At 39.3% G+C, this 242,236-nt stretch overlaps 1 protein-coding gene, 1 non-coding gene and 1 pseudogene across 5 annotated transcripts; all 3 read right to left on the bottom strand.

Annotated features, from left to right (window-relative positions):
- Positions 1-25,376: 25,376 nt before the first annotated feature.
- On the bottom strand, positions 25,377-207,223 carry IPCEF1 (interaction protein for cytohesin exchange factors 1). Of its 4 annotated transcripts, XM_027601050.1 has the most exons (12): positions 207,141-207,223; positions 152,147-152,190; positions 114,417-114,469; positions 101,032-101,071; positions 100,223-100,392; positions 77,976-78,049; positions 76,395-76,466; positions 71,321-71,379; positions 69,936-70,024; positions 51,264-51,621; positions 35,140-35,333; positions 25,377-27,495 (listed from the first exon to the last, which is right to left on the bottom strand). In XM_027601050.1, the coding sequence occupies exons 1-12, from the start codon at positions 207,200-207,202 to the stop codon at positions 27,289-27,291; spliced, it is 1,422 nt and encodes a 473-aa protein (XP_027456851.1). In that variant the 5' UTR covers positions 207,203-207,223; the 3' UTR covers positions 25,377-27,288. The 4 variants fall into 4 exon arrangements, with proteins under 4 accessions (XP_027456851.1, XP_027456854.1, XP_027456853.1 ...); XM_027601053.1 differs by lacking the exons at positions 152,147-152,190; positions 207,141-207,223 and adding an exon at positions 147,901-147,948 and having other exon boundaries at positions 101,032-101,068; XM_027601052.1 differs by lacking the exons at positions 152,147-152,190; positions 207,141-207,223 and adding an exon at positions 147,901-147,937.
- On the bottom strand, positions 45,350-45,456 carry LOC113928108. Its single transcript, XR_003521792.1, has one exon. It is a non-coding gene; the product is annotated as a U6 spliceosomal RNA (small nuclear RNA).
- Positions 61,668-61,781, bottom strand: LOC113928122 (annotated as a pseudogene).
- Positions 207,224-242,236: the final 35,013 nt, after the last annotated feature.

Here is a 242,236-nt window from a genome sequence, read left to right as displayed (position 1 = left end):
TGGCTCCATTCAGGGGTCTGAGAGAAAAGCAGAATCGATCCTTTTCCTTGAACGTGTTGGGGATGAAAGGAGAGAAACAGATCTGCTGCTCTACATATGGATTTAGCTTCTATGCAGCAAATATCCAAAAAGCTGATTTTACAAATGCCAACTGGTAGCATAAAAAGAAAAGTCTAGAATAGTTCATGTTTTACAGATTTTCTAGTGAAGTAAATGAAAACATAACTACATCTTCAGAAAAACGGTATCAGTGTAAGTCCATAGATTTAACAATGGGCACAAAATGCTTCCTGTTCATTTTTAAGAACTTCCCCATATCTGCCCTTACCTGGGTAGTGTATTTCACCTATATGGCCCTTCCAGGAAAACAGAGACAAATAAATACAGTTGACCCTTGAACAAAATGGATTTGAACTGTACAGGTCCACTTATAAGTGGGGGTTTTTTGATAAATACCACATAGTCCTGTAAATGTATTTTCTCCTCCTCATGATTTTCCAATAACATTTTCTTTTCTCTAGCTTCCTTTATTGTAAGAATACTGTACATAATATGTATAACATACAAAATATGTGTTAATTGTTTATGCTGGCTGAAAGGCTTCCAGTCAACATTAGGCTTAGTTAAGCTTTTGGGGAGTCAAAAGGTTTATGCAGATTTTAAGCTGTGTGGTCAGGGTAGTCAGTGCCCCCAACTGCCGCCGTGTTCAAGGATCAGCTGTATATGGTTGATTGTGATAACACCAAAGAGGAATGTTTAAAATTATATGACATTGTTTTCGTGTTGATGGTCTGGTAGTTTTTCTTTAATTTGTGTGTGTGTGTGTGTGTGTGTGTGTGTGTGTTTGGTTTTAATTAATATATTGGTCCCCTCATAATGTCTTAATTGTAGAAAAATTAATATTTTCACTTGCAGTAAAGATGAAGCTATCATTTTGCACTTTATGCATATTTCCAGGTAGGAGAGGATGGTCAGCTTCAGTTTTCAAAAGAATGAACTGCAAGATCACAGTGGTCTCAGTACAGATCAAAATGTTGACTTGTACATCAAACAGTGAGCACATCAGTAAATTATTTTTACCTTATTCCTATTTAACAGTTGAACATCACTGTACATAAAAATATAAGCGTTTGACTGTATTACTCTTGTTGTGCCAGAATACATAACCATGTGGGGCTATATTGTGATTTTCTTGCATGTAATGTACAATGATATATATGTCTAATAAAGAAAATCTGATAAGGATATATAGATTTTCCTCTTGTTTTTCTCATTTGCACATGATAACTTACCTGTTTAAAAAGAATCTTCTCCAAGTGAATGTTAATGTAGGTAAGGAGCCCGAGAATTGACTAACAGATGACTTTGATAAGTACTTTATTTTTTTAAGTTTTTATTTAAATTCCAGTTGGCTAACACTCAGGGTAACATTGGTTTCAGGTGTACAGTATAGTGATTCAGCACTTCCATATAACACCCCATGCTCATCACGACAAGTGCACTCCTTCATTCCCATCACCTATTTCACCCATCCCCCCACCTTCCCTCTGGTAACCCATCAGTTTGTTCTCTATAGTCAAGAGTGTTTCTTGGTTTGCCTCTCTGTTGTTTTTTTTCTCTTTGCTTGGGTTTTGATGTTTGTTTCTTAAATTCCACATATGAGTGAAATCATATGATATTTGTCTTTCTCTGACTTATTTCACTTAGCGTAACTCTCTAGCTCCATCCATGTCATTGAGAATGGAAGGAATTCATTCTTTTTATGGCTGAATAATATTCCATTGTGTTGCTTGAATTCAGAAATATATGTGTATAAATATAAATATATCCATATGTATTTAAACTTTTTTAGAACTATAGCATTTTTTTATATGCTTTGTTGTCTCAAGTCACACTTTTAGGGGTGTTGATCAATTATTGCATACCTAGATGCCTACATAACAGAGTGACAATTCATTTTTCACATCCCTGGTTTCACTACAATAAAAAAACTTTTAAAATTAAAAAAAATAAATCCTGTGTGTGTGTGTGTGTGTGTGTGTGTGTGTATGTACCACTTCTTTTTTTTGTTTTTTTTATTTTATGATGTTATGTTAATCACCATACATTACTTCATTAGTTTTTGACGTAGTGTTCCATGATTCATTGTTTACATATAACACCCAGTGCTCCATTCAATACGTGCCCTCCTTAATACCCATCACCAGGCTAACCCATCCCCCCACCCCCCTCCCCTCTAGAACCTTTAGTTTGTTTCTCAGAGTCCATAGTCTTTCATGGTTCCTCTCCCCCTCCGACTCCCCCTGCCTTCACTTTTCCCTTCCTATTATCTTCTTCTTTTTTTTTTTAACATGTATTATTTGTTTCAGAGATAAAGGTCTGTGATTCAACAGTCTTACACAATTCACAGCGCTCACCATAGCACATACGCTCCCCAATGTCTATCACCTAGCCACACCATCCCTCCCAAACCCCACCACTCCAGCAACCCTCAGTTTGTTTCCTGAGATTAAGAATTCCTCATATCAGTGAGGTCATATGATACATGTCTTTCTCTGATTGACTTATTTTGCTCAGCATAATACTCTTCAGTTCCATCCATGTTGTTGCAAATGGCAGGATTTCATTCCTTTTGATGGCTGAATAATATTCCATTGTGTATATAGATATAGATATATTGATATATATGATATATATATCAATATTGATAGGGATTGCATATATATATACATATACTACATCTTCTTTATCCATTCATCACTCGATGGACATCTTGGTTTTTTCCATAGTTTGGCTATTGTGGACATTGCTACTATAAACATCGGGGTGCACATACCCCTTTGGGTCCCTACATTTGTATCTTTGGGGTAAATACCCAGTAGTGCAATTGCTGGGTCGTAGGGTAGCTCTATTTTCAACTTTTTGAGGACCCTCCACACTGTTTTCCAGAGTGGATGCACCAGCTTGCATTCCCACCAACAGTGTAGGTGGGTTCCCCTTTCTCCGCATCCCCGCCAACATCTGTCGTTTCCTGACTTGTTAATTTTAGCCATTCTGACGGGTGTGAGGTGGTATCTCATTGAGGTTTTGATCTGGATTTCCCTGATGCCAAGCGATGTTGAGCACTTTTTCATGTGTCTGTTGGCCATTTGGGTGTCTTCTTTGAAAAATGTCTGTCCATGTCTTCTGCCCATTTCTTGATTGGATTATATTTTCTTTGGGTGTTGAGTTTGATAAGTTCTCTATAGATTTTGGATACTAGCCCTTTATCTGATATGTCATTTGCAAATATCTTCACCCATTCCGTCGGTTGTCTTTTGGACTGTTTCTTCTGCTGTGAAAAAGCTTTTTATCTTGATGAAGTCCCAGTAGTTCATTTTTGCCCTTGTTTCCCTTGCCCTTGGCGATGTTTCTAGGAAGCAGTTGCTGCGGCTGAGGTCGAAGAGGTTGCTGCCTGTGTTCTCCTTTAGGATTTTGATGGACTCCTGTCTCACGTTTAGGTCTTTCAACCATTTGGAGTCTATTTTTGTGTGTGGTGTAAGGAAATGGTCCAGTTTCATTCTTCTGCATGTGGCTGTCAATTTTCCCAACACCATTTGTTGAAGAGACTGTCTTTTTTCCATTGGACATTCTTTCCTGCTTTGTCAAAGATGAGTTGACCATAGAGTTGAGGGTCCATTTCTGGGCTCTCGATTCTGTTCCATTGATCTATGTGTCTGTTTTTGTGCCAGTACCATACCATCTTGATGATTACAGCTTTGTAATAGAGCTTGAAGTCTGGAATTGTGATGCCACTGGCTTTGCTTTTCTCTTTCAACATTCCTCTGGCTATTCTGGGTCTTTTCTGGTTCCATACAAACTTTAGGATTATTTGTTCCATTTCTTTGAAAAAAGTTGATGGTATTTTGATAGAGATTGCTTTAAATGTGTAGATTGCTCTAGGTAGCATTGACATCTTCACAATATTTGTTCTTCCAATCCATGAGCATGGAACATTTTTCCATTTATTTGTGTCTTCCTCAATTTCTTTCATGAGGATTTTATAGTTTTCTGAGTACAGATTCTTTGCCTCATTAATGGCTTTTATGATATTGAGGTACGTATCCTCTATCCCTATACTCTGAAGAGTTTTGATCAGGAAAGGATGCTGTACTTTGTCAAATGCTTTTTCTGCATCTCTTGAGAGGATCATATGGTTCTTGTTCTTTCTTTGATTAATGTATTGTATCACATTGATTGATTTGCGGATGTTGAACCAACCTTGCAGCCCAGGGATAAATCCCACTTAGTCATGGTGAATAATCCTTTTAATGTACTGTTGGAGCCTATTGGCTAGTATTTTGGTGAGAATTTTTGCATCCATGTTCATCAAGGATATTGGTCTGTCATTCTCCTTTTTGATGGGGTCATTGTCTGGTTTTGGGTTCAAGGTAATGGTGGCCTCATAAAAGAGTTTGGAAGTTTTCCTTCCATTTCTATTTTTTGGAACAGTTTCAGGAGAATAGGTATTAATTCTTCCTTAAATGTTGGGTAGAATTCCCCTGGGAAGCCATCTGGCCCTGGGCTTTTGTTTGTTGGGAGATTTTTGATGACTGCTTCAGTTTCTTTAGTGGTTATAGGTCTGTTCAGGTTTTCTATTTCTTCCTGGTTCAATTTTGGTAGTTGATACATCTCTAGGAATGCATCCATTTCTTCCAGATTATCTAATTTGCTGACATATAGTGGCTCATAATATATTCTTATAATTGTTTGTATTTCTTTGGTGTTGGTTGTGATCTCTCCTCTTTCATTCATGATTTTGTTGATTTGGGTCCTTTCTCTTTTCTTTTTGGTAAGTCTGGCCAGGGATTTGTTAATCTTATTAATTCTTTCAAGGAACCAGCTCCTAGTTTCGTTGATCTGTTTTACTGTTCTTTTGGTTTCTATTTCATTGATTTCTGCTCTGATCTTTATTATTTCTCTTTTCCTGCTGGGTTTAGGCTTTATTTGCTGTTCTTTCTTCAGCTCCTTTAGGTGTAGGGTTAGGTAATGTATTTGAGACCGTTCTTGTTTCCTGAGAAAGGCTTGCATTGCTATATACTTTCCTCTCAGGACTGCCTTTGCTGCATCCCAAAGATTTTGAACAGTTGTGTTTTCATTTTCATTGATTTCCATGAATTTTTTTAATTCTTTAATTTCCTGGTTGACCTGTTCATTCTTTAGTAGGATGCTCTTTAGCCTCCATGTATTTGAGTTCTTTCTAACTTTCCTCTTGTGATGGAGTTCTAGTTTCAAAGCATTGTGGTCTGGAAATACGCAGGGAATGATCCCAATCTTTTGGTACTGGTTAAAACCTGATTTGCGACCTAGGATGTGATCTATTCTGGAGAATGTTCCATGGGCACTAGAGAAGAATGTGTATTCCATTGCTTTGGGATGGAATGTTCTGAATATATCTGTGAAGTCCATTTAGTCCAGTGTGTCATTTAAAGTCTTTATTTCCTTGTTGATCTTTTGCTTAGATGATCTGTCCATTTCAGCAAGGGGGTGTTAAAGTCCCCTGCTATTATTGTATTTTTGTTGATGTGTTTCTTTGCTTTTGTTATTAATTGGCTTATATAATTGGCTGCTCCCATGTTAGGAGCATAGATATTTACAATTGTTAGATCTTCTTGGTGGATAGACCCCTTCAGTATGATATGGTGACCTTCCTCATCTCTTATCATAGTCTTTGGTTTAAAATCTAATTTGTCTGATATAACGATTGCCACCCCAGCTTTCTTTTGGTGTCCCTTAGCATGGGAAATTGTTTTCCACCCCCTCACTTTCTATCTGGAGGGGTCTTTGGGTCTAAAATGAGTCTCTTGCAGACGGCATATCAATGGGTCTTGTTTTTTTTATCCAATCTGATAGCCTGTGTCTTTTGATTAGGGCATTTAGCCCATTTACATTCAGGGTAACTATCGAAAGATAGGAATTTGGTGCCATTGTATTGCCTGTAAGATGACTGTGACTGTATATTGTCTGTGTTCCTTTCCTGTCTATGTTACTTTTAGGCTCTCTCTTTGCCTAGAGGACCCCTTTCAATATTTCTTGTAGCGCTGGTTTCGTGTTTGCAAATTCCTTTAGTTTTTGTTTGTCCTGGAAGCTTTTTTACTCTCCTTCTATCTTCAGTGACAGCCTAGCTGGATATAGTATCCTAGGCTGCATCTTTTTCTCATTTAGTGCTCTGAATATATCATGCCAGTCCTTTCTGGCCCGCCAGGTCTCTGTGGATAGGTCTGTTGCCAGTCTAATGTTTCTACCATTGTAGGTTACAGATCTCTTGTCCCGAGCTGCTTTCAGGATTTTCTCTTTGTCTCTGAGACTCGTAAGTTTTACTATTAGATGTTGGGGTGTTGACCAATTTTTGTTGGTTTTGAGGAGGGTTCTCTGTGCCTCCTGGAATTTGATGTCTGTTTCCTTCCCCAAATCAGGGAAGTTCTCTGCTATAATTTGCTCCAGTATACCTTCTGCCCCTCTCTCTCTTTCTTCTTCTTCTGGGATCCCAATTATTCTAATATTGTTTCATCTTATCGTATCGCTTATCTCTCGAATTCTGCCCTCGTAATCCAGTAGTTCTTTATCTCTTTTCTCAGCTTCTTTATTTTCTATCATTTTGTCCTCTATACTGCTAATTTTCTCTTCTGCCTCATTTATCCTAGCAGTTAGAGCCTCCACTTTTGCTTGCACCTCATTAATAGCCTTTTTGATTTTGACTTGGTTAGATTTTAGTTCTTTTATTTCTCCAGAAAGGGTTTCTCTAATATCTTCCATGCTTTTTTCAAGCCCAGATAGTATCTTTATAATCATCATTCTGAACTCTAGTTCTGACATCTTACTAATGTCCTTATTAATTAGGTCCCTGGCAGTTCCCACTGCCTCTTGTTCTTTTTTTTTTTTTTTTTTTTTGAGGTGATATTTTCCATCTTGTCACTTTTGTCCAGAGGAGAATAGATGAATGAGAGAACAAAAATGCTAACAGGGTAACAGCGACCATCCTTGCTAATATTTCACCTCGTAATTTTTTAATGATTTTAGCCATCTTGGTGGTATACAATAATATCTTATTAGAGGTTTAAGCTGCATTTCTTTGATAATTTCTTTGAGAATCTTATCATATCCTCATTGACATCTGCAAATTCTCTTTTTTGAAATGCCTATATAAGATTTTTGCCTATTCCTTTAGGGGTTGTATGTCATTTTCTGTCGACTTGTAGTTCTTTACATTCTGTGGATACAAGTTTCTTATTGGATATATTCATGAAAGTATCTTTTCCCACTTTGTCTTGACCTTTTACTCTTTCACAGGCATATTTAGATGAATGAAAGTTCTAGACTGTAATACATTCTATCAATGATAGTTGTTTTTACATCTTGTTTGAGACATCTTTGCTGACTACAAAATGAGGACGATATTCTCCCATGTTTTTTCTAGAATCTTTTACCTTTTGCAGTCCATAATCCTTTCATAATATGCAATTATTTATGTTTATGAAATTAAGAAGACTTTTCCATATGGACATTCAACTAACCAACCACCATTTATCGAAACAACGGGATCCTCTCTGCCTTGTAGTATACCAATGCTATAATTCAGATAACCTTATATATCTGGGTCTGTTTCTCTTTAATCTGTTCCATCAGTCTATTGACATTGTTTTAGATACAGAAATTTTACAAGGAGTTTTGATTATCTAATAGCGTAAAGCCTCTAACTTTGTTCTTTGCCCTCAAGATTGACTTTGCTATTCTTGGCCCTTTACTTTTCAGTATAGAAAATAGAATCAGCTTGTTGATTTCTACAGAAAAGGCCAAAGAGATTTTGATTAATACAAAGTATTGCCTGCTGAGAAGGACCTGTGTCTGGGGCATAGGGTTTGAGAGCTGAACAATGGAAGCAGCTTTAAGTTTGGCTGCAACCAAGTTTTAAAGGACTTCGAATGTTATTTAAGGAATGTATACTTTATTCAGTGGACAGTAGGGAGCCATCAGAGATCTTTAAGCAGGAAAGTCAAATAATTAGATTTGTATTTTTGAAAGATCACTAGGAAGCAGCATCCATGCCCAACTCCAACCACCTAAATTCCCAGATACCTGCCTTAAAAGTAGAGTTATGTTTATACCCAGGTGCTGGGTAATGGATTATTCCCCCTGGAACCTCAAAGCAGAGAAATCGTTTCAGGCTTAGACCTGGGGTGGGGAGAGGCCTCCCCACATGTTAGAGTAAACCCAGCAATGTGCTCCTTTCCAATGCACCAACATTCAGTCCAAGCCTTGTTTTGAGAATCAGGAGAGTGTCACCCTCTTTGAGCCAGTTCATATCTGCAGGAAAGCCATGTAGTTCCCTGGGATATCAAGGTGATGAGAGGAGATGCAATGTCTCTGTACTGGAGTTGTACCCAAATGACCCACCCTACCCCCTGCATTCTCACTCCCCCTTCCTCTAACCCCCAGACAGAGGCAAGGAATACACTCAGCACTAAAAGTGCTGGACACATAACACATACAGAAACCACACTATGTACAATAAAAAACACACAAAACAGCAACTTGTTAAAAGATCTTCATCCATGACTCAGACTCCTTTCATTCCAACTTCTGATCCAGACTGCAGGAGCAATCAGACAGTCCTACAAAAGTACAGACAGTTCTCTTCCAGAAACTGGCTGACTGAGCAGCTTATTTAAAAATTTGTATGCATTTTTAGGACAAGAGTCAAAGAAAAACGTTATTCGAGAAGAGGAAATGGGAATCGTAGTTAGCCCACTTATCAAAAATAGATGACAGGAACTGTCTATTTAAATTAGATTTCATGTTGAGAATAGAAGATCTCAGAGTCCTTCTTTGTTTCCCGCCCATTTCCTATGCCGTCATGGGGCTTTCACAGCAGTCTGATGGTCACCTGAGACTTGGACCATTTCTGTAGGTCAGATCTATAGTCCACAACCTGACAAAGTTTTGTTCACTGTGGGTATCATGGATTACTTGGAGCTCTCTTTTGTAAAACCAAACTAGACTGGAATAACTAGAAGTCTATGAGAATAGATGTCTTCCCTTACTAAGTCTGTGTACCCATCCTAAGGAATATTGTTGGACTTAATCTCTGTCCAGATCTTGGGGGAGGGTGTGGGGGGGTCTTTAGTTCTTTTTTTAATTTTATCCTCTCCCTAGTGACAGGCTCCATGTAAGCACAGAAAGGCTGAACCAGCCACAGTGCCCAAGCTCTCTCAGATACCTGGGTCTCTCATCCAGGCCTCTAGAGCCTCTCAGCCTCGTCAAGGAGACACAGAGGCTCCCAATGATGAGCAGTAGGGGGCCTCCTTTTACAATTTTCACAACCAATGCTGGCAGCTATGCTCAGGATCTCCCACTGAAACTAGACCAGCCCTTTCTTAGAAGAAAATCAAAGCAGACATATACTAAAAACACCAAGCTAGAAAGAAAGTGGAAAGAATTTGCTATTGAATATTACCTAAAGAATCACCAATGTAATCATAATAGAAAATTTCAAAACCTCTTTGGACTTCTCTTTTTTTCAATATTGAGTATTTTTCACTATTTTGATTTGCATATGCAAAGTAGGTGAACCATCAGTTTTTGAGTGTTTAGGTCCTATAAAGACATAATTCAGCTCTCCCCATCCAGAAAGCCTAAGACATATCTTAGGGAGGCCTGGTTGGTCACATGGATGGCTGAATGAATTTGTTGGTTTGGGGCTTTCATAAAGTAAGAAGCCATATAAAAAGGATCATGTGCTCAATCCTACCTGTGTCACAACCTGTCACTAGTGCTGTCTTCCTGGCCTGCTACTTCTTCACCTCTGTTACCCCTCCCTCACTCTTCCCATTCCTGACTGCACCAGAGCCCCATTCTGAAGCTATATAGTTAATATAAGATTCAATACTCTGCCTGAGGTACAGGAGAGAAGAATTGAGAGGAAACCCTTATGGGAATTTATGATATTCAGCTCTCTTGGACTCTTCTAGTGAAACAGTGATATCAAATTTCCATGGAATAATGTAGAAACTAAAGCTAGATATAGCCAAGTGGTTCTGCAGGCTAAGCTCACCTATATCCCTCATGCCCATCTTATATTCCCTCTCTGCATTGACTAAGGGACTTCATGTCCCACCTAAATTTTAGCCCCTTGGCCCCTTTTCTGAGCCCTCCTCCTTCACTGGCCCCACATCCCAGTAAACAGTCACCAAGCCACAATGTGAAATGCAGGCATGACAAAAATTTATAGCTCCTTAAATTCAAATACATGGAGAATGCAATGGAAACCAGCAGGTGTTTTCCATGATCTACCTATATGATATGGATGGAGCTAGACTCCGAAGGATTCCAACCTGTTCACTTGCCATGGAAAGGCTAATGAATGAAGCAAGCAGAGTATAGTTAGCTGCCCATACCTACTCCCACCACTAGTTGGGACTGTAAAGTGCCTTTGAAGAACACTCACTTCATAATCCTGTTACTGACAATGAAGATATAAAGGGATATTGTGAACATTCCTCAAGCCCAAACTCTCTACAGTTTTTCTACTAAGTGCTTTACAATTATAGTCGCATTTAATCTGCACAACATCCTTACAGAGTAGCACTACTAGCATCCCATTTTACAAATGTAGATATCAAGACTGAGAGATTATATTCTCCATATAACCCAGGTAGTAAGTTATTTCAAAACTATGCTCTTAACTTCCACATTATACTACTTCTTTCAAAAATTATTCCCCAAGCATATAGGTGACATGCAAATGAAATATAAATAAAAGTCCATAATTAAAAAAATAAAAGTTAGAGATGAGCTCATGGTAAAGAGAAGATAATAGCTATGTACACCAATAAAAAGAAAGGATAGCAAGAATATATTTACTATTTAAAAATGTATCTGGGGCTCCTGGGTGGCTCAGTCTGTTAAGCGACTGCCTTCGGCTCAGGTCATGATCCTGGAGTCCCGGGATCGAGTCCACATCGGGCTCCCTGCTCGGCAGGGAGTCTGCTTCTCCCTCTGACCCTCTTCCCTCTCGTGCTCTCTATCTCTCATTCTCTCTCTCAAATAAATAAATAAAATCTTTAAAAAAATTAAAAAATAAAAAAATAACATAAAAATGTATCTGTTATCTCTGACTATGCTTATTTTCCCTGGCATTACTTATGCAAGATCAACAAATTATTTTATGGTTAAATAAAGAAATAAACCTTTATATACTCAGTTCTTGATGCCAGGAATTTTCTTTTCTAATGGCAAATATTTTTTTTCTATAATTTGGACAGAGGAAGTTAAACAGAAATTAGACCTAGAGTAGAGGAGGTTATTGGAAATTCAAAAGAGAAGATTCTGGTTTGTTGACACTCTTATTACAATTATCTTACAGATCCAAATGGAGATGTATGGTCTTTATACATAAAACAGAGAATGGCACAGATTCAGCCAGCAGTCATATAATACAATACATGTTTTATGTGCCATGTGAGTGAGAGAAAGAAAAACTATTCCAGCCAAGTTAGCCTGGAAAAGTAAGTAAGATGAAGTATATAAGCCGAAGGAAGAAGTATAGAATGAAGATCAGTGGGTAGGATAAGGAGGGACATTGGAGGTAAAGAGATCCACAGGAGGGATTCACACAAGAAAAGGAAGGATCTTGTTAAAAACAAGGTAACAGACCCAAAATGGAGTTGTTTATGCTAAGCCACATATCACCAGCGGAGCCTTAACTTGCTTACAGTTTCACCATTCCCAGAAATGGAATCTTCAACCAATCAGGAATCTCCTGGCCAACAAGGGTCCTGATGGACCCTTGCCCTCACTCGTAAGGAAGTTCACCAGCAATTCAACAACCTGCCATTTTGCCTGATACCACTTCCTTGTTCCTGCTCCCTACTGCCTATAAAATCTTCCAAGCACCTTTACATCTGCTACTTTGGACACTGCCTGATTCATAATTGCTGAATAAAGCCAATAAGATGTTTACTCAGTTGAATTTTGTTTTTTAGCACTGAAGACCCAGAGGTCAATGCTGAGACTCATGTGTCTGCCAAAGGGCCCTGGAATTCATGAACAACATGTGTATTCACCTCTTCCAAATTTTCATTGGGAACAATGCTAAGTGCTAGAAAAAGAGAGCTAGAAAGACACAGTCTTCATCTTCATGGGACTCAGATCCCAGAGTAAAACAAAACAAAACAAGAAATTGATGATGATCCTTCACCTGTACAGCAGCTATGATGAGAGAAAAACGCTCTAAAGGCCTGATATACAAGGGAAGGCAGTGTAGATTTCTTTCTAAGTCAACATGACTGTGTTGCGCACCACACGGGCATTGTACATCTGCTTTGTGAATGAGTAACCTAAAGAAAAACCATCTTGTCCTTGAGATGCCAGCCAATGCTCCTACTCCTGCATTCCTTTGAGATGAAACTCATGATCCCTGCCTATATGCTCATCTGTAATCCATCATCTTTTGAGCTTTTACGAGATGTAAAAAGTATATAACCCTGTAAATACTGTTCATTCTCCAGAGCACCTTCCTCCCTGTAAAGAGCATGTTTTCTGGGCAGCTGTCCTAACTTGAGCTTGAATAAAACTCTCTTTCTTACTTTTAGAGATTCTAAAAGATTTGCTCATTGTATGCTGACAGGTGTAGGAATCCAGCAGAAAAGATGGGAACAGGACCAGGTGTGCACCACTTGTTGGAGAGGGCAGAAGCCGTCCTCTGGGGACTTAAGCATGGTTTCCCTTTATGGGGCATCTCAAACTCCTCGAGTTCTCCCCTTACAATCTCTTATCTTTAAATGTTCTTTCAACCTGCAGCAAACCACAAACCAGAAAATACACATAAGTTTAACAACCACAGTGGAAGGGACAGCAATCAATAGCAGTGCCCTTGGAGTGGCCCCACGTTCCCGTTCACTCTGACCATGATCACTCCCTCCGATCTGGTCACTGGCATGTCAGAAAGAGCCCCAGACATGGGGGTCACTGGGATGCCCTTTTTAATATAAAATTGTCCTTAAGGAAAGGAAGAGTGTCACTGGCTGCAGCTGGTTGATAGATTTTCACAGAAGCAATCAGGGTGAAAGACACTTAAAGACCCCAGGCGAGTGTGGGTGGCCACTCACATCGGCCCCTATCGCCTGGCTTGCCAGAAATGTAATCAAATGCTCTTCATTTTTCTCCACTGTATATGAAAGACATGATCTGCAGACCAAAATGGCCTGAAACAAGGAGCGTGAGATCCCACTACTCACATTTTAAATTTCCCCGTGATGGTATCTCACACTTTAATCGGCTACCCCACAGGAAGATGAGGAAGCACGTGTGCAGACTCCAGTAGTGATACATACCCCCGTTTGCATTCCCTCTGTGCTGACAGGAGGCCTGAAACATTGATATTCAAGTCATTCTCTGGATGAGTCAGTTTTCTTCTCAAAGCAATTAGCAATTACCAGCATTTATTCAGTGAGCAGGATTCAGGCAGACAGACACTAACAGTCCGTCATTATCACAACAAAAGAAACACAGCTTTTATCCTTCCCGGAGGAAGTAAGGTTTTCAGAACTCCAACTTTCAAGCTCTCTCTCTCTCTCTCTTCCCAGACCTATGATTTATTGCATCATCAACCTTAAAATAACATAAAGTTCTGCCATTTATTGATGAAGACCTGCTTACAGATGTGCCTTCCAGGAATCACACACAGCCCCAGAAAGCTCCGAGAGACTATTAAACATAGATTTAATGGCTCAACCCACAGGGGCGCCATCTCTACACTCACCCCCTTTAATTATCTTCTGAGAGAGCCCACCCTTTCAGCAAACCTCCTGTGGACTGCTTCCATGTTGTCACACCCTGACAACTCAGATGCTCTTGCAATGGAGTCAAATCAATCATTATTTGCCACATTCCAATTATAGGCCAGTACTAGACACTGTAGAAGCAAGAACGAACAAACGACCCTTGCACAGTCCCAGAGCCTCAGTAATGGAGCCAAAGCCAAACTGGAATGGAATCCAATCTACGTCCAGCTCTTACTGGATGCACAATTTTGGGCAAAGCATTTACCACTCTGAGCTTTTGTGTAGTTTCCTCATTTATCAAAAGGATAAAACCTACCTCACATGAAAGAGATTGTGTATATAAAGCACACTGCCTTACACAAAATATGTAGGCAACATGTATTAGTGTCAGAAGTTAACCAGTTTGTCCCAGCTTTCACCAGCTGGTAAGGATAAATATTCTAATGGTCAGCCCTGCCCCTAAGCCTCAGCCTATAGGCCGCAGGTCCATCACGGCTGAAAGTCCAGCCCTTTCCATGAATTCCCTCTCTTATTCCCTTAGAAGTTTTGACGGGGGTGGGCATGATGGAATTTCTGGCAGCCCTGGCACACAGAACTTCAGACAAGGCTAGAATTCCAGCATTCCCAGTCTGCAAGCCTCCATTGCTGCCTTGTCTTGTGCCTCTCCTGACCAAGTTCCCATGTAGACCCATCGCACTTCTAGTGCCATGGATTCCTCTTTCCCAGGGCACTTGGGCACTTGAATTGCAGAGAAAAATGCAAATAGCCTAACCCTCACTCACTCTGAACCTGGAATCTGGGACCATGCACAGGTCATTTATTCATTCGAGGCTTCTACAATATCTAGTACGGGTCTATTTCTGTGCTACACCCAAGTTCTATAATTTCCCACCTGAATTCCTTATCCCTCACGAAGATATTTTCAAGTGGGGATGGTTGCTCAAATTGATGTTTCTTTGAGGGGACAAGTGCTGGAAACTCTTATTCCGCTGTCTTGCTGACATCTCTCCCCTTGCTTAGACTTTGATAGAAATATCATTCAATCTATTAATTTGGGGAGAATTGACCTCTTTACTGTGTTGAGACTTCTAACTTGTGAACAAGGTATGTCTGTCCAGTTATTCAGATTTCTTTGATTTATTTCTTCAATGCTTTGTAGTTTATAGCATATAAGTCCCATACATTTTTGTCAGATTAACACCTAAATATTTCATTGTTTTGAGTGATTATAGGTGGTATTCTATTTTTAATTTTAGTATCCATGTGTCCATTGTAAGTATATGGAAATACAAAGGATTTTGCGTGTGTGTCCATTTACTCTGAGTCCTATGATTTTGCTGAACTCCCTTATTAGTTTTAGGAGGCTTCTGTTTGCTTTTTTGGCTTTTCTTTTTTAAGATCTTTTGGGACTTTTTACATAGACAATCATAGCATCTGCAAACAGGGGAAGTTGTATTCTTCTTTCCCTCTGTGATCTGTATGACTTTTTATTTCACTCCTTTGTCTTATTGTACTGGTTAGAACTTCCAGCATTATGATGAATAAGAGTGGTGAGAGTGAACATCTTTGTCTTTTTCCCAATCTTGGAGGGAAAAGATTCAGTGGTTTACCATTAAGTGTAGTGTTAGCTATAGGTTTTTGGTAGATATGCTTTATCAAGTTATGCTATATCAATTAATATAATCATGTGATTGATTCTTCTTTAGTTTGTTGCTATGGTAGATTTGTGGACTGATTTTAAATATTGAATCAGCCTTGCATCCTTAGAATAAGCTCCACTTTGTCATAGCACATATTTCTTTTTATACATTGCTGAACTTTATTATTTTAAGAATTTTCAGATCTGTATTTATGAGGGTCTGTGTTTTTTCTCCTGACTTTATCTGGCTTTGGTATCTGCATAATAGTAGTTTCAGAAAGCAATCTGTCCCCTCCAACCTTCAGCCCTCTCTGCCAAACTTCTATTTTTACAGTTCCACAGGCCCTGTTACTCCTCTTGCTCTTTAGTCCAGTCTCATCTGGTGGTCCTGCAATCCATTAACTAGGTGTGACCTTATCTCAACCCCAATTGTGGACTAGTTCTTTTTCACGTCTAAGTTCTGTTCAATTAGATAGTAGTTTTAGATTCCCTAAACTTACTCTGCCTGGAATAGAGAACCTCCAACCGGAGTAACAGAGTCTCATTTCTAACATAGCAGAACACCTGGTCATTAATATATACATACACACAAGCATATAAATGCATAGGTGTAATGCATGTTCAATAAAACAAGTTAATATTTATTTTGATTACTTTCCTGCAGGAAGCTAAATTGCTTGTTTCATTAATACATCTTGTTTTTTCTGACTTCATGCTGCCCCTTTGTGTCTCAGACTAGCATTCCTAGTTCCTCTCTTCCTCTTTCTCCATCTATATCTCAAAATCCAGCTCAAACCTCCCCTCCCCTATGAAGCCCTCCTTGACCACTCCAGCACACAGTTCTCTCTTCTTCTTCTGCACTTTTTATAATTATTGTCTGTGATACACATCTGTCAATGAATTTATTCTTCTCCAGGACAGGAGGTAAAGATTAATAAGAATAAAAAAAAAAAAAAAACTGTCTTCATTTGTATAAACCACTGGAAAAGGCAGGGCATCTTTTGAAGAGGTAAATGAATTGCACTTGAGTCTGGGAGGGCCTGATGACCTATTAGTAAGCATTCATCAGCTGTTTCCATTTCCAGGAAAATTGAATAAATGTACTTTTTTCCTATTTTTCCAATAAAATACAACTGATATTGAAAACAGAAAAACAGTAGAGAAAGTTAATAAAATTAAAAAGTATCTGTGAAAGGATCCATAAAATTGACAAATGTTTAGCAAGGCTAGCAAAGAAAAAAAGAGAGGATGTAAACTACCAACATCAGGAATAAAACAGGAGTTATCAGTACAGACCTTGCAGACATCAAAAGATAATGGAATATTAAAAACAACTCAAAACAAATAAATGTGGCAACGTAGATGAAATGGACCAATTCCTTAAAAATCATAAGCTATCACAACTTGTCCAATATGAAATAATTTGAATACCCTGTATTAAGGAAATAGAATTTGTTATTTAAAAATTCCCAAAAAAAGATATGTCCAAGCCAAGATAGTTTCAGTAAAGAATTCCCCCAAACTTTTAAGGAATAATTAACAACAATTCTACACAATCTCTTCCAGAAAATAGAAGAGAATATTTCCCAGTTTGCTTACTTATCATTACTATAAATATAAATGGATTAAATTGTCCAGTCTAAAGACAGAGTAGCTAGTGGGAAAAAATAGGATCCAAATTATGATATCTACAAGAGACTCACTTTGGCTCTAAGGATATAGCTTTAGCTACATAGTTGGAAGTGAAGGGATGAAAAAAGATATTCCACATAAATGGTAACCAAAAGAAAGCATGGGTGGCTATATTTATATCAGACAAAATAGATTTTAAGTTAAAAACTGTCAAAAGAGACAAACATCAGTATATAATGATAAAGGGTCAATCCATCAAGAGGATATACAAATTGTCAATATAGGTACTGCCAAAATTGGTTTCTAACAAAAGGCCATAAACTGGGAGGCTTACAAAAACCAGAAATTTCCCACAGTTCTGGATGCTGAAAGTTAGAGCTCAGGGATTGAGCATGGGTTCCGGTGAGAGCACTCTTCCTGGCTACAGACTCCTAACTTCTTGTTTCATCATCACAGAGTAAAAAGAGAGTGAGCTATCCCTCTGGACTCTTCTTAGAAGAGCACTAATCTCACTCATGAGTGCTATCCATCTTCATGACTTAATTACCTCCCAAAGATGCCACCTCCTGGTATCACCACACTGGGGATTAGACTTCAACATACCGTGAAGGGGCACCAACATTCAGTCCACAACAGTGATGTTATGTGGGACCCCATGCATAGATTAGACATTCTGTGAGCCCTTGAATGGTAGTGTTGGTTGAGGAACTATAGAAAGGCAAATCCATTTGTGGATACTCGTCAATCCTAGTTAGAGTGAAACACTGCCTTTTTCCAGGTGGAAGAGGTCAAATCTAATCAACTTGCCAACAAGTATCTGCTTGGTTTCCTCAAATCATGGTACCTTCTTGGGACTCAGCATTGGTTTTTGTTACTAGTGGACTAGATATTCAGCAGAAGTAGCTTTCAGCTTGATGACAAAATGCATGGTCTGGGGCCCAGGGTTAGCCTCCATCTCTGGCACCATGGTTTCTCTGTTTATGAGCTCATTGCACAAGCGCTGGAGTGGTCAATGACAGAGGCTAGTGGAAATCAACTGGCTGACTCATGCTGTCCACTTGGTTGTTTCGTGCTTCTTCTGAAGTGGATGCTCTTTGATGAGTATTAACATTTCATGCAAAGATCAGATCTTCACATATTATGCCCACTCTTATGGGTAGATTCTCAAGTCTCTCCCCTAGACGTCTTTGTCTTTGGTATTCCCTGGGCCACTTCCCTCCCCACACAAAGTGGATGACTTGGGGTGCTTTGCCTGAAGCTCAGACTCCTGAGAGGTTTTCCACTCACCAGTGGCTTTTAGAGTCGCCCATAAGTGAAGGTGTAGAGCAGTAACAGTCATCTCTGGTTTGGATTCACAAATCAACTCAATGCAGTAGGGCCTCAGTGCGGGCATTTTCCTCCTCTGTCTGACAGAGAACTCCCCGTTGAGGTCAAATGTGTGAACTGAATGAGAGGTAATGATGCAATAGTGGTAAGTGGCTTAGGTGTCACTTGTTCATGGTATTTTCAACGCTCTCTGGAGCTGCTTAAGCCCAGTCTTGGATGTGCCACTTCCATTTCACAATGAACTACTTCTGCACCACTATGAGTGGTGTCTATTAGTCGATTAGTACCTATACGTCTACTAGTACCCATCTTTTTAATGTTTACTTCTGGCTGCAAAGTTAGCTGATACTCCATGGTTAGATGCTACCGTAGTTAGTATCTACCAGAGCTATGTCCAGGAGCTATTTTTTTAACAGTGACTCTTTCTCTGTTGTAAATGGCATGGGCTTGGTCCGATGACTCTCAAATTGGAGACTGTCAGATTCCACTTTATTTCTTTCTTTATTGTCTATATCTCTATTACCATGGGATCTGCTGAGTCCTCAAGAACTGGAACAGGCCCACCAAGCATAATGCTTCTTTCTTACTGGTAGAAGTGCAAGATACAGTAACTAGTCCTCTACTTTGAATGAGCTGTCCTAACTTTTCCCAGGCCACTGGACCCCTAAATCTTTCACATATTTGGTAGGCCCCTGAATCTTTGTAGGTTTATCTCTCACTCTCTAGAGTTCTTGTGTCTAATCACAGCCTCCTGTGCACTTGCCACTTCTTGTTCATCAAGTTCTCATTGTTTATTACATGATATTATCAACATAGTGGACCGATGTGATGTCCTGTTTAAATGGTTCACTGTCAGATAAAGGAGGAAAATGCCTCAACTTCTGACTATTTTTGTGACACACAGCAGAATTAATATAGGCCTGGGTCAAGACCATAAGTGTGTATGGTCATCCATCACATATAAACGTGAAATGCCTCTGATCCTCCTTCATGATGGATATTGAAAAGAATGCACTTACCTAGCCAAAGCCCATGTACTTGAGGTTGTAATCTGCTCTAGTAAAGATACCATGTCCAACATAGCAGCTACAATTGTGGTTATATTTTGGTTAAGTTTGCAAGACTCCACTATAATTCGTCATGATCCATCTTGGTTTGTCAGGAGTCGAACTGGAAATTGGTATGAGTTGGGACCACTACTCTTGTATTCTTAAAGTCTTTTAGGGTGGCATTAATCTGTGTCATTCCCCTTGGATGTGATATTGGTTTCTGTTTACTATTTTTCCTAAAGGAGGTAGCTTCGTGGACTTTTATTTGGCCTCTTTTAGTATAATAGCTATTACTGGTCAAAAAACCAACATGAGAGTTCTCCCAGCCACTAAGTATTGCCATTCCAATTATGCATTCAGAAACCAATGGATATGGGCCATTTATACCTTGACTTGTATATGCCCCTACTCTACTCTAACATAGTGCCATAATATTTGGGGGCAGTTCCTGGGAATCAGCAACAAGTTATACCCTGTATCCAATTTCCCTTGAAAATATATGTAATGTCTATTGTTGGCATCCCATATATCTTGTCTCTAGGAAAACTATTTTCTGTTAATAATCTTCAGAGATCCTTACTGTCAGCACCAGTCCCAGGCTATCACTCTGAACTTGCTGCCCATTACAGTAATTCTGACTACCTTGCTGATAACTGCAAAGTGCGGCCATCTGACCTCAACTAGTCACTGGCCATGGGCACCCTGGTTGGGAATGGGGAACAGAACCTCCTCGCTTCTCTCATTTAGCTGAGCACAGTTTTCTGGAAATGAGGGATGCTGTTAGGTACAAAACCTCATAGCAACTGGGGAATGAAAGCTCTGGCCAGGTGAACGGTTCTGGGAAGGCATCCACGACGTCCACAACAATAGCCTTGGGCACTAGGATAATAACTAGCGAACCATCCAGGTACCCTGTTTGGGAATTTTGTCCCTTCCCTACACATCCTGCTCTGGACATAACTGCCAAGACATACTGAGTATAGACTTCGGTGTTGGTAGAGTGTTTATGACTTCCTAAAAAATGTGGCTAGAAAAACTAACCAGCATCATGGAATTACCCACAAATACTAGTTTGTTTGTTTGTTTAAGAGAAAAGATAATGTTCAGATTTACAAAGGACAGCATGTCTGAAAATTCTATGCTTATCAGTACATTGGAACATCAACCCACACTCACAAGAGTCTCTTTACCCTGTGACCTGGCCACACCCCTTGGTCAGTCTGACACGGCACAGGGCAGCTCACAAACCTAAGAATATGAATCCTAAATTATCCTTTGCTTTATGATACTTGATCCTTGAAAGTGACTTTGTAAGGCTTTGTCTTTAAATGCAGGATTATTAAAACCTGATCTGATTTTAAAATAATATACCTGTTACACCTGTGTACATGTGCTAAGACTTCATTTTCTGAAGATGTAATTACCTTTCTTATGGTGAACATATTTTGATGAAATCAAATTCAAGTCACAGAGTAAGACAAAGAACCCTCACGCTTGGGGTTAAAACTTGGAAATCCTAGAATTTCTGGGAGAAATTGATGGTTCGGGGGGATGACGTAAGATATTTGAAATGGGGGTTTGCACTAGGCAGAACACTGTCCATCTCCTAATCACTGGAAACTGTGTATATGCCACAAAGGGCCATTAAGGGCAAGGGGGAATTAAGGTTGCAGATTGAAGTCAGGCTGCTAATTAGCTGACATAAAAACAGAGAGAGTGTCCTGGATTAATCAAATGGGCCCAAGGTAATAACCAGAGTCCTTGAAAGAAGGTGTGGCTAGAAAGAAGGGTACACAGAGATACAATATTGCCGATTTTGCAGATGGAGGAGGGAGCCAAGAAGCAAAGAATATGGGTGACCTGGAGAGGGAAGGAAATGTATTCTCTCCTGGAGCCTCCAGAAGGAACATAATCCTGCCAACACCTTGATTTTAGCCCAAGACATTGTCAGACTTCCGACCTCCAGAACTATAAGAAAACACATTCTTTGAAGCTGCTAAATTTGTAGTAACTTGTTACAGCAGCAATAGAAAACTAATGGTTGTTTAGAAATCAGGAACACAATGTACCTATGCCTTTTGCTGATCCTTTTGGTCTAGAATAATGTTTCCTGCTTCTGTGTGGGAGCCCAGACAAAACAGGTGGTGGCTGGGTGGAGGGAAAAAAGAGGGGAGGGCTCAACATGTGAAGTGATAACTGAAAGAGAGAGAAAAAAAATCCCTTATTTGTTTTTGTAGACAGCAATCAAGGATTTGTGAATCAGCTTCAAATGCAGGCTGAGGCACCCGGGGGGGGGGGGGGGGGGGGGGGGGAGGGGCTCAGTCCTTAAGCGTCTGCCTTGGGCTCAGGTCATGATCCCAGGGTCCTGGGATCGAGCCCCACATCGGGCTCCCAGCTCAGCGGGAAGCCTGCTTCTCCCTCTCCCACTCCCCCTGCTTCTGTTCCCTTTCTCCCTGTGTCTCTCTCTTAAAAAAAAAAAAAGAAAGCAGTCTAACTTCCTCCCATCAGTGGTCCAAAATAAAGCAATTTATTATGCTCTTTCAATATTTTCTCTGTTCATTTTTCACACAGAAACAGCTTATACATTTTAAGAAACATATGTGCCACAGGTCTTAATTTTTATGATCTGCAAATTTTTTTAAATTCTCTAAACAAAACGTGGGTGCCTCATAATGATAAGGGGTATGCAACGTGCAAGTCAAACTTTGTGGACCAACAATTTTGAAAAGTATAGCTTTTTCCAAACAAGCCTGTAAGCTGAGGACCACTGGAGAAGAGCACATCAGTTATTCATTGAGAGAGATTTCCCAACATAATTAAAGGCTGCAGCTAAAAATAAAATCATCGAGTCAGTTATTCTTATAATGGCCACCAGAGGGCACCACAACCTTTGTAGAAGCTAAAAGCCCAGCCATCAACCCCTTCCCGGCGAGTTTGTTCTTGGAAGAAGCAACACAGCGGGGCAGAAAACGAATACCAGTAGTAGATTTCCATTTTTTTCATGTCATTTTACTAGATATATTTTCTCCTGTTTTTATTTGTATCTTACAAGTCAATCTAAAAAACATAAAGCAGAAGAAATGAGCCATGCCTCTTTTTCCAGTTCAAAGAGGAATAGGTGACAGAGAATGAAAGCACAATGAGATTGAAGAGATAATTTCCACATTGTCATCTTGCCCCAAACACCATGCAGTGCTAAAAGTCACATCCCCATCATGCAAGGACATGAAAGTCTATGGTGATTACAACTCCTGGTGTTTATTATGGGATGCTAAATGTCTCCACGGAGCATGCTTCCCCTTTGGACTCAACATGAAGAAATATCAGTAGAGAGGCATTAAGTCTCACAGGAAGAGATATGGAAGAACATTTTGAAATGTAGAACCATTTTTCATGTTTTCTGTGGTCTGTGGTAGTATGGGGAAGAGGAAAAATGTGCAGAGGAAGCAAGGAAATTGCTTCCTGTCTCACAATGTAGAAAAACATGGAGCTGTTCGGCATCTTGCTCACAGAGAGAGGCGGTTTCTGTGAAGGTTAGAATTATTCCTCCGCCTTCACTCATTTCATATGGAATGTTACAATCTAGTTTCAGGGGCTTTCCTTTTTAATTACACATTACAAAACCCTAGCGGGGCAGTCACCTGACATTTCTAGGACTCGATTTCTCTTGTGAGGTAAGCACACAAAAAAATAGGAAGGAAAATAAACTGGGAAATCTCAAATATCTTATTTTATTAGACTGAAGAAGAGAGGTCTTCTAAAACTAACCAAAAGTTATTATTTTTATTATATTGGCTTGTTTGGGATAGGCACCCTCTGTACCTACATTCGTCACTTAAATCTTCCGTGAGGCTATATATCAAAATATTACCTTTCAAGGAGAGTATCTTAAAAGAGGTGTGTGTCCATAAATTTACATATGGCTGGAATTTGTCTAGTACCTCTCCTCAAAAGACTTAAAGTGTATTTTCTTTTTATCTGTTTCAATTCTATGATATTGTTTGTCATTTTAAGTCTATCTGAGGAAGCTACATAATTACAGGAGAAGAAATTGGGAGAGGAAGGGGGAGGGCCTAACTCCTAGGCCCTAGGCTCTCTGACATCTCCTGACATGCTTTTAAAAGAAAATAAATGAATTCCATTTCTTTAACTGCCTCTTTCCTCCTAGGATTTCACAGCACCTAAAACAAGCAGTGTAATTTCCAGAAGGAAGGAAAGGAAGCAGAGTGACTAGGTCACACCGCAATCCAGTCAACGCAGCAGCCAAGGGCCACAGGAGGGACAGTGACTCTTCAGCCCTGAGGAAAAGAAGAGGCCCCCTCAGGTTTCCAGTGGCTGACTTCACAAAAAACCCCACAGGTGTGCCCGGTCCGGTGCAATGCACACACACCACACATCCCAGGGCTGGGGCCCAACAGCGACCGCGCAAGGTAAAGGGGAGAGAGGGGGGTGAGAGGAGCTTATCCCCCCCCCCCGGGTGAAAAAGGAGGAATGAGCATCCACCATCATCCCTGCAAAAAAACCACCAGGGAGGGAACGGGGGAGCCTGAACACACAGACCTGCAAACTACAAAGAGCTACATAAATGTAAGGCTTGGGTTTCACATTGAAATCTGACTGCAAACACAATCTTTCTTAGGCTTCCTGGAGTCTTTGCAGTAGTATACGTTATGATTCTTCCTGGGTCTTTGATGCTACACTAAGATTGTGCCAGAACTAAGAATTATTAAAAGCAGTATATGCCTATCAAGTGTGGGACTGTTCATTTCGGCGTGTGCCGCAATGTGCCAGCCACGGAAGTATCCTATCAGGCACTAGTCTGGGTCTACAGGCTAACCACAGAGAGAAGGGGTCCTCCCTGCAACCCGAAAGACGAGTCTCAGCCGGATCCTAATCCACAGCCGGTGCCAGAGGGTTGGACCCGATTATGCTCAGATCCTCTGCTTCCTGAGCAGCCATGGTTCTGGGTCATTCCACAGCCCTCAGACCCTATGTCTACAGGAGTGGGTAAAAGAATCACCCCTTAGACCCCATGAAACTACCCGAAATCCATTTCAGAGATGCCCCCATTCCCAGGAATAAACTGGAAGTAATCCAGTTTCCCCGATATCCTTTGCACCAGAAAAATGGCAGGGTTATTCCTAAATTGGGTAGAATGGAAAGTGTCACCCACTCTGCCTATCATTTCCTACTGCCCCCCACCCCCACTTCCTCTCAGTGGGCACAGCTGAAACTGGGAGCCCCTACTTGCTAACACAAGGTAATGCAGAGGGAAAGCGTTTACAGAGCGGAAAACCCTGACAAGCAGGCGAGCTTGGTCTAGAAGAGGGGGTGCAAGACTGGGCAGTTAGGTCTGACTTTCCTCTGGGAGGTTCTGCGGAATAAGTGTTTTCACAGAGGCAGGCCTTCTAGACTGACAACTTTGAAAAATAACTGAGAGGCTCAATTCAGTAATCTCATGGACCCATTTTGCCTTTAATTTTGAGCTCTCCTAAAGGAATTTACACTCAATGGTCAGTTATGTGTGCCTTAATGAGAAGCCAAAGCAAAGCACTGACATGTGTTCCCGAGCCTGGCTAAAAGCTTCTGTGCCCTTCAACTTAAAAAGACTGTTTTGAAGTTTCTAGGTTGGTATCTCCAGCCAAGGGAAAGAAGGTGGAAGAGAACTCTGCCCATTAGCACTTCTCCTTCCCTCAACATTTTCTTTACATTGTGACTCCTAAACAATGAACCTTCTAACAGCTGCTAATTGTAGAAATAATAACTCCCAGAGAAAAGAGATGAAAGCACTAGCCTCTCAAAACAGGAATTTCAGGGTCTCATCTGAGGTCCTACATGGTTACTTCTCTCCAGACCGCCGGAGCCAACAGTAAATTCACCACAAGCCAGGACCACCACCCCGCCCCCCGCCCCCCGGCCGCCGCCACCACCCCGCCAAGCTCCTCTGTAGCCTGTGTCCTTCCCCCAGCACATCACACTAGGAGCAGGTGCTGCTAAAGATTGGCTAGGCATGCCCTCTTATTTTACATAAGCTTCTAGTACTCTGACTTGTTTCCTGTTGTTTTTCTTTCTTAACACTGAGGTTGTTTTTGTTTACAAAGTATTAACACTTCTGAGTAAAGCTTGGGGAAACCTTCAAGGACTCTTTCCATTTGGTCTGCAAATAAAATTCAGAGGGTTATTTCCATTTGAATGTCAGGCCACACGTTAACTCTCTGAAACACCATATTGGGCTGACAATTAGCTAGGGGTAAGGGCAAAATGGGTTTTTGGTGGGTTGTGGTTATTCGTAGGATGAAAAATATTCATGGTGATTAAAACAGGAAGATTTTCATATTATGTCTCTAATAAAATGAGTTCTCTTTAACAGCAGACCCCAAAATTTCTATCAGACCTTAGACAAAAGACTATATTAGTTGTGTTTCATTTGGTTTAGGGTTTGTGGGCATAAATGGCAGAAAGCTTAAAAAGTTTATTTACTAGAAGAAATAACCTAAGGTGAAAGTCCTTTTCTGGTTAAGAGAGTGACAGAATTCTGAGCCCTCTGGGTTGGGAAAGAGGCAGAGAAAGAGAGAGGGAGAAAGAAAAAGAGAGGCCAGAAAGTGAACAATTAATAATGCATGCCTCCACATTTATCCCACAAGATATCCTGAGCATTCCTCATACATTATAGTGCAACATAACTCCAGCAAATCAACAGTACTCCTATTTTCTCAAGCAAAAAAGTATATACTTGAAGAATATATATTGAGCAAAACATAATTACTTTACCATCTTTGAAAACGCCAGTAATTTGAACTTCTATAAATATACTTAAATAACAAACATATTATAGATAGCTCTTCACATAGGACACAAAGTGACACAAACATACAAAAATAAAACAATCATATTTTAACTCTTTTGTTGTTTTTGTTGGGCTTTTTTGGAGTAAAGATACCAAACCCACTCAGACATCAATCTTGATCCCGGGGAGACAGGACGTAAGTTGACACTGTGTATAGGCACCACTCCCAGGGACAAAGCAGCAAACATTCCTTGCTGGACTTATTTCTATCTCCTGCAGTGGTTTAGAAAAGCTAGGAGGGAATAGAGGTCTCTTCGAGTAATAAGATAGATTTCTTTAGCTGTTGTGTGGAAAGGAAACTTTAATCAGATCCCTCACCTCCCCGCCCCTGGGTCAAGTGTGGACACATCAAGCTGCCCTTTGAGAGGGTGTTCAATAGAACATGCCTCCCCCTTGGGCTCTCCCACACACCAATCACCGTGAAGTATTTCTCAGCTCGTGGAAAAGGCACCACCATTCCAGACCAAAGGCAAGAGATTTGGGTTCCACAAAACCACATTTGTCCCATTCCAGTTTCTGCTGTAAAACGTGTTCCTCCACTCCAAGAAATGATTTGAAGAATTCAACTACCCAACCCAGGGGAATAGGTACATTCTTCTTTTGGAAAACAGAACACTTCTATGAATAATTATCCCTGGGAAAATGTGATCTTTGTCCGTAGAACACCATGGTTCTCTTGAGAGCAAGGAACATACACTTCTCACATCCCACTTAAAGCCTAGCATAACCAAGAGCTCCCAGTAGGAACACGATGTTTGTTCAACTGAATTCAATTCCTCGAGTCTCAATGAAAGCACTCCAACCAGAATGAGGAGTCCTGCTGCCATCAGAGTGGGTCCTCACCTCAGTTGCATCTTTAGAGAAAGAGGCAATGCTTAAGGAACTGGTTTCAGTTTTCCTTTGAAGGAAAGCTCTTGCAACCTCTTGAAGAGTCACTTGGGGTAAGAGATCAGGGGAGAGAAGGCTGGCTTGTTCTCAAATAGAATTTTCAACACAGGCAGAGGAAGGTGGTTTCTCGAGTCCCTCGGGGGTGCCTTCATGGGCAGACGTGGGGGCCCGCTGCTGCTGATAGATATCCTGGATCAGTAGGGTGTTCATCACCTTCCACTCCCTGTATTTCCTGGCTGTCAGCTTCGGATCATCCAGCAACTGGTTAATCATGGCCAGGTCGTGTTCTTTACACTGCCCCAGTAGGAAAAAAAAAAAAGGCGGGGTAAGGGGGTGAGATATAGTGAGTACCTTAATTTCAATAAACCCTCTTCAGCGCTTTTATGAATACACACATACATTCATCATAAAATTAGCAAAGTGTTTTTACACACTAATATTCTAATCCCTAACCAAGCCTAAGAGATATGGCAGGACAACCATTTGCATATATTTGCCAAATAGAAGGTAAGTATCCTACGCAAAGGCTGGTGGAAGAACTAGACATATAGCCAGGTTCTTCCATGTGGCTCTTCCCTGATCAATCCTTATTCCACACCTCAGTAATATTTCTATCTCAGGGTGAGCCTTATTATTTCTGAAACTTATAATTGTACCATCATTTCATTACCACCCAAACTTCACTAAGTAAAACTGAGACATAGTACTCTCCCTAAGACATCAGATAATACAAAATATATTTTTATTTTATTAAATTGTCCTCTTTTTAATAACTCACACACATGTATTTAATTAACATACACCAAATAAATATACAGGCTATCTTTTTATTCAAAGACTACTAACCTTCCATCAAAACAGTATGTGTTCCAATGATGCTAATAGAGCAAACAGTTGTACTCATATTATTTTACCCTGAGTCCTCCGTAACCAATAACACACATTTCTGAAATGTCTGGCTCAGGTTAGGGGAATGTTCTGTAGGCAAGGAATGGGCTAAAAATGAGGTGTAACAGCCTCCACATTCAAAAAAGATCATTCAGTCCTGACAATTTTCTCTCAAATCTATTGTTTCCTCCATTCCGCTGACCGCAATCCTAACTTGGGGTATGAAGTGCAGTTCATCACACTTGATGTGTCCCTGCCTCCAATCCTCACTTTAAATCCGCCCTCCGCAAGGCAGTGCAGGGCATCACCTAAAATGCCAAGTCCTCATAATGGCTCCCCTTCATGTCCGAGGTTGTAGGGACTTGAGCTCCACCCGCTGACCCCCACTTCCTTCTCACTTCCTGCTCAAACGGTGGTGTGCATTTCCCCCTACATAATATTAGTTCATACTCTGTGATACTGTGCCACATGGAAGACCTTCCGTATCTTTTCCTGGTGAACTCTACCTCCTAGTGTTACTTTCACATGGAACATTTGCCAATCTTTCTTTACCGGATTTTACTATACCTCATAAATCTATACTCATTTCAGGCATCATGTTCTCCAGAAAATCTCTGAACCCCTCAACTGGACTGAGAAGCTTTTTTTATGCTCTCATGCCTTCCAATGCTGAGAACTTACCATGTTATACTTCAATGTTCATGGATCTGTCATGCCCCCTCTTCTAAAGCTTCTTAAGGAAGGTAACAAAAAGCTTTTTATTCATCCCTGTATTCCTTGCACCGAACACAAGGCTGCGTGCCAGGGAGACATTCATTACGTGTTTACTGTTGGACCAACCTTTCAGTCTATCCCCAGGCCAGCATGTGTGTAGCTAAAATTTCACAACCAGGCTCACTGGTTGCAGTCCAAATTCATGACCACTGCCATTAAGTGGCTTTTGCTACCACCCAGTAGTCATATATTCCCACCTCTTTTCTCTCCCAATCTCCCAAATTACTATTTCAAAATTTTTCATCTCTACTCAAACCTCTGCCCCCATCCTCCCTTAGAGCTGATGAGCTTGCTAATTTTTTTTTTTTTTTTTGAGGAAATGGAAACGATCAGAAGAACACTTCTCCCAAGTTCTTATTGCCCACTACCTACATCAACACAGGTATATCCCAACCTTCCTTCCTGTTCTTTTGGATGAAATGTCTGTGCTTCCAGCAAAGGACAATCTCTCCATTTGTGCATTATCACCCATTCTCTCATACTCAAGAAATTCACTCCTGCAATAGTCCCCTCTTTCCTGTGATTCATTTATGTCCCATCTCCACGTGATCATTATATGTGCTGTCACCTCTCCCATCTTCAAAGCCCTCTCTAAAGCCCAAATCTCTGCTCCAGGGAATGCTCCACTTTTCTCCTTGTCTCCAATGTTCCTCCCCACCCTCCCACCATGCCCATTCTCTCATAGACCCACTCCCATCAAGATTCAACCAAAACTGCTCTTGTTAAGGCCATCGATGACCTCCACGTTGCTGAATCCAGTAACTATTTGTCTTCAACTTATTTATCAACAGCATCTAAAACTGTTGACTACTCCTTCTTGAACACTTTCATCATGTCATTTCTGTGGCACATTTGCTTGATTTTTCTCATCCTAGAATGGCCACTTATTCTTAATCTCCCCTGTTGATTCCTCATTCTGGCCCAATCGCTTAACATTGGAGATCTCCAGAACCCAGCCTTTAGCCTCTTCTCTCTTCTATGTATATCCATGTTCTTGCTAATTTCATGTAATCTCATGTCTCCCAATCTCCCTATATACTATGGGTCACAAATTTATGTTGCAAGCCTTCTCTCTCCCCTGAACTTCATACTTGTTTGTCTAAACTTCCTCTTTAGCAGCTCCACCCGGACACATACTAGGAATCTCAATATAACATGCCTAAAACTAAGCTCCTATTGGGGGCACCTGGATGGCTCAGTCAGTTAAGCGACCGACTCTTGGTTTTGGCTCAGGTCATGATCTCAGAGTCGTGGGATCAAGCTCTGCGTGGGGCTCCCTGCTCAGTGCAGGGTTTGTCTGCTCCAGATTCTCTCTAGCTCTCCCTCCCCATCTGCCCCACGCCCCCACACAGGCACAGGCCCTGTCTCTTTCTCCCTCTCAGATAAATAAAAATCTTCAAAACTAACTTCCTATTTTTCTCTACATGCCTCACCCACTACAAATTCTAGTACACACTGAAACCCGTTCCTATCATGGCCTTTGGCAAAGCACCTAATGGCAACTCCACCTTTCCAGTAGCTCAGGCCAAACACGTCCTGCTCTCACTGCCAATCCACCAGCAAATCCCAAGTTCTACCTTCAAAATACGTCAAACTATGGCACACTTCTGTTCAGAACCTTCCAAAGGCTTCCTATCTCACTGGGTAGAAGCTAAAGTATTAGCAATGGCAATAAGGCACCTTATGTTATAATCTCTCATTGCCCTCTGACCCACTGCTAGTCTCCCCATGCCCCATTCTCCTGCAACACTCCAGCCACACGCCCTCCTTGCTCTTCCTTAAGCCTACTAGGCATATTCCCACCCCAAGGCACTTGCAATTTTGTTCTTTCTGCCTGTAACATTCTGCCTTGGATCACCTCAAGACTCACTTCCCTTCCTTTCTCAGATTTTACTCAAATTCTACCTTTCAAAGAGCCTCTTCATGCCTCTCCTAGTTAAAAATCAATCCATCAGCATTCCTCACCCTCCTTCCATTCCCTATCAAATCCATCATCACTTAGCATACTATAAAATTTAGTTGGTTAGTTAGTTAGTTAGTTAGTTAAATTTCTTCTTGTACCTAAATGTAAGCTTCTTAACAGCAAGCATTTTTGTCTGACATGCCCACTGCTATTATCCCCACGTGCTATGCTAGACATTCACTAAATATTTGTTGGGAAAAAATGAATATATGATGGGGCGCCTGGGTGGCTCAGTAATTAAGCAACTGGCTTCAGCTCAGGTCATGATCTCAGGGTCCTGGGATGGAGCCCCACATCACATTCCCTGCTCAGCAAGAAGCCTGCTTCTCCCGCCCCCTCTGCCTCTCTCCCCCTGCCCCCCTTGTGCTTTCTACTCTCTTTCAAATAAATAAATAAAATATTTTTTAAAAATTATTAAAAACTGTAATTTATGCCACACAAAAAAATTTTTGACATCTGCTTCAGAGACAGATCCTAATATTTTATTGAAAGTATTAAATACGATCTTTGCAGATAAACAAAATTTAAAGAACCGATTTTCTTAAGGCAACATGAATGAACCACCCCTCTAAATCTGATCAAAGATTTTAGGAAAAGTTCTCTTCAACTTTGGGCTAACACTTTTCACATGGTTTTCAGCTCTAAACAATTCAAATTTCTTACCATTTAGCTCAAGCCTGTGTTTTACGGATAAAAGAAATAACTGTAGAGAAGACTAGAGAGGAAGGAAATTAATGAAACAACAGGAGGATCTGTAGTGCTAACCAGCGCAGCACCCCAGTCAGCAGCATGGCGCACGGGCCCTGCCTCTCCCTTGTGGTACAGGAGGCTCACCGGATGCTTTGAACTACATTTACAACATCCTCCTTGCCTTCTGTTAGGCAAGGTTTGGCAGGGCCTCCAGAAAATACCATGAGAGAGACAATGCTCTACTTTCCTTTTTCACTCCAAATAATACATGACTTGACTCAAAAATGTGTTCTGCCACAGAAGTTGGGGGAAGGAGGGTCCGTTCCTCTTTTAACACAGACCAGAATAACCCTGAGAGCAAGTTTCAGTTGGATCCATTAATTATTCATTTTATTATTTTTTAAAGATTTTATCTATTTATTTGACAGAGAGCGAGAGCACGCACAAGCAGGGGGAGCAGGAGAGGGAGAAGCAGGCTCTCCGTTGAGCAAGGAGTCTGATTGGGGCTCTATCCCAGGACGCTGGGACCATGACCTGAGCTGAAGGCAGACGCTTAGCCAACTGAGCCACCCAGGTGCCCCTAATTATTCATTTTTTTAAAAAGACAGGCTTAACCAAAAGTCAATGGATTCCAAAAAATCTACATTTAGGGTATGACATGGTGGTTTGCTCGACTTCCTAGAATTTCCATAAAGAGAATTTGTTGCAATACAACCCCAGGGTAGGGATTTTTCTTTCTTTATGAAATGTGCCTATCACGAATATAAACATTATTGTTAAAACAGTTTCATTGTCTCTGCATGAAACTATGTTGTCTTTCTTTGTTAGCACTGCAGTTTTGATTTCTTTAAATAAACATATCACAACGTAATATACGTAGACAAAAACACACATATAAAACGGTTTGTGCTTGATGAATTACAATGAGATGGACACACCTGTGTAACTCCCCTGAGGTTAGAGGGGACTCCGACCCAGCATCTCAGAAGCTGTACTGTGGCCCCTCCCAGGAATCTCTTCCCTCCTCCTCAAAGGCAACCACTATCCTGACTACTCTGAATTTTAAAGATAATTATTATCAAATTTGATTCTATTTCAGATAGTTAAAATAATTCTTACAGCCTTTTGACATGAATAAACAAACATGTACCAAATTATCTTTCTCCAGTGAATAGGCTGATGTGCTTTTTCTCTCCAAGAAGGCCAATTTCCACATCGGTGTGTCTTCCTACCTTGTGATGAGGTTCATAGGACCACATAACATGGATTATGTTTCACCAGGTCCAGCATTACACTTTTGTTGCGTTCTAAGGGATCTGTGGAGAGGGCTTCTTTCCAGGAATGCACAGAGACAGCAGATCCTCAGATGGGTGTGGTCAACAGGCCCCAAATGGCCCCTGATGCTCCCTGCTCCCCAGCATTCCCGCCTTTATGTAATTCCCCTCCTTGAACGTGGGCTGACCCAGTGTCTTGCTCCTAATGCACAGAACACTGTAACTGTAATGTGGTGTTGCTGCTGAGACAGGTCTGATCCACCTTGTTCACTCCCTGTTGCTGTTTTACTCACTCTGAGGAAAGCCAACTTCCATCGGAGAAGCTACCGTATATCCACAGGGCAAGGAGCCGGGAGAAAAACTGGGGCCTCAGTCCAACAACCTGCAAGGAACTGAATCCTGCCAACCAGTCAACGACAGAGCCTGGAAGCACACCTTCCCCGGTAGGGGAATGAATGCGGGCCCAGCTGATGCCAGGATTGCAGCCTGTGGGAGACCTGGAGAAGCATCCAGCCAAACCCCACTGAGAGATTCCTGACCCACAGAAACAGTGAACTAACAAGTGTTCATTGTTTGTAGTTGCTAACTTTGGGGGTATTCTGTTACCTCACAAAAGATAACTAATACATGGGGAGAAAAACAAAAGGCTGCTGAATTCATAAATTCCATGGCCATCGTGCACGGAGAACAGGAGGTCACAGAGAACCAAAATTCTTTGTACAAACCTGGCCTCCCAGTGGCCAGGTCACGGCATGGTCTTGTGACAGTCTTGAGTTGCTCTTCTGTGGAAAGCTAAAGCCGCAGCCTCTCCTTCTAGAAATGGCCTGAACTGCCCATCCTCTCTCCTTAGCCTGTTCCTTGTTTCTCCCAACATGGGCTGCAATGTATCCTCCCCTGACGTACATTCGTCATAGACCAGTTCCTCCTCCATGAAAGTCCTTTCTTCTCGGCCTAATATTCTTCATCTCTTACCCAGGGGCCAGTTGTCAGCACTTCCATGACTCTGTCCCCAGTGGCCTCAGATAGGCAGCCATACCCCTCCTCCAGGCTACCAAAGCACCCAAGCTGGTATCAGCTACACCTCTCAACACACTGCATTCTGTTTTCCTCTCTATTTCTACCATCCGGTGGGTGCACTCAATGCTCCCAGTGCCCAAAAATAGAGTCTGGGACATAGCAAGATTCAGGAAATAGTTGTCTAATGAAAAATGTATTCACTTACATCAGTTATCACAAATAAGATAGAAAAATCCCAACATACTATGCTATATTACATTGAATGATTAAACGTATTTATCAACTTCATATATATCATGGAATATAATATATTTGGCTTTTACAGGAGTGCTACTGATGTCTTTCATCATCCAACATTGGAGAATTTCTTTACATTTTGGTTCTCTTCATATAATTAAACTACTACTATGCCTTTTCTTTTTCAGCCTCATTTTTGCAGCCTTTTGGGGTGCTTAGCTATTCTACGGACTAACAGGGACATCTGACTAAGAGTCACTCAGCCACTTCTTTGTAGCTTTGTCCTTTGATTGCTAGTATTTTTTCCTGGAAAGAGACTCAACTTCTTGATGCAAAAGAACATACACAAATCAAAATTAAACTGCAGAATCTATCAAGGCTTTTCAGAATCTATAAATCTTCTGCTAATTTGGGACGATTTTACAAAGCATCCTGGGCCCCTTTTGTTCATGCTACAGTCTACATGCGAAAGCAAGATGCTTTTGTTATGAAGAACCATTTTAGTTCAGGAGGCCCTGAAAATAGCCTCAGTACGTTTTATACCCTGTCCCCCATTCCCATTGTGAAAACATCCATTGGCCTTACAATCTACTGTACATTTCCCATTGCCCATCTCTCATGGTGTTTCCTGGCTCCAGAGCCTAGGGCTGAGAGTCACGAAGTCCTGGCTCTATCTGAAATCTAGAGATTTTCTTCTGGATGTAGTAGGAGGAGGAACGGCACTCTTTAATGAATCAGGTGAAATTCCAAGATCTTATTTAATATTACTGTTTATTCTCACAAGCTGACTATCATAAGCCCTCATTATCATCTACTGCGCTAGGTTAAAGGGTCTAGGAGTTTAGCATTTGAACTTTTATACCAGAGTGAATGTAAAAATCAAGGCCTATTGCAGGAAAGTGCAATGGGTGCTACTGTGTGAATGTGCTAGTGCTTTAAGGATGCCAAAGGTCATCTGACCCTACGGATGATTATATTTGGTTTTACTGCCCTCCCTCCACCCACACAAACACACTGGCGAGCATGAATCTCTCTGCAGAACTAGCCTTGCCCCACATCCACAGAGTTCATCCACAATCTGAAATTTTTTTTTACCTTCAGTGTGCTATTCAAGGTTCGGATTTTGTGAAGTTTCTCATTTATAGATGGATTCTTACATCGCTTAACAAAGGATTTTCTCAACTCCTTTTTGGTTGAAGGTCGACGGTCCCCAAGAGGAGAGAGACTAGCTTGTTCTAACGACTTGTAGAGTTTCTCCATTTCATCATCTTCAGATAATTTTGTTTCTTCTGTTAAAATAAAAAAAAAAAAAGCAATAACAATAAACCCAGTTAAAATCAAGTTGAGATCATTAGATGCTGTGATCCTAACACAAGCCCTGCTGACACCTTGATCTCACACTTCCAACTTCCAGAACTGTGAGACAATGAATTTTTGTTGTCAAAGCCACTCACAGTTTATGGTATTTTGTTAGGACAGGGCTATGTTCCCTTTGAAGACACTAGGGAAGAATCTGTTCCAGGCCTCTCTCCTAGATTTTGGTAGTTCCTTGGTTTGTGGCCACAAAACTCCAATCTTCATGGGGTGTTTTGCTTGTATGTCTCTGTGTCCAAATTTCCCTCCTTTAAAAGGATACCAGTTGTATTGGATTAGGGGCTCACCTTCCTGACATCTCTTAACTAACTGCATCTGCAACAACCTCATTTCTAATAAGGTCACATTCTAACGTACTTCGGAACTAGGGTTTCAACATGAGAACGTTGGAAGGACACAAATGAACCCATAATAATACACTATCTAGCTCCCTCCAAATTCATGTCCTTCTCTCATGTAAAATTCATTCACCCCATCCCAACAACTCCAAGAGTCTTAACCCATTGCAACATCAATTCTAGATCCAAAATCTAATCCAAATATCATCTAAATGTGGTATTGGTGAGACTCAGAGAATGATTCATCCTATGGCAAAATTCCTCTCCATCTGTAAACCTGTGAAACAAGTTATCTGCTTCCAAAATACAGTGGTGGGACAAGCAAACCCTAGCAAACTAATACTTGAGAACCATTGCCTCTGATGAGTTTTTAATGTCCTTCTTAGAACTGCTCTTTGAGAAAAGGAATCCCCATGTGATCTTTGTGGCTTTGAGGAAATAATGATCATTCCTCATGCTGCCACATATTTCCACCCCCACTTCTTAACCACAACTTGCTAGCCTCAGCCCAAAGGCTTCCAGTGAAGTGACACCACACAGGATCCAGAGGGGACCACATGAAGTGGCCTAAGCTAATGGCAGTTCCACCATGCTGGCTACGGTCATTGATTCAGGGATGAGCATGTCTCATGTCAGGCCACCTCGGGCCAGGAAGACTCAGTTCTGAGACTTTGGTTGGGGCATCAGGGAACCAAGCTCTCTTTTTTCCTAAACGTTTGATGATGTGAGCTAGAAGCTTCCAGGGATCACCCCAAGAATCATAAGAATGGAGCCAATCTACAAGATACAGCTGAAACATGGATCTTGGTGATTCTGTTGGGAGCCCTTGCAGCTACTGGGAGCCAATATGTTGCCTCCGTTAAACGACTCTCAGTGTAGATTTCAGTCACATACAACTGAAAGGACCCCAAATGATACAGGTTACCCAAAGAAAAATCTTCATCTCTCAATATCACTTTAATATCCCACTCAGAACTTTGGTCCTTTATTCCTTCATTCCCTGAAAATAATTTTAATAAAGATGCATAGCCAGATTTCTTATTCCACCATGTACTTTTTAGTGTCTATGTGTATCACATCTTATCCTGAGAACAAGCTTGATAGAGAGCTATCTAAAAAGTATGGCATTAGGAAGAACTGAAAAAAATGGGCCTCTCCAAAGGGGAGAGAAAAGCATACAATATTAATATAAGAGCTTCAAAATCAAGCAAACTTGACTTACTTTACAGTTTACTCTAGTGAGAATAGAAATCTTTACACAATAATTAATTTTTCCTTATCTACTGCCAGAAGGCTACCACGGCTGTTCCCAATATTTTTTCATAAAAGAGAGGACAAAGATGTTGAACTAACTTTATGACTAACTTAAAGTATTGGTCAGTAAACCCCTTTGCTCTCAACCAAAGCAGACTCCAAATAGGAGGAGATATTCAAAACTGCATTTGAACACGAGTAGGCTTTTTGGCTCAGACTGTGTACACATATCAAAAGTGAGTTTTTCTCAACATAAAAAGATGCTCAACATCATTAGTCATGAGATAAATACAAATCAAAACCACAATGAGATACTACTTTGCACCAACCAGGATGGCTAAAGTAATAAGTGTAGGCAAAGATATGGAGAAATTGGAACCCTTATACACTGCTGGTAAGAATGTAAAATGGAGCTGTTAAAACTATCAGAAATTATCTTTCTCCCCCATACACATTCCTTTCCCTGACTTAAATTGGGGGCATTAATCATGAGAATGTATGTGTGTGTGGTGTCTATGTGTGTGTATAGTGTAGTGTGTGTGTAGTGTGGGCTGTATGTAGTATGAGGTATGTGTGTGTGGTATGTGTTGTGCGTGGTATCTATCTGCATGTAGTGCATGTATGGTGTGTGTGTGGTATGTATGTGTGGTGTGTGTGTGTGTGTGCATGCGTGCGTGTGTGTGTGTGTGTGTTGCATGTGCAACTTGATCTTCCAGTCCCCCAAGAAATAGTGGAACTTTGAAATTAACACACAGGTAAAGTGAACCTGTTGGGATTACTGAACGTTAATGCAGAATTCACCTAAAATATGACCAAATAATGTTCAAAAAACACTTTCTATCTGAATTCATTTAGAAACTGGAGATAATGGGAAGGAGCAAGTATGCTCAGATAAGGTTAAAGCTGTTAGGGAAATGGAGGGAAACCTGAAAGGAAAATGTTCTTGCTGTGTTCTTGCCTCTAGCCACCCATCCCTTCTCAGGGGAAACCTGAAACTGAAAAACTCTACGTACGTCTGACCCCTAATAACAGGATGCCAGAATTGCCCATAAACATAAGGACAATAAAATAATAAATCGTGATGTTAGGAGTCAAGAAAATATCCCTATTGGCTTTTTTCTGGCATACTCTGAGAGATGTACAATATATCGCTAAATACTCAGGGGACATTCCTGTGATCCAACCATGTCCATGACTCAACTAGGAGCTTTGTATTATTTTTACTGCTGTTAACGGCTGGTGCTTAGGTCTTCACAGGGCCACAAAATGAACATCCAATAACAATGGAAACAGATGATAAGCAGAATTCATAGGACAACAAAAGCACACAGCAAAATACAACTTACACCTGACCCCAGAGCACAGGTGAGAGTCTTCCCAAACCCTCCAGAGAGGGTAGTGCTGGTGTGTTAACCCCGTGCCTTTATGGGGCTTCTGCATAAAGTAATGTTTTAAAATCTCCCTTTCATGTTTTTATGTAAATATTGTTCTACATTATAATATCATATTAGGAAGCACTAGGTTATTTATCATATTTTACCAGATTGTAGAAGGAGCAAGGAAAAAAAAGATTAACCAGTAAAGACCGCTGGTCTGTCACGCGGTAGACAGAGAAGCCAGGTCCATCATTTCCGCCTCCCTTGTCTTCCCCAGCAGAAGAAATGAATTCTGTCTGACAGTCAAGGGTTTCCAATGCAATTGCTAGCCTTCTTCTCAAGAGTCTCAGTCTTCTTGCATAAAATAACAGGACTTTCACTCCCTCCACCACATAATGCACTTTACAAACTGCCTCAACTAGTTCCCCAGGCTTTGCCAAGGAAGATGAAAACTATTTTTATTTTATGGAGGAGAAAAAAATGGAGATTCTTGAAAAACCGTAAGTGATCTTTCCAAAATGTAAATCAGTGATGGAATTAGGAATCGAAGTTCAATTCAATACCATGCAGGCCCATGTGTTTCTAGACCAGTCTTCTCAAACTTTAATAGGCAAACAATAACCCAGGGCTCCTATTAAAATGCAGAATCTGACTCAGCCAGTCTAGGATGGCTCTGAGCTTCTAAATTATTAACAAGCTCTTAGGAGATACTGGAACTGCTGGCCCATGGACCATGCTTCACATAGCAAGACTAGCCTGTCCGATTTGTCAGGCAACACCAGCCGCACTCACTGGAAGAGAAAGGGCCTGGAGTTACAATTAAAAAGTAGGGACTCATCCATAAAGCAGCACCTACTTTCTCTGTGACCCTTTACACCTGTTAGGCTAGCTCAGAATGTCTCAGGGGTCCAACTAACAAACTTTCTTTAAACTTAGGTCAATGTAATACAGAGATAGACTCAAGACACAAATTGAATTTTTAATAGGATCTTTCTTGGTGACTTTAGCAAATGAGGCAAAACAACATTTTAACTAATGGTTAGAAGTTCACTCTTTTCCAAGATTATGCCAGATGAATGTGTTGCTCCCTTGCCATCCTCCCACGTAACCCACCCTATTGTCTGCCTCTGACAGGGCAGGCATGCTCCCGTAGGCCCAGGATTTGGCTGTCGAGAACACTGTATGCAGATTATCTCTTTAAATGCAGTATTTTCAACTTTGCCTCCCCCACTATCTTATTTTTGGTATTTCCTTGTGCTTTCTAGAATGTGGTTTTTATTTTCTATTTAGAACATAAGTGCTGAAGGAAATTCACAGGCCATATTTCATATCAGAATTTGAAAGAAACCCTGTTTGAGACTGAAAAAGTCTACATGATGTCCCAAGGAAGACAAGGTTAGCTCCCAAACATGAAATACTTGGGAAGGTTTACGAAGAAAACAGTATTCCCTGCTTTATGTGGGATGTTCCAAGTGTTTGAGAAAGGAAAAGACCACGGAAGGCACTTATCACAAAAAGATAACTACACAGCCATTTCGACATTACGTGTAGCCGTTAAGACTTTGCAAATGTTATTTAATAGAACACCTGATACCAAGAGATTCAAAAACTTTAACAGGCTTCCTCTAATGAGTGATTCTGACAACTCTCCAATATAGCAATTCTAAGCAAGACTTAGAATGATACTGACAGACAAATTTGAATTATGTAACTAAGACAAATCTGGATAATTCATTTTAACAATAAGGATATTACTGATCAAGAACATTACCGTGGTAGAATTTTGAGACACCGTCTGTTCTTGCTGCTGGTGGAGACAGCCATTAGGTATCGAGTTTTTAGGATGTAAAAGGTACCATATTAACTACTGTACCAACATGACCTCATTATCTTTGAAACAACCCTATGAAAAAAGTATTATTTGCCCTGATAGAAGGGAGAGACTGTTGGAACACTAAAAACTTTGACCAAAGCCACAAGGAGACAGACATAGGTTATGACTCAAAACCCAGAGCCTCAAACACTATGCTGTACTATAAATATATTTGATGAACTGTCTTTTGAATAAAGCCCAATGAAGAAAGACTTCAAATCAAGCAAAAGACAGTCATTGAGATGATAGCCACGTGGACCAGACAGACCAAGGCTCAGAGCCCTGCTCCCACTCTTCTGTCTTCCAAGGGAAAAATCCCCACCCAGAGCCTCTGTTTCTGAAGTGGCCAGGTTTTACATTGCAAACTCCGTTCTCACAAGGCCGTAGGGCACCAGACCAGGAAATTCGTAAGTTGGCCAGCAACCTAGCAGACAGGCTGGATAATCAGATTCTCTGCTCGGCATTTGTACTGGGCATCTGGGGATAATCTAGCTCCAATCAGGAGCAGAAACTGAGTCACGGTCATGGTACGTTGGGATCTGTGTAAAGCAAAGATAGAAGAGCTTAGAAATGGAGAATAGAATGTTCAAAGAATACTAGCTGGGAAAGAGGGGATTAAAACCAAAAAAAAAAAAAAGATGGCCGGTAAAATAAATTATATTAGAAATCAGATTGAGCAAGCCAAAGCATCCAAGTATAAAGCCAGTACTTGTACTCTTTTAAGTCTGAGAGAGAGTAGTTTCATTTTGATTTCCCTCACTTTTTTGTATTAGATTTGTCTTCTCCACCAGAGTCATATACCTTTCTTCTCCTGGGTATTTGATGTTTCTATTAAGGAAGCTGACTCAATACTCTTCTACCATATTATTGCTTTTATTGATAAGAACAAACCTAGTCTATTGCACAATCTTTAATGTTGTTCTTTTTTATTATTATTGTATCTTATGGCAGTGATTTTTAGAAATAATCTTAGGTTGAGTCCGTGGTCCAAGTATCTGATAAGCAGCTCAACATTCTTAAAACAAATATTCCATTTGTTTTTAAAATGTATTCATCCATTCATATGAGCACCTAGGATTAGGTGAAATATTTAATGTAGACATAAAATTTCTGTATCTGCTCACAACCTAAGAAAACAAAAAACATTAGCAAGCACACAAAAAAAGGCATTTCCTTAGATGTTTTTTTCTTTTTAAAATATACTTGTGCAAGGTAGAGGTTGAATGCGAATTTAAAAGGGGAAAACAGCCAGAAAATTGCCTAAATTCAAGGATCCACATCCAATGTACTGTAGATAAATATGTCAACCTTGGCTCCATACACTGCTGAGTCCATCTACCACGTGGATCCACGATGGAGACAAATGAGCACAAAATATAAAAACGGAAGATGCAGAAGGAGGGAAGGGATGCGGGGGTGGGGGCAGTGAGGCAAGAGAAAGGAAGAAGTTAACCTATTTCACTAAGCAGAAAACAAAGGTTTGGAGCAGATAAATGCTCTTACCTTTTTAAGATGGCACTCTCATTTCCTTATCTCAATGATTATAGTCTGGTGTGATCTAAAATTACTTGTAAAACATCCTTCATTTTGCCTTATAGGAAATCCACAGTGTACACATTTAGAGTTATGTTATTTAATGATGACATTAAATCCCTACTAGCAAACCTTTTCCCAGGAAATGATACCATTCCCTAAGAGTTGCAATTATATTTAGTAATACAACAGACTGAATGTGCTGGAAAACATATAACTCATCGTTGATTCCTCTCTTTCCCTTGCACATCCGATCCATTCATTCATGCAATTCATCCATCAAATACTCTTTGAAAGTTCACTGTGTGCTAAGGCAGTGTTTTTAGAGACTAGGGACAGACTAAATAGGCAAGAATCTTTTATAATGTTTATACTATTATATTTTATGTGTATGATATATCCCAAACGTATATTTTTTTTCTGCTCCCTGACCCACTCCACTGCTATCAACTTAGTCCAAGCAACCATTATTTCACTGTTGACATATCTCAACAACTAGATACGTGGTCTACTACAGCCTCCTAATACCCATCTTCCATATAGTGAAGTAATCTTTTTAAAACATAAGGCACACCATAACATTCCCCAGCTTCCAAGATCATCCTGTTGCACTTAGAACAAAATCCAAACACCTTACGGGACCCACTAGTTGCCACATAAGCCAGCTACTTCCCACTTCTCCAATCCCTTCCTAAGCTTCCCCTGCCCACTCTATTCTAGCCACACTGGATTTCTTTCTGTTTCCTAAACTGCAAAACTTATTCTAAAGCCCTGGAATCATATTTTCTCTCTGGCTGGGACACTTTGCCAACTATTGTTTTCATGTGTAGGTTGCTTTGTGCCATTTGGCTCTCAGATCACCTTTTCTGGGAGGTCCTCCCCAACCAGTCATCTAAATCAAGATCCTTCCTCCAACCCCCCATTATTATATACTCCTACCTTATTTCCTGTATAGAACTTATTCACTACCAGAAATCATCCTATTCTTATATTTACCTAATTGTCTCCCTACCCTGACATAATATATACACCAGATTGTAAATTCTATTCAAGAGGGCCGTTGCCTCTGTTATTATTCACTCACGTATCTCCAAATGCCAATTGTGCCAGGGAGATAGTAGATTCTCAATAAATATTTGCTAAACGTTCATTATTTGGTCAAAATGTTCATTCTTTATCTCATTATTATCCCCTTCACCTATCCTTCTATCAAATAGGCACAATGAGCTAATTTTGGAATCAGATTATTAAGAATTCAGTAAGTAAATTATACTTATTAAATTCCAAGTATCTAGATAGGCCAAAAGTAAAAATATGTATTATTTAGCTAGTCAAGAAAAAAAGAGGACACAAATTACTAACACCAGAAATGAAAAAGGGGGACATCACTATAGATCCCACTGGACACCAAAAGGATAATGAAAAAATATTATTTGATAACCTAGCTGAAATGGACCAGTTCCTTGAAAGACACAATCTGTCCTAAGTAACATGAGAAGAAATAGATAATATGAAAAGGCCTATCTCTATTTAAAAAGTTGAAACATTAATAACCTTCCAAAACAGAAAGCACTAGGCCCAGATGGATTCATTGGTGAATTCTATCAAACATTTAATGAAGAAATTATACCAATTATCTACAATTTCTTTCAGAAGACAGAAGCAGAGGAAACACTTCCTCACTCATTCTATGAGGCCAGAATTGCTCTACTACCAAAACCAAATACATTACAAGAAAAGAAAACTGTAGACCAACATGTCTCATGAACATAGATATAAAAGTCCTCAACAAAATATTAGCAAACTGAATCCAACAATGTATAAAAAAATTATATACCACAAGCAAGTGTGATTTACCCCAGGCATGTGAGGCTGATTCAATATCCAAAAATTAATTAATGTAATCCATCACATCAACAGACTAGAGAAGAGAAAAAAATCACAATTCTATCAATAGATACAGAAAAAGCACTTGAAAAATCTATGACCCATTTATGATAAAAACTCTCAGTAAACAGGAAGAGGAGAGAACCTTCTCAACTTGATGCAAAAGATCTACAAATCCTACAGCCAACTTCATAAATGGTGAGTAACTTGAAGCTTTCCCACCAAGATCGGTAACAAGGCAAGGAGGACCTCTCACCACTCCTTTTCAACACTGTACTGAAAATCCTAGTTAATGCAACAAAAAGAGGAAATAAAAGGTATACAGATTGGGAAGGAAGAAATAAAACTGCCTTTGTTTGCAATTTACATTATGTGACATTCTGAAAAAGCAAAACTATGAACATAGTAAAAAGGTCAAGTGACTGCCAATGGGGTAAGGGGGAGGGCGGGCTGAATAGGCGGGGTACAGAGGATTTTTATGGCAGTGAAAATACTCAATTTGATACCATAATGATGGATACATGTCATTATGCATTTGTTCAAACTCAGAGAATACACAACCAAGAGGGAACCCTAATGTAAACTATGAACGTTGGCTGATAATGATGTGTCAGTGTAGGTTCATCAGTTGTAACAATATCCTACTCTGGTGGAGGGAATGTTGCTAATGGAAGAGACCGTGCATGTATAGGGATGGAGACAGATGGGAAATCTCTGTACCTTTTCTCAATTTTGCTCTGAATCTAAAATTGCTTCAAGAAATATAAAAGTCTACTAAAAAAATTATTTTTCAATCTTCTGCTTACTATAGTTGTGTAGTTTGAGGAAGATAGAACCTTATTTGCTTTGGCTTTAATTAGGACAGCATAACATTGTAGGGAGAGAAATTAGAACTTAACAACAAAAGGATAGTGCAGTAATAAACCTGAAAGGCTTAAGACCTTATCCTGATGAGAAGGGTCTCCCTGGAAAACTGACCTTCGAATTGTCCTTTCTAGCTGCAAATTCAAACATGTGCTGGTATCTTCACAGTTCCTTGCTCTTGCTGAATAGAGAAACAATTCCAGAATAGTCAAAAAGGGCCAGGAATATAATTATAAAGACAAAAAAAATGAATCTGAGACCATGAGGATAGAAGCATTTCAAAAAACTGCACAGGAATCTTCCTAGAACAAATAGTGTAAACTGTAGAAGTCTGTTCTCGAGAAGACTTGTAGATCACAAGGGGAAGTCACCTTCAGTTTTGTGTAACCATACTGCTAAGAGAGATTGCCATAGCTGTTGTCAATTAAGAAACTTACAATCTTGGGCACCTGGGTGGCTCAGTTGGTTAAGCGACTGCCTTCGGCTCAGGTCATGATCCTGGAGTCCCGGGATCGAGTCCCACATCGGGCTCCCTGCTCAGAAGGGAGTCTGCTTCTCCCTCTGACCCTCTTCCCTCTCGTGCTATCTCTCATTCTCTCTCTCTCAAATAAATAAATAAAATCTTTTAAAAAAAAAGAAACTTACAATCTTTTTCTATAAAGATCATGGTTCCTTAAATTATGTCATTGACCTTTTGTCATTGACCTTTTGTGAATCCCATGCAGACAGCTGAAAACATATTCACTTTGAAATATTTTTAAATATTGTGTGTGTGTGTTTAAGTTTTCATTTTAATTCCAGTTAACAAAAATATGGAACGCTTCATGAATATGTGTGTTATCCCTGGGCAGGGACCATGCTAATCTTCTCTGTATCGTTTCAATTTCACTGCATGTGCTGCTGAAGTGAGCACTCACTTTGAAATTTAAAAGCATTCTTCTAAAACTAGGTTTGGTTGCAGAAGAAATTAAAAGTTAAATTACTCTTAAACCTTACTGTTTGCAAATGGCCAGCAGTGAAAGTACTACATAACACAAAGGTATGCAGAACCTGCACATATTTACTAGGAAAAAGATATGAAAGTGAATCAACTATGCAATTAATTTAAGGAGCTAGCAAAGGTCCAACAAAATAATTCTAAATAAAATGAAAGAATTCATAAAGATAAAGCAGAATTTTATTAACTGGATAATAAAAATAACGTGCAACCAATAATGCCAAAGACTATTTTTTAGCGTAAAAGAGCAAATAAACTTCAGGCAAATTCTGATCACACAAGTAAGAAAAAGAAATTGAGCATAAATATTAGAGAGGACAAGCTAAAATGGCCATTACATAAAGATAGGATAGCTTATCTAGAAACAAAACAAATTCCAACTATAAGGTAGGGTGACTAGTATAAGACAAATGTGAAAAAAAAAAGCCTTTTATTTTCACATCAGCAATAATAATCATAAAATATAATGGAATTAAAAGATTCCATTCACAAATGCAAGAAAAATTATAAAACGTCTAAGGACAAACTTAGTAAGATATATGCTACATTTGTAAGGAGAAAACTGTACTTAAAATCATAAAATGAGAACTGAATGGAGAAATATACCATGTTCATAGATGAAATGACTCAAAGCTTTAAAGATAGCAGTTCTCACCAAATTAATCTAAACAAATTCAAGAAAATTTTAATCAAAATCCAAATGTGATTTTTAAAATTAAACTTGAAAACCAAATCCAAAAATTTACCTGAAGATAGTGCCAAAGAGAGTAATGTTCTACTGAATAATAAAGCATGCTATAAATGTAGAATCTAACTACTATACTGACAAAGTAGATGATAAAACATCAATAAAAGGCTACAGAGATTGCAGAAATAAGCCTATATATATGAATTTTGATACTGTCGATGTGGCAATACAAGTCATTGGGGAAAGAATCTCTTTAATCACATCAGATAATGAATATTCACTAAAAAAATAACTTAGATGCTTATAGTCATAAATAAAATGAACTAGTTACATTGCACCAATTTGCAGGTAACCTAATCAGTATTATTTCATGACATCTTCTAGGGATCGTTAGCCACTGGGTATGGAGCAGATAAAGAAGGTAGTGGATCATCTACGCTTGAGAGCAATGCCACTGAGGTCAACAATTAGGATTTTCCCCACAGTAAATATTTACTTCTATTGTGAGATCCCTTCTCAAATTATAGTTCAAAAAATAGGATCACTGGGAAAACTTCTAGGGACTAAATTAAGAAATAGAGGTACACAGACAAAGATCAGTCCTCACCTTGACAGGCGTGCTATGGAAGCCCTCCAGTCTCTCTTTTGCTTCCTCTATCCACCGCCACCCCAGCTACTACAAAAGTTTCCTAACTCTTCTGATTTCCTTTGTCCCCTTATATGCTTCTACCCCACATTCTAGAGTGACATAATTTTTCTAAAGTATAGCATCTCAGGTATTTGTCCAGCCTGACTCTTACTGCCTTTCATGACTTTAAAACAAATTATGATCAATAATTTTAAAAATATATATATCATCAATTATATAACTACCCTGATTAAAAATGGTCATCCATTACCTACTGAAATAAGCTAACAACTAACCCAGCATTCAACATCATTCAAATTTCTTTTCTATCCCTCCTTCCCATGGCTCCCCTCTCTGTGTGCAGATGCTCCCACTTGGATCACAGATTACTTAGATGTGATTTTCCATATTTTGAGCTCCTGCTCGCCTTTAAATACCTCAAGTACCTTCTATCTTTCTGTAGCACTTACTTTACTCTGCTTGCTTTTGTTAAATGAGTCTTATTCCTCCCACTCTCCCCATTAAGATCTTAACATTTTTTAGTCCAGAAGCTGTATCTGGTTCATCTGTGTCTTCTTGTTAGGACTGAGTACATGAGTACATGTTAGGTACTCAAAAAAACAAGATTAAATTGAATGCACTTCAGTATTCAACTTTTTTTTTATCTTCTTGCTTCCTAAAGAGACATGCTGCGTAATTCCTACAACAGCATCTGAATTAGCTAGCTAAAATAATATAGCATCTATCCTGTCTGTACTCAGATTATGTACGATTTTTGGTAATATTTGCTAACTCTTAAAATCTGGCTCATTCATGTCACAGTCTTAAGATGTCATGCCTATTCCAGTATGCTTATTTCCTCATTGACAACTCTTTTTATTCAACATGATTCCTAGATTGATTCTGACTGGACTTGTACTTGACTGCTTATTTACATAGAGTATTAGTCTCACTAGTGGTTTCTCAGCTTTCTAGCATCCAGGGTATGGTCACTCCACTCACGGAGTAAGCACAGATAAAATTGTCTCCACATTGTCAGCGTAATGCAAATAGAGACACACACGGGAGTCATTATCACAAAGGCACAGTAACAGACCAAATAACCTCTCACAGAAGAAGGAAACGGTATAGAGTAAAACTGACCTGAGATGATAGTCCACTATCCCCATCACCTCTTTTCCCACTGTGCTTTGAGGAAAGACTCAGTGAAGAATCTAGAGAGCTACGGAACTCTGGAACTCCCAACGCGGAAAGGCAATGGGATGCAATTAACACCCTGCCGCATTTTTTTTATTATTACCTTATGCCGCAGAGAAGAAATGTCTAAAAGGTTATTTAAATTCAGTATAAACTTCTAGCAATCACAATTTTAACTGCATAACTGCAAAACATTTCTCTCATTCTCTCTTGAAATAGAAAGAAGGCGGTAACGCATGCTGCCTACTTGTTTCAGGACTCAGTTATTAACCTCTAAGAATCTTTTCTAGGAGAAAAGCCTCTTTCTCTACCAAATGCATCCTAAGACTGGGACTTAACCTAAAATCCTAACTCCTGTCTTGGACCATGTCGACACTTCAGTCTCTGTCATAAAAACACCCTGAACAATATTTCAGACACAGGAATATCAGAGCTTTTCTTTTTTTAATTGGCAGCTAAAAAGTAATTTTTAGCAGTCACAGAAATGAAAAGCTACCTTGTTCTCCAATACACAAACATACACATGTAAAAAAATGCATAATATGCAGTCTGATTACTCAACAGCAAATCACTGCAAACACAAGAAAAGACCTGGTTCCTGTTTCCATAGCAATGACTTTATGTGGTTTAACTCTTCTGGGAATTTAACCAAATCCCCAGCAGCAGGAGAAAATCATCAGCAAAAATTTTGTAACATATGGCAGCTGCCAACACATCAGTGAGGGAAAAATACTTTTATTTTCTCTGCCTTCTTTTCTACTGAGAGGAATACCTTCATGTCAAGCTGTTGAAGGAAGCATAGAGATTTTGTTGGTCACCCTGCACTTAACTCAAAATTTTAAAATACTAGGTTTCTTCTTCCTTAGATTGAAAGAGACGTTGGTCCCCAGCCAGCTCTGCAGCTCATGCATCCCCAGAATGACATGTGGACATGGACAAGAGGTACATACAGATTCCCAAGACTCACAGTTTATTCATCCTAAAGAAAAACTCCATCTGCAGGGTCATTTCTCGGGAAAGAATGCAAATGGAATTTTATTCTCTGTTTTGCTTTTAAAGCCATCCTCATCATGGGGTAGTGTGTGTGTGTGTGTGTGTGTGTGTGTGTGTGTGTGTGTGTGTGTGTGTGCGGGCGCGTGTGCGCGCGCACCGCACATGACACTTTTTAGTTCTACTTATGGCCCAATGATTAAAGTAAGAGTTTTTTATGGGAAAATAATAGATGTGGTACTTTTCATGATTTTCTTTAGTTCAAGCAGCCGTGTATCTGGAAGGCTCTTCCAAGTGTCAAGATAGAGGCGGTCCAGCTCAAGATACTTAAGTGCTCTCTTCAGTGTGTCTTTATAAGAACAAAGATTGTGGGGCACCTGGGTGGCTCAGTAGGTTGAGCGTCTGCCACTTTGGTTTTGGCTCAGGTCATGATCTCAGAGTGGTGAGATGGAGCCCTGCATCAAGCCCCAGGTCGCGCTCCACGCTCAGCACCGAGTCCTCCCTCTCCCTCTCCCTCTGCCCCTCCCCCTCCCCCTGCTCGTGCTCTCTCTCTGTTTCTGTCTCTCTCTTTCACTCTAAAACAAAATAAATAAATGAAATATTTTTAAAGAAGAACAAAGATTGTGCTCAATATGCAATATGCAATTAATACCCAATGAAAATGACTGTCTCAGAATGAAGAAACACCTCCAGTGACAAGGAATGCGTTACTTTCCAAGAAACCCATTCAATTTTGAACCATTTTCAGTGTTAAAAGAAGTTTCTTATGCTGAATCTAAAACTACCTCCTTTTTGCTTGTGCTTCTAGCCTCACCATCTGCATTAGCTTTGTACTTCCAAGGAGACAGAGATTACGCCCAACATTTCTTCTATGTGACAGCACCTCTCAAACCTGAGGCCAGCTCATGTCTCCTGTTTTCCACCCATCAGAGTCCCCCTGGGACCCCGTGTATTCCTCACTGGTGCTGCTTCCACTCTCCTCCCTATTCCACCTCCTTCACCTCTAGACATAGGTTATTTCACCAATGACATTTTTCACTCCACTCTTTTAAGTGTAAAGTAGAGGTATTAAACAAAAATGCCATCAGTTGCCAGGCAGATAACTCAACTGTGTGAAGCATCTTCAGGTAAGGCCACAAGGAGTGGTGACGATCGTGGTGACTTAGAGAATGAGTTCCCAGCCTGAGCACTCAAATTTGCATAGTTCAAAATACTGTATACACACACACAACTGGGACTACAGTCGTGATCCTTGACTTAAATTACCCTGATACCAAATATTAAATTAATAAGGTATATCTGAAAATTTGAGGACTTAAATAAACTTTCCGATTAGGCTAGGGGAGAGGGGACAGAAGTCGTCTGTGTCCCAGGGCCACTCTGGCAAGGTATCATGAGAATTTCACCCGTCAACTTTCTTTCAAAAGTACACTGAAAAAATATAAACCAAACTCAGCATTCTCTTGTTGCTTGGTATCTTGTATCAGGTAAGCTTGTTTTTACAGCTGAGTAAATAAGGTACAGACCATCCGAAAAGACACATCATGACTGAAAACTAATAATAAAAAAGAAGTTGGTCTGAACAATAGACAAAGACCAATTATCAGACTATTAAGAAAGTTCACATTATTAATTTCTATATTCCATTAACTGTTTCCTTTGCTAAGATTTAAAATATTTTGTTGTTGTTTTTTTCAAAAGCATACACTGCTTCCTTTGTGTTTAAAAGTTCTAGTGCTGCCTTCCAAAGTGCATGCAAAATGTCTGTCTCCCTGTTAACCACAGACACCTTCGGGAGCCAACTAACGAGGAGCCAGACCTTTTCTGTGGTTGTGGCCCAGGGAAGGTGGTTGCTCTCCGTTTGTTTGGAACCACAAGATATCAATCTACAAAACCTTGATCTAATCACCACAAGCTCCAGGACATAGGACATGGGACCAAAAAGGAGTCAAGCTTTTCCTCAGATCGGTGGAAAATCACATGTCTCATCACTATAAGCATGTGGCCAGTGACACTTACAGGAGTAATTAATGGTCTTGAAGCTGGAGTCTTCCACATACAGACTCCCCTACAGAAGCAGCCCTTGGGCTCAGCCCCACCTGACTGTTTAATTATTGAATCATCATCCATGCCTTTCAACATTCTCTTTACAAATTAGAGTTCTATATCCATACACAAATATTCATTCTCTAGAAAAGAATAAATAACTTCTTGGTTTACCTCTGTCCGCCATCTTTGATCCAGTGGGCTTGTCTGGGACAATAAGATGGTCCAGGTTGCTATTCAGTGAAGAAGTGTCATCACTAGACAGAGAGTTCAAAAATCCACTTTCTGATGTGGCAAAGCTGTTGTCCAGAGCCCTGCAACTGTTTGCCTCCGAGGGTGCAGGTGAGTGAACATGCACAGCAAATGTTATAGACTGTCCCTCAACGTCAGCACCGGTGGAACTATTCACCATGTCGATCCAGGACTGTCTCTCTCTAGATAAGGAGGCCAAACTGCTGTGTGTCTTTATTGTACTTCCCGAGGAAGAGGAAGAACAGGATTTGGGTGAAGAGGAAGATGCCTGCTGTGCAGCCTGTTTCACAAATAAAACCAAAAAAAAGAATAAAATAAATCATGATTAAACTGGCACTCTCTACTTTCCATTTTCAGTGAAGGTACACCAATGTTTCAGAAACAAATTATTCGTAACAAATCATTTTTAAAACCATTCACAAGTTTTGGGTTCATTTTTTTTCATTTGTTTTACCAACTGTAATTCAGAATAAAAGCGTTTTGTTCTCGTATTTAACCCTTTTTTTCCAAACAGCTGAAGACACCATATTTAACTTTGTATCTCAGTGATGGGGGAAGAGCTGCCTTGGCCCTTGCGTAAGACCTTAATTCTCACACTTCATGTGAGGATTATTAGTACAATCCCTTTTTATTCTGCTTGAGTTAAATTTGCTATAAGGGGAAAGCAATAATTCTTAAGCTTCCTCATTATTTAATTTGAAGATTCTTTAACATATCACAGGAAATTCCATTATAAAACTTTTACAAAGACTTGATAAAATACACTGAGAGAGAATTGCCCTTTTGTATTCCGTATTTCCATTAGTTGCCACAAGGGATGAAGTTAAGATTATATTTAAATTTAAATTCCATTCTACTTCTTATGGATCTACGTCCCCATGTTTAACTGACACGCTGGAGACTCAGTTGTGTGCTATAATGTCTTATTAAAGAAGATACTGAAGAAACCTAAACTAGTCTAAAGAATCAGAAGAAAAATGTATGATATTTATATTCACATGACAAGAACTATGATGCCATTGCCCAAACCAATTTGTATAGCTTTAAATTCTCTGTTTTAGGATTTGAAAGATCTCCATAACATGATTTACCCTATTCTTCAATGCTCCCTAGAAATGTAAAATGCCCCTTTGGGGGATTCTTTGAAATACTGAAGGATACTTTGAGCAAAAAAATAGATTGTAATTGATTACTGAATTCTCACTGATTGAGCAAAAATTCTTGAGGAAGGTAATTAAGAGAAAGAAAACAAAAGCTGAAGCCGGACAGGAATATTAACTGAGTGGAGACTACAAATGTGTACAAAGTACATATATTTAAGTTCTCCAATATCATTTACATGTTTCTTAGCACACATCTACCAATAGCTCATAACTACATAGGTGAAATCATGTTAGCTCATTAGCTCTTTAATAATTTAAAACCTTTAATAAACTTTGGGGCACCTGGGTGGCTCAGATGGTTAAGCGTCTGCCTTCAGCTCAGGTCATGATCCCAGGGTCCTGGGATCGAGCCCTACATCGGGCTCCCTGCTTGGCGGGGAGCCTGCTTCTCCCTCTCCCTCTACTCTTCCCCCTGCTTGTGCTCTCTTGCTCTATCAAATAAATAAATAAAATCTTAAAAAAAAATAAAACCTTTAATAAACTTTGACCAAAAAAGAATCCATTTGCACGCTCTTAATTTCATTAAAGAGAAACCGGGAGACTAGGAAAGATGGCGGAGGAGTAGGTGACCCTATTTCAACTGGTCCCCAGAACTGAGCTGGATATCTACCAGACCACCCTGAGCACCCACGAAATCTGCCTGAGATATAAGAAGATCTGGACCTCTACAAACAGAATATCGCAGGCTGTTGGTTTCCAGGTACGAAGCAGGGAGCCGTGATTCCGCGGGCAGAGCAGATATCGGACGATAAACGGCAGCGGGAGGGAGCCTGGCCATGGGGATCCTACACCTCCGGTGAGCGACAGCCTGGAGCGCTGGGGACCGGGCACAGAAGCGCAGACCGGCAGCAGCGGGGAAAGGACTTTAGGGCAGCCCCCAGGTGGAAACCCGGAGCGGAGGGGTCCCGAGTGCGAACTGGGAGCGGCTGGAGGTTTTAGAAGCACAAAGGGCAGAGACGTGCTCCGACCTGGAGGCAGGACTGGGGGCTCTGCGGAAGGGCACACATCCCAGGCCGCTGCAGTTTATAGCAGCACAGACAGAAACGGAGATGGTGTGGCCTGGAGAGCTCACTGAAGAACAGACTGCTGTCTCTCTGCTCTGAGGCAGAGGGCTGGAAACAGTCTCTTCTGCTCTGACTCTCAGAAAAGATGCGGAAAGCCGCCAGGGAAAGCCACCAGAGAACAAAAGCCCCCAAAACTGATTCCCGCTGAGCCCATCCCCCGCCACAGGGGGGCAGGGCAACTCCGCCCAAACAGGGTTGCCTGAGTAACAGCGCGGCAGGCCCCTCCCCCAGAAGACCGGGTGGGAAAACAAGAGGCAAGCAACCCTAAGGTCCCAAGAAAACAGGTGCATCTTGCTTGGGTTCTGGTCAATATTCGGACTCTATACAGTCCCTCAAACACCCATCAACAGAATGACTAGGAGGAGGAGCCCCCAAAATAGAAAGGACTCAGAGATTATGACCTATACTGCAGATTTACAATTGGATGCAGATATACCAAGATGTCGGAGATGGAATTCAGGCTAGCAATTGTGAAGACAATGGCTAGAATGGAGAAATCAACTAATGGCAACATAGAGTCTCTAAGGGCAGAAATGGAAGCTGAATTGGCAGAACTTAAAAATGCTATCAATGAGATCCAATCCAATCTAGATAATCTAACAGCTAGGGTAACTGAGGCAGAAGAACGAATAAGCAACCTAGAAGACAATATAATAGATAAAAAGGGAAAAGAGGAGGCCAGGGAAAAACAACTCAGAATCCATGAAAATAGAATCAGAGAAATAAGTGACACCATGAAGCGTTCCAATGTCAGCATAATTGGAATCCCAGAGGGAGTGGAGAGAGAGAGGACTAGAAGATGTATTTGAGCAAATCGTAGCTGAGAACTTCCCTAATCTGGGGAATGAAACAAACATTCACGTCCTAGAGGCAGAGAGGACCCCTCCCAAGATCAAGGAAAACAAGCCAACACCCCGGCATGTAATAGTAAAACTTGCAAATCTTAGAACCAAGGAAACCATCTTAAGGGCAGTTAGGGGGAAGAGATTCCTTACGTACAGAGGGAGGCACATCAGAATAACATCAGACCTATCCACAGACACCTGACAAGCCAGAAAGGCCTGGCAAGACATATTCAGGGTACTAAATGAGAAGAATGCAACCAAGAATACTTTATCCAGCAAGGCTTTCATTTAGAATGGATAGAGAGATGCAGAGCTTCCACAACCGGCAGAAACTGAAAGAATATGTGACCACTAAGCCGGCCCTTCAAGAAATATTAGGGGGCGTTCTATAAAAGGAGAAAGACCCCAAGAGTGATATACAACAGAAACTTAAAGGGACAATCTATAAAAACAACGTCTTCACAGGCAACATGATGACAATTAATTCGTATCTTTCAATAATCACTCTCAATGTAAATGGCCTAAATGTTCCCATAAAACGGCACAGGGTTGCAGACTGGATAAAAAGACAGGACCCATCCATATGCTGCCTACAAGAGACTCATTTTGAACCTAAAGATACACCCAGACTGAAAGTGAAGGGATGGAGATCCATCTTCCATGCCAGCGGACCTCAAAAGAAAGTTGGGGTAGCAATTCTTGTATCAGACAAATTAGATTTTAAACTAAAGTCTGTAATTAGAGATACAAAAGGACACTATGTCATTCTTAATGGGTCTATCCAACAAGCAGATCTAACAACTGTAAATATCTACACCCCCAACATGGAAGCAGCCACGTACATAAGCCAACTGTTAACCAAAATAGAGTCATATTGATAACAATACGTTAATTGTAGGAGACCTCAATACTCCACTCTCAGCAATGCACAGATCATCTAAGCAGAAAATCAACAAGGAAACAAGAGCTTTGAATGATACACTGGATCAGATGGAACTCATAGATATTTACAGAACATTCCACCCTAAAACAACAGAATACTCTTTCTTCTCCAGCGCACATGGAAGTTTCTCCAGAATAGACCACATACTGGGTCACAAAACAGGTCTCAACCGATATCCAAAGGTTGAGATTATTCCGTGCATATTCTCAGACCACAGTGCTTTAAAACTGGAACTCAATCACAAGAAAAAATTTGGCAGAAATTCAAACACTTGAAAGCTAAAGACCACTCTGCTCAAGAATGTTTGGGTCAACCAGGAAATCAAAGAAGAACTTAAACAATTCATGGAAATCAATGAGAACGAAAACACATCGGTCCAAAACCTATGGGATACTGCAAAGGCTGTCCTAAGGGGGAAATACATAGCCATCCAAGCCTCACTCAAAAAAACAGAAAAATCCCGAATTCACCAACTAACTCTACACCTTAAAGAACTAGAGAAAAAGCAACAAATGATGCCTAAGCCACGCATTAGAAGAGAAATAATAAAAATTAAAGCAGGGATCAATGAATTGGAAACCAGAAACACAGTAGATCAGATCAACGAAACTAGAAGTTGGTTCTTTGAAAGAATTAATAAGATCGATAAACCACTGGCCAGACTTATCCAAAAGAAAAGAGAAAGAACCCATATTAATAAAATTATGAATGAAAGGGGAGAGATCACGACTAACATCAAGGAAATAGAAACAATTATTAGAAATTATTATCAACAGCCATATGCCAATAAACTGAGCAATCTGGATGAAATGGAGGCCTTCCTGGAAACCTATAAGCTGCCAAGACTGAAACAGGAAGAAATTGACAACCTGAATAGGGCAATAACTAGTAACGAGATTGAAGCAGTGATCAAAAACCTCCCAAAAAACAAGAGTCCAGGGCCTGATGGATTCCCTGGGGAATTCTACCAAACATTCAAAGAAGAAATAATACCTATTCTACTGAAGCTGTTTCAAAAAATAGAAACAGAAGGAAAACTTCCAAACTCATTCTATGAGGCCAGCATTACCTTAATCCCCAAACCCAGGCAAAGACCCCATCAAAAAGGAGAATTTCAGACCGATATCCCTGATGAATATGGATTCCAAAATCTTCAACAAAATCCTAGCTAATAGGATCCAACAATACATTAAAAGGATCATCCACCACGACCAAGTGGGATTTATCCCCAGGATGCAAGGGTGGTTCAACATTCACAAATCAATCAATGTGATAGAACACATTAATAAGAGGAGGGAGAAGAACCATATGGTCCTCTCAATTGATGCAGAAAAAGCATTTGACAAAATACAACATCCTTTCCTGATTAAAACTCTTCAGAGTATAGGGATAGAGGGAACATTCCTCAAGTTCATAAAATCCATCTACGAAAAACCCACAGCAAATATCATTCCTCAATGGGGAAAAGCTGAGAGCCTTTCCCTTAAGATCAGGAACACGTCAAGGATGCCCACTCTCACCACTATTGTTCAACATAGTACTAGAAGACCTAGCAACAGCAATCAGACAACAAAAAGAAATAAAAGGTATTCAAATTGGCAAAGAAGAAGTCAAACTCTCTCTTTTCACAGACGACATGATACTTTATGTGGAAAACCCAAAAGACTCCACCCCCAAATTACTAGAACTCATACAGCAATTCAGTAATGTGGCAGGATACAAAATCAATGCACAGAAATCAGGTGCTTTCTTATACACTAACAACGCAACTGTAGAAAGAGAAATTAGAGAAACAATTCCATTTACAATAGCACCAAAAACCATAAGATACCTCGGAATAAACCTAACCAAAGAGGTAAAGGATCTATACTCTACAAACTACAGAACACTCATGAAAGAAATTGAAGAAGACACAAAAAGATGGAAAAATATTCCATGCTCATGGATCGGAAGAATAAACATTGTTAAAATGTCTATGCTACCCAGAGCAATCTATACCTTCAATGCCATCCCGACCAAAATTCCAATGACATTTTTCAAAGTGCTGGAACAAACAATCCTAAAATTTGTATGGAATCAAGAAAAGACCCCGAATCGCCAAGGAAATGTTCAAAAAGAAAAACAAAGCTGGGGGCATCATGTTGCCCGATTTCAAGCTATTAATTACAAAGCTGTGATCACCAAGACAGCATGGTACTGGCACAAAAACAGACATATAGACCAATGGAACAGAATAGAGAGCCCAGATATGGACCCTCAACTCTATGGTCAAATAATCTTTGACAAAGCCAGAAAAAACATGCAATGGAAAAAAGACAGTCTCTTCAATAAATGGTGCTGGGAAAATTGGACAGCCATATGCAGAAGAATGAAACTTGACCATTCTCTAACACCATTCACAAAGATAAACTCAAAGTGGATGAAAGACCTCAATGTGAGACACAAATCCATGAAAATCCTAGAGGAGAACATAGGCAGTAACCTCTTTGACATCATCCACAGCAACTTTTCAAGATACATCTCCAAAAGCTAGTGAAACAAAAGCAAAAATGAACTGTTGGGGACTTCATCAAGATAAAAAGCTTCTGCACGGCAAAGGAAACAGTTAACAAAACAAAGAGGCAACCCCCAGAATGGGAGAAGATATTTGCAGATGACACTACAGATAAAGGGCTGGTATCCAAGATCTATAAAGAACTTCTCAAACTCAACACCCAAAAAACAAATAATCAAGTCAAAAAGTGGGCAGAAGATATGAAAAGACACTTCTCTGAAGAAGACATACAAATGGCTAACAGACACATGAAAAAATGTTCATCATCATTAGCCATCAGGGAAATTCAAATCAAAATCACATTGAGATACCACCTTATACCAGTTAGAAGGGCAAAAATGGACAGGGAAAGAAACAACAAATGTTGGAGAGATTGTGGAGAAAGGGGAACCCTCTTACACTGTTGGTGGGAATGCAAGTTGGTACAGCCACTTTGGAAAACAGTGTGGAGGTGCCTCAAAAAGTTAAAAATAGAGCTACCCTATGACCTAGCAATTGCACTCCTGGGTATTTACCCCAAAGACACAGATGTAGTGAAAAGAAGGGCCACATGCACCCCAATGTTCATAGCAGCAATGTCCACAATAGCCAAACTGTGGAAAGAGCCGAGATGCCCTTCAACAGATGAATGGATAAAGAAGATGTGGGTCCATATATACAATGGAATATTACTCCGCCATCAGAAAGGATGAATACCCAACTTTTACATCAACATGGATGGGACTGGAGGAGATGATGCTAAGTGAAATAAGTCAAGCAGAGAAAGTCAATTATCATATGTTTTCACTTATTTGTGGAACATCAGGAATAACATGGAGGACATTAGGAGAAGGAAGGGAAAAATGAAAGGGGGTGGGAATTGGAGGGAGAGACGAACCATGAGAGACTATGGACTCTGAGAAACAATCTGAGGGTTCTAGAGGGGAGCGGGGAGGGGGGATTGGTTAGCCCGGTGCTGGGTATTAAGGAGGGCACGTACTGCATGGAGCACTGGGTGTTATACGAAAACAATGGATCGTGGATCACCACATCAAAAACTAATGATGTATTGTATGGTGACTAACATAACATAATAAAATTTAAAAAATAAATAATAAACAAACAAACAAATAAATAAATAAAGAGAAACCAAAAATTGCACCCAGACTATGAGAAGTAGGTTGATGATACAGGGTCTTCTGAAAGCAGTTCCTAACATACAGTGCAAGAGTGAATAAGAGTTCTTGGCAAAATGTTCATCCCCCCATGGACAAAACATCAATGCAACATCACCAATCACCCTCTCTCAGAAAGGACTTCATTTATTCCAAGATTTTATCCTTGTTTCATTTTGATGGTAAAATATATTCCTTCTTTTGGAAAACGGTGATAGATGTTAGTTTTTGTCTTTTTAAAGTACTTTTTAATGTCCTACATAGCAAAATAAAAATTTGGCAACTATATGTTGTTCCTTCATTTTTAATTTTATTTGTCAATAAAATCCCAAAATCTAGACAACAGAGACAACAGTGCTCTCTGGGTCACCTTATATCTCCAATGGCAGATGAGACAGAGAAGGCATTTTATGGTTCAGGTTCATCAATTTCAAGCACTCAAAACTACAAAGAAGTGGTAGGAAGGAAATTGTTAGTGGGAAGAAGCCAAAGAGCAAACTCGGATTTTCTCCCAAAAACCTCAGAATCATTGCAACCAACTCAGAATGGTTGATTTTGTTTCCATCCAGTATGTTCCCAAGAATTTTGCAGGTTCTAAACTCTGAGTTCTGATGGGAAAAGCCAGTATTTACCCAATGTATGCTCAATTTGCTGAACACTAGACATGCATTGTCAAATAATCAGTGAGTCCATTTTTTAGGAACATGACATTAAGATATCCAGTTAAGGATATCTGGCTTAGACTGAGACACCTGGGTGGCTCAGTGGGTTAAGCATCTGCCTTCAGCTCAGGTCATGATCCTGGGGTCCTGGGATCGAGCCCCGCATCGAGCTCCCTGCTCAGTGGGGAGCCTGCTTTTCTCCCTCTTGCTGCTCCCCCTGCTTGTGCTCTCTCTCTCCCTCCCTCTCTCTCTGAAATAAATAAAAATCTTTAAAAAAAAAAAAATATCCAGTTAAGATACTAGCTCATCACATACACCTCATTTGTACATATATATATTTGTATATATTTGTACAGACATGAAAACTTTCCATTCAGGAATGTGTCAATGGCTTACAAATCAGTGGCCTTAAATCATTCAGATCATTTAACAACTAAGAGATTAAGAATCTGTAATTCACTAAGTAAAACCTTAGTTATCCAGAGGAGATAATGCACAGCCCCCAAGCTGTCCAAATAAATGCTAAGACTTATTTACTACTCATCAGAATGATCTACGAAATAAATACCAACAAAAATACCATTCAGACGTAGTCCTGACGCATTCCCCCATTTTTAGCTATTTTAGTAAAACTTGGCTTTAGTGGGGACAGATTCCTTTTCTGAAAAGAGACCAAGTACAAGGTTTTCCTGTCGCTCCTGTTGATATTTCTGTAATTTGATCAGCAAAATGGGCTATTTGAGCAAAAGCCTGTGCACATAGCTACTGTAGCACTTTTCCCATAAGCCTTTTTGGACCTCAAAACTCTGCTTAATGGGCCAAGGAAAGACATTTTCACTGAGCATCAGAAATTTCTGTGAAGTATATCCCTTTTTGGAGGTACTACTCAAACACAACTCAAATGTTTTCAATCCATCGTCTCTATTCTTGTGCCATGTAACATTTAGAAATTTGATCTTTAAATGGAAAAAGAGTGAGCAAGAAAAAACAAGGAAGAACTAGAGAGACGGAAAGAGAAAATGAGAAAAAAGATGATGTGTATCAGGCCAGAGGGAGCTTTTATTAGAAGAGAGGTTAGCAAAATAGGAATCAAAGTGATCTTGGAGTGCCGTCACAGAGGGCTGAATATGGAAATACTCTTTATAGATACTGTGGTGCTAAATCACAGGTCATTATTTCTACCACTGTGTAGCTACCAATAGCCACAGTCAAAGAGAGAACATTTAGCTCAGTGCCTTCTATGAACCATCCATGTAATATACTCACAAAACTTCTCGCTGCAAATCTAATGAAGGTAGAAAGAAGTGACAGTCTCTCCCGGACTAACACAAGCCCATCCCTCAGTATCAGTTCAAAGACTGCCTCCTCCAGGAAGCGTTCAGTGGGCTCAGGGCCAGGTGGGTACCTCTGCGTGGTGTTCCCAGGCTTCCTTCTATCCTATCAGGTGGAATATCACTTTATTTGTCAACTAATACTATAACTGCTGACAGACTTGTTCATTTTTTTTTTTTTGTGAGCTACTTGAGAACAGGCTGTTTTTAACTATTATTTTTGCCTATTTTTATATCTGTACCCGACATATAGTTGGTAATAAATTAATGCCAATACCAAATGGTCTAGAAGAAAAACAGCCCAGAGTAGTTCAGTCTCTTATGGAGGAACGCCCCAAAATTCTTTGTAGAATTGCTACAAATGATTTATCCTAACCCCAGGATCTAGGAGTGACTGTCACTGATTATAATGCAAATACTCCCACAAAATGTTCTCATGATCGCAAACAAAATTATTATTTTATCTATTAGAGGTTAATAATTGCATGGTGGTTTCATTCATTTCAGAACATTTGGGTTTTAAAGATTTTACTTTTTTAATGAGAAAATTTAAAGGCATCTTAAAGATCTAGGTTTTAATGAAGAGACTATATGATTAAGGTAAAAAATCAATATTGTGTTTTCCCATTTTCTTCACGGATTTGCATGTCATCCTTGCACAGGGGCCATGCTAATCTTCTCTGTATCATTCCAATTTTCATATACGTGCTGCCAAAGTGAATACACTTTTTCCCATTTAATGTATATTTTTTTATTTAAATTCCAGTTACTTAACATACAGTGTAACATTAGTTTCAGGTGTAGAATTTAGTGATTCAACACTTACATAAGATATTTGTATTTATCAAAGAAGCTCAGTTCAAATGCTGATTAGCTCTAAAATCCTTTTCTTTGAATTGTTTAAGAACACAAATTTGACATAGGGAAAAACAGTTTAAAAGATAGCCACCAACATTCTGGAATTAGGAAGAAGTGAGTCGGCATATAAATGTTAAGCAACATTGGTCAAAGCGTATTTAAAAAAAAAAGAAAGAAAATACAGGAATAACTTAAGACTAAACATAACAAAACCAAACAAGGAAAAAAAAAAAAAGTGAACGTACCCATATGGCTTTTCTTCTCTTTTATTGACCACATTAATAAAAACAAACCAGCCAATTGCTGCTAAACCCTAGGAAGTCATCTCTGTATTTCTACCATATGCTAGTAGAAGCGTTCCTCTAAAAACCCAGATACCTTGTAGAGCACGCAGCGCCATCTGACCCGGCCTCTGCGTGGCCCTGGGCAATGAGGCAGCCGCGGACCTGCTCCTCCCTCCAACCCCTTATACCCAAGTGACCTTGAAGAAGTCACTTTGGCTCTAAGTGCTGTTCCTCTGACTTTCTCCTACCGCCATTACCCAACCCCTCCCTACCCTAGTCCATCTTCCAAACAGTGACTACAGGGCTTCTTCTTTTTTTAAAGATTTTATTTATTTATTTGAGAGAGAGTGAGAGGGAGCGGGGGCAAGCATGAGCAAGGGGGAGGGGCAAAGAGAGAGGGAGGAGCAGGCCCCCCGCGGAGCAGGGATCCCGATGCGGGACTCGATCCTAGGACCCTGGGACCATGACCTGAGCCGAAGGCAGACGCTTAACAGACTGAGCCACCCAGGCGCCCCTAGAGTATTTCTAAAACATAAAATAGATTACAATATTCCCCTGCTGAAAATCCTTTAATAACTGCCCATCACAAATAGAAAAATAGCCACAGTCCTCATTATAGCTGAGAAGGCCTACGTGGACCCCTATCTGCCCCGCCAGCTACATCTCCCTCCACCTCCCCCTCCCTCTCCTTTCTGGTCACAGCGGCCTTCTTTCCATCCCTTGAGCACAGGTTTTTTTTTGCCAGAAACGTTCTCTCTGTGGATTTCTGGGTGGCACTTCCTTCTCACCATTTTGGTGTCAATTCAAGTATCAGGAGGCTCTTCCCTGACGGTCACAAATATCCTCCCCACCCTCAACCCCAGCCACTCCCTAGCACATTACCCCTGTTTATCTTCTTCACAGCATTTATCAGCACTTGAGACTAACTGTTTGAATTACAAATCCGTTGCGCCTCTTCCTCAACTTAGAACTTAGCCTGCTCTGGGGCAAAGGTACTGTCTATTTCAATTCAGCATTCTCTTATCTGCAACAGGACCTGGCACTTGGTCGATACACAAAAAAAGTATTAGCTGCCTGCCTGACTGACTCATATTTATCAAGAGGAGCAAATGGGATAACATGAAAGAATATTCTTAGTAAAAGATGAAGTTAAGCTTGCAAAGGATATTTGTGATAGTTATACTTATTTCTCTTTGGCTTCCTCGTTTGTAAAATGCAGAACTTTCGTCAAAGTCAAATGAAATCATCTTCCTCAAAGCCACGTGAAAGTACTAGACAAATGTAAAGTAGTTATGTTCTAATTCACATGGAGAAATAACAGTAGAGCAAGAAATCAGCAGAAAATGGGGATGAAGTTACAATTACCCACTTGCCCATTTATCGGTCCATTAAATAAAGATTTCTTCCATTTCAAATTGTGGTAGGCACAGTCATAAATGTTGTGGGTAAGAAAAAAGATATTGGACACTGCCTCTGACTTTAAGAATTTAATAATTAGAAGGGCACCTGGGTGGCCGACTCTTGGTTTCAGCTCAGGTCATGATCTCAGGGTCCTGGGATCGAGGCCCGCATCGGGCTCCACACTCAGAGGGCAATCTGTTTGAGATTCTCTCTCCCCCTCTCCTCTGCCTCTCCCTTTGCTTGCATGTGTGCTCTCTCTCCAAATTAAATAAACAAATCTTAAAAAAAAAAAAGAATTGAATAATTAGAGAAATAAGCCAGAAACACAAAATCTGTAGTTCAAGGCAAATGATAATATGAAAAATGCCCCCGCCCCCCCGCCCCCCAAAAATAGGAACATAAAGAGTTCAGAAGAGGGCAGGATTATCCTGATTTAGAGGACCAGGGAAGCTTTAGTGAGGGAAGTCACATTTGACCCGGAGATGGCAGAACTAGGGTGGGAGCACACGGTCCCTACCAGTGGAGAAACTTTATCAGTGCAAGTGCAAGAGCAGAAAAGTCTGGAAAGCTTTGGGGAGACAGCAGGCAGTTTACTGGGCTGCTGAGAAAGGAGAAATCAACAACAAGACCGTAATGACAGCTGGAAGTAAACCCAAGGGCCTTAAATACCACACCAACAAGTCGAGAATTAACTTGATAAGCAACGAGGAGTCACTGGAAGGTTTTGTGCAGGTGAATCAATACCATCAGAACTGAGCTTTGGGATGACTGATCTGAACATGGTTTTTTAAGAGGAGGGAGATATTAGAGACAGAGAAAGAAAAATACCTGCTGTTTCTATAACTTGGGCAAGAGCGACTGTAGGCCCCAACTGGGACAGCAGCGGCGGGAATGGGAATGGAAGGCATGAGGGGTTGGGGGCAGCCCCATGCCTTGTGATGGACTGCCTGAGGAGGAGTCTGAAATAAACTGCTGAAGCAAAGGACAAAGATGTAAATGTTAATTTTAGAAGTCTTGAAATCAGGCGCACCTGAGTGGCTCAGTCAGCTAAGGAGCCAACTCCTGATTTCGGCTCAGACTGTGATCTCAGGGTTGTGAGATGGAGCCCTGCATCGGGCTCCATGCTCAGCAGGGACTCTGCTTCTCTCCCTCTCCCTCTGCTCCTCCCCCCACTAGGGAACTCATTCTCCCTCCCTCTCTCTCTCTCAAAAAAATAAATCTTAGGGGCGCCTGGGTGGCTCAGTTGGTTAAGCGACTGCCTTCGGCTCAGGTCATGATCCCGGAGTCCCGGGATCGAGTCCCACATCGGGCTCCCTGCTCGGCGGGGAGTCTGCTCCTCCCTCTGACCCTCTTCCCTCTCGTGCTCTCTATCTCTCATTCTCTCTCTCTCAAATAAATAAATAAAATCTTTAAAAAAAAAATAAATAAATCTTAAAAAAAAAGAAGAAGAGGAAGTCTTGAAATCAGTTAAATGTTCAAGCATAGAGCTTGCGACAATTCCTGCAGGGATGAATTTTCTTTCTACCTTTACCTAGCTTGTATTTGTAGTGACTGATAATTTTTCATGCAATTATCTCACTTGTGAGCATTTCTGTTATATGGTACACGTATCGAAAGATCAAGTGACTTTAGTAAACAGCTGTGTGAGATTCGTCCTACCAAAATTAATTTGAATTTCTAAAACTGATTTTACCCCTTTCTGTGTTTCATTTTTGACTTCCTCCTCTGCCACTGGCCAAGGGGCCATGGTCTACAGTGCTCATTTTTATTTACGGTTCCTTTCGTTGGCTTTAGATGATATTTTTCATCATTTAGCTATAAAAGGAATTGTACTTTTAAAAAGCATCAAAATATGAGGACGACCATGTTAAAATAATCTACAGGAGCTGTCTGAAGCTGCAGTTTATAAGTACTTACCTTCTCAGTTTTTCTCCTATCTGATCCACTCACTGGGTGGTCTACCTTCCAACCAAGTTCAAAACTCTGCCCATTCCATTTTTCAATTATGTTCTGACCTGCATCACCACCATCTCCCACACTAGATTATTGCAACCCTCCCTTTGATTTCTTTGCTTCTATCCTACCCTCCTCCCACCTCCGAGGGTCTCTCCCACACAGTATCCTGAGCGGTCCTTTTAAGAGGGAAACTGATCACATCACTCCTCTGCTCAAAACTCCCAAAGGCTCCCTAAGTAACTCAAAATATCAAAGTCCTTGCGTGGCCCTGGGGCTCTACATGGTATGGTCAACCACTACCCTCCAAGCTCATTTCCTGCTATTCTCATCTTAACTCATCCTGCTTCAGCCATACTGACCTCCTTGCCCTGCTACCTAGGCACCAAAGAGATCTTGTCTCTAACTGTTCCCTCTGCTTAGAAAACTCCTTCCCAAACATCCACCTGACTGTCTCTCACACCACCTTTCAAGAGTTTTGCTCAGACCTCTCACTCAGGCCTCTCCTGGCTACTCTGTTCACAGCCACAACCCCACCTCCAGCACCCCTATCTCCCCATATTCACCGTACTCTATTTCTACTACATAGCAGATAATTTACTTAGTATGTTGATTATTTATTATATTATAGAGACTATATTATAGTCTCTCTCAACTAAAACTGACTCCATGAAGAAATAAATTGTCTTTATTTACTCATGTGTGCCAAATATTTAGAACAGTGGCTCTCAACAAAATTTGTTAAATGAATGAACAAGCATATAAACATAGATCGAGGTACCAGACAATGCTTGTTCATAATTAAACTTAGAGAACAAACATGTGTAACCAATTTTTAATGATGGTTAAGCTCCTAAATCACTTTGTAACTTATTACTGAGTTGAAATGTGAATGAAGTCAGGTCCTTTTTTGTTCTTTTGTGGGTTTCAAGGAATCATAGATACTGATTTCTACAGAGAAACTTCCCAAGTGAAATCTACATGGTCTCTTTTAAGCCTTTTTAGTTAAGCCTGTCAAAAGGTCCCCCATTTCTAATTTCTCTGTGAATCAATGGATGTCCTTTCCACTCTCCAACCTATGAAGTCTTCTCAAGAAGAAGCAACATAAACAGAAACCTCTTGTTCCTTCAGAGAAGACCCTGAAGTGTTCTTTATTCTCTCGTGGAAGGTGGTGCCACCCTCTAGAAGCAGAGGTCCAAACTGGTCTGCTGCTGAACTCTTACAGTTTGCAGCCATTAGAATGACTGGACATTGAATTACATTTTTAATTCCAGATTCTAATTTTTGGGACATAATTTTCTAGAATAGCATTATTTTGTATTTTCAAGTCATCATTCCAAAATGAAAGTTCATTACCAAAAAGTTTTTTTAAAGATTTTATTTATTTATTTGACAGAGAGAGACACAGTGAGAGAGGGAACACAAGCAGGAGCAGATGGAGAGGGAGAAGCGCCCCCCAAAATATTTTTTTAAAGCAAGAACTTAGAGAAAAAAAATTTTCACCTAGGCTTATATAGCTCAATCATAGCTAGCCTATGCCAGATTGAGCCAAAACAATAAGTTGATTCATTCTCTGGATAAAAGTTACCATGAGTTCTTCAGTTATCATCTGTTTCAATAAAAAGCTTAAATGTTATTTTAACCAAGTGTCTTGCATGTCTGTTTTTAAGAAACAAGAGGAAACAAAAACAAAATCTGCCTGGAAAATATGTGAGCAGGAGGAACATATTCTGTTTCTAAGGCAAATAAAATCTAACTGTTCAACATGTATCTATTTCCAATATATTTCTTCAGGAAAAAAAAGAAAGTTAGCCTTAGTGGCCTTCCAGAAAAATGCTCAACTTAGAACTTTAAAAAAATAACATTTGATTAATGACTGAGAAATTTTTAAAGAATCCTCCTACTTCAATGACCTAACTTACTGGTCTCATATGCATCCCTTTGTTGGTTTGTTTTGAAACAAGCATTCCATGAGCTTCTACTGTAACATCAGGAAACACTGGCATGGTATCATGCAATTGAGCCATGATCCCTCATCTAAAAAGACAATTTGGTTGCTGTTACTTTCAAGTAGAGTTCTAGATACCTGACGATAAGCTCTTAGTAATCTGTGATACTAGTTGCCCCTAGAAAACTAAAAATCACAGTATGTTAGAACTAAAATAAATCATCTAAGAGTCATGAGGGAGAGGAACAGTAGGAGGGAGAGAAAATTTCAGGAAGAGAAGGATGGAGAACTGACCAAATCATTGTGTGTCACAGGTTAAAATAGGAGAAACAGAAAAGAAGAAAAGACAGGGATAGACAGAGATAGAGACAGAGAGACAGAAACAGAAAGAGAGAGAGGGAAGAGAGACAGAGTCAAAGAGAGACAGAAACAGAGAAACTAAACAAAAATATATGCTTCTCTATTAAATTGATGGGGCACCTGGGTGGCTCAGTTGGTTAAGCGACTGCCTTCGGCTCAGGTCATGATCCTGGAGTCCCGGGATCGAGTCCCACATCGGGCTCCCTGCTCGGCGGGGAGTCTGCTTCTCCCTCTGCCCCTCTTCCCTCTCGTGCTCTCTATCTCTCATTCTCCCTCTCTCTCTCTCTCAAATAAATAAATAAAATCTTTACCAAAAAAAACCCGATGCATGTCTATTTAGTCTTTTCTAAATTCAGAAACTGATTTTTAAAAGAGAAGAAAGACTACATTAAGGGCAAGTTATGAATATATTCAGATAGGATATATTGTAAGTCTAGTTCAAAAACCAGTCTAAATTTTACTATATTCAAAGTTTAATTTTATTTATACGTTGCTTAATTTAATAGACTAGTCCTACTGCATAGAGATTTTGATAAAAACACTCAGTCAACAGATACTTATATCTGGTCTTAGCTGCTAGCTAAGTAAACGAGAAAAGGGACCACAATTCTCCACTGACAAGTGACAATCGTAGAGGTCATCACTTAAATGCTATTTAATACCCTAAATCCAGAAACTGGCAAAACAGAAATAAAGGTGCAAACTTCATCACACAAATAGAAAATTCTGGCAAAGGAGGTTCAAAAGGTGAAGGAGCTGCTGTAACCTATCAGAACCTCTCATCACTTAGGTCTGTGGATGGACAAGTACTGTAGTGGGGGTGGGAAGAACACGTACAATAGAACGAGACACACCAGGTTCCCTTCTGAGGTGCCCCGTTCACTGCATGTGTAGCCAGCCCATTCTACCTCTGAACTTCAGTTTCCTAAATCATGAAATGAGGACAGCCATATCTACCTTCCCATGACCTAGCTATAGGAAACAAATTTTGAAATCAGAAACAAAGACACTAACCACAACAGAAGTAATGGATGAATCTGCCACACTGAAATCAAGAACAACTGTCTACAAAAAGAAATCACGAAACCGTCTAAAAAAGTAAAAGCCACGAAACAGAAAAGGAGATGTGCCTCACTTTTACCTGACAAAGAGCTAACGGACAGGCTAATAAAGAAACTTTATAAATACAAAATAATAATAGTAAGACAGCTAAAAATGTGCTAACGACTTAACAGACACTAGACAAAACAAAATCCAAATGGCCAATAAATACGAAGAGATGCTCATTAGTAATCAGTGAAATGCAGGTTAAATAATACTAGGTTTCAGGGTTATTTGGGGACGGGGGCAGTAAATGGTTATATATTTAAAGCACCTACATAAGTCCTGGCACATGGTAGGTAGAAGAACCATAAGCGAGCTTTCCCGAAGACCCTTGCTTGAATCCTTCTAGGGGACATCACTATAACACCAACGAGCATCTAAATACAAAGCAACATGCCACAGTCTTAACATCCATTAATAACCTGAACTTACGCTGTATGCTTCCAAAGCTGAGAATTAAACTTGGACTTCTCTCTAGTGAATATACAGAAGAATTATTCCACATACAGATTGAATGCACTAACCCCACTCCTGGCTTCCTGATGCCTTTTGGACTCTAATTTTCTCTTCATCTACTGCTTTCATCCCCTTAGTGTTCATTCTGCATTGTTATAATGCCTGCGCCCAGGACAAGCACTTTCAATTCTTTCTGAAGACCAGTAGGGTATTAATAAACATTATAAAACAAATCTCTGCAAGCCCTGGCCTATCACCTAGAAGCCCTCTGCATTACCATAAGTCCTGTCAGCACGATACATCTGTGGGTCACACACAAATACACCAAGTTTGTCATACCACGGGGTTGCTATGGAGAAGACTCAAAATCTGAGAACTGCACTTGCTCCTTGGCAAGTACCTTAATTTAGCCCGTTCTAAAAAATTTATTGGCCAAAGTAGATTCTATGCCACTGGAAGGAACGATGTCCCCGCACTTGATCATGACCAATAGACTACTGAGGTCAGTACGTACCAAAGGAGAGAAAGTCTCTGTAGAGTAAGGAGGGGGTGGTGTCTCCACAGCTATTTCGGGGTCCTCCTGTTCACTCTCACTGTAGCATTCTATACAAAAATGAAAATGCTTAATGTTTCAACACTGTCATCACTCATTCCATAATGCATGAGCAGAGGTTTTGCTCTATCTGGCTATTGCAATTCCAATCCGATTCAGAAAGGACTCATCTACTGAGCTACCATTACATAAGAGCGGGAAAAAAATGAATAGCCATATTAGGGTTTCTGCCCTCATGAGTGTCTAACACATAGGAAGAGGACTAACCATAGCTCAGGGAAAATAAAATAATTCCTCAGAAGAGGTGTGAATCATATACTAAGGGATCATAAAATCAGTAGTGATTAACTTTGATCATAGGAGCCATGAGGAGCTGGAAATGGCAGGGTAAGTAAACCATCAACAGTGCACAGAGTAATGAGAGGACCAAGTCGAGGGTGCAGGCTGAGGCAACTATACGGAGTCCCCTAAGGGATGTGGTTAAAAAAAAAAAAAAAAAAATGAAGCTGAAAGTTGCTTAAGGCCATATCACAGAAGGCCTTAAATACCAGGATAGGGAGAAGATTTTTATATAGTGATTTTTTTTCCTCACAATCTATAAATGCACTTCAAATACACAATGGGTATTGATGTTGCGGCAAAGAGGACCAAGGAGCGGTCAGGACACTGATTTCACTTTTCCATTTCTCAGTCTCAGCTTTTATAATTTTTGCTATCAAAAACCTTCCAATTCCCAAGTTTTATATGGCCTGAGTACTTCAGAAATAGTATCAACTCTGTGACCCCGAACCTAAAGCCTTCTTCTTCTCAATATTCAGGAGTAATCGCATCTTTAAGAAGATTTTGACTCCTGTAGCTTTTGAACCCAGAGAACTACAGGCTGAGCTAAAAATACGGCCTCTGTCCCAATTTGACATTCAGTTTCCGAGCACAAACTTAGAGTAATTAGCCTCAGCACACACCTGGTGGAAATATTAAAATATCAGAGAGGAAACAGTGGGATGAAAGTTATCTGTCTAGATCATGACGAGATCATGTCTCTGAGTAAGAATTCAGTGAGTGGGACAATAAAACATTTACACTGGCAGTTGTTTGAGAGCTCAGTGAAGCCTACAGTTGCTAGTGTGTGGGTGAAGTGTAAAAAGCTTTCTTAGCCAGCATGGGAAGCTCTATTACATGTTGGTGAGTCTGTGTGAATATGTCTGCTTCTACATATTTTCAGATAATTTTAAATGCCAAAGTATGTTTCATTAGACGAGACTATGCATAGAACTTGACATTGTATTTCCAACCTATCTCATCCTAATACTCTTGCTAAATTTTCAGAAATTTAAAATAGAACATACCTTCATCCTTCGTAGCAGAATCATGATGGATTACAGCTATCCCAAGCTTGTTTAACCACCTAAAATTCAAATAGAAAATAAATGCTTAGCTAAAGAGATTGGTCATCTCCTATCCACCCTCCCCCTAGACCCTGAAGTAAGGTCTTGTGCCAGACTTTATAATGCAATTGTCATAATTCTATAGTTTGTCTAAACTTTTCCAGAAACAGCGTGAGTTTGCAGTATTGAAACCTAAAACCACTTGTTTCACAATACTTTCCTTCCTTGGGATATTCTTTGTAAGACAAGAAACAAGGTGGTCCATTATCCAGCTTGCTAAGGTTGGCAATTATGTTAAATATTCTAAATATATGAACAAATATATTTTTGTAGTTGTGCATTTCAAATTTTTAGCAATTTTTAGCAAATTATTAGCAATCAAACCTCTATCATTGAATTTAGTTACCTGACCATTAACGTCCCATCTCTATAATTCTTAAAATGTAATTTTATTGCACAAAAACAATAAAGAGAAGATGATCCATTTTTAAGACAGGATTTTTATATTAATCAATAGAAGATCTCAGAGTTTGACAGGTATTCCTAAGCTGGGGAAATGTTTAATTCCTTGAAGAATTTTATGTCAGGTAAAAAATGACAGTGTCCTATCTTCTTATCAATTTACTATCTTATTGGCAATGATTTTCAACTAAACATCAATGATAAAAATACAACTAGACACACCTTATTAAGGAACTCAAACCTGGCTCATGACCTAAGGCCACTGGAGTTTCTTCTCAAGGGGTTAGTCAGGAACATATTTCATCACACAAATTCATAAAAGACACAAAAATGCATCTATTTCATATGTTCCTAGCTATATTACCTTTTATTTAAAGGGAAAATATTATTTTGGGGTGGTAATAATCTGATTTATTTCCCACTTCTTTCCAATTTTCTGTATCTTTAAAAAGTATTCCATATTATATGTTCACTTTTTTTTTTTTTTTTTGAGAAACCAGTACATTCAGTAGTGGCCTAAGTCAACCAATACCAATAGAATAAGAATGCTATGCACTCATTAACTCACTTATGCTCTCCATTTCTTCTAGTCCTGTATTGCCTCATGAACTATCCAGCACACTGCTCCCCTACCACATAATTATCGCATATTCCCAAGTCTTCAACTATCAACAAATTAGGAATCCTTACCCAACCCTCAACCTGCCAGGGTCTTGCCATATTTATTTTTTATTAACAGGAAATATATAAATTTCATTTTTAAAAACAAATAGGGCTTTCTACAAGAAGAAAGAGGAGCTTCGGCCTCATTTAAGAATCCCCTCAGGGGTGCCTGTGTGGCTCAGTCCGTTGAGCGTCCAACTTTTAATTTCAGCTCAGGTCATGATCTCAAGGGCTCCATGCTCAGCAGGGAGTCTGCTCCACTCTCTCTCTCTCTCCCCCTCCTCCCGGCCCTCTGTGCCTCCCCCCACTTGCACACTCTCTCTAAATGAATAAATAAGTGGTTTTAGGTTTCAACACCACAGACTTATGCTGTTTCTGGAAATGTTTAGACCAACTATAGAATTATGACAATTCCATCATAAATAAATAATAAATAAAATCTTTTTTTTAAAAGGCATTTTAAGAAGCCCCTTTAGCATCATGACAAATATGAGCTCCTTAATAGCCACTTAAAACCAGGCCAATACATGGACCCAGATCCCACCATAGGAACGAGAAAGTGTTCATCAAGCCCCGATAGAATAATAAACAACCCAAAAACAAACAAACAGGAAATCACAAAAATATATATATAAATGGCTTATAAAAAAATAGAAAAAATTTATCAGCCTCCATAGTGTTTTGGGAAATACATATACAAACACAGGAAAATATTCACCACTAGATTGGCAAAACCTAAAATACCACTGATTTCTAGAATTTAGGGGGAAACATTCTCATCCTTTGCTCAGTTGAACATCAAAATTGATACAGCCAATTTTAAACAGGCAATTTGATGATACTAGTTGAAATTTAAATATCCACCCCCAATTATAAATGTCTATTCTACAAACCACAAATAAATGTGGAAGAATGTTAATTCAGTAAGATTTGCAATGGCAAAAAGAAAAAAACACTGATACGATATAATCATCCATTAACAGGAAAATGGATAAAGTATACCACTAATTTCATCAGTACAATCAATGTTATTATGAAGCTAATAAAAAGACGGGGATAGGAAGCCTTCCGATGGCCTGGGAAAATCCTAACATACTGTTAAGTGAAAAAAGCAAGTATGGAACAATATGATTGGCCTGATTCAATGTACTTTTAAAACTATGTATTTGTATACGTGCATGAATCGATATGCAATGAAAACCATCAAAAAGGATGTCAGTTATACTGTTAAAAGTAGTTAATCTTTGGACGCCTGGGTGGCTCAGTCAGTTAAATGTCTGCCTTCTGCTCAGGTCATGATCCCGAGGTCCTGGGATCGAGCCCCATGTCTGGCTCCCTGCTCAGTGGGGGCGTCTGCTCCACCCTCTCCCTCTGCCCCTTCCCCTGCTTGTGTTCTCTCTCTCTCTCTTTCTCAAATAAATAAACAAAATCTTTAAAAAAAAAGTAGTTAATCCTAAAGAGAGAAGTTGAATTGGAGGGTGAAGTTGGGGGGATGGAAAGGTTTTCACTTTTACCTACTTCTGTATTACAGGATTTTTTACAAGAGTATGTTTTGTGTGTCATTAAACTAAAAGAAACATTTTAATGTACAGTTTTAAAAACTGATCAAAGCACAGTGAATTTAACGGTTCACTTTTAAAATACCAAAATAAACTGTTCTTAGTTTATACCTGATTTCCTAACTGTATACTGACCCTCCCACCCAAAAAAACATCTAAAAGTAAAATAGACAAATTTTTTAACATATCAAGACAAAAACTATTTTTGAACTGAGAACGCTTGAAACAAGAAAAGGCATCTCTAAGTTCCTTTCCAGAACACGGAAATACAGAAGTATAGCAAAACGAAAGAGTATTGACAATAAAGAAGTCATTCCTCCCAGCTCTTACCTAAAACTCATATCCTTTTAATTGCCACCATTAGTTACTTGTTGAAAACGTGATTGTTTAGAATCTTGTTTGCCTATTTCCTTACAAAAGAGTACCTCTTTTGCTAAGAACTTTTTTAAAAAAAACATTAAGGCAGTAGAAAAATTTCTGTTTGTGGCTAAATAGATGGATGCACAAAAAGACTTATATTTACATAAAAGAAGATGACAGATGTTTCTTGGGAGTTTGTTGTATATTAACTTGATGTGTTGGAGGAGCACAAGTGTTAAGAAATTGATATACAAAACAATTAGTTTCTTCCCACAAACACTGTCCGAGAAAGGCAACTACCAACCAGTCTTTGTTTAGAAAGCAACTCTTCCATTACCCTTAATTACTTACCCCTCTACTTGTAAATTGAGGGTCCCTGCAGAACACACAGCGTTTCTATTAAACGTAATTACCTTTCCCTTCATCGTCCCTGAGAGAAATGTCACTACCCAAAAATGCAGTTTCCCAAGGAAGTGAACTTCTAAAACAGGACGCATCTCTCCACACGCCAGTCCCTCCTTCCCAGATTCTCTGCATCTCATAAAGAAATACCCAGACACATTATTTACTGGCTTAAACTGGCCACCTCAGTAAGAAAGCGAGATCTTCAGGTGCCACTCAGAACAAATCTTTAAATGTCATCTGCATCATCTTGTGGGAGAAGAGAGAAGTTAACTTGGATGCCCAAAGAGATTCCACTTTGGTGTTTATTAACACCACCAGATTAATCGGCGGCTCAGCTCCAGCCTGACCCTCACTATGGAGGGGCTCCAAGTACTGCTGGGTAAAATATTAAGCCTTTCACACACCACCGACATACCAACGGCTTGCTAATCAATAGGATTTAGTTACCAACACAAATAAAAAGAGAAATAAAAGAGTTTTGTGAAGGCTTTTATCTTTTTTTTTTATTTTTAAAGATTTTTATTTATTTATTTGAGAAAGAGAGAGTGAGAGACAGCACGAGAGGGAAGAGGGTCAGAGGGAGAAGCAGACTCCCCGCCGAGCAGGGAGCCCGATGCGGGACTCGATCCCGGGACTCCAGGATCATGACCTGAGCTGAAGGCAGTCACTTAACCAACTGAGCCACCCAGGCGCCCGAGGCTTTTATCTTCTTTGGGGGCATCTGCTCTTCTTTTTCTCGGGCGCTTGAGAAAGCCAAAGGGATAAAGGTAAAATCAGAAAGAGGGTAGTAGAAACAACTCCTCTCTTCATTTAGGTAAGTAAGTCTTTTATTTCTATCGCCCAGGTCTGCCACAGTGGGGCACCTAGTAGGTGTTCCACTGACACATTTTTATTAGTTATGTGAAGGTAATGAGGAGCACTGAGAAATCTGGGAATAGGGCTTAAGTTAAATAGAAGGCCCTCTGATGCCTCAAGCGCCTCAAATATATATATAGCCTCATTCAATTAAGAGCCATTGTGATCACACTATAATCTAAACCAGCAGGGTATGGAGTGGGACAGGTAGTGTTCTATGCATTTATTCCACTTATTTAAACAGGAAAAAAGAACAGGAAATGGAGTTAGGGATATAAAATTTTATGTGAGATGTACTCTGAGCAAGGACGTTTTGCAAAATTTTCAGGATAGAACATGGATTAATGATAAACACAGGGATCATCATGATAATTACACAGCACATAAGAAATCCTATAGATTTTTTTCATATAGAATTCTAAAAGCTGTGAGATTGGTCATAGTACTTTCAGGCCTTTCTCCCTGTGATGCTGATTCTCACTGTAACATTTTCTTATAATGACTTCTATCCCTTCCTTTCTCAACTTAGTGGTTCCCTCAGAAGAATCTTATTACTTCTTCCTAAAATAGCCATTTTGATATATGTAATTCTCCAAAATGCTTCCAAATAGTGAAGAAGAAAGCAAGAATGCTTTAACAAGAATTGATATGAACATATGCTTAAAATTCAAACACCTGACCAAAGTAATCTATTCCCAAAAAGATTAGATTTAGCAATTTTCTCTACTTACACACTCATTTCCTGTGCATTCTCAGCTGCAAAATAAAAGATCTTGATCTGTGGATGGCTGATCTTAAAAGCACTTGAAGGGGGAAAAACACAGACACATTAAAAATTAGAAATTAGTGTTGTCAGTGGGTTTGAAAGTAAATCAAATATAAGTGTGGTAAATTCATCTGCTTTCTTTGTAAATCTACAAAAAATAATTTAGTTACATTAAATACCCATTGCCTAATCTCTACTTCATGGAGAGAGCAGAGAATTAATTTATCATGTTGAGACATCCAGAAAAGCACTGAGTCTTGGCTAGTCGATAGTTTCTATTTAAAACATATGGGCATATTCTTGTATTTTCATTTGCTCACTGCTTTGCTAGAAAGAGACAATAAATTAAAGTTTACGGTCTTAGAGGTGTCCCTTAAATACTCAGAACAATAATGAAAAATATTTATTCAGATTCAAATACATACAAGAATGTTATGTGTAGGAAAATAATCAAGTATAGAACTTCCACAGTGTGACAACACATCAAAAATTATATCCAAGCCTCCCCCTATGAGTAGAGGAAAAATATATTTATTGTCAGTTTAAAAGAAAAGTAGAAAACACCGAAAATTAGCAAACACTGAAATGTTTCCCCTTTATCATTAGACCGGAAGTCCTGCAGTACCGGCCAGCATTTTGGTAAATAACCAGTTTGGTCAAAACCACGAAAATCAACACAAGCTTACGTATCACTGGATACGTGCAGCAACACTAGAGCGGCAGAGACTTAAAACCAATACCATTTATTCATTTTCTTAGAAAAATCTAGTCAATTGCCACTATTGGTAACATAGGTCAGTAGGGAAATAAATGTCTTTCTGATAAAATGGAAAAAGATGTCAGAGGTAGAAGAACAACAACAAGAAAAAGGTGAAGAGGGCACATTTGCCAAATGTGGCTGGATGCTATCATGGCAAGAGCAGGAGAATGGGAATACGGCTGGATGATGTAGCGAGGCTCTCCTGCAAGTTCTAGGCAAGCTCAGACTCTCTGGGCTCCTCCCTTCTCAGTAAAATGGGGACCATACGCTGATGACTTTTTTTGGTTCCTGTCTGTTCTCAAATCTTCTGGACTTAAATTATATCAGGGTATAATCCCAAAGTCCAAGATTTCTCAGAGAATTCTATTTCAAGGATAATAATGTTATAAACTAAGAAAAAGAAACTGGTTTTGCTATCATATCTGCAGCTCTGGGGAGTCCTATTGAACTAGTCATTCTCTTCACCAAGAAAATATCTTGACATCTAATCTCCTAGCCACTCGTGGATGGGAGCTTGTTTTTCGTTCCATCTCAGACACGGTTGTCAAAAATATGCCATGCCAAGGCTCCATGGGGTTTTAAAATCCATCTGTTCCACAAAATGAAATTCCAGAAAACAAGAGGTTAAAAGCTTACGCTGTTGTTTAGGATGCCAACCCATAAAGTTCAAAATTCTCAGACATTTGGGTGTTACCTTCACTAACTTCCAAGTTACCATATCACTCGAGAAACTAAAATTATGAAGGAATGTTATTCTGGCTCAGGGTTTTGTGGAAAACAACTTACTGCTTTTTCTTGCATTCAGATGCTCTCTCCACAGTGAAATCGGGCAGGTTGACAAATCCATCAGCCTTCTCTGCCTGAGAAAAATACATACAATAGATATGAGAATAAATGAGTCAATCTTAGCAGTAAGTTTATAGAGATCATATATACATTGAACAGAGATCATAAAATGAAATGAAAGAGAATCAAAAGATACCTCCCTGAATCAGCATTTGACTTAACTAGATACATATTTTATGAGAGACATTAATATTTTCCTGGTAAGTCATCCAGAACCTTTCCATGAGAAGTAACATGACACAACTTAGGGATGGCCAACTCTTTCCCTTATCCCCAACCAGAGCGCAACGCCTACTTCCTTCAGAAAAATTAAAATGAAGCATTCAAACCTATGCCTGTCCCATCTTCCTTCTCCTATATGAGTTAATCTATCCACACTCTGCATTTGAAATACTTTTTTCTTATAAGGCTCAAAACTCAATTCTAAAGGGAACTTCCTTCTTTAAAAATGATGTATATATGTTTTTTTTTTCATTCAACTCATCTATTTCTTGATGAACTGTTTACTCATCATTTCACCAATCTATCTCAAAAAGAATGTGAAGTACTTAAAAGAACATAGATGGTATAAATCAACTTTTTCTACAATGCACAATGCTTCCTGTGGATTCTTATCAGCATTTATAAAAGTATAGTTTTGAAAAACTGTTAGGCTCTGGCAAGTCTACTCCTAGATATATACCCAGAAGAAGCAAAAGCAGGTACTCAAATAAATATATGACTGTGCATGTCCACAGAAATATTACTCACAATAGCCAAAAGGTAGAAACAGTCTCATCAACAGTGGAATAGATAAACAAATTGTAGCACATCCATACAATGGAATATTCAGCCATAAAACCAAATGAAGTGCTGATACATGCTACAATGTGGATAAACCTCAATAGCATTAAGCAAAGTGAAAGAAGCCAGACACAAAACATCACACATTATACGATTCCATTTATGTGAACTATCCAGAATAGATAAATCCACAGAGACAAAACACAGATGAGTAGCTGCCAGGGGTTGGAGAAAGTGGGGACTAGGGAGAAACTGTTTAATGGGTATGGGTTTTCCTTTTGGTGGGTTGAAAATGTTTGGAACTAGACAGAGGTGGTGGCTGTACGACATTGTGAGTGTACCAAATGCCACTAGATTGCTCACTTTAAAATGAATAATCTTGGGCACCTGGGTGGCTCAGTTGGTTAAGCGACTGCCTTCGGCTCAGGTCATGATCCTGGAGTCCCAGGATCGAGTCCCGCATCGGGCTCCCAGCTCAGCAGGGAGTCTGCTTCTCCCTCTGACCCTCTTCCCTCTCGTGCTCTCCTCTCTCTCTCTATCTCATTCTCTCTCTCAAATAAATAAATAAAATATTTTTTAAAAAAATTAAAAAAAAATAAAAATAAAATGAATAATCTTGGGGTGCCCGGTGGCTCAGTCAGTTGAGCATCCACCTCTTGATTTTGGCTCAGGTCATGATCTCAGGCTTGTGAGATCAAGCCCCGCGTCAGGCTCCATGCCCAGCACGCCCCTGCTTAAGATTCTCTCTCTCCCTCTCCCTCTGCCCCTCCTTCCACTCCCTCTTAAAAAAAAAAAGAAAAGAAAAGAAAAGAAAAGAAAGGTGGATAATCTTGTGCGAATTTTGCCTCAATTAAAAAAACATAACCTATGTTAGGCTAAAGTATTTCTGGTATAAATTTACATAATTGTGTTAGAAAGAAAACAACTTATACTCACCATTCGCTTCTGTTTCCTCCCCTCATTCATTTCTATGCCCACTGTTCCACAGAAGCTGTAGCTACATGAACCCCAATGAGTTTCACGTTGCTAAGTCCCATCTACCTTTTTTGGTCCTCACTCAACTGAACTCTAGTTACTGATACTAAAGCTCAAGGCCTCCCTCTAGAAATACCTCATTTCTTGCTTTTTTGACATATTCCTGCTGCTCCCTTTCTCCTCCAACTATTCCTTGCTTGTTTTCACGAAGTCCTCTTCTCTTGCCTGTTTCTTAAATGTCAGTGTTCCCCAGATTTCCAAACACAAACCTAATCTCTTCTCATTCCAATACTCTCTGTAGGGGACCATATGCACTACCATGGTTGCATGTATCACCACGGTACACACGTATTCAAAATCTCTACCTCAAACTGGGATTTAATCCTGAGCGCCTGTCCCAGAGATCCAACTGCCTAGCGTATCTGTTCATATGAATGTTCCATAGGTTCCCTGTTACAGATTGATATTTGTTTCCGTGAACCCCAAATTCCTATTCTGAAGCCCTAAGCCCCAGTGTGATGGTATTTGGAGGTGGCACCTTTGGGAAGTAATTAGTTTTTAAATGAAGTCCTAAGGATGAATCCCACATGATCAGATCAGTGCCCTTATAAAAAGTGGAAAAGACCCGAGCCCCCCACCTTTCTCTCGCCTCCAAGTAAGGTTACAGCAAAAAAGCAGCCATCTGCAATCCAGAAAGAAAGCCCTCAGCAGACAGAGTTTGTCAGCACCTTGATCTTACACTTCCCAGTCTCCAGAACCATGAGGAATCAATGACTGTTGTTTGAGCTACCAGTTGGAGATATTTTGTCATAGCTGTACAAACTAAGACACGCCCAAAGAGTGACAAATCAGCACCAAACTTACTATCTTGTTCCACAAAATGCCTGCTCCTCTTTCTCCTGTGTCCTTTATTTCATCCAATGATACCACTTTCAATCCTGTTGTCAAGAAAGGAAATGTGGCAGACATCTTTGACTCTTCCATCCCCTTCTCAGCATGCATATAAGTCATCACAGAGATCGATCACCGCTGCCTCTGTCCCAGGATTCCTTCCTTGCACCACCTAGCACTTCCTTCAGCTCACTACTGATTCTCACCTCACTTACTGTGAAGTCTGGCAAACTATTCTCAACCTTCCTCTAATTTTGTCCTTTCTTCCAATTTGGTGCCCAAATCACAGTCACAGCAAATCGTGACTCCTTGAACACACTTCATGTCACTTCTCTCATTAAAATCCTGCACAGTTCCCAAGGGCCCTTGGGCCAAGTCTGAGTGCCTTAGCAGAGCAGGAAGGCCCTTCACAACCAAGGCCTGCTTCATCACACAATTTCATTTCCTCCAATCCCCCTGGCGCCTCAGTCAACCAAAAATAAACCAAAAATTCAAACAAAGAAAAAACTATACTTCCATTTGAGCTGAATTAGAATTGACGCCAAACTTATGGCATTATTATTCCACAGACAATTTATTTTCAGAGCAAAGAGCCCATCTGAGATGATAACAATATAAAGTCAATCAACAAAAACTGAAATATAAATCACTTATAAATCTTCATTTGGTGGAATTTTTTTTCTGCACCACTGAAACGGCTGAGAGTCCTTCAACTAAGAACCAAAATGAATTTGAGTAAAAGATGCCTTAGTTTTCCCTCCGTAAATCCGTCCTTCGTTAGCAAAGGCATTTTTTTTATTGTACTGAAGACACTGAAGCTGCATTCAGATTCACAGATAACTGTGTCAAAAATTGCCTTTGCCTATTTGACTTGCAAAAATGCCTTAAAAAATGACAATCACATTGGGAAAATCCTAAAGGAATGACAGTTTCCTCCTCTTCCTCCTCCTTCTTCTCCTCCTACCTGCTCACATCCCTTGTTCCTTGTTATATTAACCAAAATAACTTTTCTCAAATGCATCCTTCCTCCTCAATTGTTCCTAACTTTCTGAAAAGTTACTTGAAAGTTCTGCATCGGTACCTGCAATTTTCCCTCTGTATCCTAATGTAAAAAAGTCTTGTTCTCTTGGGGAGCCTGGGTGACTCAATCACGTAAGTGTCCAACTCTTGATTTCAGCTCGGGTCATGATTTAAGGGTTATAAAAGCAAACCTCACGTCGGGCTCCACACTCAGCTAGAAGTCTGCTTGGGATTCTCTCCCTCTCCCTCTCCCTCTGCCCCTCCCCCTCTCGATCTTGTGCTTGTCTCTCTCCTTTCTCTCTCTCAAATAAATAAATAAATCTTAAAAAAATAAAATCTTGTTCTCTTGCCAGAGGTATCAAAGCATCCTTTGGTTTGTCTTACCAAGTCTATCTTAAATTCCAAAGTGAGAAAATGCTATTCCATTTCTGGTATGATGTTCAACAATCTCAAAGTTACTCTTCCTCACATACGAATCCATCCACTTTCCCCAGCAACTTTGATTTTGTTCATCTCAGTGGGATCTAATCTTCAGTTGCTGTATTAAACAGCATTAAATACACACTTTTATCAAAACCGTTAGTGTTACACATTCATTTATTCAACAAATATTTAGTATGTACCTTCTTTGTGTCATGCACTATGTCAGATATCTGGGGTATATTAGTGGACCAACAGACAGAGATCTCTACCCTGAGGGAAAATAGACCATAGCTCAACATACAAACACATTTACCAACATAAGTTACATAGCCCATTGCAGGCAATAATTGCTACGGAAAAAAAGATAAAGTTGATCAGAGTAAAGGGGTTCTAACTATAAGCAGGGCAGGTTGCCCTTCTGCTCTGAGATTTATAATGCCCTTCCAACTTCACTCCCCTAGATATAGCTCCACAAATCAACTTAGGTGTGACCTTCTCCAAAACTTTTCCCCTGCTCCTCTAAGCCTAGAATAAGTTTCCTCCCCTTTGTGCCCAGAGGCCGGCTTTGCTTCTATACTTCTCTTCCTGTATTTAGTTAACTATTTCTCTGTTTCTCCAAAAGACTCTGAGCACTTTGAAGGAAATGATTTTGTCATTTATTGTTATATCATTAATACTTGGGACAATGTAGGCAGTCAATACATGAGAAATAAAGAAAGGAGTTTTAGGTGAATGAATGAATGAATGAATGACAGGAACATTGTCTTTTTCCTCTGACAGTAAAGAAAATGCTAAAATGAGATGCAGAAGCCACTTTGGAAAACCGTTTGGCAATTTCTAAAACACATAAACATATTATTACCATACAACCCCACAATTCCACTCCCAGGTATCTACACGAGAAAAATGAAAGTTTATGCCCACGCAAAGATGTGCACGCAAATATTTGCAGCAGCATTATTCTTAGTAACCCAAAACTGGAAACAATTTAAATATCCATCAAGGGGTAAATAAATAGTGTGGTCTACTCATACAATGGAATATTGTCTAGTGAACTATTGACACATGCTAAAAGATGGATGAACCTTGAAAACATGATGCTGAGTGAAAGCCAGAAATAAGAAACCACATATTACTGTATGATTCCTTTATGTGAAATGTAAAGAAAAGGCAAGTCTCTAGAGACAGAAAGTAAAATAGTGGGGTTGACTAGAGTCAGGGTTGGAAATGAAGATTAACTGTAAATAAGCATGAAGGATTTTATTGATGTCATAAAAATTATTTAAACCTGATTCATTATGATGGCTTCATCACTCAGTAAATTTACCCAAAACTACTGAACTGTAAATTTTAATAGGGTGAATCTTATGATATGTCAAATATATTTCAATAAAATTGTTTTTAAAAATATAAAATGCAAGGAAAGTTTGAGGACTAGAGGACTAGAACCCATAATGAACTCCCTCCTCTTTGGCTATCAGTAAGACTTGAAAGGCGGTAAAATATGAGGACTCAGACGCTCCTATTGGTAACTCAATATGATCTGTTCAAACTTTACACAAGATTGATTTAATATTTCCCATATTCTACGGCTTAAGCTAAATTATGGCTTCAGTTTTGGACTATAGGAATTTTAGAGACAAAAATATTTTATAAAGAATTTGCCACACTTTGGACATATTTTTGAAAATTAATTAAAATGGGACACCAAATTTTAATATTTAAATGCAAACATCAGTATCCATTGCCATCGATAATGTTTGGCTCTTTCATACTACACATACCTTTCAAAATAGACAAAATTACTTCATAAGTATCTACATATATCAGAAAGGTAGAAGGATAGACCTAGAAAAATAAGAGTGATATATATATTCCAGAGTAAGTAGGTTAAAGAAAACCAAACCAGAAACAAAGGAAGTGTGATATAGGAAACTGTTATATATTTCATGGTTAAAAATAAAAAGTATAATTATCTCTCTATTCTCAATGGAATCATAGTTCTCTGATTCTAAGAAACCTGATTTTTTTACACTTCAATAATTCTGAAATCAAGAGGCACCTTAGAATCTATAAGTATTTTCAGTGCTTCACTTCCTCCCAAAACCTGATATTAAATAAACTGTAGGTCTTTAAATAAATAGAATCTTAAATTGGAGGGAAAAAAACAGTTTAGAAAACAAAATGTATGTTTCTTTGTAAGATGCTTTTGTGTTTACATGTGAATATGGATTTACCATTCTTGCAACACTTGAAATAAACATAAGTGAGGTCATCCAGTGAATATCAGAATCAGGAGAAGCTGCAAAACTCCGTTTCCTCCAAACAAACCCATGGGTTGCTCAGTTCTGCCCTCAAACCCCCAGCATGCTGGAAACAGGCAAAATCTAAGCTCTAAGCAGAGCCATCCTTTCTCATGTCATCTTGAACAGTTGTTACTAAGTCCTCACAGTACACACAGTCTTGGGACCACTAATAAAATCTGAATTACAGTCTCTAAAATACAAACCAATATGGAAGAAAAGAAAAGAGAACCTACAATCAATTGTGAAAGCTCCAGTTCTAAAGAGAAACAGTCATTTTCATACATGGCTGGTGGTGGTACAGAATGGAACCCAATGGAAGAAAACTGGGCAGTAACTGGCAAAACTGCATTTACCCTCTGACCCAGAAATTCAACTTCTAGGATCTGTCCTAAATATAAATATGTGTAGTAACATGTGCATGGCAACATTATTTGCAATAACAAAAGAATCAAATGCGTATCATCAGGAGACAGTTGATTACACTGTGGCATCCACATGCAATGAATAACATAATATACATACAGAGTAACTTCCCAGACACAGTAAGAGAAAAAGTAAGATAAAGGATGGTAGATATAGTATGCAAATTTTATGTACAAAAAGAGATAGGATATGCCTCCGCAAACATACTGGCCTATATTTGTAGAAGCAAACCATGCAGGAAATGCAAACATAAAAGGAGGGAGAAGAGAGGGTAGAGAAACAGAAATGAGAGCAAGACTTATCTGGTTGTAATTTGTTACAGTTTTGACTTTGGAATTAGGTAGATGATTTATATTTTTAAAAAACTAAAAAAAAAAAAAAATGAAGCAATTCCCAAAATTAAAAACAAACAGAAGCAAATGAACCTAACTGAATCTAAACATGGTGATGTCACCCCACACAAATTATAATAACCATTCCAAGAGACCTTAGAGCCCAGAATTTTGCCTATACATAGTTGGTGGAACATAGGCTAGGGACTTTTAGTAGCAACATTGCTACTTTTTAAGATAGTTTTAAGTAGTTTCTTCTGACATTCCCCCCACACACATAAAAGAATTGCATGGAACCCCAGGGCTCCCTCATTCTCTGCTTGTGCTAGAGGCCACCACGCTGCTCTGTTCTGATAAGCAGCTCATCTTCCTCTTCCTTTCAGAAAAGGAAACACACGCACATTCTGCAAGTACTACCTGGACCTGCAGGCAGAGAGCTGAGCTTGTTAGCACTGGGCTGTGACAAGCACTGCAAGGGAAGCAAGAAAAAAATGATGTTTGCCTTTGTATTGTCTTCCTCTCTTCTAGATATGGCAAGTAGGCCTGGCAGTGACGAAGCCTGAAATCCTGTTAAGGAACATGATAAACTTGAGAAACATCTAATAATAGCTAACATTTACTGAGTGCTAACCATAGGCCATCAAGGTACTACCTTCTTAGCCAGTGGAGGGAAATTAATCACATCTGAGTGTCAGAATTCATGAAACTGATCGGTTTTTAATCTCGTCACCAAACTAGGTGGGCATCATAAAATGGGAAAGTTATGGGGTTATTGTTAAAGAAACAGAACTCAGACCAGAACCGGTTAACTAATCCGGAATCAGCTAACTAATTCTAAATATGAGATGGAATGGTCTCAACCAGGAGCTAAAATAGAAGAGAATCTACAGTCGATGGACGCACAGAAGAAGAATCCCAGATTTGGAATCAGAATATTTCAGTGCAAGCCCCTGATTGTGTGATCTCAAGCAGAGCATGTAACCTCTCGGGTCAGGGTCCACACAATGAAAAGGCAGATAAAACCAGATCGAGGCTAACTAGAGTTAACACGGAGGCAGGTCATGCTGTAAAATTGTTAAAGTTATTTTAAAAATTAAGATTTTATTGACATTAATTCCCAGGCATCAATGATAAGAATGGGGAAAAGGAACAGAAAAGACAAAGAATGATCTGTAAAGGGAAAGATGAAGTAAAATGAGTTTTTATTCTGTCCATTGTCAGCTGAGCCCTCTGAGTAACTGTCTCTATGTCTTAGCTCTCCCTTGTCTTCTTTGCATCAGATTAATCGCTGTAAAAAATATTTTAGGGGCATCTGGGTGGCTCAGTCAGTTAAGCATCCGACTCTTGATTTCAGCTCAGGTCATGATCTCAGGGTCCTGGGATTGAGGCCTGCTACAGGCTCCATAGCACAGATCTGCTTGGGATTCTCTCTCTGCCTCTGCTCCTGGCCCCACTCATGCTCTACATAAATAAAAATAAATAAATAAATAAAAATAAGATCTTTTTAAAAATATTTTAAATTCTTTGGACAACCATAATGCTAGCAAGCTCACTATATCCTTCATACATTACCTAGGTTATGTTTTTGTTAAAATCTCATTGCATTTGAGTTTATGTAACATTACCCTATGAATATAATGAGATTTTAATGCAAAGAGACTCTTCTTACAAATGCCTAGAAATAGATATTCCACATAGAAAATATCAGGTAGACGTGTTTAACTAAGAAACACTGAGGCTCAATTTCCTACAAAACCCACATATTCCCAGGCTGAATTATAAAAAATGGACTGAACCTTTGCAGGTGATCATCGTGATGGTTCTGAGGATGCTCTAAGGAGGAGAGAAAACCATCTGAAGGAAGCAAACCACAGACAAACCACTTGTAGCAGATGCTGCGGGTGAGCCAGCCACGTGCCCCCCTCCTCACGGCCAGGCCAGGCTGGCCAGACTCCCCACTGAAGCACCTGCACCTCTCTGTGGGAGGGCTTCTCTGGTGTCCAGATTCCACCTCTCAGGATGAGCCCTCCAGCCATGACTGATGGGACTTGGTGTTTAAATACCCCCATCTCCTGGCCCCTTGGGGAGAAAAATCGGAGGTGCGTGTTTTCTAAAGGCTTTCAGAGTTCCCCAGCAGAACTGGGCTTCCGTTCTCCAGTCCTAATTTGCCCCCCAAGGAGAGTTTTACCAGCTAACTTTCCACCCTGTCTCACTTTCCCTATTCCCTTTCCAAGTATTTCTGGTATCACTTCCCAAATACACTACTTGTACCCAAATCCTCACCCCAGGGTCTGCTTCTGGGAAATCTGTAACAGGATGCCATTTCTCTTGCAGAAATGTTTCTACTCATGGTTCCATCTGCTTGGCATCATAATCCCTCTTCATTATTTCCTCCTAAGTACCACCCAAGGCTATGACTACCTCACTATCATATTAGGTCACATTCCAATGGTGAACAGGAAGTGACTGGCATCCTATTCTATGATTTGTAAATCAGGTCTCCTAGTTAGCATTCTTACTTTATTCTTCCATTCTCTTTTTATGGAATGACATTTTAAGTGAAATTAAGTTAGTAGTGAACTTTCTGGTAGTCTGACATATGAAAACAGTTATTGCCTTCTGAAATATCATTTTAAAAACAATTAAGATGGAAACCTCACCATATAAAAGAGTCTTGTGTTACTGTTCTCTGTAATATAAAACCCTGAGCACACAAGGCCCTTCATGATCTGGCTCTGTCCACATCCTCTCTCACCTTTCAGAAGCTTTAAAACCCTAGAAAAAATTTTCACCTACATAGGATTGGTGTCTTCAGCAGGAAAGAAAGGGAGAGGAAGGGAGGAAGGGAGGAAGGAAGGAAGGAGGAAGGAAAGAAGGAAGGAAAGAAGGAAGGAAAGAAAAGAAAGCACCACATAGGAAGAAAAGTTTTTAAATGAATATGAAAAAATTTGATGAAATCTCACTATTACAGAATAATTGCATATCCTGCTATCTAATAAACGTTATCTACCATCCATGGTTAGAGCAAGAGTGAGGGAAGAGTAAATAAAGGAATACCATTCAGGAAAATTAAAAATCTGGTGCATTCTCTTTCAAAATTAGAAATTTAGGAGAAATAAAAAAAAATAAGATTGGCTCTTTTAAAATCAGTCAGTATAATACATAATCTTGTCTTCATACAATGTATATTAAATCTTCCAATACTTCACGAACTTTCAAATATCTTCAAACTGTTTTCATGAGTTTCATAAGGGCCATTAAGCTATGACTCAACCCCGACAAAAATGGGAAAAGATATTTCTCCAAAGAGGAAGTACAAATGGCCAAAAAGCACATGAAAACATGGTCAAGATTAATAATCATTAGGGAAATGCAAGTCAAAACTACAGTGAGATAATACTTAACATCATTAGAATGGCTACTATCAAAAAAATTTTTTAAAAAACAGAGGGCACCTGGATGACTCAGTCAGTTAAGCATCCAACTCTTGATTTCGGTTCAGGTCATAATCTCAGGATTGTGAGATCAGACTCTGCACTTAGTGCAGAGTCTGCTTGAGATTCTCTCCTTCTCCCTTTGCCCTTCCCCCTCACATGCTCTCTCTCAAATAAATAAATAAGTCTTTTTAAAATAAATTAAATTTAAAAAATTTAAATAACAAAATAACAGTTGTTGAGGATGTGGAGAAATGGGAACCCTTGTACACTATTGGAGGGGTATGTAGAAACAGTGCAGCCTCTATGTCAACCAGTACGTCAGTTCCTCAAAAAATTAAAAATGGAACTATCATATGATCCAGCAATCCCACTCCTGGGAACATAACAAAAAAAAAAATTGAAAGCAAAGTTTCCAAGAGATATTTGTACACTAATGTCCATGACAGCCGAAAGGTGGACTCAACCCAAAGTGTCCATCAACAGACATGAATGGATAAACAAAACGTGGTATGCACATACAACGGAATTCCAGCCTTAAAAAGAAAGGAAAATCTGAGCCATGCCACAAATGCATGAACCTTGCAGACATTATGCTGAGTGAAACAAACCAGTCACAGGAGGGCAAACCCTGTGTGATTCCACTCATAGAAGGTACTGGAGTAGTCAAATTCACAGAGAAGGTAGAATGGTGGTTGTCAGAGATGGAGGAAAGGAGAGAAGGGGAGTTACTCTACGGAGTACAGAGTTTTAGTTTTGTAAAATGAAGAGCGTTCTGGAGACAGTGGTATAATAATGTGAATATACTTCTTGTCACTGAATTATATCCTCAAAAATGATTAATGGGAAATTTCCTGTTAGGTGTATTTCACTACAAGTCTTCAAAAACAAAAAATAAATAAATAAATAAATTTAAAACATTTTTTTAAAGATACTACTGCAAAATTCATTATTTGTCAGTAAAGGAAAATGCATTTACCACGATAATTTTCAAAAGACTGAAAGTATGAAAATCCTGGTTAACGTGTTGTTAACGAGCACCATCTCTTTCACAAATGAGAGCCATCTAGTCCCCTATCTGTGAAACAGAAAAGGAAGAAGCCGCAGAGAGAGCAGGTGGTTTGCTCGAAGTGTTAACTAGCTGCAGCATCCGGGGGGGGGGCGCTGTCCTCTGATTTCACATCCAGGGACATCTTCAACAACAGCATGTTATTTTCCTTGTGTCTTTTTTGAAGACATTGTCTCAAACATGTCCTCTTAAATTCTGACTCCTTTAAAAAATATTAAACGTTTTCGGGGCGCCTGGGTGGCTCAGTCGGTTAAGCGTCCGCCTTCGGCTCAGGTCATGATCCCGCGGTCCTGGGATCGAGCCCCGCATCGGGCTGCCTGCTCGTCGGGGAGTCTGCTTCTCCCTCCCCGCTGCTGCTGCGTGCACTCTCTCCCTCTCTCAAATAAATAAATAAAATCTTTAAAATATATATTCATTTTTTTTTAATTTCCACTGCATAGTTTCCTTTTGAAATGTTCCTGAAAACGCGTTCTAAAGGGGGCCAAACACAGCAGCACAATGACTGATGAGTTCATCAGTGAGCTTTTCTGCAGAAGCAGCTGGGTCCTTGGCCCTTCAAAGAGCTTGCTCCAGAGGGATGATAAATCTGCAAATAATGACTTCTTAGGAAAATCCTCAGCTGTAACCAAAAGTTCAGCTCATCCCCATGGGCCACATGTCAGCCTATTGCTTGGGAAATGTGCACACAAGCCTCACCACACAATCATGTATTACCTGAATTCTTCCTCCTGGTTAGGAAACTACCGAGCTGAAGATTCCTCCAGGGCCTTCTAGTTCACCCCTCTGTTTTATAGCTTAAATCAACTTTTACACAGGGTTAGTAGGGGCATTTTTTAGAATCTCCAGCACAGGATAGGCCATTCTTGTCAAAAGAAACCATTTCCAGTGTCTAAAAACCCTTAGCCCAATTCTTTTACAAACCCAAATCACAGTATCATGCAAGCACATTTCACCTAAGCGTATATAAAATTGTCTTTCTTTGTGTATTCCTTTGATTTTTTTAAATTTTGTTTTCAGGTGCATTTGATCTTCTCAAAGTTGCTCTGAATTACGTAAAGATCGTTCTTGTTCTAAGTGTACTTGTAAGAAAATGGATCCATAGAGAGTTACATCACTGACCTCGGGGTACCCCACTTTGTAAGAAACTGCAAGACTAAAATCCAGATGATGTTTCTCCCTCATACCATGCTGGTGAAATCCACCTTCCTGCTGCTTGCTTTAAAGAATTTATAAGTTATATACACAGAAAAAAAAAGTTATATACACAGACACATACATACATGTATGTATACACACATATCAATATATTTATAGATATTATTATTTATACACATGCTAATGGCTATATAAACATACATATATTTATACATATAAGTTAAAAATATGTATCCCTTTATTTTTAAGTTAGTATATGTGTGCTTATGTATTCTATCACTTGTTGGTTATTTTAAGGCGTTTTAGAATAAAAGGCATTTCTGATTTTAAATTCCACGGATTGATAAACAAACTGTTATAACTATATGTATTACAGTTACTAGAAATGATGTGGATGTATATGTGTTGACATGAAAATATACTGATAATATATTGCTTAGGGAGAAAATCAAGTTACAATATTACACATAGTATCATTTTATTTTGGGAAAACATAGAAAAAAATTGGAAACATATACACCAGAACGCTTACAGCGATCACCTCAAGGTGGTAAGATTGTGATTCCTTTAAGTAAATAAATGATCTGGGCTCCTGGGTGGTTCAGTCATTAAGCGTCTGCCTTCGGCTCAGGTCATGACCCCAGGGTCCTGGGATCCAGCCCCGCATCAGGCTCCCTGCTGGGCCGGAAGCCTGAAGCCTGCTTCTCCCTCTCTCACTCCCCCCGCTTGTGTTCCCTCTCTCGTTGTGTCTCTCTCTGTCAAATAAATAAATAAAATATTTAAAAAAGAATAAATTAAAATAAATAAATAAGTAAATGGTCTTCATTCATTTCTTTCTGTTTGCCTCCTTAGCTGTCTTCTTTTTCTTATTTTGCTTAATCTTATTTTCTAATTTTTCTAAATGAACACATATTATTTTATAAAATTTTTAAGCATTTTCAAAATTAATTTAAATTTCCAGTAGGCAAGAAGATGGACTGTACCAAAAACAGATAAAGTAAAACAGAAGTCGTGGAGACACCACCCGCAAAAACACGTGAGGAAGGACAGTGCCGCATCCCCCGCATGGGCATATCAGTCAGTGCTGTGAGCTAAAAGGGTGGTCCTCTCCTACAGCCTGACCTACATCATTAACTCTGGTATCCTCTTCCGAATCAGCAGTGCCCAAGCATATCACTGCCTCCTGAGAACAAGACAAAAGAAACAAAGGATTTCATAGTCTTGGTGTTTCACAATTGATTATGTAAAGTTTGGAAAGATTTTAAAGGAGAATCATATTGGCAACACAAGCCATTGTTCCCACATCATATGAATTGAGCAACAAGAAGTTATTAAAAACAGCCTGCCCCAAGTAGCGACTGAGCTGATCGTAAAGCTTTAGTGGGAGACCATTATTCTAGAAATCCATTCTGGGACCTACCAAGGAAAATAAATCTTAGGACACAGTGACAGATAGCATCAGAGACAATACATAAATTAAACCAAAGTCCCCTTTAAAGATTTTTCCCACATACCTGAAATTTTAACAAGGGAAGTAACAGAATTCAAAAAGTCCAAAATTATTCTTACGTTCAGATTTTCGAGTGGTACCTAAACAATCCTTTTCACCCATGAGTCGTCACCTTGACCTTGAGGTAAACTGCTCACTTATAGCTGCTAAAACATCCTATTTTGCCCTGTGTAGACTGGCAGTATTACACCTTCCAATTTCCCCTTTCCAGTACAAACTCTAGGAACGACAGTTCATCAATTTTACACAATTAGTCTGAATTGCCTTCTTCTGAAGAAACATTTTTAAATATTGGAATTTTGTTCAGGATACACTCAGAAGTTGGTTGTTGATTAACACAATAAATGAAGTTCAAATAAATTAAAGGCCCATTTTTTTAAGATTTTATTTATTTGACAGAGAGAGCACAAGCAGAGGGAGAGAGAGGGAGAAGCAGGCTCCCTGCTGAGCAAGGAGTCCGATGTGGGACTCGATCCCAGGATCCTGGGATCATGACCTGGGCTGAAGGCAGCTGCTTAACCGACTGAGCCACCCAGGCATCCCTAGAGGCACATTATTAATAAAGCATCTCATTTTGGTATAATTCTGGGAACCCATAAGGTGTTCAATAATGCTTTGATTAATTGATTTATATAACCAATTGATGATTAAGCAATATAATAAGTAATTCATTCAAAAAATACTGGTGCCCACTCTGTACCTACTAGTTCTAGGCTATAGTGACACAGTTTTAAACCAGACATGTAAAGAATATACCCTCAGCTGTTTACACTGTAGTGGGTAAAAGAAGAAAAAAAGAATATAAGCTCTGATTGAAGTATTCATAAATTCCTCAGAAATTTTTTCCAATCTATGCTAAACCCATGCAGACATTTTTCCAAAATCTATGCTAATAGGTGATTGCTAATGAAAGGTGCAGAAGACTTAAGTGTCTTTTTCCAAGGAAAAATGAACTCATTCTTTATTTTTCTTATCTGAAAGAAAGACACTTTATATTCACTGAAACTTTCAGAGGAGTGGTCTCACAAAAAGAGAAATTCTGGCTTTCAAGTATCATTTTCTGCAAAAGTAAATTTTGTCTAATCTAAAAACCGATTAGATTGTTGCTGTAGAGATTCTCATAAAACTGATTCCAAGAAAAAAAAATCCCTTCCTCTGAAATTCACATGAAACGCAAATGCAGCTAAAGACCAAAACATGATATAGACCCAATTGCTTGAACTCAGACAGTGAGGGAGGAAACAGGTCACAGCTGGGCAGGCAGACTGGATTCTCAAAAATGGAAAAGTCTGCATAATATGTATTAAACCAGATATTAACCTCAAACCTCATCAATTCAAATGAAATAAAGAGTTGGTCGATTCACCTTTTCTACACGAGGCCCAGGGGCCCCGAGCCTCCCTTGAATTGTTGATGCAATGGAACAAATGAAATCAGTGAACAGTTACTTAACTAGGAAACAATGCAGGTTTCTAGGTAATTTTATACAAAGATAGAATGTACAAAACTAAAAGAAACAGTAAAAGACCAAAACAGTAAAAGACAATGAGTCTAAAGGAAATTCACATTTTTAACCATATTCTTCCTCCCTCAGTTTTCATATTATTTTCTCAATCTCCCAGGCTCCAAAACTTGGAATCATTCTTATTTTAGCCTCAAATGTTTTGTGTCTTATACCCAAGCACTCGACAGACTTTGCCATTTCTTACTGGTAAACGTGTCCCACATTTTTACTGTGTCTACTACAGGCCAGGAGTTCCTGTCTCAGTGCCTGCATTTTGTCATATCTACTAACTGACTTTCTGGAAGCTCCTTTATTCTCCATACATCCCACTTATCACTGCTAGGTTAATATTTTCACTCGCTAATTTCATTAGATCATTTTCAGACTCAAGAACCTACAGTGGCTCCCCACTACCTACTGGACCAAATCCGCATTCCTGCACAGTGCATTTGATGCCCCCATGTACTGGCCCTGGCTCACCTCTCAGTGGGGACACCAAGCAGCCCAGGGAAAAAGAGCCTGGCCTTGGTATTGGCAGATCTTGTTTTTTAATCCCAGCTCTGCCATTTACTCTTTACTCGACTTCGAGCAAGTTACTTCAATTCCCTAAGCTTCAGTAAACTCCCTCGAAAAATGGGAATAATAAGATCTCTCTTGCTAGGTTATGGGAATTCAATATAATGCCCAACACAGTGGGTTGGCACAGCTCATTTATATTTTCATTCCTTTGTTCACATAGTCCCCTAATTGGAATGCCCAACCCCCCACCCAACTTCCCTGGGGCGGGGGGGGGGGGGGGGGGGATCTGTCTTCCCAAGGCAAGTCTTAAGAGAACCTTCTCCCTGAAAATTTTCCATATTCACTGCAATGCATAGAAATAATGTTTTCTGATTGGTGAAAACTGTGTTTACCTCGGAAAGGAAATCTTTGACCAAGGAAATCATGCAGATTTGGAAAATGATTTTTTTTCTTTAAAAAAAAAAAAGGAAAAACATACCTTTTAGATAGGAAAAAAGAGAGAGAGTTGAAAAACTTCCAGAGATTAAAAAAAGAAATCACTGTGGCAGAACTCCCTCACATTTGGCCCAAACTATTTCCCCTTACCCTAGAATTTACAGAATTCATCTGTACTGCTCAATCTCAGGGCCACTTTTTTCACCAATATTTCTTTGGTTATGTCATTTACACAGCTCTTTCTCCTCTACCAGTCTAGAAGCTCTTAACAGAGAAAAGAAATGTAGTCTCTTATTTTTTATTCCTATAATAGCATCTACAACTGTTAGTCCAAATTATTTTTAAGATCTCAATAATACTGGTAGAATGAAAAGTAGGTGGGTGGATAGGTGAATGAGTAGGTGGATGGAGGATCAACTTTTCATGTTGGGTTCACTTAAAAAGAAAATTTTTTAGGGAGCCTGGGTGGCTCAGTCAGTAAGCACCTGCCTTTGGCTCAGGTCATGATCCCAGGGTCCTGGGATCAAGCCCGGCATTGCACCGGGCTCCCTGTTCCGCGGGAAATCTGCTTCTCCCTCTCCCACTCCCGCTGCTGTGTTCCCTCTCTCGCTGTGTCTCTATCAAATAAATAAACAAAATCTTCAAAAAAAAGAAAAAATTTTAAATCGATTCTCTGTAACTAATATTAAACTGTGCTTTCTTAATTAAAGCCTAAATTGTTTAGGCAATGCCTCCCAAGTTGTATACCAGCATAATGTATACATCCCCTTGATGTATTTTAATAGTCCACACACGCTACTGGATAAAGTAAGAAAATACACCGCTGAGGATGAGTAAATGCTCTCTGAACAGAAACATTTCAGAACTTCACTAATTTTAAATGGGTTATATAATATACATTTACTTTATAATCTGGGGTATAAATAAAATCCAAAATATATTTCCCAGGGGATGAAGCAAGATTTTAATTAAGAATTCTTATAAAAGAAAAGTAAGTTATAGCAAAACAGGGAAAATCTAAAACCTTAAAAATGTAAGATAGTTTTAATAACTAAGTAACAACATCTTAAGGATTTATCTTGTCACTAATTTATAGTGGCACGCCTGAAGGAAAACAGTCACTCAGAACTTTGCTCCTCCTTCACCAGAGAGAAGTTGGTCCCAAACTTCTCCAGCTGTGCCTGAAATCCAGGTGAAGTGCCAGAGTGCAGGGGATGTCCCTGGGAAACCTGCCATCTCCCTTTCTACATTTCCGGCCCCAGTATGGTGATCTTGATCAACAGACCCTTGTTTACAGCCAGGAGACATGGTTAGAAATAATCTTTAAGAAAAATAGCCCCTACTAAAATGTCACCAAATGGGAGCAAATGTGCGGGACTTACTTAGGACCGTGGAGCCCTTCTAGCAAATCTCAAATTGCACTTTGCCTGTATCTATTTATAAGAATACAAGTGGAAATCTCTTCACTGGAAAATTACTTTCCATCAAAAGCAGTCTTTAACCAACCCATTTCTCAAAATTCCCAGGGGTGATGTAAATGCTGATGACTCCTAAACCTTATATAGTTTATGAAATCAACAAATATTAATTGAGTGCCTAGTAAGTGTCAGACAGTGCACTAATGATATACTTGTGGTCCTAGCCTACAGAGATTATCAGTTATGGAAAACAGAAAGCCTAACAAACATGTGCAAAAGAGAAAGAGGAGTATAAAACTGAGAAAAGTATAAGCTGCCTATGGGAACAGGCAGAGGCGCTCTGAATTAGGTCAGAGGATAAAGTAAGACCATGTAGAAGAAAAGCTACTTAAGCTAAAATTTGACGTCTGAGGAGGTCAATGGGATTATGTGGGAGAAAGACTTTGGGGCATGGAGACAAACAATTTTCTGAGCTGACCAACAGCATGTGCAAAAAGGCCTAAAGAGAGTGCCAGTATATGTGATGCTAACAAGGAATTTAAAAAAAAATTCTGCGGTTGAAGGTTGAGTGGCGAAGGGGAGGGGAGCAAAATCAGAGAGATACAGGTCAGGAGACTCTCACAAGCGAGGAAAGAAATTTATACTTCATCCAAGGGGAAAGGGAAAACAATTGTGCGTATTACAAATGCAGGATTGTGAACAGCCTGGATTTTTATGGGCATAAAACTTGAATATGGTTTTGTAAGACCTGGCATGCACTGTTGTGTGTTGTAACACAGTCTAAGCACATAATATGGGGTGTGAAAATGGCAGCTGAGTGTCTGGACTTGACCTTTCTCAAGGAAATCCGGGTAAGACTGTCTGAAGCATCAAGTGTCAGGAAGGAAGAAGGTACACCATGCCTCCATCACTGGGTAGCCGTACAACGGAGAGGTGCCCAGAATGGTGAGGGTGATAACCTCTTCTCAGATAGTGTCAGAGAGCAATAGAGGCAAGCAAAGGGGTCCCATGAGATTGTCCTACTTTCATGTAAGAATTGCCCTAGCTTCCATCTCCAGAGCTGTTCCCTCAGAACCCTACTGGAAACAGTCATTTATCCCGGTGTCTGCCTGGGGTCAGGCTGGCATACGGCAACAAGCCTGGCTGCGGAGTCAAAGGGGCTTAAGGTGATCTGTTTTACCCACTTGACTACTTGTGTCACCTAGGGCTACGCACACAATGTCCCTGAGTCTCAGCCTTCCCAACTTTCAAAACGTGGTGACAATTACTACCTCGGAGGGTGTTTCTGAGAAGAAAGAGCATGTGTGAAAGGCACCTAGAATATCCCTTAGCATAATAGTAGGCATTCAATAAGTGGTAGTTCTTGCTGGGTGGCTATTGGCTCCATTACCTCCCAGCATCAGGCCATGGAAGAAAAAATAAGGACTAGGGAAGGGAGAATAATAAGAAGTTTGCTCATTAGGCGTAGGTGCCTTGGGAGCTACTTTGTTGAATCTGAATTCCTTGGGTGGCAGAAAGTAAATAAATGTTCTTAGCTTGAGGATATGTGTTTGGCTCTTATTTCACAGTTGACATCCACATGGATACCAGGAATATGACTGCTAATTAAGTGTTCATTGAGTAGCCTTTTTTTCCCCCCATAACAAACATATAATTAAGATGTCAGGGTATGCACGTACACCCACTCCTGTGGGTGTGTGTGTATGTGTGTGCGTAACGAGAGAGAATTCCTCTATAACACAGTCATAGACTGAGGAGTTGGAATGTTCTTCTGTTAGGTACCACTAGTTTATTAGGGTAATTCCAAGGCCAGATAACAGTAAACTCATTCTCCCTTCAATGTTGCTAATCTAACTCTATTTAAATACGTGATTTGCTACCCGAATACTGCTTTATAGATCTGAATGAAGGCCAAGTGAGGACTGGATGCTTAAGTGTGTCTCATGCTCTCTCCTTTTCCTCTTTCGAATCTTGTCTCAGCTGACACTTCTGCTCCCTATGGAAGCAGTTGATTCCTAACACCCAAAATAGGTAACTGTCCTCTAAGTGGCTGCTATAAGAGAAGTTTTAGCCAAATGAGCCAATGAAGGCACATCAGCCAAATCTGTAACTATGTGTGATTCAGAGGGGGCTTCCTTTAAATTCTATGAAGACTGACAGCACTCAGAACATATTTGTTGAATAATCTGTTTGAGAAAATTAATGCCATACTTATATCTGAGTTTGTTACTTCCCACAACGTGCCATGCCCCATCAATACCCAATCCTTCCAACAGCCCCTGGAAATTCCCAGAGAGTGTTAAAAGGTGTATCAATAAGTCCTCTCATTTTATATAAGATGCAGATTATCACTTGCCACAACTACCCAAAAGCAAGAGCCTAAAATAATATGCAACAAGAGGAAGAAGTTTATATTGACCTTAACTCCTCTTAAGAAAAAAGCTGTGTTCATTTAGGAACAATTCCTGAGGATAGAAAGTGAGACCCCAGTCCCACGTTGCCTTAAATTGGGTAAAACTATTCCACCTTAGACAAGAGATGATGACTGTATCCAGAAGGGGAGATGAAAAGAGAGAAAGGACATAGCGGGATATTGCACACCCTGCAAGGTGATTCTTTCCTGCAACCCTCCCAAATCTTCAATAAAGTTGTTAAAGCTCACCGAAGCCTCGAAAAAATATATTTTTATGGAACTCAATGAAAGATTTTGTACCACGTTTTGCATGGGGTGAAACCAAAGCAATAAGCTTGAGAACAGGGGACTGGGGAGGAGTTGTAGGGAGAGAAGCATGAGGGTGGGAAGGAGAATGCTTATTCCAGAGCACTGGAGTTGGATTTGGGTCCAGTCTTAGCAAACCTTTATAGGACAGGTGCCTTGGGGCACGTGGGTAACATAAATTTCTTATTAATTGCCAATGAATGTAAATTTGTCTACTAAAAATCTTACCTACAAACTATACCCAGCACTTACATTACATTTATGAAGTTACATGCTCTAAAGCTCTGCTGCTTGAATGATGGGCATCCACAAGCCATTTTAGAAGAATGGTGTCACAGGGGAAAAAAAAAATTCTTGCTTATGGGCAATCCCTAAGTAATTTCCCCTTAATTGATTAAAGGACACCCATTGCTGATCTTCACTAGACCCCAAAAGAAACTCCAGCTCTCCTGAGATCAGCAATTGGCTACCGGGTGTTAGTAGAAAGAATTACTATATGAAAAGTCTCTATTCATTCACTGTTCAACAACATCGTTGTCCTAAAAATGTTTCCAGCCAGGAAAAGATCAGCAAGCCTTCTAACAATGACTTTATTTCCAGCTCTTCCCAACAGAAAACTAGCCTGTGAAGCAGACCACAGAAGTGTACTGCTGATTAAAGATAAGTTAGGCAACTTTCTTTTCAAGTGTTGTCTGATCATCCCTCTTTAATGCCATCACTTAGCACGCCAAGGCGCAAGAGCCAACAGTCGGCAACACAGTGCAGGTTAGTGAGTCCAAAACCAACCCACCCGATAAAGAAGGGCAGAGGAGAACACAGTAAAGGAGAAAGGAAAATACGTTCTGTGGACTGAATCAATTTACACCCCCAACAGGTCTTAAAGCTGATGCCCTTTTTTCGTAGAAATCTTAATAACACAAAGTTTCCAGATAAAGTCCTGTCCATGTAAATCCTGAAATGAGTACAATTTGTCATGAAATAGTAACATGAACAGACATGAAAACCCTCCTTCAGCCAGCATATAAATTTGGACACCCCTCTCCAACCAAAGATGAGTCAAGCAGGATGATTTTTCTCTTGCATAAAATAAGGTAGAATAACCTACATATCTCTTGGATCAGGAACGGTTTCTAGAACTTATTTGTTTATTAGCTCTATTCCAAGTCCCAGAAATAAAAATGAACTTTCCCATAGGGCCCACCCGCTCCTCAGTGCTCTTTAATCCACCCTTGTCCAAGCGGCTGAAAAGGAGAGGAAGACAGTAGACTCACCATTTGATTGCTGTACCAGTATAGCGACGTTCCCTTCAGCACTACCCAGAACTTTTTCCATTTGTTGCTCAGGAAAGTTCCTTTTTCTTTTTTCTTATACAGCCACCCTTGACAGTCAGCATGTCCCAGGTCTTTACAGGATATCCTCCTCCGGCTCATGGTGAAAAACCCTGCAACAATTATATGAAGAGGTAGGTAACATATTACCCTGGTATATGTGACAGAGTGAAAGGTAACTGTTAATTGTTTACCTCTTGGGAGTTGGATTTTTTTTTTTTTACCAAGATTTATGCACAGTAAATGCAAAAAAAAAAAAAAAGTCTCGTTTCTTTATTTTATTTTTAAGCATTCATTTGGTGCTTAGGAGGTACAAGATAGGACCAAAGAAACAGTGAGACTAGAATGCAAGTGTTAGTCTAAGAATATTATTCAGCAAGAATAAGTTGAAATAAATGAAAATCGTGAGGCTGACAGGCACATCATTGCACTAACACAGCTCCTTCCAAAATAATAGCAGTCCTTATGCAACAGATGGAGAAGGGTTAATGCCCACCGAAACACAGCCACTTCCCGACTCAGTGCCGGCTTTTCTAAGCTTTATTGACATACCCCGAGGGATTAATCCAAATGAACAGCATGCCATCATTTCTTAAAATCGATCCAAAAATAACCAAAAATTTAATCTGCCATCCACCTTCTGCTATTAGCATTAAGACGGACAAAAATCTGATCCCCAAAAAGGCATCGGACAGAAAACCCTCATTCACGCACACAAAAAGGGGATAAAGAAACAAAAGAGATCTAATTACCTTGAGTTTTCTTTCTCTGCTTCTGACGCAAGGGAACCTGCTGATAATGCAGGAAGGAAAGAAAAGAGGAAATTTCTGATTGTGTTGTAACATTTGTAAAGAGAGAAGGAGGGAGGGGGTGGCAGTGTTTATGAGCAGGATGGAAGCTAAAAAAAAAACTCTCCAAGCAGAGCTAAAGGGGAGCTACTCGCTGAGGCACAAAATGTGCTAATTAGAATCGGCATACATTGGGCTGAACCTGAAGAAAGATACAAAGATGCGTAACTCGGCATCTATCACTAATGTTTCCTGTTTCCACCACAGACAGCTTTCGTGCTATCACATCAGTTAGGACAGGATGATGTGCACCTAAGTTCTTAAAAATAATGATATATTTCCCCTTTGATTGTGTGTGTGTGTGTGTGTGTATAAGAGAGAGAGAGAGAGAAGAAAAAAAACCAGATCCTGCTTCTTCTCCTGCAATTTCTAAATAACACCAATTATTTCAATAAGCCGGGAAGATAATTGTGATCTCACAATATTACAGGTTCACATCAGATTATTAAATCCATTGCCCTGCCCCCGCATAGGGTGATACCTAAACCACATGAATTAAATATCCCAGAAAAAGAAATTCCACAACCTCTTTTGGTGACATCGAAGTAAATACCAACCCTCCTTATCAGGAAATTCTTATCTACAGCCAGATTTAAATTACTCATTCTGTCTTTAAGCATCTCTGAATATTTCTCACGGGTTTTACAGAAGATAAATTAATATCAACGTCTATCTTATACTAGCTCTTCAAATATTGAAATCAGACATAAGATAACATATCTGAAGGACACATCTTTCACAATACATTTTAAACAATTTGTGTCAGATCAGACTATCAGCAAAAATAGGTAACAAAAAAAAAAAAATGCTTTCAAATGACCCTGTGTGTGTGTGTGTGTGCATAGAGAGAGACATTTTAGATTAAAGGAGTTCACTTTTTCTCCACAATATCTAAGCTGATTTTACTCAGATTTAAAAGACTTAATCTTATATGTTAACAAGTAGAGAATTTGAAAACACTGTGATAATTGCAGAGCAGGTCTCGTAAGTTGGCATGCAATCATACTACATTTTAAAATGTTATTGCAGAGGCACTTGGCTACTGGTCTACGTACCTAACTATTGATCTAACACAGCTATTGTATATGGGCCTATATGTGTGAAGAGGGAGTATGACATAGGGGTAATAGGTTGGGATTTGTAAATCCGGAGGCCTGAAATCAACTCCCTTGCTGTCATAATTAGTAGCTGTCATTACGGGAAAAGTTGATTTACCACTCAGAGCCCACTTCCTCATTCGTAAAAGCAAGATATTTCTAATAATTCCAATCCTATGGGTCTCATAGATATTCAACAAGATTGCATGTGAAAATGCTCCAAAAACTAAAAAACATTATATGACTATATGTCATATAATATTATATTATTACAGATATAAGCAAATACTTCATACTAATAAGCAAAAGTTTCAACATTTTTAGGCTAAGTAGGACTTGTATTTCCTTCAGCAATGATGATGAAGTCAATGGGCTTAAATTATATTTCCTGGGAAATCTCATACTAACTTTTTTTTTTTACATATGTTAGAAAGAAATTTTATCCCTGAAGGAATCAATCATCCTTGTGAGACACGGACATAACAAAGGCAGTAACCGCCTTAAATTTTAGATAAGAATAGAGTTATTACAGTCATGACGTGTGACTAAAATTTAGGCATATGATGACGCCAGGGCCCTAGTCTCAGCTCCACTTCCCCAAGTCTCTCCCACCCTGACCTGCATCTTGGTCTGAAATTCCCACCATTTCTTCAAATGGTCTCCTGGGGTCTATTTACTATGTAATTACCTGAGATCAGGGAAATCGGTTAGTCCCTACTCAAGAATTTTAGCCCAAATACATATATCATTTGGACAATTAAAACTTAGGTAAGATCGAGGACTAAAGGCAAAGAAGAGAGTAAATAAATTTAGCTGTGGAAACAGAGGCATTCCCAAAGGGTTCTGGCCCCAGATGAACAAGGTGAATCACACTAGTTCATACAAAAAGAGCAACTCTAAGAACAAAAGAAAGGAAAGTCTCAACAGGACAACTGTAGAACCTGTGAAGGGAGGCAGCTCTCAGACCATCTTTCCTCACTGCAAACCAGTGAATCTCCTCCATTCACCCCCTTCTGAGCTCCGGTGGGACCGGGAGCTCTCCAGCTTCTCCATCCAACCTTAGGGCTGGCTCCAGAGAAAGCCCAAATGAAACTAGGTTTTGTCTCAGTTTTGCCAAGACCAGCCCTCGGTGTTTGCTGGTTTGCCTCGCTGGGTGAGAGTGGGAGCTCCAAGCAGAAGGACGATACCTCAAACAGGGTGAGCACCCAACACCGAGAAAGGATTTTATTCAGAATTTTTTTAAGGAGAGCAAAAGAGTTTATAGTCAGTGAGTACACCCTCCTCTGGCAATACTTCTCCTAAGACAAATTATTACAAAATCTATATTAACTGTTCAAACTGTTTCCCCCAGCCAGAAACAGAGTGCATATTATAGAAATAACAAATTATAGGGAGTTTCAGTTTCACCTGATGTATATGAATTTGAAACCTACATTGGTTTACATGAGAGAATGAAAACAATCTTGAGAACTTCAGTGAGTTTAAGATACATTTTACTCCTCACAACAGGAAGTGGAACCCACGAACTAGTCAGTTTCAAAAAGCTCTTACATGTGGTTTTTTTCACTAGGTAAGTGAAAAAAAAAGCCAAGCAACCAGTTGAGCAATTTATAAGATAGTTTTTTGATAGAGAAATTACAACTCATTATCATAACAAGTATCCAGAGCCTAATAAGATCTTCCCATTGGGATGTTGTGGGTAAAAGGGAAGAATTACTCTAAATTCTGAATTTACACTAACTTGATTCTAAAATATGGGGGAAATTTTTCTTTTAAATATGTATTTCCTTTTTACTGGAAAACAGCACTTTTATTCTACAAAATGGTTACAAAAGTTCATTTGGTTACTAATCATTTAAAAACACAGATAAACAAGCAAAGGAAACCAGTACAAAATATACAAAGGGACCTCCTTTGATGTTGAGTGATGATGCTAACACCCAAGTTACAGGGTAATTAGTACAGTGACTTCTAATCTATATAGTAATTGGTAAATCTTGCAGGCACAGTTTACCCCCATGATATATTAAAACTCACAGTAAGATGGTTTGTCATTGCATGAAACTTCATAATGATTCTGGTCTTTAGCAAAATTATACAGTGATATGATAGTAAATGGGCCCTGATTTGTAGCATTTACCAGTTTCCATGGTGTGAAGCCTCCCATCATTGTCAATTTCAAGCTACCAATACTTTAACCAAACCACAAAATTCCTAAATATTTTACAGTCAATTCCAGCTGACAGAGCTGTTAAGAACATTTCTCCACAAACGGCTTTCCCCCACAAAGATCTTTTCTCCGTCCTGGAAAATTAAACTCAACTTTATAAAGGGAATTTTAAAGCTTTCAATTATTAAAACTTTACCTGAGAAAATACATGAAAATCTCGCTTATTTTTTTTTTCAGAAGACTAAATTGCTCTGTATATATTACACTTAAGGGTCTGGATTTTGGAGAAATTCTGGAATAAGGGTATAAAATTGGGAATCATCCATGTACAGAGAGTAGAAACCTTGAGCTGGGATAAGATCACCTATGTGTGTAGAATAACAAAGAATTGAAGTCAGAATCTGAAGGAGGCCCAATTTGTTACACAGAAGTAACAGAGCAGACAATCAAGGAGACTGAGCAGAATTGCCAATGAAAAGGTAAAGAAAATCAGGAGAGGGGTTGTTGTGGAAGTGAGGAAGAGAGTCAAAAGAAAGGTGAGTTCAAACCATCAAGTCCTGCCGATATAAAAGAGAAAGATCCACTCTCAGGTATGTACTGCAGCCCAACGAAACACATGCCCGTGTGCACAATGCAAGTCACAGACAGTTGTGAATTGCAACACGGTGGTGGTAGAGCACAACTGTGGGAAGCTGAATGTGTGTGGGTATGTGAGTGGATAAATACTGTCACTCTCATTCATTGCTGTGCTCTATCAGAACTAGAGCTGCATGGAAAAAAAATCTCAGAAACACTATATTGAAAATTAAATGTCTATATTAATGCTATTGTTTACAGTATTGTTAAATATTGCTTATAAATACTAAAACTGCATGGGAATGATAACCATCACAATGTAACCTGGGGTGAATGACAGGGAAATAGCAAAAGGAAGGCATCAGTAGGAAAACGCAACTGTGTTTATGTTTTATCACTTTAAAAATAATATTAAGGGGTGCCTGGGTGTCTCAGTGGGTTAAGTGTTTGACTCTTGATTTCAGCTCAGGTCATGATCTCAGTGTCGTGAGATCAAGCCCGCAATGGGCTCCACGCTCAGTGGGGAGTCTGCTTGAGACTCTCTCTCTCCCTCTCACTCTGACCTTGCCCCTGCTTATGCTCTCTCTCTCAAATAAACAAATAAATCTTGAAAAAATAAAAAAATAGTTCATAGCAGCAATGTTCACAATAGCCAAACTATGGAAGGAGCTGAGATGTCCTTCAACAGATGAATGGGTAAAGAAGGTGTGGTTCATATATGTAATAGAATATTACTCAGCCATCGGAAAGGATGAATACCTACCATTTGCATTGACATGGACAGAACTGGAGGGGATTGTGCTAAGTGAAATAAGTCAAGCAGAGAAAGACAATTGTCATATGGTTTCACTCATATGTGGAATATGAGGAATAGTGCAGAGCACCATAGGGGAAGAGAGAGGGAAAAGTAAACGGGAAGAAATCAGAGAGGGAGACAACCCGTGAGAGACTCTGGACTCCAGGAAACAAACTGAGGGTTACAGAAGGGAGGGGGGTGGGGAGATGGGGTAACTGGGTGATGGGTATTAAGGAGGGCATGTGTTGTAATAAGCACTGGGTGTTATATGCAACTAATGAATCATTGAACATTACATCAAAAACTAATGATGTACTATATGTTGGCTAACATTATTAATAATAATAATAATAATAAATAAATAAAACATCAAAAAGTAAGAAAAGAAGGAAGAAATATGTACTCAATGAGTTAGAATATGAATACAGTTGAGGTTTCTTTAACTTAACCCACTGAGAACAATATTTAAGCAATACTGTAAACAATAGCATTAATAGACATTTAATTTTCAATATAGTGTTTCTGAGATTTTTTTTCCACGCAGCTCTAGTTCTGATAGAGCACAGCAATGAATGAGAGTGACAGTATTTATCCACTCACATGGATATTCCCAAATTGTTTTCAAGGGGCCTACTTACAATCTCCTCCAATATATAAAATGTTCAGTTCTCTGCAACCTCATGTGTATTTTGGTGACTTATTTCAGAATTTCAGAAATCTTTCTACTTATTTTTTTAACTATTCCATTAATTTCTGCTCTTGATTTATTATCCCTATTTCTTCAAATTTCTTTATATTTACTCTGTTTTTCTGATTCCTGCAGATAATATTTACCTCATTTATTATTACTCTTTGTTTTTAATAATACACTTAGCGCTATAAATTTACATCTAAATTCTACCTATACCTCCTTGTTTTATAATTCTAAGTCATTTTTTTCCATCCAGTGAGATATTCTAGAATGCACTTGTAGGTTTCCTAACATATGAGAACTTTTTACTAAATTTTTTCTTTTTGAGTTCAAACTTCATTGCCTTTTGTTCAGAAAATATGATCTTTATGACATCAATTTCTTGAAATGTGTTAGCATTTATTTGTGACTTACTACATAGTCAAATTTTGTAAGCATTCCATGTAAACCTCAAAGTTGCTAATTTTGTTTCCCAAATATTTCCTATTTTTGTTGCCAGAGCTATAACTTTGTTAGTATTTCAGTTCTTTTATTTTCAGTCTTTCTGTGTGGCATTTTTGTGTGTATGTTTTTTTGTTTGTTCATTTTTGTTGTTTCTTTTCTTTTTTTACTTTTGCTATTTCTTTTATAAGCAGCCTATAACTAGATTTTTATTTTTTTAAATATGATTATATGTGCATCTTGATAGGTGTTTAATCTACTAACATTTACTGTAATTTCATTTTGCATTTTTAGTTTACATTTATTTTATTTTTTCCCTTTCTTCCATTTCTTTACATGCTATTCCTCTGCTGTTCAATTTAGTATTTCTAAATTCATCGTGAAAAGAACATGTAATTCAGCGCATTTTTAACTCCTGCTTCAGTGTCCTCTCTCGGTATGATAGTCTAGATTTTTACTTTTCTGATAAAATGTTATTATTATCATCATTACTCATCAATGGACAATTAAATTTAGTGACATGTTATCAATTTCTATGATCACCTGTGTTTCCTTTAGCAAATGTCTGTCTGTTGGATTCACTTTTCTTTTTACTAAGGTACCTCCTTTAACAATCCTTTTAATGGGGGTTTGTAGGTAGCAAATTCTTAATCTTTATGTAAATAGTAATGTCTTTATTTTGCCCGCGAAATTGAATGATAGTTTAGCCGAGTATAAAATTATTTTCACCTGGCACTTTTGAAGATTCTGATCATCTGTCTTCTATCATTTATTATATTGATCAAATTGCTGCTATAAGTCTGTCAGTCTTTGTATGTGACCTATCTTTTCACTCTTTTAAGACATACTTATCATTCTTGATATTCTGTAGTCCCAACCCCCTCCCTTCTCTCCACTGTGCCCATGGCTCCCTCTTTATCAGTTTGGAGATTGCCTCTACTGGGTGCAGAATCAGCCCTAAATCATGTCCTGAGGTGAACATAAAGAATCTTGCATATCCAGTCACTGATCTAGCTGATGACTAGGTCCTGCTCCTGATTTTGAAGCTGGGTCCCTGTCTCCTCCCTCCCTAACCTTTAGGGAGCTAATTGCATAACCCCGGGCAGTGGTTTGACAAATGTTTTCATCTTTAGCCCCTTTCACAAGTGGGGGAGCCCCCATTTACTTGTCATCAGGAAGTGAATATGACTCGCCTCATATTTAGTGGAGCATTTTTTTTTAACCCCTTTAACCTGGGCCAGGAGGCAAACTATTCCCTGCTTCCAAACAAGGTACCCATTAGGCCCATAGCTTCAGTCTTGCTTGCTGCTTTTCATTTCTAATCCACAGAGATGATTACTGTATTGTTGAACCTACCTGTGCTTTTTTGGTTTTCCATGTTTCTCTTTGTCTAGCATTGCTCTTGTTTCCAGCAGAGCAGAATATCAAAGTGTGAACTCACAGGACCATTACTGAATGGAAGGCAGTCATTCATTAATAAGAGTCTATCTTGAAATCACAGTTCAAATGACAAGCAATTCCCTTTCCATAGTAGCCTTAATATCCCAACAAGACATCCATTCATTTCCTTTTCTGGCACCTTAAACTTTATTCTATTATGCAGAAATGTCAAGTACTTTGACAACTCCATACTTTTGAATACTTTATTCCCTACCCCATTTTTCATCTGGTTAAGGCTTACTCATCCTTTCTGACCCAAGTCAAATGCCTTCTCCACCATGAAGGAAGTTAGCTCCTATAAGAATCTTATATTCATGCAGTGATATTTATTTGTAGTCACTATAATAATTGATTCATATTATCTCCCAAAAATCTTCATGTTAGGTACATTTCTATTTTCCTTTCCACAAATGAGAAACTTCCTCTTGGTATAGTTAAGTAACATCTCCTTAGATCACACTTAACCAGTAGCAGAGCCAAGACTGGGACCCAGGCCAGTCGACTCTATTGTTTAATTCTATGTTACTTTGCTTATTCTGTCTCCTATATTCCACAACACTTTGCTGATGCTCTGAAGTGGATTATAATTAATGTGTTTATGTATCTGTGTGGTACATACATGGTGGTAACCCTACCCACCCAAAGGTCCAATGCAGAACCTGTGAGTAATCTCAGACAGGCACTTTCCCTTAGTTCAAACGTTTACTCAGTCACTACCCCTGTTCATGTTGCTTTTTAAAGTTTTCAAGGCTTTTATCAGCTCTGTAGTTGAATGACTACAACTGTATTTAGATTCAATGACTGGGCCAAGACTTTAAGATAGAATTGATGTTCTTGAACAAGTCCTGACTTCAAAATCTAGCACCTAGCCCAATATCTGACACATAGGGAGCACTCAATAAATATTTACCAAAACATTAACCATGTCTTTTGTCAATTTTTACTTCATATGATACCTTACTAGTAGCCTTGGCACAAGTGGAGATTTAACAAATATCCAGAAAGTCATCTACTGCTTGATTACTCAGAGCTGAAAAATGCCTCCACTAAATAACATCAACAGACTTAAGGAACATAAGATTGCTCCAATACCTTTCGTGCCCCCAAAGCAGTGCATGCATAGAGAAAATCTTCTGGTATTGATTGACACTAAATTTGAACTCACCTGAAGTGTTGACCCTTGCTATTTCCTTGTAGGTAAAATAAACTTGTGTTGACCAAATCTCTACTTGTATCTAAAATATCATTTCCTCAAAAACTATCGCAGCTTTCTCCAGCATCCTATTTTAACCATATCCTCCAAATACTAAGAATCTAAAACCAAAGAAATAAGAATTTCTTTGGGGTAGAGGAGGGGCACTAGCAGAAGGGGCAGAAATTTTCCAGAGGCAGCTAACAAGCCCCCACCCAGGAATCTATTCCCTAGACAGCTGTCAGGTAGTGCTCTGCTGGAAGTCCCACCTGGAACAGCAAATGTGTTAAACAGCCTCCCAGTTTTGATCTGTACATCAGGCTTGTGCACAGCACCGTTGGCAAAGCCATTTTAACATAGCATTATGTTCATGTAGACTAAAAAACAAGCTGCTAAAATGTGAGCTCTTTTTAGTTGATCAAAAATGTGAAAAATAAATTCCTCTCTTCAACCCTGAATTATCCCCACATCCCTGAGACACACACCACGGGCATAGAGTTAGAGGAGCAGTCAGCTTCCCATGGGGGCTGCAATCATGTCCAGGTAGCCCACTGCACACTGTACACAACGACCAGGCAACACATGATGTGTAAGTAATGAATGCAGAGCTTTCTTGTGAAGGAAACACAACAAATACCAGGTTGCTGTTAGGCCAACCATCCCACAGACGGCAGTCCAGGCAACAGCAGATAACACAGCCACAGCGCCAGGAGTGAATGTCCCTTCACATTCAATGAGCTTGTCCTCATCGAGCACAAAAACTGAGCACAGTTACCGTGATTTATATGCAGAGACTTTTGTTTCAGGAAAGTTTTCCCTTAACATTTTATTTAATATTAATTTATATTCATATACATTTATTATAATTATTATGTATTAATATTTAATAAAGTAATTTTATTTAAAATAATTCTTGAGAAATCATTGTCATAAAGTTTTTATCAAAGATAAATCTGATCATTGCTTTCCCACAAGAGCCATCCCTGAATGTAAGAATTCTCAGAAGCTTTAAGTAAAAGAAGGACATATGACAGTAAAAGAGACAGTGTGTCACATTCCCTCTGAGCCTTGTCATCTTTAAGTTAAGGCTGTTTTCTTTTCTTAGCTATAACGTTGTTACTAAAATCTGAAAACAGATAAATTTCTTAATTAAGCCTTTAGGATTCATATATGCTAGTTGTTATTTGTTCGTGTTTATTCATCTATTTATTTTAGTGAGAAACTAATCATAAAAAAACTAAGTAATACTGATTTAGCATACAATACTTTGTTATCACCACAGCATGATATGTGGAAAGCCTTATAAATATCAAGGACTACACAAGTGGATTATTAGAGATGTTTAGGGATTGTACGAAGTCTAATCATTATGTTGAAGATTTCCCAACAAGCTATGACCTAGATCCTAAAGATGATTATGTTAATTCTTTCTTTCAGGCCACAGTTGGGTAAATTATGGTTTTTGTTTATTCAACCACCAGTTATTGCACAATTACTTGGTGCCAGGGACTAGAGATTCAGTGGCAAGCAAGCTCTCACACAGCTTCTAGTCAAAGGCAGAATAGAGGGAATTGAACAAGGAGGTCCACATGGAAGTGCTATTACCCAGAACTGGGGAGTCAGGGGACGTACCCCACGAATTGATAAAAACAAAAGCCTGAAAGATGAAGACCTGAGCATAGGAGGGTCTAATACAGAGATGCAGGCGTGAGCCCAAAGGCAGACACCCCAGAGTTTTGGGACATAACCACATTTAGAGTAGTGAAGTCACATCGTGTGGGGCCTTGTAAATTATGTTTGAAACTATAAGGTTTATCCAAAAGCCAGTGGGAAGCCACTGAACAGATATAAGCAGGCAAGTAGCACCATCAGATCTGCGTGTAAGAAAGCTCACTCTGGCTGTCACATGACCAGTGGGTTGGAGGGGGCAGGTGCAGAAGCAAGAAGCCCAATGGGCAGAGGGAAGGACAAGTGTCGTGTCTGGGAAGGTGGGGAAATATTAAGAAGGTAAAACCAACAGAACTTGTTGAGTTAATACCTTTGGTCCTCTGTGAAGCTTTAGCTCTGAAAATTCTGCTGTTTCTTTCAGAGGAGAGAAAAGACTACTATCAGATAACAAACAACTCAGCTTAACGGGGAAAAAAATGTTCTTCTACCGCACACATAATAAAATTTCAAATCCTTAGAATCTAGTTTCTTGAGCAGTTTTACTACTACCATTTACCATACCAACCTCAATAACTGTCAGGTCAGGATCAACAAAAGTGCCTTAAAAGTATTGCCCTCCCCCCTGAAGATGGTAAGCTCCTCATCATAAGCAGCAAGCAGAGTGCTCAGCACACAGAGCTCAATAAATGTTAGGTTAGTGGAAATGAAGTGTAATTCGGGATGTGATTAGGTCAAATGTGTCAAGCCTACTGAAACTACCTAGCATAAAAATAGGTCTCCTGTGCTACATTTTATTTAGAGAACAAATGACAGCAGAAAATTGAACTAATTTTCTGAATGGAAATATAAAGTAGGGTAACCATTGAAAAGCAGCTGGAAGAAATGCTTAAGAGAGATGTTTAGCTATACCATCTAGACACTGATGACTATGAGATAAAAATAACAGGTAAATAGGCACACAAGGAGAACTGAGCTGATTGAGTCTAGGTGTGAAGGATGGCTCAGGAAATGAGAAAGACCCATAAATAGCCAGAGTTCCCACCAGTAAGGACAGAATCCACTTGTTCCCGGTCCAAGGGGAAGCAGGTTACATATTACAGCAGTACTGGCTCTTGACTGGAAATTAAATGGGTGGTATGTTAGTCTTCTGGTGATCGCATCTGCAGTCTGTTCTAATAGCCATGGTTTTACTTGCCTTAAGATGTGGAGATTTGAACTTGTTTCAGATCATATTTCCGTTTCCAGGTCCTATGTAGTACAATGGCTGATACATGATAGAGTCAGGAGAGGTAATCAGTGAACATTAAATGAATGTTTGAATGAATGAATGAATGAATTCATTAAAGTGTTTAGGTGCTCTCTTATTATCTTTGTTTCCATTTCTTCTTAAACATATATGATGAACTCTTTCCAGCTGGAACACTACATTCTTTCGGTAGGATAGGAAAACAGAGTAAAAATTAAACCCTCCATTACTTTTCTCAAGGATCCAACCATTCTAATTCTCCTTTCCATTTCTTTGCTCCATATAACACATACACACGTCCTTATAATCATATGCATTAAAAAAATTTATAAACGTTGGGTACTGTAAACTTTAGTGTTCCTCTTTTACAAATCTGTGATGGCCACCTCCTTTTGCCCTTGACCACAGGACCCTCATTTGATAGCCCATGCATATGCCTTCATGTCTAACCCTGGCCAAGAATCCCATTGCAGCTGCATGTATGCTTTTCATTGTTCATCTTCTTTATCTTCATCATGATTATTCACATTTCCATGATCAAACAACACCTACCCATTTGTGTCCAAGGGATCACATTTTCCTTTTCTGCAGTTTTTAGATGGCAAATTTCCCAGGGTACATAACTGACTATAATTTGCGTTTTCATTTTTAGTTTTCTGCAGTCCTGTCTCCCAAAGTTTCTACCATTTTCATCACTAACAAGCTTTTCCTCCTCATTTAGAATTAGCATCAGAATCAAAGTGCTCTCATTGTTTTCTCTGTTTCTGGAAATGAAATTGTTAATGAAGCAGAGAATTAATCAGCTGCCCTGCTTTTTAGTAAGATGTCCCTTCCAGGAGCTATCTAGTTCAATTTCTCCATCACTAATCCTACAACCTGCCTTGACATCCATTTCCTAATTTGCATCAGGAAACCATTGGCCATGTCCCCTATTGGGCAGGAAGCCCCTACTATATTCTCTCAACACCCCACTTCTGATTCTGCTTCTTTTGGCTCTACTCTAAAAACTCTATCTATTCATCCATCATGAGGTCATTAGATTTGCCAAAAGATGCACACCATACAATCCCCACACTACCCCACACCCCCTCCTATTAGAAATACCATGTTATCTACATCAACTTTTTATTTTTCCCTTCATCATAAGTGTCTTTGTCTAATAGAGGTAATATACTTGCTCAATTGACTTACCTAAATAGGCAAATTTATAGCTATAAAATTATTTTTAGAAAAACCTACAATGTCAGCATAATAATTGGCAGAATTTTCCCATAGAGGTGGCATGAGAAGTTGCACTAATACCATAGTTGACCTCAAACACAGAGATACATTACGTACCATACATTAAAATCATGGTTATGTTTGGGCACCTGGGTGGCTAGGTTGGTTAAGTGACTGCCTTCGGCTCGGGTCATGATCCTGGAGTCCCGGGATCGAGTCCCGTATCGGCCTCCCTGCTCAGCAGGGAGTCTGCTTCTCCCTCTGACCCTCTTCCCTCTCGTGCTATCTCTCATTCTCTCTCTCTCAAATAGATAAATAAAATCTTTTTTAAAAAATATCATGGTTATGTTTTTGATCTTTATTTTTTTTTAAAGATTTTATTTATTTATTCATGAGAGACGGAGGAGGAGAGAGAGAGAGAGAGAGAGAGAGAGAGAGAGAAGCAGAGGGAGAAGCAGGCTCCCAAGGAGCAGGGAGCCCGATGCGGGACTCGATCCCAGGACCCCGGGATCATGACCCGAGCCGAAGGCAGACGCCCAACCATCTGAGCCACCCAGGCGCCCTGTTTTTGATCTTTAAAAGCAAATAGCCAGCATAAGAAACCCCGAAACCTAACCAAAGGATCATTTAATTCCAACGTGGCTAAGGAAATGGAGGACAATAAATAGCTAGCCGACCTTAAGATCAACTTGTTTAATTTTTTACTCATTCATCAAACTGACGATGAATGTTTAAGTCAAAGGGTACTTACAAGAGCATTGCCATCAGTCGCCATGTATACTGTCAAATTGGTAGAAACAAAAGCTAGAAAAGAAAAAAAGATTCTAAGTTAAATGTGGGATTAAAGTGTTCATAAAATCATGTATCTCTTTGACAGGAGGAAAGGCATTTCTATTTGATTGATGAATTTCACAATAAAAGCAATTCACTAAATGGCTTTTTAACACAGAATTCAATAAGCCAACATTTAAAACTGAGTTCATAAAATAAGCCAGAATTTCATCTGCACATTGGTTAGTATCCTTTCAAGTCTACAGCAAGACATGCACATTATTTACATACTCAATATTGTGTTACATATAAACAAGTATCTTTGAAAAACAAAACTGTTTTCCTCTCCATGATGAACAACACAGTGTAAGATGTGGAAATATTTTGATCCATTACTATTATTCTGATTGTATTAACGGAACGATTTCAAAAATGTAACTAATCCCTTTGCCTCAAAAGTCCCAACTTTAGTATGAAGATGAGGCCCTTTTGATGTATTGCACTTTGTAGTGGATTACCTGATAGACAAGATGTTCTGTGGTTTCAAGAAAAGCAGATGAAAACAAAAGCTCAAATTTTCAGAATTTGACAAGCAAAGAAACTTGTTAAACATCCACCAGCCACTGAAACTCTTCCCAACACAGAGAGACTTTCAATCTCTTTCAGTGACACCAGAGATACAGATCCATGGTCTGTGTGTGACTTTATTCCTTATGCCAATGGTTCCCAAATCTCAAAGAATGGATCCCCCTTTTTAATGTCAAAAATATCATATCCACATTATGTAGGTATGAGTAAAACACTTATTTATAAAATACCAAAGAGAAAAACCACAGTAAAAAAAAAGATTCATAAATTTAATTGCTTATTTTTATTTATTTAAAAGAATAGACTAGGGGCGCCTGGGTGGCTCAGTCGGTTATGTTGGCCTTCAGCTCAGGTCATGAATCCCAAAGTCCCGGGATCGAGTCCCGCATCAGGCTCCCAGCTCAGCGGGGACTCAGCTTCTCCCTCTGCCCTTCACCCCACTCTAGCTCTCTCTCACTCACTCTCTGTCAAATAAATAAATAAAATCTTTAAAAAAATAATAAATAAATAAATAAAATAATAGACTAAAGCCTAAGTAAAAATCAAATCACAAGCTGGTGAAAATACCTGCAATATATACTTAATACATAAGAATCAATTAAAAAATGGGCAGAAGACATGAATAGATGTTTTTCCAAAGAAGACATACAGATGGCATGAAAAGTTGCTGAACATCACTGATCATCAAGGAAATACAAATCAAAACCACAATGAGACTTCACCTCACGCCTGTCAGAACGGCTAAAATCAACAACACAAGAAACAACAGGTGTTGGCGAGGATATGGAGAAAGGGGAACGCTTGCACTGTTGGTGGAAAGGCAAACTGGTGTAGCCATACTGGAAAACAGTTTGGAATTTCCTCAAAAAGTTAAAAATAGAATTACCCTATGATCCAGCAATTGCACTACTAGATATTTACCCAAAGAATACAAAAATTCTAATTCGAAGGGACACATGCACCCCAATGTTATACAGCATTATCTACAATAGCCAAATTATGGAAACAGCCCAAGTGCCCATGAATGGATCAGGAAGATGTGGTTTACACAACAGAATATTACTCAGCCATCAAAAAGAATGACATCTTGCCATTTGCAACAACATGGATGGAACTAGAGTGTATTATGATAAGCAAAATAATAAGTCAGAGAAAGACAAATACCATCTAATTCCACTCATATGTGGAATTTAATAAACAAAACAAACAAGCAAAGGGGGAAAAAAACAGACAGGGAGGCATACCAAGCAACAGACTCTTAACTATAGAAACCAAACTGGTGGTCACCAGAGGGGAAGGGAGTATGGAGATGGGTGAAATAGGTGATGGGGATTAAGGAGGGCACTTGTGGTGATGAGCACCGGTGATGTATGGAAGTGTTAAATTAACATATTTTACAACTGAAACTAATATAACACTGCATGTTAACTGCCTGGAATTAAAATAAAAACTTTTTAAAAAATCATAATATAAAGAGTTCTTATACACCAATAAGAAAATAATAAGCAAACTAATAGAAAAACAGGTGAAAAAATTTCAAAGAATAAAAATACATATGCTGAAGTTTAACCTCATTAACAATAAAATAAGTGCAAAATAAAACAAGATTCCATTTTTAATCTTCAAGATTAGCACACACACAAAAATTACGTGATAGAAGTCACATTTGGTGGAGGTGTGCTGAAAAGAATGCGCTGTTTTTGAAATGTCAAATTATTACAGCCTAGCTGGAGGGTGATTTTTCAAGATGATGATGATGACAATCAGTGACCACCAACATTTGCTGAGTCTTTACTATCCTCTATCAACTATACTACACACTACCACACTAAACATGCAGAGTTTTATAATATATCCTTAGTGAAAAAGTAGGTAAAAACATGTGCAGGGTGATCCCATTCATCTTTTATCATAAAAGTATAGGTTTATATACATACATCTCATATATCAGTGCATTGGGGGGAAATGTCTGAAGATATTTACAGCAAAATGTGTACAGTAATCAATCTATGAGAATCAGACTAACCAATAATGTATTGTTTATTCCCTTATGTATTTATTTCCTACAATAAGTATTTATTTATAAAATAAAATAAATATTTTATTGACTTATTATAGCAATGTATTTTTAAGTTCTATTGATTGAGCAAATACATAATAAGTAAAAGCTGGTTTGAACTCAGCAGCGCTTTTAAGTAAAGAAGTTGTAAACTTGTAAAACTTAAGAGCAAAGCTCTGGGTTGGTCTGAACTGGATTTAAATCTCAGGTTAGCAATTTACTATGTAATCGTGGGCAAGTAACAGATATTTTGGGACCTCAGGACTCTCATCTGTGAAATGGGCATAGTAATAGTATTTCCTTCTTAAGGCCAGACAAAAATGAAGTTAGAAAATATCTTTATAATACTCAGAGCAGTACCTAACATGTAATAAATATTCAATAAATTATTTTATTGTCTTAAACATATTTATTCCTTTAGCCCAAACTTATTAAAATAAAGGTTAGCTATATATACCCTTTAAATATGATATAAAGCATTGCTGTGTAACTTTTCCTGACTCAGAGGGCTAATCATCCCCTCCCCTAGAACAACAGAACAGCTAAATTTGTTGTACTTATTAAGCCACTACTACGTCCTCTGCCAACTGATGATTTTCATGTATCACGCCATATGATTATTAGAACCACCTATGAATAATCCCCTATTATTACTCCCATGTCTTAGATGAGACAATGTAGGAAACTTAGAGGAGGAAGTTAGTAAATCATTTCCAAATCCAAGCCCAGACTCCACAGCCTTCTCTCTTAATGGCAGGGTACCACCCTCGCTCCCCCAAAGTCTCCGACAGGACATCATTCATAATTAACCCCTCAATGGCCATTTGGTATTTTATGTACCATGATGCTGTGGACAGGTCTCCCTCGTTGGACAATGAGAATATCAAAGGTAGAGGCCATGACCTAGTCTTCTTCATGCCCCAGGCCCTATCCAAGTGAAGCACACAGCTTAGGCAAGAGTTGTCAAAATGATTTTTTTTAAAGAATAGATCACTCCATCAGAAAACTATTATTTCAGTGAGATTCTGAATCCCTTTGCTCAGCCAGCTTTCTAATAGTAAAATAAGTAGAACTGACAGAAGATGATGGAAGACAAAAAGAAAAAAATTCATCTCTAATTTTCCACTAAGCATTGGGGTTTGTTGACAATACACTGCTCTAGTCACAGATACTAAGTTTTCCTTTGATCGTGTGGAATATTTCCCTTGTACATATGTATCCCTTAACCTCCTAACAATCTCTTAGGTGTGTTCACTCTGTCTACACCCATTGCAACCACTGTTGTCAAAGGTACGTCTCTCTTGGACCATTGCAGAAACATCCCAGCTGATGTCCTGGTTTGCTTTCTTGCCCAGAGCAATGTTTTTCAATGCACATTTAACTACTCATCTCTTTCCACAGATCTTATGAGAGATCAATCCCCTTTTGTATGCTCTGATAGCACGTTGTCTTTTATTCATAGAAGTTCTCATAATTGTACTGAATTATTAATGTTATAATTAGTTCTTTCATATCTGACTCCCCACTATAATATAACTTACCTGAGGGCAGGCACTGTGTCATACTTTGTTCACTTGTCTACTGCTGTATCCCCAGTCTTTGTACACAGGGTGATTCAGTAGACATTTGTTGAGTAAATGAATTAAAAATACAAACCAGTAAAAACACTAAACTCTAGATGAGTTTCCATAAACAAAACCTATGAGTTCCAAATTTTTTTGTTTAGGGGAATAGTGCTGTCAGGAATATCCCTCTAGAATTCCCCTTCCCAATCTGCAGGATATGGAAATGAGACTGTCAATGTCAGATTTCTCTGAGTCAAAGAGCAAATGCGTAGAAACAATATGTAATCAGTGGTATGGACAGGGAAGAAGAAAGCGAAGGGGGGTATGTAGGCATGGATGTGCCATTGTAGAGGCTATTCTGTGACTGTTTACTTAATAATTTAGAGTTTCAGTACTTTATTTCTTGAAGTAGTGAACATACATGAAATTGAAAATTTCACCAAAATGATTCAAAGATAATTTGGGGCAGAAGAATCATCAAAACAATTTAAACTCAACTGTTGCCTCTCTTCTTCCATAAAAAGCACATAGCCATAATCCAAAAGAATTAAGAAGTGAAATAGTGGTCATGGAGGCTAATGTAAATATGTTTGCTTATTGTTTAGATAATGAGAACCAGCTCAGCTAACCATGATACAGCATACTTTTTATCTATATATTGATAAGCTAAATATGTAGCTCCAAGATTTTGATAAAAAATATTTATAAGCACACAATGAAAGCAGTTAATGAAAAATAATAATGACGCTGACAAAAGTATTTTGAAAGTAATAATTTTGCCTTATTCCCAACCCTGAGAATATCAGTTTAAGCAAGGTGTCCATAAGTAAAGAGTTAAAGTAAGGAGTAGTTATTTGATATGTCTTGATAAAGGATTTTTTTATAAAGGATTTTTGTATAATTCCCAGGAATTAAAAATGTATAAGAGCCTAATGACAAGGCAACAAATAACTTTCATAAATCAAGAGGTTTCTAATTCTTTGCTTTCAACAAAATTAAAGAAAAATCTATTTTGATTCTCTGGTAATTATTAAAAGCAGTTGTAATAGATCACATGAGGTATTTGGCATATACTTGAAAGGGGTTCAAAAGTGCTTTATTTCCATCTATTTATGTGAAAAACAGTTTTAAATGCTCACATACATAGGAACCAACAAAAGGATTAAAACTCGTTCTGAACTCTCTCATTCTAGCAATATTGTTCACCTATAAGTAGTTCCATAATTAGGGGAAAAGCCTCATCTATCTCATTAAATGATGCATTCTTAATAAAAGTATGTACCTCTTGTATTAATCATTATTTGTCAAAATAGCATATTCATGTTGTTTGCTAAATTGCGTACTAATAATAATTATAATGATAACCCACTCCAAATGAAATCTTATATGGCTTAAAGAATTATGTCACACAAAAAATTAAATCAATTTCAGTTTAAGTATGTATTTTTTGCTGAAATGTATAAAATCATCAATGAAAGTTTTTGAAGCAAAAAATATATATGTTAAATAATTGGATAAAAACCCATGGAGTAGTAGAATGAAAATATGAGTTCCACAGGGGAAGAAAACAGAGCAATGTAAAATTAAAACTCCAAAGATGACTTTTTAAAAAATATATATGTGACATACCAAATCTCTGTGCTATTTCTATCACATAGGTTATATTTAAAAAAGAAATAGAACCTTTACTGTCAAGATGTATCATATGCCAGAAATGACATCTTTCACAACTATTTAAACAAACATACAATAAAAATTCTAGGTGACAATGTAAGATGTCAGGGAGTACATAAGGTTTCCAAATTACTTTCTGGGTAGACAACCAAAATAACATGTTTCAAAACTACTACCCACGCAGGGATTAGGGTCAAACATTTCATTCTGCCACTATTTAAATGTGGAAACTTATTAAAATAGCTTAATTTGCCTGCATAGTAGACACCACATATGTTAAACAGAAGTAATAACCAGCTCAGGGATTTTGTGAGAATTAAATGAAATATCATATGAGAAACCTGCAAGACCTGATGCGTGTTCACCAAGCGGTAGCAATCATCTTGAATGGGAGAAATTACCTGGAAATGGCTTTGTTATAGAAAACTATTCTTCCTGATGGAATTAGCAGACAACTATAGGATGTGAGCAAGTGTGATAACAGGTTTCATCAAATAAAATAGCTTTTATGCTTCAAGGTTGATTAAACTCCCTAACCTACTCTCCTAGAGACATTTCTTGTGCCTTGTTTCAGAGTTTAAGGGTTTAAGGGAATAATTTTCTCAGTCGCATTTGAGACGGTTATCTTCTTTTAAAAATAACTCCTTAACACACCACCACATGAGACTCAGCCAAAACAATGAGGCCACAAATACTTTTTTTAAGTTTGTGAAATGAAATCAAATATATTCCTGATGAGCTCTGTAACTGAAAAGTGGAAAACCCATTTCATTACCAAATGGATAATAAAGCTAATTTCAAACAAGATAAATCCCTTAATATATACTGGTTGTTAGGGACTGAATGTGTTCTCCACCCCATCCCAAAATTCGTAGGTTGAAATTTAATCCCCCTGTGATGTACTTGGAGGTGGGGCCTGTGGGAGCTGATTAGGCCATGACAGTGGAGTCCTCATAAATGGGAGTAAGGCCCTTTAAAAGACCAGAGAGCTAGCTAGCTCCCTCTCTTTCTACCATGTGAAGAAACAAGTAGAGTGGGCAGTCTGCAACCAGAACCCGACCATGATGGCCCCATGATCTTGAACGCCCAGCCTCCAGAACTATGACAAATAAATTTGTGTTGTTGACAAGGCACCCAGTTATGATATTTTGGTATAGAAGCCCAAGCTGACTAGGATGCCAGTGAAGAATCATTCTATTTTGTTTTAGGTCAAACAAAATGCAAGTTTATTCTAGCAATATATTTCAAAAACTGTTTCACAAACTAGTTAAGTTAGAAATATGAACTCTGGTCTTATTTTAAAACCAGAAAATAAACCAAGAATATCAACATGCAACCAATGCTCTATTGATAAAGAAGGCAATTGCTAGTATAATTTTTTTTAAAGAACAAAGAAAGATATTCACTAAAGGCAGTTATTGGTTCAACTGATCCAAAAGTAACTGCCTTGATTATTCCCCTCTAGACCTTATAATCTTTGGGATGATGTAGCAAAGTAAGCACCATGCCTAGTTTTAAAGGTTTTTGAAAAGAAGACAATTTAGATGAGGATCAGGTGTTATATGAAAGGGCTGGTTCACTATACTGTACAGCTGAAACTAATATTACACCGCATGTTAACTACCTGGAATTTAAATAAAAACTTTTTTTAAAAAAAGACAAATTTTTGTGTGATTTAAAGATAGTTTTTCAGGTGGAATAAACCATGACCTAGGTTTATTCTTTTTTTTTACAGAGCAAGACAACTCTGAACTAAAATTTTGAAAACCCACATATTAATTCATAACCTGATTATCCTTTAAAATTACAACACTGGCATTTGACAAGAAATGCTCAGAGCAGCAAACAAATTTATAGAAAGTTCATAAACAGAGGCAAACAATGTGCGTTATTCTTAATTCAGGAACAAGAGCTAAACAGGAAATAGAAAATGCTGGTCTGAGGCGCCTGGGTGGCTCAGTTGGTTAAACGACTGCCTTCAGCTCAGGTCATGATCCTGGAGTCCCGGGATCGAGTCCCGCATCAGGCTCCTTTCTCGGCAGGGAGTGTGCTTCTTCCTCTGACCCTACCCCCTATTGTGCTCTCTCGCTCTCTCTCAAATGAATAAAATCAAAATCTTTAAAAAAAAAAAAGAAAATGCTGGTCACTCTAGAGACAGAAGTCTCAGACATCAAAAAGCACATAATATGTGTGGTAACAAACTTAACTAGCAATTGAGAACCATAAGCAAGCATCTTCTGTTACATGGTAGTCCATCAAAGCAACGCCATGGGAAGCAAGAGAGAAAAATCCATCTTTGCTCATATATAAAAGCAAAGGACATGAAATAATCCGTTAGTTTTGCCAATTAGCAGGAGATCTCTTGTTAAGGCAGAGGAGTAGAGAAAGAAGCAAAACACAAGATAACCTCCCTGTGAGCACATACACAGTGATGTATGTGGGGGATGGTCTGGAGTTGTTACTTGGTCCAGGAAATTCATGAAAGGAAAAATGGCTTAACCAAATTATCTCATTTTTTTCTTTAAGACTTTTTTTTTTCTGGTTGGGGAGGGGCAGAAGGAATGGGAGAGAGAAACTCAAGCAGACTCCATGCTCAGTGCAGAGTCCAACCTGGGGCTCCACGAGGGACTCGATCTCACGACCCTGAGATCACGACACTGAGATCACAACCTGAGTTGAGACCAAGAGTCACACGCTTAACCTAGTGCACCACTCAGGTGCCCCCATTTTTCTTTTAAATTTAAGCTCTATTGTCATCCTGATTCTAATCTATTTCCTGCAAGCTTTTAAATATCTTATTCTTTCTTTCTCTTTCATTTATTTTCTCTTTTTTATTGTTAACTTTTCCACTCATTTTGCTACATTTCTCTTCTCGCTCCACTTTGAGGATGAACTGACAGATGGTTTTCAGAGCACAGCTTTTTTTAAACAGAAACTATGATGATTAAAATTACTTTATTTTCAACACCACTAAAATACTGTGATATATCATCTGAAGAGACTGGCAGACCTCTCTCTCACTTGTCCTTCTTGCATCCCCACAGAAGCTGTCAGTCCCGACAATCAAGACCTAGACAGAAAAATCTACAAATCTAAGCAAGGAAAGCTTCTCTTTCAGCCAATCATGTCAATCTCTGTTCCCAAGGGACCATTTTACCATGGTAACAAGCAAGTGGCAAACTGTAAGACATCCTGAACAATCTGCCTCTTTTACCTCCTGGAAGAACCTGCACCAAATACAAGTGGCTGTTGACCATGCCCCTTAGGGAGGCATGAAACTCCTTTATGTCCCTGGACTGCAGGGGTCTCTGGCCCTTCTGCGAGCTTCCAGAACCCAAAACATCAGTGATTATGGTCTGCACCCCACGCATGCCCTTAGGGCTCAGGCAAATGGGCAGGACCCTGCTGATCTCCCAGTGGGACCATGACAGGTCACCCATGCCCATAGCTCCCAACTGAGGCACTTTCCCTTCCCCAGCTCACAGAGTCGACTGGATGCCAGAAGAGACTCATCTCTGTGGGGCTAATTGTATTCCCATGATTGTCTTAAATTCCATAATGCCAGCCCTGTAAGTGATTGCGCCCACAGGCCTTCCAGAATTAGGCTAGCATGTTGACTTTGGGCTATTCAAATTATTTCTATAGGCAGGGGCCGTGCAAAACATATTTGCACACACTCCTAAACACACACACACATACACACTAGCAGCAGCCTTGTACAACAATGCAGATAAAACCTACAGGATAATTGCCTCCTCTCCTAGGCCACTGACAGATCCCAGGAACTTCTAGGAGACAGTCATTCTAAGACTCGGTCTAGATGTGTGTCTGGGTCCAATCTAAGAGATTTGTGATTGAAACCCAAGGAAGCTCCTCAAAGATTTGTACTAGCACCAAGATGCTACATCAAGTAGGGAAAGGGCCACGAAGCCTATGATGAGGCCGCAGGAAACATTGGGAGCCCCTAGACAAAGTATCAATTATTAGGTCCACTACAGTCTGACCTAGGAGCAGACCCTGGTTCTCTACAATGGCAGCCCCTAAGTCACGACACCTGATGCCTTCGCTCCAGTTTGCAGGGGTAAGAGCAGATGCAGTGCTCTAAGGTAGATCAGAAAAGAATGGCAAGGGATGGCCTCTACTTTTCTGCAATTTGCAACTCCAAATTTCTCTACTCTGTTATTCTTCATTCTACAAGAATAATAATCATATTTTCTCTCTATGAAAGATAGTACATTTTTCTGCTTGTAAAATCCAGACTATATGGGCACTGCTCTGAGGCAGCCAATCACTCTAATTCAGCTTTCCCAAATGACCCTTCCACTGAACACTTTCCATCGAAGTTAATAAAGTATACCCTACATAGCACAGTGGTCTCTACTACGGGACCGTTGCTGGCTGGAAGAAAGCCAGAAAAAGAAAAACTATCACATAAGCTGCCTGTTGTTTGCACCTGTTGCTGTGGAGTTGAGCCAAAATTCCTTTTTTGTCTGGCTAGCTCTCTCACTGGGAAATACCACTTGAATAGGCCTTATGATTTTGCAGAGGTAGTGCCCCAAGCCTTGTCAGACAGGAGAGGTGGAGCCCATTAAGAGCTAAACTGCTGTGCATAATAATGAGAAGGCTTCCTTTATTAAGAATAGGGTAACTGGAATGACATTACCAGGATGGTGACATAAGTTGTTTCTTACTTTGCTCTCCCTCACAAGAGGAACAAGTAACATCTTTTCAAGAACAAGACACCACTGAGAGAATCCTGGAGCATAAGGGTGAGGCTGAAGCAGCCCCCTGCACCTCAAAGATCAAGACAAAGCCTTAGAAGGATAGGAGAAGAGGCTACATGTTGACTATGTTGCCCCTCCCCCAGGACAGGGCCACACCATGTGCAGAGGTCCCTCTGAGCCTCTAGTGCCTTCAGTGGCAAAAGACAACCCAAGGGGACAGCTGGCCTCCCCCAGCATTGTGAGACACTTTGCAGGAGCCTCTACTCTAAAAGAGCACCATAAGGATTGCAGAATAATCTGTAGAGCCCAGCCACCAAAAATCTGTGATGGAGAAGTGCGGAGGGGCTTTCAACAACCAGCACACAGATCTTGGCAGACCAAGGTCACACCTGCAGTGCCCAAGTAGTAATCCCAACCAGTGGCTTTGTTCACCTATAGAACCAAGTTGGGACTGCACTCTGACAGGGAACTCTGGGGGGTCCAGGTCTGTCTGTTGGGGATCCTAAAACAAGTTTCACCAGCCCCAGAGCTGTTTTGCCCACACCCAGACAAAATACTGAGTCAGAGCCCCACCTGCTGTGGAGAGTGCCTTCCAGGCCCATGTGACAAAAGGGCTGATGACAAGTGCTGGAAGCTGTGCAGCCCAGTGGCACTGGAGCCAAGGGGTAGGTGGAAAGAGCCGATCTCCTCCAGAGCAACATGCCAGTACCAAGTGTGGAGGCGTCCCGTGCTATATGCAAGCAGAGGGATTCATTCATAGTCAAGGCTGATGGTAGCTTCTGGTCCCTCCCAACTAGAGAGCCTATTTGGGAAGTTGAGGATAGCCTGGAATGTCTCCTCCCCTCCCAGGCAAGGGGGCTGAGACCAGCTGTGGAGAGAGTCTCCTGGCCCCATCAAACCAGAAGAGCTGGTAAAAACAACTGGAAGCTGTGCAGCCCAGGGGTGCTTGAGTCAAGAGTAGGGCAGACAGAGCCAACAGTTTACAGAGCAAAGCCAGTGGCCCTGTTTGGCCAGGGAACTTAGGGTGCAGGTTGGCTTGAGTTAAGACAACAAACAGGCTTTAGAGCTGCTTCCAGTACACTTGGGCAGGGAATCTAATTCATAGCCCTACTTGTCACTGAAGACAGCCTTCAGCCTGTGTGACAAGAGCACACACAAAGCTGCATAGTACATTCAACAGCCCTCCATACAGTGGCACTGGAACAGAGAGCACAGCCAGTGGCTTCCCTCATCTGCAGAGCAAAACTGGTGGATTCACCTGACCAGGGAATTCAGTGCACCCTCAGGCCTGATTCAGCTTCCCAAACAACAAGCTGTACAGGCCTGGGCCCTGGCCTACTGTCCTCCCAATTAGGTTGGAAAGCTAATTTATAGCCTCAGCTACTATTAAATATAGTACCCAGTCCCAACCATCTAGTAAGCCTAACCAAAGAATTCAAGCAACTGTGGGACATAGCCTATAGCCTATAGCCTCACTTGGGTAAGGAACCAAGCCTATACTCCTATGCAACTGTTCTCAACCAGTGGCACACCCCCCACCTCCATCATCAGAGTTCAAACAGTTGCCTTACCCAAAAATAGACAATATTTTTGTCTCACCTGCCCAAAGACATTACCAACAAACACACCTAGAGACCCAAACTGAGCTAACTCGTAAAAAACTGCCTCTGCCAAAGCAAACCTGTAAAGTCTGGAAAAGGAGTCCCATTACTCAAATGTACAGATACTGACATGAGGAAATAAGGATCACCAAAAAAACAAAACAAAACAAAACAAAAAAACAGGTAAATATGATACCACCAAAAGAAACTGATAAAACTCTAATAACTGGCCCTAAAGAAATGGAAATCACTAAATTCTACACCTGAAACTAATATTCACTGTATGTTAACTAACTGAAATTTAAATAAAAACTTGAAGGAAAAAAAATGGATTTTTATGAACTGTGAGACAAAGAATTCAGAATAATCCTCTTTGGAAAGTTTAGGGAACTATAAGAAAACACAGACAAGTAACCTAAATTAAGAAAACAATGCATGAACAAAATGAGAAGTTTGAAGGAAATAGCAACCATAAAAAAGGAAAGAAATTCTCAATAACTGAACTGAAGAATTTGATAGAGTTTCAAAAGTAGACACAACAATGCAGAAGAAAGAATCAGTGACCTGCATGATAGGACATTATAAATTATCCAGTCAGAAGAGCAAAAATAAAAAAGAATGAAAAAGAATGAAGAAAACCTATGGGAATCATAGAACACAATAAAAAAATTTGCATTATAGAATTCCAGAAAGAGAAGAGAAAGAGAAAGGGACAGAAAGTATATTTAAAGAAATAATGGTGAAAAAAACCTTTCTGAACCTGGTGAAAAAAAACAGACATCCAGATGCATGAGTCCCAAAGGATCCCAAATAGGTTGGACCCAAATAGCACTACACCAAGACACATTATAATTAAATTGTCAGAAGTCAAAGACAAAGAATTTTAAGAGCAGCAAGAGAAAAGAGAGAAGTTATATACAAGAGAAACCCCATGGAATGGGATGACATATTCAAAATATTGAAAGAAACTAGCAATCAAGAATTCTATACCTTGTGAAATTGTCCTTCAGAATGAAGAGGGGTAAAGACTTCTAAACAGACAAAAAGTGAGGGAGTTCATTACAACCAACCTGCCTTACAAGAAATGCTAAAGAGAGTTCTTTGAGTGGAAGTAAAAAAACGCTAATTAACAGCATAAAAATACAAAAAGGTAGTATAAATTTCACTAGCAATTGTACATTTATAGTCATAGTTAGATTTTGCAGTATGATAATAATGGTGCATAACTCACCACTCTAGTTTAAAATTTTTAAAAAATGAATGTAGCAAAATAACCATAAATACAATAATCTGTTATTAGTTACACAAGATAAAAACATGTAAATTATAACAGCAATAACCTAAATGTGAGGGGGATAAGAAATAAAAATGTAAAGTATACAAATTCTATTGAAGTTAATTCATTATCAAATTAGGGTGTTATAAGTTTAAGATATTTTATTGTAAGCCTCATGCTAACTACAAGGGGAAATCTTGTAATAATCATGCAAAAGGACGTGATAAAGATGTCAAAGCATATGGATACAAGACATCAAAGCACACACAAAAAGGACAGCAGGTTAAGAAACTAGGAACAATGGCTCTAGAAAATAACCAGAAAACAATTAACAAAATGGCAATAGTAAGTCTTTACCCATCAATAATTATTTTACATGCAAAAGGATTAAAGTCTTCCATCAAAAGACATAGAATGGCTGAATGAATAAAATACAAGATCCAACAATATGCTGCATACAAGATACTCACTTTAGCCTTAAAGACACACCTAGACTGAGAGTAAAGATGGAAAAAGACATTTCAAGTAAATAGTAACCAAAAAAAAAGCAAGGATAGCTATACTTATATCAGACAAAATAGACTTTAAACTAAAAATAGGTAAAAGAGACAAAGAAGGTCATTATATAATGATTAAGGGGTTAACATATCAACACATCATAACAATTGTAAATACTTACATGCCCAACATCAGAGCACCTAAACATATAAAGCAAAAACTAGCAGAACTAAAAGGAGAAATAAACAGTAATGCAATAATAGCTGGGGACTTTAATAACCCACTCTCAACAGTGTAGAGGTCATCCAGACAGAGAATCAATAAGGAAACAGCAGATCGGAACACCACTAATGGATCTAACAGATATAAAGAGAACATTCTATTCAACAACAGCAGAATACACAGTCTTCTCAAGCACACATAGAACATTCTCTAGGATAGACCATATGTTAGGCCACAAAACAAGTCTTAACATACTCAAGAAGACTGAAATGATACTATGTATCTTCTCTGACCACAATGTCATGAAACTGGAAATCAATAACAAGAGGAAAACTGGAAAATTCACAAACACATGAAAATTAAACAGCACTGTCCTGAACAACCAATAGCCCAAAGAAGAAATTAAAGGAGAAATTAAGTTTCCAGAAGTGGAAATACAACATGCGAGAACTTATGGGATGCAGCAAAAGCAGTTCTAAGAGGGAAGGTCATAGCAATAAACGCCTATGATATGAAGCAAGAAAGATCCCAAATAAATAATCTAACTCTGTATCTTAAAGAACTAGAAAAAGAAGGACAAACTGAGCAGAAATAATAACAATTAGAGCAGAAATAAATGAAATAGAGAAAAACAATGGAAAATATTAACCAAACTTAGAGTTGATTCTTTGAAAAGATAAAATTGACAAACCCTTAGCTAGACTAAGCAAGAAAAAAAAAGAGAAGACTCAAATCAATAAAATTATAAATAAAAAAGGAGACATTACAATTGACACCACAGAAATTCTAAGGATAATAAGAGGCTGTTATGAAGAGGCTATAGGCAACCGAGAAGAAATGGAAAAAAAATTTAAACATACTATTTACCAAGACTGAATCAGGAAGAAATAGAAAATCTGAATAGAACAGTTAACAGTAAGGATATTGAATCAGTAATAAAAAATGTCCCAACAAAGGAAAGCCCAGGACCAGATGGCTTCACTTGTGACTTTCACCAAACATTTAAAGAATTAACACCAATCCTTCTCAAACTCTTCCAAAAAACCAGAGGAGGGAAGACTCTCAAAATGATTTCACAAGGCCAGCATTATCCTGATACCAAACCAGAAAAGGAAACTACTAGAAAAGAAAACTACAAGCCAATATCCCTAATGAATTTAGATGTAAAAATTCTCAATAAAATACTGCAAACCAAATTTAGCAGCACATTAAAAGGATCATTCACCATGATCAGGTAGGATTTATCCCTAGGATGCAAGTATAGTTCAAATCAATAGTGTACAAATCAATGTAATACATCACATTAATAAAAGGATCATATGATCCTCTCAATTTACATAGAAAAAGCAAACAAAATTCAGCTTCCATTCAAAATAAAAACTCGACAAATTGCATATAGAAGGAACATAACTCAGCATAATAAAGGCCATATATGGCAAGCCCACAGCTAATATCATACTCAATGGTGAAAAGATGAAAGCATTTTCTCTAAGATCAAGAATGGGACAAGGGTGCCCACTTTTATTCAACATAGTATTGGAAGTCCTAGCTAGAGCAATCAGTCAAGAAAAAGAAATGAAATGTAGCAGAATTGGAAAAGAAGTAGTAAAACTCTATTTGTGGACAACATACTTTTGTATAAAGAAAACCATGAAAACTCAACCAAAAAACTGTTAGATCTAATCAATGAATTTAGTAAAGTTTCAGGATACAAAACTGATATAAAACGGATGCAAAAAAATCAGTAGTGTTTCTATATACTACAACAAAAATTCTGGAAAAGAAATAAAGAAATTAATCCCATTTACAATAAAATACTTAGGAATAAATTTAAGGAGGTGAAAAGTCTCAAAACTGAAAACTACAAGACATTGAAAAAAGAAATTGAAGATACAAATAAATGGAAAAGTATTCTGGGTTCACAGACTGGAAGAATTAATATTGTTAAAATGTCAGTACTACCAAAGCCATCTCTAGATTCAATGCAATCCCTATCAAAATTCCAATGGCATTTTTTACAGTGGAAAAAACACCCTAAAATTTATATGGAAACACAAAAGACCCCAAATAGCCCAAGAAATCTTGAGAAGGAACAAAGCAGGAGGTATCACACTTCCTAACTTCAAGCTGTACTATAAAGCTATACTCATCGAAACAGGATAGTAATGGCATAAAAACAGACAAACAGACCACTAGAATAGAATTTAGAGCCCAGAAATAAACTCACACATATATGGTTAACTAATATTTGACAAGAGAGCCAAGGATACTCAGTGGAGAAAAGACAGTCTCTTCAATAAATGTTGCTAGATAACTGGATATTCAAATGTAAAAGAATGAAACTGAACCCATACATTAGAAGGTGGAGGAGGGACAGTAAAGTATCTTCAAATTGAGAAGGTACTTTGAGACCAAAAAACAAAGTAAACCACTCCATACTGTTTGCACAGTTTTATTCAGGGTAACTTACTGACTGGCAGATAGATGACCTGGGCACCACACAGCTATTCTCCACAAAGTGCAGACCTTAATCTACAGCTTTTATAGAGTGAGGGGCATTATGATGAGGTCAAAGGGTAGTTATCTAAAGTGGTGCCATCTTTGTGGCAGAGAGAAGCTCAAGACAAGCCTTCCTGCATTCCAGTGAGGCCATATATTAACCTCCAAGGCGCCTGGAACACATAGCCCTAAGGGGGTCTTTGTGTGGACATGAACAAGGAGGGCCAAAGATGGAGTCAGCACTGTCAACACTCCTACACCCTCTCTTTCACCACCCACAGAAATTAACTTGAAATAGGTTAAAGACCTAAATGTAATACCTAAAACCATGAAACTCCTAGAAGAAAATCTAAGGAACAAAGCTTCCTGACATGGGTCTTCGTAATGATTTCTTGGATATGACACCTAAAGTAGAAGCAATAAAATAAAAAATAAACAAGTGGGACCAAATCAAACTAAGAAGCTTTTGCACAACAAAAGAACCCATCAACAAAGTAAAAAGACAAACCTACAGAATGGGAGAAAAAACTTCCAAACCATGTATCTGATATACCATGTATCTGTTAATATCTAAAATATGTGAAGAACTTCTACAACTCAAGAGCAAAAAAGCAAATAAGCCAATCAAAAACTGGGCAAAGGACCTGAACAGACATTTTTCCAAGGAAGATATATGAAAGGTCAATGGGTACATGAAAAGATGCTCAGCATCACTAGTCATCGGGAAAATGCAAATTAAAATTACAATGAGCTATCACCTCATGCCTGTTAGAATAGCCATCATCATCAAAAAGACAAGAGATGATAAATGTTGGCAAGGATGTGGAGAAAAGGGAGCCCTTGTGCACTGTTGGTAGTAATGCAAATTGGTGCAGCCACTATGGAAAACAGTATGGAGGATCCTCAAAAAATTTAAAATAGAATTACCATATGATCCAGCAATTCCACTTCTGAGTATTTATCTGAAGGAAATCAACACTAACTTGAAAAAATATCAGCACCCCCGTGTTCATAGTATTATTCACAATAATCAAGACACAGAAACAACCTAGATGTCCATAAATAGATGATTGGATAAAGAAGTTTTGGTATATATATGCAATGAAATAGTATTCAGCCATGAAAAAAAGGAAATCCTGCTATTTGGGACAACATGGATGGACCTTGAAAGTGTTACACTAAGTAAAATAAGTCAGACAGGGAAAGACAAAATCTCACTTATATGTGAATCTAAAAAAACAGGCAAATTCATAGAAAAAGAGATCAGACTTGTGGTTACCAGAAGCAGGGATTGGGGGAGGGGAAATTGGAGGACAGTGGTCAAAATGTACAAACTTCCTGTTGTAAGATAAATAAGTACTAGAGATATAAGTTACACCATGATGACTAGCTAACACTGTTGTATGACGTATAGGAAAGTTGTTAAGAGTAAATTCTAAGAGTTCTCATCACAAAAAGAAATTTTTTTCCCTTTATTCTTTTGTTCTTTTTTTTTTTTACTGTATTTATATAAGATGGATGTTTGCTGAAGCAATTTGAGTAATCATTTCACAATATATGTAAATCAAATGATTATACTGTCAGGGAATGCAGTCAATAACATTGTAATAACTTTGTATGGTGACTGATGGTAACTAGACATCACGGTGATCATTTCATCATGTATATAAGTATTGAATTATTATTTGGTACACCTGAAATTAATACATTATATGTCAACCATATTTCAGTAAAAAAAGAAAAACCATCGTGCTGTATAACTTGAACTTATACAGTGATGTTGTCATTTATTTCTCAGGAAAAAAAATTTAAAGAATAGGGTGACTTCTCTTAGAGGATCTTACCATGATATTTGGCAGAATTATTGCAAACTGTTTTTGGTCTGCGTGTCAACTCTGTAAAGTAACATCACCTATACTTTTACAAAGAAACTGACACATAGAGCAGGTAGACCACCTACATTCCACAGCTAGCATGTTATAAAGTCAGAATTTTAATTCAGACTCCAGGCTCAGGGCCCTTTGGACATTAGCAGTGTTGTCTCTTATAATAATTTGCCTTTTCAGCTTCTCCGTAGCAACATGCTTAATTTTTCTGCAAACAGTAAATCTCATTACTTTCTTGCAGGATGAAACAGGGTGTATAAATTATTTACCAAATTTGGACAATTTAGAGGGGGTTTATGTGACTCAAAGTAATTGATACTTTGTACTCAAAGGGCCATGTGCAACCACAAATCAGCTGCCACTGGGTAATTTTGAAGGATCTGATCGGGAAGGACTACAGTTCCTAGACAGAGACATCGGAGAGCCAAACACAGCTTGTTTGGGAAGTGAGTATCCTTGCCAAGGCTTCATTCAGAAATAATGGGGGCCTCACCTCCTGGTCATCATCTTAAATGGGCAGGCTCTTCCATCCTAACAGCCTGCCAACCACCCTGGTGTAAGTACCTGAATTTTGCATGGGCTGACAATCCTGGGTTAACATTTCCAAAACTTCTAAAGAGTGAGAGAGATGTAGCCAAAACACATCTATTTATCCTTTCTGAAGAACTGTTAAATTAAAGTCATCCCTAAATACACTCAAATGGAAACATTTGTTGACACAATCCATCTAACAATTTCCTTCAAGACTAGATTAGCTTTCTCGGGCTGGAATCCTAACACGTATGCAAAGAGACACCTAGTGGTCCAACATGTAAGTAGACGGTTTAGCTAGAGACCAAAGACTGAAACATTTGACTCCCTAATTTAACATTCTTTTGATTTCAATAGGGCTTTTTTTTTAACTACTAGAGTTCTAAACTGAGAAATTTGTTTTGCAAAAGAATATTTTGTGTTTCTTTCTAAAGAAGTGTTTGCTCCTCTGTTTTTTAATTAGACAAAGTCGTACACAAATTACAGGGTAGATTGTAATTGGACAGACACTTCAGTTCACCTTTCCCTGAACACATGTGTGATTATTTTTGTTTCCATCCCTTTCTAGACTTTGTGTGTGAGATTTTCCATTTGTCTTTGGGTTATTTTATTCTTGCTTTTAATTCAGTAAAGCCAAAGACTTTTTTTTTCCAGCCAGCTTCCTGTGGTCCACCCAGCTTCCTGTGGCCCGCCCAACCTTGTTACTTCACACACTGCCTTTCTCACTCACACATCACCTACACAGTTTTATACCCACCTCCTCACAGTCAGCTTACATGTGCACCTGCCACACTTCCACTACCCTAGATAACATCATCTAACCTCAAAGTAAAAGTCTGTCCTCACAAAAAACAAGGAATCATCTATTTTTTCTTCACCCCATAGTATGGAAATTTGGTTATGCCCCGAGTTTAGATTAGAAATTGTTTTTAATTAAATAGATATGTTTAATTACAATTTGTATGACCTCAGAGACTCAGACTCATAGGATTTTTAGATCTGAAAGAAATAGGCTTATTTTGGAGGTAACCAGATGACATTTATAAAGTCTGATTCCTCTGAGATGGCCATGCCATAAAACCCATGTGGATAGTCCCAGGAGGAAGAAGCGCCACGTGCAGAAGAAGGAGCCAAAGAATGCCCAGGCTGTAGATTTGTAGATGAAAAAGTGATCTTAGAAGTAGATTCTCCTCCCAACCACTCCAGCTAAAACCGGGTAGATCAGAGATGAGCTGCCAAGCCTAGCCCTTCCCGAATCTTATCATGGGCAAAACAGGAGGTCCTTACTCCACCATTTTCAGTAAGTAAAGTGGTCCTTATTTCCTCCATCACATTTTTGATGGTGAAATGTTGAAACCTTTTTCTTTAATATTAGGAATAAACCAAAGATGTTCACCATCATTCAACTGCATTGTATTAGAAGGGCTCATTAAAAAAACTGTAAGAATTATAATGATCAAAAATAAGAAATTAAGACTGTCAGTATTTTCAGATGATATTACATGTGGAAAAGAACCTACACATGAATTATTAAAACGAAAGAGTGGATATAGAAGGGTTGCTAGACACAAGGCCAATATGTAAAAATCAGTATCATTTCTACATATCAGCAACAAATAGTATGAAATAAAATTTTTAAGAAAATACATATACATCAACATCATTAAATTTCATATACATTAGAATGAATCTAATGAAAGATGTGTGATACTCATATGAAGAAATTTGTAAATCTACAAAACACTATTGAAAGAAATTAAAGAACTAAATAAATGGAAAATATACCATGTTCATTAGTTTACAATACTCGAGAGTATAAAGATGAATATGGTTAGTGTTTTTAATTTGCTGTTAATTTTACTATCTTATGGTAATAAGGATATTATCCTACCTTTTCTTCTAAAACTTTCATTATCTGCCTTTCATATTAGATTGACAATCTACTTATAATTGATTTTTTAATTTTTTATTGTTATGTTAATCACCATACATTACAGCATTAGTTTTTGATGTAGTGTTCCATGATTCATTGTTTGTGCGTAACACCCAGTGCTCCAGGCAGAGCATGCCCTCTTTAATACCCATCACCAGGCTAACCCATCCCCCCACCCCCTCCCCTCTAGAACCCTCAGGTTGTTTTTCAGAGTCCATCGCCTCTCATGGTTCGTCTCCCCCTCTGATTTCCCCCCCTTCATTCTTCCCCTCCTGCTATCTTCTTTTTTTTTTTCCTTAACATATATTGCATTATTTGTTTCAAAGCTACAGATCTGTGATTCAAGAGTCTTGCACAATTCACAGGGCTCACCATAGCACATACCCTCCCCAATGTCTATCACCCAGCCACCCCATCCCTCCCTCCCCACCCCCACTCCAGCAACCCTGTTTGTTTCCTGAGATTAAGAATTCCTCATATCAGTGAGGTTAGATGATACGTCTTCCTCTGATTGACTTATTTTACTCAGCATAACACCCTCCAGTTCCATCCACGTCGTTGCAAATGGCAAGATCTCATTCCATTTGATGGCTACATAATATTCCATTGTGTATATATACCACTTCTTCTTTATCCACTCATCTGTTGATGGACATCTTGGCTCTTTCCATAGTTTGGCTATTGTGGACATTGCTGCTATAAACATTGGGGTGCACGTACCCCTTCAGATCCCTACATTTATATCTTTGTGGTAAATACCCAGTAGTGCAATTGCTGGATCATATGGTAGCTCTATTTTCAACTATTTGAGAAACCTCCATACTGTTTTCCAGAGTGGCCGCACCAGCCTGCATTCCCACCAACAGTGTAGGAGGGTTCCCCTCTCTCCACATCCCCGCCAACATCTGTCGTTTCCTGACTTGTTAATTTTAGCCATTCTGACTGGTGCGAGGTGGTATCTCATTGAGGTTTTGATTTGGATTTCCTTGATGCCAAGCAATGTTGAGCACTTTTTCATGTGTCTGTTGGCCATTTGGATGTCTTGTTTGGAAAAATATCTGTTCATGTCATCTGCCCATTTCTTGATTGGATTATTTGTTCTTTGGGTGTTGAGTTTGATAAGTTCTTTATAGATTTTGGATACTAGCCCTTTATCTGATATGTCATTTGCAAATATTTTCTCCCATTCTGTTGGTTGTCTTTTGTTTTTGTTGACTGTTTCTTTTGCTGTGCAAAAGCTTTTTATCTTGATGAAGTCCCAATAGTTCATTTTTGCCCTTGCTTCCCTTGCCTTTGGCGATGTTTCTAGGAAGAAGTTGCTGTGGCTGAGGTCGAAGAGGTTGCTGCCTGTGTTCTCCTTTAGGATTTTGATGGACTCCTGTCTCACGTTTAGGTCTTTCAACCATTTGGAGTCTATTTTTGTGTGTGGTGTAAGGAAATGGTCCAATTTCATTCTTCTGCATGTGGCTGTCCAATTTTCCCAACACCATTTGTGGAAGAGACTGTCTTTTTTCCATTGGACATTCTTTCCTGCTTTGTCAAAGGTGAGTTGACCATAGAGTTGAGGGTCCATTTCTGGGCTCTCTATTCTGTTCCATTGATCTATGTGTCTGTTTTTGTGCCAGTACCATACTGTCTTGATGATGACAGCTTTGTAATAGAGCTGGGAGTCCGGAATTGTGATGCCGCCAGCTTTGCTTTTCTTTTTCAACATTCCTCTGGCTATTTGGGGTCTTTTCTGGTTCCATACAAATTTTAGGATTATTTGTTCCATTTCTTTAAAAAAAAAAGTTGATGGTATTTTGATGGAGATTGCATTGAATGTGTAGATTGCTCTAGGTAGCATTGACATCTTCACAATATTTGTTCTTCCAATCCATGAGCGTGGAATGTTTTTCCCTTCCTTTGTGTCTTCCTCAATTTCTTTCATGAGTATTTTATAGTTTTCTGAGTACAGATTCTTTGCCTCTTGATTAGATTTATTCCTGGGTATCTTATGGTTTTGGGTGCAATTGTAAATGGGATCGACTCCTTAATTTCTCTTTCTTCTGTCTTGTTGTTGGTATATAGGAATGCCACTGATTTCTGTGCATTGATTATATATCCTGCCACTTTACTGAATTCCTGTAAGAGTTCTAGCAGTTTTGGGGTGGAGTCTTTTGGGTTTTCCAAATAAAGTATCATATCATCTGCAAAGAGTGAAAGTTTGACTTCTTCTTTGCCAATTTGGATGCCTTTGATTTCTTTTTGCTGTCTGATTGCTGTGGCTAGGACTTCTAATACTATGTTGAATAGCAGTGGTGATAGTGGACATCCCTGCCGCATTCCTGACCTTAGGGGAAAAGCTCTCAGCCTTTCCCCATTGAGAATGATATTCGCTGTAGGTTTTTCATAGATGGCTTTTATAATATTGAGGTATGGACCCTCTATCCCTATACTCTGAAGAGTTTTGATCAAGAAAGGATGCTGTACTTTGTCAAATGCTTTTTCTGCATCTATTGAGAGGATCATATGATTCTTGTTCTTTCTTTTGTTAATGTATTGTATCACGTTGATTGATTTGTGGATGTTGAACCAAACTTGTAGCCCAGGGATAAATCCCACTTGGTCGTGGTGAATAATCCTTTTAATGTACTGTTGGATCCTATTGGCTAGTATTTTGGTGAGAATTTTTGCATCCGTGTTCATCAAGGATATTGGTCTGTAATTTTCCTTTTTGATGGGGTCTTTGTCTGGTTTTGGGATCAAGGTAATGGTGGCCTCATAAAACGAGTTTGGAAGTTTTCCTTCCATTTCTATTTTTTGGAACAGTTTTAGAATAGGTATTAATTCTTCTTGAAATGTTTGGTAGAATTCCCCTGGGAAGCCCTCTGGCCCTGGGCTTTTGTTTGTTGGGAGATTTTTGATGACTGCTTCAGTTTCTTTAGTGGTTATAGGTCTGTTCAGGTTTTCTATTTCTTCCTGGTTCAGTTTTGGTAGTTGATACATCTCTAAGAATGCATCCATTCCTTCCAGGTTATCTAATTTGCTGGCATAGAGTTGCTCATAATACGTCCTGTTGTGATCTCTCCTCTTTCGTTCATGATTTTGTTGATTTGGGTCATTTCTCTTTTCTTTTTGGTAAGTCTGGCCAGGGGGTTATCAATCTTGTTAATCCTTTCAAAGAACCAGCTCCTAGTTCGTTGATCTGTTCTACTGTTTTTTGGTTTCTATTTCATTGATTTCTGCTCTGATCATTATTATTTCTCTTCTCCTGCTGGGTTTAGGCTTTATTTGCTGTTTTTTCTCTAGCTCCTTTAGGTGTAGGGTTAGGTTGTGTATCTGAGACCTTTCTTGTTTCTTGAGAAAGGCTTGTATTGCTATATACTTTCCTCTTAGGACTGCCTTTGCTGTATCCCAAAGATTTTGAACAGTTGTGTTTTCATTTTCATTGGTTTCCATGAATTTTTTTAATTCTTCTTTAATTTCCTGGTTGACCCATTCATTCTTTAGTAGGATGCTCTTTAGCCTCCATGTATTTGAGTTCTTTCTGACTTTTCTCTTGTGATTGAGTTCTAGTTTCAAAGCGTTGTGGTCTGAAAATATGCAGGGAATGATCCTAATCTTTTGGTACCAGTTGAGACCTGATTTGTGACCTAGGATGTGATCTATTCTGGAGAATGTTCCATGGGCACTAGAGAAGAATGTGTATTCCATTGCTTTGGGATGGAATGTTCTGAATATGTCTGTGAAGTCCATTTGGTCCAGTGTGTCATTTAAAGTCTTTATTTCCTTGTTGATCTTTTGCTTAGATGATCTGTCCATTTCAGTCAGGGGGTGTTAAACTCCCCCACTATTATTGTATTGTTGTCAATGTGTTTCTTTGCTTTTGTTATTAATTGCCTTATATAATTGGCTGCTCCCATGTTAGGGGCATAGATATTTACAATTGTTAGATCTTCTTGTTGGATAGTCCCTTTAAGTAGGATATAGTGTCCTTCCTCATCTCTTATTACAGTCTTTGTTTTAAAATCTAATTTGTCTGATATAAGGATTGCCACCCCAGCTTTCTTTTGGTGTCCATTAGCATGGCAAATGGTTTTCCACCCCCTCACTTTCAATCTGGGGATGTCTTTGGGTATAAAATGAGTCTCTTGCAGACAGCATATCGATGGGTCTTGTCTTTTAATCCAATCTGATAGCCTGTGTCTTTTCATTGGGGCATTTAGCCCATTTACATTCAGGGTAACTATCAAAAGGTATGAATTTAGTGCCATTGTATTGCCTGTAAGGTGACTGTGACTGTATATTGTCTGTGTTCCTTTCTGATCTATGCTGCTTTTAGGTTCTCTCTTTGCTTAGAGGACCCCTTTCAATATTTCTTGTAGGGCTGGTTTCGTGTTTGCAAATTCCTTTAGTTTTTGTTTGTCCTGGAAGCTTTTTATCTCTCCTTCAATTTTCAATGACAGCCTAGCTGGATATAGTATTCTTGGCTGCATATTTTTCTCGTTTAGTGCTCTGAAGATATCATGCCAGTCCTTTCTGGCCTGCCAGGTCTCTGTGGATAGGTCTGCTGCCAATCTAATGTTTCTACCATTGTAGGTTACAGATCTCTCGTCCCGAGCTGCTTTCAGGATTTTCTCTTTGTGTCTGAGACTCGTAAGTTTTACTATTAGATGTTGGGGTGTTGACCAATTTTTATTGATTTTGAGACGGGTTCTCTGTGCCTCCTGGATTTTGATGCCTGTTTCCTTCCCCAAATTAGGGAAGTTCTCTGCTATAATTTGCTCCAATATACCTTCTGCCCCTTTCTCTCTTTCTTCTTCTTCTGGGATTCCAATTATTCTAATGTTGTTTCATCTTATGGTATCACTTAATATCTCAAATTCTGCCCTCATGATCCAGTAGTTATCTTTTTCTCAGCCTCTTTATTTTCCATCATTTGGTTTTCTATATCACTGATTCTCTCTTCTGCCTCATTTATCCTAGCAGTTAGCACCCCCATTTTTGATTGCACCTCATTAATAGCCTTTTTGATTTCGACTTGGTTAGATTTTAGTTCTTTTATTTCTCCAGAGAGGGTTTCTCCAAAAACTTCCATGTCTTTTTCAAGCCCAGCTAGTATCTTTAAAATCATGATTCTGAACTCTAGGTCCGACATCGTACTAATGTCTGTATTCAGTAGGTCCCTGGCAGTTGGTACTACCTCTTGTTGTTGTTGTTGAGGTGATTTTTTTCCACCTTGTCATTTTGTCCAGAGGAGAATAGATGAATGAGTGAACAAAATGCTAACAGGGTAAAAACGTCCCCAGAAAATATACTCTAAACAAATCAGAAAAGACCTGAAACTGGGGGAAAAGAAAGGGAAAGAAAGAAAAAAGAAAAAGAAAAAAACAAAGAAAAAGATAAAAACAACAAAAAACAGAACAAAACAAACCAAACAGAATATGATCAAATATGATCAGGCTGGTGCATAGATCAGTGCCACACACTAGATTTTGGGTGTATTTTGGTCTGTTAGAAGAAAGTGCCTCCCAAAATTTTAAAGAAAGAAAAACTTACATATGTACAAAAATAAGGGCTGATACAATGAAGGGATGGAATGACTGTAAAGATGAAAATTATAAAAAATTTTATAAAAGGAATTGATAAGTTGTTTGAAAAAAGAAAGAAGAGGATTTTAAAAAGGGGGGGGGAGAGAATGTGATCAGGCAGAAGACTAGAACAAAGCTATACAGTAGAGATTTAGGGTATATTTTGATCTGTTAGAAAAGTGTATCTCAAAATTTTAAAGAGAGAACAACTTATATATATATGCCAAAAATAAGGGTGACTACTATGAAGGGACAGAATATGACTCTAAAAATGAAAAATAAAAATGTTTTTTAAGAAAGGGATTGATAAGATGTTGGTTGAAAAAGGGAGAAAGAAAAATTCAAAAAAAACAAAGACAGTTAAAAAAAATTAACTTTGAAAGACTAAAGAATCATGGTAAAAAAGCCATGGATTCTATGTGCAGTATTCCCCTAGCGCTGGAGTTCTCCCGTTCTCCGTGATCGGTAAACTTGGTCTTGGCTGGCGGTTCTTGCCGATCTTCTGGGGAAGGGCCTGTTGCCATGGTTCCCAAATGTCTTTGCCGGAGGCGGAATTGCCCCGCCCTTGTGTGTCCGGGCTAAGCAAGCTGCTCGGGTTTGCTCTCGGGAGCTTTTGTTCCCTGCAAGCTTTCAGTACAGCTTTGGAGGACGAGAGTGAAAATGGCGGCCTCCCAATCTCCACCCCAGAGGAGCCGAGAACTCGGGGCCCCGCTCCTCAGTGCGCCCCCAAAGAAAAGCAGTCGGTCACTCCCGTGTCCCCGGTCTCCGGCCGCACTCCGTGCTCATCCGGACTGTGACCGAGCGTTTCTATCTCTGGCACCCGACCCCGTGTGGAGTCTCCAAACCCAGCAGATCCCTGCGGTGCGCTCCCGCGCCGCTCCTCCTGGGGGAGGAAGGGGAGTCTCCCCGGCTCTGCCGCTTGTTGGGTCCCTGTTGGAGGAGCAGTGGCCTGACTGGGCCGCGGGTCACAGTTTATGGCAACCCCGAGCTGAGAGCCTGCGCCTCGGCTCCGTCTCTGCAGCCGGCTTCCCCGCTCCGATACCTGGGAGCTCTGGCGCACTCAGGCACCCCCGGTCTTTCTGTGACCCCAAGGGTCCTGAGACCACAGTGTCCCATGAGGGTTCCAACCCCCCGCTTAGCCACTGGAGTGATGTCCCTCAGCGGAGCCGACTTCTAAAAGGTCCGATTTTGTGCTCCGCCGCTCTGTCACTTGCAGAAGCAGCCGACGGAGGCCCCCTCCCCCGCCGTCTATCCTCCCGAATACCGCCTCGGATTCACTTCTCCGCATGTCCTACCTTCCAGAAAGTGGTCGCTTCTCTGTTCAGAGAGTTGTTGCTATTCTTTTCTTCGATCTCCTGTTGAGTTCGTAGGTGTTCAGAATGGTCTGATCCCTATTCAGCTGAATTCCTGAGACCAGACGAAATCCAGGTCTCCTACTCCTCCACCATCTTGATCCACCCCCCTGTAATTGATTTTTTAAGATTTATTTATTTATTTTTAGAAAGGGGGGAGGGGGAGAGGGAGAGAGAGGGTTGGGAGGGAGAGAGACTGCACCAAGCGCAGAGCCTGACATGGGGCTTGAACTCACAACCCTGAGATCATGACCTGAGCCGAAATCAAGAGTTGGACACTTAACCAACTAAGCTACACAGGTTTCCCTCTACTTACGATTGATTTTTTATCCTAGTTTCAAATAAGAGTAAAGCTTCATTTTTTAAATTGATAACCAACTGTTTATCATTTATTGAAAATACATCCACTTCCCCACTGGCTCTAACCATAAAGGAAAAGCTTCGTAAGTTGGAACACACAAATTAAGAATTTCCACTCACCCAAAAACAGCATTAGGGCTTGTAAAAGCAAATAAATGAATGAGAAAAGACATGTGCAACACATATAACCTGTACAATCCTACACCAGAATGTGTGAAGGAGTCCTATAAATCAATAAGAAACAAGCAAAAAAAAAAAAAAAAAAAACCCAAGAGAAAAATGGGAAAAGACTTAGGAGCCATTTTACAAAGGAGGATATCAATTAACCAAATATGTATGAAAAGGTGCTGGGCGCCTGGGTGGCTCAGATGGCTAAGCGTCTGCCTTCAGCTCAGGTTATGATCCCAGGGTCCTGGGATTGAGTCCTGCATGGGGCTCCCTGCTCATCAGAGAGCCTGCTTCTTCCTCTCCCACTCCCCCTGCTTGTGCTCTCTCTCTGTCAAATAAATAAATGGATAAAATCTTTAAAAAAAAAAGAAAAGAAAAGGTGCTTATTGCTCCTTTACAGGGAAATGCAAGGCAAAACTGCCAAAATCATGAAATTTTAAAAGACTGACAATACCATGTATCAGCAACATTGTAAAGCCAATGAAAAAGCTCTCAAACACTGCTGTTGGGAGTGTCAATTGGGACAACCATTCTGGAAAGCTGTTTAGCAATATCTCCCAAAATGGATCACATGCAGAGTCTATGATCCATCAGATATGCATGCACCTGTACACTGAACACATGTAACAATTTTTCCAGCAGCTTTATTTATAATAGCCAAAAAGTTCAAAACAACCCAAATGTCCATCAATAGGAATGCGGATAAATTGTGGTATAGGCATACAATGGAACACTGCTTAGCAATAAAAAGGAAAAAACTACTTCTATTCACAGTCACATAATACTGAGAGAAAGAAGCCGGACACAAAAGAATATAAACAAGCAAAACTAGACCATAGGGTTAGTAAAGTACACTTAGGTCACAACACTATAAAGGAATGCAAGAATGAATTACCACAAATGGCAGGAGAGTGGTTACCTTTGGGAAGATGGCAAGATTTATTGGAAGGGAAACAAGAGGAGATTCTAGGGTTTTGACAGTATTCTTTTTTTTAAGGTTTTATTTATTTATCTGAGAGAGAGAGAGAGAGAGAGAGAAAGCACAAGCAGTGGGGAGGGGCAGAGGGAGAGGGAGAGGGACAAGCAGACTCCCCATTGAGCAGGGAGCTCAACAAAGGGCTCAATCCCAAGACCCCAAGATCATGACTTGAGCTGAAGTCAGAGACTTGACCAACTGAATCACCCAGTATTTTATTTCTTGACTCACATAGTCTAGAAGTTATACTCTGTGATAAATCACTGAGGTACTCAAATTTGTCTGTACACTCTTCTGTATTTATATTTTATTTAACACAATGTATATTATATTGCAAAATAAAAGTTATTTTAAAAACCAAGACCTAACAATATGTATCTAAAAGAAGAAAAACAGAAAACAAAATGATATGGAAGGTTAAAAAAAGATGGAAACAGATATCCAGGCAAACATAAAGGAAAAGCAAGCTGTGGTGAAAATTTTAAAATCTGAAAACATAAAATTCTTACACATATATATATTTACTGTGTATCATTAAACATACATTTAAAGGCAAAGATGGTATAGGCCAATAAAAAAAGCCAGATAATATAACCTTCATAAGAATATATATATATTGCCTCAAAATAATCAAGCAACCACAATTCATAGAACTGGAAAAAGAAGCAAATAAATTGGCAATTATAGTTGAAGATTATAGCACCCATCTCTCAGAAATCAATGCAGACTATAAGTAAATAGAAAGGCAGATGACACAAATTGATAAATTTCAGATACACAGAACTCTGTATTTGAGAAATACACACATTTCCATCACACGTGGCATATTATCAAAAATTGACAAAGTACTATATTACAACAGAAGTCTTGATAAATTGCACAGAATCAGTTTAACACAGATTATTTTCTCTGATTACAATGCTTTAATTGTAGAAATTAATAATGAAAACATAGCTTTAAAATGTCTATATGTCTAAAAACAAAATCTCACACTACTAAAAAAATCTGAATCAGGAAGGAAATCAAATGGGAAATATTTAGAATTTATCACCATTGAAAACACTACACATCTTTAGGGCACACTACTAAAGCATTTTTTTAGAGGGAAATGTATACCTTAAATACATTTATCAGAATACAAGGGGGAATAAAAACAAGCTAAGGACTCAACACATGAAACTGGAAAAATAGCAAACTAGCAAACCAAGGAAGAAATAGGAAAAATAAAGGCAGAAATCAACGAAATAGAAAAATAAGGAGAAGATTAATAAAACACAAAGCTAGTTCTTTGGACAAAAATTAATAAAATGGAACTCCAGCAAGACTGATGAAGGAGGTAAGGGGTATTAGATACAAATAAAAACTTCTGAGGGATAGCTCTTAGCCTGCCAATTATTTAGCCAGAAATTAACTTCAAAAATTTCATTTGGATGCAGGCAAACAGTTAAGAAGAAATCTAATATAGAGAGATTACCTGAAAACCCATCTTGCAACCTACTCTCCTGAAAGAAGTAAAATATTCTTTGCCCAAATCTACCTTATTCTTTCATACATTGGTCAGTGGGAGTAAAAATCTAATTGAAATTAGAAACAAATGATGTAGAAAAGCAGAAAAAAAAACGTCCCTGTAAGTTTTTTCCAGGCAAAATTACCTAACATTTAAAGATTATTGTAACATATAAGGACAATTATATACACTCGAAATTCAAAATCAAACAAACTAGAAAAACTGTCCTGTTTCAGAGTCTGCTTCTTTCTTCCACCTACTCATCTTATCCCCTTTTAACAGAGACCCCATTTCTCAATATTCACCAGAAGGATCTTTTTTTTTGGACATTTATTAATTTTTGCCTGATCAGCTTCTTTTCCTTCCCCTCACCCCCCGTCACACTGTCAATCATATGACCCCACATCCCCAGAACAGGAGCAAGCATATGGCTGGGTTTGCCAGCCATTCACTCATTTAACAAATATTTATTGGCTAACCATGTAGCAGGCACAGTTTTAGAGCCTGAAGATACAACCTAAATAGATAAAAATCTCCTTGCCCTCATGGGGTTTATATTTCAGGGGAGTAGACAATTAACAAAATAAATAAGTAAAATAAATGGCACATGAGATGGAGATAAATGAAGAAAAACAAAATAAGGATGAGTATTATAGAGGGTTGTCATTTTAATTGCATGGATGGGAACAGTCTCACTAAATAGGTGACATCTGAGTGAAGACCAGGAAGAGGTAAGGAAGCAGTCAGTAGAAATCCAAGGGTGAGCAGTCAGGGTTAGAGAACAGCCAAGGCAGAGGCCTGAATTGGGACTGAGAGTGTGTCTGGCATGTGTAAGGCACAGCAAGGAGGCCAGCATGGCAGAGGTTGAGTGTGCAATGGGGGGAGAGAGTAGGAGATGAGGTCAGAGGGATTACGGGAGGCCAGCTCATGCGGACTGTGGGTGGCCTTTTGAGCTATTGCTGAAGACTTTGGCTTTTCTTGAAGTGAAACAGGCAAGCTTTATAGAGTTTGATCTGACACACATGTTAACAGCTCCGCTCCAGGACTGAGCAGAGACTGAAGGAAGCAAAGACATAAACCCAGAGGCCAGTTAGGAGGCCACTGCAGTAAGCTAGAGAATATATGAGAATGCTTTGGACCACAGTGAGGGCAGAAGAGGCGGTAAGAAGTAAATGGACCAAAGTAGTTAACACCTTGGCCACAATGGCCAATTAAGAGAAGAGTAAATGAACTAAGGCTAGCCAGGAAATTCTCCCTAAAGCATTGGGAAAGAATCTTGTCATTTTTCCTCTGATTTGAGCCATGAGCACAGGGCAAGCCTGGAGTTAGAAGTGGCCATCTTGATGAGTCAGTGGGGAGAATAGAGAACAAGACCGAAACAGTGGGGAGAGAGCCCTGGGAGAGAGGGGGAAAAAGAAATCTTCCTATGCCACAAAATGCTAAACTAGATATTTAAGAAGATGAAGAGCTGTATATGACTTGTGGAATTTCAGAATGTCAAAGGCATACAAAGAATCCTAAAAGTTTAGGGACACCTGGGTGGCTCAGCGGGTTAAGCGTCTGCCTTCGGCTCAGGTCATGATCCCAGGGTCCTGGGATCGAGTCCCACATTGGTCTCCCTGCTCAATGGGGAGGCTGCTTCTCCCTCTCCTTCTGCCTGCAGCTCCCCCTGCTTGCGCTCACTCTCTCTCTCTCTGACAAATAAATAAATAAAAATCTTAAGAAGAAATCCTAAACGTTTACAGATAGGATAAAATGGTATTATCTACAAAGAAACACGAAGAAACACGAATAAGAATAACATCAGATCTCTTATAGACAACATGGAATGTTAGAGCATATGCAATACTTCAAAGCAATGCTTCAAAGTTCTGAATCAAAACTAAATATGTACATAAAATTCCATATCCAAGCACACAATCAATCATGAGGGCAAAATAAAGACACTTGCAGACACGTTTATTCTCCATGTACTGGATATGAAAATATTGCTTGATAAAACATTTCAATAAATAGAAAAAGAAATTTAGGGACAAAAACATGAGATATAAGACAGTAAAAAAAATGAGATTAAGATTCAGGAAAAGATGACCATAAAATGGAAAAAAAAAGTATAAAATAAATTAAGGACAATCTATTAAAACTGATCTAAAGTATGGTTTCTTATTTCCAGTTCAATATCCCTTGCACTGATTTTGCAATCAGTCCTTACTGCATTTGGAGTTCTGTTTAATTTCAAGTTATGGTTTTATAGAAAAGAAAAAGAAATAATAAAATATAACTAAAAATACAAATGAAGCCTATAGATACATTGACATAGGAGGGCCATTTTTTCCGTAGACATTCTTTCCATGTTTGATTATATCTATACCTTCACTGACTCCTTTTCAATAACCCTTGTTTTATTTATTCCTACCTAAAATTAGCACATAAAAAAGGTGAAATTAATTTAAAAACATGAAAATTACTCACCTATGTAGTAAAACATAAGGAATTATGAATGTGACTGATTTAGGAAGGAGAATTGTCTTGTAGAGATGCCTAATCCAAGACTTTCCAGCAAAATTCATCAAAGAGGAAATTATTGGTGCTCATTAAATCTAGTTTTTCTCTCCTCCCTCATGCCCCAGGAAGACCGCCCACCTCAGGTTGTTTGGAGAGGCCATGTGACTAGTTCTGGCCCATGGCTCTGGGTGGAGGTGATGTGCCTCACTCCCAGCCTGGAGAAGAGTATGCGTGCCCCACATTCTCTCCTCCCCTGTTCACGGCAAACCCAGAAGCCACCTGTTGCCATGGTAGCACCACAAGGAGGTGAAGCTTCCATCAGCTCGCACCTCTGAGAGATCGTGTGCGGAAGAGGGGCCTCCCCTTCTCATGGGAACAGCATTGAACATACAGTGCGAATAAGAAATAAAAATTCCTTGTGTTAAGCCACTGTGGTTTCGGGGTTAATTTGCTACCACAGCATAATTTAGCCTCACCTGATAAGAGCTCCCTGTGCCTCACGAATCATTTGCAAAAGTCTTTGCTAAATTTCTTTAAGTTATGTTTAAATTTTTCCTGTGTAAACTGCCATATACCCAAGGTCGTTAGAGCCTTTTTTGAACACTTTCGTTGGAAAGTGGCTTTATTAGGAAAGACACTGATATTTCTATGGAGTACAAAAAACTAAGGAGAAATGAAATGTCTGACAACCAGAATACTTTTGCTCCCTGAGAAAGCTTATTCTTCCTCCTCCCTTCGCTCACTGTCCATAAACAATAAATGCAGAAGATTTTCTGAGAAAATGCCCCACTAATTTGTGGAATTAACCTCAAAAGACTTTGAGATTTTCAGCTAATAACCTCTCAGTTTTGGAATTGGATTCCAAAAGCTATATCTGTATTGTTGAACCAAAATTTAAGAAAACACAAATATTATTTAACCAGAAAAAACAATACCACAAATGTTAACCTGTTCTCATGGTAATTTGGAAAGCTTGCAGTCTGTTTCAAACCTCAATATAAGTATTTTTTCAGCTAGCCAATTCTCTCTTTGTAACCCAGTTGTCCCCATTCCTGTTCACATTGGTGTATTTTGTGCAAAAAAAAATTATGAGCCTTCAGAAGAAAACATATGTGGTCATCTATTCCTTAACTGCCAACACACAGGATTTTAATATAGAGTTTATTTTAAACTAAGCCAAGAAATCCTTGGAGTCCAAGTTGTTTTTCCATTAGAGGTATGAAACTTGGCCCCACATGTTTCTGTTCTGGAAAAAGTCCATTGACGCTCTGAATCACCTGGTAACATAAATTAACATTAGGTAGGACTTAGAACATAACCCTCATAGGCACAGCAGGAAAAAGGAAATTGGAAAAAATATAACCTTGTTTTTAGAATGTATTCACTTAAAACTTCACAATATTCATTGCCCAGTAGGAATATGTCAAAATAATTAGACAAGCATTCTGTACTTCAGAACTCTGTGAAGTGTTGGTGGGAATGTAAAATGGTACAGCTGTTGTGGAAAACAATTCAAAATTTAAAATAGAATTAACATATGACCCATCAATTCCACTTCTGGGTATTTACCCACAAGTATTGAAAGCAGGGTCTCAACGAGGTATTTATAGATCTATGTTCACAGCAACATTATTCATGATGGCTAAAATGTGGAAGCAACCCAAGTGTCTATCAATAACAGATAAATGGTTAAGGAAAATGTGGTATACACACACACACACACACACACACACACACACACACACACACACACAATGGAATATTAGTCAGCCCTTTAAAGGAAGGAAATTCTGACCTCTGCTACAGCATGAATGAGCCTTGAGGGCATTACACTAAGTGAAATAAGCCAGTCACAAAAAGAAAAATACTGTACAATTCCACTTATATTAAGTACTTACTAGTACTTCAAAATTATAAAGACAAAAAGTATAGTGGTGGTTACCAGGGGCAAAGGGGAGGGGAAAATAGAGAGTTATTGTTTAATGGGTGTAAAGTTTTAACTCTACAAGATGAAAAGAGTTATGGGGATGGATGGTGGTGATGGTTGCACAGTAACATGAATGTATTTAATATCACTGAATGTGAATGTATTTAATATTTAATAAAAATGGCTCAAATGGTAAATTTTATGGTATGGGTATTTTACCACACTTTTAAAAAGTGAAGAAAAATTCTGTGAAGAATCCAAAATAATCATGGGACCAGAAATGTAGGTACCTGTAAGTAAGAAATAAATATGAACTGTCTGCTCTCGAGGTTACTTAGCTAGTAAGTGTCAGAAATAAGATCAAACCCAGACCATCTGAGTTCAGAAACTGTCATTTTTACCACTATGCTGTCTCTGATTTTGTTCAGTGCAAGAATTGCTATAATGCTTAGCAAAACTCAGATTATCTAATTTGGTCATTGGCTGAGTATCATCTTCCATAAGAATTATCAAGTTTTATATTACAAGAGACCACAGAGTTCATCTTACCTAGTCTTTCCACCAATGCGGGGTTCCCTCATAACATACGTCTTTTCTGACAATAAGCCAGGCTCTTTCTAGATACCTTTGATAATAAGGAGGCCCCTAATCTGAGGATCAGAAGTGTTTTGCTAGAAAAAGTACTTGACAACTTTTAGAGATGGCAAAATCCACCAATTTTTGTCAATACCTTTCAGTAACCAGTTTGCAAACCATCAACAAAAAGTGTAAGTGTGAAAAGTATCACTTAAAATTCCTCAATGAAACATCAAATGTTTTGGTGATTAAAGTGTTCTTTACCATAGAAGGCAATGTGAGAGTATTATTGACTTGAGTCACACAATCTGTCTCATGAATAAATGCATATCTTAAGTACACCCATGTTGAAACAATTGGACTTTATGTGTTTGAAGACATCTAAACAGCAAACGTATGCACCAAGACTCATTTTTTTTGTCAGTGAGTTGGACAATGAAACAATGGGTTTTAACAACTACAGAAGGAAAAGAGAGAGCAATACTCACCAAAAAGAATGGAGGTGACTAATGGATCATGGATAGCAATGTTTCAAAGACAGTTGAAACATAATTGGGAGTGGTAGAAAGTGCATACCAGGGGCGATAATGATTGTTATTATTATCATGGTTTGGCTCATAGAAAAATAATAGCACATTTAAGTGCTATCAATATTAATTTAATGATGCACTAATATTTTCTGAAAAATTACCAGACGTTCAGTAACAACCTAGAGTCACACACTCAAAAAATGTGTCCTTGATAGAGAGCTGTGAAAGAATGTTTCCCTTGTTAGGGCACCTAGGTGGTTCAATGAGTTAAGCACCCAATTCTTGATTTTGGCTCAGGTCATGATCTTAGGGTCTTGAGATCAAGCCCTACATCAGGCTCTACATTGGGCGTGGAGCCTGCTCAAGATTCTCTCTCTCCATCTCCCTCTGTCCCTCCACCTCTACTCATGCTCTCTCTCAAAAAAAAAAAAAAGAAAAGAAAAGAAAATCAAATTGTTTCTCTTGCATTCTCCAGCAAGCTTAGAATTGTATTTTATCTTAAAAAAGAGTTAAACCAAACAAGAGATGGATATCCCAGTCAGGAACTAAGACATATAACAATTCTTTTTAAGTTATCTTATAAATATAAAATCAAAGGAATAATGAGAAGAATTACAAACATATTCAAAGAACTCCAGTCTTGCCTAGATCATTAGTGATGAACTTTAAAGGCAAGAACATCTTAAGATTGTTTTACTTTTATATTCTAATAACTAAATATAAATATTTTATTTGAATCAGTAGTAAATTTAGATCAGTAAATGCCTCATTTCTAGAGCATTCAATTTGCATTTGGGCATCAAAACACATACTTGCTTATAAACAAATCCTTCACAAAATTATACTTCTATGGTACTTTGATAGTTATGGTATGTTCCTGACCCTGAGGGGATCAAAAGAGATCATTCTATATATAAATTGTTTTACTAAACAACCCTCCCACTGAAAAGTAATTACCACCAAGAATCCATTTTCAAGGGAAATACAGAGGAACAAACATAGTTTGTTATTTATTAATACTATTAGCTTCCCTCTGCATTAATTCTAGCCTAAGGATAAATATACCTAGTCTATTACAGTTTGATTCACAGATTAGAATGACAAAGTGGAGTACAGACCCTTCAGGTCATAAATATCACTAAAAGAAAGAATTAATTTTGAAGAATTTTCATTTACATACCAAAAAGCTGTGAGTGTCCTTGTTCCAGGTCTGCTGCCTCTGATCTGTACAAGAAAAAGACAAGAAAGGGGTCATAAGGTTTCTGTTTGGACCTCACTACCTAGAAGGAAGTTAGAATCTTACCACATCACCCCCAAAGAAGAGGCAATAGTAACTTGCCCATCATAAAAACTACCCAATGTCTCTCTTGGAAAATGAGACAGAAAGTTTTAACTCATAGGAAAGAAGAGCTAGGTATAAACTAGCAGGAAATCATCAAGCTGAGATCCCTTGGAATTGAGTGTTTTCTAAACGATAGTGTGAAAATAAGATTCAAATCCCTTTGAACACTACTCAAGATATATTTTTACTTTACTTTTAAATATCTTGAAAGATGTTCACATGGATTTAGAACTTCCATCTGTTTTCCTGGAATTCTGTCAGTGGGAAAATGTTTCATATTAGTAATAATCATCCCACTCATTGCCTAAGCCACAAGTTTAAAAAATACAGATTTTTTGAGACTTCATTTTTTAAGAGCAGTTTTAGGTTTATAGTAAAATTGAGAGGAAGGTACAGAGATGTCTCCTATACCCCCTGCCCCCACATGGGCATAGCACCCCCCCATTATCAACATCACTCACCAGAATGGCATATTTTTTACCAAGGATGAACCTACACTGACACATCATAATTAGCTAAAGTCCATAATATACCTTACAGTTCACTGTTGGTGTTGTACATTCTACATTTATAGAAAAAAATGTGCAGTGACATGTATCTATCATTATATCATATGATATAATATCATAGTATTTTCATTGCCCTAAAAGTCCTCAGTGCTCTGCATATTCATTTCTTCCACCCCAAGCAACCACTGAACTTTTTACTGTCTCCATAGTTTTGCCTTTTCCAGAATGTCCTATGGTTGGAATCATACAGTATGTAGCCTTCTCAGATGGGCTTCTTTCACTTAGTAATATGCATTAAAATTTCCTTTATGTCTTGTCATAGCTTGGTAACATATTTCTTTTTAGCACTAATTAATATTTCATTGTCTGAATGTATCAATTTCTTTATCCATTCACCTACTGAAGGACATCTTGGTTGCTTCCAAGTTTTAGCAACTGTGAATAAGCTGCTATAAATATCCATGTGCAGATTTTTGTATGGACATAAGTTTTCAACTCCTTTGGGTTAATACCAAGAAGCATGATTGCTGAGCTAGCTATATGGTAAAATTATGTTTAGTTTTTTAAGAAACCACTATATTCCAAAGAAACTGTCTCGCAAAGTGGCTATTCCATTTTGCATTCCCATTAGCAATGTATGAGAGTTCCTGTTGCTCCACAACCTCACTGGCATTTGGTGGTGTCAGTGTTCCAGATTTTGGTCATTCTAATAGGTGTGTAAGTGGTTATCACAATTCTGTTTTGGGACGCCTGGGTGGCTCAGTCATTAAGTGTCTGCCTTCGGCTCAAGTCATGATCCCAGGGTCCTGGGATCAGGCCCCACGACGGGCTCCCTGCTCTGCGGAAAGCCTGCTTCTCCCTCCCCCACTACCCCTGCTTGTGTTCCCTCTCTCTCTGTGTGTCTCTCTCTGTCAAATAAATAAAAATCTTTTTTTAAAAATTCTGTTTTAATTTAATTTCCTTGATGACATATGGAGCATCCTTTTACATGATTATTTTGTACGCTTATTTGCCATCTGTAAATCTTCTTTGATGAAGTGTCTGTTAAGCTATTTAGTCCATTTTTTAATAAGGTTGTTTATCTTCTTATTATTGAATTTTAGGAGTTCATTGTATATTTTGGATAACAGTCTTTTATCAGATATATCTTTTGCAAATACTTTCTCCCAGTCTGTAACTTGTCTTCTAATTCTTTGTATTGCCTTTGTAGAGAAGTTTTTAATTTTAATGAAATGAACATATTAATGTCTTCTTTCATGGATCACATCTTTGATGCTATATCTAAAACAGTATCACCATACTCAAGTTCATCTAAGCTTTCTCCTACAATATCTTCTAGGAGTTTTGTGTTTTCTATACAGGTCTATGATAGCTTTAAACATAATTTTCTCCATCACTTCCTTAAGTAGAGATAATCATTTTTGTGAAGGGTGTATGGTCTGTGTCTAGATTCATTTCTTTGCCTGTGGGTATCCAGTTATTCCAGCACCATTTGTTGAAGAGACTATCTTTGCTTCAATGTATTGCCTTTGCTCCCTTGTCAAAGATCAATTGACCACATTTATGAGGGTCTATTTCTGGGCTCTCTATTCTGCTCCATTGATCTATTTGTTTATCTTTTTACCAATACCACACTGTCTTGATTACTGAAACTTAAAAGTCTTGAAATTGGGTAGTGTCAGTTCTCTAACTTTGTTTTTCTCCTTTAATTGTTTGGCTAGTCTGGGTTTTTTTTCCCTCTCTATATAAACTTTAAAATATATTTGTCAATATCCAAAAACAATTGCTGATATTATGATTGGGACTGAATTGAATCTATATGTCAATTTTGGAAGAATTGACATGTTGACAATATTGAGTCTTCCTATCCATGAACATGGACTATCTCTCTAGCTATTTAGTTCTTCTTTGATTTTATTCATCAGAATTTTGTAGTTTTCCTCATATAGATCTTGCATACATTTTGTTAGATTGATACCTAAGTATTTCATTTCTGGGGGACTAACGTAAATGATAATTGTGTTTTTTATTTCAAATTGCCCTTGCTTATTGTTGGATATAGGAAAACAACTGACTTTTGTATATTAACTTTGTGTCCTGCAACCTTGCTATAATCAGTTATTAGTTCCAGGAAGTTTTTTTTGTTTGTTTTTTGGGGTTTTTTTTGTCAGTATTACAGACTTTCTACATAGATGATCATGCCACCTAAGAACAAAGAGTTTTATGTCTTCCTCCCTATCTATATCTTTTTTATTTTCTTTTCTTGCTTTATTGCATTAGCTAGAACTTCTAGTATGATGTTGAAAAGTAGTGAGAAGAAACATCCTTGCCCTGTTCCTGATCTTAGTGGGAAAGCTTTCTCACCATTAAGTATGGTGTTAGCTATAGGCTTTTTGTAGGTAGTCTTTATCAATAGCCTATCAATATAAGTATAAATAAATAGTTCCCTTCTCTTCCTAGTTTACCAAGAGTTTTTAACATGAATTGGTGTTAGATTTTGTCAAATGTTTTTTTCTGTCTCTATTGATATGATCATGTGATTATTCTTTTTAAATCTGTTGATGTGATGGATTGCATTAATTGATTTTTAAATGTTGGACCAGCCTTGCATAACTAAGATAAATTCACCTGGTTATGGCACATAATTCTTTTTATACTTTTTTGGATTAGATTTTCTAATATTTTATAGAGTACTTGTGCGCCTATGTTCATGAGAGATATTGTTCTGTAGTTTTCTTGTAATGTCTTTGTCTGGTATTGGTATCTGGATAATGCTGGCTTCATAGAATGAGTTAAGACATATTCTCTCTGCTTCTATCCTCTGAAAAGTTTGTAGAGAATTGATATAATTTCTTCCTTAAATATTTGGTAGAATTTGCCAGTGAACCCATTTGAAACTGGTTCTTTCTGTTTTGGAAGGTTATTTATTATTGATTCAATTTCTTTAATAGCTATAGCCCTATTCAGATTATCTATTTCTTCTCATGTGAGTTTTGGCAGATTGTGTCTTTCAAGGAATTGGTCCGTTTCACCTAGACTGTCAAATTTGTGGGCACAGAGTTATTCATAGTATTCCTTTATTATTCTTTTAATTTCCATGGAAGCTGTAGTGATGTCACCTCTTTCATTTCTGATGATAGTAACTTGTGTCTTCTCTCTTTTTTTCTCAGTTAGCCTGGCTAGAGGTTTACTGATTTTATTGGTCTTTTTAAAGAACCAGCTTTTGGTTTCATTGGCTTTTCTCTGTAGATTGCCTATTTTCCATTTCACTGATTTTTGGTCTAATTCTTATTTCTTTTCTTCTTCTTACTTTGGATTTAATTTGTTCTTCTTTTTCTAAGTTCCCAAGATGGAAACTTAGATTATTGATTTTAGATTTTTCTTCTTTTCTAATATATGCATTCAATTCTATAAATTTCCTTCAAGCACTGCTTTTGCTGCAAGATTCTTCTTTTTTAAGCCTGTATATTTATATCTCACAGTAAAATGAGATGGCAGAAAAATATGATCTGTAAAGGACAGATACATTTTAAGAAGATCTGTTTCTTAATGACTCATCTGTTTCAAATATTTGGTTTTTTTAACCTTTCAAATTTTTCTCCACTTTTCATTTTGAAAGTTTTTAAAACTATAGGAAAGCTGTGGAAATATTTAACAATGAACATCTGGATAGCCTTCACTAGATTCCTAAATTATTACCATTTTGCCACGTTTGCTTTATCTCTCCGCCCACATGTATAAATATTTTGCCAAGCCATTTGAGAATTACTTATAAAGATGGTTCGCCTCTAAAAACTTTAGCATGGACATCACCTCACACCTGTCAGAATGGCTAAAATCAACAACGCAAGAAATAAACAGGTGTTGGAAAGGATATGGAGAAAGAGGAACCCTCTTGCAATATTGGTGTGAATGCAAACTGGTGCAGCCACTCTGGCAAATAGTATGGAATTTCCTCAAAAAGTTAAAATTAGAATTACCCCAAGATCCAGGATTCACACCACTATGTATTTATCCAAAGAATACAAAAATACTAATTCAAAGGGATGCTTATACTCCAATGTTCAAAGCAACATTATAATACCATAGCCAAATTATGGAAATAGCCCAAGTGCCCGTATACTGATGCATGGATAAGGAAGAGATATTACTCAGCCATAAAAAATAACGAAATCTTGCCATTTGTGATGACATGGATGGAGCTAGAGAGTATTATGCTAAGCAAAATATGTCAGAGAAAAACAAATGCCATATGATTTCACTCATATGTGGAATTTAATAAACAAAGCAAATGAACAAAGGGGGGGGCAAAAAAAAAGAGAGAGAGGCAAACCAAGAAACAGACTCTTAATTATAGAGAACAATCTGATGGTTACCAGAGGAGAAAGGGGTAAAAGAATGGGGTAAATAGGTGATGGGGATTAAGAAGGGCACTTGTGATGAGCACCGGGTGATGTATGGAAGTGCTGAATCACTCTATTGTACACCTGAAACTAACATTGCACTGTGTGTTAACTAACTGGAATTTAAATAAAAACTTAAAAAAAAAAAAACTTTAGCATGTACCTCCTAAGAACAAATATCCTACCATGATTACACAATAATAAACATACTTGGGAAATTTGAAGTCATACAATTATCTAATATGCAGTTCAAATTTTCCCAACTGTCTCAGGAAGGTCCTTTTCAGTCTAGGTATTTATTATATTTTATTTTAAATCCAGGACTCACTCAAGGTCACCATTGCATATATAGTCATATGTATATAGTTCCTTTTGTCTTTGACAATCAACATTTTTGTAAAGTCCAGTTGTTTTTTTGCATAATGCCCCTCAAATTGAAATTTATCTAATTGTTTCCTCACAATTAGACTCAGGTGAAAATTTTGACAGAGGCACACATGTGAAGTGGGAATGCTTTTCTTCTTTTTGTACATTAGAAGAGCACAAAATAGGTCAGATTAATATTTTCTTTCAATCAGTAACACTTAGTGATTATCTCCTATAAAGTAAATTTAGTGTCATAGTTTGTAGCTTACAAAACGCTTTGACATGGATTCATTTACTCAATTTGCACAACCACCCCACAAGGTAGGTATTTTTAATTATATTTTCTTGTTGGATGCAAATCTATCCAAGTTTATAGAACCAGGAAGACTATATCTGTGGCCAAAATTTAAGCATAGAAATACCATAAATATCACACTGAGGAAGAAGCCCTGTGTTTTCATGTCAAATGAATCTAGATATTTTTTCTCTTCTACAACTTGCACCTCTCCATTGTCCAAACTTTATGCCTTACAGTTCTAGCTGTATGTTAAATTACAAGGTAATGTAATATTATGCTTTATCAAAACATTTTCCAACTGTAATGATTTGAAATTACAATAATCAAAGCAGAAACAATATAAAAGTGGATGAGTGTTAGCTGTATTGAATGCCAAGTAATTGGCTTTCGTTCATGTTTATGTCTTTGCATTTGGTGCAACTAGCAATTCACCAGCTCTTCTTTTTCTCCCTTGAAGAAGATTTTTTGTCAATTCCTTCTACTTCCCAAAGCATGAAAACAGCATTGTATCATAGCATAGTCATCAGTATTTGTACAAGGATTTCTTAGCATATTAAATTAATAACTTTTAATTTTCTTTTTACCCTTGAGCTTCACATTCCCAGTATTGTTTAGTTTAGGGTCAAATCAAGAAACTTTTGGCTATCAGTGTATGTAACTTGATTCACAACCAATAGCATAGATCCTTAAGTAGACATTCCAGCCGGAAAGAGCATAAACAGGTTTTCCAAGCTGTGGGTTAAGGATATTGATGGGAATAAAAGTCAGACAACTTTTACAGTAACACTGAAATTCAAAAAGCAATACTACCCATATCCAGGTAAGGACAACTGCGGGTGCTTCTTTGGGTGGTATTCACGCTCAGATATACTATCTAAATCATTTTAAGTTTGGAAAGATCTTAAAGAAATAGGGTGATATTTTCCACTGATAAAAACCACTTTGCCACATCCAGGGAGTCTCAAGCTCAAATGACAGATCAAGATCCACTTACATTTTCATCTGTGCACAATTTCCCAGCACTGAGTGATTTGAATACCTCATTTAAAAGTAAAAGAGTAATTTCAAATGCCTAAATAATGGGTGATATTATTGTCCTTGTCCAGTGTTCAATTTCATAAGGAAGCAGAGACAGAATCCTGAAAATACTCAACGAAGAACAAAACTCCTTTTTCAACTTTCACAGAGTTCTGCAAGCATATCATTTTCTTTTGAACTGGCATATTATTTACCCCCTTAAAAGAAAAATCTACATTTTAATCCTAGGAAATGCATTATTCTCATTGTTCATTTGGATTAATTTTCAGGCCAACTACAGTAAATGAAGCTGCATTTGATACCTCTGCCTTCAGCATATAAATTGCCTGGGCCAGAGTGATGAAAAATTTTTCAGCTGTGAAGTCTTTAATAGAACACATATCATTCCTTTTTTCCCACCAATCCTCATCAACAGACTATTATCATCAAATAACAATAAGAGAGGCTGCCTGCAGTTAATTTAATCACTGTAACTTCCCAAAAAAATAAAGACTGATGTCTTTTGAAAATTATTCCAATTATGTCTTTGAAAATGAGTTCAAAATTGTTAAAATTACTACTTTCAACACTGTATTAACCTCCACCAAGTGTTATTAGTTATTCTCACGATCTTCCTAGAGCAAAAAATGACATCAGTGCTCAATTTTTTTATTTGGTAAAAATTCAACTTTGAGATGCCAGAATTATTTTTAAAACTTTGCTCGAGGTCAATTCACTTAAGGTTTAAGCTAACCCTTTTCAAATACATCCCGAGAAGCAATTTCTCTGCTTAAAAACAAAAACACAGCCAAAATTTATTTTATTGGAGCACATAAAATCAAATTATATAACCACTTGAAAATAAGTAGAAGGTAAGTAGAGAGAAGGGATCACAGAAACGATGAAGATAACAATAGCCAACATTTATTGAGCTCTGATTATTACTTGATTTGTGAAGGCCTGTGCTAAATGCTGTACAGGCACTGATCATATCGTTTCCACAGCAACCCTATGAAGAGGGTCCTGTCTTTATTCCCATTTTACAGGTGAAGACCTCTGCCATGAAATCTGCTGCTCTGGCTGACACTGGCAGCCTGTGAGGCCCGAACCTCCACCAGCGCCCCCGCCCCCCGCCCCGCAACACACACGTTTCTGACCATTACTTTGATGAGCACTCTTCCTTTGACCACATGATGAGCTCTCTCCCTTCGAAACCTACAGACACTCCTTCTAGAAGAAGAAAGGAAAGGAGTAAGAACAGGGAGGGTCCATTCCCAGAGCAATGCCTCCCCCCACGCTGCCAGGCTTCCTCGCTAATCTTGATTCAACCAGCATTCCCAGGGCTCTCCCTTCAGTCCAGCTCCTTTTGGTGGCCCGGACTTCCGTCAAGTGTGTATTGTCTAAACCGTAACTGCAGAGAAGTTTCGCCCCTCTTCCCCAGGGCTCTGGACCCCCTGTGGTGCACCTGATTCTGCCTGAGTCCTTCCCGAAGCAGTTCAGCCGCTCACGCACTGCTGTCTGGCTCTGCCAGCGGCGAGGCAACCCACTTTGACACGCCCGTGCACGTTAGCGGTGGGTTGGCTGCAACCTAACATCGCAGATCATGTTGGCAGACTCTCACCCTGACGCGGCTCAAAACACTATGATTTTGGATAATTTGAATAATTATAAATTATTCCAAAATTGTTAGCTATGTGAAGGAGGCAAAATGCATGACTCTCAGAGTTTTCCATGTTTTGATCCTTGATATACAGCAAACTCTGTATACATTTCATGAGGATGAAGGCAAGCACTGAGAAAAAGAAAAGAAAGACGAGGAACCTGAAGGAAAGGAGGCCTTGGGAGTGAAGAATTTCAACGGTGTGTTATTGTCGGGACCTTGACCGCCAGAGAGGCCAGTGCTGAAAGGGACAGGTTTTATTCAGGACCTGTGTTCACCATGTCCTTACTCCAAAGTTGGTTCTGCCAATAAAATAGCATCTATTCCACTTCTTGGAAATAAAGCTTTTGATATAAAAAAATACATAGTTGCATTGTTATAAACTTAAAAATGCAATAGAGAAGTTAGTAAAACAAAAACCACCCATCATCTCAAAGTCCAGAGATACCTACTCTTAATGTGTATTTCCTGCTCCATTTTCTTCCATTCATTTGGAAAATTTGTAATGTAAGCAGGAGTATTCTATATATATAGCTTTGTGTCTACAAGGCCTAATCTTAGAGCTCTGCATGGATGTGGATTATAGCTAATATTTGAGCTGCGTGACAACTCACATTTAGAACCTTTAATCACGGCACAGGCCCTGACATTCCGCTAACTTCATCAGGCATGTATGAGATTTTGGACAGCATCCTAATGAACTGTAATGCTCTGAAGAGCATTCTTTTCTTATCTCAGTTGTTGAGCAGGAAGTCCTAGGGTGCCGAATAATCTGAACGTCCACATGTACATTTTCAGTGTTTGAAAACCAGTACATAAGGCACAGAAGTGCTTTTGAGAACAAGACCAGTAACACTTTTAAGGCTCAATGACTGGGGCAATCTCAAATATTTCCTTGTTTAATGCTTCTGTTATTTTGGGAAAAGAGCTGCATAAATGGCAAAATGAAAAGATTGACTCAAATTCACTGTTAATAGGAAAACAGAAGATTTAAGATCATCTGGCTCAATTTTAGAGAACCATAAAATAATTTCCTTAAAAAAAGTAAGGACATATAAGAAAAATATATTACGATGATATTTCATATACACACCACTTTGATTTTTCAAATTGTCCCCCAAGTGTCTTTTTAGAATTGGGTTGTAGAAAACTTCTCCATAATTACTCAGGCTAAATTTAAACCAGCATCTTAACTTTAACTTCCAAAACACTTCATGAGTTATTATATAATCAGTTATAGACTCTCAAATCAAGAGGACACTTTTCTTTGTTTGGAATATGCCCAGTTAACTCAACTGAAAAATGACGCAAACTCAAAAGAAAGCAAAGGAAATGGAGAGTAGCCTTCCTTTAAAAAATGAAATACTGGGAGTGCCTGAGTGGCTCAGTCCTTAAGCATCTGCCTTTGGCTCAGGTCATGATCTCAAGGTTCTGGGATCGAACCCCACCTCAGGCTCCCTGCTCAGCAGGGAGTCTACTTCTCCCTCTGCCCCTCCGCTCATGCTCTCTCTCTCAAATAAATAAATAAAATCTTTTTAAAAAATGAAATACTGTTAAGGACCTCTTCTTTCAGTGGAACATGAGCAACTCCTACTTAGATTACCAGCTTCAGCGTTTCCCCTTTCTCTCTCTCCATCTTCTCTCTCTCTCTCTCTCTCTCTCTCTCTCTCTCTCTCTCACACACACACACACACACACACACACACACACACACGATATCAAAGGAAGAAAGAACACCAATATTTCTATTGGTTGGGGTATTTCGCCCAGAAGCTCTCAGCAAATACTGTTATTTCCTTCACATAAAGGTTGTGAATCATCCATGACTTAAAATGCTGTTGTCAAGGATTAGCTTCCCAAAACCCTGAACAGTCAGTCCCAGCAAGGGGCTTCATGAAGTAAGGTACCTGCTCTATGCCCAACCATGTGTCAGTTCTGCGAGGGCAGAGGAAGAGCCCAGGAAAGGGCTGCTGAGTGCCTGGGTGGGACAGGCGTATATGCACTTGTTGGTTTTACCGTGGATGCAGGGCATACTTGCATTCAGAGAAAGGGTGCTATGACTTTAAAAAAAAAGCTTTTGAAATTGTGAATCGATACCCTTCTGATTTATTTTTCTGAAATTCACACATTCTATGCCTGACTAACTTATAAAGTCCATCATTGGGGTAGTACATAGACAATGAAAACCCATTTTTAGAACTGTTATAAGCCAACTGAGGCTAATGTGGACATATTACCACCACTAGTCCACCATCTTAACGCTCATTTTCTAAGACCTCAGGAACAAAGGAGGAAATTTTTCCCACTACTATGTGTTTTGCATCTCCTCCCAGAAGGAAAGGACAGCTGCTGCCCATCTCCATTAAAAATAAAAGACAGGTTTGGCCTCTTTGTGGGTAAAGACCAGAAAAGAGGAAATTTTAGGTTAAACCATTATACCAACAGTATTCTCACTTATTCTACGCCTCTGAGCATTTTTATTTTTATTTGAATTCAGACATTGAGAGAAATGGATTGTTTTTTCTTTAACAAACAAGTGAAGTAGATACCTCCCATCCAAAATATATTCAAACAAGCAAACACCATGCTTCCCGTCGGCTTAAAGAAGCAGCCATTTCATATGCCTCAGCAATTTACTCTGCTTTTAGATGAAATCAATAGACACTCCCCTTCCATAGGTAATAAAATTAGAATTCTTATATTAAAAAATGATAGCTTTTATTGTTACCAGCTAGGAGTGGCCTTAATGGAGAAGTTGCCTTGATACTCGAACCCTGAAAAGAAGAGCTGTTAACCAACTATTCTAAACCCAAAGTGAGTATCTTTGTTAGACTTAGCTACACATTTAACTGGCTTTTAATCAATAAATGTATAAAATAAGTTAACTCAGCCACTTTCCAAAGCATATATTTTGCAGCCAGTTATCCTGGGGCATTTGCCAGAAAGTTATATTAATCATTTAAAATATTCCATGTGTGCTGTACTGAGTTTCATAGTTGAAACGAGCATATGGTTCTATCAGGTTTAAATTTTCCAACATAAAAATCACTGTAGTCATATTGTGGTCCATGTGTCTATGGCCTTAAATACCCTTATATCTGTGAATGGAAATGGATCCCAAACTGTTCCAAATGGCCTTTTCTCATGCTGATTTTAGGCTGGTATGTTCTGAGATATTTGTCTTATTAGAACCTATGGTAAGATCATACTCCTGCAATTGGGAACGGGGTCTTTCCAGAAGACAGTCTATGTTCCCAGTGTCAAAGAACTTGGAAAGATCTGGACTCTGAGACATGGTAGGAAAAATTTCCCTCTTCATTCTACCTTGGCCTTGCTCTCTTGAGCCTAGACTTTAAGGGAATCTTTTTTTTTTTTAAGATTTTATTTATTTATTTATTTATTTGAGAGAGAGAGAGAGAGAGAGAGAGAGAGAGAGAGCACAACGTGGGTAGAGGCAGAGGGAGAGGAAGAAGCAGACTTCCTGCTGAGCAGGGAGCCCAGCTTGGGGCTCCATCCAGGGCCCTGAGATCATGACCTGAGCCGAAGGCAGATGTTTAACTGACTGAGCCAGCCAGGTGCCCCTACTCTAGGGAATCTTACCAGAAGTTTCTTTTCTGTGAAGATGTTATGAAGATGGCTGCAGCTTCATGGAGGCAGTCCTTGGAGTGTGCTGGGAAAGAGGAAAGCAAAAAAAATCACATGAGGGTGAGCTGGCCTACCAGTTCTGAGAGCAGGCATCTCTGGAAATGGGTGTACTCATTTTGTAATTAATGGGATATACTTATGTTCCTCACACTCTCTTCCTTGCTAGCTGTTCAAATATAGTAGTAACTTCCAATAACATTCTACTTCCCACTGGCCAATTCACCTGGCATGGTGACATGCTGGCTCAGGCCAGAGGTCATATTTCAATATGAACAAGTCCTGTATCTCCCTGTGTCAATGGGCAGTAGAGGAAAATTAGGCTTCTAATGCACAGAACCAGAAACAAGTTTATGGGGAATTCTTTCAAATGTAAAGAAACATGAGAGAAATCCTAAGAACTTACATTACCAGTAATCAACTAGGAAGCCAGAAGAAGTTTTTCTAAACAATCAATAAAAACAAAAAAACAATTCTGATCAACTTATGCTAGGTGAAAGACGGGATTATCTTTCTATGTTCTCTAGACAAAATGACTTTACAAAATCACTGTCGTAGAAAGGGGCAACCAAAAATCACACAGCTAAAAATGTAGGGGAATGTATTTTAGAGATATGTCAGGCAGTTAATTTTAAAATTGTCTTATTTTTCTGGATAATGTGCTGCTTTTGGTATTTTGTCAGTTTTTTAAAATTTGAGATTTAGTCTCATTTCTGTCATGTCTTCTAAATATTGAGTTTCTTGCAACACTCTCTTTATAATTTTGTATTATTTTCCCTAAGAAGACTCTCCAAATTGTATAAGCTTCAGGCCCCACAAAGTCTGGTTCCACCCTGGCTATCCAATTCCTCACATGACTGCTTGGTCTCAGCTGGACTATGGCAAAGGATGGGGTGGGGGTGGAGGAGGTTGGGGTGGGGGTGGGTCTAGGGCCTGTGCCCACATTGTTGTGGTCATCTCCTGGGGCCTTGCAATAGTGGTAGTCAGAGATTTGTGATGTTCTCCAAGGGGCATGAGAATTTCAGGCACAAGATTTGAGGCTGTATGATCCAGGCACCCCTCCAACCTTGAAATATTAGCATTGTATGTTGTTAAATATGCCTGAAGATTTCCTGTTCTCCAAGCTAGTAAAGCATTTGTTTAATTTCAAGCATAGAATAGCTGTATTCCCATGCTTGCCAGGAGCATTAAATCCAACTGGCTGGCTCTCAGTCCGTGTCAAACACTCAGTTACAATAAGCAATACTTACATAATATGTTTAAAGGCATATCCATTACTCTATATCCCAGAGTTATTTACTACTCAGAGTGCTGAGACTTCAAGAGATCTGTGAGTCCCTAAAATTATATGCAGAATTTAATGTGTGTCTGCATTTATAGCTTTCATCAGAGTCTCAAATTGGTCCATGACATGTAAAAATTAATAATCACTAGTTTACATTTCGAGAGTAAGTACCTCCAACGAGGTGGTACTAAAAAAAAGAAACAATACTTTATACCTCCAAAAGGGTTTTTAAAACTACACTACATAATTTTAAACCCATTTCTATATTAAGCTGGGCCAGCAAAAACATATGTCATTGATTACACTGAGAAATTATAAGACATAGCCCAATGAAACAAAGGAAGCTTTTAAACGTACTGTTAATTTCATTACAGTGTATCATTACTATGGACTGAATTGGGTTGCCCCCCAAATTCATAGGTTAAAGCTCTAGCCCCCCAATAGGAAGGTATTTCGAAGTAGGCCTCTCAGAGGTAATTGGGCCACTAGGTGGGGACCCCATGATGGTTTTAGTGCCCTTAGAGAGTTAGAGATGAGAGAGAAAGAGAAAGCACTTTCCCCTCTCCCTGTGAAGACACAGGAGGAGTATGGCCGTATGCAAGCTGGAAAGACAGGTCTCACCAGAACCCGACCATCTTGGCACCCTGATCGAGAACTTCCAACCTCCAAAACTGTGAGAAATAAATTTCTGTTGTTTAAGAAACCCACTCAATGGTGTTTTGCTATAGCAGCTTGAGCTGACCAAGACAGTCATTATGAGGTAAGGTCTATGGAAGAAATTTCTCTCTAGTTTCAGTAGACAAAAAGTTGGGCGTCTCATTTGATTTTACAGGGGATATGGTCATGAATCTATAACTGTTTCTTACCCTTTGCATTGCATATCATAAAACTTAGAATCAATATGTCATTGTACTCTAGTAAAGATCTAGTGCCTTCCCATATACACTTTGTGTATTAACTTCACTCAAAGACACCTCTTACTTTTCACAATAACCTTTTCTTCTGTTCCTTCTTGCAATTTCATTCTATTTTGCTGTATGCGTTTATGCAACTTGCCTTAAATCCTTTCACAAACAAGGCAGATTCTAAGTAAGAATATGAATGAACAAATGAAGGAATGACATTTCCACTTGAGAATTAAAAATAAAAATGTTCATTACTGCATTTGGAATTATACACAAATGTGTATTTGAAGAAATTTAATTTATCTCAACCATGCTCATAAACCTATGAAAATGATTTATGTATGCCAGGGGTTCTTAACTTAGGGCTCATGAACACTCCAGGGGACCTGTGGACAGAATTCAAGGAGTCTGTACACTTAGATGGGGGAAAGCTTATCTTCATTTGCACTGATCTCTAACTGAAATTTAACATTTCCTTCAAATACAAATATTGGCAACAAACCACGGAAGTATTTAGCAGTATCTGTGAATTTGTTCCCCATAGAAATCCCAGGTACGCTCGTCTCCCATTTGTGTTGTTGCAGCTATCCGAAAATATCACTTACACTTACCATCACCTTCAAATGTCACTACACCTGCTGCTGCTAGATCACGTTAATTAATATATTAAAAAAACACATTATTTCTATATCACAAATTTTTTATAATTATATTTTTATATATTTGGTTTCCTTGTAGTACTTTGCATTTTGCCTTATACATTTCAGAACATTATTCTGAAAAGGGGTCCATAGGCTTCCTAAGACTACCAACGGTGTCCAGGGCATAAAAGAAGTTAAAACTCTGACAACACAATCTGTATTTAGGTAACATCTTTATGAGTGCTTGCAAATATCTTACTGAGATCTGTACTATAATTAGGGAATGGTGGTTTCTCTTGATTGGACAACAGTGGCGTCCTCTTGTCAATAGTAGAAGCGGTATGAGTCTTCCTATGCCATTGACAAGTTAAGGTCACAATCAGCCCACACGCAGCAAACCTATTTCTTAGGTCTGCACTTGCAACTTCTGGGAAAAAAAAAAAAACATTTAATAGCTTTGTGAAACTCAGGGTCAGCATTTCTCTTACTGAGAGAGAGAAAAAAACAATTGATTTAACATTTCAAACTTCGACTAAGCAGCAGTACGTTTGACTCAATCATGTAAAGACTCATTATCTATTGTGCAAATTATCTGAGCCCCTTCCTTTTATTTTTTTTTTCTCCCTTGCATGTCAAGCTTCTTTTGAATTTTTATCAGACACTTTGGTACTTTTAGCACAATTGGAATAGGGCAAGAATAAGGAAGTAAAACAAAAGGCTGTCAGTATGATTACTTAACACACACTTCAAAATTATTTTTAGTTACTGTTGTGACATTCACAATGAGGACCTGGTACAAAATATGAGTGTCTGTGTGGGTGTGTTGAGGGGAAGAGTATACCACCTCCAAACAGCCATGGGCAAAAGCCTTTGTCCCCACTTCCCAAGTCCATGGATCTAAGATTAGGAGAGAGAATATGGACCCATTAGGAGATTCCCCCACCCCAAAACAACACAACTCAAGCGTGAAGCCAGAGTGAGGAGGCATGGTGGATCCCTGGATGGTGGAGTTTCTTCCCTCTCTCCTCTGGGCCAACAGGAGGACATTACTCCTGGGCCCCCTGCCCCATTCCAATGAAAGATGTAGTTAGAAGTTGGATTTCATAAATAAATAAGGCACCAGATTATCTAAAATCTTCTGAGTATACATCACTTTGTATAATTAATAAGTTTTCCAGATGGCTGACTTATCCTTTGAAGCAATGGCACCGTTTTCATGTTAGTTATCTTAGACGACTGACTGTATAATTAATGTACTATATGCCCCCTACGTACATAGAAAAGTAGCCTGAAATTAGTTTAATCTTATACTGATGACTCTGGGTCAACACAAAAAATCCACTTTCTTGCATGGGCACATTACAAGGGTAATTTCCAGGATCCACACAGGGTCTTTGACCCCTATTGGAACTGATGCTGAGAACTGAAGCTGCTTTTTCCATTTTGTCTAATACTTTCTTGACAGACATTACTTTTATCCTCCAACTAGATTTGAAACCAGATACGCAATCATGAATAGGTTGAGGGCTTGAGGACATCTTGAATGGAATAAAAAGCACAATGCATGAGATTTATTATTTATTGTTTATGATATCCATTTGAGCATTCATAGAGTTTTACTGATTTGTTGATTCTTCGATGAGTGCTAGATGTAGGAGTTTATAATATAATTTCCAAATAAATGAGATTCAACTATACTTGGTTTCCTGTGAAAATCAACCAGAGCCTTCCATGTCTACCCTTGCATGTCTATATACAAACTCAAAACAGAGTTTATCCCAGTTTTTGGTTGACAGCAAGCATCTTTTGTTGAATTAGCAACCTGAATTCAGTAGCCAAAATATTTACCAACTTTGACAACCCAAACCACTAGGTCCCACTGTCTGAAGTCTCTGAGTCACATACTCATTTTCACAGAGGCAGCAAAACCAAGTGTTCCCACTTCCTCTTTCACCCAAGCCTTTATTTGTCTCATTGAGTTGTAACCACACAATGTGGTGGAAGGACTATGGAGGAATATTGTAATCCTGCTTCTGCTTCCAACTCACTGTGGAACTTTGGGGAAACTACTTTTTCTCCAAGTCTGTAAAGTGTTTTCACCTGTAAAGTGAATATAATATAACTTTGGACCCAGAGTGTTTGTGAGAATGAAGTGACATAATTTCCATAAATTTACCCAGGTCATGTCAGGCACTTAAGCAGATGCTTCAGAATTATTTGTGTCCTATCTTTTCCCTTGTTCCTTTATTTTCATGTTTATTGACTTTGCAGCACCCAGATATATAGATCACCTTCAAAATACATAGTTATTGTCGTCAGTGAAGCATTGTTGATCACCAGCTAACAGCTTTAGTAATGCTTCTTAAGTGTCCTTCAGATTTTGAATACATTCGTATGACAGCACTTCCCACAGTGTCTTAGGAACATGTACATGTATAAGCCTGTCAGCCCTCAGACTCTGGATTTCTTGAGGGGAAAGTTGACATCTCATGCACCATTGTATTCCCAACTCTTAGCCCATTACCTAGGACATTTGCAAACATTTAATAGATGAATAAAAGAATGAATCAGTATTTAGATATCTTAAACAAAAGTGTGCATATATTAGGAGTTTCCTTATCTGGTATCATAAAAATTTGGATCAGGGGATGCCTGGGTGGGTCAGTAGGTTGGTTAAGCATTGGCCTTCAGCTCAGGTCATGATCCCAGGACCCTGGCACTGAGCCCCAGTCAGGCTTTCTGCACAGCGGGGAGCCCGCTTCTCCCTCTCCCTCTGTCTGCCACTCCCCCTGTTTGCTGCTCTCTCTCTTTCTGTCAAATAAATAAATAAAATCTTTAAAAATTAATTAATTGGTAATTAATTAATTAAAATATATTTCTTAATTGGATCAGAAACCAGAGATCCTGAAAAACAGGAGGCAAAGGTGACCAAATCCATAGACGTTACTTACCCGTGGCTCTCCACTGACCTCCCACCACCACACCTGGTTCATAACATTAACCTGGGAAACTTCCAACTGTATCTTCAATTCAGAAAAGGAAACAAATCTTCATTTGCATTTCTAGACAGAGTCAGTCTGCTATGCCTAAAATAGTGTGTCTATTTCAAATCATAGGAAAATCGGTGAGAAGGCTCGTACCCTGGCTCTCCATCCACTCAGCTCTCTCCATGTCTCCAATGCTTATTCAGCCAGGTGTCTTTCTTAGGAGGGGGGGCGGAAAAAGCTGTAGCTAAATAGCCTGGCTCATCACACTTGCCTTTCAGCTGTTCGGACTCTTGTCTCCTTTACCCCCTTGGTACTTTTCTATTGTGCATTCCTCACCAGGCATTTCTCCATTTCCATGACAATCACCAGGCCCCCCCATCTTTGTGCTTCTCTCTAGATATTTTCATATACACTGTGCCTTTACTGAGAAACCCCTTCCTCACCTTCTCATCCAAACTTGTTTCCTTCAATTCCTTAAACCCTAACATTTTAAAGTAAAAAAAAAAAAAAAAGACCTTCAGTTACAGTCCAACAATGCAGGGCAATCCCCTCATTTCTTTGCAGTCAAGAAACTAAGACCCAGAGATGCTTGTGACATCCATCTGTCAGAAAACTCTCAGGATCAACACACCAAACCTTACCAGCTCTTCTTAGGAAAGCACTTACACGGCAAGGAAGAGGCAGGTGGATGAATACTATGGAATGCCCACCAACTCTAGTCTAAGTACTTTCACATGCGCTCATGGTATCCTTATATTGAACCCATTTTAGCAGAGACAAATGTAAAACTCAGAATGGTCAAAGAGTGAGGAGAGGAAGATGGTGGTAGAGTAGGAAAACCCAAGGCTCCTCTCATCCCACAAATACTAGATAACTATCAAATTATCCTAAAGACCCCAGAAATCAACCTACAGACTGACAGACCAAACTCCACAACTAACAGGAGAGGAGAGGCCACACTGAAGAGGGAAGGAAGTGCAAAGATGTGGTTTAGGGGATAAACGGATCGTGGGTGCTATGGAGGGGAGAGAGCCATGGTGGAGGAGAAGGGTGAGAAAGAGAGAAGCACACAGGAGAATGCACAAGGAGAACGTTTCCCCAAAGTCACTGACTTGGAAAACGAGAGGGACTGAATTTTGTGAGCTCTTGCAAGGCTTAAAGCCTGGAGTTTTAAAGGTCAGCAGGCTTGGCTGGGATAGAGCCCAGAGGGCACTGCACTGCTCCTAGGGAGAGGGCAGGCAAACAACCCAGTGGCAGACAACATGGAAGTGACGATCTGGGGGAAGGCCTGGGGCACACAGAGAGGAGAATATTTGCTCTTCACAGAGTGTGGCCTTGAGAGGACATGTTCGTGGAGATACCACTCTGGGCACATATAGCTGACACCATTTCCCTTCCCCACTGCTCAGGATGAACACAGAGCCACCTGCGGGAAGGAGAATAGCACCAACACTGGCTGCCTAACTTGCTTACACCAAGCCCTACCTCCCTGCATTCTGGCAGGACTGCCCTTCTCAGTCAAGCTCGCTTCAGTCCCAGTGCAGCAGGCCCCTCCCCCAGAAAACCAGCACAAACCTCTGCCCACACCACACATTCCAACCAGAGAGTTCTGCAGGGCCAAAGTGCTGGTGGAGTTTATGTCAGGTCTCAGTTCATAAGCAGACCAAAGCACACCTAGTGAAAACTCACCACAATCAGGCCAGGGACCAAACACTGCCCATAGCAGGCATACAGAGCTTCTGCAGATGACTGGCCTGAAAGAGCAGCCAGAACACAAGAGCAGAGTGCATTTGGCACACACTGGAGACACTCCCTGAAGCACCAGGCACTGGACACTACTTAACCTCTTCTTTATACGGTCATTACTTTTAGGAGCGGGAGGTATAACTGGCTTTTCTAACACACAGTGGAAGGCAGAAACTTAGACAAAATGCCAAGATAGAGGAATTTATCCCAAATGAAAGAACAGAATAAGTCCATGGCCAGAGATCTAAGCAAAACAGATACAAGTAACACGCCTGATGGAGAATTTAAGGCTACAACCATAAGGATGCTCAACTGGGCTCGAAAAAAGAATAGAAGACGTCAGTGAGACCCTTACCACAGAGATAAAAGAGTTAAAAAAGAATCACTCAGAGATGAAGAATGCAATAAAAGAGATTAGAAACAGGCTTGATGCAATGAACAGTAGGCTGGAAGAAGCAGATGAACAAATAATTGACGTAGAAGAAAAATAATGGAAAATAATGAAGCCGAACAAAAGAGAGAAAGAATTATGCAACACAAGAATAGACTTAGGGAATGCAGTGATTCCACCAAACATAATAACATTTGTATTATAGGTGTCCCAGAAGAAGAAGACAGAGTAAAGGGGGAATAATACTTATTTCAAGAAATAATAGCAGAAAACTTTCCCAGATTACTGGGAAGGAAACAGACATCCAGATCCAGAAGGCACAGAGAACTCCCAATCAAAATCAACAAAAGCAGGCCAACACCAAGACATATTATAATTAAATTTACAAACTATAGTGATAAAGAAATTCTTAAAAGCAGAAAGACAAAAGAAGTCCTTAACTTACAAGGGAAAACCCATAAGGCTAGCTGGAGATTTCTCAACAGAAATTTGCCAAGACAGAAGGATGTGGCATGATATATTCAAAATGCCAAATGGGAAAAAGCTGGAAAGAATATTCTATCCAGCAAGGCTATCAGAATAAGAGGAGAGATAAAGAGTAAAGTTTTTCCCAGACCAACAGAAACTAAAGGAGTTCAAAAATACAATGAGATTTCACTTCACAGCTGTCAGAATGGCTAAAATCAATGACACAGGAAACAACAAGTGTTGGCGAGGATGCAGAGAAAGGGGAACCCTCCTACACTGTTGGTGGGAATGCAAGCTGGTGCAGCCACCCTGGAAAACAGTATGGAAGTTCCTCAAAAAATTTAAAATAGAACTATCCTATGATCCAGCAATTTCACTATGTGTCCATCAACTGATGAATGGATAAGGAACAGGTGAAATATATATATATATATTATATATACATATATATATATAAAAACATACATATACACACAGAGGTGATATTATATATATATATATATATATATTTTGCAACGACATGGTTAGAGCTAGAGAGTATGATGCTAAGCAAAATAAGTCCGTCAGGAAATACCATATGATTTCACTCATATGTGGAATTTAAGAAACAAAACAAAGAAAGAAAGAAAAAATAGACCAAAAAAAAAAAAAAGACTCTTAAATGTAGAGAACAGACAACCTGGTTGCCAGAGGAGAGGTAGCTGTGGGGGATGGGTGAAACAAATAAAGGGTATTAAGAGCACACTTACCACGATGAGTACTAAATAATGTATAGAATTATTGAATCACTATATTGTACATGTGAAATTAATATAACATTGTATGTTAATTATACTTGAATTTTAAAAAAAGAAGAAAGCATGGTGATTGTGGAAAGAAAGAGGCCAAGGTATGATAAACGTGCTTATATTCCTTTCTGAAATATTTAATGAGTGTCCAAAATTCAAAATTTTACCACTTAATTCATTTTTTAAAAAACATATCCGTTAATCAGAAGTCAGCCTCCTACTACATATTAATTTCAGATTCCCTGAGAAAAGGCAGTAAAGGAATTATAAATGCACCAGCCCCTATTGCAATACATGGGATGGTAATATACACTTTTAATTTATGGTAATATACATTTTAATTTAGGGTAATATACATTACCATAATGTAATGTTTTTGCATGTAAAATGTGTTGTCAGTCTTACAGGATGAGACTATTTTTCAACTTAAGGTTAGTTGTGATATCTGGAAGCTAGGAACACAGGGACAGCCCATTAAAAATGGGTCATGCAGTCCTTCGTGGTTCTCATTTTGGAAGTGTAAACACGTATATTTATTTAAAAAAAAAACACACAAGGAACTCCCTTACAAGTATGTCAAGTCTTCTTAGATGAGGAAAGTTTTATAAAGGGACATATGGGGAAGAAGATTAATGTACGCTAAGACATACTGTCTCTTCCAAATGATATGATTTTCAAAAAGAAAAAGAAAAACTAACATTTATTAAATATTATATATCTAGTGTTCTCTCCCTATTTTCCAAAGATCTGTCAAGTAACCTTCCCTCAGCTCTCTGACTGAGTCAAAATACCCAGAACTCCAAAACCCTCTTGTTCATGGCTCTTATCAATACCCAAAATTTGTATTTATTTGTTTGATTAAAATTAATGCCTGTTCTATGGAAAACAGTTATGGAGTTTCATCAAAAAATTAAAAACACTCCTATCATATGATTCAGTAATTCTACTCTGGGTATTTACCTGAAGGAAATGAGACACTAACTGGAAAAGATTTCTGCACCCCTCTGTTCATTGCAGCCTTATTTACAATAGCCAAAACCTAAGTGTCCACTGATGGATGAATGGATAAAGAAAATGTGGTACACGCGTGCGCGCGCACACACACACACACACACACACAATGGAATATTAGTCAGTCATAAAAAAGAAGGAAATCCTGTCATATGAATAGACTTCACAGGCATTTTGCTAAGTGAAATAAGTGAGACAGAGAAAGACAAATACAATATGATCTCACTTATATGTGGAATCTTAAAAAAAGGAACAAAAACAAAATCACAAGCTCACAGATATAAAGAACAAATGGGGGGTTGCCAGAGGTGAGGGGTGGCAAGATGTGTGTAAGTGGTCAAAAGATACAAACTTCCATTTATAATATAAATCAGTTCTGGGAATGTAATGTATAGCATGGTGACTATAAGTAATAATACTGTTCTGAATATTTGAAAGTTGCTAAGAAAGTAGATCTTAAAAGTTCGCATCACAAGAAAGAAAGGATTTGTAACTATGTGTGGTGATAAATGTTAGCCAGACTCAGTGTGGTGATCATTTTATAATATATGCAAATATCAAATCATTAAGCTATATACCTGAAACTAACATAATATTATGTCAATTATATATCAATATTTTAAAATGAAAATAAAAAATAGACCATCTTTAGAATTTTTATTTTAATCTTTACCACCCAGCTTATGGGTCTTCCCGAATGCCTTTGAAAATATTATGAAGCTACAGACCCCCTCCTGGAAAAATGCAAAACAAAAACAATAAAAGATTTATATCTGCCTCCCACCACCACTCTATGGTGACAGGCATCGTATTTGCTTTTCTTCACCCTTAATTCCCATTATGGTGCTGAAAGTGTAACAGGTGCTCAGGACATGACTGCTTGACTGACAGAAGAAAACAACAGTTATTTCTACCTTCCCATCCAATACATCCTTCCTCCTTCCATCTGTCATTCAACCACCTCACCTTTTGTGTCCCAGAGGAGTTAGAGACCATTCTTATATACTTGCTGCCTTTCTTGTCCTATGGAAGGCCAACCCCTACACCATGTTTGGGAGCCACCCCCTCCTAGTTCTTCAAAGAAAGCACATTTATCATCCCTGCTCTCTCTTGTATCTTCAAAGAAACTTTTTTACTTTCTTTCCTCTAAATGCGTAACGATGTTTTAAATCCCACCTACCTCTAAAAAAATCCCTTCTGCTGAAGCCCTACTTAGTCACTGCTTGTTTTTTAACCTTCAGGCAAGCTTCTTGAGAGAAATTTCCTCTTACTGCTCCAGTTCTCACCATACACTTGTTTCTCAAAGCCCTGAAAGTGAACTTCAGACACAGCTCTATCGGGATACTCACATCAAAACTGGTAGACATTTTTTTTTTGCTGAATTCAATGGGTATTTTTCAACCCTTTTTTACTGACCTTCCCCCAGCACAGGATGCTGTCTCAATATTTCCCTTCCCTTGGTTTTCAGGACTTTACTTCCTCCCAGTCTTCCTTTACCTCGCTGTCATCTCTCCTCAGACCCCGGGCTCCCCCTTGTCGCCTTTCATCTCTTAAATATTGGTGTTCCCTGGGTCTCTGTTCATGTGCTTTCTTTCTCACATTACATTTTATTTAACTGTCACTGATCCATTAATGCCAATGGATCCCAAATCCATATTTCAAGCCAGAATTACATTCTGAGCTCCAGAGATATCCGTTAGATTGCCCACTGGCCATCCCTGTCTCCAAGTACTAGAGTTTCCTAAACGTGCCAAAAAAATGAGCTTACCATCTTTCTTAAAAAATGTGTTTTTCATCCTCATCTCGATGAATGGCACGCCCCATCCACCGTGTCCCCCAATCCACCTACTTATGTTCTCTATTTTCAAATTATCAATAAATTAATTACAATATTAACTTCTAAGTGTACAAAGAACATTGTTCAACTACACTGTGAAAATTATATTTAAAGTACTTTTAAGTTACAGTTTTATTTGCTTTATGACAACAAATCAATGCCACACAGATGTCTTAGAGAACTTAAAAAATAGAGAATAAAAGGAAGAGATAGATGGTATTTCAAACTAAGGCTATATAAATTATGCCTCCTAAATGTTTTAGGGGGCTAGAAAAGTCTAGTCTAGTGAATACTTGTAACATTTTTCTTTGTTATATGTCTATACTATTGCATCAATTAAGCAGAGATATTTTGCATTAAATCCAGTCCCTGTTAGGCCCAATCTTTGTTCCAATTAATAAGGCTTTTCTGAATTACCGTTTAAGTAAATACCTTCCAAAATGATGTGTAAGTGGATACATGCACATATAAAAGGGGCAGAAAGCTCTGTGGAGCCAAAATTTCATCTTCTGTTCCTATTTCTGACCCTGCGCCACAGATGGCCGCTGCCACATCACCTTGACATTTCCTCTGACATCAAGAAGGAAGTTTACCCTCCTCCATGGCTTATAATCATATCACTTACGCTTGTGCACACTTTACAGTTAATCTGATTTCATTTTGATCATAAAAACAAATCCTTGGAGTATGATCTGCTTGTTTTAGAGATGTAGAAACTGAGCAGAGTCAAGGGAACCTGCTTAAGGTAATGACAACAGGAAAATTAAATCAAACATTATGACCCTGTGCCCAACAGATCTTCCAAAAGAATGCCCAGCAGCCTGGAAAGATGAATGAGATGCTAGTGTATATACAAGTTGGATCCCGTCGGTAGAAATGGAGAAATATGTAAATGTACATATTGTACACATTACCAACTAAGATACTAAGGACAAACCAATCAAAGATCAAATCTATCTGCCTGGAAAACATTTCCACAACTTCTCACCTTTTTAAACCTATTCTTTCTCTCATGTTTCCCTCTCTAGTCTAGTATCATAAGAATTCTTTGGCCTCTACTAACAGTGAAAGAAAGCTCAGAAATGTATTGATTGTTGTGGCTCTCACTGAATTCTCATACGCATTGACCATCTCAACAGTTGATCTCAAAACTTGACATGAGCAATACAACATTCTGAAAAGTTCTCAGTTTTGTAAAAGATAAAATGAGATAAGATCAGGACATGGAAGAAGTCCTTGAAAAGACCTTTTATCTTCAACAGTCTCAGGGACAAGCTCTCATAAAAGTGGGTTCCTTTCCCTTCAGGACCCAATTTACTTTGTAGTTATGACTTTATTAGCATGACTATTTCATTAACGTCTGTCTCCCATATCAGACTGAAAGCCTCAGGAGAACAGATGGAGTGAATGTTTTTGCTTGCCCTTGTACCCTAAGCACTCAATAGTCTTGGTGTTCAGTAAATACTTGTAGGACACTTCTATGGGACATGGGACAAATAATTTCTGTGTGTGACATTTCTATAGGAAAGAGAGGGCCCATGAAAGGTATAGAGATAAAGTACTAAGAGTGGGAGTCTTCTGAAGAGCTTCAAAATACCACAAAGCCAAGGGTTTTTGTCTAATAACAGTTGTTTTATTAACATGAATAAACTGAATAACAAGTAGCCCAGATCCCCAGTGTGGAGATCAATGGAAAGATACTTACTTCAAACATGGTTACAATATAGGGCATTAGGAAAAGTGAAGAAAAAGGGTCAGAGGCTCTAGTTAATCTCCTTTGTGGCAAGGATCACTGATGGGAACGGCTGGGTTCCACCACTGACGGCACGGTGTCCTAAGTCTCATACTTTAGGGGCACCTGGGCGGCTCAGTCAGTTAAACGTCTGCCTCTGGCTCAGGTCATGATCCCGGCGGGGTCTCTAGATCGAGCCCCGCATCAGGCTCCTTGCTCAGCGGGGAGTCTGCCTCTTCCTCTCCACCTGCCTCTCCCCCAGCTCATGCTCTCTCTCTAATAAATAAATAAAATCTTTTTTTAAAAAAGTCTCACATTTTCTCTCTCAGTCCTGTGGATCCACTCCAAGCTCAGAAGCTAATAGTGCTGGTCCCCTAGTGCCTCTGTATTTGGCCATGGGATACCGATTCCCCTATCCGTCTTCAGATAGGGAAGACAGAGTCGATTCAAAGTTTTTAACATAAATATTTACTGGGAAATTCATGAAAATCAAGACACAGAAACATAGATTCAAGATTAAATGTGTAAATTCTTAACTTTTGCTTTAGGTAGCACTTGGTAAAACACTGGTTGTGTTACCCTGATATTGGCCTCTCCCGCACTTAAAAGGAAGACCACCCACTGGTTCTTTGGCAGGTCCCTTCCTTCTTTTTCAGATATCCCCACATTTGGACAAGAATTGTGACCTTCGTCAAGTAAAAAAACACAACAAACAAACAAAAAAACAGATTGTTGGCTGACACAAAGCTGACACAAAGGTGTCTCTAGATAAAGGAAGAAATAATTTCAGATTAATAAATATGTATGTGCACTTCAGATGCTTAAGTACAAACACAATCCTCTCCTTCCGCAACTCACCCTCTGTGAAAATTACTGCACAATCTCTAACAAAATAATATTTATTTTGTTGAAATGAGGGTGACTTGCATTCAAAATTGGTAGGTTTATCGGCTTTCAAATAAAGTTCTACTTTAAGCATCATCTTTTTGAAAGAATAAGTATGACCCCTGAATATTTTCAGAAGGCATGTATATAATCAAATACACATCTTCTAGCCATACAACTTAGGAGAAATCCTACTTACCAACAAGATCAAGGCGGGGAGAAGTACGAGGGAGTATAATAATGTGTTGGTGGATAATTACTATAAATTCCCCCATACATGAACTACCAATCTCAGAAACTAGAATACATTTAAATATTAATACAAAACCATATTGGAGATATATGTGCTATATCAGGATGAACTCTGAATTTCATAGTGTTCCTACTCATAATTATAAGGAAGTTCTATAAAAAGTAGATCATATCCTGATATATTTTTTTATTACCCTGGAGCTAAATATACTGTCTTCCAATTAAGTATGTCATATAAACAAATAAATGATGTTGCCACAGCTTACAAATATCAGAATACAGAATTTCATTTAATAGATGCTTATGTGGTAATATTAATGTAATATTAATGGAAAGATAAAATAATATTTTATTTATGTATACCACATGTATGTTTTAAAGATTTTAATACAGATTCATTCAATCAATTCTCAAAATAACCATATAATGTAGAAAGGGTTACTAACTCTATTTGCCAGAAAAGGGTAGAGAAAACACTTCTAAACTATTTTTATGACACTATCAAAACAAAGAAGGAAATTTGGAGAAAAGAATATTGTAAGCAAATGTCCCACATGAACACAAACACAAAATGCCTTTAAAACATTTGCAATGTATAAAAAGCAAAATATATTCCAGGAATACTAGCTTGTTCACTTTTAAAAATCAGTCAGTATAGGGGCACCTGGTGGTGTAGTCAGGTGAGCTTCCGACTCTTGGTTTCAGCTCAGGTCGTGATCTTAGGGTTCTGAGATCAAGACCCGTATTGGGCTCTATCTGCACTCAGTAGGGAGTCTACTTAGGACTTTCTTTCCCTCTCCTTCTGCCCTTTCCCCCACCCCACTCTCTCTCTCTCTCTCAAATAAGTAAATAAATCTTAAAAAAAATCAATACAATTCTGCACGTTGACACAATGAAAGAGAAGGATCATATATCTTGGTAGTTTGAGAAAAAGCATTTGAAAAAATTCAATACCCCTTCATAAATTAAAGAAGAACTGTCAGCAAATTATTAATAGAGGAATTTCTTCAATATGAAAAACGACATGTATAAAAAGCTACAGCTAATATCATACCTAATGGTGAAAGGCTGACCACTTACCAGTTAAGATCAAAAACAACACCAGGATACTCACCCTCATCATTTCTATTTAAAATTGTTCTGGTAGGTTTAGCCAGTGTAATAATGCAGGAAGAATAAATAGAAAGTATAAAACTTTAAAAAAAAAGGAATAAAACTCTCTTCATTCACAAACAACATGGTTATATATGCAGAAAAATCCAAAGAAATCTACAAAACTATCCCACAACTAATAATTGAATTAGCAAGGCCTCAGGAAACACAGTCAACATACAAAAACAACAGTATTTCTAGATAACAGTTACGAACAAATGTAAAATTATATCTAAAAAATAATACTCTTTATAATAGCATCAAAAAACAAAAAAAAATTATGGATAAACTTAGCAAAAGATATCTAAAGCCTCTGCACTAAAAACAACAAAACATGGCTAAGGAAAATGAAGAGATTTACAATAAAGCTATGACAATTGAGAGAGCATGATACTGGTATGAGGAGGTACAAAGTGACAATGGGACAGAGAGAGGGTTGAGAAATAAAGACACACTTTTATAGTCAATCAATTTTCAACAAAGAGCAAATCAATGTAGAAAGAAAAGACATTTTGATAATACTCCTGGAACAAGTGGATATCTTTATGAAAAAAAAAATTAACTTCAGTTCCTACCTCATAGACCTAAATATAAAAGCTAACACTATAAAACTTCCAGAAGAAAATATAAAAGAATATTTTCAAAAACTTGAGGTACATGAAGATTTTTCACCCAGAACGCAGAAAGTATAAAAGAAAAAATTAAAGATTTTTTCTCACTAAAAATGACATTAATAGGGGTGCCTGAGTGGCACAGTCAGTTAAGCATCTGACTCTTGGTTTCGGCTCAGGTTGTGATCACAAGGTCATGAGATCCAGCCCCACGTCAGGCTCTGTGCTCAGTGGAGAGTCTACTTGAGACTCTCTCTCCCTCTTTCTCCGCCCCACCCCACTATTCGCTCTCTCTCTCCCTCTGTAAAATAAATAAGTAAATCTTGAAAATGACATTAATAGAATAAGCAAACCACAGATGGGAGAAAATATTCACAAAATGTCTTATCAGGCAAAGGACCCATATCCAGAATATACAAAGAATTCTTCCAACTCAGTAATAAAATGACAGCTAGACCAATTAATAATGGGCAAATGATTTGAACAGATACTTCACAAAAGATCCACAAGTGGCCCAGAAGCACGTGAAACAATGCTTAACATAGTGAACTATTAGGAAAACACCCCAAACCCGCAATGAGATACTACTATAATGATAGAAGATAAAAAGATGTTGGCAAGATGGGAAACAACCAGAACTCTCAGACATTACTGATCATCATGGAAAAAGCTACAACATTCTTTTCAAATGCTTGGCAATTTCTTAATAAAGTTAAACACAACATCCACTATGACCACCAGTTCCACTCTTTAGTATTTACTCAAGAGAAAGGAAAACATACAGACACACAAAGACTTGTATATGAATATTCATAGTGACTTTATTTATAATAGTCCCAAACTGTAAAACAACCCAAATGTCCAAAAACAGGAAAAGAAGTAAACAAATTGTGATATATTTGTATGATACCAACGGCAGCAATAAACAGAAATGAAGGATTACTGTTTTGTGCAACAGCATAAATTAACCTCACACACATTATGCTGAACAAAAGAAGCCAGATCCCTGAGTACATGCCAGGTGATGCCATTGATATGAAGTTCTGGAACAGACAAAACTGATCTGTGGAGACCGAAATCAGAATGATGCTTGTGGCTGGAGAGAGGAGAGAGGCAGGACTGACTGTTAAGGGAGCAAGAAGGGAAATATTCTGTATCTTGGTAACAGTCTGAGTTACATGAATATGTGCAATTGTGAAAACTGAGAACTAAAACACTTATGAGCCATGCATCTCACTATATGGAGACTATACTCCAGTACAATAATTTAAAGCACAGAAGGTAATTAGATGATATTATTTTGATGAAGTGAAAATTACACTTGAAAACAAATAAAGCAATAAAATAGGGCCACTTCATTCCACTCTTCCCCTCTAGGAGAATAAGCTCCAGGCTGTGGAGGAGATGGAAGGCACAAATCTGTTTTCATTTGCATCTGACTAGAATCACAGCGTGCTTCTAGTTTTAAAGATGTCAATACTTACCCCCTTCCCATTTGGCCCATAAACCAAAGCTACCCTCATCCTCCAAAACCTGAAGAAGATACGGGGATCAGTTCCAACTCTAACTGTGTTAGTAGAACTATGTATTTCTGTCTCCAGCAGGATGCCTTCCAGGGAGACTGTCAAGGGTAAGTCTGAATATATATGATTTTTACCTTTCATGCTGACTTTAGAACCTAATTAGGGTAAGGTAGGAATTCACAGTAATTGTCCCTATGTAAGTTGATAAGTATTATATAATAGATTCAAATGCATAACTGAATTCCTATCAGATGATTCTTAGTGCTTTGGTTATAATTAAATGTACTGATTGTACTTGAAATACATTAAAATTCTCACTAATCCTTTCTCTTCCCTCCCCTACCAAAAATCATGAACTATTTATAAAACTTTCAGAGTCTCTTCATTTGGTTTTACTTATCTGAACTCATAAGCCATGCATGGTAAATTTCAGACCTATAATTTGTGGTTTCCTGCTTCCAAGATTACTCCAGAGAAGTTCTCATGTGACTGTTTTTTCTAGTTAAATATTTACACATATTCACAGTATACACAGGCAGTTCATATTTGACATGATTTAACAGCATCTACATCTGTTTCTCATCATAACATGACTGGAAAATGTGCCTACTAAACAATTTTTTAATACAGTTGTCCAAAACATTGTTTCTACTCTCATCTTGAGACATTTCTTTATAAAGAAAACAAGGTCAGATGGCCCCTCTCAGGCCCTGTTTCCTTCTCAATTTCCTTCCTCTGGCTTCAGGAGCCTCTCCTGCTCTCAAGCATTACTTTCCAAGCCTAACCAAAATACGGGTCATGTCTTATTTTTATCAGTGTGTGAAAAACACAAAATAAATGGAGATATGAAGGGAAAATAACCTATTTAAATAAAAAAGCCACCAAATGCAACACTTGGCTTTCCGTGTGGTATTCCAAGGTTAGCAGGATTGCATCTGAATAAAGCCCCTACTGATGTAAAAATGCTTCAAGTCAGTTTCATGTTCCCGGTGCATAACTTCACACATGATCTTTCCAAATACAAAACAAAATGAAGAAGGAGCAGAAGGAGAGGGAGAGGAAGAAGAAGAAAAGAAACTTCTTGGCTTTCAAGAGGTAATAATGTCTATGTCCCCAAAATTTTAAATCACAACACAAACATCTGTTCTAATTCTTCCCCTGTCTAACAAAGTGAATCGTATTTTAAATTCCTACATTTTCCCCAGAATATAAAGCAGAGTTAAATTATGAGAATATTTTCCTCAGAACAGTAATTTAGAATAAATTGATCTTGTATGAATTTCATTCTGTTGTTTTGGGTTTTAATCCACAAATCTGTTTTCTCATTTCTATTCATATACTGTTATCAGAAGCAATAACAAGGGAAAATGAAAATAAAAACTCCTGAGTGAATTATAAATCCTAGAAGCCGATCATAGTTCATATGTATCAGAGAAGCTAAAATAAAAGGAAAGATTGTTTTCAACTATTTTGAGACTCATTTTTCCAGTTTGTGTCTAATTCAAGATCTTCACTTTTTTTCTTTTCTCTTCCCTGATTATATTTTGGCCACTTCACAGCTCATTATGCTCTGGAAAGAAAGAGATTGGATAACATAAAATGAGATGAAACTAAAATGAGTGCAATTGGCCTCAACAGCCCTGAGGAAAAGCTTTATTTTAAAGAAGCCTAGAAAACTTGGATCTAATAAAGCTTTTGGTGCGTCTGAGAATTTAAATAATCTTCAATATTCTTAATTCTTGTCATGCTGATTAAAAAGCATAAGAATAGATTTTTAGACATACTTTGTAGACATTCTATTTTATGAAATAATATGAAAAGTTGCTCAAATCCAGCTATGACACCGTATACTCAGAGAAATGCTTCCTAGGATACTGTATATTTTCTCAAACAAGATACACACACACACACACACACACATGCATGTGCACACATAAATAAGTGCTAATTTTGGTTTGCTGTCTTGATACTTCAAATACCTATGCTAGTTTTAGAAGAAGGTAAGTAATTACAATATGTAGATACAGACAACCTGCGGAGGATGCAAAATTTTTTTACTCATGAGCTATCATTACGTAGTAGATAAACATTTCAGGAAAGGGGATAATATGTATATTTAAATTTCTTTCTCAGCTTTTAGAGAGGTAAAACATAATGAGCATCCAAAAAACCCAAAGAACCTTATAAAACCTTTCAGAAGGCTGAGGAGAGAATAGTTACCAACTCTTCTTATGATGACAGCAGAACCTGGATACAAAAACGTGACACCGATATTTTAAGAAAATTGTAGACCAGCATCTTTCATGAACATAGATGTAATAAAACTTTGTAACAAACTATTGGCAAATTGAATCCAGCAATATATAGAAAGGATATTATATCATAACTATGAGGAGTTGATCCATGATTTGACATTTGAAAATCATTCAATATAAACCATCATATTAACAGACTAAAGAGAGAAAATCATGTGATCATTTCAATGGATACAGAAAATGTATTTGCCAAAATTTAAAACCCGCTTGTGATTATAAAAACAAAAGACCCTTTCTGCCCGTGGACACCGCCGAGTAAGCATCGTTAAAGTCTCCCCTCCCACCGCCGTCATGTCTAAGTCAGAGTCTCCCAAAGAGCCTGAACAGCTGCAAAACTCTTCATCGGAGGTTTGAGCTTTGAAACAACCGATGAGAGTCTGAGGAGCCATTTTGAGCAACGGGGAACGCTTACGGACTGTGTGGTAATGAGAGATCCAAACACCAAGCACGCCAGAGGCTTTGGATTTGTCACGTATGCCACTGTGGAGGAGGTGGATGCAGCCATGAACGCAAGGCCACACAAGGTGGATGGAAGAGTTGTGGAACCAAAGAGGGCTGTCTCAAGAGAAGATTCTCAAAGACCTGATGCCCACTTAACTGTGAAAAAGATTTTTGTTGGTGGCATTAAAGAAGACACTGAAGAACATCACCTAAGAGATTATTTTGAACAGTATGGGAAAATTGAAGTGATCGAGATCATGACTGACCAAGGCAGTGGCAAAAAGAGAGGTTTTGCTTTTGTAACATTTGATGACCATGACTCTGTAGACAAGATTGTCATTCAAAAATACCATACTGTGAATGGCCACAACTGTGAAGTAAGGAAAGCCCTATCTAAGCAAGAGATGGCTAGTGCTTCATCCAGCCAGAGAGGTCGAAGTGGTTCTGGAAACTTTGGTGGTGGTGGTGGAGGTGGTTTTGGTGGGAATGACAACTTTGGTCGTGGAGGGAACTTCGGTGGTCGAGGTGGCTCTGGTGGCAGTCGAGGCGGTGGTGGCCATGGTGGCCGTGGGGATCGCTATAACGGACTTGGTAATGACGGAAGCAACTCTGGAGGTGGCGGAAGCTATAATGACTTTGGCAATTACAACAATCAATCCTCAAATTTTGGATCCATGAAAGAAAGAAATTTTGGAGGCAGAAGCTCTGGCCCCTATGGTGGTGGAGGCCAATGCTTTGCCAAACCATGAAACCAAGGTGGCTATGGTGGTTCCAGCAGCAGCAGTAGCTACGGCAGTGGCAGAAGGTTTTAATTGCTGCCAGGAAACAAAGCTTAGCAGGAGAGGAGAGCCAGAGAAGGGACCGAGAAGCTACAGGTTACGACAGATTTGTGAACTCAGCGAAGCACAGTGGTGGCAGGGCCTAGCTGCTACAAAGAAGACATGTTTTGACAATACTCATGTGTATGGGCAAAAAACTCGAGGACTGTATTTGTGACTAACTGTATAACAGGTTATTTTAGTTTCTGTTCTGTGGAAAGTGTAAAGCATTCCAACAAAGGGTTTTTCTCGTTGCACCCATACTGTTGATTGCTAAATGTAATAATCTGATCATGACACTGAATAAATGTGTCTTTAAAAAAACAAAACAAAAGACCTCCAAGCGTGCAAGTTATAAAAGGGAACTTCATCACATAAAAAGGAACTTCATCTCATAAAAGGCCATCTATGAAAAAAACTTACAGCTAACATCATATTTATGGTAAAATTTTAAGTACTCCCCTATCGTTAGGAACAAAGCAAAAGATATACCACCTCACTACTTCTATTTATCTTTGTATGGGCAGTGAAAGCTAGTGCAATATGGTAAGAACAAAACAAAATAAAAGATTTAAAGACTTAGAAAGGAAAAGACATGACTGCCTTCTTTTTTTTAATCTTATTTTATTATGTTATGTTAATCACCATACATTACATCATTAGTTTTTGATGTAGTGTTCCATTTTTCATTGTTTGCAACATAACTGCCTTCTAAATAAAATCTTAAAGAAAATCAAAACATTGTTAGAAATAACTAAGGAATCCATGTAGAAAATCCTAATAAATCTTCTTAAAAAAAAAAAAAACTTGTAGAAGTAATCATTGAATTTAGCATGGTCACAGGATAAAAAATTAATCTAAACATTTCTATTATATTTCTATGTAGTAGTAAAAAATTGAGAAATAACATTTTAAAAACAATCCCCCTTACAATATCATCAAAGAATAACTGGGATAATTAGGGATAATTTTAACAAAAGCCTATAAGATCTCTAAACTGAAAACTATTGTGAATTGCTGAGAGAAGATCAAAAGAAGGTGTAAATAAATAGACATATATTATGATTATGGATAAGAAGACTTAATATTATTCAGATATCAATTCTCTCCAAACTGGCTGGTATGGTCAATTCATTCCCAACGAAAATCCCAGCAAGCTGTTTCTGTAGAAATTGACAAGCTGACTCTAAAATTTTTGTGGAAATGCAAAGGACTTTTATGGTAGCAAAAATAATTTTGAAAAAGAAAAATAAAGGTGGAGGATTCGTAATACTTCCTAATGTCAAAACTTACTATAAAGCTAGAGAATCCGGACAGTGTGTCATTGGTGCAAGAAAAGTTAAATGCAGAAGTAAACTCATACATCAGTGAATTTATTTTCAACAAAGAAACCAAAGTAATTCAAAGGAAAATTAAAGTGTTTTTTTCTTTTTTTTTCTCAAAGAGATCTGGGAATTTGGATACTTATGTGGGAAAAAGTAAGTATCAACTTCTACTCATTCTACAAACAAAACTTAATTTGAAATGCCTTATGTATCCAAAATAACAGCTATGACAATAATGTTTCCAGATGAAAACATAGGGTAATACCTTCACAGCCTCACAGTAAGCAAAGATTTCTTAGATGGGACACAAACAGCACAAAATATAAAATAATCTCATAAATTAGATGAAATAAAAAATAAAAACTGTTGCTCACCAAGACTTCTTAAAATAAAAAAGCAATTGCTAGGCCAGGAGAAAATATTCATAATGAATATATATAATAAAAAGATTGCATCCAGAACATATAAAAGTCTAACAAATAAATAGCAAAAAAGATGAACAATCCAATTAAAAGTAGAAAATAAAACTTGAACAAACCCTTCACAAAAAAAAAGATATATAAATAGTTAATAGGTACATGAGAATGTACTCAGCATTTCATTAAGGAAACACAAATTTTACTTTTACGAAGATAACTAAAATCAAAAGAACTAACAACACTGAATATTGGAGAACATGTAGACCAACAATGACACTCAGTATTGCTGCTGGATTTTAAGATAAGACAGACACTTTGGAAAATGTTTTACTACACCTACCTTATCAATTCCACTCCAAGTAATTACTCAAAAAGAAAAAACTAAATGTCCTCAAAGCTGTTCACAGCAAGTTAATTATAATAACAAAAATCTGGAAAAACTCAAATACCCATCAACAAAATAATGGTTAAACACATTATCATATATCCAAACAATGTAATTATGTTCAGCAAAAAAAAAAGGATGAACTGCTGACACACAAAACAACATGAAGCATCTTAGAAACACGTAAGAGTACCTACTGTATGATTCCATCTATATGAAGTTCAAGATCAAAGGAAAACTAATCTATAGTGATAAAAATCAGAACAGTGGTTGCCTATAGTGGGTGGAAATTTACAAGAAGGAGGTTCAGGACTGGAATATTGAAAAAGTTCTATTTCTGTGTGGAATGGTAGTTATATGGGTATATCCATTCATAAAATCTAAAATTGTACACTTAATAAGGAAGTGCTCAAAAACCAAAAGGATAGAGACACGTCCAAGGGGCACATGAGCCAATCTGAAAAGCCAATATACCAAAACTAGAACAATTTAAACAACAAAATAAATAACACAGTATTGAATTCTAACCAAAGATATAAAGGAGTATTCATGAGTCCTTGCCAATATAAATAAAAGATTGAACAATAAATAAAGAGGAGACAAATCCTTATGACAGAAAAGTTCCAAATAATACACATAGATACTTTCCCCTCCAGGAGGTGAAACTTAATTTGCTTCCAAAGAAGTGAGTATGAAAAAAGAAAAGTAGTAATTCCTGATCTGGTGCATCACCCTCATTGTGAATATGAAAAATTCAAATTCATGTATACTGAGTCAGAATTAAATGGAAAATAAATGACTGCCTTGAAACTTGATTCCTTTAAAAAATTCAGTACTCTTTTCCCTATGGGGCATATAATCCAGAGGTTATTTAACTATTTACAATTTGAAATGGCCAGTTTTTCTTTTTCACTTTAACCCATCCTAGACTGATACTTCTATAAAAGACAAAATCAATTACCAGAAAAATAGAATTTTAAAAAGACACACAAACTACAAGAACTCAAATTTTTACTATTAGATTTTTTTAGCTACAGTATTATCTTTATTTCTTCTTTTTTTTAATTTTTTATTGTTATGTTAAGCACCATACATTACATCATTAGTTTTTGATGTAGTGTTCCATACTATTATATTTAATAGACACAAAATTGTTGTACTGAATTCGTAGAAAGTTTCTAAAGTTACTCTCAATTTCTATATTTATTTCATTGTGGACCAGTAGTTTGTGAACTGGCACTGATCCGTAGACCACATTTTGAGTAGTAATTATATAGTTTGCAATGTAACAAAAATAAGGATTCATTCCTTTATTCATTCAGTAAACGCTTATCAGATTCTTACTACACGTCGAGCACTGATACAGGCAATAAGAAATCGGTGTGAATATGACCTACAACATCCCTAATCTTTTGATGTTTATAATCTAGTGAAAAAAGAAAGATGTTTTAAAAACCTAATAATTAAATCATCTGGGGGAAATATCAGAAAGTAGTATCAGAGACAAAGGGATGGAAAAATGTGATAGTGTCTGGGTGGCTCCTTTGGATTGAGGATCAGGGAAAATTTCTCCAAGCAGCTGACATTTGACTAAGATCTAAATGACTAAAAAGATTCTGTCATGTGAAGTCCAAGAGAAAGAGTACTACAGGCAGAGGGAACAGGTAGCCCAAAACCCCTCATAAGTACATGCATTTCCTGTCAACATTGAGTAACAGATAACAGATTTACCCTCCTTCCTGAAACAACAACAAAAATGGACAAACTATATGAAACAATGGCTCTCATGGCATTGGAAATCAGGAAAAGTAGGACAGTGATCCCCAAGAGATAGGAAACAAGGTAAGTCTCACGATCACTTGAGTTTAGTGCATGGAGAAAGCTTTCAGTCCCCAGAGAAGTGTGGGGGACCCGAGGCAGAGCATAGAAAAGTTGAGAACTCAAAGTTAAGAAAACTCAGAAAGACTTCTTTGCTGGGGACACCAAAGCAAGCATAGTTCATAGGGCAGAGGAACAGAAAAAAAAGAGCTATATAGGAAAAGGCCTCCAGAGATTTGCAGAGGATCTCCTTTAAGTACTCACAAGGAGTAATAGCTAATAAGCCAACAAAGGAGATAAAATAAAATCATAAAAAATTTCAACTAATCACAAAGAAGACAGAAAAAGAGGAAAGGGAACAAAAAAATCAACGTGACAAATAGAAAGCAAAGCTGCAATATGGTAGGTTTAAAGCCAAGCATATAAATAATCACACTTAATGTAAATGCCCCAGTAAAAGACTGAGATTGTCAAATTGGATATAAAAAAGCAGTATCCAACTATATGTCATACAAGAAATGCATCAAAAATAAAGACACAAATAGGTTAAGAGGTAGGATAGAAAAAGATAAACCAAAACTAAATCAAAAGAAAGCTATACTAATATCAGAAAAATTATACTTAGGGCAAAGTGTATTAGCTGGGATATAGAGGGTCTACCTTAGAACAGCTAATAACAGAGCTTCAAAATACATGTAGCAAAAACTGATAAAAACTGCCAGAAAAAAATAAAAAAAGAAAACTCAGCTTACCATCAGATTTCAGCTCTTCTCTCTCCTGTAAATTTGTTACAATTGATGACACCTCATGATCATCCAAAGTCCATATGTTCACATGTTCAGGTCACTCTTGCTATTGTACATTGTATGGGTTTTGAAAAATCTGAAATCTCGTGTATCCACTAGAACAGTACCATGCAGAATATTTTCATCACCCTAAAATCCTCTCCCCACCCCCAACCCATCAACCTCTGATTTTTTTACTGTCTCCATAGTTTTGCTTTTTCCAGAATGTCATACAGTTGAAATTATATAGTTAGTAGCCCCTTCAAATTGGCTTTTTTCACTTAGAACATTCACTAAAATTCCTCCATGTTTTTTCATGGCTTGATAGCTCATTTCCTTTTAGCACTTCATAATATCCCATCCTCTGGATGTGCCAGTTTGTTTATCCATTCCTCTGTAAAGGAAATCTTGGTGTTTCCAAGTTTTGGCAACTGTGTTGCCAAACATCTATAAACATCTGTTGTGCAGGTTTTAAGTTTTTAGCTCCTTTGGGTAAATACCACCTAGTGCAATTGAAGGATAGTACGGTAAGGATAGGTTTTGTTCTGTAAGCAAGCACTAAACCGTCTTGCAAAATCGCTGTGTTCTTTTTTAATCCCATCATCAATGTATGGGAGTTCCTGTTGCCCTACTTCCCCTTTGGCATTTGGTGCTGTCAGTGTTCTGGATTTGGGCCATCCTGATAGGTTGTTCTAATTTGCATTTCGCTAACAAGGTAAGATGTTGAGCATCTTCCATATGCTTATTTGTTGTATCTTTGGTGAGGTCTGTGTGCAAATATTTTGCCCATTTTTTAATCATGTTGTTTGTTTTCTTTTTTGTTGAGTTTTAAGAATTCCTTGTATATTTTTGATAGCAGTCCTTTATCAGATATGCCTTTGCAAATATTTTCCCAAATCTGTGGCTTGTCTTCTCATTCACTGACAATGATTATATTTTAATGCAGCACATTTTAACACTAGCTGTGCCTTCAGTTCACCAAATCTAGCTAGGTACATATTGAAAAATACTTAAGATAAAAATAAAAAATAGTGTCAGAAACACAAAATAACAAAATACACTAATATGCATCATTATCCAAGCATTAGCTGCTATTCATAAATCCACTTAGACTTTTAGAAAACTAACAAAATGAATTCTGTTGATGTTGTTCTTCAGCGAGTCAGATTTTTCCCTGTGATTTTAGGCACCCCAAGATCATGGAGTGAAGGGTAACAGAAGAATAACAAGAATGGAAATAGAATTATATTGTTTTATATTTTGCTCCCTGCGATCATCACTGTTACAGCGTTTAAAAATTACAGAAACTTTTAAGTTTTCCTTTGTGGAAATGGTTGTTTATTTGTTGGGAGCAATGTGAGGGATCAGTTTTAAATAACACACCCTTGTTATTCCAACCTACACAGATAAAGTTGTTAAACTGAAAGAAATGAAAATTTCCAGTCTTTAGATAAGGTCAAAAATGTCAAAATCTTGTCTATCAGGTCATCTTTCTCACTCTTCACTATCTACTTTTAGAAGTTTGGAATTTTCCTTAATAGCAAAGTTAAATTTTTTTAAATGAATGCTTAAATACATTACAATTTAGCAATGTGGCTTAATTAACCTATGAGCCATGAGGAAAACATCTACTAAAGCCATCTTTCATCAAATTAAATTTGATGTGAGTTAAAGATTTGGGTATATAAGAAAATAATAAAACTATTAGAAGCAAATTAGGAGAATTTATTTCCTTTTGGAGATGAGAAAGCTTTCCTAAGCAATACACAAAACCCAAATTCCAAAAAGATTAGTGAATATGACTACATGAAAACTATTTTTCTGCACAGAAAAAAATACCATACAAAGTCAAAAGACAAATGATCAACTGGGAAAAATATTTCAACACATATGACAATGAGCTCATTTCCTTCATATATAAAGACCTCTTACAAATCAGTTATAAAAGACCATTAAATCAATAGAAAAATTGACAAAGAACTTAGAGGCAATTCATAGAAAAGAAACACAAATGGTTTATAACATATGAAATCATCAAGAAATGAAAAATAAAATGTCAGTGTTATATAGTTTTTCATTTATTGGAAGCAATTCTTAAAATCTATGTCATTTAGGGTGCCTGGGTGGCTCAGTTGGTTAAGCAACTGTCTTCGGCTCAGGTCATGATCCTGGAGTCCCGGGATCGAGTCCCACGTCGGGCTCCCTGCTCAGCAGGGGGTCTGCTTCTCCCTCTGACCCTCCCCCCTCTCATGTGCTCTCTCTCTCTCTCTCAAATAAATAAAATCTTAAAAAAAAAACTGTCATTTAGATATTTAATTGAATAAAATCAACATGTAGAACAATCTATATAGTGTGCCTCTACCTGTTTAAAAACAACCATATATATAAATGTATATGTGCATATACACATATATGTATGTATGCTTAGATATGCATAAAACATTCTAGAAGAACATTATGCAAACTGGTTACCATGGTTTCCTCTATGGTGGGAGTCTGGAAATCCTGGATGAGGAGTAAATGTAACTTTTCATCCTGTGTTCTTTCATAATGTGTAAATTTTTGAATGAATGTCTGCATTACTTTATCAATAAAGAATAACTAGTTAATAAAATTAACTATTTTATTTAACAAATATTTACTGAGCATCTGCTTTGTGCCACTCTTTTAAGCACTGGGAATACATACAGTGGACAACAAACGTGTATCTCTGTCCTCAGAGTTCTAACATGCTCCTGGGGAGAGGATAATAAAAGTTTCTAATGAGTTCTGTTCAGTCTAGTAATTTTGACTTAAATTGACTAAAAATGGCTTAAATGTTTAAGAATGTTTCCTTTGGATGTCCTTTTTTTAATTTAAGTGAATATATTTAGTTTCATATAAAGTAGTTGTTATAGTTTCTTACTGACACAATTGTAAATTAATTTGGAGGGCTTTGCTGAGTTAGAAGAAGCAAGATGAGGTTCATCTTTTATGCCTCCATATGTATTGATATCATTTAAGAATTTTGTTCTCCTTGCAACAAAACGTTGCTGATTCTCTGCCTTTGTTTTATGGTTTACCTACTGAAAGTTAAGAAGCTTCTCTTCCCTTATCAGTTAATTCATTTTTTAGGATTTAAATCTAACTCATGTCCTGAGATTCAGAACAAAAACAATTCCAGAGTCACTTACTGTTCTTATTTCCATCACATCCCCATATCTTTTCCCCTAGATATAGAACAATGGGGCCAACAAAATGTGAAATTACTGCTGTTAAGACTGTTTTACTTGAAAAAAAAAAATACATATTTTGGTTAAAGGGTGGAGTAAGGTAAAGACCAGTATTTCTAAAGCAGGGTTAATGAGCCCTCCGCTTCCTCAGTTCTGCCAGGAAGGTGTTCCTTGGCCAATAAATTGGGGAAAGCTGCTTATTAAATTTCCCTACAATTAGGGGCACCTGGGTGGCTCAGTCAGTTAAGCCTCCGACTCACAGTTTCGGCTCAGGTCATGATCTCATGGGTGGTGGGATTGAGCCCCAAATTGGGCTCCTCACTCGGCGGGGAGGGAGTCTGCTTAACAGATTCTCTCCCTCTGCCCCTCCCCCTACTCTCTCTCTCTCTCTCTCTCTCTCTCTCTCTCTCTAAAAATGGAGAGATAAATCTTAAAAAAAAAATCCCTACAATTAAAAATTTTCTCCACGTTGGAGATGTACAACACCCGTCAGCATGTTAGGAGTGAGTTGGACAGTCAGGTAGTCAAGGCCGGGGTCCCCAACAAGAAGATACAGAGTCCAGACAGCTAAAATAAAACAGCACTAACATCCTGTTTTGCAGCTTAAACAGGATCGCATTAGCATTCTGCTTTGCAGCCTTTCCAGAAGTGACTTCTGCAAAATGTCCTAAAATAAGACAATGAACCACAAGGCATTTGTCCCTATCAGGGGCAAGGGGCAGTTAAGACATAGCCCCCGGATGTCAGCCCAAAAAGACCATCAGCACATAGACATTAACCTAATAGGTAGACAGATAACATGACCAGAGCCCTGACTGGCATGACTCAGCACGCCCTGATTGCTTAAGATAGTTCTGCAAAAGATCTCATAAAAATCCCAAAACTTAGAAACTCCTGGGGCAACCCTCTCGGGCTCCCCTCCGACTCCGGCAGCTTTGTGCGATTGCTCAATAAAACTTGCTCTCTGCCCACCACTCTTCATCCGGTCCACCTCTTCATTCTTCGAAGCTGCGTGACCAAGAACCAGAGGCACTGAAGGCGGAGAATTCCTGCAACAAACTTACCAGTGACCCTCAACAAAATCCTTCAGTGAAGAAGTTTGCCTAACTTTGGAGCTTTTCTTTCTTCCTCTCTTCTCTCTGCCACAAGTTAGCACTGTGACCTCACTTAAGACTCCCATTCTCTCCAGCCTCAGGTTCTTCTGTCTCAAATCCGAAAGTTGATGCCGGATGCTATCTGAGGTTCCCATTCCACTTTATCATGCTAGACTCTTGATTTCATCTTAGAAAAATTAAGCAACTTAAGCCTTCGACGCTATTGAATGATTCGAAACACAGCCAAGTAAATAATAATCTGGTTAGGGAATTCCAAAATATGCTTTATGATTGATTAACATGATATGGAGTGATACTCAACCTAAAATACTGACTAGTTTATTATAAATACTAACAATTTTAAATCTCTTTTCAAGGCTACTAAGCATAAATCCCAGAAGACGACAGAAAGAAATAATCTTCGATACCAAACTGCACAAAAAGATATTAGTTTAGGTTTTAATTTTTCTGGGAAACAGGAAAAAAGTTTAAAGTTGCCTTCTTGTAAAATGATTAATATTTTTAACTATTCACATGAGCAACTTTGTCATGACTTACCAGATCGGTCATGCAAAAAAAGAAAATGGGGTATTTCTTACTGGATTCCCTATCCATTTGACCACCTAACAGGCCTGCACCAGCCTTGTTATATTCAAATGGTTCCAAAGCTTGAGGAAGCAAATGAGGAAAAGAATAGATTCCCAGACAACTCTATGCTAATTAAGAGATCTCCTGATATCAAGGGAATGTATAGTCTCGGGTCAGATCAGAATCAGTTTCAGTTTTGAATCTTTGTTTCCCACTCAGCAAACTCCAGAGCACTTTCTGGCCCTGCTCTGGAGTCCGTGCTGTTAAAAATTTCTTATTAGCTCCTAGCTAACCTGAAGCTTCCATCTGTAAGAATTACAGCACAACATACCTCTGTGGCAAGGAGCTCACTCTTGTTCCCCGGGGCAAGAAGAAAATGAAAAGACTAAGTATGCGTAGGGTGAGAAATTCCATACTGTCTACCAGAATAGAAGACTTCCTCGTAGGGATAATCTTCCCTGATATAACACATCAATAACCAATAACAACAAATGCAGAATCCAATTTTTTTTAAGTATGGGACAAAAGAGATCCAATTCAAACCACTCCTTCAAAACAAAATAGGATGGGAAACAACATTCCATTTAACAGAACACCAACAGGACATTTAAAATTACAGCCTCTCTTTCAACAAACGCTTGGCCCAAGAAAGTTCTACTGGTTGCAACTCTAAAACCAATCCGAGAATTTTCTCTGACAGGGCCCCTAAAGAGTATGTTCAGCCATGGACCCAGGCTTCCTATGTGCTGATTACATCTTGACTTTGATCATTACACGTTGCTTCCAAGACTTCCAGGGGCAAAAATAGCCTTGCTTAGTACTGAAGTTTGACTCAGCATTTTCCAGTCTATTAGCTAAAGGTGAACCTTAATAAAAGAATCTTTTATTTTCATATGGAAAAGACACAGTTCCCATCAAGAATATTCTGCTACAATTTCATTAGTTCACATTTAGACAAATGCAACTAAAAAACCAGGGACCATGGCATTTTCCTACTTCAGACCCAGCAAGACATTGGGCCTATAGATAACTTTTTATGAAGCAAATGCAACTTCTGATTAAAGCCTGTGAATGACAAATACTTATCTGAGAGCCTAAGCTTAATAAATCAAGAAATTAAAATTGGTTGTTTTGTGTATGTATTTAAAATCTTTCTGGGGCACCTGGGTGGCTCAGTCAGTTAAGCTCCGACTCTTGATTTCAGCTCAGTCATGATTTCAGGGTGGTGAGATCTAGCCCTGTGTGGGGTTCCTCACTCAGCGGGAAGTCTGCTTGAAATTCTCTCTCTCCCTCTGCCCCTGCCCGCCCTGCTCTCACTCTCTCTCTCTCAAACAAATAAGTGTTTAAAAATAAATAAATAACAAAAAATAAAAATAAAAACTTTCTGATTTAAAAATCTTGAAAAAGTTTGAAGAGATTCTCTCCAGAGACTCAAGCATTTTGTGGAGGTTCTGTTTGAATTCCCACCTCTTCTATGCCAATTAAGAGTGCCCTTCTCCACCTCCATCTTGTGCAGACTTCCAAATCACCAGATAAACCAGCAGGTAAAAAGTCAGTACAAATACCTTCAGAGCCTAAAAGAGGTTGTCGTTTAATGAGGGAGACACAAGAAAGAAAGGGAGACTGGATAGAGGGCTCTGTAGTAAGGGTGCATTGCAGGATCAGGAACAGCTGTCAGTAAAGGAATGTGTGTTTGGGATGTCCCCAGAATGGCTTACAGAATCTAGATACCCAGCTGACCTTGAAGCAGGCCTTGTGGGGACCTTCGAGGGGACAGTGGTTAGGGAGACTTGAAAGAAACTTGATCTAATGGAAACTTGATCTAATGCATTAACTCCTACCTGTGGAAACACAGGTCTGTATCCTATCCAAGGACACCAAAACTAGATGGGCTTCATTTTCTGATGGTCTTCAGAATGTTACTGAAACTAAAGTCATGGGCTGCATCCTCATACAAGCCAATTCATTTCAATTTTTCCTCGGTCACAGACTGCCCCCTCAACCTTGTACATGCAAAACCTTGACAGAAGAGTTTTAGAAGAGAAGAAGGATAAAATAAAGTAAATCTACCATCTCATACACATTGTTCTTTAACTAGAAAGACATTTTAAATGAGAAAAGTTGAAAGAACTGAAAAATAAATGAGGCAGCCTTTTCTGTTCGGCAGTTAATATTTAGAAGATCTAGATCAGGCATTTATCAGCTCCAGGCTGGATGTGTGGGCCAGCTGGTTCGGCAATCTGAATTAGCACTCACTTGGAAGAATCTCATTGGCTAATTCTCACACTGGTGTTAGTAACTCATATCAACTTAAAGAGCTTTCCCTTCCAAAAAGGTATTCATTTTAACCCAGATTTAACAGTGAAGAACATCTAGGACTAAGGAAATCCAGGCAGTGAACTGAGCGTTCGCTCATTTGGGAAAACACAGAATCTCTTTGGACCTCAGTTCCCTATCTATAAGGTGGCAGTGGTAGAGTAAACGGAGTCTAAATTCCCTCGTAACTAGAATAGGTTTGGCGTCTGATTCTATGCAGTAAGCATTAACACTGGGCATCTGAGACAGGTGAGTAGGGGCCTCCCAACCCAGACAAGTGTAAGGCTAAGAGCACATGCCCAATGGGATAACCCAGGCTGGGAGACATCGAGGGGCAGAAAATGATGAGATTTAAACTCAAACTTCACCTTGATGATAAATCAGTAGAGACAACTTATTGATGAAGGCCAGGCAATAGAATTCTATAAAGGGGAAACAAACCTCCTATGAGAGACAGTCAGCTAGAGTTCAAGACTGAGTTCAGCCATTCACTAAGAGCATGGCTTGGACACACCATGGAACCATTCTGAGCCTCAGTTTCCTCAATGGGTGTGTTACTATCTGCCCCACGTACAGACAGCACAAAGTCTTTGTATCAGTATAAGAAAATAAACACACACACTCAGTAGATTGTAAAGCAGACGCACCTCAGAGCTTCCATGTGAACAAGCATTTAGGATTTAGAAGGAGGTCTCCCAAGGGTAGAATAGAACAAAAACAAAAGCAAACACAAAAGTTAGAAAACTATTTTTGAGAAAACAGCTTCCTACTTGCCGAATCCTAAAATACAGACACCGAAATATCAATTATGTGACACTTCTCTAGGCTCTTCAAGAGAATAGAGCAGATTTTCAATGGAAATATCTGCATAATAAAAAGACCGCTAAACCTGAGCTTTTGTCATACTTACTCAAAGCCCCAGGGGATGTAAGACATTCAAGTATGCCAAAGAATCACGGAATCTCTCTTTTACATCAGGAGACCTGGCACAAGCTGAAGAGTCAAACAAAGGGTAGAGCTCAGCAGAGAGATTAGTCCAAGGTGCCTGAATAGTCATGAAAAAGAAGTACAGAAACTGGGGACAGGGAAAAGAAAAGATATTTGGCCACAGTCAAGATTGCCTGGGGACTACTGATTGGGGTGAACAGGTAGGGAAAAAGAAGAAAGTTTTTTCTTACTTGAAGGACCAGTCAGCCAGGAAGAGAAGTATCAGACACCAAAGCTAACTTGACCCAGGGCCAGGCACAAGCACACAATATTAATGTATAATACAGTATGACTGGAGAAAAGGGCTGTGAACCTCTAAACGAGGGAAGAAGAGAATTTAAAAAATTATACCTCACCAAGTTCATTTGTTTTGATCAACTCTCCATGCATTCCCTGGAGAGTCTAAGGAGAACATTCTCTAATGTTGGGTAATAATTCGGTTTTAAACATGACAATAATGTCAGTGCATATGCATAACCCTGCTAGCAAGAGGAAACTGAATGGGGAACCAGAGTTAGATCTAGATTGGAAAGATGGGTTTTCCAATCATTCTGTGAAACAACAGTTGAAGAGAATTGAGGTCAGAGAAATTCCCAAGAGAGAAACTCTAGAGACAGCAAGACAGAAAACCAAGAAGTAAATCAGATCAGATGCTATGGTTGGCAGAAAGGCTTAGGGAGAAATCTGAGAGAGAGAGAGAGAGTGAGAGAGTATAGGGCATTGAGGTAGAAGTGGTAGAAAATCCTGAGGCCTACAGAAGTGATAATTGGGGTGCGTGATCAATCCTGAAAGATGCTGAATCCAGGAGGATGAGTACAGAGAAACACCCCAGATTTGACCCAAGTGGAGACTTTGAGAGCAATGGTAAGAAACATGAGCCCATGGGGCATAGACAGAGGTACTCAATGCCCGAACTCATCCAGGATTGAGAGAGGAAGCTCTTGCTAATTTGCTCCCAATGCAAAGCACACAGGAGTTAAGTATTTAACGCAAAGCAGAAATGACCATACCCCATGTCTAGAACGCTGCTGTTACGAAGAATACCAAAATTTGAAAGCAAAGTCACCTCAGAGGGAATCCCCGAGGCCTAGTTGCTCTGCTCACTTAACTCGGCTTTGATAAATGCTCTGGTGTCTCTCTCCTCATACTAGCTTGCTGGCGTCCCGGCTCAGAATAGCTTGGGGTCTGGTGTTCCTCCCAAGGCAAATGATTTGTACAGAACTGTGCAATGTTTCCGAGTGTTCACAAAATAAAACTAAGTGGTACTCTTGTGCCTAGCTCAAACCTTGCTTGACAATTCCCTCTGAAGTCCCCATTACCTACGCAAAAGCAGCTCTACTTGATTAATCAAGTTGAAAATCCAGCTACGGGAAATCTTGGTAGCTTGTGTTCCAGGGTGAAATCTAGTTCTAGCTGGAAAACTTTGGCCACATTTGACCAAGAGAGGTCAAGTTCAGATCCTTCTCTTTGACAGATGGCTGCACCTAAATCTAACCAAGAAAAGGTAGTGTTAATTCATATGCTGTAAGGGAACTTGAAAGGTAATCTTGTTCGTTCTCTTGCAGTGAAACACCCGGAAAATATTAGGTATTCAATAGGCATGTGGTGAATGTTGAATATTCAAAAAGGGGCTCCTATCACATTACATGATTAACATCCACACTCACTAGTGAGAACGATTATGTACCTTTTCTTTTTTGTCTGGATGGCAAGAGAGTTTGGGGTTTATGGCCCAACAAGGAACCAGAAAATAAGGATTTTAGCAAAATTTGCTTCAAGAGTTCAACACGTGGAAAGAACAAGATTGTTATAACTGAACTGCACTTTAAGTGAATTAATAAAATGTTCTTGTTGCAACCATTAATTTGCTAAAAGAGCAACACTTCAAACGTGTTCAAGAAATTAATGAGACTATATATGGTCATCAGACTATAAAAACTATTGCAAAACTTCCCTAACACTCACTGTGCTATGCTCTGAGGTATCCAAACAGAATGATCATGAACAAGTAGCCTAAAAAGTATGGTTTTCATGTTGATAGGCTTTGGCTCAATTTTTGAAAAGATCAAAGGTTTCTTCCTTAAAAGATGACTTAGTGTAAGTTCAGCCAAGTGAGTTGTGACACAGACACTGAATTACATTCTATAGGAATGAACAATGTTAAAGTGAGATTCCTGGGAAATATTCTGAGTCAGGTTCATTTCTCTCCTTTCTGAGGGGTCTGTATTTTCCTATTTTAAACCAGGGTTCAGTATCAATACATACATTTGCCCATAAGTGGATAAATGTTCTTTTTCTCTCTGACATTAGAGATCAGTGCATAATACTCCTAAGAAAGAATTTTCCTTCATGATAGGAAAAAAAGAACTGCCCTGCTCACATTTGAAATAGAATTTCACAAATTTCTGTCGAGCATTTTGAAAGAGATTATATAAAATGAATAACAAGTTTAAAGAAAATTGAATATGGATCAATTAAAAAGGGAAGAAAAAAAAAAACAAAAACAGAAACCTGGGGCACCTGGGTGGCACAGTCGGTTAAGCTTCCAACTCTTGTTTTCGGCTCAGGCCGTGATCTCAGAGTCATGAGATCCAGGCCCCCATCGGGCTCTGTGCTCAACACAGAGTCTGAAGGAAATTCTCTCTTCCTCTCCCTCTGCCCCTCCCTGGCCACACATGCGCTCTCTCTCTTTCTCAAATAAATAAAATCTTTAAAAATAAATAAATAAAAGGAATCAAAAATATATTTTTAGTTTTGTGCAGATTAAATGACTAGCCTCATACATGATGTTTTCCTGCTAAAAGAATGTTGTTCTGCTAGAGGTAATTATAGTAATAAGAATTAGGGTAATTTAAACTCTATTGAAAAGAGGATTTAAGAGATTCTTATGTTGCAGAGAAACCCAAGAATATGCTTGAAATCCTGACTCTCACGCTGGCATTAAAATAGCTAGGCAGGTACCAAATTAATTTTATGTATCAAAGGACTCAATAATTTTAGATTAAACCATTTTAGATTAATTAATGACCTGATGGCTCATTAATTGGGGAGTTTCTATTTGCTATACGCTTAAGGTTTTAGATTTTATATTAGGATCAAAGAACCATAACATTGCATTATTTTCCAAGTCAGAATATTTAACCTTTTCTTCCAATATACAACTTGAGGAAGTAAATATCCTCCCAAGACAACCAATGTTCTGTATCTAGCAAATGACCACATTGGTACAATAATCTGGAGTCCCTAGCTAGATTCAATTTATGAAAAGATGCCCTTTTATAGATTTCACAATAGCCTGATTTTCATTTTGTAAATGTGTTTCGTTGTTTAGTGTCTTTATTCATTCCCATTCAATGAGGAAATGACTCCACTGTTGGAGGCCCTGTGCCACAGGTTAAAGTCACAGAAATGAGTCATTCTGGATTTAGTCCCTAGAAGTACTCGCCAGCAAACGCAGATGAGTGTGTCACTAGCACTTAAAATGATTTTATTCTTTCCCGTCGTATGTTTCCTAGGGCTGTTGTAGCAAAATACTACCAACTGAGTGGCTCAAAACAACAGGAATTTACGCTCTCCCCGTTCTGGAGACCAGAAGTCAGAAATCAAGATGTCCGCAGGGCTATGCTCCCTCTGAAACCACAGGGGAGAACTTTCCTTGCCTTTTTCTAGACTTCTGGTGCCGGTGGCAGTTCCTTGGCCATCACTGGCTTGCAGCTATGTCACACCAATCTCTGTCTTTATCATCATGTGCTGTCCCTGTGTCTGTCTCTACAGGACTGCCTTCTTGTAAGGACATCAGTCATACTGGATTAGGGGCCCAATCCATTATGACCTCACTTTAATTCAACTCATGACATCCACAACTACTTTATTTTCAAATAAGGTCACATTCTGAAGCACTGGGGGTTGGGACTTCAGCATATCTTCTTTGGGGAGGGAGGCACAATTCAGCCAATAACACCCCCTACTACCTTTAATCCTCTTCTGCCAGTAAAACTCTCGTATGCCGAAGGAGTCTCTACATGGTAAGAAACTGGAATAGGAATGAAGACAGAAGGCCCCATTGGTTTATAACGTTTTTCCTTTCTTCCACACCAGAAAGCATACTGGTTGGGAATTTTTATTAGAAGTCTTTATGAGAAGACTTATGTGTGGAGAAGTTAAATGCCTTGCTTGGTAGCACCCAACTGTCATACGTCACGGGCAGCCCGGTCTCCTAACCCCCGGACCTATGCTGTTCCCACTAATACATAGAGACTAATATAAAGCCCCATCAGTATGGGTCCATTGACACTCAAAATGCAAATTGGATGTTTTCAGATTAGATAAGATATTGTTATAAAGGGGCCACAAGGAGGATCCTTGCAGTGATGAAACTGTCGTGTGCCTTTGGGGTTGCGGACTACCCAGGGATGGTCCTAAGATGGTCCCCAGGCCCCTTTCTTCCCCTCTGGTTGAGTAGCAGTCCCTACATAATACCACCGGACCACCTAGAAAGCAGGCTATGGTGACAACCATAGGTGCCCTCCTGTAGGGCATGGGAAGTTCCCTGAAGAAAAAAGAAAAAGTCTTTTTCACTACCTCCTCAGTCAGGAAATGGAAAGGAATTTTGCTTAAAGAGATTTCGAAGACAATGCATCTGCTCAGACCCACCCTTTGCCTCCCAAGTCTTGGCCTCAAACCGCTAGCTGACGTAAGAGAATCTCTAATGTGAATGAAAACAGCATAGGGCCCTGGGGCACAGTAGCCAGGCCACGGGGGAGACACGCGAAGATCTGGGTTTGAACCCCCTCTCTGCCCCTGCCTCGAGTGGGGGTTTAGACAGGGTACTTTTCCTCTCTGGACATCGGGCTCATGGAGATGACAACTCCCGTTTCCCGGGATTGCTTTGAGAAGTGACTGAAATTGTTCATGTACTAGTAAAAGCTCTGGTTATAGAGCCTGGAACATAGCAGGTGTCCAGTAATATTGTTGGTCTTTATTCAGGGCCCCACACATGCAATATTTCAAAAATGCCATGGACTCTATTCAACTCTGTTGTGCTATTTCTAGTTCAAGTCATATTCCACCCTGGGCTATTTCGGCAGGAGGTTTCTTGTCTGTTGGATTAATTCTTTCGTTTCTAACTTTAACGCACTCTCAGTAATGTATTCAGACATTTTTGCGAGGGCTTATCCACGTTCTAGTAATTTGGGGGTGAGTTTAAACTGGCTAAATTTCACTTTTCCACTACTTCTATTTCAATGGCTAGTTTGAGAGCCCTGTCTTTTGCTCACATTTGTTCATAGTTTGCCTCTTTGGCAAATATCTCTCACCTGATCATTTCGGAGACAAGGAGAGTAGCTCAAAACCTAGGAGCTCAAGTATTTGATCCTGGGTTAGCATCTGATCAGGGACTCCTCCAGGGTGACAGGCTGTCACTGGCACTATGAGATGAGATGGCCAAGATCCTAACAACAAGAATTATGTCTTGACTTCACAAAAATGTTTTTCCAATCTCTCCCTATGTATGCCAAGATGATAAAGATAAGTCAGCATGCCCTAAAAAAGTAACTACCCTTATGCTGGGAAGCCTAAACGTAATTTAGAACTATTAACTATGGAACTGACTGTTGAACTTGCTAGAAAGTCATCCAATACAGGTTTAGAGGCCATTATAAATCATCCAGAGAAAATAACCCCCCCCTTTTTTTAATGTGATGCTAGGTACTAATTAGACCAATCAGCCCCAAGTGGGATCTTATTTGTTTATTTTCATGTTAGAGCTATCACATGATTCCATACCAGTCTTAATCTCAAAAGGAATCCCCAAACATTAAATAACATAAATTGTGTCATTTCTTGGATTGCAATGAACCACAAACATTAGCACACTACATTTAAGAAGCTGCTTTTGTTTTATTTTTGGTGGAAGAATACAAGAGGGTTAAATTTTTGTTCACTTATTTTAACTCAACATTTATTTTGTATTCAGATTACTAAGGTAGCCCAGATATGCTCCACTAGTGGAAAACTTGGAAAAAAAATAGAAAAGTACAAAGACAACTATAACTATCCGTTATAAATCCACTAATCATATAGTAACATTTTAGCATATTGACCTCAATCTTGCTTCTCTACAACATTTTTACATAGGTGAAACAGTTGTGCTTCTGGTTTTGTTTTTTTTTTCTACTTAGCATTCATAAATGACAATATTTCCATAAACATCCTTGGATTGATGGTATTCCTTTATATAGATCTACGGTCATGTGCTTAACCATCCTGATAACTGGGCTCATAACATTTATTTTTAATACAAAATTCTTTAAAAGAATCATGCTTACTTACATAATTTAGAAAATACTGAAAAGCATAAAGAGGAAAATATAAATTGGTGGCTAAATTTTTAAAGGTAGCCGTGATGATTTGAAAGCTGAAGAAAATACATTGACAACTGCCATTTAGTGAAGACCCGAGAAGTAGCAGACTGTGGGCAGTTGGATTTGTGACCTTCACAAACAACCCCGAAAGCTCAGAGTGTTATAATCACCACCTTACAGGTCCAGAGCTCATAGATTTTGAACAGGTGGGTCTGACCCCATGTTTATGTTTTCTCCTGGCTATGTCAATATTGCTCTCCCAGAATCACCTCCACTCTACCGCCATGTCTCCCCCCACCATCACTGCCACCATCACCACCACCACCAGCTCCAACTCTATACCACCACCCCCATCACCACCAGATGGCCACCCTTAGGGCTTCGTATCTCCATCACCACTTCTTTCCATCTCATTTCTATATACCCTTTCTTCTCTTCTCACCTTTATATTCTCCTCCTCTCTTGCTTCACTTTAACCTCCAACAAGCCTTTCCTTAAGTGTCAAGAGTAACAGAGAGAGAGCAAAAGCCACCCTACCACACTCGCCTTAGGGAAAATCCCCATTATTTATCTGTTCGACAAAAGCTGACGGAGAGCATACTACGTGGCAGACGCTGTTTTGAGCACTCAGTGTACAGGAACTTTTTTTTTTTTGCGGATTTTTTTCGACACCGAGAGCTCATTGTTTAGAATTTTCTTCATTTTCACATACTGTTTGCCGTATGAAACACACTTGCAAATTGCCAACCCATGTTGGTGTTACCAGTCCTCACAGCCTAGCCTCCATGCTGGCTGGAAAGCAGAAGTGAACTGTTGAAGAAGGATCCCCGCGTCAAAAGGAAAGTCTCAGGCAATCATCATGAAGTAACTTCTTATCTCTTATTGCCACAGAAAACTACCACAGGAAAGAACTTCCTTTTTCCAGACTCAGTTGATGTGCATTTGCTTAATGCAGCTTGCCTGCAATAATTTACACACACACCCTCCCCAGAAAAGACTCTTGATACAGGAAGGAAAGGAAAGGAAGACAATTCGAGTATCGATGAAAGGATGAGTACCTTAACAGATACATATACTGAAGTCCCTTCCCTCCTCACTTGCATGAAAGAAACCTGTATTCTTTCTGTTCCTATTTTCTATGTAAAATAATGAGTGGTAGAGGAATCAGACTCTGTCTATGACTGTGCACCGCCTAGGGCCATAGTAGGAACACATGGGCCCCTGCAGAAAAAGAAAATCCACTACTACAGTCGAAGATGCCTTGGTGTGTGGTAACTCTGACTCCTACAATTATATTTCTTTCCCATACACACAAAGAAAACCAAATGCTCCAGATGCACTTGGTAAAAACCTCGGGACCAACATTACCTAAGTTCTCATTTATATACAGGTATGATTTCAAGCCTGTGACTTTTTCCTAGGACTAAAATCCCATCCAGCTGCCTGCCTACAAAGGGGGATCCTCCACAAAGAGCCCAGCTTCTCCAAAGAAGGTGGCCACAGAGTGTTTCCCCAGGCAAATTCCTCAGGACCCAAACAAGTGCTAAACTGTGCTTTTCTAAAACAAACCCATGGTCCACAGTCCAAGCACCTGTCAATATCACATCCATTCAAGAAAGAGAAAAGCAGAATGAGTATACAACCATTCTCCCAGGGAATTAAAGAGTAATTTTAACACTGGACTTCCCAGCAGCAGGTTCATGAAGAGCTGAGCCAACATCATATCATCTCCCAAGAGTCACATTTTAAAACTCATCACCATTCTGAAAGAGAGAGTGCTAGGGTATCAATTGCTTTGCCACCTTGAAAAGCCAAGCAATGACGCCTGATACATCAGCCAAGGAGTGATTTTACTTACATGCAAGAAAAAGAGAGTAAATCCAAGAGCTGGCTGGTTATCCCTGAGTTCAGAAAACTCATAATCCACTGAAGCAAAGGCTGGGATTCCACTCTACGCAGCCAACAGCTCTGGAGGCTCAGTCTACACAGGACTACAATTAGAAGCTGAGCACAGACTGAGGCTCTTTCGAAAGAAGAGGAAGTGTCATCTCTACTTCCTCAATTTTCTTGTTCTTCCCTCTTATTGTTATTGATCCCTTCCTTGATCCCCAGATCCAAGGCACCGCGCACGCAGAGCGCACGTGTCCTGTCTGTCTGACTTCGCTTATCCCTAAACACCACCCAGTGTCTTCGTTTCCAGGACACACACAAAACGTTACCTGGTTTTGCTTTCCTGTTTTGGAGGCAAAGAAGTGTACTTACAGGTACGGAGTGTGGGAACATTGGCAGAGCTGGTCTCAGTGTGTTCAGCGGAGATGCTGCTCGTTCATCACCCACCTCGTTTAGGCTCAATCTTATTTCAAAGTTCTCTTCTTTCTCTTCTCCAAACAGTTCACAATGCTCTTCTCAACAGAGGCTAAAAGCATTTTCGGGTAAAAATAAGTCTTAGCCTGCCACTGTTTTGCAGCACAAATCATAAATTCTCAAATAGCAACACTTGTCTTTCCCCCACCAGGCAAGGAAATGACGGGCTGGGAGGCAGAGATGATTGAACTCCTCACCAGTCAATTCCGGCCCTCCCACCTCTCCTTTCCAACAGCAGCATCTTGCTTCTTGGGAAGAGTACAATCTCATTATATTTATACTCTGCTTTCAAAGAAAAGGAAACAAATCATTAGAATTGAGCTCGTGACCAAGGCAATTTTCCAGAATGTGGGAGCTACATCGTTAGCATGGGTATCAGTTATCTGATTGCGTTGACACTTAGAGGCTTAAAACAACCAACACCTATGACTTTAAAGCTTCTGTAGGTCAGATGTCTGGGCCCAGCTGAGCTGGGTTCTCCTGCTAAGGGTCTCCCACGGGCTGTATACACAGGGGGGTCAGCCGGGGCTGCAGCCACCTCAAGGCTTGACTGGAGAAGGAAACTCTTCCAAGTGCAGTCCTGCCGTTGTTGGTAGGATTCAGTTTCTCACAGCTCTGAGACTGAGGGCCTCGGTTCACGCTGGCTGTTGACCAAGGCCACCCTCTGTTGTTTACCACATAGGCTTCTCTGCACAGCAGCTCAAGACATGGCAGCTGGCTTCACCAAAGGGAAAAAGCAAGAGGGAAAGGGAATGAAGGAGAGTGAGAAGCTCTCATTCCTGGTTAAAATCCTACACGTGACCCATCAGTCCTGAAAATGGGCGCTTACAAAGGCTTTCCCCGGCTGGCGTCAGGGGGAAAGCTGCCGTCCCCACACCGGACTTGGTAACAGCGAGGGCACTGTGGTCTCTGAGGGGAGTTGCAGTGAAGGCCTTGGGGTCCCCTGGCCCATCATGCTCTTTTGTATATTTACATTCTCAGCCCCAGGTGTCTGAAGTGGGAAATTAAGGCAAAAACATAAATAAATAAATTTCCTTACTACCTACAGCCCACTGACAAGTCCTTGAAACAGGCAAAGTGACATTCCTCTAGGAACAGAGCTGCCTCCATGTTAATACTTTGCTAAGGGCAAAAGGCAATCTAAGCCCGACCCCCAGGATCCTGTAAGTCTACTTTAACATATAAAAATTCTATGGAAAGTTCCTTTATCTCTACCTCCCCAAGATACATGTTGGCAATCATCCCCCAAGCATACGGCTCACTGATATACATCTGAAGGGTCTCATGACTAAGGTTTTATTAGACAGTAATAAATGACCTTTTCCCAACAATAGCTAGCCTCCTCAAGGTCCTGGAAACCTTGCTTCCAAAATTCCTTAGAGACTTATGCTCTCCGTAACCCCCTCGAACTTGAAAGTCTATAACGGGCCGCTCCTCATGACCCCAGTGCAGCCCTTCCTGCCCACGGGGCCTGTCCCTGGGCTTCAATAAAGCCACCTTTTTGCACCAAAGACCTCTCAAGAATTCTTTCTCAGCCATCAGCTTCGAACCCTAACATCTTTCCTATGTCGGTGTCCATTCCAAGATCTCTTATCTGGGACCTGAGGTCAAGGTCCTCTTTGGGTGCTTCCACTGAGGCCTCTTTATGCAGGAAGGAAGGGAAGCTTTGAAGATACCTTTCTGACTACTCAGTACTTCCTAGCCACCTCCCCCCTCCACACCCACTAGGGTCCATAACACGGCTGAAGCCTTTTGTTCGGGGCTCCCTCAACATCGAGACTACCCCCACACCTGTGCTCATCCACCTGACTCCACCGGTGCGCCATTCCATGGGGGAAAATGGAACGAGGGGAGTTGGTGTTTCCTCCAGCTTTAAACTCTTGCTTCTGCCCTCATGGTAAGTGAGTAAAGCCTTAACTCTTTCAGTTGTGGCTGGTCGTTTTCATCAGCCACTCATCACCTCTACCTTGCCCAGCTCTGTTGAGCTCCTGACAGGAAGAGAGTGTGAGCAAGACAGAAGTCACAACTTTTACAACCTATTCTCAGAAGTAATATCCCATCACTTTTGCCACATTGTGTTTGTGAGAAGGGGAGAGATTCACACAGCGTGCACCCTCGGGGCAGGGATCACAGGAGGCCATCTTGCAGGATGAGATACAGTATGTAAAATTTTACCCAAATTCAAGTTGCCCCGGGGCCAGCCAAATGTTAACAAAAGGGAAAACCCTTCTAAAGATAAAATCACAAATATAGTCACACAGCTACGAGAAAATCTGAGACTTGCCTCCAGACATTATAATATCCTGCAGCCCACTGTACTCATTACCAAGATCATACTTACTGCTCAGACCTGAAAACCCAATGACCCTAATCATTCAATCTCCAAGACACGGACAAATTAACATAGAAGCAAACCCTATAATAAACTACAAAACTAGAGTCTGCAATTTCAATCAAAAGAATAACTTTTCACCTAACCGCAAGCATGAGAAGCCTCCAAGCAAACCCAGAGATTCCTCAGCAGGTTTATAGAGTCTCTTTAAGCATCCATCTCAATGAGATTCAAACTCCTCAACACCTGGCTTCTCTCCCCTTGACACTCAACAAATCTTCTCCCTCCTAAGAATAGACCAAGCAGGGCTTCATTGCTGGCTACAGTCTCCCCAACACTCCATGGAACAAAAAGGTACTACTCCTTCCATCTTCGTTTGTAAGCATTTAGAAGGGCTACTTCCTGGCCTGAAACCACTGGGGGCGAGGAGGAAAGGGTCATTCTGGGTTGAGAAGTAAAGAATAGTAAAGAATCCAATTGACCTTAGATCTTCCTCATTTGATGATGTGCGGATAACAGCTGACATTCTAGACAGAAGCCTGTGGCACTGGATTTGCAGTTTAACTGGCAAAAGATGAAGGGCAACATTTTCAAAAGCCAAGTGGAGATCCTCTGTATGTCATGTTTTGTGTCTGTCCTGCTTCAGAAGTTTTTGAATTTACAGATTAAACATAGCCTACATCCCAACAGACCCCACGTCTCACAAACCAAATGTCAATTAAAAACCGTGTTAAAAATAAATAATGCCGGGACCCCTGAGGGGGGGGGGGGGGCTCAGTCGGTTAAGCGTCTGCCTTCGGACTCTGGTCACGATCTCTAGGTCCTGGAATCGAACCCCATGTCAGGTTCCCTGCTTCTCCCTCTCCCTCTGCTGCTTGAACTCTCTCTCTCTCTCTCTCTGTGTCAAATAAATAAATAAATAAAATCTTTAATAAATAAATAAAGCCATTGGAGGAGCAGAGAAAGCGAGGGCATATAATAAAGTTACTATTTGGTGAAAGTGATTGCCTTTGGGGAAGAGAAAATAGTTCGAAAAACAACCTGTCTCTGGTTGCAGACTTCCTCTCCGTTTCCTTTCATAAGGAGACAAAAATGAAATTGAATCTGTGGAGGAGTGAAAGGCTGACAAGAAGATGCTGTAACTCTGACCAGGAATAAAATGAAAGTTCTCTCAGTGGCTTCTTGTTTGCACGAACCTCCGCTTCGGGGCAATGCTGCCTCTTCTCCTCCCTGCCTGGACTGGTCCCTGCAGGGCTCTCTTGTGGGCGGAGCCGAAAGCGCCCAGACGCTATGGAAAGGACTTAGTGACTTCAGTAGCAGGGACTTGCTTCTCCTCAGGCTTTTCGACGCCATCATCGAAGACATCCCCCAAAGGGCACATCATTCACAATTATGGGGCCGGGATTGGAGCCCCTTAAATTCCGCAAGCACAGATCACCTGATTGATAGAGGTGAAATAGTCCTCAAGGCGGCTGGACTTCTAGTTCAAGAGGAACGGATAACAGATGCTCTTGCCATTTTTCCTCCCTCCCCAGACTCCATTAAACGGATAGGAAAAGCATAAAAAGTATATAAGCCCAAAATAACAAATGTTAACATTGGAGGAAGAGCATTAGAGCTTGAGAGATTTCAGCAGACTCCTGGAAGACGGAGAGACAGAGGGGGGTATGAAGTGTAGGAGGGCAGGAAACCAGCGCGTCCTGTCAGTAAGACTCCACACAGTGATAGAGAAACTGGCCATCTGTGCGGCAGGATCCCAGAGAGGCTCAGGACTCAGAAATCCAAGACAAGTCTGAAAATCTAAATAAGTGATGGGGCTGGGGCGATTAGGTGACTCAGTCGGTTGAGCCTCCAATTCAGGTCATGATCTCAGGGTCCTGAGATCGAGTCCCCGCATCGGGCTCCCTGCTCATCGGGGAGCCTGCTTCTCCCTCTCCTTCTGCCCCTCTCTACCCACCCCCACCCCCACCCCCGCTAGCTTGTGGTGCACTCTCCCCAATAAATAAATAAACAAACAAATAAATAAATAAATGAAAAAAGGGAAGAGTGATTCAAAGTGTATAAGAACCTAGCCCCACCCCGGCCCACACTTCCCTTTCAAGAATCTCCATCAGCCCCCTCCCTTTACAGAGCAAGCACGGACCAGCCTGTGGGCAGCCATACCCCCCCCCCACCCCACACAATATTGTGGAGGATTCATCTCTAAAAATAGTGAAATTATGCAAAGAACACAGACAAGGTATGTAGCTATGGGCAATCCAGAGTGGAAACTCCACATTCTAGCTATTAGAGCATCACCCAGCATGTGCTGGGGCATAACATCATCTCCCTGTTGGGTAACCACGGAATGTTGTAGAAGAGTGGGGGCAGTGGCCTTCTAATGGGTCTCTCTACAGAGATGCATGAAGAGCTCATATCCATAAAAATGAACAGGGAGCTAGGAAAAATAAGTAACCTGAGAACAAGAAAGAACTTTTGGATATTATAAATATGATTGCCAAATAAGGATTATCGTGGAAGGGTCAGGGGATAAATTCAAGTAAGTCTTTCAGGAAATAGTATTCAATGATCTCATCAAAGCAACTACGTAAAAGATTTCCCATAATAGAAGTCCATGTATTTGTTGGGCTCCTTGCTCATTGGGGAATCCACTTCTCCCTCTCCCTTTGCCGTTCCCCTGGCTTGTGGTCTCTCTCTGTCAAATAAATAAGTAAAATCTTTAAAAAATAAAAATAAAATAAAAAGTCACCCAAATAACTGACAGAAGCACTAAAAATGGAGGTTTGATTTTAATGGGAGGAGAATAGAGGCAAGGCAGTTCTCAAGCGAACTAAACTGTCATCGCTTATTTCCTGAGGTTAATAGTTAGTGTCTGAAATTGATAAAGAGCATGAGGACAATATAGAGAGATCTAGAGAAGGAGAGGCGCCTGGGTGGCTCAGTCGGTTAAGCGTCTGCCTTCGGCTCAGGTCTTGATCTCAGGGTCCTGGGATCAAGCCCTGCGTCCAGCTCCCTGCTCAGCGGGAAGTCTGCTTCTCCCTCTCCCTCTGGCCCTCCCCTCTGCTCGTGCTCTCTCTTTCTCTCTCAAATAAATAAATAAAATCTTAAAAAAAAAAAAAAAAAGGAAAGGAGGGAAGGAAGGCAGGCAGGAAGGAATCCCAAGGAATGCAAACAGGAGAGCTAAGGGGGAGCCTGCAGTCTGTGGACAGGGTTACAGCAGGAGAGCTGCTCTGGCCCAAGTCACCCCAGCTCTTCCAGCTCTCCGTCCTTCAAGGTTCAGCCCACGGATCACACTTACCATATTTTATGATGTTTATAAGCACACATGACATGTACCTTCTCAAGTCCCTGTCCTTAGAAGGGCTCCCCATGCTTGGTTTAATGTTCTGATGTCACCCTTTCAAGAAATTCTTAATCATCTGTGAACAAGGAACCCATGTTTTCATTTTGAACTGGGCCCTGCAAAGTACGCGGCCATCTGTTTATACATTTGGCTGCTAACTGGACTGTCAGCTCTTTGAAAGCAGGGATGGATCCTTTCTGAGATTTGTATCCCCATGAACCAGTATAAAGCCTTAAGTAAATGGCCGTTTGCCTAACTGATACTTAGATATATTTTACTTCTGAGGGCCATAATTTTATACTCTAAAATCCAAGAACATATAATCCATCTTCAGGAAAGCTATGGAGTCACTCTAACACTATCCATAAAACATCTCTGACTCATTCTCTGATGTCTGAAATGCCAAAATTATAATTTTACTCCCCCCCCCCTTTTTTTGGAAGGCATTTCCTCCTCTTGCACTGTCAAATGTCTCTGGGAGAGGTAGTCTTTAAATTTTGCTAGTGAACCTTAACTGATATGAATTTGTCACATCCCTTCAGACAGAACCAGCCCTACCCCAAAAGAAGGCAAATCATTTTAAGTTCACACTCTGAACATATAACATGGAGCTGTGTTACTGATTGCAGACTATGTTGGTAAAACACGTATACAAATAACTCCAATAGCTTTCTGAGCCTCAGCCATTGCAAATCAGTGAGGCGAAGATTTCAGTGTTATATGTGAAAACATATCAACATTGACTCAAGACTTTTTTTTGAAAGATACTTTGTCTCCAACACACATAACATCATCTCTAATTTCTGCCTGAAGTATTTTTTTTACCGTTTCCACCAATCAGATATCAAAGCCCTTACCTGCTTATTTATTATTCAGTGTATTTATAGAATGTGTTTCTTGGGTGATGATGTGCTAGAGGACGTGCTAGAACCTGAGGACCGCGGAGCTAGGAAAGGAGGAGGGGTCAGAGACCCAAGTAGACAAGAATAGGAAGCAGCGTGGGATGGACGTGGCCCAAGATAAGGAGTAGGAGGGGTCAGAGATAGAAGGAAAGAATCTGGTTGGATCTACTTGAGCTAACTTCCCAGAGAGGAGAGTGCAGATGCTGATCCTTGGAGCCCACCTGACAATACCGACAAGAAGATGAGCCAGGAGATGACAATCCGTGTAGTGGGTGAAGGTTCAGGAGATCAGCAGGGTGACGACCAGCTCGGTGGTCCTCACTGAGCTGGTAGAGCCTCCTAAGGAGCATTTTGGAGGTTTGTAGGGGCTTTCGATTGTCACAGTGATTGAGTTGCTCCCCCATTTAGTTGACTGGGGGTGAGTTTCATGGGGGGAGGGGAGTTTGATGTCTCTCAGGACAAAAGGCAACCCTCATAACAAAGAATCGTCCTGTGTCCCACAGAACTTGAGACGTCCTCTTAAGTGTGACTAGTATGTCAGTTTTAGCCACCTGAGTCTAGAAACAAAGTATATTTTTTACTTGGCTTTAGTACCACTGACATATCTAGGAATGCTACTGTTGTTACTTCCAAATTTATCTGGTAAATGTGTTTCATTTGGAAATTTGCAAAGAACTGCTCACCATTTCAGAAAAGCACAGGAAGCACTCACTGGCAGCCTTGCTTATGGAATCAGTCTGGTATCGATCTGCATCAATAGCTGTTAAATTCCCAATGATTTAGCATGTATATGAATGTGGTTAGTTGAGCATGACTTCCAAAGCCAAATTTTTTTCAATAAAGTATCAAAACTATTTAGTTGAATACTGTCCTATTTAGCTTAACTCAAAACTTATACCTTATTTATTGGACCAAGTGTCTGTTTGATTTGTTTTCCTAGTGTGGTCATGTCTGAGCATTTATATATTAAAATACATATTACTTGGGGTGCCTGGGTGGCTCAGTCAGTGAAGCCTCCGACTCTTGGTTTCAGCTCAGGTCATGATCTCAGGGTCCTGAGATCAAGCCCCACATTGGGCTCCACGCTGAGACTCTTTCTCCCTTTCCCTCTGCCCCTTCTCTGCTCAGGCTGTCTCTCTCTAAAAATAAATAAACAAATACATCTTTAAAATACATATTATTTTATTATAAGCTCCTTTATATTTCATTTAGGACATTAGGAGTTAATAGAGGGTGTGCCAGACCTATTATATATAACTCCTTGAAGCAGGTGTTAATACCCCCATTTTGGAGATGAGAAAACTGAAGCATAGAGAAATTAAGTCATTTGCCTGATGTCTCATGGTTAACAGAGAGCAGAGCCTGAATTTGAACCTGGGCAAGCTAATGCACTTAGCCAAATTACCATATTGCATGATATTTGCTCTTTCTAAGCTTATGTATAAGTAGGTTATATTATTTATGACTCTCATTTCAAGATAGTAAACAGGCGTTTTAATATATATTCTCTCCAGAAAAGGGAAGCACTGCATCTGATAAGGTTGAGAACCACTGGTCAATCATCTTGTTCACTGATATATCTCACAGTGTTTAGCACAGAGTGGGCTGTCTGTAAATATTTGTTGAATGTGTGAGGGAAAGATGGAAGAAGTGAAGAAATACCAAAAGTGGGTATAATCGTTTTCCATTATTCTTGTAACAAATTACCATAAACTTGGTGACTTAAAGCATCATAGATCTATCACCTTACAGCTCAGGAAGGCAAAAGTCCAAAATGGGTTGGCCGGGCTATATTCCTTCTAGAAGCTCTAAGAGAGAACCATTTCCTTGCTTTTTCCAGCTTCTAGAGACCACTGAATTCTTTAGGCCATCACCCCACATCACTCCAACCTCTGCTTCTGTTGTCACAGCTCTTTCTCTTAGTCTGACTTTCCCAACTTCCTCTCCTAAGGACCCTTGTGATAGAATTGGGCCCACCAGGATATCCAAAATAATCACCCAATCTTAAACATCTTTAACTTAATCGTGTCTGTGAAGTTCCTTTACCGTGTAAAATAACAGATTCACAGGTTCAGGAGATGAGAACATGGACATCTTTGAAGGACCATTATTAAGCCTACCAACAGTCCACTGGGATAGACTCTTTTTCCCTCACCTAATGCTTTTTTTTTTTTAAGATTTTATTTTTCTTAAGCAATTTCTACCCCCAACGTGGGGCTTGAACTCACAAACCCGAGGTTAAGAGTTGCATGCTCCACTGACTGGACCAGCCAGGCGCCCCTTCTCTCACCTAATTCTAATAGTTTATATTGCTTTTATATTCTGTAAGCAGCTAGATCTTATCCAGAACGTGAGATATGTTAATACCAACTGAGCCAAAGCAGGGGAGACATTAGGTTTTTTTCCCAGATCCCTATCTACTCTCACAAGTAAATCACCAAATTTTATCACCATAACCTAATAATTCCCAAATCCATGCCCTTCTTCCAAACCTGCCTGCCACCTCACTCCACCTTCAGACCTTATCCTCCGCAGAACTGCAGTACCTCTCCAGCCAGACTCCTCACCGCAAGCTGAATCTCCCTAAAGCTATCCTCCATGATTCTGAGTTTTCCAAACATGCAAATCTGTCACTCCCCAGGAGCTGCCCATACACCTTGAAAAAGATTTGCTATAATGCTAAGCAGAACTAGTGATAATGGATATTGATTAAAAAAAAAATAAGTTCAAAAAAGAGATCCTATAATCTAAGTTCTGTTACTTCCTTATTTGTGAAGGATTACTTTGATTGGATTTCACCTGTTTCTACTACATGATTCAATTCTGTAAGGAACCGCATTACTCTGGTCAGTTAGTGCGTGTGTAATTCACATGAGCGGACCCCACATATTTATAACATTAGCTTTCTAAGATCGAGAAGATAAATCACAGGAGTTTGTGATTGACTCCTCAGCCTGGACTAAACCGATCACTGCCACCAAGTGGCAAATGTTGTCATTGGAACGAGCCTTCACGCAGACACAGCAGCCTCTTCACTCTTTTCCATGACAAGAGGTAGATGCATAAGTAAGGCCATGAAACAGACCTCAGAGCTTTACTGGCCCAATGAGGTGCTATTTAGAACAGCAGTTTGTAAGATTTTTATGTCACAACAGGAAAAGAGGCAAAAATACTAGTGAGCTTCACCATAGAAGTTATTTTTAACTTCTACTTTCCACAGTCAGCTTTACAAAACACAGTAATACCTTGTTTACTTGACATCAAAGGGAATACGACAATCTGGAAGGTTATTTTCAAGGTAACTCAAGCTACGTCTTTTAAGAATTAACGCTTATTTTTACAATTCAACCATCTATCACGGACATGAATAGGTGCCTCCCTGCAACAAAAGTTCGAACAAAATGACGTGCCCGTTTCTCTCGGTGCAGTGATGACAGGCCAGTGGCTCCTGCCACGTCGCATTGTAAATCCTCCACTGTCCAGGGTCAGGCCCAGCCTTGCCGGCACAGAGACTCCATTTTGTCCCTGCCTTGGGGTTTCCTGGCCACAGGGATGCTGACTTATCCTAACCAAGTAACACACAAAAACCTGAGAGCAGAGGTAGGTATTCATTTGAGATAAGAAATACAACACATGAGATATTGACATTAACCTGGCTACTCTTTTCTGAACATTTTCTGAAGCTGTGTCAGGGGTTGGGGGGCAGGGGCAGGAGGAAAGAAGAGGGGGAGCCATAGATCGCCCTTAACAGAGAGGAGCAGAGAGCTGGGTTCGGATGGCATTTCTGCTCCTGTTCTAGTTCATGTCGCTTAGCAATATGCCCCCTTTTTCTGAGATAAATTGCATGAGTCTCTGTTTCTTGAGAACAAAAGGATGAGCTAAAAATACTATTAAACACGAGAGTCCTTAAGGATGATGTTTTGTTTTTTATGTACACTTTTAATTTTGGAGCACTTGAGAATTTTTTGTTATCGTTTACATTTTTGCTATTCATTTCTAATTTTTTTACATAATAGTAAGAGAAGGTAAGCTGTGCAATTTCTTTGTAAAATAGATTTATAATTCTTATTGTTCAAGTATATGATTATTGTATATCTTCAATGAACACTTAAAAAAAGGTCAGTTCTCTGTATTATAAATAATTTATATCTATTAATTCAACTTTCAATATATCTCACTGCTCTTAACTCTGTCTACTTCATCTACTTGATCTGTCAAAGACTGTGAGAGGTATGTTAATTTCTATGGCACTTGGATGTTTGTCAATTTCCTTTTATATTTCCAGTAGAAGTTGTTTTAAATGTTTTAAGTTCATGTATTTGGGCTTATACAGGTTTTTGACCATTACATTTTCCTTGAAGATTGTACCTTTTATCTAAAATGACACTCCAGGGAAATGAAAATCAAAACCGCAATGAGATACCACCTCATACCTGTCAGAATGGCTAGTATCAAAAAGACAAGAGATGACAAGTGTTGGTGAGGATGTGGAGAAAGGGGACCCTCATGCATCATTGGTGGGAATGAAACTTGGTGCAAACACCATGGAAAACGGTATAAAGGGTCCTCCAAAATTAAAAATAGAAACACCATATAATCCAGTAATTCCATTACCAGGTATTTACCTGAAGAAAACAAAAACACCAATCTGAAGAGATGTACGCACCTTTATGTTTATTGCAGCAACAGCCAAGTTATGGAAGCAACCCAGGTGTCCATCAATAGACGAATGGATATAAAGAAGATGTGGTAAATGCATACAATAGAGTATCACTCGGCCATAAAAAAGAATGAGATCTTGCCATTTGAGACAACATGGATTAACCTAAAGGGCATCATGCCAAGTGAAATAAGTCAGACAGAGAAAGACAAATACCATATGATTTCACTTATATGTAGAACCTAAATAACAAAACAAAATACAATGGGAGCTTATCAGAGGGGAGAGGGAAGGAGATGGGCAAAATAAGTGAACCGGGATTAAGAGGAACAAACTTGCAGTTATAAAATAACTAAGTCACAAAGATGAAGAATACAGCATAAGGAATATAGTCAATAATACTGTAATAATGGAATATGGTGACAGATGGTGACCGCGCTTGTCATGGGGAGCACTAAATAATGTATACAATTGTTGAACCACTATGTTGTGCACCTGAAACTAATAAAATGTTGTACATCAACAGTACTTCAATAATAAAAATTTTTTTAAAAGAATGTTACAGGGAAATAAATAAATGACAGTTTGTCTTCTGCTTTTGCCTGGAAATTTCTCTTATCTGAAATTAATATTGCCAAATCCTGTTTTCTTTTGTCTGTATGACTAATCTTTGCCTATCTATTTTTTTTTTTATTCTTACACCTCCAACTAATTTCGTTTTTGATGTTTTTGGTTGTTGTTTGTAGCTTATAGTTTGGTACTTTATAAAACCATGCTTTAAGATTTTGTAGCTGCTTGTGTTTGTCAAAATTGCTGCGCCTGTTGTCACCTTGCTTTCTGCTTTCTGTTAGTCTGTGTTCCGCTGACGCTCCACGTTGGGGGGGCTAGCGCACGTGACTAGCCCTAAGCCAATCAGAGAATTCCATCTGTTCCAAGCTGGTCCAATCAGCGAGATACCAGCCTTTGTACTGGAGTTCTCAGGAGAAGATTCTCTTTCATGGTGAACTTCAACTTGTCAAGGTATGAGGTCAGAGCTGCTAAGACCATCCTGCTGGACTGAGAATGAACCAACACAATAGAAAAAATAGTTGAGAGGTAGAAAGAAACAAGACTCCCTGAGGCTTTGTTCAAACCCCAGAATTCAGCTGTACTTGAAGAGAAATCTATGTGTAGGCTGATCACTGTCCACCAACTTCCTGCAATGATGGAAATGTTTTATGATTTGCACTGTCCAAGATGGTAGCCCCAAGCTACACTGTGACTATTGAAATGGGGCTAGAGCGACAAAGGGGGTGCCTGGCTGGCTCAGTCAGAGAGCATGCGACTTTTGATCTCAGGGCGGTGAGTTCAAGCCTCACATTGTTCGAGGAGCCTACTTAAAAAAAACAAACAAACAAAAACAATGTGGCTAGAGCAACTAAGGAATTGATAAAGACGGTGCATTAACAGAGAAACACAAAGATTAAGCATCTTGATTAAAATCACAGAATTTGTGTCAGGGCCAACACTGTAACCAGATCTCCTAGAATCTACTCCTATACTGTGAATGTATGAGCTGAGATTTGTAGCAGCGAGTTAACAAGGCAGTAATGAGGAACTAAAAAATAAGGTCTATATTTGATGTGTGGATTTCTGACCATTTCTTTTCAGGTTTGTATTGCTTATGTTCACTGGCATCAAATATAAGTCTTTAGAGCTAAGTTATCTCTAATTATACCAAGTATAAAGAAACTGTTCTTACTATGTTTCTATCTGTAAAACTTGATGGACCAGATGTGAGGGTGATCTGACTGCAACACTTGTCACCCCATTGATTGCTAGTGTTCACTCAGCTGATCTGGCTGGTCAGGTGGGGATTCCCTTCCTCCCTCATGGGGCCATGTGTGTCCCTCCCGAAGCTGGGTGCCCTGTCCAAGAAGACATCCTTTCCCGATAGAGGAAGATCTTTGGTCAAGGGTATATGAGTAGCTGAATATACCTGCTAGAAACTTGAAACAAGCCTCCAAGTCCATTTGTAGGAGAAGGCGGGGTAGTCTAGCTTCCAAGCCTCCAGACACATCCATAAAGCACTGCATGTGGCATTCTGCCTTTCCTTTTTTTTTTTTTAAGATTTATTTATTTATTTAAGAAAGAGAGTGCGTGCATGAACGGGGGGGGGGGGGGGGGGGGCCAGAGGGCGAGGAGAGAGAGAATCTCCAGCAGACTCCCTGCGGAGCACAGAGCCCAATGCTGGTCCCAATTCCGGGACCCTGAGATCATGACTTGAGCCAAAATCAAGAGTCTGACCCTTAACTGACTGCACCACCCAGGCGCCCCAAATTCTGCCTTTCTTAAAAACAACACAAAACTAATGTACCAATTGTTTCTTAAGATATACTTAAGACAGGGCCCTGTTTAGAAAACGTTCAATAATTCTGACTCTGTATTTTAATTCCTAGTTTACATTGAATATTTATTCTGGCATTTAAAATTATAAGATGTGAGGTGGGCCAGGAGCAAATGGTCAGGAAAGAATTCTTGAGACATTCTCAGTGCAAAAAGGTGTTTTTATTTAAAGCATGGGAACAAGACCTTGGGCAGAAAGCTGCCTGGGTTTGAGAAGAGATTGATTATATACTTTTAAGTTGGGGTGGGGGGAGATATAAAGGAAACTTCTAAAGGGATTTTCATATGTTACAAAAGATTTACAGGATCCTGGAGGTCTGGCTATTGTCACGCTAAAAGGCCATTGTGAGTTCCTTGAGGATATCGTTCTCTGCCTGAGTCAAGCATTTGTCAATGGGCTGCAAGTTGTAAGGACCCTTAATTGTAGCTCCATGTCTTTTGCCTTTGTTCTCTTCATCAAGATGGAAAATGTGCCTCTTGAAAAAAGGAGTCATGGAACCGCTTCTCGAAGCTTCTTGCCAGTGTCTGATATAAAGAGTGTACTGTGAACCTTGCATCCTACTCACTGTACTAGGAGGACGATCCTGTCAGGAGAACAGCCTGGTTCATTTTCCCTTTTGCACAAGCACTGTCCGTTACCTTTTGCCTTTCTCCTGCTTGAGTCTATTTAGAGATTTTTAAAATATTTTAATAATATTGTGGTATATTTGGATTATAATTCTTGCTAAAATGCCAGCTCTCAATTTTGTTCACACGTAGCTAGTAACTCAGGAAATTTCTGGAAATTTCAGGCAATTTCTGAAGACCCAAATAGTCACCTATGACCTCGAACAGATTATGCTATTTCTGCCTCAAAAATGTCCTAACTGGGTTGCCAAGAAGCCAAGAAATGCACCTAGCAGCCAAAATCGAAATGACCTAAAATGTAGCTGAGGGTTTTTTTTATTTGTTTGGCCACGACATTTCTAATTTAAATTTTTGCAGACCAAGTGAAGGGAGAAGATTTTTACATGTTGATAATCATCAGGAAAAAAATTGGGGAATCAGAGCCAAACAACCCAGTTTTAGACCCCAGGCTGCACCAGAGGGCAGAGAAGCAAGAGAAACATGGACCTCCAAAAGGCGGTTCTTCTCTGCAACGTGGGCAGAAACACCCAGAACGAAGTCATGCAGCTCACAGTTGTAGCAAGTTCTGTAATGAAATTTCCCTTAGGGAAAAAATGTCTCCTTTTATCATCAACATTCTTGCGATAAGACAATCTAACCCTGGGTTGGTTTTTTTTGTTTGTTTTGGTTTGGTTTGGTTCCCCCGCCACCCCCCCGCCTTGTTTTTGTTGTTGTTGTTGTTATTGTTGCTGTTGTTCCCCCCTCCTTGGTTTTGCTTGTGTGTTTGTTTAAGATGTGACTACTGCTCTGTTTCAAGGGGAAAACAACACCAGAGCATCTGCCTGAAGGCTCACTGCTCTCAGCCTTGCAGGACCCCTGGGCTGCACTACTTTAATATCCTTCCACACGGCAAGGAAGGAACCAGACACATGCTGAATTCACAACACACCCCCTAAGCATCTCCAGTGAGCGTGAGGCAGAACTTCGGTTCCCACCAAAGGAGTGTAGCTCCCCGGCGTCTGTGTGACCAACATCAGACGCCCTCCTGCGGGGCGGTCCAAGCATCCCTCTCTCTGGAGTCTGCGCATCCTGCTCCGGACGGGAGTTCACCAAGAGACTCTCCCAGGCCCCGGCGGAAGGAACACAAAGGCTGAGAACCCTAGCTCTGTTTGAAAGATTGAGTTCCAACTAAGATTTTTAACTAAAAGGCCTTGACTGGCAGCAAATACGTTGGGGGGATAAATTAACATAAAGCTGAGGGTGGAATTCAAGATCACATCTGTAAATTTCACCTCTGTTTTTGAAATTAAGGCTACAGCAAGGCAAACAGTATTGGGATCGTTTTTGACCCAAAGAAGGAAAACGTTTGGAGAGAAATTGTGTCAGGTATTAACTCAATCGGTAAGAGTAGCTTTTTGTGCATAAACTTAAAAGTTTATATTAGGATGATAATGTGTAGGTGGCTTTATTGTATGGTTGTTTCATTATTAGAAAGTAAGAAATAAAACCCATCCAGATGTTGTCCCTATATACAGGTAGCCCACACTTTGCGAGGTTCCATTATGCATGACTTTGTTATTTTGGCTTAGTTAAATGACACGAGTCGTGCAGCAACATGGTACAAACTGCAGTGACTGAAGTACATTAACTGTGAGAAACTGATTCAGTACAAACTGCTGCTGGCCTCTCAGCCCCTACTCACTACATAGTAACAGATGCAGCTCATGATCAGCGAGATCACTTCTTCCCCATCTGTCAGTGATGGGCCACCGTGCATCCGTTATTCCGTTCACATACAGCCAGCGAGGTGTGCACAAAAAGGGATAATCAAAGGCATCAAAATGAAAGGGCAGCAAAGAAACAAAAACTAATAAGGCTGGAAGTAAATTTCCAATCAAATAAATGTAAGTGAGGGGCGCCCAGGTGGCTCAGTCGGTTAAGCTCCGCCTCTTGATTTCAGCTCAGGTCATGATCTCCTGGAATCAAGCCCTGTGTCGGGCTCTGGGCTCAGCAGGGCGTCAGTCTGCTTAAGGATTCTCTCTCTTCCTCAGCCCCTCCACCTCCCGATCTCTCTCTCTCTCTTCCGCTCTCTCAAAAAAATAAATAGATCTTAAAAAATAAAAGAAATTATAAGTGGAGTTAGAAAGAAACAGCCAACGACAGGACTGTGGACACTGCCCTCACCCTGAAGACTATGGATAGGCAGCCAGAGGATTAGTGAAGGTGAGGTTAGCCACATAACTGAGGACGGTAGTTGTGACACAAAACATGAGATGTCCTAAAAGAAGTGATGTGGGCTAAATAAATAATAAGTAAATAGATAAATAAAATTGTGTTAAAGAACTCTGAGAGATATTTCCCATTAAAGCACAAAGGATAAAATGTCGGAGGCTGATTAAAACTTAGGAACGGAGTATGAGCAGTTTCAAGGTCTAGGAGTGATTCGAAGAAGGCAAGCACTGGACAAAGTATTTTTGATAAGTTTTTTACAAAGAAATAAAAATACTTTAATTCTCAATGTTTTTAACGTTCTAAAGTGGATGATACTAAATACATATCAGTTTTACTATTTTTTTTATTTCCTTATACATTTATAACTGACAGGAAGAGAGTGATGTTTTGACAAAAACTTTCAAAGTTCACAGAAGAACCGTAATTTTGCCCCTTGGTTATGCCTCATGACCTGAGCTGAAACCGTAATTTTGCCCCTTGCAAACTGTCCGCTTGCACAGTCGTACTAATGGTCCTGTACTACTACGCAAAGCAAGGACTGTCTACTCTATTTTATTTTTTTAAAAGATTTTATTTATTTATTTGAGAGAGAGAGAGAGAGAGAGAGAGAGCACGAGCGGGGGGAGGGGCAGAGGGAAAAGCAGACTCTCAGCTGAGCAGGGAGCCCCACATGGGGCTTGATCCAGGGACCCCAGGATCATGACCTGAGCCACAGGCAGATGCTTAACCGACTGAGTCACCCAGGCGCCCCTGTCCACTCTGTTTTAAATGGGAACATGAATTCCAGGGTTTTGACCTCTTTCTGATGAAATCACTGATACATAGGCTCTTGATGCAAATTCCCAAGGCTACCTCACCTTGTGTCTACCTTCCATAGCCACATGTCCCCCAAAAAGAAAAAAAAATGAATGGTCTTAGCATCATCATGCCTTTAGCCAAATTAACATATATACTATTGAAGTCAAAATGCCTTTTTTGCCCCAGGGCAAATGCCCCCTCATTATTTCACATATAAAAAAGACTATTTCAGAAACTGCCCCGTGGTGATTATCAGCAATTCAAAGACAGAGTTCTAAAACCCTGGGTGTTCCCCATAACAAGCACTTTTCCCATGGCAAGCTGAATATACCTGGAGTACAGCTGTCATTTTCCTGCCAGTTTTCGGCCTCAAAATAAGGGATATGCGGGCATTTGTCCCCATTGTCTAGGCTCACATAGGACATGTTGCACATATCATCCTTTTAGGTTGAATAACCAGCTATTCACTCGAAAGCCTTACTCTCTCACAGCCCAGGGCATTCACAGAGCCATTTCCTCTCTTAGAATGCCTTCCCCACCCCCACTATCTGATTGCCTAACTCAGAGACTGTTTATCTTTATACCTTGGTCTCTACCACAGCGCCTATCAAATAGTATGTGCCGGGTAAATTCTGTTTTGAATGAATGAATGAATGAATGAATGCTCGAGTCTCACCTCCAGCAGCACCTCCTCTGAGAAGCCTCCCCCTCCTCCACCAAATGGACCACAGACTGGGCAACTCTCTCCCCTGCACTTGCACCTTCGTATCTTTGTCCTGATCAATGCTCTGCTATCTTTCAAAAGTAAGTTGAAATCAGTGTCCTTTAAAAAAAAAAAAAATGCTTTCCTGGGTCCTCACTACCTCACTTAAAGTTCAGACTCCTTGGTTGACATTCTCCATTTATATTATTCATTCCTTCACTCAGCTAGGATTTATCAATCACTGGATGTGTGATGAACAAGTTGAGAGCCCTATTCTCGAAGAGTTACCTGCATGGACTGGCCGCCCGACAGATGCACAGATAATTGAGGAACAATTCAGGGAGCTCAGGGACAAGGGTGTACACGGTGTATTTTGATAGCGGAGGGGAGGGGCATCTAATCCATCTGGAGAATGAATAGAAAGGAAAACTTTTCCCTGACAAGGCATTGCTGGACTGTTTTAAGGATGAGTAAGAATCCGCCCACCAAAGAAAGGTGAAGGGGAAAGGGGGCGGGCATACTTTGTTTACATATACTTGATGTATCCGGAGACATAATGTATTCAGAGATGATGCCCCAGCAGTACAGAGAGAGCTTCATCACTCCTGATTGCTTGGTAGCATCCCATTATGTGGATGCAGCTAGTTTGTTCAACCAGTCTCCTGTTGATGGACATTAATATTTCTCGTTCCATTATCTGCTATAATAAGTCACGCTGCAACGAATGACATCGTGCATCTTTGTTGCGTTTGTATTTTTACCAGTTGTCACTTTGGGATAAATTCCTAGAAGTGTATATATGTTAACTATACTGGAATTAAAATTTTTAAAACATGGGGAAAAAGTTCCTAGAAGTGTGATTGTTGGACCAAAGGGTAAACGGAGATATAATTGTGCTAAATATCGCTAATTTGTAGGGGTTGTGCCACTTGCATTGTCATTAACAATGTATGAGACCAAAAGGCAATTTATAGAAAGATGAAGAAAAAGGTGATGGAAAAATCCTGGCCTCAGAAGCATACTCCAGCGGCATCCATGAGAAAGGACAAGTTCAAAAATGTAAAGCATTAGGAACTCAGAGCTGTAGAGGCTGAATCATAAAATCAGAACATTTATTTCAATGGATAATGAGGTGCAGAGGAATAAACAGGCTTCTTACTATCTTTTGTCATGCAACAGAACAAACCAAATACACCACCTCTCCTGAAAACTGGGGAGGAGGGGGGGTGTCTTATCCATCAGGTGGGGGCAGTGGAAGGAATTAACAGCACATTACCCCTTATTACCAATTCAGGGTTCCTCCGTTCCCCAGCTTGATTTTTCCATTCAAGTGAATCTCACAACTACAAACTTTTTCCGCCCCCAAAGTTTTCAAGATCTTTACCCTCAGTTAGAGAGACCTGCCATACTCATTCCTGCTCCTCTCCAGACCCTTGGGTCCTAAGTTTCTCTGAAGCGGAATTGGTCAGGACAGCTTGAAAGCTTAGCAATGTGAACCAGGTAACTCAACTGCCACACCTGATCGCACCTGCCCGAACCCCTAAATCTGTTTTTTGTTTGTGGGGGACAGGTAAAGGGGGCAGATGGTGTTGTTTTATTTATCTGCATATCTATATTTGGTTTAAATAAAAGAGCTACATATACACGTAAATACAAGCACAACCCACCCCTGCAACCAGAACATGACAATAGCCTTAAAGCTCCCTGGGTGTTGCTACTTGATCTGGTCCGAAGAAGATGTGTGTTTGCATTTGCGGAGAGTTAGGTGATTCCTAGGGCCGCTTTTGCCTCCTTTAGTCCTAATGCGTTGTACCCACAAGGCTTAGGCTCCACATCCAGGGCTGAGGTAAGAATTTGCCTTCAGGCACACTTGCCTGTCCTTTCCACTCATCATTCTCAGCTCACTGGTGGAGGTCCTGCCCATTCTCACAAATCCCGCAGTGTGTTATACAAAATCACCTTCACCGTGATTAGTGCAAGATTTAGTTGTGCTGCAGCAGGAGGGCGCTCTGTGGTACCTAGTAGCCCGGACTGCTGTGAGTGGAAGTCTGTAGGGCATAGTCCTTGCCTCTGATCTTGAGATGGTATCTCTTCTTTGCTATACTCTAAGGAAGGATTACAGCAAATCCTATTTTAGGTGCCACTGCCCCTTAAGACTTGGATTACCTATGACAGTTACAAATAGTTGGTAGTGGTTACCTGAAATCGAGCCTTGAAGAAGTTGGGATTTTTTTCCCAAGCACTTCAGGAATGCAAGGTCAATCTCCACTGCGAGAAGGCATGTGAGTGACAGTCTCACAAGAATTCAGCCTCGACAGTCTAAGGTCCAAAATCTGCATTTTTCAGATGAATGTATATTTTCACTCTTCAAGGATTAGTCCTTGATTACCCAGATCTACCTTTGGAGCCCTTGTCGTTAATAAGGTTGTCAAGGTCATGAGATCGAGCCCAGTGTCTGATCAGGCTCTGCTCTGAATGTGGTGTCTCCCTCTGCTCCTCCCCCTGTTTGCACTCTCTATCTGTAAAATAAATAAGTAAAATCTTTAAAAAATAATAATAAAATAAAATCTTTGTAAAAAAAGAAATTTGGGGATGGCCAATTGGGTGGCTAGGGATCTGATGGCAGCTGGGACTATGGTCATCTGAAGATGACAAGGTACAGGATCCACTTACCAGTTGGCTCACTCACATGGCCGGCAAATCAGTGGTGCGTGTCCTTACAACATAGCAACTGGATTCCCCCACACTGAGTTGTCTCTTCTATGACCTACCTCTATGACCACCAGTCACTCACTGTCGTTCCCACAGAATTGCCATTGGCATCCCAGGTCCTCTCTATCCAGTGTGCTAGGGAATCACCCCGTGGGATGATGGAGAAACTGCACACTTGGTGTTGGAGATCACCGGAGGTCTTCCTGCAAGCTGAGTACGATACCCGGCAAATATTTTTCCTTTGAAAGAGGTATCAAGCCAAAGGTCCCCAAAGCCTGACCCTTGTTAGTTTGTAAACTACTCCAGTGTGCTGAGTAAAGAGCAGAAAGTAAGCTTTTACGGTTCCTGTGCGGAAGAAGATGATTTCACATTTTTGCAAGAAATCTCATAGCTTTGGGGCTTATCGCCTTACATCTTTTTTGAGATTCCAAAAATGAAATTGCATTTTTATGGATTAAAGAGTGAGAAGCAGCAGAGCGGAGAGAAACAATGAGATCGTGGCAGAAAGTTGTTACTCAAATGTTCCTAAGTATTCCTCCTGAGAGTCTTTTGGTTTAGTAATTTTCCACCAAATAATAAGCTCCATTCAGTAAAAATGTCCTTGCCTTTCTCCTTCTGACAGTAACTGTCATCATAGAATAATGGTAGACTACACTTTAATTTGTTTTGCTTTGCTCTCTAGAATGCTTGATATGACAGCACCCACAGAGCTTCTGGAATTTCCTCAAAATCTTCCAAGTCAGTGGAAAGCCATAAGTCTAATTATAAAACAAGGTTAGCCTTGTCATTGCTAGGTTAGCAAGCCAGAAATCTGAAAAGTTCAAAAAAGCAGTGGCTTAAAAATCTTTACATAAAACTGTGTTTAGTTGCCCACCCCCTGAAGAAGGAGGGTTCTTCAAGGTGCATCAATATCACAAAGTAATATTATCGAAGCTCTCTCCTCCTCCTGAGTAATCAAATTCAAAAGATACTTATGAAAGAATCTATCACCAGAATATGCCAGATATTTTTCTAGACCTCCAGGAGCTATCAAGAAAGCTAAGACCCTGCCCTCCCAGAGCTAGCAGGTCTCTGCTCAGTGTGGGAAACCTCTTACACCCGGTGTGGATTTTCATGACATCCCCCCTTTTTATCAACTTGTAATAAGACATAAAATCCAGTGACACAGAGATTCAGTTTGGAGACCTCTTCCTTAACACTTTCTCTTCTCCCCCACCCGCACCCCCTGCTTTCCTGGGAACAGCACACCTGGAGGAGGGGAGGGGCAAGCACCTGGCTCTGGGAATGTTGCTCCCTCCCAATCTGATACGTTCGTCCGGAGTCTCATTCGGTATATCTCAGCCCCCAGGGATTTACACGGAAGGAGTGTGTCCGGGGCTCCACAGCAGCCTCGAGAGCTAGGAAGGTCTGTCCTGGTGATGGAGGATGGCACCCTCTCCAGGAAAGATGCCTAGGAGTGGGAGAAGCAACGGCTTTTTCAAATGGGCTCTCTGAGTTGAATCCAGCCTAGGAACTTTCTTCTTTTTCCCTGAGGAAGAAAAAAGTAATCCTACTCCATCCAAACTGAAGATTCGCTCAGATTTGTTTTATCCTATTTATAAGTATCACCTTCCCTTTTCCCTCTCTCATCTGTCCCTCAAATCACTGAGAATTCTTTGAAAAGGCACCATGCAAAAGCAGCTAGGTTTATGAAGTGGAGCTCTTAGTCTATTCCACCTTGAAATATCTAAACTTCCTAAAGACAGCATTCTTTTTTTAATTGGGAATAATCAATGGATAACATTATATTCATTTCAGGTTTGCGACATAATGATGCGTTTGTACATATTATAAAATCGTCACCATAGTAAGTCTAGTTAACGTTCATCACCACCCCCAGGTACACATTTTTTTCCTTGTAGTAAAAACTTTGAAGATCTACTCTCTCAGCAATTTGCAAATGTGCAAATACAGTATTATTACCTATAGTCACGTGCTGTGGACTCCATCCCCAGGATTGATTTATTTTATAACTGGAAGAGTGCACCTTCTGACCCCCTTCACCCATCTCGCCCACCCCCATCTCCTGCCCCTGGCAACCACTCACCTGTTCTCTGTGTCTGTGAGCTAGTATTTTGCTTTGATTTCTTTTCCTTAAGATTCCACGCATAAGTGAGATCATGTGGTATTTGCTAAAGATATCTTTCTACATTACAGATTAACCATCCTAAAACCTTCCATTAAAAAGCAATTTTAAAGCACTTATGGATTACATAATACCCAGATTCATACAAAATTAGTAGCTTTCTGCCCTCGTGACAAGGAGTGCCCAAGTCCTCCAGCACCCTTCCACCTGTCAGTCTCTAAAATAAAAAATGACAATGGTCCCCTGAAATCCAAAGACAAGTTTCCCCTGTGTAGCTCCTCATTTTTGAAAGGGGACTAAGTTATCAAAACCTACAATTTTAAAGAGAAAAATGAAAAAAAATCTTTGAATATGGCAATTATCAAAACATGAGGGTACTTTGTTCCATTTGAAAAGAATTAATAAAAATACGTTTACCACTGTAGCAACCGCCCTGGAAGTGTGCCGGATGTTTTCTGATTTTCACTTCAGATCTACTCCTCACTCCCTCAAGCCTCCTCGGCACCCTGACCCCTGCTTTGGGCTACAGGAAGCTGCGCTGCGTGGACCCCTCCATCAGCCAGGCTCTCCCGCCCTCTGTCGTCTGGTTGTGTCCTGCCAACGGCGGAAGGTAGTAACAGAAGGAGAGAGGTCAGGACACGTTCTCCTCTCTCTCTCTCTCTCTCTATCTCATCCTCCCTCGCTCCTCTGCATTGACAATGATCTTCTACCAAAGACCAAGCCTTCCAGTGGGCACCCCTTCCCCTCTCCTCCTGCCTCATTCTCACTGGCTTCCGGGGACCTCTCCCTCCCCTAACTTGTGGTCCTTCCTTCTGATCCTGGGATGCTTCACTGTCCCTCAGGAGATCTCTGCATCTGACAACACTTCTATAAATAACCCATTCACGAGACTTTCATCAATGACCCCTTTGGAGGGTGCCATCTGGTTCCTGCAGTGACCATGACCAGCATTGTGCATGACTGATTTTTTTTAACCTTCATATCAATGCATCAAGCATTTCACTCTTTTTCAAATGAAAAGTAAGTTACAAAAGAAAAGAATAAGCCAACCACAGGGTGCCCAACTTTGCATAACTAATAAAATAATTTAGGCATTGCCGCAAAGAAAATTAAAGAAAGATGTTTTATTGTGTACATTATTTAATTGAGGCAATAGGAAAGGAATGTTAAGAAAAGCAGGAACGTTTGTCAAGTTCAGGGTCCATGATAACTGCAGATTGCTGCATGTTGCGGCCACATGAGTAATTCACAGTGGATATGAACGTGCATATGTAATGATTCTTCTACTTTTAATGAAACATTAGAAACTGGCCAGCCTTGGAAATTAGAAACATACATATTCAATTATTTTATTAGGCCTTATTTAAAGAGAAAAATTTTCTATAAGCAAATGTATTGTGCATTGTTTTTCAACATCTGAAACAACAGCTTATTAATAAAACTAATCAGACTTAATAGTTGAATTTTTACAGTAGATTTGATTCTTTTTCTTCCCAAAGTAGGTTTAAATTAGCTTTTCAAAAGAGTCAGCTAATTTACTGGATGCAAAGAAGAGTGAGGTTCTCAGAATTGAAAAGCAACCTGCTTTTCTCTTTTGTATAGAAAACAAACTTGGGAACACAGAATTGAATTATTCATAATTTGATCTCAGATTCTTTATAGTACATCATCATCCTCGGCCCATACTTGTCCTTCTTTTACTGTCTTTAATTTCATTTTAAAAATAATAAAATGAATACTTAGGTACCCACTATGCTAACCAAGAACTAGACTATTACTGACCAGCCACAAACCCCGTGCACCTCCCCAACCCTCTCAGGACTACCTGGTCTCAGGTCCCACCCACAGCTGACCAGCTCACCTGGGCACCCGGTTCCCCGCCTAGGGCTGATCAGGGTGGGGCATCCCCTTGACTGTCACCACGTAGCACATCCAGGTTTCTAGTTTTTCTTTTACGATGAAGGCCACACTGCATGGCATGGGCTCCGGGTTCTTGAGCAGACATCAAAAGGGCTGGATGACACGAGGCGAAAGTATAGGGACTTTAACTTCCAGGGCCAGACCCTGACCAATAGGAGCCCAGAGCCGGGAGGCACCGGAAGATAAATTCCTTCTTCATCCTGCCTCCTTACAGCTTTCCAAGAAGCCCCACTGAGCAGGACACAATCCCGAGTGACCCACTGTGCCTCTCCATGACTCATCCCGAAGTGGTAGCCCATGACGCCGAGCACCACTTTGGGTGTAGTCTGCTCAGGCGGCCAGAAGAAAGGACCACAGACTGGGTTTACACAGCAGAAACTCACTGTCTCACATCCCTGGACCCCGAAGGCTGCTATCAAGGTGTTAACAGGGTTGGTTTTGTCGCAGGCATCTCTCCTTGGCTCGTAGAGGGTCTTCTTCTCCCTGTGCCTACCCATAGCCCCTCCTCTGTGCACCCGTGCATGTCCAAATTGTGTCCAAATGTCCTCTTATAAGGACACTTGTCATACTGAATTAGAGTCCATCCTAAAGACCTCATTAATTCTTTAAAGGCCTCATCTCCAAATATGGTTGCATTCTGAGGGCCAGGGATTTAGGACTTCAACATATGAAAGGGAGTGGGGGTGGCAGAGGGGAGGGCGTTGAGGGTGGGAGGTGTGGATGGTGAGGGGTAGGGGATGCCATTTAATCCATTACACTTTGTATGGCTTCACTTCCCTTTTTTCTCACTGTAGTTGCCCTGGGTCTTCACTTTGCATATAAAGCATCAACGCTTTAATCTTTGACACCAGCGAGACTTGGACTAATACAACAATCATTGCATACCCCCAACTGTGGGTGTTTTCCTTTCTCGTGCTCCACCCCAGCAGAGGTAACACCCTGAGCTTGGTGTTTCTCATTCACTTTCTTTTCACTTTTCATTTAGATGTTACGTCTCAATAATATTTTCTTCAGTTTTACCTCTTTTAGAATGTTTAAAGAGTGTTCTGTGTTGCATTCTGGCACTTCCTTGTTCCACTCAACATTATGTTAATAGAATTCATCTTGGATGTGAAGAGCTATAATTCATTCGTGTTCACTTGCTGCAGATTATTCCATTTTAAGAATAAACCACAATGTAAACAGTACTGTGTTGATGGACATCAGGTTGTGTTGTGCAAACAAAAGCAAATGCCAAGCAGCACCAATAGGCCTCTTGAGACCATTTGTCGGGGACACGCAGAAAAGCAAAGGAGTGAGTCCCCTATTGTCGATTTCATCTAGACTTGTTCAATAGACTCAAGTCTAACAGACCCCAACCTCAGAGCCTAGGGAGAGAGTCCCTAAACCTCATGCGGTTTTTAAGCTGCCTGGTGAAAGATGCCCTAGGCCCTCCCCTGGCGTGATCGGGGGCTGTGTTTGCAACTGACATAATGCCAACTAGCAGCAGGATCAGCCTCATTAGCACTCATGGTGAAGAACAACAAGCTCTTCCTTCCCCTGGTAGTACCAGGAAAATAGGATCTAAGCCTTGCATTGGATCAGATTTGATTGCCCTAAATAACGGGTCATAGCCAATTTCCATGAAGCTCTTCAGGAGTCCAACTCCTTTTTTGGGATACCAGCTTGTAGGGGATCAATCTTTGACATGTTAGCATTTACCATGCAGGTAGTTACCATTTTGTTCTCCAGAATACATATCCTGGCTTGAAATTGCTGGGGCATAGGACATATGAAGATTAAATATGCTAATTTAACTTCTCACCAGCAATTCGCATGAAGTTCCACTGATCCTCCTGGTATATTCTCCTGGTATTTTCTAGTTACTTCATTTTTGCCAATCAATTAGGTATAGAAGAGTAGCTCCCTGTAGTTTTGACTTAGATTTCCTTGATGACTACTGAGTATATTTTCATGTGCATATGGGCCATCTGCATTCCCTTTTGTGAAATGCTTTTTGCTCATTTTTATACCGATTTGTCTTTCTCTAACCAACTTGTGAAAAGTATTTACATATTCTTTTTTTTAAGAGTTTATTTATTTATTTGAGAGAGAGAATGAGATAGAGAGAGAGCGAGAGCATGAGAGGGCGGAGGGTCCGAGGGAGAAGCAGACTCACTGCTGAGCAGGGACCCCAATGCGGGACTCGATCCCGGGACTCCGGATTCATGACCTGAGCCGAAGGCAGTCGCTTACATATTCTTAAAGCTAATCCTCAGAATTTATCCTCTCCCAATTTGGAGGCTTCCTTTTATTTCGTTACAGTGTCTTTTTTTTTTTTTTTGTAAAGATTTTTATTTATTTGAGAGAGAGAGAGAGAGAGAGAGCACATGAGAGGGGGGAGGGTCAGAGGGAGAAGCAGACTCCCTGCTGAGTAGGGAACCCGATTCGGGACTCGATCCCGGGACTCCAGGATCATGACCTGACCCGAAGGCAGTCGCCCAACCAACTGAGCCACCCAGGCGCCCCCGTTAGTGTCTTTTGACAAGCAAAAGTTCTCGGGGTGCCTGGGTGGCTCAGTCAGTTAAGCCTCTGACTCTTGACTTTGGCTCAGATCATGATCTCAGGGTAGTGAACTTGAGCCCCCCATCAGGCTCCCTGCTGGGCATGGAGCCTGCTTAAGATTCTCTCTCTCCCTCTGCCCCTCCCCACCCTCACCGCTTAGTGATATGCCATGCTTTCTCTCTAAAAACGAAACAAAACCAAAAACAAACAGAGAAGTTCTTAACTTTAAGGTAGTTGAAGCTACCAACATTTTCTTTTATAGTTTGCCCTTTTGTTGTCGTGTATAAGAGCTACTTCCCCATCCCAATGACATAAAAATATATAAACTTCAAAGTGATGCATGGACCAAAAAATAAATCGTAATGGAAATTAAAAATTAGTTGGAATTGAATGATAATGAAATACCACATACAAAACCTTGTGAAATACAACAAAAGTAATGTTTCAAGGGAAACCTACAGTCTTAAGTGTTCATAGTTTGGAAGTTGTATATGAAGGAGCTAAGTATCCAACTTAAGAAACATGGCAGAAACCACTCGTCCTCCCCAAGGTCCCTTTCCCATCAGCCCTTGCAGTGAGGGGGGCGTGGTCATCATTTCAAGGCTAAATGGTTTATGCAGCTTCACTTCCGCATGTCCCACACCACCATCTACCAGACAGACAATGCCAGGGTGAGCCCCAAGTTGGAGAAACCATAAAACAGGAGTCGCCCGCATCCCCGAGTCGCTGGCCTGGAGAGTTGCCCACCGGCTCGTCCACAGAGGACTGTGCATGAAGAACATGTAAACTCTTCGTGTGTTGAGGCACTGAGACATGCAAGTTCTTGCAGCATGAACCTGAAATAAGAAGCTAAAACACAACACAAACCAGAATAAACCCAAAGGACATAGAATAAAGGAGAAGGTAAAAGAGCAGAACTCGCTGAAATGGAAACAAAGACGCAGCAGAAAGTCTCAACAACGGGACAGCTGTTCTTGCCGGAACTCAGGCAAAGCCATCGGATGGCTGCTCCACTCTGCCCTGCCTCTCCTCGCCGAAAGGGTTTTCCTCTCCCCACACTGCTCAGAAGAAGCACGCGTTGAGCCCCCACGTATTCGAAGCCGCATGGGCTGGACTGTTTGTTGCTTTTTTCTCCAAGTGTCAAATCAATGGGCTGTATTTTCCCCCATCGCAGCGGTATCAGGAAAACACCAAGGCGAGCGAGCAGAGCAAGAGACCAGAAGTCAGAGTAATGGTAAAAAGGGCACGCGGACGAAAGGCGGGCAGAGCAGAGGGGCAGGGTTTCCTGGGGGCGCTCAGGACAAGTGCTCCCTGTGCAAGGGGAAAAAAGACAAAAGCAGATATTGTCATTTGTGCACCGCAAGTATTTTCCATTGCCAAGAATAGAATTCAGTCCCATTTCCCATGTAATAAGTGTAGTCCACATGTTCAGTTAATTCTACAAGAATGCTTTTGATAAAAGTGCCCAGCTGGATCCAACGGGGAAAAGCAACCAGAAGGACGTCCGGTAATCCTCATCATTAACTCTGATTTGCAAAGGAGGTTTTTGGTTTTTTTTTAATTTATTTAATCACCTGATATTTCTTCCTTTTAATCTTTGAAGGGCATCATAGTTGAACATCTCCTGCTACTTGTCATCTTTTCAGAGTGTAGGTTCCTGGGGGACACTGCTTGTTTCCGTCCGTTAGCAGTGTAAAACCCCACAGACTCAGGCGAGCCCAGCATCCCAGTGAGCAAAGGACAACGTTATTGTAAAACCAGAGGTCCACAATCTCAGATGGTAGCAACAGTGTTGTTTGTTGTCTCTAAACCACAGCAATAAGAGTCTCCATAGTGCGATCACTCACCCCCTCGGGTTGAAGGTTCTTAGGAACATAGACTGTCTACTCAACAGCCTTCATGTTGACACACTTGGCTTTCTCAGGCCCAAATTACTCTCCTTCAATGCAACATCAGAAAACTGGAATGGTCCTCCGTCTGGCCTAAATTTATGGGAGTGTTCTTTTGCCCCTTACTCTCCAACTGTTCATTTTTCTCTGCCTAATTTGAAACTACCTGTCTTGAGTCTTAAATGAGTCCTCTGTAGACTTCTGAACGAGCTTACATTCTCAGCGGTTCCTGTAATCCTGTAACCAAAGAAGCTGTTGTTGACGGCCCGGTGTATTCTTCCTATAAATACAAGTGAGTTCTGACACATGATACCATGTTTTTCTTTAGAATGAGAGCCAATGTAATGAAATTCTATATGCAGTAGTCTGCAAAAAAACCTTAATATAGGATCTTTTTTTTTACAGAAAACTTTAATAATTTTCTGTAGTTTTTTTTCTGACTGTACTGTCATTAATTTTTCCATCTAGTTACTTCAATAATATTTGCTCTACTGCCTACCATGGGAGTTACACAGACTCTGATTTAGAAAGGCTCATAATCCAAGCTGGAGAGCCAAACATCTAACAGGATGAGTCAATGTTATAGAAAAACAGGAGAGACCAGTTAATTATGTCCAGAGTAGGATCAAAGAGAGCCTTATAGGGATGACCTTGGGACTCACCCCAGTGACTGGATCTGGAAGGATGAATCCATCCTCAGGATTTAAGAATCCAGAACTAAGTGCTAAGTAAGGGGTGTGAGAAGAGCCTTAGCTAAAATTAAATAGTTGTTAGTTAAAACTAACATACAAATCAAATCTTACACCCCGGCATTTGTCACTTTATGTTGTCTAAAGGGTATAATTCAATTAACATCATCGAATACCCTCTAAGGGGGTACTTCAGAGGCATCCCTTCATGAGGAAAACTCTGAAAAAGGCACTTCCAAGTAAAACATACTACTCTAAACAATATTAGTTTAAATGTTCTTCCATTTATTTAAATGCCCTAAGAGCAAAAGGAGAAGCAAATCTTGAAAGGTCTTGGGGCGCCTGGGTGGCTCCGTCGTCAAGTGTCTGCCTTCGGCTCAGGTCATAATCCCAGTGTCCTGGGATTGAGACCCGCATCGGGCTCCCTCCTCAAGGGGAAGTCTGCTTCTCCCTCTCCCACTCCCCCTGCTTATGTTCCTGCTCTCGCTGTCAAATAAATAGATAAAATCTTTAAAAATAAATAAATAAATAAATAATCTTGAAAGGGTCTTAGTTTGCTTCTTCTCTTCTCCAAATACCAGGTTCTAGTTGGTTTGTTTTGCTTTGCTGTTGTTTGCTTTGTTTTGTTTTGTTTTGATTTTTACTGCTTCTCTGATCTGAATGACCATGGCCAACCCTTATCTGTCCTTGACATTGCCCTGAGCACAAATAATATGCCAATTTCATCAATCCATGATGGTTGTCTTCCATTTTTTCTAGTATTTAAACAGATTATTTCTTAGGAAATAAACCAGATGAGTAAAATCACATTTGGGGGTCATCATTAGGTGTTCAGGGTAGTGAGAGATCCACAGAGGCAGACAATTCGTACAAAATGCAACTGTGACACAGGGTACAGAACAGAATGGAGTTTTGCTAGAAAGAGAAAGAAGCAAGAAAGTATGATTAAGTTGAATTGTGTGGACTGCTGATTATGTAGGTTTTTATTTCATATGGCCAAATTCACACATTCACATGGTTCCCCTCACAGAGGAGGGACACAAATGCATGAGCCTGAGCCCTGAAGGGGCTGGGAAATTCACCATAAAAAGTGTAACCACAGTCCCACCCCAGTCCCAGGTCACGGACAGATCAACTGAGACTCGTGGGCAATCAGATATGGACTCCGCTCACGAAAGTTCTTCCAGAAACAATATTCATGACCAATATTCATGTCTGTATTAGCTAAGCATCTGTTGGTCTGAGTGCTCACAGTCTGCTGGGTACACTGCTCATGCCCAGATGGTTGAAAATCAGGCACGGCTCCAATAAAGCAAATGAAAGCCAAGCTTAGACATCACCGTCCAGCCCGCCTGTCCCTCCCATGGGTTCTCTTTCCCTAATTACCCCCAGCCCACCACAGCATTAGTTGGAAAAGGCATCCACTGACGGGCCTTTTCAGCTTCTGCAAAGGCAATACCCAATCTTTTCACGTCATATTCATTCTCATGAACATTTTCAAAATGGGTACCATTCTACATGACTCCTATTCTTCTAACCATATGAAACACAGAAATAAGTTTGGGGGTACAACTCCAAACTGGGGATGAGGGGCAAAAGTCATTCAGCCAAACAGGAGATGGGCAAATGCTCAGATTTTGTTTTCTTACATCATTTTGCTGAAGAAAGCTGGAGCGGGGGGAGTAAGAGAGAAGACATGTTGGCAATAAGTCAAGCCGGTGTCACGATACTGTGATTCTGGATGTGTCCAGTCAGACAGGCTGTTACCGCTTAAGAGTTCTGACTGAGCTAACACTGCTGAGCAACTGATTTGTCCCAGCAAAAATCACACTTCCGGGTCACACACGGCACAGCAGCCCTCTGACTGTGTGACAGAGGCATTATTTTGCTGCCTATGGACAAAAGAATGAGCGATTTTCTGTAGACCAGTTCTGAATGTCTTATTTACTAGAGGTTAAGATGGTGTAAACACTACTACTAGAGTATTCCAACAAAAGTCAGTATCTTTTAAGTGCTGTGTGGTAGACGATACTAAGGGGCCTTACAAACATTATCTCCTTTAATCCCCATAAGCCTATGAAGTCAATTCTATTATTACCCTCATTTTGTAGATAACTGGGGAGCAGAGAGATAAATAACGGGCAAGTCACAAAGCCTCTAAGTGGTAAAGTGGGTCAGCTGGATTATCTGACTTCAAAAGCTGAGCCCCCAACTGCTTCTAACTACTGCCAATTTCCAAAAGTCAAAGACCCCTAAATTAGTACTAATTCCCGAAATCTCTCCACTCTTACCCTGGCACAGCCTCAGTTGGAATGACAGAGAGGTATTTACAAGTGGAAAAACAGAACTCGACACCGACAAAATTGAAAGACAATTTCTTAACTTCAGAGACAGTATTACTTTATATCAAGCTTCATTTTTAAAATTCCTTCACATTTCTCTAAAATAAAACGTTCAGACCAAGATATATCAAAATGTTGAAGGAAGGTCTTAAAAGCTGGTCTTTGTCACAGGGTAAATCCCTTAAAATGGGTCTGGTCTACGGAAGAACAAGAAAAAAAAATAATTTGTTTCCAGATTTTTTCCTCTCCTTTTAATCATTCCTTCACAAACATTTGAGTGCTTACAGTGCTATCCGAATATGGGGAGAGAAAATGATGAAAATATCCCCATCCCCGGATTCCTGGATTTCAGGAGTGAGATAGCTCTTCTTTTTGAAATGCCCTGGAGGGTTACTTTTTAACTTTCTCCCACAGCTTCAGTTTCACAACTTCTGAGAGAGACAAGAAACTCCGTAAAGAAGAGCGTGTGTAACACTCGGTTGCAAGCATGGCACGGACGCTCAGACTTGACCCATCCTCCCAGGAGTAGTAACCATAGAGCAGTAGGTAGGATCCGGAAGAGGGTGTAGGATTAAACCCCATGATCTAGGCTGCAGCCTCAAGTGTTTTGGTTCCTGAGGTCTGTTATAAATTGGCAGCCCATGAACAGTTGATCAATCAGAAGATGAACCTCACGAATGCTGCCATGGAATTTTTGAGTATCCCTAAGGACGGTCAGCATATGCCCACAATCTTGTCTTCAATAACCCCACACCATGTGCGTTTCTATGTGAGAGGAGTGGAGGAGGTGCCCCAAAGGTTCTCAAAGACTGTGTGTGACAGGCTCCTGGCCGAGTGATGTTATTTTGTTGATTGTGGACAAAATTTTCTCTCTCCTCTTTCCAAATCAGTAAGCCATAGGCCATTATTGTAGAAGGACTTTTGTAAGAGGACAAAATTCTCTTCCACATACACACACAGGGTTTGGGACAGACAGACCTCATATCCCTAAAACTGGAGAAAAACATGGCCATCTAGCAAATCTGAATTTAATATCTTTTTCCTTTACTTACATTAAACCTTACATTTGTCAAAATTTTGTCAGACCAGCACATTTCTAGCAGTAATTTTAGTGGCCAAAAATAAAACCCGTAGGGCAAAACTTAGCAGTTAAGAAATTTCCAGCAAATTATAAGGTAAATTTTATAAGAAGAAGATTACTATTTTTTTCTGATCCCGTATCCTACAAGTTATAAGATCTTTTTTTTTTTTAAGTCTCTCAAGGTATCCCCTACCACATACTATGATCCCACTAGGTTGGATTCATCATGCCAAGACCTTCCATCCATTTGAAGAAACATCAGAAAGGGCAGTTTTTGTGTACTATATAAGCCAGTTTTTAATCAACAGATTTTTAAATACTCACCTTCAGGTGATTAGCATGAATGTATTAAAAAAAAAATCCACCTTCCATATAATCTCCAAGGTAGTCTCAACCCAAAAGAAATGATGCAGGGTCTCTATCACAAGGGTGGGAGCAAAATGTGAACCCCTTGTCCATAAAGACTAATCACAGACACATGGACACCTGCAAATGAGGCCATCCCATTTATGCCTGTGGTGGCAAAAAAGGCTCCATGCCTTTTATTCTTTGCTGATAATATTCAGATGTCAAACAGAAATTTACTTAAGCTCTTCAAGGGATAAAATTATGTGTAAATACCTCAGGGTTTTCTGAGGGCCAACAAACTGAAACTCGGTAACATTCATGGTCTTTGGGACAGAGGCAGCAACAACTGCTTGGCTTTGAGGGGAGGAAAAGAAAAACAAAAAACCCCATAAAACTGATTCTAGAACTTCAGGTTTGGTGGGTAGAGAAGCAAGGAGAAAGAAGCAGAGATAGACGATGGGCAAGAATATAGCATGAAGACTGAGTCACACTCGATGACGACAACGACAGGATTTCTTTTAAATCACTTGTTCTCAAAAGGATGGTGTATCATCCTAGAGGCAGTTTTGGAAATATGAGGTGCCAGTGATGGGGAGGGCCACTGCTGGTCACCAGGTGGGGCCTGGGTGCTACATGAGCCCCGCAGGTTAGATCCCTTACAACCAAAAACTGTTCCCCATCAGTACAGCATTCAACTGCACCGCCAAGTACTCATGTGGATGGAAACCCGGTTCAGCATTATCTGAGTCTATAATCTCATTTTATCTGTATACACACAGGGAATTTTCAGTCCAGTTTTAAGATGTGTTGGAATTTTCAGGAAAGTAATCACTCCCCAAATTGAGAGAAGCCTGTAAAGTGATTATGAACAAGGAGGGCAGAGCTAAATTGCTTCGATTTTAATCCCAGCTCTGCTGTTATCAGCTCTCTACCCTTGGGTAACTCCCTCACTTGTAAAATGGGAAGAACAGGGACACTC

This window comes from Zalophus californianus, chromosome 7, assembly GCF_009762305.2.
Source record: "Zalophus californianus isolate mZalCal1 chromosome 7, mZalCal1.pri.v2, whole genome shotgun sequence".
Lineage (NCBI taxonomy): Eukaryota > Metazoa > Chordata > Mammalia > Carnivora > Otariidae > Zalophus > Zalophus californianus.
This window is presented reverse-complemented; position numbering and strand designations above follow the sequence as displayed.

Excerpts from the sequence above, each read along its gene's own strand:
- IPCEF1 (XM_027601050.1), bottom strand. The coding sequence starts at position 207,202 with ATGAGTTTTCTGAACTCAGGGATAACCAGCCAGCTCTTGGATTTACTC. Across the intron at positions 76,467-77,975 it reads TCTGAATGCAAGAAAAAGCA|TGCTTTTAAGATCAGCCATC; the intron begins GTAAGTTGTTTT and ends TCCCCCTTCAAG. Across the intron at positions 27,496-35,139 it reads CCTTGAATAGCACACTGAAG|TGTAAAGAACACGACCTGGC; the intron begins GTAAAAAAAAAT and ends CTACTGGGGCAG.